This window comes from Mesoplodon mirus, assembly GCF_964341445.2.
Source record: "Mesoplodon mirus genome assembly, chromosome: 15".
Classification (NCBI taxonomy): Eukaryota; Metazoa; Chordata; class Mammalia; order Artiodactyla; family Ziphiidae; genus Mesoplodon; species Mesoplodon mirus.
The window spans coordinates 83,487,787-83,772,488 of record NC_138991.1 but is presented as its reverse complement, the minus strand read 5'-3'; the positions used below and the strand labels follow the sequence as shown (position 1 = coordinate 83,772,488).

Here is a 284,702-nt window from a genome sequence, read left to right as displayed (position 1 = left end):
TTGAACTTGAAAACGTGATGCTAAGTGAAAGAAGCCAGACTCAAAAGGACACACACGTGGTGTGATTCCATTTCTGTGAAATACGTGCAATAACAAATCCATGGAGACAGCAAGGAGGTGAATGATTTCCAGGGGCTGGGAGGGCAAGGGGTGTGGGGGAGGGGGGAGGACGGGATTTGGGGGCAGTGAGTGCTTCATGTGTGGGGTTTCAGTTTGGGGTGATGAAAAAGTTCTGAAACTTGATAGCGGTGATGGTTTCGCAACACTGTGAATTACTTGATGCCACTGAAGTGTACACTTTAAAATGATTCAAATGAGAGATTTTATGTTGTGTGCATTTTGCTGCACACACAAAAAGTTAAACCTGGAGTTACCATATGACTCAGCAATTCCACTCTCCAGTGTAGAGCCCAGAGAATTGAAAACATGTGTCCACACAAAAAGCTGTCCATGAATGTTCATAACAGCATGATTCCTAACAGCCTTAAGGTGGAAACAATCCAAATAACCATCACATGAGGAATGGATGTTTGGGTTTCCTAGGGTTGCTGAAACAAATTACAGCAAACCAAGTGACTTCAAACAATAGAAACATACTGTCTCACAGATCTGGAGGCCAGAAGTCTGAAATCAAGGTTTCGGCAGGGCTGAAACCTGTAGGGGAATCCTTCCCTGCCTCTTCCAGCTTCTGGTTTTGCTGGCAATCCTTGGCATTTCTGGGCTTGTAGCTGCATCACTCCAATCTCTGCTCTGTTGTCACATGGCCACCTTCTCTCTATGTATCTTGTAAGGACATTGGTCATCGCTGATTAAGGGCTCACTCAGGATGACCTTCTTTTAACTAATTCCTCTGTAACAGCTCTATTTCCAAAAAAGGTCACATTCTGAGGAACTAGGGGTTAGGGTTTCATTTGTGTTTCTTGTGTTTTGGTTTTTTTTTGCGGTAGGCGGGCCTCTCACTGTCGTGGCCTCTCCCGTTGCAGAGCACAGGCTCCGGACACGCAGGCTCAGCGGCCATGGCTCACGGGCCCAGCCGCTGTGCGGCATGTAGGATCTTCCTGGACCGGGGCACGAACCTGTGTCCCCTGCATTAGCAGGCGGACTCTCAACCACTGCGCCACCAGGGAAGCCCTTATTTGTTTTTTTGGAGGACACAATTCAACTCCTAACCATGGACAAATGAAATGTGGTGTATCTACACAATGAGGTATGATCCAGCCATGGGAGGGAATGCAATACTGCCACGTGCTACACCGTGGGTAAAACCTGAAGGCATGATGCCAAGTGGGAGAAGCTGGACTCAAAAGGTCATGTAGAGTACGACTCCATTTATATGAAATGAAATACCCAGAACAGGCACATCCATAGACACAGAAAGCAGCTTATAGAGCCTGTGGGGGGGGACAGGATGCAGAGTGACTACTAATGGGTCTGGAGTTTATTCTAAGGGTGATGAAAATGTTCTAGAACTAAACAGAGGCATCAGTTGCACGACTCTGCAAATATACTGAAAACTACCCAATTGTACACTTTAAAAGGGTGGATTTATGGTATGTCAATTACATCTCAATAGAAAAAAAAATTATCCCATTAAGAGGGCGAAAAAAAAAACAAGCTCCAAAGTGGGAGAAAATATTTGCAAACCATTTATTTACCAACCGACTTGTATTTAGAATCTATTTAAAAGAAAACAAAAGAACTCTCAGAAGTCAATAGTAAAAAAACAACCTAATTAGAAAACGGGCGAAAGACATGAAGAGATATTTCACTGAAAAGTATATACAGATGGCAGGTGAACCCATGAAAAGACTTCAGCATTGTCAGCCACAGGAGAAATGCAAATGAAAAGCCCAGTGGGGTGTGACTACATCCAGACGGCTAAAATAAAAAATGGGGACAGCGCCCAAACCTGGCAAGGATGTGGAGAAACTGGATTGTACGTGGTTGCTGGTGGGAAAGTAAAATGGTACAGCCCCTCTGGAAAATTGTTTGACAGTTTTTTGTTTTGGTTTGGTTTTTTGGCTGCGCTGAGCAGCTTGCAGGATCTTGGTTTCCTGACCAAGGATTGAATCCGGACCCACGGCCATGAAAGCGCTGAGTCCTGACCACTGGTCCGCCAGGGAACTCCCTGTTTGACACTTTCTTACAAGACTAAATACGCACTTTTCATACAACCCAGAAATTACACTTTGGGGCATTTACGCAGAAATGAAAACTATGCCACACAAAAACTTTTGTTCAGAGCAATTTTATTTGTCGGGCCCCAAAACTGGAAAGAACCTAATTGCCTTTAAGGAAACTGTTACATCCACACCAGGGATACTACTTAGCAATCAAAAGGAACAAACTGTCGATACACATAAGAACTTTTATGCATCTCAAGGGGATTATGTTGGGGGGAAGGGAGGAGTGAGTCCCAAAAGGTTACATATTATATGATATTCCATTTATGTAACATTCTTCAGAAGGCAGAATTATAGTGATGGAGACAGATTAGTGGTTTCTAGGGGTTAGGCACGGGGGTGATTGGATAGGAGGCTATAACAGAGCAGCACAAGGGAGACTTTTTTTTTAATTTTATTGAAGTGTAGTTGATTTACAATGTTGTGTTAATTTCTGCTGTACAGCAAAGTGATTCTGTTTTATACATATATATGTATATATATATACTTTTTCATATTCTTTTCCATTGTGGTTTATCACAGGATATCAAATATCGTTCCCTGTGCTATACAGTAGGGCCTTGTTGTTTATCCATCCTGTATATAAGAGTTTGCACCTGCTGACCCCAAACTCCCAATCCTTCCCATGAGGGGGATCTTTGCGGTGGTGATCAGTTTTGTATCTTTTTTTTTTTTTTTTTTTTTTGCGGTACGCAGGCCTCTCACTGCTGTGGCCTCTCCCGTTGCGGAGCACAGGCTCCGGACACGCAGGCTCAGCGGCCATGGCCCACGGGCCCAGCCGCTCCACGGCATGTGGGATCTTCCCGGACCAGGGCACGAACCCATGTTCCCTGCATCGGCAGGCGGACTCTCAACCACTGCGCCATCAGGGAAGCCCCAGTTTTGTATCTTGATTGTGGTGGTCGTTACGCAGATCTACACATGCGGTAAAAATTACATAAAACTACACACACACACACACACACACACACACACACACGTAACTGGTGAAATCTGAATAAGCTCTGGTACAAATGTCAATTTCTGGTTATGACGTTGTATTATAATTATGCAGGAGGTTACCATTGGGGGAAACTGGAGGTAGGGAACAAGTGACCTCTGCATATTTTTTGAAACTTCTTGTGAATCTAGAACAATGTAAAAATAAAAAGCATTTTTAAAATAGCTGAAGAGCCGGTACTGCCTAGACACTAACCAGTCTGAAGAGAGCCCAGGCACAGCCAGTGTGGTCGCCCCCTACTGGCGCATATAGGCCTCTCACAGACCCCAGGATGAAACCAAATGGAGGTGTCGTGGAAGGCTGCATCCCAGGAGGGGATGCACTGAAAAGATTTGGTGCCTTTAAAGATGGGAATGAGGGAAGAAAAGGGACACACTTCCTTGGTGTAAGGCCACTAAATGGCAGAGAAAGAAGAAGAAGAAGGACTCATCTCTCCCCTTGTCCTGCCACCTTCTCCAAGGCAGTAAACGAGCTCCAACAAACCTGGCTACATGGAAAGAATAGTTCAGAGAGTTTGTTTATAACAAAGTTTGTTTATAACAAAGTTTATAACAGTGGAAAACTGGCAACAACCTACGTGCTCATCAATAGGGGACTGATTAAGTAAATGACGATGTATCAGTGCAGTGGCCAGTGGGAAGTCCTTTAAAATTGTCGTTTCCCAGCTAAATCCAAAACTTAGCCAGAGGAGAGGGGGCTCACTGGGAGGGGTCTGGGCCTCCCATTCCAACATGGATCAGAGCAGCTCCATTTTATCTATTTTGTGAACTGAGCATCCCTTTAAGATTTTATTTTTTTTTAAAGCTAGAAAACCGCTAGTTAGTAGAATACTTATTAATATGAATCTATTATTCATGATATTTATCTCTGAATAGTGGGATTATAGGTGATTTTGATCTTCCTTTTTTTTTTAACCTGTATTTTCCTTTTATCCCACAATAAATCTGAAAGCATTGTTTCTATAAGAAGAAAAATATAGTGTGAGCCTTCTTTGGTTGAAAACCATGGAAAGTAACTCAAACTAATCTAGGCAAAAAGAAGGAAGAATATTGGAGGCTGAGACAAAGCGCAAGACCTGCCCACCCAACGTCCATCGTCTAGCTCTTCCTTCCTAGCAGAAGCCTGGTTTTCAGGCCAGGAATGTGTCCAGCTAAATTGCACTTCTCAGTTTCTCTTAAAACTAGGGATTGTCATGTTATGGCAAATAAGATATAAATGGAAATCACTGGGTTGGAATGCTGGGAAAGCTTTTTTTAAGTGGTTGGCCATGCTGGCAAAGTCCTTTTGACCCTCCTCCCTTCCTTGTTTCTCCTGTATGGAATATCATTGTGATGGCTGGTGCCACAGCAGCAGTTCTGACCATATGAGACCTTGAGGATGGAAGCCACATGCTGAGGATGGTTAGAGCAGAGAGGAAGAGTCTGGAACATTGGTGACTCTGTGGAGCTACAGACCAGACCTGGGCTGTCTACCTCTGACATTTAAGCCACTCTTTTTCTGCTGCCTGCAAACTCATCCCTAACCAATCCAGGGCTCACAGGAGCAGTAGGAATCTGGAGAACCAGGCCTCGAAATGAGCAAGAACCAAGGCAGCTCAAGAGTTAAAAAGCAAGAACCATATCTGCAAAGTTATGGATGACCTTATCACCATCACATGATGATTCTCCTTCTCAACGGAGCAGCTGGCTTAGTAAACAGTCATTGGTATGTGAAAACAAACCACACCCTTTCCTGGAAGCTAAGCTATAGGTTGGGATGAGGAGAGAGAACATACCAGTCTATAAATTAGCCTTCTAAAAGGTCCCTCTTTGGAGATTTTGCTTGCCTACTGTTATATTTCCAGAGAGAAACTTACCCTCTCAGTGTCTCAAATAAAACAAGTGTTATGAATAGATGTGCCCACATTTCTCCACTGTGAATGATTTCTCCACTGTGCTGAACTGTAAACTGTAGCCAGTGGCTGGCGCCCACACCTCCACCAGGTAAGCCTTGCCAGCTCAGAGGTCCAGGATGTTTAGACAAGTGATGAAGCCTGTCTCTGGCAGAATTGGAAGTACTATGGGGTATATCCGAATGTGGCTTAACGTAGTGTTTGACAGGGAATGGGTGGATGGCAAAGCCCTCTGGAGTCCTGGAATTTCCATTTTGTAATTAGCAAAAAAATCAGAGTGTGACCTAACGCACAAGGGGTGGGGCCCTAACCCTAAGACAGAAGGTCCCACAAGGAGAGCTGGGGAGGATGGACAAGAACTTCACTCACTTTTATCCTCTTCATTCTTTTGCCCCAGATTCAGTTTCCAGAGGAAGAAGCGTCTAGTTGGGTCTAGTGTGGGTCACAGACTCCCTCTTGGGGGAGGGCAGACTCCTATTTATAAACTCCACCCTGCCTCCACTGAACTGTATCCAATGGGAAAGGGATTGACAATTCCTCAGGGGAGATCAGAGAAAATGGATACCTGGGAAATAGATATATTTATAAATTTTTAAATATGCAAATTTTAAATTAAACTTTTAAAAAAGAAAAATTAATTTAAAATTTACAGAGTTCAAGTTTTCATGCCCAGATGAATCTCGAAATCAACCTGAACACCGCTGTGGTTCTCTCAGGTCACACAAAGATAAATGAAGTGGTCCCCGGCATCAATGAGTCCCTCATCTAGAGGGGGAGCAAGATATACATGGGATAAACCATAAGATGATTTCTAAGACCTATTAAAGGTACCCGACCAGAGCACCGTGGGAGAACAGAGAAAGGGGGTTGTTACTTTTGACCCTCCAGATCAGAGGAGGCTTCCTGGAGGAGGTGACATTTGAGTAGAAGATGAGACTGAAGATAGAGATTTGTACCAAAGGATGTGGAGCTTTGAATGTCATGCTGAAGTTTTCTTTGGAAAATGGAGTGTCACTGAAGGCTTTTGAGCAGAGAGATAATATGGTCTTATCTCAGCAGCTGTGTAGAGATTAGATTGCCCTGGTGGGAAAGGTTAAAAGTTAGGAGACCCGTAGGAATATTGTTGCAGTCATTCAGATGAGCAATGATAAGGGACTGCTTTGGAGACCAGGGAAACCAGGGTAACAACGCAAAACCACATTGCAGGGAGCTAGACTGGACAAGTCTCGATGAATAATTGGATGTTGGAGGTCAAAAGGAAAATAATTCGAGATTTCTGTCTTGGGTGATCTGGTGAATGGTGATGCTGTCCACCAATCTAGGGAACTCAGGAGCAGTGTGAGTGGGGAAGGTGATGAGGTTGATTGGGGTCAGGTAGGGCTTGAGATGTTTGAGAGACATCCTGATGGAAATATTCTACCGGCAGTTGGAAATCTCAGTCAAAAACTCAGGAAGCAAATGTTGGCAGTCATTACCTCTGAGCATTGAACTGTGGATGATTTTTGTTTGGTTATTTTTAGGATCCTTAGCGGGCATGTGTTTCTTGTCTAGTTACAAAAGAGAATATGCTGGGGTTTGTTTGGTTGTGTGTATGTGTGTGTATATATATATATATATATATATATATATATATATATATATATATAAATATTTTTTTTTTTTTTTTTTTTTTTTTTTTTTTAAGAATAGCAACAGCAGGAGACAGGTTGGGATGGACGGAACTCGGGAACGAGATTGCAGAATCGGAGCTTGTTCAGTTCAGCACAGACGACACCGTGACTGAGCACGTCTCTTTGCCAGGCTCTGGGGGCGCTGCAGCAAACAGGACAGTGACCAAGACAGATGTAGTCCCCAGCCTCAGAGAGCCCCGAGGGCTGGGGAGGTGCCAGGAGAGGAGAAATGAACAGACAGCTGTCCCACTTTGCCAAAAAGCCAGGAAGGGTAGATTCTAGAAGCTGCACAGCTGGACGGCTGGCTGGGCACAAATTCCACACTCTTGTAGGCTCTGGGAGAAGAAGGCACAGATAAATGGTCCTTAGGAGACTGCTTGGATCCACAGAGACTGTTCATACCAGAGGAAACTCGTTCCCCTGCCTTATTCCCTTATCTTTAGGATAAGACTAAAGAGACTGCATGTCTGGGTTTCGGCCAGACATTTGCCAGAGGTCCTCCTGATGCCCCTCTGGGCGGGTTAGACAATTATGGGCCAAGGGTAGTTGAGTGAGACTGATTCAGAAGATGCTGAAGGACTGGATGCAAAGTTTTGATGAATGGGTTGACATCAAGCCAGAGAAAAGTCTTGAGATCTCATGGGTCTCCTCTTGCCTCTGTCCTGTTTATCATTAAAAAAAAAAAAAAGGACTTCCCTGGTGGTGCAGTGGTTAAGAATCCACCTGCCAATGCAGGGGACACGGGTTTGATCCCTGATCCAGGAAGATCCCACATGCCGCGGAGCAACTAAGCCCGTGCGCCACAACTACTGAGCCTGCGCTCTGGAGCCCGCGTGCCACAACTACTGAGCCCACGTGCTGCAACTACTGAAGCCCTCGCACCTAGAGCCTGTGCTCCGCAACAAGAGAAGCCACCGCAATGAGATATTGGCTCAGGATAAAGAAGAACTTAAGCAATCAAACGTCTCTGAAAAAAGAACTGGGTGGCCCTTTGTGGTGGGGAATCCCATCACCAGGTATGTTTGAGCAGCCCCTGCATGACCACCTCCATGAACAGAAACACAAGAGTTCAGTCCTGGATGAAAGGGTACAACAACAGCCTCTACAATCCCTTCACATCTGCAAGTGCCCTTTGGACGTATCCATCTAGAAGCCCGCCATCTTGGCAAACTCAACATGTCTACAATTGAGCAGTTTGGCTGTATGGGAGGAATGGGGTCCCTGCAGCCAGTCGTACCTGGGTTCCCATCTGTATCTACACCTGTGCAGGCGTGTGCACTTGGGACAAGGCCCTCCACCCCTCCCTCCAGGGTCAGGCTCACAGCCCCCCTTAGTCCTCTTGTCTGTACTGTGTTCCCACCCTGCCCCCCGCCCCTCTAGACCACTCCATTCTCCCTCAGCCCCTCCTTCCCTCTGAACTCCCAAAGCGGCCATTTTGTAAACTGTTCTTGTTCTTTTCCTTGGTAGTTTCCAATCTTTGCAATAAAATCAGTGGCTCTTTGCAGATAAGAGCCCAGCTAGCACTTCTCGGGATGACCCGGAGCCACATCTCGCACAAGATACAGCACATGCTGATTGCTTTGAGGTCAGGGATTGCCCTGGAGTTTGGGGCCATCCCTATGGAAGAGCTTATGGCACTTTCCGAGTGACACAGTGACCCATAAACTCCAGCTTCGTGTGGCCAAGACCAGTTGTCACCGGGGAGAAGGGGAAACTAAGGAAATCTGTCGTTCGTGCAGACACACAGAGCCACGCTTTATGTTTTACAGTCACTGCGCTTGCTTCCTGCCCACCCCACTCCGCAGAGCTGGCTGCTTGTTTATCCCTTAGATCTCTCCTCCCAGACAAGGTCAAAGCCCCTTCTTCTATCCATTCTGAGCACCGGGCAGCTCTCCTCGGTAGCACTTGTTCATAGTTTTCATGCATTTGGGTGACGCTTCATCACCGACTGTTTTCTTTGCCCTCGATCTGTGTCCCCAGCACTTAGCGGGCTGCCCGTCACACAGTAATCAATCAATAAATGCTGGTTGAGTAATTGAATGAACCCTCTCCGGTTCCAGCCAATGAACGTGAACCTCCCACCAGTGTCTGTCCAAGTCGTCCTGTTAGAGAATCGCACAGGGAGGGGTGCTGGGGTGACTCACACCCCCATTTATCTGGGAAGCCAGAGGTCAGGGGAGGACCTCCTGGAAGAGCCCCGGCGAGTCCTGGCAGTTACAGCTGGACCCATTGGCAAGAAGTCAGGGAGGAGCTGCTGCAGTTTTTCTCAGCTCCGTCCTGTTCAATTCCCATCCTGCAGTGCCATCTCCAGGGCACCAGGGCGCTCCGAGATGATCAAGGGTGCAGCCAACTTGGCTGGAACCGCAAAATCACCCTCATAATCAGAGTTTTTGATCCGAGAAAGGTCAAAGCACTCGAGAAGCATTTGCTCATCGTTGCTGTGCAGTGGTGACACCCACTGCCTGCCTCCTACTCCACAAGCTGGGGAGACCACAGCGCCAGACCAGTGCTGATCCCAGGGTGACACGCCTGGCAAGCACCCGGAATCGTGTAAAATGCAGATTCCATGGCAGTGGCCTGGGGTGGGGCCTGAGAGTCTGCATTCGTAGCAAATGCCAGATGCTGGTGCTGCTGGTCTGACGCAGCAGTCCATCCGCTATATTCAAATTGTGGTCCAAGGGCCAGAAGCCTCGGCAGCAGCATTCCTGGAAGGGTTTTGCTATTCATGGTGCTGTCCTCATTTGGGCAGCGTCAGCATCACCTGGGAGCTTGTTAAGAATAGAGTCTCAGGCTCCACTTCCAACTTTCTGGATCACAACCTGCATTTGAACCAGATCTGTAGATGATTCATAGACATGGTAAAGTCTGAGATGCTCTGCTCAAGAACCATGGTCCTTGAGCTCAGGTGCGCATTGAAACCACCCGGGAAGCTTAAAAAAAAAAAAAAATTGCTGATGTGGGAATCCCTACAGACCCCAATTTAATCTGTACTGGCTGCAACCTGCATATCAGGGATTTAAAAAAATTCCCCAGGTGATTCTAATAGAAAAGTTCAAGCACTTTGCTTTCTATTAGAATGCTTTATCAATATTTTATTAAGTTTTGCTAATGTTTTTCTTAATATCTATTGGAGATTTTTTTCTCCAGGGAAGATATACAAATAGCCAACAAGCACAGGAAAAGATGCTCAACATTACTAATCAGTAGGGAAACGCAGGAGAAAACCACAGTGAGATGCCACTTCCCACCTACCAGGATGCATCTCATTGTAACAGAGGAAAATAACAGGTGCCAGTGAGGATGGGCAGAAATTGGGACCCTCGCACATTGCCGATGGGATGTAGAATGGTGTAATGCTGTAAGACAGTCTGACAGTTCCTCCAAAAGTTAAAATGGAGCTACCGTATGACCCAGCAATTCCACTCCTAGGAATACACTCCAAAGAATTGAAAACGGGAATTCAGATATGTGTTCCTGCGTGTTCATTGCAGCATTATTGACAGTAGCCAAAAAATAGACACAACCCAAGTGCCCACCAATAGATGAATGGATAAACAACATGTGGTCTATCCACAAAATGGAATATTATTCGCCCATAAAAAGGGATGGAGTAGTGATGCGTGCTACACCATGGATGAACCTTGGAAACATCATAAGCTAAATGAGAGGCTAGACAGGAGAGAACAATAGTGTATGATCCCTTTACATGAAATATCTGGAACAGGCAGATTCATGGTGGCAGACATGTGTTCTTCAGGCTCTTCAAGAAGCCATGAGTTTCTGGACTCGCACCTGGGCTTTCTTGGATGTTCTTTTGGACTATTGTGAAGTGGTCAGAGTCCTACTTGATCAGCTAAAACACCTCAATTTTGTCAAGAAAATTCCTTGTGTCTTCCGGTTTTTAAAGGGAGAAAAATCAATCATAAAGATTTTGCATATTTCTTCATTTATTCCTGAGTATTTTCATTTTAGCTTCTACTGTAAAAGGGATCTTCTGTTTTATAAGGAGGTATTATTTGTGTATAGAGCTTCTATCGATTTTTTTTTATGCTGTGTACCCACCCTTCTTATGGTAGTTTTCCAACTGTCTTGGGTTTCTAGGTAGAGCTCACATCATGTACAAAAAATATTAGGTGAGTTCTATGTGTGGTGAGGGACCAGGCTTCAGTCTTCTTCCCAATGTGTTTTGTAAAATAAATGACGTCTACAGAATCCACTCCTGGATGTCATTAAAAGGTCAAATTGCTAAAGAAGTTTCTAAATGCTTATTTCCGATTTCTGTACTTTTTTGTCAGAGACCAGTAAACATTGGACAGACCAGGAGTGGTCCTCAGACTTCATTTGGAGGATCATTGCTTTAGACATTGTCTCCAACGTTATTAAATGTTCGAATTCCAAATCTATACCCTACAATGTGTTCCCACATGTTCAGCAACTGAACTCGGTTTATTACTACAAGATCATACTACTTATGCAAAGTTACCTTGTACTCTGTGTGTGTGTGTGTGTGTGTGTGTGTGTAATGGACTTTTTCTGTCGAAAAGCAGAAAAAAGGGATACCAGTCCAGGGATAGATATATACCTTGATACTGAAGGAGTTCATAGATTTTCTCCAAATTTGGGGGAGTGAGGCAGAGGAAACTGAGCCAAAAACTAAGGTTTAAAAATTACACTTTGGTGGGTAGGGAAAGCTAAGGTTTTAAAAATAGATGCTTCAGTGAAGCTGTCTCCTGTTAACTGTGGACTCGTGTCCCAAGTGGCATTAATGGCCTCACGGCTCCTGCACCAGCAGAATTGTCTCCAAGTCTGGGATCCTGTAATTACATGTTGGCCCCCGCATGTCTTACAAGCTCTTTGTGGTACACTCAGAGGAGTGGTGTCTGGGACCCTGCCAGTTGCTCCAGACTGCTGGCAGGGGGACAAGTCACATGAGGTAGGGAGACCGAGAATTTTTCCTGTGGGATCCTTGGGACCATGGGCCCGGCCGGGCCTCCCCATCCTGCTGGCCGGTGATGAAACTTGTCTGCGGGGCACATGGCATCTTAGTTCCCCAACCAGGGATCGAACCCTCACCCTCTGCAGTGGAAGCGCGAGTCTTAACCACTGGACCACCGGGGAAGTCCCCAGACACACATATTTTAATAAAGACCCCTCACAGCCATCCCCGTTGGACCCCACAGTTGACTAAAGCCCCCCACTTACTGCCTCTTTAACCCGTGACAAGTTTGGGAGAGGGGGAGAGGGCTGTCGTCAGTGGAAAAACGATCCAGTCCGCAGCTCCAATCCTGGTTCTCCCTTCCAGAGCCTTTATTTCCTATTCTATAAAATGGGCCTAAGGGTTGCCGGGAGGACCACGTGGATGTCTATATGGCTGTCTCAGGCGGCAGTTAGGAAGGCCGGGTGAGCCAGCCCTGCGTTAAACCCATAGGCTCCTTGCGGGGGCTTCGGTGATGCTTCTTGCAGGCTAAGCCCTGGCTGGAGGCTGCAAACGCAGCGGTGAGAGACACACGAGGCTCCCGGGAGCGGGCGAGACAGACAATGAACCCATAACCCGAGTGATAAGGGCTGTGAAGGCACTAAATCAGGGTCATGAACCAGAGGGCCTCGCACTACTTGAACTGGGCAGTGTTCCAAAGGCCTCTCTGAGGAGACGTGTGAGCCAAAAGCGGTCGTGAGACTCTGATCCTGAAGCCTCCCTTCCCTTCCCTGTGGCTGGAGCCCAGGAGGGTCGGAAAGATGTGGGAGGCGCCTGGCTCACTCAGCCCAGCCCTGCTCTGCCTGGTAACCCTGGGCAAGTCACTTTGCCTGGAAGCATCATTTTCTCCACCTGTACAAAGAGCTAAGATAACCTGTGCAGTGATTTTAAAACCTGGCTCCAAAAATCTTTGACACTCCTCTCGCTGAGAGGTGGGGTCTCTGTCCCCTCTGCTTTTTTTTTCCCTATCTCCACCAACATTAGGTGAGCTATTCTTGAAGCAATACTAAAGTAACACTAAATTAGTTATAGTCTAAAAGAGGAAATACATAATGCTAGATTGGGTACAGCTGTGTTTAACTATTTTTGAGGACGATCAGTCCATACGTTTCCCAGAGGGTGCTTATGGACTGGTTTGAGAATCTAGGAATCTAGGGTAGAAATGCATTCATGTCATCTTTTCTTTTTCCCCCTCTCCTTGAATCTGTGCAGGTTTCTGATTGCTCCGACCAACCAAGTATGACAAAAATGAGACTACGTGACTTTCAAGGATAAGTCTTAAAAGGTGGTGTCCTTTCCACCTGGTTCCCCTGGGAACCTTGCTTTGCAAGAAAAGAGCACTTCATCTCAGATCACCACGTGGAGGAAGCCACAGACGGGCAGCCCCATCTGAGCTCCCAGCTGACGGCCAGTGTCGCCTGCCAACCCGGACATCCAGCCCCGTCCAGCCTTCAGCTGCCCACAGCCCCACCACTGTCTCATGGTCACCGCATAGACGACCCCCCCACAAGCGAGAACTGCCTGGCTGAGCCATCAAATCGTGAGTCAAATAAGTTGGTTGTTTTACACTACAAGTTTGAGGGTAATTTGTTCCATGGTTTTACTAATGGGAGCACCTGTCTCTCTGCCCTCACTTCTTAAACCTCTCCCTTGCTCAGGGCTCCTACCACCTGCCCTTTTTTCAGTTCCTAAAACACACTGAAATGGTTCTGGCCTCAGGGTTTTTTCCACTAGCTTCCTCTCCCTCCCTGGAAATTCCCCTCCCTCCCCGCATCTTCCATGGCCGCCTCCTTGTCTTGTAAGGTCTCAGTTCAAACAGTCAGCCCTCAGAGAGCCCCTCAGGACCACCTGATCTAGATTAGATCTCCGATCCCCAGCTGCTATCACATCGCCAGGGGGTTCTTAAGCACTTAACCAACCATCTGATGTTTTTCTGTTTGTGTTTATTGACTGTGCCCTCTGCCAGATACAAAGTCTGTGAGAGGAAAGCCCTTCCCTGCTGTGATCACCTGTGTGTCCCCTGCTCCATGTATAAAGCCTAGCACAAGGTAAGCATGGATACATGTTGATTAAACGAATGAATATACAAAGAAGGACACAGACATAAAAAGATGCGAGGGACAAACATTTCTGTCAGAGAACCTCAAGAAGTGAGGAGGGTGGTGTGTACCAGGTAAGAAAAGCACCAGGTTGAGGCTAGAGGGGTTCAAAATGACACAGGCAGGGTGAGAGAGGTCCAGGTCTTTTAAAACGTGGGAAGGATATTTTCAGGCACAACGTGAACTGATGGGGGGGCGGGGCTTAAAATACACGTAACATGCAATTTACTGCCTTAACCAGTTCGAAGTGTAGATTCAGGGGCACTAAGTACATTCACATTGTTGTACAACCATCACCAGTGTCCCTCTCCAGAACTTTTTCATCCTCCCAAACTGAGACTCTGTCCCTATCAAAACGCCCCTGTCCCCTCCCCAGCCCCTGGCTACTTGTCAATCTGCCTATTTCAGAGATGTCTGTAAGTGGGATCATACAGCACGTGTCACTCTGTGTCTGGAGTATTCTTCCAGATCCACCCATGTTACACAGCACATGTCATACTGTGATTAAAGTAGGCATAACACACATTTTACTCCGTTGCTTTTTAAGGCTGAATAGTATTCCACTGCGGGTAGGTACCACATTTTGTTCACCCACTCGTCAACGCGGGTGGACGGAAATGTTTAAGGCTCGCTTCAGGGCCAGGCGACACTGCCCCGAGGGGTCAACACGGGCCAAGGACACAGCCAGGGAAGGTCAGTATTTCACTTGCGCGACCACCCATCTGTGCCCCGCCGTTCAGGCGAGGACCCGGCTCAGAGCAGGCTGACGGCCTGCCCAGGTCACACAGCCAGGAAGGGTGAGGAAGGACCGGGCAGGGCCGGGGGCAGGGCTGCAGCCGCCGCATCCAGCTCTTCCCGGCCGCCGCCAGCCCCTTTCCGGCAGCGCGACCCCGCCCGGCGCGGCGGCCCGCCCCGCCCGCCAGTGCGCAAGAGCAGGAGGAACCGGCCGGCGCCCCGCAGGACGCATGCGCAGAAGGCGCACGGCACGGAAAGCTCCGCTCCCCCGGGCGTGAATCCGCGATCCGGGGTTTTGGCCCCGCCGGGAGTTCTGTTTATAAACACACCGCGCGGCCACCGGCAAGGGGGTGACCCTAACGGTAGTGGCGTTAGAGGTCAGAGGTCAAGGGGGGCGCCGGCGGGGAGACCCATCCCTTCGCCTTTGCGGGCTGCTGGCTGCGCGGCGTGGCCGGTCCGGCGACCCTACTGAGGTCCGGGGCTGCAGGGGGCGCCACGTGGTGTGCACGTGGTCCGGTCCCGGCGCGGCGGCCTCCCCTCCCCCATGGCGCTGGCGGCCCCAGCGCCCCCTAGCGGCGGCCAGGTGCTGTGCGCTGCACGTCGCGCCTGCGCACAACGCGTCACGACGCGCCTTCCGGTCTACGCAGGAGCCGGGCGTAGGTCCGTTGCGTCCTCGTGATGTCTGCGGGTCCGCGGCGCCCCGGTCCCCAAGGGGGCGGGGCGGGGCGAGCCGCCGGGGGCGCACGTGCGGGGCTGGCGGAGGTTTGAGACCGTGCCCCGCGCAAGTGGGGCCTGCGGCCGGACGTGCACGGCGGCCGGGCTGTGGTGCGCGTTGGGGGCATCCGCGCGGACCGGAGGGGCTGCAGGCTGGCTGCCCCTCCCCAGCCTGAGTTTAAGTTCCCGGAGGGCCGACACCGTTGGTTTCCTGTCGGCGCGCTGTAAAATGCTCAGTAAAATCCATGAACGGAGGGTGAATTAATTATTAGGATATTTAGGAAGTGTTTTAGGTCTTTTACTTTATCACCTATTCTATAGGTTTTATTTATGGGATTCTATGTGAGAGACACTGTTGGGCCCATAGTAAGCGAGCAGTCTGTGGTAGTTACTGTTACGGCTGTTGCCTTTTTTTTTTTTTTTTTTTTGTCCTTTGACTTTATTCCGTTAAGTATAAAAAGATTTGAGCAGGGCCTTTTAGAGATTGAAAAGCAAAGAAACTTTCCCCCTTTTTTTCTGCCGTTTTATCTTAAAGGCTCACTTGCATTGCTCAGTTGCATTGCCACTGCTGGTTGCTCTGTAAAATTAGTGTTTCTCAGAAGTTTACCCACTTCCGTATTTTTAAAATACCTAGTATGTACCAGATGTTGCCACAGGTCCTAAGGAAGATGGGCCACACCTAGGTAAGAGGAAACCTAAAAGTGGTTAAATTATAAAGGAAATCAGGAAGTATCTCGCCCAAAGTTCAGGCTGATGGTACATGTTTAACAGCTGGCAGGGGGAGGAGTGCATCTGTAGACACATTTATTATAAATTTTAACTAGTATAAAGCGCGTACAGTACACAGCCTACCAAAAATGGTAAAACATACAGTACTCTTTCTTGTAAATTCCCTGGAGCCAATTGATTCTCAGATGTTGCTATTGCTTATTTTTGCTGAACTCTTGTATCCATGGCCAACCTATGGTTAAAATTCAAGCATAATCTATCAAATTGAGTTGTCTCCCAACGCACTGTTTTTCCAATAAATTTATTGTTATTAAGTGTAATATGTGATATGAACTTTGGTTGATTTAATCACATCAATGAGTAAGACAGAAATGAACCAAAAAGATATAGATCTTTATTCATCAGTGATGCGAGCAACTTCTTTGCTGTATTGGATCATTTTCCAGTACTGGATGAATGTTTTGTGCCAGTCATAATATAATGGCTAAAAACTGGACACAATTTTAAGTTTAGCTGCACTGTTAATTTTCTCCATTACTAGACTAGGGGTTGGGAAGTGTTTTCTACAAAGGGCCAGATACATATTTGCCGGACACCAGTGGTCTCTGGCACATGTTCTTTGTTTTATTTTTTACGAACCTTTAAAAAATGTAAAAGCCATTCTTAGCTTGAGCAAGGGCCTCGTTTGGCCTTCAAGCTCTGAATTGTAGCATTTCCAGAGTTCCACAGTGTAACTATTTCTCTAATGGCCAACTTGGGAGTATCTGAACCAACATGAGAAATACCTTGAATGCAGAGTTAGGGAAAGTATTTCCACCATGCAGGGACAAGAGATGTAAGTAACCTCAGAAGCACGGGTTTTAGTAAAGTAATCATGAAATGATGAATTTTGAGAGCTTGTTTTTGATAGAATTGATTTCACTCTAAGTTTATATAATTCAATTTTTTATAACATCTGTGTTTAACAGCTAGCTCATGGAATTCCTGAATATTTAACAGTCAGCTCTAACTGGCTCTTAACTCCACACTGGTCTTACCTCTAAGTGGACCTGGGGGTGGGTAAGCCAGGCTTCTGGGAGGGTAGGTGATGTTCTGTTTCTCGGTTAAACTTAGACACACGGGAAGGTGAAACACCCCTGCCCCCCCCCAATGAGTCAATGCCCTGTATCATCACCTCCCCATGAGTGTAGGTGGGGCCTGCAGTGTGCTTCTAACCAGTAGAATTTGGTGAAAGGGCTGTGATGTCATCCCTTCCCTTTGGGTTGCATCGTATGTAAAGAGAGTTGGATGTCACGCCCATCACTCCCAGGACCCCAATGACCCCATGACAACTGGAGACAGACTCTCTCGCTGGCCCCTCAGGAGCAAACAGCCATGTTGTGAACGGCCCCAGAGAGGGACGCTTGGCAGGGGACCATGGAGCTTCTGGGACCTGAGGGCAGCCAGCAGCCCAGAAGAAGCTGGGCCAGCACCTCAGTCGTGGCCACGTGGGACCCTGAGCAGAGGACCAGCTGAGCCGTATACCGGGACTCCTACCCCACAGACACCGAGCTTGGAAACGTGTGTCCGTTTCAGCGGCTAAACTTGTGGTCCTTTGTTTTGCAGCACTGCACGTATGCGTCTTTTTTGTATGTGAGCTACATTTCTCAATTTGTAAAGGTTGGGGAGGAAATGTAAGTACAATAAAAATAGCAGGAAATAACTGCACCAGAATGTTCTCGGGTAGTCTGACTCTGAGGAAAGTTGGCAGTGGGTTTTAGTGGGTTTGTTTGCCCCTGTGATCTCACTGTCCTGACTCTGTGGCCTGTCTACACTGCAAAGTGGGTATGAGGTTGAGAGCTGGATTCCAGTGCCTGAGTTTTTACCTCCTGCCTACCTGTGTCCACGAGCCTCTGTTTCCTCACCTTTAAATTGGAGATGACAGGGGTCCCTGCCTTGTGGGACAGCATCAGGGTGCGGTGAGATGGCCCCTTTCAGTGGACCACATCGTTAAGTGGCCAGCATTCCTGTAGCCCTCACCCATTACAGAGCCATCAAGGGGCAAGAGGTGCTGACCCCAGCTCTGGGGTGGGTCCGGGTGAGTCTACACCACACAGGGTGACCCGCCAGCAAATGATTCTGAGTCACTGTCTGCCATTCCCTGAGCCATTCAGGAAAGATCAGGCGTCCAATTGAAACAGGCATCTGGTAGGAGTTTCCAGAGAAGGGTTCCCATCTTCTACAAGGCAGCCGTGAGAAGAAATGGCCTTTCCCTTCCAGGGGCGATGACAGAGGACGAGCCGTGCGCAGCCTGGGACGCTGCAACCATTGGGCTTCTGGCGTCATCATCAACCGAGGAAGCTGGAGCCCTGGATCAAGCCACACCGAAATTCCATCTGCACCCAGATCCCAGGTATGTGACTGACACGCTTCGGCATTGTTTAGGCCATTCTGAGTTGGGTTTTCTGGTGCCTGATTGGTCGAACCTGCATCCTGATTCGTTCGCCATGTAAAGCCATTAACCAGGTCCGTACACGGGGATGGGGACGAGGGACAGTGGCCATTGGATACTGTGTCTGCAGCTCCGCCTACACATGGGCGGGCGTGGCACAGGGGTGGCATGTTTTCAGGGCTGAAGCCCTTTGTGGCATGGACATGCCGCCTGCAGCTGCTCCCCAGGTGTTCCATCACTTCATGCTCAGAACGGCCTTGGGGGGAGGCAGGTACTGTTATCACCTTATCTTGGTTCAGGTGGCTATAATAAATGCCACAGATGGGACGGCTTAGACAACAGACACTTATTTTCTCACAATTCTGGAGGCTGCAAGTTTGAGATCAATATTGGTTTCCTCCGAGGTCTGTCTCCTTGGCTGGGGGACGGCCGTCTTCTCCCTGTGTCTCTACATGGTCGTCCCTCTGTGCGTGTCTGTGTCCTGACCTCCTCTTCTTATAAGAGCACCAGTCCCATGGGATTAGGGTCCACGTTGTGCCCTCAGTTTGCCTTACCTCTGTAAAGCCAGTCTGCAGATAATAAGGTCACGCTCTGAGGCACTGGGGCTCAGGCCATCAACATATGGATTTGGAGGAAATGCAGTTCAGCCACAACAAACCCCCACTTTACAGCTGAGGATGCTGAAATAGAGGCCATGCCTCTTGCACGCGGCCACATGACTTATAAGGAGCAGGGCCAGGGCTCACACCCAGGTAGCCTTACTCCCTGCTGTGGACTGAATGTTTATCCACCCCCCCACCATTCATTTGTTGAAACACTAATCCCCAGTGTGATGGGGCCTTTGGGAGGTAACCAGGTCATGAGGGTGGAGTCCTCGTGGATGGGGTTGGTGCCCTTATAAGAAAAGACACAAGGGGCTTCCCTGGCGGCGCAGTGGTTGAGAGTCCACCTGCCGATGCAGGGGACACGGGTTCGTGCCCCAATCCGGGAAGATCCCACATGCCGCGGAGCGGCTGGGCCCATGAGCCATGGCCGCTGAGCCTGCATGTCCGGAGCCTGTGCTCCGCAACGGGAGAGGCCACAACAGTGAGAGACCCGCGTACCGCAAAAAAAAAAAAAAAAAAAAGACACAAGAGCGATTTTTCTCATTCCCCCCCCTCAACGTGAGGACACCGAGAGAAGGCAGGCTTCACCAGACACCTGATCAGCTGACACCTTGGTCTTGAGCTTCCCAGCCTCCAAACTGTCAGAAATAAATGTCTGTTGTTTAAGCCACCCAGTCCGTGGTGTCTTTGTTACAGCAGCCAAGCTGACTAAGACACTCCCAGCATCAACCATGCTCTATCTCCTCTGAAAACATGCCGTGAAATACTTCCATGCTACAGGGAGGTCGCCGTCAGCTGTGTCATCGTTTCCCCTCTGCGTTGCGCCTGCGAACGTGGTCAGGGCCGGACTCAGTCTCCACAGACGCTGCCAGGCGCCTGGCTTGAGTTTGCAAGGATGCTCCCATCCTAACAAGGGCCTGGCAGTTGTCAAATGAATGAAGCAAAGGGGCCTGGGGCCTGAGGAAGGGAAACCTCCACAGGAGAACCTTCTAATCCCCTTGCTCCACCGCGAGGATAAATGCAGCCCCAGGAAGCATCCAGCCACGTGCCCCGGGCAGGGACAATGGTTTCCAGGCCTGGGCAGGCCAGGCTGCTTTCCTTTCTGTTTAACCCGCCTCCTCACTCCCCGCCCTGTGCCTGGTCACCTTCCGCTTGCGTCCCAAGCCTGCCTTGCTTTTGTGTGGTCACAGGAGCCCCGTTCAGCCTGCCCACAGCTTAGCCGAGCTGGGCCCAGTGCCGCCTCCCTGTCCCCAGGCCTGGAGGCCAGACCGCCATGCCGCCTCCACTGAGGAGCCCTCCTTGCACCCTGCCCCCGGGAATCGGCTTGTCCGTCTCCAGCCCTGCCTCCTGTCTGCTGGATTTCACAAGAGAAACCCCGTCTCCAGGCCCCAGCGGGCCCTAGCACTTGGCGAGGCCCAGCCACCGCCCCCTGGGCCCACCCGAAGCGCAAGGCCGCACCCCTGGGCTGCCGCAGCCCAGCGAACAAAGGCCCCGAGGCCCTGGAGCTCTAGCCGTGGCCTCTCAAAACCCCGAGCTGGTTCCCTCTTAATCAGTCCCTTTGGTGCCTCCGAGGCCAAAAAAGGAGTTGAACAAAACCTTTTTCTAAGCAGGAGGAGCTTTGTAGAGAGAGAGAGAGAGCTGAGCAGAGAGAGTCCCCAGCGCCTCTCACCAGTGTAACACTAACAAGACGCCTGCTGGGGCCTCCCGGACCCACACACACACGAACAGGAGCTGCCTGGGGAGGGGTCTGGACCTCAGCCGGTTGCACCTGTGCCCCCAAAAGGCTGTTTAGGGATGGCCAGCGAGGGGTATCACCTGCACGCAGCCCCTGCCTTGTTTTATTTTAGAAACCAACAAGACCCAATTAAATGGTATTTCTTAAAAGTAGACACATACTAGGAGGATGGCAGAGATGAAACAAGATCCCATCTGCTTTCTTTCTCTGACGTAACCTTGAACCTCAACCCCTTTGTCTATTTTTTTCCCGTGTTGTTGTCCTGCCTTAACCAATAACTGATACTGCATTATTCGTTCATGTATAAATAGGAAGTTTGGCTTCTCTTTTTTTTTATTTTTTTTGCGGTACGCGGGCCTCTCCCTGTTGTGGCCTCTCCCGTTGCGGAGCACAGGCTCCGGACGCGCAGGCCCAGCGGCCATGGCTCACGGGCCCAGCCGCTCCGCGGCATGTGGGATCTTCCCGGACCGGGGCACGAGCCCGCATCCCCTGCATCGGCAGGCGGACTCTCAACCACTGTGCCACCAGGGAAGCCCTGGCTTCTCTTTTTAAACAGAAGGCCCAGGCCAGAACACCAGGCAGTCATTTCCCCAGCAAGCCCTCATCCCCCCAGGGACCAGGGGGCATGTTATCTCTGGTCCTGTGTCTGTGTCTGAATTGTCCTGTTACAGAGAGAAATCACCTTTTTATCCAGGTGCTGGGCCCCTATCAGGCAGCAGGGGCAACAGTCCTAGACGTTTATGCCTCTGAGTGCAGGCAAGTTCTCTTCGTTAAAATTCAATTTGAAGGAAAAAAAGGAAAGAAAAAAAGGTGGCTCACAGAGCATCGGCATGTCATCCATTTAGATTTGAGGGCAGAAGTCCATCCAAAAGCAGCGCAGAGCATGAGCTTGGGAAATCAGATGAATAAAGAGACCGCAGTTTATTGAAAAAGCATCATCCTTGGCCTCTCAAGGCAGGGGTGCGATTCACGGTGCAGATTTTGGCTTGCCCGGGATACGGCTTCCCTATGCATGCCAGTCTCACCTTGAACACGACCTTGGGCTCTGAGCACAGAAGCCTCCCACTAGCCATTTTCGTCCAGTCCTGAGCCCTTGCTGAGTTCTGGGTTCCGTGGAGCGGGTATTATTTTCCTGTTTTACAGGTGAGAACACCAGGGCTCCCAGGGGACAAGCAGCTGCCCTGGTCTAGTCATGAGAACAGGCCACTTAGCGTAAACCTAGGATTTAAACCCAGGTCTGTCTTGCTCCAGAGGCCGTCCGTGCTCCTTCCCCTGAACTCGGCCTCTTGAATAATTTATGAGAACACACTTTGGGGCGGGGGGAGGCTGCTTCTCACGTGATGCGGCCCAGGAGACCAGGGCAGCACAGTCTCACAGGACACCACCAATGCACCGCCCCAACCCGAGAGGGTTGGCAGTGCTCTTCTCAGAAAGAAAAACCTGAGAGGCAGATTCTGCGACTTGATTTGCGATCGGTGACGCCTGCTCATTCCTCAGAGGTTAACGGAGTTAAATGACTGGAGTGTGGATGGTCTTGCCTGGCACGCACTGTAATCACATAGCGGGGGAAATTGCTAGCATGGCAGTTAAAAAGTACTTCTGGAGCTTCGCTATTGTGAGGGTTTGTTTCTTTTTAATTAAATAAAATGACCCTCTAACAGGAGAGATGATTATAATAATAGCTCTACAGAGCTTCCGAAGGAGCCATCACACCAGTGAAGGTAGGAAATTTAAGGTACAGCTGAAGGCCCACTCACTGTGGTTCCAGGAAGTGCTGAGGCCCTTGATGGCTGACCTTAAAAAAAAAAAAATGCCACTAATAATTGGAAAGTTTTGTGTACTGGCTTTATGGTTTGCAGCACAAAGCAATGCATGGGATGCCACCAAAAAATTCAGAGACCTCCCTCCCACCCCATCCCCAGCACAGGTTTTTATTTTTCCCAAACTGGAGATTAGCAAGATGCCACACCTTTGACCTAACGGCAGAACTCAGCACAGGAGAACAGTGAGGAAGGGCTGGCGCTTAGGTTCTCAATTCACCTCCTTTCCCCTGTGCGGACCTTCCAAAGCACCAATTTATAGTGTTTTGCTAAGAGTAATTGATCAATGCCTGTGCTATGCAGTTACTTAACATGATGTCCACTAGGGATTTTTAATAACATGGGGAAACACTGTATAAAGTGAAGTGGAAAAAGCAAGATAGGAAGCTGAGCATGTGTGTGTTCTGAAGAAAATGCACCCAACTCTTAAAAGCCGTCAGTGGTGAAGTCATGCCTGTGATTAGTTTCTTTCTGATACATATTTTCCTAATTTTCTGCAGCGACCGTGTGTTGCATCGTGGCATGTAGTTTTTCTCAATGAAATTTAACAGAGACTGGGAAAACTTTCTCCTATTCTTTTTCTCCCATATGCTACCTTTTTCTGGTGATTGAGTTGACCGGTCCATTTACGTTCCTTTTATTTAATTCTTGCTATGGCTGCTTGTTGCTTGGTAACAATCATTGTTACTGATTGCCTTTTCCTCATTGGTACTCTGTAGTGGCGCTGAATTGCAGAGCAAATCGGTGTGAAATGATTTCAAACCAGGGCAATAAACGAAACGATCTGACCTCAATTATCCCACTTTCCACCATAGGAGACGTGGGTACTGCTACCAACTTCCCCAAACATTACCTTTAATAAATGTACTAGAAAGAATAACGCCTTAGGGCTTCCCTGGTGGCACAGTGGTTGAGAGTCCGCCTGCTGATGCAGGGGACATGGGTTCGTGCCCCAGTCTGGGAAGATCCCACATGCCACGAAGTGGCTGGGCCTTTGAGCCACAGCTGCTGAGCCTGAGCGTCCGGAGCCTGTGCTCTGCAACGGGAGAGGCCACAACAGTGAGAGGCCCGCGTACCGCAAAAAAAAAAAAAAAAAAAGAATAACGCCTTAAACATCCGTGCTTCCTAGCTTTCTCCTGCCATGCCCAGCCGTGAAAACCTCCTCTACCTGGCCCTGAGACACTGCTGGTCTCTGGGACCCTGTTCTCTCTCCGGTTGCAGCAAATGCGTTGTAGTTACCAACCTAGCAGCCTCCTCCCCACCCTTCTGTTTTTCCTGCCACGAGAACCCAGATTCTTGTCCTGTACCATCTTTCCATCGGCTTCAGGAGAGCTGGGGCCCAGCTCCTAAGAGAAACCCATGATCAGGCTAAGAAAAGCATGATGGTCACAAACCCCTTGCCTGGAAGTGGTTTAAACACAGGCACGTGGTGTCTTTTCGGCGAATGAGACGTGAGGGGAAGTGGGCTGGGGCAGGGAGGTCCTGAGAGAAGTGTTTGTTCCTAGAAAAGAGATGCACGAAGCAGAGACGGTCTCCAGATCCTGGGCTGGGAGGATGAGGGGCCTCAGGCGCCTGCAGCCACCTCAGAATCACAAGAGTCAGTCCATCAAGGACGAAGGAGCCAAGTGCTGGCCAGAAGCTGAGTCCTTCCTGGCGTCCCTGAGTCCCTGAGTCAGTCACCCTAGGGCCGCCCTTCCTCCTGAGTTCTCGTCTGTGAGGTCATAAACCTGCTCCGTGCTGGAGCCACGTCAAGCTGGGCTTTCTGTTATTTGCAGTCAAAGCCTCCCATGTGAGCCAGTGCCAATGCTAAAGGTTTGCATGACGGGGATCACCTGGCCTCCCCCTTCGTGGGGTAACCCATGCATTGTGGACCATCCCCAGCACTCACGGTCTAACCTGGGATCCTGGGATAATTATCACGAGTGTCCTGGTTCACTCTCCAGAGCGTCCCAGTTTCAGATGATCAGTTATACAGTTGTTGTTATGAGTTGTGTCCCTGAAAAATTCACCTGTTGAAACCCTACAGCTAGTAACTCGAAATGGGACCTTCTTTGGAAATAGGGTGGTCGCAGATGTAATTAGTTAAAATGAAACTGTATCGGAGTAGGGTGGGCCTCAAATCCAATATGATTGGTGTCCTTATATAAAGGGGAAGATGGAGACAGACAGGCACACAGGAGGATGCCCTGGGAAGATGAGAGTTAGGCTGCCACAAGCCAAGGAACTGCCAGCAGGTGGGAGAGAGGCCGGGACAGACCCTTCCCTACAGCCTGCAGAGGAAGCGCAACCCTGCCGACACCTTGATCTCAGACCTCTGGCCTCCTGAACTGTGCAGTAATATATTTCTGTGGTTTAAGTTGCTCCGTTTGTGGTGCTTTATTACGGCAGCCTCAGCAAACTCACACAGACATCCTACTGCAGGTATGTCTGAGGAGGAAGGGATCCCTTCTGGCCACAGAAGATCAGCGGTGTCGGCCTTGCAGAGGCATTGGAGGAAGGGTAGGGTGTCAACAGGCAGGGATGCTGTGTGGGGAGAGGGCATGAAACACCCACGGAAACATGTGAGCCCAAAGCAAAATTACAGACAACGCTGTTAACCTCATCTGGCCGTAATGATATCGGCGCAAAGGAACAACTCAACTCGAGGGCATCAAGCTCCTCTGAGAGGATGGATACTTCTGTGGAGACTGGCAGCAGAGGAGGTGACAGGGTATCCTGTACAGCGCGGTATCCATTCAAGTACGCGCAGATACACCCGTGAAACAACAGAGCACGCAGACACAGATCCACGTGCATAAACACTTAATTGATGACCGAAGTGGTACTGCAGAGGCGTAGTTTTCAATCAATGGTGCTAAGAAAATTAGGTATTCACACAGAAAAAAAGAATGAAATGGAACCCCTACCTCACGTCGTATGCAAAAATCAATTGGAGATGGATTCAGGAATTAAATGTGGGGCTTCCCTGGTGACACAGTGGTTAAGAATCCGCCTGCCAATGCAGGGGACACGGGTTCGAGCCCTGGTCTGGGAAGACCCCACATGCCGCGGAGAAACTAAGCCCGTGCACCACAACTACTAAGCCCGCGTGCCACAACTACTGAAGCCCGTGCGCCTAGAGCCTGTGCTCTGCAACAAGAGAAGCCACTGCAGTGAGAAGCCTGTGCACCGCAACAAAGAGTAGCCCCTACTCACCGCAACCAGAGAAAAGCCTGTGCGCAGCAAGGAAGACCCAACGCAGCCAAAAATAAATAAAAATTAAAAAAAAATACTTTATATAAAAAAAATTAAATGTGAAAGGCAAAGCTACAAAGTTTTAAAAAGACATTAAACGAGACCATCTTCAGGATTTGGGGGTAGGGAATGATTTCTTAAGTCATTAAAAGCATTCATCATAAAAATAGTGATAGTTAAAATCAAGAAGTTGTTCATCAAAGAATGGCAACAAAGAGAAAACTGAGGTGAGAAGGCCAGTCTCAGAGCGGTAGAAGATACCTGCAACAAATATAACCAAGAAAAACCAGTTCTTCAAATATGTAAAGAACTTCAAACTGATAAGGAAAAATAGACAACCCAATAGGAAAAAATGGGCACTTCACAAAATGGGCCATCCAAAGGGCCAAGAAACTTTTGAGAAAGGTGTTCATTCACCCTCACTGGAAGTTATCCACGTGCCTGTTAAAACTGTGAGAGATCTCTTTACCTTCCAGACTGGCAAAATCCAGCCAAGTGGTCACAAAGACAGACAGCCATGGGGACTCTAAGACAGCACAGGTGGGAGCGTAGATTGATACAGTGACTTTGGAAAACAGTTTGACATTGTCTAGAAAAATATCCGATGACTCACAGATCTACTTCTGGATGTGTAACCTAGGAAAGTGGTTCTCGAACGTTAGCCGGCATCACAATCCCCCAGAGGGCTTCTGGGCCCCATTCCCAGAATGAGTCAGTAGGTGTGGGGTAGGACTCCAGAATCTGCATCCCTAACAAGTTCCCTCCCAGGTGACGCTGATGCAGCTGACCTGGGGGCCACACTTTGAGAACCACCTGGAGAAACGTGTGCTCATGGGCTTCAGGAAACACATACAGGAACTGTCCTCAGAGTCGTAGCTAAAAATGTCCATCGACAGTTGAATGAATAAAGTGCAGCACGTTCGTGCAATGGAATCCGGTAAAGCATTGGAGATGAATGAACTACCCCCACCTGCAAAATACGGGTGCATCTCCAATTCAACTGTAAAAAGCTAGACAGGATAGATCATAGGCAGTTTGATTCCAATCATTAAGTGTTTAAAAACAGGAAAATCAAGCCACGTCATTCAGGGTTGCATGGGTATGTGATAAAACTCTAAGGAAAAGCAAGAAAACAACGTAAAGGTTGGTGCCATGGTTTCCTCCTGGGGGGAAGGGAAGGTGATGTGACCAGGGAAGGTGTGCCAGTTATTAAGTTACGGCCTCTCAGCCCCAAACCCATTGTCCTAGCCTGGGGCTCTGTGGAGTTGCGGCTGAGACCTGCACACCATGCTTCTGTTCAGCCAGCCGGCTCCCTGGCAGGATCTGCCAATAGGTGGCGCTAGACCAAGCCTGCAAGGCAGGGAAGAGGAAGCAAAGAAGGGCTCCTCCGCGTTAGGTCTGCACCAGCTCCTTTACTCCCATAGACTCTGTTCTAGCAGAGCCTCTCTACTGCTGCATCGTCAGTTCCGTTGGGTAGCAGCAGCTCCTTGTCTGCTGCTTTTCGAACGCCTATGGAAACGACAGTACAGCCAGCCCCCCCTCAGGAACCGGAGTTTCAGCTCCTCTGACTTCCTGCATTTCCATAATCCCAAGCCCTTCACGTCGTGCCCCCATCACCACCACCAAATTATCCACCTCATTTAGTCCCGACCTCCAAGAGACAGAGTTCTCTTTGTACCCTTTCCGTTAACCTTGTTAACAGCTTTGGACCTAGTTAACGGTTCTTCCTGTCAAGCTCTTGCTGCTAACATAGCTTGCTGGCTCTTGTCTTCATGTCTGCCGATTCATCGTCACCTCTAGGATGGAGTCCACACCCCGTGCATCAAGAGGGGACGGGCAGACAGGAGCCGGCACGTGCCACCTGCATCTCGCCTTTCACAGAGCCTTCAACTAGGATAACCGGCCGTCCCAGTTTGTCCAGAGGTGAGGAGTCTCCCAGGATGCAGGGTTTTTCGTGGCTAAAATTCAGAAAGTATAGGCAATGAGTTGGTCGTCCTAAACCCTGTGACTTCATCAAATGCATTAACCCTAGTTATGTCTTATGGCCTCACTTGGCTTCAAGGAAGGATGAGAAATGTAGTTTTTTAACTGGACGCATTACCATCCTAGGAAAAATTAGGGAAAAGAGCAGAATGGCCACAGGGGAGGCTGCTGGTGGTTTTGCCCTTTTAACTCCAGGCTGTAACCACTAACTACCCGCGGGCATTGCCTGAGACACGGCTGTCATCAGGGTTGTGACGAGAAGCCGGGTCCTTTGATGGTGGTCTCCCTTGGGACATGCTGCCTGTTTTCCTCATTCAAACAGTGATTCCTCTCTGGCAGCCCGAAGGGGAGAATCATGCCCATCCTTCAGTGTTTCAGATCTTCAGGGGCTACTTAAATCCTATAGCCGATGGGCTGGGCAGTGACCCCTCCCACCACATGATACATGGCAGTTTTACATAAGTTCTGTTTTCCTTTCTGTGTTTACAGTCCAATAAGGCTCTATACGAGTGGGAATCGGGGTTTTCAGTTCTTACTTTTGAGAGGGGTTCAGGAATCTTGGGTCCTGTATTTCTTTTCTTTTCTTTTTTAAATCTTATATTTATTTGGCACTTTTCTCAAACGGTAATTATTATTGTATCCTAGGTTTATTCTAAATATCCTTCGGTACCTGCATTTACTACTCTTGGCTTGGTAGGAAAACACTTGCTAGGGAGAATTTCAAAGCCGGTAAGTCAGTATGCTGGCTCACTTGAATCTCAACAGCTTGCTGCCTGTTCTTTATGGCAACAAAAAACATAAAAAGAGGGAGGCATCATCACGTCCTGAAGTTTTAATCTTTCGATTAACTTAAACTTCGTAAGACTCTCTTAGCCAACTGGTTCTTTCCCTTGAAGCGTGGGTAGATTAAACTGCATATGGACGAGATGATGCTTAGGTATCCGCAAGGTCCACCCGAAACAGGAGGCTGCGTCTCTTCTGCTTTCCCTCACCCTGGCACCATGTGTGTTTAGTACAACTGCTCTTCTTACACACGGCCAGAGCAGGGCTGAAAGCTAGGGCTTCTTGAATTCCCTTTCCTTCTCTTGGATACAGGTTTCCCCATAGATGTGGGAAGCTACATTTGCTTTTTCCTTTTCTCCGACTTCAAAACTAGGAGTGTATATACCTAGAGCAGAATGAGAAACGAGCATTTCCTACTTACGGCGCATAAGTCACCGAAGCCCAATTTCGTTTTCTCTCACTGTCTTTATTTCATCCTCTTCCCTGTTCGCAGCTCTGAAGATTTCCAGTTCAACTCCCACCCCTGGGCCTATTTGTTTCAACTTCCGTTTTGTTTTGTTTTGTTTTTTAAGATTTTTTTGATGTGGACCACTTTTTAAAGTCTTTATTGAATTTGTTACAATATTGCTTCTGTCTTATGTTTTGGTTTTTGGCTGCGAGGCATGTGGGATCTTAGCTCCCCGACCAGGGATTGAACCTGCACCCCCTGCGTTGGAAGGCAAAGTCTTTTTTTTTTTTTTTTTTTTTAATTTTATTTATTTATTTATTTTTGACTGCGTTGGGTCTTCGTTGCAGCGTGCGGGCTTCTCATAGCGGTGGCTTCTCTTGTTGTGGAGCACGGGCTCTAGGCGCGCGGGCTTCAGTAGTTGTGTCACGTGAGCTCAGTAGTTGTGGCGTACGGGCTTAGTTGCTCCGTGGCATGTGGGATCTTCCCGGACCAGGGCTCGAACCCATATCTCCTGCATTGGCAGGCGGATTCTTAACCACTGCGCCACCCAGGAAGTCCTGGAAGGCGAAGTCTTAACCACTGGACCACCAGGGAAGACCCTCAACTTCAGTTTTGATTATAAGTTTAGGTTGAACCATGGGAAAGGAATACCAATGGACCGCGTTTGCCCAGTTCTGAGTGGCAATTGCATCTGGGTCGTCCTGACACTCAGTAACACGGCCCTCCTGTGGTCTGGAGGTTCGTGCGAAGAGGGGAAACTGAGACCTGTGGAGACTAAGTGCCTTGCCCAGGGCCCTGCACTTACTAAGTGTTGGAGCTGCATTTGGACCCTAAGGGGCTCTGACTCCAGGGCCTGTCCATGCACCCAACACACCCGCATGCCATCAGCTCCATTAACCTGAGGACACAGGCATATTATCATCTGCATGGGTTACAGAGCATTTTGTAGAAAGTACAAAGGGAAAGCTTTTTGCTTAAGTATTTTAGTAACTTTCCCTCCAATTAATTGTTTCCATCCCTTTGCAAAGAGCAGGGAGTACCAAGAGCTGGAGGCGGCTTTAGCATCAGGTGGCCTGAGAGCTAAGCCTCAGTTCAGCCAGTCACACCAGCAACGTGCCCTCAGGCAAGTCATTTCCCTTCTCTAGATCTTAGTTTCACTTTTCGGTCCTGTTGGAATGGAGCTGCTAATAACGCCTTTCACAGGGTTGCTTGGAGAATTAAATAATATACCCAAGACGCCCAGCACAGTGCCTGGCACACAGTATGTGCTCAATAAATGTCAACTAAAGTAAATTGTGACCCAGAAGGGAGAGCTGGGGGTCTGGTAGAGGAAGATCTGCTGGGACGAGCCTGGTTAATATTTCCCTAGCAGCTTCTGTGAGCTTAGATGAGACTCAAGTCTGCGTGGCCATCTTCTTGGCTGTAAAACCAGGACAGCAGTCTCTAATCCCCTCATGAGGGTGGGAAAGACCCTGAGAACCCTGGGCTGCAGGCCCACCTCTGCAAGCCGAGGACACCTCACCAGTCCTATTGGAACCTCAGCCTCCAGGCTGTAAAATGGAACTGGTGACACCTCCCTCTGTGTTGGCCTCTGCAAGCAAATCAGATTTTTTAAAAAAAACAACAGCAACTTTGAAAATGATAAGACATGAAGACAGGCTCCTCAAAATGTCTGCGGCGGGGTGTTTCCTGATATATAAATTTGTATTTTTGTCCTCTCTGTGTTTATTTTTGAAAGTAGCCGGGTTTTGTGTCCTCTTGTTTTAGGTGAGCTTGGGTTGCAGAAGTGAAGCCTAAGTTTTCAATGAGGGATTATACTAGGGCCTCCGAGGAGGGAGAAGGCGAGAGAAAAGTTCCCAGGAGCCGTGGCTCCCAGCTCCTCCCAGAGGAGGGGTCACAAAGCAAGATCAAGGAAGGTGCCAGATTTCGGGGTGCTGTGAGCCACGGGGACCCAAGCCCTGCTCTCTTGGAGAGCCCCAAGAAGGGAACAGGGCCGCACATGGGAAGGTTGGACCCCACAAACAAGGCCTCCAACCTTGCCAAAAATTGCTGTGTCTGACTTTGGCCACAAAGCTGCGGGGTCCTTGACCGCATTGGTCTTGGTCAAAGGACGTATCAGCAAAGCCCAGTGTGGGCTAAAGGCCTGAGCCCTCCTGCAGGACATCTAGGCCTCTGCACACCTCCGGGTTAGAGGGAGGATGCCAGCAAGAGAGAAACTGAATTTTGCACCACGTCTGCACTCAAAGAATTATTTTTAAATTTTGTAGAAACACAGGGACACCTCCTACATCCCATAGAATGGCTGTACGTTCATAGTCATGCATCCATTCAAACAACGGTTTGAGCACGAACTCTGTTATGGGTGATAGGAAGCCACAGCAAACAAAAGATGGTCCCCGCCCTCCTGGGGCTTGGATTCGAATTCATTCTCTCACGTCTTACATTTATAAATTGCTACAAAAATATAAGATATTGAAATTAGTTAGCTCCTGCCGAGAAGGCCGGACTTGGAATAAACAGTGAGGCTTCAAGTAAGCCAGGAACTCCATGTTCAAGTTTCTTGGGGTGAAAAGTCGCTCTTGTCCAGTGCCTTTCGTCACCGTGGAGACCTCCAAGGTGTGATGTGGGCAGTGAGAAAGGAGGGAGAGAAAAGTGCTGAGGTGGACCATGGACCCTGATGTACAGCTGACACTTAGAAGAAAAACAGGATGCAAAGGACGTGAGTTTATCTAAGCCAGGTTTGCAACAAGCAAGGTCAGGGCCAAACATCTCCTTTACTGGGGAGGTCTCTTCTTGGGCCTCCGAGATAAGCTGGCCAAATGTGGCCTCGGGGGGAGAGGCAGGTCCACCGCATGGGAAGCTGGCCGAGGAAGTCACCCTCCTCAGGAAGGTGCCACTTACTCATCTGCTGGTCACTGTCCCCCTACATCTCAGATAGTTGCCTGTTTGTCACTTGAGGGTAAGAGAATGGGCACAGAGGATGGTGCTTATGATCTGCATTTAAAGGCTGCTTATGAACTTATTTACAAAACAGAAACAGACTCACAGACATAGAAAACAAACATATGGTTATCAAAGGGGAAAGCGGGGTGGGGGAGAATAAATTAGGAGCTCGGGATTAGCAGGTACGCATTACTGTATATAAAATAGATAAACAACATAGGACCTACTTTAGCGCACAGGGAACTATATTCAATATCTTGTAATAACCTATAATGGAAAAGAATCAAAAAGAATTGAATCATTATGCGGTACACCTGAAACTAACACAATATTGTAAATCAACTATACGTGAATTAAAAAAAAAAAAGGATGAATTGACAGCGGGTTTTTTGTTTGTTTTCGTTTTGTTTGTGTATTTTTGTGTTTTGTGGGGAGGTTTGGTACAGACCTGAAAGGGCAGCTAATATAGTAGGTACTTTGTTGGGAATTATCTCTATGTTATAACAATGTTTCTTTCTCTTCCCAGCAACACAGCACTGGGGCTTGGATGGTGAACACTCACATGAGGACCTGAATTATGTGGTTAAAAGTTGCCTTTGTTTTTTTTTTTTTTTTTTTTTTTTGCGGTACGTGGGCCTCTCACTGTTGTGGCCTCTCCTGCTGCGGAGCACAGGCTGCGGATGCGCAGGCTCAGTGGCCATGGCTCACGGGCCCAGCCACTCCGCGGCATTTGGGATCTTCCCGGACCGGGGCACGAACCCGTGTCCCCTGCGTCGGCAGGCAGACTCTCAACCACTGCGCCACCAGGGAAGTCCAAAAGTTGCCCTTTTTGACCTGGGGTTGGGAGTCTGACTTGTTATGTTACCTCATCAGATCCCAAAGGAGCCTACTGGCTTTTTTTTTCTTTAATCATTGACATCCCCTGACAAAGAACATTGTCGTACACTGGCTGGGTCACCAGTCAGGGCGCTGCCCCACGAATTCCTACCACGTCCCTAATAACGAAGAGGGAATGATGGTGGAAATTTCTCTTTGGTCTCTGGCAGGAAAAAGCCGGCTTCCTCAGAGCAATCAGTTTGTTTTTATCTTATGGACAGTGACTCTTGTAACCAAACCTCTTTCCTTCTTTGGGCTGTTAGGAAGCTCAGAATTAAAACCGGGATTTATCTCTACCAACTCTCTTAGACTTTAAGGTTTGCACTTTGTGTACTGACTGTACGTGCGGCTTAATCTTGTTTTTGTTTGTTGGTTTGTTTTGGCTCAGATGAACTTAGACTCCATGAGATGCAATCAGCAAAAGTGGGAAACAGACTCTGGGAAACTTTAATGAACAAGTGACCCCGTTTTTAAAAATAAATCGAAAGGGGGAGAAAAGGAGGTGGAGGGAAAACATGGACTAAAAGAGATGAAGAGACTCCTCACTCGTTTTGGGAACATAAAATTCTGCAGTCACTTGGGAAAACGGTCTGGTAATTTCTTTAAAAGTTAAGTATACATTCGGCGTGTAACCCAGCAATTCCACCCCTGTAAATCTACTGGAGAGAAATGAAAACACATGTCAACAAGCAGTGCATAAAAGTTTATAGCAGAAGTTTTACTAAAACCCAAACTGGAAACAACACATGTGTCTCTCAACTTGTGGACGGATCTCTTTTTTTAAACGGTGGTATATTCATACAGTAAAGCACTGCCAGCAATAACAGGGATGAACCCCAAAACCTTGCGCTTTGTGAAAGAAGCCAGACACAGAAGACCACATAGCGTGTGATTCTGTGCATGGGAAATCGGTAGAAAAGGAAAAACCAGAGAGAAAAAAGCATATCCATGTTTGCCTGAGGCTGAAGGTCAGAGTGAGGATTGACTGCAAATGGGCCTGAGGGAACTTCTGAAACTGGATTGGGGTGATGATTGAACAACTGTACAGTTCTCCAAAAATTTGTCAAACTGTACGTTACAGCGCGTGAATTTTGTGATATGTAAATTATACCTCAATTGAGGTAAATTATCCGTCAATAAGGTTATTAAAAGATGAAAATCTAAACACTGGCCAAAAATTGTATACTATTAAGGCAGCATTGCGATTCTTTAATGGATTGTAATATTGTGGTGATTTTTTTAAAAACCAACTCTTATCTTTTAGGGATACACACTGAATTATAGGAAATGATATAATGCCTGAGATTGGCTTCAAACGAATACGAGAGGATTTGGGCGGCTTATAGATGAAACAAGGCTGTGTATACGGATCCCTGCTGGAGCTGGGTTTTGGGTACATGGGGGTTTGTTGTATTATTCTGTCTTCTTTTGTCTATGTGTTCAACGTTCCCACAATTAAAAGTTTTAAAAGATGAGCTTAAGGGTCTTTGAAAAAATGCTGAATTGGCTGAGTTCTTGGCGGGTCCCTGACGGAATCCAGTTGGAATGAGGAGGTGGACATCTATTGTTTGCCTTCTCCGCGTCCCCGCCCCTTCTGCTAACAGTAACCAGACTGCTTCGTGGACGGGCCAGCCCCACAGCGTGGGCTGCATGACGCCTTCCAGGGCCGGCCCTGCCTGGTGCCTGCCCTCCTTTGGCCCAGGCCTGGGCACAGAACCTCCCTAAACCCGTCAGCTGCTTTCTCCTGGGAATTCCAATCTCCTACGGAATGATGCAAGAAAGGGGAAAGCTTGTAGCTGGTTAATCCCAGCACGGGCATCCTGGGAGACCAGCCTTGGGGTTTTTTCAGCTAAATCCCCAGGGCTGCTCTGACTCCAGCCCTTTCTGAAAGCTGGATCTCGGCTTTCTCCAGTTCTGTGATCAACCTAGCATCATGCCAACACATTCCCTTTTTGTTGAAGTTGGCCAGAGTTGGTTTCCGTGGCAGAAAACCGAAGCACCCAGCGGCGGAGACAGCAAAGCTCACCAAGTGGTCGATGTGCTTTTAAATCTCTCCACCTCCCTCAGCTGATCCAGCCACAAACACAGACCCTTTGGACATTAAAACTCCCACAGAGTGCTCTGATAACCAAAAAGGAAGGAATACACATGATACAAAGACACCAGATTGATAGGATCAGCCCGAGCTCTGCTAAAACACAAATTCAGAGCACCATCATAATTGAGACAGAAACATCTATTGGGACAAAAAAGTTACATTGGTCTATAACAGTCCCGTCTGATAGAAGTATAATACGAGCCACAAATGTGAGGCACAGAGGTAATTTTTTATTTTCTAGTAACTGCTTTAAAATGGTAAAAAGAAACAGGTGAAATTAATCTGGGTAGTATATTTTATTTAACCCAATATCAAAAAATTATCGTTTCAAACTATAATATATAAAATACTATTAATAACCTTTTGCCTTTTTTTTTTTAACTAGGTCTTTGAAATCGGTGTTTAGTGTGTTTTACATGGACAGCACATCTCACTTTGGCTGAGTCGCATTTCCAGTGCTCAAGAGCTATAAATTATAAAGGGGCTATAAATTATCCCTCTGGGGTTTCTGCATGTGTTCTGGATCATGAAGCCTTAGAAGGACCATCATTTCTGCCCAGCTGCATCCTCAGGATTGTAGCAAAGGCTCCCGCTGAGGGCACAACCCCAGTGGCTCATCAGTCAGGGGCTGGTTTTGTCTGCAGTGGGGACCCTCCACTGGGATGACACCACTGACTGGGCACTCGGAGGACCTGACTTCAGGCCGCTGATTTAAAAATCTGGCGTGACCTGTTCACCCGGTACAAAGGTGATTTATGCAGCCCATTGGATGTCTCTCCAGAAGAGCGGGCCCCTGAGCGCTCAGAGAATTGAGCCTGTTTGTGGTGGAAATAGCAGCACAAAAACCTTCGCGGAGAAGCAGAAACAGAGCTGCTGAATTACTGCTTGGAATGACCTCTGTTTCCATTCCTGCACGCACGGAGCTTACATTGGTCCATAACACACCACTCCCAGCCACGCAAGAAAAAAGCTAAATGAGCTGAAGAATCAAAACTCGTCTTAGATCTGCCAGAGCAGTGAGGTCACAGGGCAAACCGCCGCCCTAGGTTGTTGGGACAGACGGATGAATGCAGAGTCACGATGCACGAAGCCGGAGAACAGGAAATGGTTGGGGGGGACCCAGGACTGGGTGGACAGATCACACACTCCTGGGAGCCCATCCTGGGGTCCCTGACACTGACATGAGTTTTACCACCCGAAGCCCTGCCAGGTTTTCACAGTAAAGATTAGGAAAAAAAAAATTCCCTTGAGCTTCCTTCCATCAGGGGAGGAAAACAGGCATCATGCGTTCTTTCTATTCTCTGTAAGGCTTGCCTGGCTGAGCAGCTTCTGGGGGCTTCTGCGGAGCTGGCCCTCGGGCTAAGGGTCTTGCTTTCCTTATTTCCAAGTCTATTTCTACAGAACACTCTGCATTTGTTGAGGTCACAGGAGTGACTCAGTGTCCCCCAACAGCCCTAAGCCCATTTCACAGCAGAGGAAACTGAGGCCCAGTGGCCAAGTAACTTGTTCGAGGGCACAGAGCTGGTTAACAGTGGGGCTGGCGCCCCTCCCCCAGCACCTTCGTCCTGCTTTGTCTTGACGTGGCGAAGCCTCCAGGCTCAGGCGAACGTCTGGAAGCCGCAGCCCTGCCAGCGTCTCACAAGAGACCCCGAGCCAGGACCACCCCACTGGGTCACCCCCAAATTCCTGACGCACAGGCACTGTGAGATGGTACACGTTGATTGGTTTCAGCTGCTACATTTTGGAACCGTTTGCTGTTACACAGCCATGGATGAGTAACACACAGAACATCTTTTTTTTTCCTGAGCGCCAACACCCGAGTGTTCTCTCAAGAGTAGTTTTCACCCCGGCTTTGTTTGAACAAGTTTCCTGTGGTGTCGAAGTCAGACATGTCTTTTCCTGAATTAGCGTTTAAGAAATATGATCGGTTCTAGATGACAGGGTGGCCCGGGGAGGCTGTAAAAGAAAAACAAGCCAACCTGTTCCAAGTGAGCTGAGGACACAGGGGCCCTCTCTCTCAGGTTTGGGGGGCCTCAAATGGGTGAGGAAGTTTCTTGGAGGATTATCTGTCTGTCTCTATCTTCTGTAGTGATACAAAAATGCGGTCCTTCTTGGTAGTGGTCAGAGGCCCATCACTGTGTGATGTAACGCCCCAGGGACTCAGTGAGCAGACAGGAAGCAGCACTGGGGGATGCAGGGAGGATCTGAGAGGATATAGAAGCAGCAGGAAGTGACATCCAGCAGACAGGAAGAGGAAGGGGACGCTGAAAACACAGAGAATGGTCTGGGCTCATCAGTCATTTGCCAGATGCACGTCGAGCTTCAGGCCCTCGAAGCTGTGAGTGTGGACCCGCCGCTTTCAGATTCTGAGGCTTCTCAGCCCATCTGCCCACCTTCAGACCCAGCCAGGACTAGGTGGAGGGGTTTCCACCGGGCCCCTGTCTTGTGATGGGGAACAGCAGGCCAAGCGAGGACCCCTTCGGCTCAAGGCAGGAGGGTAACCCCATCGGCGCTTTTTGCAGAGGTCTTGTACGGCTCTGCCCGGAGCACGTTGGTGTGATTCCCTGACTTTGGAGGATGAAGGGAGGAGAGGGCAGAGGCAGCCCAGCCACCCCCCACCCCCAGAGCAGCACGGTCCAGAACTTTCTGCAGTTACGGGAACTTTCTTCATCTGCACTGTTCAGTACAGCAGCCATTAGCCACGTGGGCCTCCAGATCCAGCTCTTGAAATGTGGCTCGTGCCACGTCACAAAGAAGGGTTTCATTTTATTTCATTTTCATTGGAGTATAAGTGTAGATGGCCAGATGTGACTAGCGGCTTCTGAATTGGACGCCATGGCCCTCAATCCTTGTTTTGGGTCTATAATCACAAACTCTCTAGAGATGTGTGTGTGTGTGTGTGTATATATATATATATATATATATATATGTATATATATATATAAATTTTAAATTAAATGTACATAGAGTAAAAAGTACATGGAGTAAAATTCACTTTTTTTGTGTACAGTTCTGCTACTTCTGACAAATACATGGAGTCATATAATCACCACCACGATCATCACCTCGCACCCAGGATTCCCACGTGTCATTTTGTACTTGGCCTCTCCCCAGATCTCCAGCCTCTGGAATCACTCATCTGCTTCTGTCTCTATAGTTTTGCTTTTTCCAGTTCTACAAATGAAAGCGTGCAGGATGCACTTGGGGTCCTCTGTGTTGTTCTCTGTATGCGTCCTTTGCTCCTTTTTAGTGCTGCGTGATGTTCCATCGTACGGTTGTGCCTAAGTGTGTTTTCCACTCCCCAAGTGAGGTGCATTTGGATTGTTGGGTTGTCGAGTTTGGGGTCTTTAGGGAAAAAAGCCACTACAGATAATCATGTACAACTTTTTGTGTCCACACAAGTTTTCATTTCACTTGGATAAATAGCTAGTGATGGGATTTCAGGTCTTTCGGTAAGGTAGTTGAACTGTATAAGAAACTGCCAAACTTTTCCAAAGCGGCAGCACCGTCTTGAATTCTGCGAGCCACGCGGGAGAACTCCAGACCTTCTCATCAGTTTTAACAGAAATCCCAGCGTGGTTTTATCCTACTTCCTAACAATGAATGATGTTGAGCATCTTTTCCTGGGCTTGTTTTTCACGCCTGTATCTTTAGTGAAGGAGCTGTTCATGTGTTGTTTTTTTTTTAAAAGGTTTTAATTATCTTTTTTTTTTTTTTTTTTTGGCTGTGTTGGGTCTTTGTTGCTGCACATGGGCTTTCTCTAGTTGCGGCGAGTGGGGACTACTCTTCGTTGCGGTGTGCGGCTTCTCACTGCGGCTGCTTCTCTTGCTGCGGAGCACGGGCTCTAGGCGCGCGGGCTTCAGTAGTTGTGGCTCGCGGGCTCTAGAGCACAGGCTCAGTTGTTGTGGCACACGGGCTTAGTTGCTCCATGGCATGTGGGATCTTCCTGGACCAGGGCTCGAACCCGTGTCCCCTGCATTGGCAGGCGGATTCCTAACCACTGCGCCACCAAGGAAGTCCCATGTGTGTTTGTTTTTAATGGATTGTTTCTCCAGATATTTCGTGGCCTCTCTTTAACGTGGCCTTCATCGTCACTCCCCAATACGGTGTGTTTTTCTTGTAAATGGTTTAGTGTCTTGTAGTTAATTCTGTTCCTTTTTGTTCCTGCAGCCAGCTCCAGAGGTTTCCATCAGGGTAAGAGCCTGGGTGTCGTGGGCTCTCAGCAATTGACTGGGTTCTCCCTCGCAAATTTTTTATTTTTCCTTTTTTGAGCGAATGCATCATGAAGCAGCTTTAGCAGGCCCTCTAGACCCGGAGAGAGTATGAGAAGAATTCACTTTCTCCGATTCTGGTTCTATAATGGCTTTTTATTGCCCCTTTTCTGGCCCTCTCTGTTGAAGCTGTCAGTGTATCGAAGGCTTGCTGTTTAAGAGGAAAGGAATTGCAAGGTTCAGTGGGCGTCTAGGATTGCAGGGTCATCGTGAGTCAGCCCTGGGAGCTCCTGCCATTGTCACGTACAGGTTCTTGCTGGTCAGGAAAAGAACTGTCCAGGTCTGTCAGTCTGCGAAGAAGTCTTCACATTTAATATCGTCAAGCCTGAGGGCTGTGGAAGCACATATATCCCTCTTGTTCTCAAACAGACCTGTCATTAACAAGAGAGAAGTCACCCCAGATGAGCCAGAGGAAAGAACTTTGGAGGTTTTATGTAAATCTCTCTCTTTAAAGAAAAAATTGTGGTAAAAGACACGTAACACAAAATTTACGATCTTAACTATTTTAAGTGTACAGTTCGGTAGCGTCAAGTATATTCACATGGTTGTGCAGCCATCATCATCGTCATCTCCAGAACTTTCTCATCTTGCAAAACGGAAGCTCTGTCCCCATTAAACACTCACTCCCCATTCATTCCCTGTCCCTCTGGGAAATAACCACCCTACTACTTTTTGTCTCTATGAACTTGACTCCCCTAGGGACCCCACATAAGCGGAATCATACAGGATCTCTCTTTTCATGACCAGTTGATTTCACTTAGCCCCATGTCTCCAGGGTTCAGACACGTTGTAGCAGGTGTCAGAATTTCCTTTGTTTTTAAGGCTGAATAATGTCCCATTGGACATGTCGCTGGACCCTTGGCTTGTTTCCATCTTTTGGATATTGTGAATAACACTGCTATGAACGTGAGTGTACAAATGTCCTTTCAAGACCCTGCTTTTGGAACTTCTCTGGAGGCGCAGTGGTTAGGAATCCGCCTGCCAGTGCGGGGGACACGGGTTCAAGCCCTGGTCTGGGAAGATCCCACATACCGCAGAGCAACTAAGCCCATGCACCACAACTACTGAGCCTGCACTCTAGAGCCCGCGAGCCACAACTACTGAGCCCGCGTGCTGCAACTACTGAAGCTCGCACGCCTAGAGCCCGTGCTCCACAACAAGAGAAGCCACCGCAATGAGAAGCCCATGCATGGAAACAAAGAGTAGCCCCCACTCGCTGCAACTAGAGAAAGCCCGCGTGCAGCAATGAAAACCCAACACAGCCAAAAATAAACAAATTTATTTAAACACAAATAAAGACCCTGCTTTCAATTCTCGTGGGTATAGACCAAAAAGTGGAATCGCTGAATCAGATGATCGTATGTTTTCCACCAAACTGCTTTCTAGAGGGGCTGCAGCGTTCTCCATTCCCGCCAGCAATGTGTCTGTAAACGTCTTTGAGATAAATATTGCTTGACTCCCTCAACTTCTCCCCATCTCCCCAATTCAGCCCCTGGACTGGTCTGCGAGTTTCCTAGCTGGCCTCCTATGGTCACGCAGACCCCTTTCGGATTCAGGCTCAGCCCGACAGCCAGTGATCCTAAATCCAATATGTGGGTCTGCATGTTGCCCTTCTGCTTACAGCCCCTCAGTGGTTCCCATTGCTTTGGGGATCAGACCCAAATTACATGACTGATGTTGTTCAGCTGACGTGGTCACTCTCTTTTCCACCTGTCAATCCTGGGAGGGCACCATGCTCCGTTCCTTAGCACGCGCTGTTCCTTGGCTGGAATGCCGTCCCCGGACTCCAACCCCCTCTCCTAATCATCGCTGGACTTCAGTTCAAGTGTCACTCCTTAGGGAAGAGATCCCTGACCCCGTTTTTGTCTTCCTCCACCTTCAAGTAGGTTCTCCCGTTACAGCTTCTTGTAAACATGTCTTACTTGCCCCCCAAGCACTAATTCTGTTTGTACCTATGTATTCAATCATGTGACAGATGGGCTAATATCTGTTGCAGCCCCAGGCTGGACAGTGGGTACGCAGACAAGCTTCCCACCCTAGGGGGGCCACACTCCCTGCACGTGTCACTGGGCAACAGTGCCTCACAGGACTTGAGACAGCTGTAATTTTGTATGTATTTATTAGAACGTTACTTGATTCCTGTCCACATCTCCCAGTACACCGTAAGCTCTACTAGGGAGGGTCTGTTTTCTCCCACTCGATAATTATTAAATGATGGCAGTGTGCAGACGTTGCCACCTTTTTGTAGGGGGCCCTGGCTGAATTAGGAATGCCTGAAGCACTGCGGGATCTGAAGGATGCCTAAGGTGGCCAATTCCGCGTTTTCACAGAAGACCCCTCTGCAGGCGTCTGCCTTACCCCACGAGACTGTAAGAGGTGTAAAGGGCCGGCGGCGACTGCACCGGGCCCTAGTATGGGTCCCAGGATACTTGTCTAGATACTTGTTGAGTGAATGTATGACTCCAGAAAGGAACACAGGGCATCAGGGATCGCAAGCATCTTTAGACAAACTTCAGTTACAGCTCGAAACCCCTTAAATCTGGTGATTAAGTATCGCACTTTAGGGTTGGCGGATGGAGCCACTAGGGCCCCGGAGACTGCTGACGTCAGTTTCCCTTCTCCAGTGAGTGACCCAGGATCAAAACTTTCCAGGGAGACTTTTTCGGGGGTTCCCCGCCCCAGTCCCGGCACGGAGGAAGGGACAACCCACAGCCGGGGGCGGTGGGCGAGGCGCTACCCGGGGGCCGGCGAGGCGGGCCGGGCGCGGACACCGTCCCCACCCCGCCCCGCGCGCCCCCGCGAGCCCCGGCGGGCGGGGGCGCGCGGCCCGCAGGCTCCGCTCCGCCGCGATCCGGACCGGGATCCCGCGCCCGCCGCGCCCCGCGGAGCCCCGCCCCCTGCGCCGTGCCGCCGCCGGAGGCCGCTTGGAGCTGTGCGAACATGGCCGAAGTCGGCGAGGACAGCGGGGCCCGCGCCCTGCTGGCGTTGCGCTCGGCACCCTGCAGCCCCGTGCTGTGCGCCGCCGCCGCCGCCGCCTTCCCCGCCGCCGCCGCCCCCGCGCCCGGGCCCGCCGCGCCGTCGCCGCCGCCGCCCGCCCAGCCCCCGCCCCCGCCGCCGCCGCCGCCGGGCTCGATTGCCGGGGGCGCGGGGGGCGCGGGGGGCGCGGCGGGCGCGGCGGGCGAGGCCCTGGTGGCCGCGGCGGCCGCCTCGGTGCGCCGGAGCCCCGGGCCCGCACTGGCGCGCCTGGAGGGCCGCGAGTTCGAGTTTCTCATGCGGCAGCCCAGCGTCACCATCGGCCGCAACTCGTCGCAGGGCTCGGTGGACCTGAGTATGGGCCTGTCCAGCTTCATCTCGCGGCGCCACCTGCAGCTCAGCTTCCAGGAGCCGCACTTCTACCTGCGCTGCCTCGGCAAGAACGGCGTCTTCGTGGACGGGGCCTTCCAGCGTCGCGGCGCGCCCGCCCTGCAGTTGCCCAAACAGTGAGTGCCGCGGCCCCCGCCTGGCCCGGGCCCCGGGTCACCCCCGCCCCCGCCCCGACCGCCGCCGGGCCTGGGCCCGAGATCAACCCGACCCCCGGGGACGGCCCCGGGAGCCCCGAGGACCGGGCCCCGAGGGTCTCCCTTGCCCCTCCCCCCACCTGGGCTTAGGGTCGCCCCCATCCCCGCCCGGCCTGGTTACGGAGTCGCCTCCTGACCCCTGCTCGCCTTGGGCCGGGAGCCACCCCGACCCCCGCCCGGCCTGGGCCCCAAGGGTCGCCCTTGCCCCTCCCTGCAGCAGGGCTTGGGGTGGCCCCCATCCCCGACGGACCTGGACATGGGTCACTCCTGCCCCCTGCCCCCGCCCGGCCTGGGCCCCGAGGGTCGCCGTTGCCCCTCCCCGAGCTGGACACCAGGGTCGCTCTCCCCCCGCCACCCTGTTGGGACCCGGGTCGCCGCCAAACGCACTCCCGAGGAGAAGGGTTGGCGTCAGGCGGTGTCGCTCCGGGAGGTGCGGGGTCCCCGGGGGCAGCGCCAGTGCCCCCGGAAGGCCCGAGCCCCCGGCCATAGGGGCCAGCTGTGAACTTGGGCCGGGAGGGGACGGCCGGAGAGTGGGCTGGGGTCGGGACAGGAAGTGCCCTCCCCTCCCTGGACTTGAGGACGCAGGTCAGGGGTCGCCAGCGCTGGGGGCGTTCACCGCACAGTTGGGGTTCCTGGGCAGGAGGGGAAGAGGCCGGGCGGGGAGGCAGGGCAAGGAGAGGGGGGACCCGGCGCACTTGGGGACAGGCCGCGGATGCCCCACGGTGCTTTAGCAACATCCTCGTGTTCCCGGGCTCTTCCGGTTCCCGGGGCAGCTGCTCTGCCCCAGGAGATCTTGCTTTCCGGAGATCTTTTGATCAGGAGAAAGCCTGTTTGGTTACTCATGCGGTCCTTAAGCTCTTTCTTTTTCTGTGTAGTAGTTGCTTCTGACTCCTCGGCAGTGTTTATATTTCTCTAGCGTGCTTGTGTTCCAGAGTTGTCTCTGACTAATTACTCTCGCTTTTATAAGCACCCTGGGTCCAGGGAGTGTTTGCCGGGGTGATTGCCTGTTTCTGTAACCATCTCCCCTTTCGAGGGTATTGGCACGTTTGGTTGTACGTATTGTACTGAATACTTTTCAACATCAACGATGACTCACTGGTGCTCGGGGCGTGAGGGGGGGGGCGTATACAGACTTTGTTTTCCTAACGTGAAAGGTGTGTATGTGTTTCTGTAAAATCAGGACTTGGTGAATGACAGAGTTGTTTTATCCCATGGTTGCTGTTACTCTGTTCTGCCTTTTCTGTGACCTACACACTCTCTCCATTTCTGGGCCCTTAAATGCATTCTGGGGCCAGTCCCTCACGGTGAGAAAGTGACAGGTAAACAGCGCCTTCCCCTCCCTGCCCGGTGGTTCTTAGAGGCCCGTTCTGCTCAGGCCTCTTTTTATAATTCAGGTTCTGTAAGGGCGTCCATCCAGCAACCTTGTTTTCAGAGTTCCCTGCCTAGCTGTTGAGTGGGTGCAGCCCCGAAGAGGCCCCAGCTTACCGAGTCTCGAATGCACTAGTCTTTTCTCTAACTCAAGGGTAGGACATTACAGCTGGAGGAGTCCTCAGATCACGTGCGAGTACCGAGTCCGTTGTTTATGAAACGTGGTTGGTGTTCATGCTGCCTTCCTAGCCCGTGTAGCCAGCAGCCCAGATGTCCCCTGCCCTCTGGCTGGGGCTTTGCCCACGGTGCGCGTCTGGCTGGGTTCAAGTTCAGCGGTGCTCTGAGCAACAGCCGCGCAGGTGGTGATGGAGAATTTACAGGAACAGGAGAAACATGCTGGCGGAGAAACACCACGTGGATGTCCATGTCTGCCCTCCCAGCAGAGGGCAGTTTGCTTCTGAAACCGTCAAAGCCCGTGGACAAACATGTTAGCAGTCTGAGCGGTTTTACGTTCTTTTTGAGAAAACTTAACCTGTAGGTGGTAGCATCTGTAGGACAGGCTGTTGGAAGCTGCTTTTTTAATTAGCTCAGGGTGCTTTGGACCACCACGTGGAGAGTAATCAAGAAATGCTAATGAATTCAGAGGAAGGAAGTTGGACGTGTACGTCCTTGTCACCTCGAAATGGGAAATTCAGTGCTGACTTTCAAAGAACGGCAGCAGTTATTGTCTGTTTCCTCTCAGGCGTTGGTGCACGGTTTTGCCATGAGTGTTCGAAGCTGTGAATTTCTCCACCATAAATTCAGAGTTCTTATCCGTGTTGGGATTCTGTTGTCTGCATTTTGTGGCTACAGCTGCCTGAGACTTGGAGCTCGTCCTTGTGTGTGGCGTTTCACCCTTTCCTGCCCTGTGAGGCCGCATTCCCCCTCCAGCGCCCCCAGGGCATGGCTCCCGGGGCCGCCCCTCCCTTTCCAGCCCCCACTCAGGGAAGCATGAGGTGGAGAGGAGCCCCGGAGTCCACCCATACTTGTGACTACAAGTAAGTTTTTCCAAAACTAAAATGAAATAATTTTGAAACTACTGGTAGGGAAAAAATTCCGCGTGACACAACTTAGAGCTGACCTTGATCCATGACTGTGGGTGCGTGCAGAGGGAGGTGCAGGGGGTCCTGGTGTAGCCCCTCCTGTGCGATTCTCCGGCCCTCGTTCCCCGGAGCTGGGCTGGGCACTTTTTATCTTTAAGTGGAGACACAGCACAGGAGCTGGCTGGCAGTAGGTGCGCACAGAGGAGTTAACGTTTGTTCAATGAAAAATCCGTGAGTGAATATGCAGCCTCCCCGGAGGAGAAGCAGTGTCACCAACTTAGTGGGTTTCTGAGGTGGGCGGTCACCAGGCCTTCCTGGGTCTGTGGGTGGACATGGTGCGTGTGTGTGACCGTAGGTCTGGATACCAGCAGATTTGGAATTTGAATTAGATGTAATCTGTGAACTACAGGAAAAAGGCCCATGCACAGCCTCGTACTTGCTCTTCCTTTCTTTCTTCCAACCTTCTTTCCTGATACTGTTATAAAATAATCATGGACTATATGAATAATTACAGTAAAAACTAGACTTCTGTTTGTGGTGGTTTCTGTGAGTGGTAAGATGTATGGGATTCTTTTCTTCTTTTTACTTTTCTTTGTGTCCCAACTTTTCTGGGATGAGCATGGCTCTTGTTTTTCTTTTCAACACTTCTTATTACAGTAAGTTTCAAGCATAAAAACAGAGGAGTGAGTTCCACGTGCCATCACCCAGCCTCTACAGCTATCATGTTGTGGCCAAGCTTGTTTCATCTTTGTTCCCCCCGCCCGACCCCCAGGTATTTGGAAGAAAAATCACAAATGTCCTATCACTCCATCTGTAAATATTTCAGTAAAAGGTAAAGATTCCTTTTTTAAAACCTAACCACAATGTCCTTATCACACCTAGAAAATTGATAACAATTTCTTACTATCATCAAACTTCCAATGAGTGTGGATTTCCCTTACCATCTCATGAATTTTTTTTTCTTTTCTTGCAGTGTGTTTGTTTAATCAGGAGCCAAATCAGGTCCAGACACTATGATTGGTTGGCGTATCTCTTACATCTCTCTCAATCTAGAGGCTTCATCTCACTCTTTTTTTTTTTTTCCTTTTCTCAATGAAGACACAGGGTCATTTGTCCTGTACGCTTTCCCACGGTCTCGTTGTACAGATTGGATTCCCGGGGTGTCCATGTACTGCGTCCTCTCCCCTGTCGTTCCTGTAAATTGGTGGTCGGACGTGGAGATTTGATCAGACGCGGGTTCGATGTGTTTTGCTGGAACTGCCGCATAGGCAGTGGTGCGTCGGTCTGTCAGGAAGCAGGCCCGTCTGTTTGTCCCTGTGGCAGCTTTTGATGGGCACTGCCTACGTCCGTAAATCTGTTATCACCTGCACTCTTGTCACTCATTTTGGCTGCCAGCACGTGGACCTCAGCATGCTGACGCATTCTGCCCTCTGAAAGGCATGTTTTGAACGGCAGGTGTTGCGGATCACGGCCTCCGCACGCGCACTGTGATAAAAAGTAATTAACAGTAACCACCAAGGCATTTTACTACATAAATAGTTGTTTAGGCCCCATGAAAACATACAGGACATAGTTTCTCATTGCTGTTCCAACTGGTCACGTGAAGAATATCGAATTTGTTACTAACCATCTTACAGTAGTTCTCAGGTTGAGATTATATTGAAATTAACTGGAAAATGCCCCAGACTTAGTGAAGACAGCAGGTGTCTGCCGAATGCCTCAGGGCCCAGCGTCCCAGAAACAGCAGCCGTGTTCCTTTACTCCCCCACCCTCCTCACTGTGCCTCCCCAGTCTGCTGGGAGCTACGGGGTCCTTCCGTGACCCGATGCCTTCTTCCTGGGTGGTTGGTTCAGGAGTGGATCTGTGTGCTGGGCTGGGGGTGCACATGGGGCAAGAGAGGGCATCACATCAGTCTGTTGCCAGTGGCTGAAGATGTGGGGACTGAGATTGCACCAGCTGTGTTTCCACGTGGAGAGGAGAGCGGTGATCAGGGGGCAGTGACACGTGTGGGCCTGCTCGGAGCTGGGGGGGCCCCGGAGCCAGCCGGTCATGCAGGCCTGACCCGGCAGGACCTGCGGGAGGGTGGCCCGGGGACTGGCGAGGAAGAGATTCAGCTGAGAGATCTGATGGAAGAACGTTCTGATCTGGTGACGGGGTAGAAGAGACGGTTTGCGTCTGGAAGCCGGAGGGATGATAACCACGCAGAATGAAGCTAGGGGGGTCAGGGGAGCGGGGAACGTGCCGTGACGGGAACGGAGCTTTAGACTTCGGCTGCATCTGGATGGTGTGGTCAGAATACGAAATGTGGCATTTTCTCTCAATAAAAGCTGTCTTCTGCTTTTCTTGCTAGTTGGCGGTTATTGTGTGTCACGTGTATTTGTTCAAAGTTAGACTGTGTCTTGTTAAAGACTTTCTTTTTCTTTTTTTTTTTTTTCCCCCTCCCACCCTCCCTATCCCACCCCTCCAGGCGGTCACAAAGTACCGAGCTGATCTCCCTGTGCTATGCGGCTGCTTCCCACTAGCTATCTACCTTACGTTTGGTAGTGTATATATGTCCATGCCTCTCTCTCACTTCGTCACAGCTTACCCTTCCCCCTCCCCATATCCTCAAGTCCATTCTCTAGTAGGTCTGTGTCTTTATTCCTGTCTTACCCCTAGGTTCTTCATGACATTTTTTTCCTGAAATTCCATATATATGTGTTAGCATACGGTATTTGTCTTTCTCTTTCTGACTTACTTCACTCTGTATGACAGACTCTAGGTCTATCCACCTCATTACAAATAGCTCAATTTCGTTTCTTTTTACGGCTGAGTCATATTCCATTGTATATATGTGCCACGTCTTCTTTATCCATTCATCTGTTGATGGACACTTAGGTTGTTTCCATCTCCGGGCTATTGTAAATAGGGCTGCAATGAACATTTTGGTACATGACTCTTTTTGAATTATGGTTTTCTCAGGGTATATGCCCAGTAGTGGGTTTGCTGGGTCATATGATAGTTCTATTTGTAGTTTTTTAAGGAACCTTCATACTGTCCTCCATAGTGGCTGTATCAATTCACATTCCCACCAACAGTGCAAGAGTGTTCCCTTTTTTCCACACCCTCTCCAGCATTTATTGTTTCTAGATTTTTTGATGATGGCCATTCTGACCGGTGTGAGATGATAACTCATTGTAGTTTTGATTTGCAATTCTCTAATGATTAATGATGTTGAGCATTGTTTCACGTGTCTGTTGACAATCTGTATATCTTCTTTGGAGAAATGTCTATTTAGGTCTTCTGCCCATTTTAGGATCGGGTTGTTTGTTTTTTTGTTATTGAGCTGCATGAGCTGCTTGTAAATTTTGGAGATTAATCCTTTGTCAGTTGCTTCATTTGCAAATATTTTCTCCCATTCTGAGGGTTGTCTTTTTGTCTTGTTTATGGTTTCCTTTGCTGTGCAAAAGCTTTGAAGTTTCATTAGGTCCCATGGGTTTATTTTTGTCTTTATTTCCATTTCTCTAGGAGGTGGGTCAGAAAGGATCTTGCTGTGATTTATGTCATAGAGTGTTCTGCCTATGTTTTCCTCTAAGAGTTTGATAGTGTCTGGCCTTACATTTAGGTCTTTAGTCCATTTTGAGCTTATTTTTGTGTATAGTGTTAGGGAATGATCTAATCTCATACTTTTACATGTCCCTGTCCAGTTTTCCCAGCACCACTTATTGAAGAGGCTGTCCTTTCTCCACTGTACATTCCTGCCTCCTTTATCAAAGATAAGGTGACCATATGTGCGTGGGTTTATCTCTGGGCTTTCTATCCTGTTCCATTGATCTATCTTTCTGTTTTTGTGCCAGTACCATATTGTCTTGATTACTGTAGCTTTGTAGTGTAATCTGAAGTCAAGGAGCCTGATTCCTCCAGCTCCATTTTTCGTTCTCAAGATTGCTTTGGCTATTTGGGGTCTTTTGTGTTTCCATACAAATTGTGAAATTTTTTGTTCTAGTTCTGTGAAAAATGCCAGTGGTAGTTTGATAGGGATTGCATTGAATCTGTAGATTGCTTTGGGTAGTAGAGTCATTTTCACAGTATTGATTCTTCCAATCCAAGAACATGGTACATCTCTCCATCTATTTGTATCATCTTTAATTTCTTTCATCAGTGTCTTATAATTTTCTGCATACAGGTCTTTTGTCTCCTTAGGTAGGTTTATTCCTAGATATTTTATTCTTTTTGTTGCAATGGTAAATGGGAGTGTTTTCTTGATTTCACTTTCAGATTTTTCATCATTAGTATATAGGAATGCCAGAGATTTCTGTGCATTAATTTTGTATCCTGCAACTTGACCAAATTCATTGATTAACTCTAGTAGTTTTCTGGTAGCATCTTTAGGATTCTCTATGTATAGTATCATGTCATCTGCAAACAGTGACAGCTTTACTTCTTCTTTTCTGATTTGGATTCCTTTTATTTCCTTTTCTTCTCTGATGGCTGTGGCTAAAACTTCCAAAACTATGTTGAATAATAGTGGTGAGAGTGGGCAGCCTTGTCTTGTTCCTGATCTTAGTGGAAATGGTTTCAGTTTTTCACCATTGAGGACAGTGTTGGCTGTGGGTTTGTCATATATGGCCTTTATTATGTTGAGGAAATTCCCTCTATGCCTACTTTCTGCAGGGTTTTTATCATAAATGGGTGTTGAATTTTGTCGAAAGCTTTCTCTGCATCTATTGAGATGATCATATGGTTTTTCTCCTTCAATTTGTTAATATGGTGTATCACATTGATTGATTTGCATATATTGAAGAATCCTTGCATTCCTGGAATAAACCCCACTTGATCATTGTGTATGATCCTTTCAATGTGCTGTTGGATTCTGTTTGCTGGTATTTTGTTGAGGATTTTTGCATCTATGTTCATCAGTGATATTGGCCTGTACTTTTCTTTCTTTTGACATCCTTGTCTGGTTTTGGTATCAAGGTGATGGTGGCCTCGTAGAATGAGTTTGGGAGTGTTCCTCCCTCTGCTATATTTTGGAAGAGTTTGAAAAGGACAGGTTTTAGCTCTTCTCTAAATGTTTGATAGAATGCGCCTGTGAAGCCATCTGGTCCTGGGCTTTTGTTTGTTAGAAGATTTTTTATCACAGTTTCAATTTCAGTGCTTGTGATTGGTCTGTTCATATTTTCTGTTTCTTCCTGGTTCTGTCTCAGAATGTTGTGCATTTCTAAGAATTTGTCCATTTCTTCCAGGTTGTCCATTTTATTGGCATAGAGTTGCTTGCAGTAATCTCTCAGGATCCTTTGTATTTCTGCAGTGTCAGTTGTTACTTCTCCTTTTTCATTTCTAATTCTATTGAGTCTTCTCCCTTTTTTTCTTGATGAGTCTGGCTAATGGTTTATCAATTTTGTTTATCTTGTCAAAGAACCAGCTTTTAGTTTTATTGATCTTTGCTATCGTTTCCCTCATTTGTTTTTCATTTATTTCTGATCTGATCTTTATGATTTCTTTGCTTCTGCTAACTTTGGGGGCTTTTCGTTCTTCTTTCTCTAATTGCTTTAGGTGCAAGTTTAGGTTGTTTATTCGAGATGTTTCCTGTTTCTTAAGGTGGGATTGTATTGCTGTAAACTTCCCTGTTAGAACTGCTTTTGCTGCGTCCCATAGGTTTTGGGTCGTCGTGTCTCCATTGTCATTTGTTTCTAGGTATTCTTTTATTTCCTCTTTGATTTCTTCAGTGATCACTTCGTTATTAAGTAGTGTATTGTTTAGCCTCCATGTGTTTGTATTTTTTACAGATCTTTTCCTGTAATTGATATCTAGTCTCATAACATTGTGGTCAGAAAAGATACTTGATACTATTTCAATTTTCTTAAATTTACCAAGGCTTGATTTGTGACCCAAGATATGAGCTATCCTGGAGAATATTCCATGAGCACTTGAGAAAAATGTGTGTTCTGTTGTTTTTGGATGGAATGTCCTATAAATATCAATTAAGTCCTTTCTTTAAAAAGGTTTATATTTCACCAAGGAAGACATACAGATGGCCAGGAGGCGCATGACAAGGTGCTCAACATCACTAATTTTTAGAGAAATGCAAGTCAAAACTACAGTGAGGTATGTCACCTCACGATGGTCAGAATGGTCATTATCAAAAAATCTACAAACAATAAATGTTGGAAAGGGTGTGGTGAAAAGGGAACCCTCCTGCACTGCTGGTGAGAATGTCAATTGATAAAACCACTATGGAGAACGGTATGGAGGTTCCTTAAAAAACTAAAAATAGAGCTACCATAGGACCAGCAATCCCACTACTGGGCATATACCCTGAGAAAACCATAATTCAGAAAGAGTCATGTACCACAATGTTCACTGCAGCTCTATTAACAATAGCCAGGACATGGAAGCAACTTAAGTGTCCATCGACAGATGAATGGATAAAGAAGATGTGGCACATACATACAATGTAATATTACTCAGCCGTAAAAAGGAATGAAATTGAGTTATTTGTAGTGAGCTGGATGGACCTAGAATCTGTCATACACAGAGAAGTAAGTCAGAAAGAGAAAAACAAATACTGTATGCTAACACATATATACGGAATCTAAAAAAAAAAAATGGTACTGATGAACCTAGTTGCAGGGCAGGAATAAAGAGGTCGATATAGAGAACAGACTTGAGGACACGGGGTGGGAGGGTGAAACTGGGGCGAAGTGAGAGTAGCATCGACATATAGACACTACTGAACGTAAAACAGTTGGCTGGTGGGAAGCAGCCGCACAGCACAGGGAGATCAGCTCGGTGCTTTGTGACCACCTAGAGGGGTGGGATAGGGAGGGCGGGAGGGAGGCTCGAGAGGGAGGGGATCTGGGGACATATGTATGCATATGGCTGATTCGCTTTGCTGCACAACAGAAACTAACACAGTATTGTGAAGCGATTATACTCCAGTAAAGGTCTATTAAAAAATAAAAAAGAATTTTTTTAATTAAAAAAATGTTTATAGGAGTGTAGCGAATTGGGAACTAGTACATTGAATCTATGTTCTAGTATTGAGTTCACACTGAGTTTTTGGGCTTATCACCCATATAAGAAAGTTTCTATAGTCTTTAAAAAATCAGTCTGTGAGAAGGATGGTATTTATCGTGTAGTATGTGTTGAGTTTATACTAAACTTATTAAAGCCTTTGTCACTGATGAAGGAATGGAATTGGTAGGTGCTAAAAGGGTATTGAGTAGAGTTTTAATGGTGTTCATAGTGCTTTGGAAAAAGACACAGCTATGTTTAAAATTATGTGCATTTTGTCTGGAGATACAGTAATTTACTATTTGCTGTTTTTGCATCTTGTGAATATCAGGAGATAAACTTGCTAAATTAATGACAACTCGAATTACAGTGATGCCTCATTTCCATAATTACCGAACATTTAAAGGATTTCATATTAAAATGAGAGGATTTTATAAATTGCTTTTACTTTGATTTCCTGGAAAATAGGCCCTTGCATTGTGACTTGTTAGGAGATTTTGTAGTTAATTTTCATTGCTGCTATCGCTTTTCACGAGTTTCTAGTTTTCTGGTAAGATGTTGCCAGTTGATCTAAAAAGAAAGAAAAATGTAATCTGCCTGTGTGCACATGTTCATGACCGTGTAAAGGGAGGCCAGGTAGGCATGCTGGGTGTTGTCCAGGGCTCTGCAGAGCGGCTGCGCAGTAGGCGTCCTGGCTGGTTTGGTGGTGACAGGCTGTGGCTGCACCCCTGAGGTGGCCATCACAGGCTTTCTTTCCCTGGGTGCGATGGGGGTGAGCCAGTGTGGGGCTTGACTCCCTTAGACCTGACGGTTCCAGCGCTAAATCCTGAGCTGCTTGCAAATATGCGGCTTCTCTCTCCTAAGAACGATTTTCAGTCTGGATATTTTGTCCATGACTTGGTTAAGAAGGAACTTTTGCCCTTAGTCATCCGTGACGTGTTTAACCATTTGTTTCCCCTGATGTGTGTGTGTAGAGCTGAGCTCTGACCACCCTGCTGCCCACGACCCCTTAGCAGAGGTCCCAGCGTTTCTGCAGGCCTTCCCTTCACCTGCCACCTGCGTTTCAAGGTACGTGGCTGCCTTTGGGCAGAGGTGCCTCTGGGCATCCCGTACCTCTGTTTAGTCCATCAACTCTCAGGGTTTGGGGCCCACACACATTACTGGGGACCCCAGAGAGCTTTTGTTTATGTGGGATTTGTCTGTTACACTTACCGTGTTCAAAATTAGAACTGAGAAATTAAAATCTATATACTTATTAATCTATTCAAAAATAGCAATAATAAGCCTATTTCAAAAATAAGTTTTTATGAAAAAATAGCTCAGTCTATTTTGTATTTCCAACAAAAGAAGTTAGGATAGGGGTATTCATTTTTTGGTACGTCTTTCATATCTGCCTTGATAGAAGACAGCTGAATTTTATAGCTGCCTCTGCTTTTAGTCTGTTGTGATAACATTGTTTCAGTTAAGTATATGAAGAAAATCCAGCCTTACAGAAATATGTAGCTGGGAAAGGGAGGAGTGTTGTAGTAGCCTTTCAGGAAATTGTGGATGTTCTTTGATGCCTCTACAGAACTGGACAGTAGTTTCTTAAACGTTAATTGCAGGATGGAATCTGAAACCTCATCAGTGGAGTTTTGGTGAAACTCCGTGAAATCCGTTGCTTTCTCGTGCATTTTGAATAAATCTTTTACGCATGTGTGAATTTGTAACCTCTTGCATTGGTCATTGAGAAAAATACTGATTGAATTATGTAGATCTAATGTCCATATATCTTACTATACAAATGTTTTATCTTCGATTGGTAGTTAAATTGATCCCCTTGAACCCAACAACTCATTTTTTTTTTTTTTTGTGGTACGCGGGCCTCTCCCGTTGCGGAGCACAGGCTCTGGACGCGCAGGCTCAGCGGCCATGGCTCACGGGCCCAGCCACTCCGCTGCATGTGGGATCTTCCCGGACCAGGGCACGAACCTGTGTCCCCTGCATCGGCAGGCGGACTCCCAACCACTGCACCACCAGGGAAGCCCTCTTTTTTTTTTTTTAATGTATTTATTTGTTTATTTTTGGCTGTGTTGGGTCTTCGTTGCTGCGTGCAGGCTTTCTCTAGTTGTGGCAAGCGGGGGCTACTCTTTGTTGTGGTGTGTGGGCTTCTCATTGCAGTGGCTTCTCTTGTTGCGGAGTACGGGCTCTAGAGCGCAGGCTCAGTAGTTGTGACACCGGGCTTAGCTGCTCTACGGCATGTGGGATCTTTGAACCTGTGTCCCCTGCACTGGCAGGCGGATTCTTAATACCACTGCGCCACCAGGGAAGTCCCACAACTCATGTTTTTGAAAATAGCAATCTATGAAAGGATCAGGCTTTTTGATGTAATTTGCTTTTTAAATTTGCTTTAGAAGTTGAGTGACAGCACATTTTGTAGAAAGAAGTCATAATTTTGTCATTGGCCTTTATTAGCATCTGGTGGCATAATTTGGCTTAAATTTAGTGTTTTTTGTATGTACAATCAGTTCTTGATTATTTCAGGTGGAACTATCCAGCTTGTCAGTTATTTCTGTTATTTTCCCACAACTAAGTAGGGTGCTCTGGGGTTCCTGGATGACACCCCTGCTTTTTCCCTTCAGCCGTGGGTGTGGACCCACCAGGAAACAACAGAGTGAAGCGGGTGGACATGGAGTGACTCAGCCCTCAAGGGATGTCAGTGACAAAACGGGCTTTTATGGACATTATTCCTTTTTGGGGGTTTTTCGTGTGACCTTTCTGAGCACAGTTGTGAAAAACTGGGCCCCTTTTTGATATACATAAACCTCATTCTACTCCTTCCCAATCTGGTCTTTTTCACTCTCTTCCTTCCTCCCAGTAAGTCAGTATCACACATAGGATAAAACCCATTTTTCGTCTATGGTGATAAAGCTTTGCCTTTTGTGACTTGCATCATGAAAACCAACGGGACTTGCTGGGGTTTTTTTTGTTTTTTTGTTTTTTTGCGATATGCGGGCCTCTCACCGCTGCGGCCTCTCCCGCCGCGGAGCACAGGCTCCAGACGCTCAGGCCCAGCGGCCACGGCCCACAGGCCCAGCTGTTCCGCAGCACGCGGGATCCTCCCGGACCGGGGCACGAACCGCGCCCCCCGCATCGGCAGGCGGACCCCCAACCACTGCGCCACCAGGGAAGCCCGAAACTTGCTGTTTTCCAGGTGGACGGCTGTAACATCAAACGTGCTGGGAGGCCTCCCTTGCCGCCCCCCACCTGCATTGTTCTGTTTCACAGGTTGTGTTTGGTTGGGGAGCAGCATATAGGATTCAAAAAGTGATTGCATATCTTTCAGTTGGGATTTTGTGCCAGTCGTCGTGTAAGGTGGGTGGTGCTGACCTGATGGGGCGGGTGTACCTTTGCTGGGGAACCCGCAGCGCTGGGTTTCGGGGTGAGCTGCAGGGAGACCAGCCTCGGGAGCCAGGCATGAGTCACCGCAGACAAACGCACGTTCCCGGGGCCAGGCTGTTGTCTGCAGAAAGCCTGCCCAGAAATCCTCCCTCTCGAGTATGGTTTGGATACAGTTTACTAAGGAAATTAAGGAGCCTCCTATGTGTTACCAGGAAGTCTTGGCTGGAACTTTCCTCAGTGAAAAATAATTTGTAAATTTAGTAACTTTTTGGAGCTGATTTTGAAAGGATGTTAGAATGAAACCCGATGATACTGATGACAAAGCAGATGACAGAGCAGACAGGCTGGAGCCGTCGGGGCGACATGCAAAGGAAGATCGCACAGCAGAAGTTCGAGCTCTCCTCCACCTCCACCCGTGGGGATGTAGATATCTGGTCTGCTTGGCAGTTACGTCCCCGACGCAGGGAACAGTGACTCATCACAGCCGGAGGAAAGCACCTTCCCTTCAGGGTGCCCAGCTCTTTGATTGATTCCGTGTTGACCAGGAGCGCTGGCTGCCCTGTTAGCTCCTGGCCTGCAGCATGACTCGACTGATTGTTCAACTTTCTCAGCAATTCTGTTTTTCTCTGGCGTTGCGGCGTGAGCAGATTTTCCAGGCCTGCCCACCCTTGGTGGGCCGGGCAGGGATCTCCTGGAGTCTGGAACGGCCTGCAATGATAGAAGCGGCCAGCAGGGCAGCCCGGGTCCTGCGTGGCTGTTGACACTTGAAATGTGGCGAATGTGACCAAAGAACTGAATTCTAATTTTTTTTTTTCTTTTTTTGGCTGCATCGCACAGCCTATGGGGTCTTAGTTCCCCGACCAGGGATCAAACCTGTGCCCCCTATAGTGGAAGCGCCGAGTCTTGACCACTGGACCACCTGGGAAGTCCCTGAATTTTAATTTGTGTTTCGTTTTTCAGTTAATTTAAGTTAAACTGAGCGCATGTGCTGCGGCCCCCGGGTGTTCTTGGGGACATGGGAGGCCCGTGGGTGCCCAGGCCCAGGGGTGTGGCTGATGCCTCAGGTTACCCGCTCGCCTCCGAGGCACGAGTCTTGCTTTCTGCCGTGTGCTTCGACGGGCAGGGATGGGAAGGCCTGGTCCAGGCCACGGGGTCAGGCTGTGTGCGGGCAGGCGGCCCCGGAGGTCCCCCCTTCCCCGCCTGCACCCAGGCCGTGGGGTCAGGCTGTGTGCGGGGCGGGCGGCCCCGGAGGGCCCCCCTTCCCCGTCTGCACCCAGGCCGTGGGGTCAGGCTGTGTGCGGGGCGGGCGGCCCCGGAGGGCCCCCCTTCCCCGCCTGCACCCAGGCCGGAGGGACGGGCTCTGTTCTTCCCTTCGTTGCCCTTGTTCCTGACACCAGAGGAAGAAAGTGAGGGTCTGAGACACGACCCCTGTGAATGGCAGGTAAAGATGGAGACAGGTTTGCAGCTTTGAGGGAAATTTAAAAAACCCTCTCCCTGGCCCTTCATAGCCCTGGGTTTACGGTCCGTGTTGGTTACGGATGGATCCCCTGCGAGTCCAACTCCTCAACGCTAGTGTTTACGTTTCTGTCCTTGCAGACTTTTAATTCCTTCACAGGTGGACGTGTGCCTGTCGCGTGTCCGCACGGGCGCCTGCTCGGACTGGATGGTGCTGCTCCGTGTGCCCGCGCGGGGCCCGCGCGTCGAGCCCTCGGGGCTTCCCGGGGTCAGCCGCCGTACAGTGAGAGCGCTGGTCCGCGTCTGTCCCGCTCGGGGAGCTGGAGGTTCCGTGAGGGTGGCGCTGCGTCCCCAGGGCCAGCACACGCCTGGCCCTTGGGAGACGCTAAACGTCGGCTGAGCGTTTACCCACGTACCTGACCTTGTGTGGCCTGCAGGCGGCTAGAAGGGTCCATTCTAACAGCTTGCTTATGGAAAGTCCAAAATAGGGGTTTCTGATCAGTGGTGGCGATGCCGGGCGCCAGGCCGGCACTGTCCAGCGTCATGTCCCCTCGTCCTCACCCCCTGGTCAGCTCAGCCTCTGGCAGCAGTGGTGTCTACACCAGGCCTGCCGGGAGGTCGTGTGGGGGCGTGTGATGGGCTTGGGCCGCCCGGAGGAGACTGGAGCCGCTCCGTTGTAGGCAAACCCCCCCCAGGCTCCTGTTGGTCAAGTCTTCTCGGTGCACGGCCACACCCACTCGTTGACTGGCTACCACACGGCACAAAAGCCTAAGACAGCGTGCTGCTCACAGTACACGGCCACCAGCGTCACAGCCGGCACCTTTGTGTGCCTGGTTCCCTTTACACAGAGCCCCCATGTTTCTTGTTACGCTGAATCCTGGGCATTTTATGTATTTCTTTAGGGGATGGTTAATATGATGGGATCTTTCTTCCCTCGTTATTTTCTAAAGGGTCAGTGCTCACAGGTAGGAGAGAGGGGCCTCTTTTGCCTTTGTACTACAGTATGTATTTCCTCAGAACAAGGATGCTTCCATAACCACAGTCCTGGCAGTGAGTTCAGGAAACGCCACAGTAACTGTGAGGATTTATCACATCCTCAGCCCAGATGCCACTTCTGCCAGTTGTCTGGCGGCCTCCTTCGTGGTTTCCCGCGCCGTCCAGGCCGGGTCCGGGCTGGAGGCTGCGCTCAGGTGCCCATCTCCTCAGCCCTGCTCGTGTCCACAGGGGTTATTTTATCGGATGTCTTTCAGTTTAGGTTTGTCTAATTTGACAACATCCTGATCAGGTTCTGGTGAAGCATCTTTGGCTGAAGTACTAGGAAGGGGCTGTGTGTCCTTTGGGGGAGTGTCACCCAGGCACATGGGGCCTTATCGACGGGGTCATGGGGTCACTTGGTTTAGGTGTTGTCAGGCTCCTCCACCAAACAGTTAACTGTTTTTCTCCTTGTAATTAATAAGTAATTTTTGTGGTACTGGAATAAAATGTTAATTTCGTATCCAGGCACATTTACCATTTCTAGTAACAGTTTTTAAATTCACTTTTCAGATGTGTTTTCTAGGTCATAATCTTCATCTGCACATAATGATTATTTTGTCTCTTTCTTCCACTATTTCATATCTCGTTCACTTTTGTTGTCTTGTTCAGTTGGCTATAGCCTCCAAGTGTTGCTAAATAAATACCATGATGATGGGCTCCTTTCTCATTTCTAGCCTGACAAGGAGAGCTTACAAGCTGGTTCAGAGCAAATGGAGCTTTGCTGCCGAGATCCACTTTCTTCTTTTCCCCAGATTTCATTAGGTGTTTTTTTTGAAATATAGTTGATTTACAATGTTCTGTTAGTTTCAGGTGTACAGCAAAGTGATTCAGCTTTATGTGTATATACATATATATACACGCACACATACGTACATACATATACACACACGTGTGTATATATATATATATATATATATATATATATATATATATTCTTGTTTAGATTCTTTCCCATTATAGGTTATTACAAGATACTAAATGCAGTTCCCTGTGCTGTACAATAGGACCTTGAAGTTCGCTTTCTCAAGGCAGCCTTCCCGACGCTTCTCTTAGTGAGGTCCCACGGGCAGCGCCGCCCAGCGCCCCAGGGTAGCACCGTCTCGTTGTTACTGAAGGGTTTGTAGTTAATGATCATCTGGCACAGTCTGAGCGTCAGGGGAGCAGGACTGCGTTTCTGGTTCGTTACTGTAAACCCAGTACCTACCAGTGTGTTTGCCACATAGTTGGCAGTTCATAAATTCTTGGCAAAATTAATAAACAAACAGTAGAGATCTGAATGCAAAACTAAGCCGGCCAAAGAAAGTGGCTGAAGCTTACATAGTAGCTTAGCTTTTAAAAGACCTTCCAGCTGGGTGCCCTTGAACAGGTGACCTAACTCAAGCTCCCGTTTCGTCATCTGTAAGATGGGCACGCTACCCACTTCCTGGGTCCTGAGAACTGGGAGCAGCGTGTTCACAGTCCTAGCCGCAGTGCCTGGCGCCAGATACACCCGGCGCAAGCCCCCATCGTTGTCATCGTCACTGCTGTCACTGTGACCAAGTAGGAGAGGGACTGTGTGTGCTTGGTGAGGCGTCTGGCGTCAGCAGTGAGATCTGGCTTGTTGCTGGGGAAGCCATTGCCGTGCCTCAGGCTGGTCGTGCTGGGGCGGACCGGCCCTGTGCTCTCCCACCAAGGCGCCGGTCGCCAGTGGGGCTCTGTAGAGGGCGGCCTTCGCGCATGGGCTGTGGGTCGGGCTCGGTTCCACCAGGATGTCTCCCGGCTGCTAAGGTTGTATGATCAGAGTGAATTAGGCGGGTGTGTATTCTTGTGTGTCTCTGAGCTGCTCGTCCGGAGGATGGGATCTCAGAGCACAGGGGATTTTACCTTGAATCGGCTTGAGTAGCCTCTGCAGGGTGCGGGGACTGGCTTACACTCGGGCAGGACACCGAGAGGCAAGCAGGGCCGGGGCCTTGATCTCAAGCCAGCCTCGGATTCGCTGTTCGTCACCGCGGTGTTTTGTCCCCCACCAGCTGGGATGCAGGGCACCTGGCAAAGGAAAAGCTGGGACTTGGAGATGGATGCCCAGAACCGGTGAAACACCTCATACGTACTGCAAGGCATTTACAAAATACAGAGAAGTGTAGAGGATACTGGAACGTGTCCTCGTTCACGTCCTGTCGTATTTTTTTAAATAAGGAAAACGACACGTTGCAGTTGACGGGGGGTCCTCTGAGTTCCCGAGACCCGTGGGAGTTTGATTCTCGGCCTCTCTCGTGCCTTCCACACCCAGAGACGTCTGCAAGTGATGCTCTTAGTTGTGTGTGGGGGGGATTTACACACGTTGTACCATACAGTCCACTTCGTTACAACGTGTGTGCTTTCCACGGCTCCAGAAAGACTGCTTCCTGGGTGAGACTGTCAGACACATAACTGTCTGTGTCTTCGCAGCCCCACCGTCTGACCACAGCCCTTCCCGGCCCTGTGGCCTCCTTCCCGGCATTCCTTCCCCTGTTCTCGTCGCTCTAGCCGCTCAGCCCCCATGTGCCTGCGCACTCCCGGGCCTCAGACAGAGCGTCCCTGCCCACCCTTTGACCCGTTGGCTCCGGCTCCTGTCCCATCCCGGGGGCCCCGGGCTCACCCGCAGCCGCCTCCCCTGAGCTCCTGGCCGGATCTGGGGGCCCCTGGGCGTCTCCGTGCTGGACCTGGACGGAACCCCTGCCCACACCCCAGCGGCCTTTAGGTTCCTGAGGTCTCTGGTTTCCTTTCCTCGGGAGCGCTCCTGTGTGCAAGGCACTGCGGGGATGGGTGTGCAGGGCGAGCAGGACACGCTGCCTCCCCGCTCCCGGGAAGCAGGAGGGAGACACTGTGGCCACGGAGAGCGAGTGACAGTGAGACTTCGGGGGATGCGGGCGCAGTGAGGAAGGAAGGTCCTGCAGGGGACGGGGGAGACGGTGGGTGGCAGGCCTTCCTGGGAAGCGACGTCTTAACTGAGGTCTGAGTTACGAGCTGGTGATGGGAAGAGCCGGGGCAGAGGCTCGGGGGCCGGGGTGGGGGGTGCTGTGATGGGGAAGCCAGGGATGGAGCGGACAGCCTCGGGGTCCCCCTGCAGGTTCAGAGGAGAGACGTGATGTGGGCACCGCCGCGGCCACCCAGTGGGACGGACCGTGGGGGCCACGCTCTGGCACGGGGACCAGGGTGCTGGCTGCGGCCGTGGCAAAGGCTCATAACCCTGAAGGCCATTCGGGACATGGCCCGCGGGCTGAGTGACGGGCTGCCTCTGAGGGTGGGGGAGGGTGGGGGAGGATGGCCCCCGGAGCCCCCAGGGGCAGCCGGCGGCCTCCAGCTCAGGTCCTCAGCCTACACAGGTTCGTCCCGCGTCGCCTGACCTTGTCGTGGGGTGGCAAGGAAGTGTACACACAATGTACGGAGCCCAGGAGACGGGTGGATTTTATTCACCTGAGCGTCAGTGCCAGAACATTGTTAGGAAGGGTGGTTTTATTCTGTGTGACAAATCTAAAAGCACCAGTAATAAACCACATGATGTAGGGAAGCCCCGGCCCGGGGACTGGCGCTCCGTGACCTTCAGAGTGGCACCTGCTCTGCGGGAAGTCCCTCCAGGACTCTGGGCGTGTGTCCAGCTCATCTTTCGCGATGCAGCGCCTGGAGAATAGTCCATGAAAACGAGGGAAACTACCTGACGCGTGATTCCACTTGCAGAAGGAAGTTTGTGAGAGCCACGTAAGATTAAGGTTACGGAGGCTGAAGACCCTGCTAGTCGCGGATACAGAAAGCCAGACATCGTAGAGAAATTGTGTGCGTTTTTTGTTTGTTTTGAGAGTAGCTGTCTGAATATTTGGAAAATCGGCTACTACTCACTTAATAAAATAACCTGGGAAGGAAGTACTCAGACAGTGGACGGTGCGGCTTCAGATCCTGCCCTTGGAGCCTTTTCGACGGCAGCAGTGCTGAAAGCATCTCGCTCACAGGATTACGAGTAATCGTTCTCCCTGTTTCTGAGCCCGCGGGCTGAGATCCAGCCCACCGTGGGCTCGTCCAGATGTCACCAAAAAGGCTGGGGCAGTGGCTGGAACCTTTGGTCGTCCCTCAGTCCGGGTTCTAGGTGCCCTTCCTTCTACGTGCCAGGCTGAGGTGCATTGCTCCCGGGCCGCTCGTGGGAGGCGCGCGTGTGCACCGTGGCCCAGCAGCGGCCCCGGCAGCACGGGGGGCCCCGTCCCCCTCTGGCCAGCTCCTCGCCGACTCCCCAGCCCCACGGAGACCTGGGCTCTGCCCATCGTTTCCGAGTGAAACCCGGAGGATTTGTCTCTAGCTGCCGAGCGCCTTCTGTGTGCCGGGGTCTGTCCTCAGCCCCGGTCACCATCTACGAGGGACGGGCACAGGGCTGGCCGCGTCCACCCGCAGGGGCACTTCTTCCCGGGCCCCGAGATGGCGTCTCTCTCCAGCCCGCTGTCGCACTGGGTCCCAGGAGCCCCTGGCCTGGTGCGGCGTCCTGGGGTGGGCGGGAAGGGCCGTGAGGATGGACTGTGAGACAGAACAGCTTCTCCTTCCTGTTTTTTTGTTTGTTTTTTGTTTTGCAGTACTCGGGCCTCTCACTGTTGTGGCCTCTCCCGTTGCGGAGCACAGGCTCCGGATGCGCAGGCTCAGCGGCCATGGCTCACGGGCCCAGCCACTCTGCGGCACGTGGGATCTTCCCGGACTGGGGCACAAACCCGCGTCCCCTGCATCGGCAGGCGGACTCAACCGCTGTGCCACCAGGGAAGGCCCTCCCTCCTGTTTTATATGTTGTGCTAACTTGTAAGACTTTCTCTGATGTCATTTTGATCTGTGAGCTTGTATCCGTGGGGCGCATTTAATTTTTGTAAAGCAGATTGTTTTTGTTTTGTTTCTTAAATGCCCGTGAGATTTGCAGTGGCATCAAATTGACCATCTTCACCATTTCTAAGTGTAAGTTCAGGGGCATCCAGTGCATTCACATTGTCGTGCAGCCATCACCACCGTCCATCTGCAGAGTTTCTCATCTCCCCAAGCTGCCGCTCGGTCTCCTCTGACCACCCGCACCCCAGCCCGCTCCCACAGCCCCTGGCACCCGCCCTCTGCGGGCCCGACCCCTCTCGCGTCCCTGTGCGCCCTTTGCTTTCACGCTGCTGTCGGTCCGGGCGGATACAGCCATTTAACTTAAGCGTTTCTCACACACCCATCCCTGCTCAGTGGCCCCAGCACCCCGTGCCTTCCCTGCCATGCCCTGCCTGGAGCGCGTCCACCTTCTTCCGTGGGGTCACCCAGTGTCACTGCCTCGGGGCCGGGTTGGCGCACTCACTGTCTGCACTCCTTGTTTCCCTAGGTGTTCCTGTGGTTTATAATTGTTTATTTCCCATATGATGTATTTGTGTGTCCTCCCCTCCCCACTTCCTGCCCCATTAATCTAGAAGGCCCTGAGGGTGAGGCTGTGTGTGGAAGTGTTTCTGCTGCGGTTCCTAAGGGTTTGTCTGGGCCTTTTCCCTGCTGAACATGTGGCCGCCCCGGAAGTACCCTGCCCTCCCCCCCACCCCCGTCGGCGCCCCCGTCCCCGCCCCGCCCCGTCCCGGGCTGGCGTCTCCCATGCTCTCAGCTCCTGCATCGCTCACTGTTTATCATCTGCGAGTATGGGACCCCGATGAGACGTTCAGCCCGTATTTGGGGATAATTAATTCTTCAAGTTTCTTCTGATACACCTCTAGCCTGTAAGGGATTGAACCATAATCCTGACATTTGGGGAGTTGATGCCTGTGGTCGTATTTACCTTTCCTGAGCAGTTCTACCAGTTTCTTTATTTAACTCCTGTGGTCTTCATCTTTTCAGACTTCACCTTTTATACTTTTCAGAATTGTAATTTCAATTTGTTCACTGTCATTTAAGCAGCCAAGGAAGTTTGACGTGTCTTTAACATGATAACTAAAGAAAGGGGGGGAGGGGTAAAGATTTTAAAGTCAGTCACTTTTTAAAGGAGCAGCGAGGGTCTCTTTGGAGAACTCTTCTGTCCACAATGACTTTTCTCCAGAGGATTCCGTATTAGTGACGTGGTAGTTAACAGAAAGTTAAAAGTCTTGAGTTCTCAAGCTTTTTGGAGAGCTTACTTTATCAGCCTGCATTCTCTAATTTTCTTAAAAGTCAAAATTGTTCGGTGTTATTTCTTTCCGGAGGATCCAGTCTTTAAAAGAAATCAAAAAAAAAGAAGAAAAGTGCACTTTAGCTTTGATGTTACATATCTATGCAACCTTTATTTTTTCAAACTTTTTGGTGTCACAGACACGCTTACAAAAAATTTGGAAAATACAGAAATGTGGGAAGGAGAAAAGCCGTGTACACCTGCTCTTCACGGAGGTGACCGCTATGGCATTCAGCATGTTTTCCTCATGCCTGTTTCCTTTTAAAAAACCGGAGCAGGCACTTTGCTGAAAACTGCATATTTGCAATCACTGCTGCTGGGGGATCGAAATTCAATTAGCCAGGGGCCTTAAAGCACCTTTTTTATGTTAATGTCTGTGTGGCTGAGTAGGTTAGGATCCTGGACCGCCCTGAGTTGGGAGCCCCAGCAGGGTCTCGAATGCAGACGGGCGGTGTGGCCCGGCTGGCAGAGGCCACTGGACACTGACAGCTGTGGCCAGGCCGAGTCAGGGCAGGACCTGGCTTCTGTGCTTCCCTCCCCACCCAGCTCCATCATCGTGGGCCCCAATTTCAACCAACTGGATCAGATAATGCTCATGGTAACCAAAACCAATATGTGATTTCTAATTTTTTCTGGATTGTCTTCAGCGTGGAGAAATGTGGAAGATAAAAGATGCATCTTGTTAGGGACCTATCACGGGGTGGCGTGTTTGGAAGCGTGAGGGATTATTTCCTTTGCTGTAAGTGCCCTTGAGTCCTGTTCGACCCCGAGGTCAGGCCTGGGTACCACACACCATACATCCTCTCCTTCCATATGTGGCTCCCTCACGAGGGGCCCACAGAGACGTCCCACTGTTCTGAACACTTTTTGCAGGGTCTACAAAGAATTTTATTGAAACTGAACAAGTAACACAAGAGCTTGTTACTTATCTGGTTTATACCTTAACTGAACTCCATTGCATTTTCTTTGTAAAAATGAAAATTAAAACCTAAGGGTTTCCTGCCTTCGTCCCTGTGGAGAAGAGATGCTGCCTTGGTCCCCGCGCAGATCCCAGGGCGGTGATACTGGGCGGAGCGTCAGCCTCCAGCCTCGGGGAGAGAAGACTGTGTGCCTGGTTCTCCATCCAGTGCCCTGGCCCTGTGGAGGCGGGTGCTGCTCAGACACTAAGCGCCACTGGAGATCCAGGCCGGGGCTGGCTGTGTCGCGAGGGTGGGTGTGTACCCCTGAAAAGCGTCTGGCTCAGTTTTGATTTCAGAGAAAACCATTCTGACGAATAGGCCATCAGGGATAAATTGGTGGGTTTGAGGGTGCAGTTTACATAACAATTAAACCAGTTTGGTTTATCCCCACGCTGCTGAAACCAGGCTTCTCCCTGCACAGTTATTCAGTGTTATTAATCTGTTTTATGACCCATTTTCCCCAAATGGATCGTTTCTTCTCCACGGTGCTCAAATACGTGCAGAGTTGTGGGGATCTGCCGTAGCGAGCCAGTGGTTTTAAGAGCCCCCATGGAGGGCTGGCTGTTTGCTGGGGGGGGGGGTCCCTCCGCCTCCCCCGTCTTCTGCTCCACGCGTGTGGAAGCATGTTGTCCATCAGCACCGTTTCCAGGTCTCCTGCCAATTCTGAGCTGAGTGGAGGGAGAGCCGGGCCCCACTGCTTGGACGGATGCTGGGGATTAGCTGGGGGATGTGGCGGCCTTTTCTCCCGGCCCCCCGGGATGTGAGGAATGTGCTCTGGGGAGGGCCTGAGTCCTGAGCCAGATACAGGCCTTTTCACATTCGGCCTGTGCTGATAGCTGCTCGCTGGGCTTTGTTGTGTGCTTTCTCCAGGGCAAACCCGGGGGTCTCTAAACAAGCCCCACTGCTTCGTAAACGCAGCTGGTTACGAAACCTGGGCTCGCTTCCTGACTCTCGGATCCAGCTTCTGTTGTATCAGTGGCTTGCGGTCAGTCGGAGAGGGTCGCAGACAAACACCACTCCCTTGGGAAAGGTTGAAGGGGTTAAAGACTAACTTGACCTTAAATGATGGAAAGTAATTTTCTTGGTTTGGTGTGGAACACCCTGTGACACAACGAGAACCGAGGTAATGAAAGTATAGCAAATTGGTGTAATAAAAACACGGACGTTTGCTCCAAGTGGTGTACACTTCAACTTGCATGCGATCTGGGAAGGAATTTTCTCCCGGATATTTGGTGAAGCCCTGGCTGCTGGGGGTGGCCCCCGGCCCCTGGGTTCCCCGCTCTTGGGGAGTTTGGGGCGGGGGTGAGGGTGGCAGTGAAGCGCTGCTCCTGGCTGGTGACATGTGGACTCCGGGTGAGGGCTGGGTGTCACCTGGAGCCTCGTCTGCGCTGTCGGGCCCCCGTGCAGCCCCCGGCCAGCCGCCCTCCACCTCCGCCCCGCAGGGGGTTGCTGGCTCAGGGGGCCCTTTGTCGGGCCCGTCGTCCTCTTTATTCTCTTGCGCAGCATCCACCGCCTTGCTGCTGTGTCACGGGCCTCCTCGCCCAGGTCGCAGGCCCCATCTCCTCGGAGAGTCCATCACTTTCATTCTTGGGGCCCGTGCGGGGTCAACACTTGTTTGTCAACAAGCGCTCGGTACCTGCGTTGGTGAGTGAAAGGCTGAGCGGACGCCCGGTGGACCAGACGGCCCTGCCCGGGCCTGGGGACCCGGCCACCGGGCAGGCCCCACCCGCGTCCTCCCCACCTGGAACACTTCTTGCTTTTGTGACAGCACGTGTGGCCTGCGAGGCAAGACAGGGCAAAGTCTCAGAATTGAACTCTGGTTAATTTTGCCACCATAGAGTTCAAGTTGCCCGTTAGGCCGTTGGCCCAAGTGCTTGAGCAGTGAGATTCCTCAGTACGATGACAGCCCCTTGCCCGTGGGTGGGGACAGGGGACAGCAGGGGCGAGGGCCAGTGCTCCGGTCAGTGCTGCTCTGAAGCCCAGTGGCAGCACGGAAATGGCTTTTTAAAATAAATTTCGTGGTGGTAGGTTGATTCAGCAGGCGTTTTTTATGGTTTTATTGTCAACTTTGTTTCACAAAATCCAGTTTCTTTGCTTCATCCTCTGAGGAGTTAGGAGGTCAGAGCTTGCACAGGAGCTGCCCTTTGCCCTCTGGATGACTTGGTGACTTTGGAGGAGTGACCTGTACGTCTTAGCCATGGTATCCTGTCTGCAGAGCAGTGCAGATGCCGGCTTCCCTCTGAGATCACGGCCGCCTCAGTGAAGGTTCTGTTTAAAGGAAGTTTCCTTCCAGGACCCACACGTTGGATTCAGGGATAGCGCATCCATCCGGGTTTTAATCAGCATTTGGATTGGGGGCGGAGTGCTGGGAATCTGTGTCGACGACCGTCTGATGCTTGTAATGAAAAAACATCGCCGTGGCCCTCGTTTCTGGCACCGCAGGCTGTCTGGTCCTGGCCATGGAGGGGGGCAGCACGCGGGGGCCAGGCTGGCTGCCCGGCGGCGAGAGGGGCCTGATCTGTCTGCGCGGCCGAGGCTGCTTTTAATAGAAACTGAACTCAGAGCCTCTTCTCTCCCCCACGTGGAGTTACACGTCTCAAGTTTCTCCGCCTTCATTGGTTGTCTTCCATCTGTCATTGTAGTTACTTATTGCTGTCCCGTTCTCACTTCTCCCGTTCTGTGTCGTTCCTCCTTGGAGGTGTGTGTGTGTGTGTGCATCAGTGGATGTGTGTTGTTCCTCCTTGGAGGTGGGTATGTGTGTGTGTGCATCAGTGGATGTGACCGATGGGCGCTGGTTGGCCACCGCCCTTGCCCTTGGGGTGTATGGAGAGCAGGTCGTGATTCCTGGACCTCAGGGAGTTTCAGAGCTCAGAAGGGCCCTGGAGAACACAGAGCAGAGGCACCAAGACCCTGACCCATGAGTCGGTTACAGGTGGCAAAGCTGGGACTGGACCCCGCATCTCCTGACCCTTAGTCACCATTGCTTTTTCTACTAAAACAGCTTGTTTCTTTGGGATGTTATGCCTAAGACAGTTTAATCTAGTTCAGTGTAGGAATCACTGTGCTGGCATTTGTCCTGCAGGTGCCACCAGAAACACGAGGGCAGTGAGTAAAGCAGAGGTGAAGGCTGCTTGTGGTCTGTATCGTGAGGTATCAGTCAGGGAGGCGAGGGTGTCGTAACAAATGTACCAGCGGCTCAAACACAGAGGAGGTAAGTCGCCAGCCCCTTCCAGGTGGTACAGGGAGGAGAGCGCCTTCCCAGGGGGCCGGCACAGGAGCGGGCACACTGCCTTCCTCGAGCCTTGGCCCAGAGATGGTTTGTATCCTCTGCTGACATTTTCTTGGTGAGAACGCGTGTCAGGGATGCACAGAACCACACGGGGTGCTGAGAACTGTTTAGCTCTGTGCCCTGAGCAGCTAGCGGTCACTGTGGCGTGAGAGAGTGCTGTGGATGTTGCAGGGGCGGGGCCTTGAGTAAAGCAGCATGGGGTGCCCCCCGTGGACCTCAGACAGCTTGGCATGTGGGAGGGTGGAAACGTATGCTCAATCCCAAGGCCGGTGGGGGACCCTTGGAGGTTTCATAGTAAGCAAGCGATGCGACTAGCCCGTGTTTCAGGAACCCAAGTCAGCACCAGCCTGCAGATAGGAGTGCAGTGAGGTGGGCACTTTGTGAGGAAAGACCTAAACACCAAACCCGTAGGAGAGCCGTGAGGGCGACGGTCACTGCGTGTATTTCCTGGCCCTTGGCTCGAGCCCTGTGCGCGTCACACGTGCTGTCTCACGGTTATCGCCGTGGCCCCACGAGGTCGGTGTGGTGTGTGTTCCCACGCTTGACGGAGGAGGGGCCTGGTTTAGAGAGAGGAAGGACCTTCCCGAGGCCACACAGCTCTGGATCACCAGGAAGCAAACCTTCAGGTGTGCAGATGAGGAGTGCTGTGGCCCCAGGGAACAGGGGCCGGGGGGCATCAGGGCTCAGGGCTGGAGACTCGAGCTGGGCCTTAATGAGCTGATTTTGGTTAAGGTGGACTCAGGGTGTGTGTGCGTGGGGCAGGGACCCAGGTGACAGGGAATCAAGATGTGCTTTTGGAGGGAGGTCAAGGTGGGTGGGACTAGAGCCGGAGGGCTGGTGCACAGAGGCGGGACAGTGGCAGTGGGGGGGGGGCTCTGGATTTCTTTCCCAGCGAGGCCGAAGCCAGGCACGTGGTTCTTAGATATTTGAGGTGGATTGTTTGTGCTTATTTGTTACTCGCCCTCATGCGTGAGACAGGCCAGGAGAGTGGGGACGAGGTCCGAGCCGGCGTTTGGCGTCTCGTGTGTGGTCCTGTGGGCTGCGGTGCCCACTCGGGTCACTCCAGCATTTGATGCCTGCTCATAAGTGTGGTTACTTTATTTATTTGTTTATTTATTTATTTTTGGCTGCGTTGGGTCTTTGTCGCTGCACGTGGGCTTTCTCTAGTTGCGGCGAGCGGGCTTCTCATTGCAGTGGCTTCTCTTGTTGCGGAGCACGGGCTCTAGGTGCGCACAGGCTTCAGTAGTTGTGGCACGTGGGCTCAGTAGTTGTGGCGCACGGGCTTAGCTGCTCCGCGGCACGTGGGATCTTCCCGGATCAGGGATCAAACCCGTGTCCCCTGCGTTGGCAGGCGGATTCTTAACCACTGCGCCACCAGGGAAGTCCCAGGTGCGGTTACTTTAGACAGAAACGTGCAGGGTGCTGTGAGTTGTGGCTGCTTTGTGTGTAGTTTTGAGCGCGCTGGTTTTGAATAATACAGACTGAGGACTGCGCCGCCCTCTGGAGGGTGGGGCTGGTCTTCGCTAGGGCTTCCCAGCACCACTCACCCTGTGTGTACAGAGCAGCATCGCCCACGGCAGACGGGACAAGTCAAGGTCAGTCTGGTCATTTACCATCGAGGGATAAGCATTTCTAAGACACAGTGAAACCCATTTGTTCTGCCTTTCATACGTCCTTGGGAAAGAATACTGGTAGTTGACAATCAGACTACCACTGTGTGAATTCTGGATTTATTCTTGTAATCTTGAAACTGGTCCTGTCTGCACTGGATTTACATGTGCCAGCTCCCTGGCTTCTCATTTACAGCTGGGGTTTTCTGTCCTCTGACCTTGTAACCTGCTCCTCTCCTGGAGGGGGACAGATACTTAGTTCTGTTCATGCTTCTGAGTGCGTTCGAATCCATTTATGATTAAACACTGTTCAAACATTCAGGGTGAGATTTATTGACTCAGAGTAGGGCTGATGAGGATGGGGGGCGGGGGGTGTGCATCATTTCTCTCTTTTATTTTCAGTTGACAAGAGATGGCATTTATTTTTAAATTGTGCTCATAGCTCTGTGACTTCTGCAGAACTACAAACAAGATTTCATTTTAAAATTATGGTAAAAAAAACAGACAATGGTCAGTATTCTGAGGGGCAGGCCAACTCCCTGGCCCCCTTTGGCTGATAAACTTCACATCCAGATTCATAATCCGATGCCCAGGTAATTTATCCAAGTAAATTTGTGACTTAAAACAAAAATTTGGGGGGCTTCCCTGGTGGTGCAGTGGTTAAGAATCTACCTGCCAATGCAGGGGACATGGATTCGATCCCTGGTCCGGGAAGATCCCACATGCTGTGGAGCAACTAAGCCCATGAGCCAGAACTACTGAGCCAGCTCTCTAGAGCCTGAGAGCCACAACTACTGAGCCTGCGCTCTAGAGCCCGTGAGCCACAGCTACTGAAGCCCACGCGCCTAGAGCCCATGCTCCGCAGCAAGAGAAGCCACCGCAATGAGAAGCATGTGCACCGCAACGAAGAGTAGCCCCCGCTCGCCGCAACTAGAGGAAGCCCGCGTGCAGCAACGAAGACCCAACGCAGCCAAAAATAAATTTAAAAAAAAAAGCTTATTAAAAAATTCTTTTCCTACCCAATTAATTTGATAGTTGCTTACATTTTTAAATAGTCAACAGAGAAAGTTCATAACTGTTCATAACCTTTAACTGTGTAAACTTTAAATAGTGGGAAATGTTTTATATAATTAGTTCAGCATGGTTGAGTGAGGGGCCTTGAGCTGGCCCGGGGTCGGGGCTCCCGGAAAAGCCGAGGCGGGAGAAGAATCAGGAGACGCGAAGCCCACGCAGCTGCTCATCCTAGGAAAGCCCTCGAGAGGTCGACTTCCTAAACAGAAGGGTGCTGGGAGCCCTGTCCTCTGATGTCTCAAGCGTCTCCGAGAGGATGTTTTTGAGTGACTCCTGGACCTCATCACAGGGACGGGACGGGGTGCGGGGAGGTGGGGAGTCGTCTCTGCAGATTCATGGTATCCTCTACCCTCTTGCTCTTCTCACGTTCTGTTCTAATAAAAGTCGGGGTGCTGTTTGTTTTGTCTCGTCTCTAAGGCACATCTTAAGTTCTGATGTAAGTACTTTTTGAGGAGGTGATTCACGGCCGCAGCTCAGAGCTGCAGTTGTGCGGTCAGCGGGCTTCCTCATCTTCTCACCGCAGCCTCCGTCCCCCAGACCCGCCCAGGTGTCTCACCCGGGAGGGGCTCCGTTTCCCCGGAGACAGCCGTGGGGAGCGTGTGTTCTCACCTGCCCTGCGGGAAGTGTGTGTGCCGCGGGGGCGCGCGCGGAAGTGCCCGGGGAAGCATAGGCGGAAGTGCAGCTGGAAGCGGGCGCACGCGGAAGCAGAACGCAGTCAGAAGCGCGGCTCGCAGCGATAATCAGGCTTCCCCCGGGCAGGGAGGGGAGCTTCTCTGGTCAGCTGAGTCTCCTGGCGGAAAACCCTCGGAGGGAGCTTAGCTGGGATTGTGCTGTATGTCTGGGTGTTTCATCTCAAGGAGGGGTCACGACTGACAGCTTCCGTCTGCTGGCAAAGTGTGTCTCAGGGCGAAGCCATTAGTGTCAGGCCCACGTGTGCCACGGGCCCGGCTCCAGGGACGTCTGTGTGCCCTGCCGGCCCCGCTCTGCCTGAGCACTGGCCGGGACGCGGGCCTCCTCCGGCCGGGGGCACAGGCTACGAAGCCTGACCTATGAGAAGCCGTCTGTTTATCAGCTTTTGACTTGAGCAGAGCCCAGTTCAGAATGAATGAACAGGATGATGTGAAGTACTCTGGTTTGTGAAACAGGAAGCTGCCAGTTCTTTGTTTCTCGCTGTAACTGACCAATGGGATCCAGGTCTTGCCAAGTGGCTGAGCAGGGCATGTTATCAAGTTGGGAGCCTGGGGCGGCTCACAGATTCCACCAGCAAGAGCGCCCACATCCACAGCCAGTTCCTTGAAGACGAGAAATGTAGGGAAAACAAGATGAGCGAAAGCAGTGCCCCCAGCGGCTGGTCCAGGGTGGGACTGCCAGACTTCAGCCTAGACCCCACCGTCTGGAAGCTGTAATTAAAGGGCCAGAAATGAGGGCCGCAGGATAGCGTGTCTCTGCAGAGCTCCTGGGCCGCCGTGGTCCGTGTGCTAGCAGGCTTCCCACATCCCAGTGGGCTGGGCAGCACTGGGCATGTGCTCGGTCAGAACGCACAGCCCAGTCTGTCCAGTTCCCGGGGGGAGGGAGAGGAAGGGAGCCCGCCGCGTCCTCGGACGGGGCGTTCCAAGGGCCGACCGGCTGGACCCACAGGCTCCCATCAGGCATGTGTGCGCCTTCCGCAGCCCGTGAGCGGGAGCGTGGGCATCTCCATCTCAGGTTCGCCGCTGGCTGAGAAAGGTGAGGAGGAAGGACACCTACGGGGTTTAATTTTATGTATCATTTGAAGCTGATTGCTTGACTTTTCTTTTTTTTAAGTAAAAGTTAAAGCCCATAATTGGTTTACGTCTGATTTTCTTAGTGAAGCCCCTCTACAGCCAGAGGGGAGGTTTGCAGCGCATGGGACCCGCGTGCTGTGACCAGGCACCCTGGCCCAGAGGCGAGGCCCTGTGCCCACCCCTGACCCCTGCTGCCAGCTGGGCCTGGGCGGCCCCTTCCTGTCTCCTGGAATGCAGTTCCTCATCTATAAAAGCAAGTGCTTGAGCCACATGGCTAAGTACTGTTGATTCTAAAACGTGATTATGCCAATGCATTTGTAGTTACGGGATGTTAGTCCACGTTCCCTTGTAGAATAATTAAAATTCCTACAGGATATGAAGAACGCAGCCCTTGAGTTGATAATGTGCTTTGTTCATTAGGTGTGTCAGGTGTTGTTTTGTTTTGTTCTGTCGCAAACGCAGTGGATTATTAAGCATCTTTACGTTCACCTTCTCTTCACGGGTGTCTGCAGACACTGTTTTATGTGAGTGAACCAGCTGTAAGGTTTTTTATTCCTTCTACATGATGACTCCGTTTTGACATAAAGGGGAGCGAATGCCCTCCGCACGTGTTACAGTCCAGGGTGGAGTGTGGGTTGCTGCCCGTGGTTACGTGGCTTTCCACAGTGGGCTCCAGCTCCACAGGTGCACTTGTTACTTGGATAGGTTCACAGGAAGTTCTAAGCACGTTCCGAGAGGTCCCCTGTATTCCTCACCCGCTTCCCCCTACTGCTTACAGCTTACGTGGCTGTAGGACAGTATCAAAGCCAGCAAGCTGACGTTGGTACAAGGTGTGTGTCGTTCTTTGTCATGTTCCCGCACATGTAGGTCTGTGTGATCACCGCCTCCCCCGAGACACATGGCTCTCACCCCACCACCCAGTTCTCCCTTGCACTCGTCACACCTAACCGCCCCCCGCCCCGAAACCCCTGGCAGCCACGAATCTGTTCTCTGTCGCTGTGACTTTGTCATTTTGAGATGTGACATAAATGGGAGTTTGGCTCGTCCAGGCTCGGCATCATGCCTTCCATCCAGGCTGTGTAGGGCAGTAGTTTGTTCCTTTTTATTGCTGAGTCATCAGCATCGCACCCCGTGGGGTTCCACCTGTGTTTCCTGAGGGACACAGTGGCTGATCCCAGTGTTTGGCTCCTACAGATAAAGCTGCTTTGAACAGTCACGGGCAGGTTTAGAGTAGACGTAATCTTCCTTTCTCTGGGAGAAATGCCCAGGAGTGCAGTTGATCAGCTGCATCATCAGGGTATGTTTAGCTTAAGAAGCTGCTAACCCATCTCCCACAGGGGCTGTGCCGTTTTCCGTTCCCAGCACCAGGGCAGGGGAGACTCGGCTTCTCAGCCTCCTCGCCGGCATCTGGTGGTGTGGCTGCTTTCTATTTTATTTATTTATTTTTTTAAGACTTTTTTTTTTTTTTGCTGCGGTACGCAGGCCTCTCACTGCTGTGGCCTCTCCCGTTGCGGAGCACAGGCTCCGGATGCACAGGCTCAGCAGCCATGGCTCACGGGCCCAGCCACTCCGTGGCATGTGGGATCTTCCCGGACCGGGGCATGAACCTGTGTCCCCTGCATCGGCAGGCGGACTCCCAACCACTGCGCCACCAGGGAAGCCCCTGCTTTCTATTTTAGCTCCTCTTCTAGGTGCGTCGCCATCACTTTGCACTTCCAGTTGGCTGGCGGTGCTGCACGCCTATCCGTGTGCTTATTTGCCATCTGGGCGTCCTCTGCAGTGAAGTGTCCCTTCGTACCTTTTGTCCACTTTCTAACTGAATTGTTTGTTTTTTACTGTTGGGTTTTGAGAGTTCCTTACACATTCTGGATGGTCCTTTGTGCGATGTGTGGTTTGACATTCCTTCTCCCAGCCAGAAGCTTGTCATCATCCTCTGATGGGCTCTTTGTACAGCAAGAGTTTTTACTGTTGACAAAGTCCAGTTTGATTTTTTTTTCTTCTTTTTTTATAGATCATGCTTTTGGTGTCGTGCCTTCATCAAGCCCTAGGTGCCTTTTTTTAAAATTTTTGAATTGTTTTCCTCCCATAGACAATATATCATTTCTCTCTGGCTGCCTTTAAGACATTTTCTTTGTCTTCAATTTTCAAAAGGTTGGTGTGGATTTCTTTGAGTTTATCCTGTTTGGGGTTCAGTCATCGTCATGAATCCGTAAGTTTACTTTATTGCCAAATTTGGGGAATTTTCAGCTATTTTTTTTTTTACCCCACCCAGTTTCTGTTCTCCTTCTGGGACTTGGATAACATGAAGGTTAGACCTTTTGTTGTAGTCCCAGGACCTGAGACTCCAGTCATTTATTTCAGTCTCTTTTCTCTTTGTGTTTTGGGTTGGGTAATTTTTATTGTTGTAGCTTTGAGTTCACTGATTACTTTCTCTGTTCTTTTCCTTCTGTTTCAGCCTAGTCACTGACTATTTGTTTCAGTTATTATATATTTTTTTAGTTCTAAAATTCCCTTTGGTTCTTCCTTATATCTGTTCTTTACTGAGATTTTCTATTTCTTATAATTGCTCATTGGAGTTTTTATAATGGCTGCTCTAAAGTCCTGGAAAGATAATTCTGACACCGGTGTCATCCTGTGTTGGTGTCTGTTGACGCCTTTTCTCATTTTGTTTGAGATTTTCCTCATAATTGAAATCTGCACATCTGGGGTATAATCTTTGAAGACTTTGGATCTTATTTAAATCCAGTATTTTATTAGCACTCCTCTGACATGGCTCTGGGAGAGGGGGGGACACCCCCTGCTCTTTCCACGTGGCTACCACTGATGCTGAGGGCGGCGCAGGTGCACCCGTGCTGCTCGCTCTCTGCACTGGCCTGTGTGTCCCCGAGTCCTCAGTGGGAATGACGTGTCTCCTAACCCCTCCGTGGGCACAGCCTGTGTCCCCTGTCCTTGGTGTGGATGGCATGTGTTCTCTGGTCCTCAGTGGGGGTGGTGTGAGCCCCCTGTCCTGGGTGGGGACATACTGTGTCCCCACCCAGGATGGGGAGGATGTGTGTCCCTGCCCTCCAGGGGGGATGGTGCGAATGGCAGGGGCCGGTCTCCATCGTGGGTCGGTGGCTGAGCCAGGCCTCGCCAATCGCCAGCCTCACTCGCCGTGGTGCCATCTCATCCTGCCACCCATTTCAGTGCCCTTCCTCCCGGCCAACAGGATTAGACAAACCTACAGTAAACGGTTATAAGCTGTGTGCCCTGTCTTCCCATTCAGGTAGGTCTTTTTTTGTCCTTATTGAGTTTTATAGTTTTTCTCCATAAAGGTGTTGCATATCTGAGGCTTCCGTTTTATTCTGTTGTCATCACTGTTGCTTTCAGAGTTTTCCACTTAATTAACAGCTTCCTGCCGTGAAACTCCGGGTACTGTTATTGCAGCCTTGAAGTAGGTCTCTGTCGAAATCTAGCTCTGCTTCATTATGAAGCTGCCCCAGAGTAACACGGGGTCCTCGGCTCTTTGGAGGCCTTGCATTGTGGGTGCTGTTGAAGTGGATGGAAAATCCCACCAGAATTTCCCTGGAGGCCCTTGCGGCTTCATGGCCTCTGAGGAGGGTGTAACCCCCTCCAGCCTCCTTGGTGAGACGGTGGCTGGGAAGATCCCACATGCTGCGGAGCAGCTGAGCCCGCGCGCCACAACTACTGAGCCTCCGAGCCACAACTACTGAAGCCCACACACCTAGAGCCCGTGCTCCACAACAAGAGAAGCCACCACAATGAGAAGCCCGTGCACCGCAACAAAGAGCAGCCCCCGCTCACCACAGCTAGAGGAAGCCTGCGCGCAGCAACGAAGACCCAACGCAGCCATAAATCAATAAATAAGTCACATAAAGAATTTTCTTAAACTTTGAGAGTGAGATTAATGCCAGCCCCTGACCTGCGAGTCTCCACAGCGGGCGGCTCAGAGGCAGTTTTCCTGTCTCTCCGTCTTGCCTCTCCTGGCATATGACAGCCAGCAGGAGGCCTGGGCCCTGTCCCGGGAGGGAGCTGCCTGAGCGCCCCGAGGGAGGACGGAGGCGACCTCTCTGAGCGAGGCCGCTAGTGCCAGGAGGCCTGGTGAGGAGGCACGGGAGGGAGCAGGGTGGCATCGGAGAGGCTGGCGGGGCCCGAAGTCTGCCTTGTTTCCCAAGAACTGTGGGCGGTTCCTGAGCTGAGCAAGGACCCGGTTTGTTGTGGGGTTTCGCCCAGTCTGTCCTGCTGGCCTGGTGGCGGGAGGGGTGGGAAGCGGCAGAAAGCCCTTGGGGCTGACCTGTCACCCGGGAGCAGAGTCCCCGGGGTGCAGGAGGTGACGTCAGAACTTGCATTTGGTTATTCTTAATCTTCTCCGCTTAAAGTGTGTGTGTCATGTGGCATCAAGTGTATGTTGGCAGACGGCATCATGAACGTAGTTCATAAAGAAGTAAGCAAGTGTGCGTAATCAGGTGGTGATGCCAGGACATTGTCCTGAGGGGCGATGCGGGTGGAAAAGCTTAGTGATGAGAAGTCCTGACCCACAGGTGGGCTCACGTGCTCCAGGCCAGCATCTGATGAATGTATGGGTTTTTGCATGGAATTTAATATTATTTTAATTTTTAATTGTAAAAAAGCCTCTGAATATTTAAATCTTGCCTGAGTTGGCCCTTAGAAAAAAGAAAAATACTTGCTTCCCACCAGTAGACTACCACAGAGTCCTTGCAGGATGACTCTCCTCCTTGGCTGGTGCATCCACGGCAAACCTAGAATCAGGTCTCTGTGTTGCGTGGTCTGTTTCTTCTTCCTTTGAACAGTGACCCACGTTCAACGTCATGAAAGTAATTGACTTTTAAAGGTGTGAGTGGGCTTCCCTGGTGGCGCAGTGGTTGAGAGTCCGCCTGCCGATGCAGGGGTTACGGGTTCGTGCCCCGGTCCGGGAAGATCCCACATGCCGCGGAGCGGCTGGGCCCGTGAGCCATGGCCGCTGAGCCTGCGCGTCCGGAGCCTGTGCTCTGCAACGGGAGAGGCCACAACGGTGAGAGGCCCGCGTACCGAAAAAAAAAAAAGGTGTGAGTACCGCAGCTCACCTTGGACTTTGCAGAAGAGATGGATTGGATGCTCCCCTAGATTTCCGTTGAAGGAGCACAGGAAAACTGGGGAACAACTGAAAAATAAGGAGGATGATGAGAGCTGTCCGTTCAGTTTTCATTTCAGAATTAGACTTCTTAAACAGCAACGCAGCCCTTTCTCCTGCGGGAGCTGGGACCTGCGCAGACCCTTCCCAGGGGAACTGAGCTTAGCTGTGAGTGGCGTGGCTGCCCTGCCGCCTGCGCCCCGGTCCTGGCTGACAGGGACCTCGTGGGAGAGGTGACCTGGGTTAGGCCCTGGGCCTGGGGCTTGGTCGTGTCGGGGGTGTGTGTGTCCGAGTGAACATTTGATTTCGCCTCCATTGCTGCCCGAAGACAAACCCCACGAGGTGGGGCTGCGGTCTGGGTCCTCTCTCCTTCCCAATGTCCCTGCTGCAGGGACTGTCCAAGGTGTGTGGTTCTAGAAACCCTCGGAAGCTGTGCCCGGGTTCTCGCTGTAGCCTCTGACGTTTGTTGGCAGTACTTCCTTAGTGAAGGGAGTGCTCTGTGAGTAGGTTTTCCCAGAAATCTTAGCCAGAGGACGTCTGGAGCCCCCAGTGGTGACCGTGCTGAGAGCAGGGCCACGGTGCTGGCCGTGGGCAGATTCAGTGTCGTGTGGGCAGCTGACGGCCTGGGGTTCGCTCATTACAGCACAGGAGGTTTTCAGGGGCCTCCCTCAAAGACCTGATTTACAAGGAAATTATGGAAACTTGCCTGGCAAACTTCGCTCACCAGCCTTCCCCTGTCGGCCCCGTGATCGGCTCCCCTGTGAAGCCTGGGTTCCTTTGGGTGTGGGAGCTGCCCTGGGGGAACACCCCCCACTCCCCGGCAGGGAGGCCCTTGGACCCCCGCCCTGTTCTCCCCTTGCTGGGGCCCATTGGGGAGGACGGGGGGAGCTGTGTGTTGACATCAGCAGGGCTGCCCTGGGAACGAGGGCGAGGGCGGTGCACTTCCATCCCACTCGGCCTCGGCAGGCGGCAAGGTTTTCTCCACCTCTGTCGACTGTGATACCTCCCTGGGCGCTTCGACAGCTTTCACGGTTTCAGTTCTTAAGGGAAATGGGCTGGACGCCTCGTGCGGTGCTTGGGGGTGGGGGGCAGGGGAGCCGCCCGCCCTCCCCAGCCTCTGTGCAGGGCCGCTCCGTCCGGTTTCCGAGGGTGCCTGTCGGATTTCCCAAATTCGGAATGGGAGCCGAGCCGGGCCGGAAGCAGTCACACGCGGCTCCTGTCGTGTTCCGACAAATGGAACTTTTTTCTCTTCTTTTTCCTTAACAGCAAAGGCTGTTTGCTCTCTTTGGAGGTGGAGCCGAGGTCTGTGTTTGGGGTCCCCTCTCGAGTTTTGCTGTATCTCCGAGGCTGGTATCAAAAGGAAGGTCTTGGTTTGGGTGGTAATGCCTGGGTAGGAGGCTCGTGGGTTTGCCTGGAACGGTCCACTCGGGAAGGACGTGCTGCCTCCCGACCCTCATGGTGGGCCGTGGCAGTGGTGGCGACCACACCTTTCTGGCAGCGCCTCCTGGGCTCTGCCTTCAGCTTCTGAAGCGCTTCCTTGGCCAAGTTTAACAGAATTGAACTTGGGCCTTGCCAGGACCCAGAAAACCAACGTGCAGAGCAGATTTCTGCTGTCTTCTTGTTGCTCCCCACCCCCACCCCCCAGTGCAGCAGCCGCCCTGTCCTGGGGGCTTTTCTTTCTGCCCCTCAAGTTTATAGGTGCTGTGATAGTACAGAGCCCTTACCGGAATGTCCTTAAAGTACACGGATTTAAATATATCTCAAGTGTCCAGAGAGACGGAACATTCCGGCTAGTCGATACACTTAACCCGCTCAGTGCATGGTTTCCTGGCACATGTAATAAATAATAGCCAGTGCTACTTTTTAATTAGTATTATCATTACATCGGGTTGTATTATGTTACAGTATTGAATTTCACGTGGATTAAGGTTTAGGCAGTAGACTCTCAGTTTTGCAGATCGGGTAACTGGAAGTGTTAACGTCCCAGCGGCTCACAGCCCCTGACCGGTCTCAGGTTCCTAGTGTCACATGCGCATCCTCACCCAGGAGGGGGCGGCCCCTGACCTGAGGAAGCACGGTACTGCTGCTCTCTGGGTGGAATTTTTACGTGTAAACGTGGTTATTACTTATTTCGTGCTACTCCTTGTTGCATCACACCTGGCTCTTTCCTGGGTCTTCGTGTTCGTGCTGAGACACCCTGTCCTCGGGAGGGAGAAGCTATGCGTAATGCGGAGATAACCTTGGCATCTGACTTCAGATCAGGTTAGTGTCCGAATGGGCCAGTGTTGATCACTGCACAGACCACTGTAGTACCCACCCCCCCACATCCATCTTCCGTGGCACTTGACCTGGTGGCCGGCTGGGCTCTGCACGTGGAGTGTCTGCAGCCCGCAGGCGGTGGTCGGGCTGCCAGCAGACGCTCCCATTTTCACACGAGTCTCTCTCCGTAAAAACTGTGGACGTGGATTTGAGCGGTGAAATCAGTGGCCCCTGCCCTCCATGTGAGATAAAGGGATGCCAGCTGTCCTCTGATTCTCTGGCTGAGTGATTCTGCTAAACACAGAGAAGGCATGTTGTCAATGTCCTTGCAAGGTTAACCCAGGGTCAGAAAAGTGATCGTTTCCCTGTGGTCTGGCCGCTGGGTTTCAGCCGACACCCTCCGGGGTGCCTCACCCATGTGGAAGGAGTCGCTCTCCTGCCTCACACCCGCCTTTACCTCCCGATAGACTAAGTTACACGGAGACAGGGAGCGTGGTGAGCTCCTGGCCGTGTGCACCAGCATGTGTGTGCGCAGCGCGGAGGGGACAGGCAGCAGCAGACGTGACACTTCCCTCTGGGAGCCCGTGGTCTGGGAAGCCCGGCGGGGATAAGCAGGGGCCCTTGAGGCGGGCTCCGTACAGGGGGTGGCCTTTGGGGACAGAATCTTGAAGAATGTGAGTCTGCTGGTACGAGGCCAGGCCCTGTGCTTGGTGGCAGCCCGTCGCCCGCGAGCTCTGCTGTCGCCGTGTCCATCCCAGCGGTGGTGCTGTGTCTGAAGCTCCATCCCTGGAGAGCCCGGCCTTGTGGTCCACACTTGAGCCACCCAGTGCAGGATGTGCCTCTGCAGTGCCCGTTCAGTTGGCAGTGAACCTTAGGAAGCCAGAACGTTTGAAGTGGAATTCTGATCTTTTAGTTCCTCCATTCACCCAACTGGATAACCTTTGGTGTTTTTCAGGCAAATCTGGAAGGTATTTGCTTTGTCAGATATATTGGACTTTCTGCTTCATTTGATCTTCCAAACTGTAAAGCTTGGGAGCTCGACTTACACAGTCATTTTTTGTTTGCTTGTCTTAAACCTGATGCTTCCCCACTGAGGGATAAGAGTGTCCCTGGGCAGATGGTTTGGGTTCCCCCCCAGGGCGCCTGACCCTGTGCGGCTCTGCTGGGACCCTCTGTGTCTGAGGTCCAGGCTGTGGGTGGCCTTGGTTCGAGGAGGAGGGACGAGGGCCTCTCAGTACACCAGCACTCGTCAGTTTTTTTGGAGTAGGATGACTTGAGGCTTTGCTGTTGTGTCTGGGACTCTGCGGAGCTGCTGCCTGGTCAGCACCGTCATCGCCCCGCCCTCCCGGGGCCTGGGCTCTTCGCTTCATTCCCTCTTCCTGGCTGGAGCTTGTGTTTGGATCACGTGCTCACCCCTCGCCGGTCTGCACAGCTTCCCAGCACAGCAGTGAACTGTGGCCTCTGCAGCCTCCAGCCTCCTCTGCTCGGTTCTGTTTTTGGGTTTTGTTTTTTAAAGATGTTCTAGCAAAATGTATTACGTTTTTAATAGAAATAGATATTTTAGGTTAAAAACACTTAAGATGATCAGAATCCTTTGATTTGGGGACTGTATATGTAAAAGGTTTTTCAAAACCATTTTCTGAACTGTCTTACTGTTCTTTGGAGTTCTTACAAAACTCAGAGCCTCTGGTGTGCCAGTTGCAGACCTTCTGTAAATGAGGGTTGCTTGTTGTCTGGGGCCCGCCCGGAAAAGCCGCCTGCTGGCCTAGAACACGGCGGCGGGGGAGGGCGGGGCCACTGGCTGTCAGCTGGCCCCCAAGCCTGACCATTTTTCCACTACTAGGTTGTGGTTATTTTCAAAATTTGAACATACTGGTCATCAAATGTGTAACAGCTTTTTCCCCTTATTCTTGAGTCTTTCACTTCTTAAAGGACACGGTTACAACATTTAAAAAACATTTTGAAAGACTCGAGGTCTTTCAAATACCACTCCTACCCTGGGGATGTTTGCAAGAATGACCGAAGCCAGTGTCATCGGCTGCTTGCTGTGCCCGCCTCGCCTGCCCCAGGGCTCCTGCTGCACCAGGCCTGCCTGTCTGTCTCTGGTTTACCAGGGAGGGGCCTTAGATTCAGCCACTCGCCCCAGGTCCCCCACAGCGTCCCAGCCGCCCATTCTCAAACCAGATCTGTCTGATTTCAAATCCCAGGCCTTTAGCCACAGTGCTGGACCGTTTAGTCTCTGCTGTTTTCACTTGTCATTGTGTCATCAGCATTTTTAATGTTCCTCCATGGGCCCATTTTAGTGAGTGCCTATTACCTGCTAGGTACTGTGTGAGCTTCTAACTACTTTGCTTATTTCATTTGATACTCACACGAGACCCCTACACAGTACACACCATAAATACCCCAGTTTTCCTGATGAGGAGAACAGATCAGATGCATTAAGAGATTTGCCCAGAGACAAACAGTCCTGGAAGGCGTCCTTTCAAATGGCTGCATGATACTCCTCCATGAATGTGCACTGTGGTTCATTCAGCTGTTCCTCATAGGGAGCTCTTTAGCTGTTTAGAATTAGAACAGAGGTTTGGTTTTTGTAACGAAGGTCCGGATAGCAAGGGAGGTGGATTTCTTTTGCGTATAACAGTCCTGATGTAATCTGATACGGCAGCTCCAGGCTCTTCTGTTCCGTTGCTCTGTTACCCAGTGTCCGTTTTATGGCCCAGCGTGGCTGCTCCAGCTCCTGCCATTGCACCCACATCCTGGCCATAGGAAGGGAAGAAGTGAAGAAGACACTGTCTTCCTCTTAAGGGCACGAACCATCGCATCCCGCTAACCAGCACAGTCTCATGGTTGCACAAGAGGTAGAGAGGCGTTGTCCGTAGTCGGGCGGCCGTGCGTCCAGCTGAAACGAGTTCAGTGTCGAAGCAGAAGAGGGTACACGTCGAGGGGACTAGGCATCGCTATCATAGTCTGCCCTTTCGGCCCCCCATGTGTTTGTGACCCTTATTCTGACATAAAAACCACTCATCCCCATTGTCAAGGGAGGCGGCCCAAGTCCCACCTGGTGACCGCATCGCGGAGGTCCAGGGTCTCTGTTACCTGTGCGCCCCCGCATTGGGGTGCCCCGAGTGGTGGATCTGTGAAGCGCTGTGCTGAGGGGAAGCAGAGGAAGGCGGTCCCAGCTCCCGTCTGGGAAAGGGAGGAGCGGGACGCACACTCACTGGTCACAGCCACTCTGCTCTCAAAGGCACTCCCCAAAGGGGCAGGTTCCGGGGGGCCTGCCCGGCTGCCCCCATGTCTGCACGTGGAGGGTTCTGTGTCCGCCGGCCTCCTCCTCCGAGGTGCTCCAGAGACGACACTGCTGTGCTTCCTGGCGGCGCCCCGGGCCGGGCAGGTGCGGGAGGGACGGTCGCGCCTCCTCGCAGGCCAGATTGGGGCTGCTCCGAGCACGTTGTCTCTGTCACATCCGCAGGTCAGATGCACAGCAAGGGTCTCTGGGGGCGGGTTTCCCTCTTGAAAACCCTGCTCTGGTCTTTGCTGCCGTTGGGCTGGGGCCTCTCTACCTGTCTCACCCGAGTCGTGGCTCCTTTGAGGCCACTGAGGCTGCACGCTCGGTGGCACCGTTTCCTGCCCCGGCCGCTGGTCCCTGTGGTCCCCCTGGTCCACCTGCCGCTTGTGGCATCCTGGGCACACAGGCTCCGCTCTCCGGTATCTCGGGGGACCGCTGGACCCGGCACGGGGAAGGTGACCAGAGTTCTAGCTTGCAGCACTTGCATCCTTGCCCTCTGACGAGCCTGCACCCTGTACTTCAAACTGTGTGACCGCCTGGCGACTCCTGGCCAGCGGCAGTTCTGTGCCGGCCACGAAGCAGGGTCCCGGGCCGCCCTCCCCGTCGCTGCCTGAGGAGGGGCGTCCTCTGCAGAGTGACTCTCCCTCCTGGACTGAGCCTCCAAAGTTTTCTTGTATTTTCTTCGTCTTTTCCGGGAGGTGTTTTCAAGCCTGTCACCCAGCCTTCCTTATGAAGTTTTCTTTTGTGTCACATTTACTTGTCCAGGGTCCTTGTGTTTCCCTAGAGGTGCCTCTTGGGGCTGCAGCCTGTGGGTGGCCAAGGTGGAGCCCCCCTCCCATCCCGGGGACACAGGTGGTCCGTGTCCTCTCCGTGAGGACTGAATGACGACAGGGAAATTATGTTTCTTTTCTGACAACTTCCTGTTGGTGAGGCCGGTGGGGGGCTTCCTCCCTAAGGATGAGATGGGAGTGAAGGTGGGTGACAGCCCGAGGCCCTGAGGCTCATTAGTGGCCGAGCGGGGCCAGACCAGCCTTCATGAAGGGATCTCTGACCTGACACTGAACAGGGCAGCTTCACAGGGAACCGAGGCCATACCAGTTTGGCCCAACTTCCAGGAGCCCAGGCTTCTGGACACTCCCAGACTAGAGCGGGCCCGGGCGTAGGAGCTTCAGGGCAAGAGCGTTTTAAAAAACAGTGATTCCACTGCAGTGAGAAGCCCGCACGCCGCAACAAAGACCCAGCGCAGCCAAAAATAAATAAATTTATATGAAAAAGTAAAAACAGCTCGATTGGGTGCTGCTCATACACTGCACGAAGAACCCACTTGGATCGTCCAGGCCAGTGGTTTTCAGGAGACCCTGGCAATTGTGCAGCTGCCGCCACAGCCGATGGCTGGGCGTTTGCGTCGCCTCTGAAGGAAGGAAGCCCCGCGCCCGTCTGCAGGACCCCCACCCCACCCCCACCCCCGCCGGGCAGCCACCAGACTACTGTCTGTCGCCTCTGCAAAGCAGGGCGAGAATTCTGTGCAGAACTCGGGTGCTTGCACGGAGCCTCCCTTGGGCTGGTGGGCGGTGGTTTCCAGCGCGCATCCCCACCTTCATAGGAACCCCGACGCACAGGCAGAGTGCGCTTGGGTCCAGCCTGAACGTGGAGCACCTTCAGGAGAGGAGCTCTAATTGCAGGACGCGCTCACGAAAGCTCCAGCCAGGGCCCTAAACCAGAACGAAAATGTTCCAGGGAGAGAAGTGACAGTTGGCAAACTCGGTGGGCACCCTGGGGAGACATCTGTTTAAAATTAAGCAGCTTCCTGGTATTTCCTCCTCCTCCTCCTGGGTAGGAGATCAGCTGCCTCAGGATAATCTTTGGAAGAGTGAGTCAGGAGATGCTTTTGAAATAGCTGTTGCAGTAACTAATGTGAACATGTTTGTGGTTAAACCTTGGTTGGAAAATCACCGTTCCAGTAGGAAGCTGTCCTGCTGCTGTCCTTTATAGACGGCAGTAGATTTTGCCACTGATGACATGCCCAAATCCCTGACCTGTAAAACGCTGTGCTTTGTTGCACTGAAACCCCAGTCTGTGTGCATGTACGGTCTGTCTAGCATCTTGGATTTGAACTGGAAAGCGTCTTGGAGGTGATCTCTCCTGCTCAGAGCATCCAGGGCTGCAGAGGGGTTACAGCAGGTGGTCCCACAGCAGAAGTCAGGCTGGGAAGCAGAGGGAAGGGGGCCTGACGATGCTCTCCGGCATATGCCTCCTCAGCCCAGGGCCAGGCAGGCACTGATCCCCGCCCAGAGCTCTTCTCTCCAGATCTCGTGCCTTTTCTCATCTTCACCCTAAACCCCATTTTCTAAGATTCCCCTGTCTTGTGACCTCTGTCCGAGGCCAGAAGCCACAACCTCTTTCTAGTTGGTATTGACAGTTGTAGTTGTAACATGATCTCGAGGTTGTAGTCTGATCTCACGTTAACACAGGGACTTGCACTACGCAGGAAGTCAGAACTCCACGCGCCTCTGGCAGAGAGTAACACGTAGCTTGCTTTGTTAATTTGCAGCAGTTGAAGGAAGAGACAAATGGTAAAGGGACGTGTAGAAATGCTTTTTTAGCTGTTTGTCAGCATTACTGCCTTCCTTCCTAGCACTGGTGGAACAGGTGTTCATGTGTGTGTGCGTGCGTGCGTGCGTGTATGTGCACAGACACCCCTGCTGTTCATCCAGTCCCGTCCTTCACAGGTGGAGCTCACCTCAGCCCCGCTCTGTTCACCTGTGTGGAGCCCTCAGCCAGTTCCCAGGCGCGGGGACACCGGGCCCATCTCAGACTTGGTGGGGATGCATGTTGACTCTGACTTACAAAAGCTGACCAGCCTCTGGGTCTGGAGAGACCCTCGGCCTCAGAAAGCATCTTAGGCAAATGTGTGATGTCACTTTCTAGCCAAAATACTGACGGAGGAAATTTCCATTGGGTGGTGGGGAAACTAAAGGAAGTGGAAAGGACAGCAAACGTTTCTTTTTTTTTTTTTTTTTTTTGTTGCGGTACGCGGGCCTCTCACTGCTGTGGCCTCTCCCGTTGCGGAGCACAGGCTCTGGACGCGCAGGCTCAGCGGCCATAGCTCACAGGCCCAGCCGCTCCGCGGCATGTGGGATCTTCCCGGACCGGGGCACGAACCCGTGTCCCCTACATCGGCAGGCGGACTCTCAACCACTGCACCACCAGGGAAGCCCAGCAAACGTTTCTTTAACTGGCTTACGAAGGAGATGGCAGGCGATTTTTAGATAGCCTGGGGCGGCCCTATAAGCAGAACCATAGGGATGATGTCACCATTCCAGACCTCCCCATCCTCATCCCTGACATTTTGGTGTTTAGGCTGAATTTCCGAGAATCAAAACAGCATCAAACAGGAAAACAGCTTCTGTTGGAACAGTATCAAGATCCCTTTGTTCTGCTTTTAGATTTGTAAATACAGACCTGGTAGCCGTGGGTCCCAGTGTCTTGGTGCTTCACTGCCTGCTGCAGGGCTCTGCCTGGACAGCCACATGCAGCCGCTCTCTGCTTGGTGTCTCTGGAAGAATCTATACTGGCCAGTGAGGCCAGCTGGAGTTCCTGATTTTCTCTGTGAGATGCAGGCAGGGGCTCTCAGAGTAGACGCTTGTACTGCTGAGTCATTTCCTGAGAGGTGGGTCTCCCCGGCGGAAGGCTCTCGAGCACCCCCGTTGGATGCTGGGGTGCCAGGTCACCACCTGCCTTGTCCCAGAGCCTGTTCTTCAGTCTTGTTTCTTCAAAGTTGTTTTACCAAGAGAAAAGGGAATTGGACTGAAGCAGTGCTTGCCGTGTGGCTGGGAGGTGGCAGGGAGTTGGCTACTTAGGCAGTGAAGTGAATTGAATTGAATTGACTGGACCAAATATCAGGGACTTTTCGGTGTGCACCCTGTGTCTGCTAACCACAGTTAGCAACTTGTGGATAACTGGTCAGTTTAGACATTAGAAGGTGTGCTTGACAAGCAGTGCCCCGCTTTACAGGTCAGAGTTTGTGGGAGGGAGATGAGCCCTGGGTTCCTGTGCGCACACAGGGAGGGACTGGGGTCTGCAGTGGCCTGGGGCGGGCGGTCCCCTGTCAGTAGAGGAGACGAGGCTCGGGGCTCGTGAGGCCAGAACGGACGGTGATGGCAGCCGGTTCCTTCGGGTTCCAGGTGCTTCCTCCGAGACCCCCGCCGGCGCCTCTGCAGGTGGCGCTGCCGCTTTTCCCAGGCGGCGTTCGCTTTCCACCTTCTGGGTGACGGGCACCTGTCGTTAAAAAGCTGCCCTGGAGGTGACCGTGGCGTTTCGGTTTCCCAAGGAGCATTCTCTGCGAGGTGCTGGATCCACGTGGCGAGCGTGGCGGACAGGAAGCTGGCTGGCCATCTGGAGCCCGTGTGGGAGGGGACACCAGGGGGCTTGTCCGGGCTGGAGGTATTGCTGTCGCACGCGTGGTGGGGGGAGCCCGGTGCCCTCGCCGGCCTGTCCCGAGGGGAGTGGAGGTGGCGTGGTTTGGGTGCAGTTTTGGGCACGTGTGTGCGCGCGGCGTGGTCGGAGAACGCACCGGCTGGTGACGGCGGACGGCGTAGACGCGCCGGGACACCTCTCCCCCGCTGGACCTAACGTCCCACTCCCCTCCCGCTGCAGGTGCACCTTCCGCTTCCCCAGCACGGCCATAAAGATCCAGTTCACGTCGCTGTACCATCAGGAGGAGGCCCCGGCGTCCCCCCTCCGGCCGCTCTACCCGCAGATCTCCCCGCTGAAGATCCACATCCCGGAGCCGGACCTCCGGAGCCTGGTCAGCCCCGTCCCCTCCCCGACTGGCACCATCAGGTGAGTGGCCTGGCCCCCTCACGCGGCTGCCTCTGCAGAAGCCAGGGCCCTGTGCTTTAGAACGCGGCCGAGAAAGAGGAAAGTGATATGGGTGGTCTGTGTTTCATACAATATCAAGTATGTTTCTGGAAAATTGCCCATGGATGGAAAATTTGAAACTATTTTAAGTGCATCAAGGGACCTGAGGACTTAAACTCTCTGGAGAATTCTTTTATAAAGTGAAGAATCACTACTTAATTAGTCACTTTTCCAGTTTGAAGTTTTATATACTAGGGTCTTTTAAAACAAGCTTAGGTATCAGTCTTAAAAGACAGTGAAACTATTTAAAAGGAATATTTGTATACCAGGATTTGGTGGACTAGGTTTTTCTACACTTTATTTGTAGAAATCCTTTGCAAAGTTTTAGAAATTAATCTGGATTTTGAAGAAAGGGAAGTCCTCGAACTTTCTCATGCTTGGCGTGTTATACAGAGAGGGTCCCTGGGGGCAGGTCTGAGGGTGAAGTGTGTAGCCAGAGACTGGGGAGGGGACAGGTGAGCTGTCCCCTCTGAGGGGCACAAGTACTTCTGCGACCACAGGGGTCCTGTGCCTTCTTCCCCTTTGGTCATAAACCACGTTGAAAGACCTGGACTTGAGGATCAAGACTGAATAAACTTTACATAGTTTACCGCTTCATTACGGACATTGGAAGCACAGCTGGCCTTCTCCTTACTGGCGTGTGCGGCCCTGGCGATGCCACGGGCACCAGTGCATTTGCTGCGGGTGCCTCGGTTCCTGCCACGCGCTGCGCTTGCCACCGCGGACTGGGCACCGTCGAACGTCAGCCCGTGGAAGAGGCAGAGGGTGTCTTGGTGTCGCCACGAAGCCCGTTTCGGCCTCGCACGCCCCCTGAGATGGTCCCGGGGCCCCGGGGTGCCTCTGGGAACCACACTCCGAGAAGCACTTCCCAGCAGAGCTCGAGCTTTGCGTCCCTGGGTCTTACCAGGTCTCTCCTCTGGCTGACCAGCCAGGCTCGTGGTCCCCGGTTTTGCACCTTTAAGGGTTACACTTAGAAGCACAGATGGGTTAATCATGGCATCACCATTGGTTTCACTTTTGCCTTTTGTTTTCCTACCATGATGTGTGGAGTCATTTGCATTGAGTTGCTTGGAGTCCGTTTCCTCCCCGAGCCAGTGAGCGGGCGGGCGCGTTTCTCTTACGGAGAGAAAGTTCAGGGACAGCTTTGAAATGTCACAGACCTGAATTCTGGTTCTGGCCGCATCTCCAGTTGGTGGGAGAACCGGGGGCGGGTCCCTGCAGCCTCCTCGGGCTTCGTTTTCTCCCTCAGTGAATCCCTCCAGCATCGCAGACGTCTGGGACGCCAAGGATGAGCAGTGAGTGACGGAGAGCCGCTGTACGCCAGGCCCTGTGCTCAGCCGCTGGACGTGTGTTATTTTATTTAGTCCTTAGGGATTTACGAGATAAATTTTTTCCTTTAGTTCTTTTCAGGTTTCCAGCGATAGCTCTGTTCTCAAACCCGAAATTTAGCACGTCATCTCACTGTTCTTTCAGACATCTACCTTGAAAATAATCTAAAACATGAGGGCTCCGCTGGAGTTAACGATGAAGCTGTGCTATGAAAATGCTCTTCCACTTACTTACATGTGTATAATTTATGCATAGATAAAAAATTTTGTGTAGTAAAATGAAGCAGCCACTTTGGAATACAGTCTGGCAGGTCCTCAAAACGTTAAAGGGTTACCTTAACTGCCAGCAGCTCCCTGGGTCGTGAGGTCTCCGTGGAAACTCATCCACAGGGGTTCATGGCAGTGTTATTCATAGCAGCCCCCAAAGTGGAAACAGCTCACGTGTCCATCAGCTGCTGAGTGGAGAGAAAATGTGTTACAGCCACAGGGTGGAGGGTTATTCCAGCATAAAAAGGAATGCAGTGCTGACACCTGGTACAACATGGATGACCCTTGAAAACATGATGCAAAGTGAAAGCAGCCAGTCCCTAGAGACCACACATTGTGTGATTCTGTTGATATGAAATGTCCAGAATAGGCAGATACTTAGAGAAAGAAAATAAGCTGCCAGGGGCTGGGGGTTCAAGGGAGTGGGCTGTGCACTGTTGTGGAGTTTCTTTCTGGGGTGACGACATGACAGTATTGTGGAATGAGGTGATGGTCACACAACTCTGGATGCACCAAAAACCACTGAATTGTACACTCGAAACGGGTGAATTGTGTAGTGTGTGAATTGTAGCTCAATGAAGCTGATAGAAAAGCTTGTATGCACTGACACCTTTATCCAGTAGCACCTCAGAGCGGCTGCAGGAGCAGCGGCCAAGTGTGTTTTACGTGCCTTAGGGAGCCAGACAGGCGTGTGGGCCTCCGGGTGGGCCTCGGAGCCCTGACACGCCTGGTGAAACCCGAGCCCGCGGTCAGCCTTAGACTGGCCTGGGGCTGCTAATCATCAGTTCATAATCCAGCCACATCGACGCTTTTTTTTTTTTGGCGACGCTTTTTAAGAAAGAAAAATGTCTTGGTTTGTACCTGGAGGTCTTCATAAAATAGATATAATTCCCAGTAACATTTTGAGTAAAAACAGTGGCCGGCAGGCTGAGCTAGTGCAGCAGGTCCGCGTGCTGCGGCCGCCTGTGTGTTAGGGGGCGCCGGCGGTTCTCAAGGGGCGCAGATGGTGTCCCTGCGCAGTTCTGGGGAGTCGCGGCCATGTGACTGTGGAGACCCCGGGCCCGAGTGGGGTTGGGGCGCTGGGCCGCCCGGGGCACTCGCCTCTGGTCTTCATCCGGTAGAACAGCTTTGCGGGGAAAGTAGGAACTTTGAGACTGGCTCTTTCACTCTTGAGCCTTTAAGTGTCACAGAAAAGGATTTCTGTTTACATCCGTTTATCTTGGCGCCGCGGAATCCGATCGCCCGCTGGAAACCTCAGAGGCCCTTGAGGTTTCGCTGCCCAGATCCTTTTCCTGCGCGCCCGGCGCAGGCGCGAGGCCGGCGTGTTTACAAACAGCTGCCTCCCCCCACCCCGCCCGGGCACCCTCCCTGCGCCCGTCGCCCATAGCAGATCCCCGGGGAAGCGGGCGGGCTGGGAGACCCCGGCCGGCAGCGGCCCGCGCCCCGGTCCCCGTCCGGGTACTCGTCCCTACGCCCTACGCCCGCCCCTCCCCCTGCTCCTCCCCCCCTTCCCTCCCTTCCCCTCCCCGTGGCCCCCTCCGCAATCCCCGCCCCGCCCCGCCCCGCCGCGGTCCCCATTTGGAGCGTCTGAGCCCGCTGCCAGGTTGGCCCGCTCGCCCGGCGGCTCAGCTGCAGAGGCTCGCAGGCCTCGGCCCGGGACGGCCTCCTCCGGCTCTGGGCCCGTCCTCTTGAGGTGTGGGGAGCGGCCCCACCTGTAGGAGCGGCCCTGCCCCGCCCTGCTGACCCGCCCCCTCCCTCCTTCCCTAGGGGGCCGGGCGGGGGCGGGGGCGGGTTCTGCGGGGTTTTTTCCCTGCACTGAAGTCCTCCACCCAGAAAATGAATGAACTCTCTTGTTAAGAAAAATGCTGAAATTCAACCAGAGAAAGGGAGCAGCACAGAAGGAGAGCAGCTAATTTATACTAAGTTTTTAGAAGCTATTTCTTGAGTAAGGCGTTTCTTAATTTTGGTAATATAGAGGTGAAAACCAAAAGTAATTTGTTTTGTGGAATTTGGCCAAGGTTAGCGGAACCCTGTAGGAAATAAAAATTAAGCAACCAACCGCAGAACCTAAACCACTTTCAACCATGACCTTGCAGCCCAGTCCTGCTTCACTGCTGCGCGAGATTCGGTCCTAACTCACTTTGCAGTGTTAAGTGTCTTGAGTTGGGAGGTTGTCGAGTTGTGACTGTTGGAAGGTCTTTGTGTTTCTGGCAAACTTTGGATCCTTCCTTGAGAGTGATTTATTCTGTTGAGAAGTTTCCAGCTGCAGCGTTTCCTCAATTCCCCCGAGTGACCCAGAGAGGAAGGTGCCTGCACAGTGGGGAGCCCTGCCTGGCTGGTCTGGGAGACCCGCCCTCAGTGGGTCCCGCACCCGTATCTGCACCTGTGGCCCTCGCACCCCCCAGCCCCACTCACACCCACCTGGTCCCTTTCCCCATCTGAAAACTTGGGAGAAATAAAAATTGGTTCATCTACACAGAAAGGTGCGGCCCTCCTTGTCCTTTATAGTTTTCCTTCTGCCTACAGCCGTGCCCGGGTGTTTTTTGGCTTTAAATTGTTGAGAGGAGGTTGACTGGGCTTGCGCTTTAGTCTCGTGTCCATTGGGGCAGCTGTTTCCCTGCTCTCGGGCACATCTTCGGGGCATGGGTGCCATGTAGTGTGTTCTTGGGTGTGCCTTCTGGGCGAGGCCCGGTCTGGTGCCCTTCCTTTCCAGATTGCGGCTCTGGGTTTCTGGAAGCAGGCAGAGCCTGGAGGAGGACCTGAGGGAGGCATGGGCCCCCCGCCCGGATCTGCCCTCTGCTCGGAGATGCACCTGGTACTTCTGGGCTCAGGCCTGTTCGCTTATTGTTCTCACTGGGACAAGGTGTGTTTCATAAATGAGTTAACCTTTTAAAATAGTGTCCCAGTACCATTGTGAAGCAATTATACTCCAATTATAGTTGTAAAAAAAAGGGGGGGGAGGGAACGTTCTGGAAAGCAAGGCCAATTTCACTAAAAGTAAAGAGTCTTGGAGTTGAAATATCCAAATACAAATATTGGCCATGTTGGATATGAGTGAAAAAAAAAGCAATAGGGGTACAGAGAGAAGTATGTTGAATGTCTGCTATCTAATCAGCACTCTGTCAGGCAGTGCATACTAATCTCTTATTCAGTCCTCAAATAAAGTATTATTTCCAATGTACAAATAAATAAGTAAGTAAATAAATAAATAAATAAATAAATAAAATAAAATAAAATAAAATAAAATAAAATAGTGTCCCAGGATTTCACAGCACTGAGTGTCTCTTAGCGAGCACAGGTGTTCTTAAGAGACTGGCCTCTCTTTCCCTTTATTTTCCCCCGGATTACAGAAATATTACAATATATGTGCACTCTACAAAATTGAAATGTTTCAGAAAATAAAAATCGTGCAGTGACATTCTTGGAGAGAAGTCCATGTTTGCAGGTGCATCTTCTCTGAACATGCCGGAGAGCTTGTCTGACGGGTGTCAGTACTTGTGACCCCTCCCCAGAAAGGTCCCTTGGAGCTCAGAATGTCCTGCAGCTTGTTTTTTCTCCTGTCCCTCTGTGTCTCGGGCTCCTTTCTGTGTCACTGCATCACTCGTGGCTGCACAGTGTACTGTTTGACGTGTTCTGTATTTGGTTGACCAGTGCCCCACCGAGGGCCAGGCAGCTGTTTCCAGTTTCTTAGTTTCCTGGGTCTGAAATCACCTCTCTGAAGTGTCTAAACGGTCCGTGCTGAGGCCATGGAACCCTCAGGTTTGATTATTTTGGTTAAAATACACTTGTTAGGGTCGTGAGCCACAAGATTTTAAGAACAGTGATAAAAATAGAGCTGTGGGCTTCCCTGGTGGCGCAGTGGTTGAGAGTCCGCCTGCCGATGCAGCGGACATGGGTTCGTGCCCCGGTCCGTGAGGATCCCACGTGCCGCGGAGCGGCTGGGCCCGTGAGCCATGGCCGCTGAGCCTGCATGTCCGGAGCCTGTGCTCCACGGCAGGAGAGGCCACAACAGTGAGAGGCCCGCAGACCACAAAAAAAAAAAAAAAAAAAAAATAGAGCTGTCTCTGACATACACGCTGGACCTGTGCGGTGGGCTGGGAGCTCAGTACATCCGTTCACCTCCACGGTGGTCCTGTGTGGTATTGCCGTGTGGTGTCACAGCCTTGCCAGCCCCACTTTGCAGATGGGAGACTGAGGTTCTTCTCCAGCAGAGCGGGTAGAACGGCTGGGCTGCGTGTTCAGCAGGTGCCCACAGGGAGAGAGGTGGTACTGATTTCATTTGTGTTTTTTAAAGGTTTATTCATATCAAAGTAATATGTGCATGTGATCTCAGAAAGCAGAAGATTCTGCAGGGCTGGTGATGACAAGACAGCCCCTGGCCACGCCCAGCCTGTCCTCACGCCCCTCGGCACCTACTCACCTTCTGGTGTCTCAGTTTCAGATCATCATACACTGACTTCCTGTGGGACAAAGGACTTGGCTTTTCCTCCCACCCCATCAGCCCAACGAGATCACATCAGAAGTGTCGGTTAATGGCCTCAGTGCGGCTGTGTGACGGTCACACTGCTCAGCCTCTCCCCGGCCTGTGCTCCCGGGAGTTACAGCGGCCCCTTCTCTGTTTGGTTTGATCTCCTGGTACCTGGGACGACTGGCACACCCTTCACATTTACATCATCACCTGGAACCCAGGCCTGGCCCCGAGGTGCAGGGGGCGCCTCTGACCCTGGGATCATCTTCCACCCCATCCTGGGCATCCCCTCTCTCCCAGCTCCCCGGTCTTCCCTTTCCTGATCTTCTCCTTCCTTTTACTGGACAACATCTTCTAGTCCTGGGGAAGGGGACAGGAGAGGTAAGTTTTTTTATAAAAACTTCCATACCTGAAGATCGTCATTATTCTCCATTCACACTAGATAGATGTTTATCCTGGGTAGAGAGTTCTAGGTTGGAAACGTTTTTGCTCAGAACTGATGTCGCTTTCTAGCTTCGAGTGTGTCTGTTAAGAAGTCTGATGCTCCTGTGATCCTGGCCCTTTTGTACACGGTGTGTCCCCCTGGGGGCGGGCGGGGGGGCTTGGGTCTCCGGCATCCGCAGCACCGGCCCCGTCTCAGCGGGGTGCCTAGGAGGGGGCTGGACATTTAATGGGACCCTTTGGATCTGAAGACTCACTTCCTACCTTTCTAGGAAGTTATCTTCTCACTTCTGTGACGTTCTCTCCCCCTGCGTCCTCGTCTTCTTTTCCCACCTTGTTGTTCCTCTGTCCGTCCCTTTCTCTTTTCTGCTTTCTGCTTTTCTCAAGTTTCTCCTTCCACCCTTTATTGAACTTTTATTTCTCCTCTTTTTAAAAACTGTAAGCATTTCCTTGTTCTCCAGATGTCCTCTTAATTGTGTCCTGCTGTTGTGAATACAGCCTCTTCACCTCTTTGGGGCTGTGATCCTGCTGCTTTGTTTTGCCTTCCCCCCAGCAACCCCCCTCCCCGCCGTCTGGCGTCCTCCGAGAGCCCCTCCTCTGTGTGTTTCCCGTGTCCTGTCTGGCCCAGCTGCCCTCCATCCAGGCAAACGAGGCACAGGGCCAGGGTGGAGGGGCCACGCTGCCCCCACGCCTGGGCAGCCCACGTTCCCACCTCCGTTTCAGATCCATTTCCACTTCCTTGTTTTTTTTTTAATTATAATTTTTTTCTGTTGAAAAACCCTTCTACAACTTGGAATCGATTTGAGGCAAATTGTGCCATAAGCAGATTTTCTTTAAGTGGCTGAAGCGCTTTATAAACAAGTAACAATGAAAGAAAATGTTTCTGGTGCGGGACCAGCAGGACTTCCTTCCCAGGAGGCTGGCTCGGGAGGGGCAGGACCCAGAGCCTCCCACCTGCGCGCTTTGCTGAGGCCCAGGCGGAACCGGACCGCCAGGCGTCTGAGCGGCACGGCAAGGGCCACGCCGTGGGCACGGCAGGAGCCCGGACGAGGCTCAGCATGTCTCTGGGGACAGTGGCCTCTGGTCAGATGTGCTGTTCTCAGCTCAGGCTCTCACCCTCGCAGTGGGCCTGGGCGCTCTATCTCCGTCAGGCTGCTGTGAATACAGGGTGCAGTGTGGTTCCAGGTATGTCTTGGGCGGTCACAGGAGTCATGTTCTGGGCCTGGACTGTCCCAGGGCCCGGCACGTTTGTCCTGGTGAGACGCTGGCAGGACGGGCCAGCCACGAGCCATGTCCACTCCTGACCCGAGGCCCTTCTTGCCTGGACGGAAATGTGACTTAGGAGTTGTTTTTCCGTAAAAGGGGGGTTGGGGGGGGTCAGTGACTGATGTCCTAAAGTGCGTCTTCCACGTCGTTACCACTTTCAACCTCAAGGTGGGAAGAATGGTGTTTATCACGTGACGTCGGGTAGTTCCAGGCTGCTTGGCTTCTGCTGCTTTACCCCGTCCGCAGATCAGACATCCCCACCCCGGACACTTGGGGGGCCCCTGAAGCGGGCGGCTCTTTGCTGAAGCCTGGCGTCCCAGGGGGCCCGGCATTTCCACTCCCCCACCCCTCTAGAGATAACGTGTGTGTTTATACTGTAGGAATCTTTCCTATTTTGCTGATTGTCAGGGACTTTGCAGAGGACTAGGAAACTCCCTCGGGGGACACTCAGTGTTTTGGTCGGTTTCCCCAGGGTGGAACACGCCCCCCAGACGCCCAGACACCCCCCCACACACCCACCCACGAGGCCCGCCTTTGACTCGCGTGTTCTCAGCCCAGAGATGTCCTGCTCACCTCCTTCCACCTCTGCTCCTTCCCTCCGGACGTGTGACGCCAGGGTGGCTGGGTACCAGGCACAGCCCTCTGGGCGGAGGCCAGCCTGCAGTGACGGCTGAATGGGGTTTATTGAGGTCTGTGCGGCGGTGTGCGCGAACGCACGTTCTCCAGGCCGGGCCTGCTGGGCCCTCTGGGCATCGGCGGTGCCCTGTCCCCGCGGACGCTTCCCCAGGAAGGGTTTGTCAGCACAAGCCTGCGCGCGTCGTGGAAAGTGGCGTGGCGGCTGCCCGGCCTCTCCTCCCGTTTGCGAGCCCGCTGTTCATTATTTCCACTAGAAATCATTCTGTGGAGAATGACAGACTTTTCTCTGGGTTTTGCTTTTTGAGAGTTAGATATAAATTTTCTATGATCTTTTACAAAATATGGACTTGGGACAGGCCATGGATCCCCAGTGCCCAAGCCCAGAAGTCGCTGTCTGTTGTCTGCACTGGTCAGGGTGCCCCATGGGTCACACAGGTCAGATGTCAGCGAGGTTTTCCCAGATAAGCCCTGCACTGTCTGTTTCCACCAACCTGGACATTTCCTGATCTGTCCTGAGGCCGGTGTGTTTCCGGGGGACGGTTCTCGCCCCCTGTGGTCAGAGCATGGGCCAGGCGTGGTGTTTCGGTTCACTTGTGTGCAAGTCCAGAAGGGGCGCTGAACATGTCTGGGACTGGGGCTGGCGCACCGGCGCTTCTGAGCTGGCACGTCCTGCAGCACCACGTCGTTGGAGGAAGCAGGGCAGAGAGTCTTCAGGGACCCCCTCCCCCCAGCCCCCATCAGCGTTGCACCTTCATTGAACCACTGTGTGCCATGGCATTTGGTTCCCGGGTGGGTGCATTTGGAAGACCTGACGCTGAGTGTGTGAGCATGTTACTAGTAAGACGCTTTCTCTCCCCTCCTACCTTACTTTATAAGCTGGGGTTTTGTGTGTTGCATTCAAAATGAAATTCAGAAAGAGCTGCTTTTATTACTGCATCCTACCTTACGGTCGTTGGTTACAATTTCTATACTCACAGGACTTACTGTCTCCATGTTTGGGGAATCTAGAGGAGAGGACAACAAGAATTAAAAAAAAAAAAAAAAAAAGGGCTTCCCTGGTGGCGCAGTGGTTGAGAGTCCGCCTGCCGATGCAGGGGACACGGGTTCGTGCCCCGGTCCGGGAAGATCCCACATGCCACGGAGCGGGTGGGCCCGTGAGCCATGGCCGCTGAGCCTGCGCGTCCGGAGCCTGTGCTCCGCAATGGGAGAGGCCACAGCAGTGAGAGGCCCGCGTACCACAAAAAAAAAAAAAAAAAAAAAGATTCCTTAAAATTTCTACATAGATTGCAGCAGATTCCTGACGAAAAAGGGGTGATTACCGACTGTAGTGGAATTCACCATTCATATCAACTGCTAGGTTTTTCCCAGTCACAGTGTTTTATTTTTTCGTTCTTCCCTTCCCGTGTTTAGTAACTATCTCCCGAGCCCCTCCTTCAAAGCCACAGGCGGCTCCCCCTTCTGAGGAGCTGGGCAGGGAAGCCAAGTGAGGGCAGCCCAGCCGGAGAGGAGGCTCTGCGTTTGTGTCCAGGACAGTGGCACGAAGAGCTTTCACATGAGCTTGACTTGTGGGGATTCGGGGGCCGTCTTGTCATTTGGACGATGGCGGGAGTGCCTGGGCGCGTTGGGAGCGTGGAGGGCACCTTCCGGGGGCGCTGGTAGGTGTGGGCAGAGCAGAAGGAGGCGGGCGATGCTGGGCTCTCGGTCAGCTCTCAGCAGGGACACTTTTTACCTGGGTTTGGGTCCCACTTTCAGAGCTTGTGTTGTTTTTTCTCTGAATACTTGTAACTTACAAAATCAAAATTTCGACATGGCTTGAAGACCGCAGTCCCCCTTGTTAGCAGCAGGAACTGGGCCACGCCTGTGGCTGGCGGGCCCCGCTGTACCAGCTGCAGGGCAGCGGGGACAGACAGCAGACAGGTCGGGCCGTGCGGGCTGAGACCCAGAGTGGAAGCCCCGATGTTTCCCGCCCACGGATTGGCTTGCAGCTTCCGACCGTGAGGGTGGGCGCCGCGGGCCTGGGAACCGGTCGGGGAGGCGGGCACTGTGCTTCCCCGCTTCCTGACCTCTCCTTGGGCGCCATCGTGTGGCCACCACCCGCCCAAGTCCCCTGGCCGCCCTCGGTGCGGTGTCAGGACAGTGGGAATGGGGCAGTGACATGAGCTCCGGCCGCCCGCGCCGTCCGGGGGTCCGGGCATCCTGTAGCACCGGGCCCACCTCCTCAGCTCAGGGTCAGAACTCAGGACGTGTCCTTTCTCTCCGCAGTGTCCCCAACTCCTGCCCGGCCAGCCCCCGAGGGGCCGGGTCCTCCAGCTACCGCTTCGTCCAGAACGTGACCTCGGACCTGCAGCTGGCGGCGGAGTTCGCCGCGAAGGCCGCCTCGGAGCAGCAAGCCGACGCGTCTGGAGGGGACAGCCCCAAGGTCTCAGCCCTCGGCGCGTTGGCCGGTGACCGGGCGTGGGGTGCTGGCGTCCCTGCCCCTCCCTCCCTCGTCCTCCCCTCGTCCCGCCCACGGGGACGGGATGGCTCCGAGCGTAATTACAGTCTCTGAGAAGAATGTCAGGCTCTCGCCTTACAGCCTTGTCTTAGTTCGTTCCCATCTGACAACTGTTTTTAAATCAGTTTGCAGAGGAGGTGAGAAATTTCAGAATTAAACTATGAATAAACCTAATTTTTACCCCCATGGGGGAGACACAGCTCTTCCTAGCTTAAACCACATGGATTAAACAAGAGGAGGTCGTGGGGATTGGTTTTAGCGGATACCCTGCAAATCTGCGCGCTCATTGGAGGGTTTTCTCCGTGAGCAGGTGGCCTGTGGCGGGGCGGGGGGGGTCGGACCGGAAACGTCTTTCCAGGCTCACCCCACGCTGGCTGTGTCCTCAGGACGAGTCGAAGCCGCCGTACTCCTACGCACAGCTGATCGTGCAGGCCATCTCCTCGGCGCAGGACCGGCAGCTGACGCTGAGCGGCATCTATGCACACATCACCAAGCATTACCCGTACTACCGGACAGCCGACAAGGGCTGGCAGGTGCGGTGCGCCCGGGCCCCGACTCTACAACCCCCGGGGGCTGGGGGCTCGTTCCCCGGCCGGCCGCGCCGTGTCCAGAGTGAGCGCCCCCTTGGGTCCGGAAACGTTCCCGCACTTGGTGCTCCGGCTCCTCCTGCGCTAACTTGGAAACACGCTGTCCCCGCTCTTTCCAGACGGTTTCTTGTGTGAGTTCACCAGACCGTCGCCGGCCTTGTCCACAGCCAGCACGTCACAGCCGCTCAGGTCTCCTCCGGGGCCACTCTGTCCCGTTGGCTAGTTGGTTCAGTACAAGCTCTGAGCTGGGCGTCTCCCAGGCCAGGGCTTGTCCTTCTGTTTTGCTTCCTGTATAAGGGGTGGTCGTGAGCCTGTGCTGAATTTTCACAAGAACAACCACTGTGAAACCCCTGTCCTTCCCCAGTGAGCCGCCCCCTGCCCCCGAGGAGGCCTCTCCGGCCCGGACCCGGGGCCGTGCTGTCCTGGCTGCTGTGCTCAGGTCTGACTCGCCGTGACCAGTGACTCCCTCTGCTTTGCCCACAGAATTCCATCCGCCACAACCTCTCTCTGAACCGCTACTTCATTAAGGTCCCTCGCTCCCAGGAGGAGCCCGGGAAGGGGTCCTTTTGGCGGATAGACCCCGCCTCCGAGGCCAAGCTCGTGGAGCAGGCGTTCCGGAAGCGGAGGCAGCGGGGTGTCTCCTGCTTCCGCACCCCCTTCGGGCCGCTGTCGTCCAGGTAAGTCCCTGCCCCACCGCCCCCGGGGGCCGTGGCCACTCAAACCTCTTCGCTGGTTTTTGGAGAGACCGGCTCAGGTCCAGCCAACCCTGTGATAGGGAGCGAGCAGACACGGCAGCTGGTCCTCCACGTCGGTTCTCAGACGCTGGGATGATGCGCGTTGGGAATGGGGGGAAACGGAGGCGGACGAGGCCCCTCCCGCTCACCGGACTCGACCACCTCTCACAGGCCCTGTCTCCAGGGAAGGCCCCCTTCTGAGGCCCTGGAGGGTGGCACCCCAGTATGTCTTTGGGGGACATAGTTCAACCCTGTGACCAACACCGCTTGTCACGTGTAGACAAGCCCGCCGGCCAGCTGGGGATAGTGACGGGGCCTGCGCTGTGTGTCCAGCGCTGCCCAAGGAACCCCGCGTAAAGAGTGTCTGTAAGGGGGCCCGTCCTCAAGGTCACACTGGTAGTTGGGAACCTGTTCTTGTGCTGGTAGAACTTGCACTGGGGCGGGTGGGGCTCGGGGAAGGAGCCCCTAGGCCAGGAGGAGAGCTCAGCCAGAGCTTGGCATGCGCCACGTCTCAGGGAGAGAAGGCAGGGGTGCCTCTGCTGCGGGTGGAGCAAAGCCGGATTAGCAAGGCCCTGATGGGCGCTCGGAGCCTCATGGTGAGAGGGCCGTCACAGACACGAGGGCTGGAGAGTGACCCAGTGGCCACCAGTTTGAGCGTCAGACAGGTCAGATGAGGCCGCTAGGCCTGGGTCGGGGAGAGTCTACTGTCCAGCCCATCCCGGCAGTGCTCTGGGCAGGAGCTGGGCGAGATGCTCGATTTTAGACCCAGGCGAAGTGTTCTGTGGATTATTAACCTGTGCGAGACAAAACGGCTGGGCTCCCAGCATGTGCTTTACTCTCCGGGTGTCGATTTGTCCAGGGGGAGGTTGGTGCCCATCCCAGCAAAGCTGCTGTTTTTCACCCAGAAGCCCGAGCCGCTTTCCTGGGAGGCTGGCCCGGGCCTTCAGGAGGTAAACACTTTGGATCGTGGCCTTCACTGGGCCTTTAAACGCTGGGTGATGTTACGTGTACCGGGCGGAGTGCCAGGGTCGGAAGTCCCTCGCGAGGACAGAGAAGCATCGGGAAAAGTTGGGCAAAGGCAGCATGTAGGGCACGGGTGTTGAGATGTCTCCCGTTTTGATAAGTGGCGTCTTCGTTTCTTGTCGTATGTACTCACTGCTGTGGTCCTGTCTCCCCCCTCCTAGGAGCGCCCCAGCTTCACCCACCCACCCCGGGCTCATGTCCCCGCGTTCCAGTGGCCTGCAGACTCCAGAGTGCCTATCCCGGGAGGGCTCACCCATTCCGCACGACCCTGACTTTGGGGCAAAGTTAGCTTCTGTTCCCGAGTATCGGTATTCCCAAAGCGCACCCGGTAAGAAGGGTCTTGTCCTCTGGTCTGATGTGGCGGAACTCGGAGCCACGCCCCACCCAGGAAGGGGGCACGCGGGGGTCTCCGCTGACCCGCATCCTCCTCCGCAGGCTCTCCCGTCAGCGCCCAGCCGGTGATCATGGCCGTGCCGCCCCGACCGCCCAATCTGGTGGCCAAGCCCGTCGCCTACATGCCGGCTTCCCTAGTGACGGCCCAGCAGCCCTCGGGCCACGCCATCCACGTGGTGCAGCAGGCGCCCCCTGTCACCATGCTCAGGGTGGTCACCAGCTCCGCCAGCTCCGCCAACGGATACATCCTCGCCAGCCAGGCCTCGGCGGGGGCTGCCCACGAAGCGGCGGGCACGGCCGTGCTGGACCTGGGCAGTGAGGCGAGAGGTAACATCGCCACGCAGTCCCTTGGTGGGGACGTGGGTCTCCAGAAGGTGGAGCTGTCAGCTTGGGCCAGGGGGGCTGCAGAGCCCAGGCGTGGGGCCCAGGCTGTCTCTGGGGGACAGTGGCTCCCGGGCTGTGGCCTTTCCTCCCCACTCCTGTTTCTCGGGAAGCGCGTCCTATGAAGCAGCACTGATCGTCCTCTGAAACGCTGCTCCCTCCCTGTGCGCAGCACCTCGGATGCCCAGCGCCCCCAGGTGCCCCTGAACTAGGTACGGGGCCTCAGCTTGGAGTCGAAGGAAGAGTCCTGTAGAACCCCCAGCAGGGGTCCTTAGGAGGCGTTCAAAGTACAACACAAAGTCCTGAGTTAGAACTCTGGACCCCAGGGAATTAATGAGGTCAATGTTGAACCTGTAACCAGTGCTGTCAGAGACCCTCGAGAGGACACTTTTGAGTGAAGCAGCATCCTCCTGACCACCGATGGCTGATCTCAGCGGCTACATCTTCTCTAATACCATCCTAACGACACATGCGTTTTGGGGAAAGAAAACTTAGTTACGGCTCCAAGTGCAAATCCTTTCATTCCAAACAATACGCTTTTTTTCTTAGATTAAACTTGCTTTGGTTAAAGTGCAAGGTATTTACATTTTTTCCTAAAGCCCTACTACTTGTTTTTATCTTGTCAAAACATTCCATCACTGGAAGTTTTGGAATGGAAGTTGAGAACCAGGGTCTTTTCCCAGTGTCCCTGCTTCAGGGCCCCCTTCCCCACATGGACAGGCTTAGGCTGGGACGCCTGTGAGTGCCACCACGGGTGCCATGAGTGTGGCTCTGACGCACGCTGTCCCCGCAGGCTTGGAAGAGAAGCCCACCATCGCGTTTGCCACCATCCCTGCCGCCAGCCGAGTGATCCAGACGGTGGCCAGCCAGATGGCCCCAGGGGTCCCCGGACACACGGTCACCATCCTGCAGCCGGCCACACCAGTGACCATCGGGCAGCACCACCTTCCGGTCCGGGCCGTCACTCAGAACGGCAAGCACACCGTTCCCACGAGTAGCCTAGCCGGAAGCGCTTACGGTGAGGCCCTGCCCGGCGTCCACTTCCTGGCCTTAAGCTCTGTGGTTTGACCAGGGTCAGTGCAGCAAGAACATTTTCCCAGTTCGTGCAGTCGTCCATTCAGTTTATCGGGCACCTGCTATGTGCCGGGCACTGGGATACGATGCCAGGGCAGCCCCGAGGGAACAGGCAAAATCCCCAGGTCACGGGGCTCATGCCCTGCTGGGGATAGAGGTCAGAGAGGGAAGTGAAACGCCACTGGCACCCTGAGCGCCACGCAGGAGAGCTCATGGTGCCGGCAGGCCCTGCCCGGGGGGAGGCGGGAGCCAGCGGGGTGTCTAGAGGGATCCACACACACAGGCGGCAGCGCGAGGAGGAGACAGGGATGGAGCCCCCGGGGCGGGGAGTGGGCCGGGGTCCGGGAGGGGCTGGCGGCCAAGCGCTGCCGCTGGCTTTGCCCAGAGGCGCCCGGCGTGCCTCGGCCCTCGTGTGGCCGTGTGGCCGCGCTGGCCTGTGTTCAGGACAGACGGGCGCCGCTCCCAGCCGGCCTCCCAACGTGACTCTTTCTCCTCCGCCCTAGCCCTCGCCAGCCCCCTGCAGCTCCTCGCGGCTCAGGCTAGTTCGTCCACCCCGGTGGTGGTCACGCGTGTGCGCGAGGTGGGGCCTGAGGAGCCGGCAGCAGCGGCAGCAGCGGCGGCCACCAGCACCGCCGCCACCGGCCCCTCCGCTTCTCCCCCCGGGGAACCCGAGCTCAAGAGGTCCCGAGTGGAGGAGCCCGTGGGGACTGTGACCACTCAGGCCGGGGCGATTGCGGCTGCCGGCCCACAGGGCCCCGGGACCGGGGAGTGACATCGCCCGCGTGGAGGTGGAGTGGGACACACGCCAAAAGGAGTTCCGGAGCTGGGCCGAGGCGGCCGACACCACCGCCGCTCGGGACCGAAATGAGAGGGCGCCACGCGGACTGAGCTCAGTGCCAAACGGGCAGGACGGCTCCGTCCACGTGCACCCGGACACACTCATCCTCCCGGCGTCTTATCTCCTGCCCCCTCTCTGGTTTAAAACAAAAACCCATAAACACGTTCAGACAGCTGATTGTACGGTTCTGGGAATTCTTTGTTTTCGTTTCCTTCTCCCCGAGCAGCACCTTTTCTCCCCATGCCTTTCGTCAAGGGCGTGGGGAGAAGGTGGTAGCTCAGCGTCTCCGGGACCACGTCCAGGCGGCCCCGACCCCGCACAGGAGCCAGGCTCCCAGAGCAGCCTTCGCCCCGAGGACGGGACAGAGATGCAGCTTGGTGCATACGGGCCTCCAAAGGAGAGCACAGGCCTGGGGATCCAGCCCTGTTTGTAAGAGATTGGAAAGAGGTGAGAGAAAGGCAGCACCGCCAGATTCCAGACTGTCCTATGGTTTCTTCTCCTAAAAGTGACATAGAAAGTATTGGCATTAATGGGACGGAGTGGAGGGGCCTGGTTTGGCTTTGGGCCCCAAGTGTTTCTGGTTTTGTTGAAACACGGAATTCAGGCTTCATCGTCAACCTGAGACAGACACAGAAGGGATCATCAGTTTCTGCGGTTTTCGTCTGTAGACAGTTTAGCGGCCGTAGGTCTGGGCTTCTTACTGGCATTAATCCCACGGAGATAAACCTGCCGCTCTGTCTGTTAACTTCAAGAAAGACTGACGGCCTCCCGGACTGGTGTTCAAGGCAGAAAGCCGTTCACACGAAAGATCCACCTGAGCCAGTGGCTGCAGCGTCTGGCCTGCGTCCCAGCCACACGGGGGACACGCGGCCACTGGTCCTCGGGGGAAGGAGGTGGCTGTTCGACAGGAGGACTGTCACGTCGAGTGGCCCCCGTTTCCCGGTGGCTCTGATGGCTGGCTGCCACGTGGCCGCTCACCAGGCTTTATCACCAGGTTCCGGTGTCTTCACCGCCCGACAGCCTGCCTGGCGTTTCCCATCGGAACCGTGTCTGCCGCCCGCGGCGCCGGAGGCCCTGGGCTCGGCCCGCAGCTCCCGCCGCCTCGGTGGGACCCCCCTGTGCCCCCCGGAGACGTGAGCAGAGCAGGGGGAGCCCGCAGTCCTTCGGCTTCGCTGGGAGAACGTTCTCAGGAAATGTTACGCACGTCTCTGTGAAAAGTGGCTTTCAGCTTGGCCTGGCGCCCCGCGTCAGCCCTTCCACACGAGCTCCGGCGGCCCCGGCGGAAACGGTTCCTCCCTCACAGAGACCCGTCCACATCAGGGCCCCCGACAGCAGCGCCACCGCAGGGCCAGGCGTGGCCAGGTGCTCTAGCTGTCGCGGTTGTCCCTGCACGCCTGGCCCGGGAAACGCCTGGTCCGGCGTCCGCGGCACTGAACCCACGTGGGAAGGAGCTCTCCTGTGACGCGGCCAAGACGGGGAGGGGTGGCGCCTCGGCCCTGTTCCCGCCCCAGGGTGAGAGGCGCTCACGCCCCGCTGACGTTGTGCGTTGCGTCGCGTGGACTGTGTCTTTGGCTGCGCCTGGTGTGTGTGGGCGAGTGTGAGAGCGAGTGAGGCCGAGGCGGGCGTCCCGACGCCGGTGGCCTGGCCCCCGTGGGTCCTCGGCCAGGCTCCGGGGCGGCCATCGCTTCCTTACCCTTCGTTGCTGCTCGGTCCCGGGGCCGCGCAGGCCTCCCGCACGGGCTTTTTGCTCGCGGGCTGCCCTCCTAGGGAGAGCTGGCGCCCCCCACGGAGGACAGATGCCCGGGACAGCTGAGGCCACAGGACGCCCTCAGCTCCGGGCCTCGCTGCCTGGTCTGGTCAGTCTGGCCCTGACCCTGTGCTTTCCTGACTTCTGAGGTTCTTTAGTTTCTGTCTGTCATCAGCGGCGATCCCACTGTTTATTCTGGCCGTGGTTCAGGGAGAAGGGAGCGGAGGGGGGGGGGGTGACCGGAACCGGAAGGGAGACAGGGGAGCGGAGGGGGGGGTGACCGGAACCGGAAGGGAGACAGGACAGGGTATCCTTCGGTGACATTCTGCCACGTGGAGAGCTTGTGCCTTTTTCGCTCCTCCTGGGAAGGAGAAGAAGGGACCCTGTGGAGCCCGGCCTCGGGGGACCTACCACTCCAGGTTCACGGTATGCTTCCGGATGGGCCTTTGGTCACCTGACCAGATGGCATGCGTGGCTCCCGCCAGCACTTGTCCTGGGACTGGTAGCCACGGGGCCCAGGAGTGGCCAGCTCCCCAGGGAAGATGCACGTCGTGGCCGGAATGGTCGCCGATGTCCTCAGATGGTTCCACACCCCCTCCCCCCGCCAGACCCGTCCACGGGAGCAAGGGCGGCAGGCCAGAGCGACGGGAGCCGCCGCCCTCAGGGCCCGGCGCCTTGGCCCGCCACAAGCATGCACTGCGGCGCGTGCGCTGAGCCAGCTGAGACTGGGACAGGAAGCGCAAGCAAGTTGACCTGGCCTGATGGTCCTGTCACTGCAGCCTCAGGGCACCCAGGGGCTGGGATCTGCGCAGAGGATCAGCCAGGCGGGTGCGGCTCGGGGCAGGGCACTTGGGCCCCTGTTGTCACAGCGGCTCCCTCTCTATCCGGGTACCTGGGTCCACCTGTCTGGCTGTGCTTGACGAGTCATCACCTTTACCAGTGCCAGATACAGGAAAACATGCTCTTTGCACAGGAAGGAAGTCACGAAAATCACTGCTCTTAAACAGTTAAGTGTCTCCTTCAAGACAGTTGGGTCCAGCGTCGGCAGTGGGAAGGGCTGCACCTAGGAGCTCATCAGCTGCCCCGGAGTGGACACCGAGTGTCCCTCGTCCGCCATCTGCAGCTTTCTCCCCATGCGAAGCTCCCAGTCACACAGCGCCGTCGAGGGCAGAACCTGTGATCAGTGCTCAGACAGTCTATCCAGCTTCACTTCTTCTTAGGTCCGTAAAGCGTACACAGCCTGCATTCCCCATGAGATCAGAGTCGTGCTTGGGGGGGGGGGTCCCTAGGCCGGACGCCGTCGTCTCTGACTTCGCTCGCTGCAGGGGGGCCCTCGGTCTCCCTCCCGGGGCCTGGTTGGTTCATGTTTGGGGCTTGCTGTTTGTGGGAGTTTGGTGAAAGTGGATTTCTGAGTTGCTAAACGTGCATCGGTGATTCTCAGGCTGGAAGGGAATGGGTTTGTGGGGGACCCCCCGGCTGCCTGGTCCCTTCTCTGGACCTCACTGGTCCTGGCGAAAGACTAGTTCAAGGTCGCAGACATCGTTCAGCTAATGCTCTTACTTCCTCTAAAGGTAGCTCTGCGGGGACCATTCAGAGGGAGCTGTGCATCTCCCGGGGCGTGTTGTGAGACCTCTGTGGACAGAAACCCCTTTCTTGGCCGCTTGGAGTTCAGAAGGAGGAGAAAGACTTTTTTCTTAATTTTTTTTGGCTTTTTACTTTGGTCAGTTTCTTCCTTTATGCAGACAAAGAACAGACCAAATGTGAGAGCGTGTTAGAGAAGAGAGGTTTGTTTGCGGGGCTTTTAGGGTTTAGACTTACGTACAGTTGATGCAGGGGAATGAGCTGTTTTTCTCCAAAAGCCTCAAGTTCTGCTCTGCCCTGGGATGGCTTCATCTGGGATGAGGGACTGTCGTGCCCCCGGGAACGGGCTTCGGGCGCCACGGACCATGGCGGCCGCCCCTTGCTTCAGTGCTGGGTAAACAGTGTGCTGCTTGTTCTAGAATAAGTTACCCAAAATGATCATGAGGCTCTGCAAGTAGAGACGGCCAGAGTTGCTAAACCGAGGCCCCGTCCCCGCATGGCTGACAGTGAAAGTGGCTTCTCCACGGCTGCTCGAAGCCGCCCTCATGATACCTCTGCCGAGAGAGACGATGGTGTTTAATAAAAGCACCATTTAAACCATTCACACGTGCTGCTGTAAAGGTGGGAGGGCCCGAGAGGGAGGGAGGGAGGGAGGGAGGCCCGGGGCTGGGGTGCGGTGGGCACAGCAGTGGTTTCTGTCCGTGGTCCTCAGGTTGCTTCCCCATGTTCTAGAAATTACTCTCATCTCACAGGTTCCTTTCTCGAGGCCTTGCTTCCCGCGTTAGGGTTCAAAATGCTCAGGACGCAGCTCTCGCCATTGCGTGTGTGCCCGCCCTTCCTGTCGGGGCCCCGCTTCTCGCGTTTTCTTTTACCACCAGAAGCTGCTCCCTCTGGGTCCAAGGGCGGCGGGTCTGGGCCCGACGCTTGCAGGTGTCCTCGGCCATCGGTAACCGCGCGGCCCCTCGGGTGACCTTGGCCGACTGTGAGGGTCTCTGCAGAGAGCGGCCACCCGCTCTGTCCAGCCCCGGAGTCTCAGCCGCTCTGCAGCGCAGGGTGTGTGACACACCACCAGCATTTCCTCCGAACGGAAATAGAAAACGGGCCGTCTGCCGAGTGTGTTTAGGGAAAGTAGTTTTGCTCTTACGCTGCAAAGAAAGGACGGTCACTTGCCGAGTTGTCGTGCCCCCAGCACCGCCGGGCTGTCGGGGGCGTCTCTGCGGAAGGCCTCCCAGCCGGGCTCGGGCCGCAGTTCAGCCCTGCCTCCGCAGGGACGGTCCCCTCCTGCCATCAGACCGTGTCCTGCTGCGCCACCACCGCCCCCCCCCCCGCCCCCCGTGCCTGCTCCGGGGGCACAGGGCGACTCAGCAGAAGAGAGAGGTTGGAAGGATTCGTGCCTCTAGGTGTGACGAGACCCCCGTGTCCCCATCACATCCGAGTGGATGTCTGAGCAGCTGCTGTGGGAGGTCTGATCTGTCGGGAAAACTGTCCCTGTTCCCGCCCCGAGCAGCACGGTGACCCTGCGGCCTGCTGATGGGAGGCCTCCTGCAGACTGGCCCCTGGCCAGGAGCAGGGCGCTGCTGCTGTGTTCTCACGCGGGGCTGGAATGAAGAACTCTTCGAGTGAGCGAGCCTCAGGACCCTCAGTGTCTTTTCTTCTCCCGCACGGTTTTCGCTGCTCAGTGTTTTAGAAGAGAGTGAAGGCAGCAGTCACTTTGTTTCTAGGCTTCTCTCTTTCTCTCCAGGGAGGAGCCCCACTCAGAGGGTTTCATTCATTCCTTGTACCTGCTTACCATGCTGGTAGCGATTGGGAAGAGGTCGAGAGAAGATGAAGCAGACACGCTTCTCTACTTGAGCTGACGTGCCAAAAGCTGGCTGCACGGGGCCCGCACCCGCGGCCGGATGAGCCAGGGTGTCTTCAGTTTATGCCTCCGGGTTTTAGTCTCCCTTTCGCGTCCAAGGGAGACGTGAGAGGTCTCCAAACTACTCTCGCCTTTTTGCCCCAACCCAGTTATTTTAAGAGTCAAGGTAGAATTGGAAGAATTCTAATTCATTATTCTTTATTTGAGAATCTTCTCCGGAATCGTTGGCTCACTTGATTCGTCCAAATATTTATTGGTGGTTTACTGTGTGTCAGAAACAGTAAAAAGTGCAGGGGAGGCCAGACCTGAGAGGGACATGGCCATTTAGACCTGCGACCCCCCCCACCCCGGGGTTAACGTTCCAGTGGTCTGACACTTTAAAAAGATTCTGTGCTTCCTATGTAAAGGTTTTCTTACCTGCAGTAATAGGACTTGCTCCTCTGAGCTGTTGCCCAGAGCCACGAGGAGTGCTGTGACCTGTCCCCAAATTCTGAACATATTGGCTGAGCTGGAATGAGGCCTGTGACTCTGAAATGGATTTTTTGTGCTTGAAGTTAATTGGCCTAAAGGGGATCGAACTACACCTGTGGCCTCTTATGATCTTGGCCTTTAAATTTCTGGGTTAACTGGTCCAAAAAAATTTTTTTAATAAGTTAAAATAGGATTTAAAACTCCCAACACTTTAAGTTTGGCCCTGACCTCCTCCCCTCCCAGCTTCCTTCCAGAAGGGCTTTCTGAGTACCTGGTAGCCCAGAACTGACCTGGCTCGATTTCTAGCTCAGGACGGGGATCCGGGAGGAAAGAAGAAAGTGTGTCCCTGCTCGTGGCTTACACTCAGGCCCTGACCTTGGGCAGCTTGGCGCACGTGGGGGAGGGTTACACCCAGCACGGATCGTTCCTTCTTATCTGACTGAGAATTCTCCTGTAAAGATCATTTGGGGGGGCGGGTGTTGTTAGGGGCGTGTCTGTGTGTGAGTGGTTTTTTTTTTTTTTTTTTTATGGTGGCTGTCTAGAGTATTTTTCACAACATGTTTAATCATCAGTGCTTTAAAAAGTGGTGGTATCCTGTACAGTGAATTAGGTCCCAGAGCGTTGGATGGGAAGCTGCACCACCTGTGAGTGTGATCGGGCCTGTGGGACACCCAGGAGGGTCGGCTCGAACCCCGGCCCGGGAACGAGAGGATGGGGCGGGGCCCACCGCAGCTGGGCCGGCCTGCGTTTTCATTTCAAATGGGATACAGTATTTTTTTAATAAGGAGCCATACTTTTTTTTTTTTTAAGTTTGAGATCTGAATGTGATTTCTAATTGTACCAGACGTTAATGTTTTAAAGCTATAACAAAGTTTAAAATTTCTACTTTTTGTTTCTCATTCATTTTAACTGTTCTTTTATCTATTAAATTGTTGTATGTGGATGGGGAAGTTTTGTTTCTCCTCTTAGCATTTGTTTCTATAACCAGAAATAAAATTATATATTAAAGAAACGACACGGGGCTCTGTGTGGTCTTGGGAGCGGCAGCTCCGCCCCCTCAGCTGCGGGGAAACCGCCGCCTGCTCTTTTCGGGGTGCTGCTGGATCGACAGTCACCGGAAGGGGGCGCTTGGGCGTTGGTGCCGCAGACTGGCTCTTGACTTGGGGTTTGTCACAAATCCATGATCTTCAAGTTTCCCTCATGTTTGTGCGTGGGACTCATCCCCTCGTTCAGCTGATAACGTGCCTTTCTCAGATTTCACAGTGGTCAACGGTGCTGACTAAGGTTTGAGGACTTCTCTTCCTCCCTCTGGTGCTCCATCACCGCTCCAGCTGAAGCCTTCATACAACAGTGACAGATTAATCACAGGTTAGGATTTTAGCTAGAGGGCAAGCAAGAGTGAGAATAATGAGTTTTAGGAGTTATATTGGCTAATTCCCATCTTTTTTTTAACAATTTCCTCTTTTATTTATTTATTTATTTTTGGCTGCGTTGGGTCTTCATTGCTGCGCGCGGGCTTTCTCTAGTTGCGGTGAGTGGGGCTACTCTTCATTGCGGTGCACGGGCTTCTCACTGCGGTGGCTTCTCTTGTGGAGCACGGGCTCTAGGCGCCTGGGCTTCAGTAGTTGTGGCTCATGGGCTCAGTAGTTGTGGCGCACGGGCTTAGTTGCTCCATGGCACGTGGGATCTTCCCGGACCAGGGCTCGAACCCGTGTCCCCTGCATTGGCAGGCGGATTCTTAACCACTCCGCCACCAGGGAAGTCCCTCATTAGCATTTTTAACTGTTTAAGTTTTTTAAGTTTTGTTTTTGATTAAGACAATCATTTCTCACTAGTAAGACCTTAAAATAGCATTTTACGCAAATGTACATTTTGTAAGAAATAGTCAAATATTACCCGTGGTAATATCACTTGGGGTGTGTGTGTGAGTGTGTGGGAGCACATACTTCTCAATAAAAGTTAAGCTACCCTATGAACCTGGGTGAGTTCCAAAGGCAAGGGAGTGCGTATCCCCACCAGAAGCCAGGCTGTGCATCGCAGCTGTAATCACTATTGCCGAACTTTGGAAACAAACCAAATATTCATCACGAGTAGAATGGAGAAGTTGCAGTAAACTCGTACCGTCACACACTGGTGAGTACACGGCGGTAAGAGCCGCTGTCATCCCACAACACAGGTGAGCCTCGCGGCATCACCGCGAGGGCAAAAGGCAGTACTGTGGGCTCCGTTTGTATGAAGTGTAAGAAGAGGCAAACCTGATCTCTGGTGATGAGAGCGAGGCTAGCAGCTGCCTCGGGGGAGGGGAGCCAGCGGGGAGGGGGAGGCGTCCTGTATCCTGAGTCCTGGCCGTGGCCGCTCAGGTTTACAGCAGCGTGTGCTGGCGCCAGCTTGCGAGAGCCGCGTGTTCAGTTTTCAGGAATTCTGAGAGCTAACTGTTCACCAAAGCCACTATTAAAATTGTACTTACATAAACTTAATAATGTAAAAAATTACGTTAAGACCCAAGGTAATAAATACTCAATTCACAGCACACTATTATTTTACTATTACCGCTGCTCTCGAGGTTGTTCGTGTGGATTGGGCCTGTATGGTGAACAGACTGTCCAGTGGGATGCTTCTTACTGTGTATCTGCTCCCAACTGTCCAGTGACAGCACGTTGGCAGCTTGAAATCCGCCACTGTGGGAGTGTTCACACCACGGAAATTATCAAACACTACAAATCAGCCTCCCCACACCCACAGCGGAGCCAGTTAAAGGTTTACCAGCATACCACTGAGTTATGGAAGTGTGAGACATCACTGAGGTCATTTAAGATTTGTGTGCTTTATATATGTTTTACTTTAATAAACTTTGTGTGTGTGGCTGTGAAACTGGTATTTGAACTTTCCAAGTCTCACATTTTGTAGGTCCAAAAGCAGTTACGTTTGGATTTGATTTGTAGGCCACGGCTCAAGTAAACCAGCAAATTCCCACCAAAACCACGTGTCGTTATTAAGCGATTGTCTGGTAGCCTCAGACCCAACTTTCTGTGCTGTTCCATGCTTCCAGGGCTGGGCCTCTCCAAGCCCGTCTCTGCTGTGCCGGCTCCTCCCTGGCCGGCGGCCTGACGCGGGGCGTTGGCGGGGCCTGGAAGGCCGGGCCTGGAAGGCCGAAGGCTGCTTCCTGTTCTCCGCGGCTTTCTTCAGCTCCAGGAAACGTCCTGACCACAGCAGCTGACAGCAGTGGGTTGTCCCAGCCCGTGGAGGCCTCCTCCCAGGTCAGTTTCAGCTCTGCGGGACCCCTCGGCCCAGCCGAGGCTTTCACCGTTCCACCCTCTTCCCCTTGTTCCCCCAGCATTAGGAGCAGCTGCTGCTCCCTGTGCCCCTTCTGTTCTTCCATACCTGGTTGCAATTCTTTTTTTTTTTTTTTCCGGTTCGCGGGCCTCTCACTGTTGTGGCCTCTCCCGTTGTGGAGCACAGGCTCCGGACGCGCAGGCTCAGGGGCCATGAATCATGGGCCCAGCCGCTCCGTGGCATGTGGGATCCTCCCGGACCGGGGCACGGACCCGTGTCCCCTGCATCGGCAGGCGGACTCTCAACCACTGCGCCACCAGGGAAGCCCATGCAATTCTTAATATTGAATCTTCTAATGAAATACCTGCTTTGCATCTCCAGACGGGCCTCTGACGGACGCCAGGTGCGCGGAGTCCGTGCTGACCTCGCTCAGGCCTCCCTGCAGCACCTGGGACTCCCGGTTCGCTGGCCACTGCTCAGCAGGCAGCGGGCAGAGCGGCTACAGGCGTTGACCTGGAGTCCAGGTGCTGGTGCCGATCCCTCCTCCGCCTACACGTATGAGGGCCCTTAGCCAGTCTTTTAGCTTCAGCCAGCTCATCCTTCAAATGATAACAGTAACGCTCTCCTCAGGGTGAGAAGGCCATATTAGGTGAGACGGCCGAGGTGCGGTGCTCAGCAGGCTTCCCAGAAAGACGGCCTGTAACCAGGCTTCCTTTGCCAGTTTCCTTCCTCTTCACCCTGAGGCTCTTCGGGGCTCTCGGGGGGTGCCCGCCTCGCCCCATGCGTTCTCGGGGCAGATGCGTTCTCACCGCCTCACCCGCCGCCACTGGCTCCCGGCTCTTCAGCCTCAGCACCAGTCACCCGCAACATCTCCACTTGGGCGCTGTAAGAGCATCTCACCACCCCGCCCCCGCCCCCGCCCCGAGGCCGGAACGCTTGCAGAGGCGTGCTGAGCCCGCCCCCTCCCCTCCATTCTGGGTCTTCCCCGCTGCTCATCCCTACGAGGCCTCCCTGACCCTCCCTATCCAAAGAACATTCAACTTTCCCTCAACCCTCTTCTCTTACTCGGCTTTATGACCCCTTCAGAGCATTTCACTACTAGGCTTATGTGTGTGATTGTATATTTGATAATGGTCGTTTTTGTTGGCTGTAAATTCCATGAGGGCAGGGACTTGGCCTCTCGCAGTCCCCATTCCCCAGAACCTAAAACACTACGAGCACAGCACAGGGACTCAGTCATTGCTTGTTCCTTGAAAGAATGACTCCACAAACCTCCTCATCCTCTCCTGCCCCGAGGTCGAGTGAATGGCACCACCCAATAAGCAGAAACCTGCTGTTGCCCTTGGTTTTTCCCTCTTCTTCCTCTCACCCAAATCCATGTTACCAGGTGCTACAAATTCCCCCTGAATGGTTACTGAATCAGCCTACGTCTCCATTCACGTGGCCCTTACCTAGCTCAGGGAACCTCCCTCCCTCTCCTGGACCAGCCCCTTCTCTCCACCCACCCACCCCACGGCCCCCCAGTCCATTCTCTACTCTGCTGCCCAACAGCAGGTTTCCCCTGAGGTGCATGTAAGCTACAGGAAGCAGGCCTTCGTGCTGCCTTCAGGACCTTCGCCTAGGCCATCCCCTCCCACCCCTTGGTCTGACACCCTCTGGGCTCATCTTAGGCACCGTCCCTCCCGAAGTATTCCTCCTGTTTTAGGCTGTAACAGCATTTATCACGCTGGATTGTCACTGCCCAGAGGACCGCCCTGTGTCCCCGCGCACTCTGCAGGGTGGAAATACTGTGGCCAACACACCTCTCAGAATTACTAGAAATTGACCTTCCCTCTCTGAGCATGTTGCCTTATCTGTAAAACGAGATACCGATAGTATCTGTGATATGGTGGGGACTGAATAAGATTTTTTAAAGCAGCAGGTACAGCCTACGCTGGGTGCAAAATGGAATGGGAGCTTTAAAAAAGAACTTCTGAGAGCTGCAGCTGTTCCTTGCAAACTGCAGGACACGGACCCAGCCCACGACCGCAGTCTGTGTAGTATATTCAGGTCGCACTGAACACGGGACCTGCAAGCGGCGGAGCGGACTGTGTTCATGGAACAGAACCTAGAACTGGGGAGATGGACTGAGGCCCAGCGGTGACAGGCCGCTCCTAACGGCTCCCGGGCGCCCAGCGCCGGAGCTGCACCGGGGTGCCGGGTGCCATGGTTCCGGGGTGCGGACGTTCCGGGGTCTCGAGGTCCCGGAATCCCGCGGTCCAAAGTGCCGGAACGCTACCCACACCCAGCCCTGACCGTCGGCCCTCGCGCTGACGGCCCCGCCCCCGGCTGAGACGCTCCGTCAAAGCCCATTGGTCGACGGCCTGTGCGCCCCGCTCACGTGATGCGCCACGGGACGCTGCACGGGACGCGACCGGGAAGCCGGCGTTGCTGCGGGCTTTTCTCCCGGAGTCGCTAGCGTGCGGAGTGCGAGGACTGCTCTCCGGGAGGCGGCGGCGGCGGAGGAGGAGGAGGCGGCGGAGGCGGCGGAGGCAGCGGCGGGATGTTCACGACGGGGGCGGAGAGTCTGCTCCGCCAGGCCAGGTGCGTCCAAGCTTTTCCCTTCGGGCACTTGGTGGTGGGTCTCAGAGCCGGGCCTGCGCGCGGCGACTCGAAAGAGCCCCCTTTGAACCCACTTTAGAGACTCTGAGGTCGGGGAGGCCGCGCGGGCCAGGCACGGGCTGAGGAGGTCCGGGCAGGGTCGAGCTGGTCCCCGGAGGAGGTGGCTCCTGAGAGCGCTCTGAAGGATGAGTGGAAATGAAGTGGGGTGGGACCCCGCTGATGGTTTGGCCAAAGGCTTGGCGGCTGCGGACCCCACGTCTGGCAGGAAGTGGGGTCCAGAGCTGTCAGTTGCTTCAGGGTCAAGAAAGCTAGAAAGACGCTGGAGAGCCTGCTGGATTGAGCCATGGCGAGCCCTGTGCAAAGCCCATGAGTTCGATACCTTGCGAGGGCTTTGGGGAGCCATGGAGGATTTTGTTATATAGAAAGATCCCCTCTCTTGTGGATGCATTGGATGTATTGAGAAATTACCCAGCGTCTTAGGACTCTGAGCTGGCTCTGAACTCTCACTAAGTCGGTAGCCCCTTCCTCACCAACTAGCCACTCATGGGAGAAAGCAGATGTAAGATCGGACTAAAACCCCATAATCCATCAGACAGTGTAAGACTTGATGCTACTTTAAGAGAAGAAAATGCGGCCAGAACCATGGTTTAAAAAAAAAAAACTGGATTCGGAGCTGGACCAGTTGGTGGGAAAGATTAGGCTGGTTGAGGCTCCTCTGATCTTAGGGAAGCAAGATCTTGAATGCATGTTAGTTTCAAAAGGCTGTAAACAGGGTAAACGTTTGATAAGGTCAGAATAACCCCTGAAAGTCTGTTAAGCAAGTGTTTTGAAGATTTGTAGCACCGTCTCCCCACCGAGTCCAAAAAAATCTGTATTTCTTTCAATCTTGGATGGATATTCCAATATTCAAGTTCCAGTATTCCAATTCAAGTTCACTTGAATTTAGGAGAGCTGTATTAAAGAAAAATAGATATCTTTTTTCAAAAATTGAAGTATAGTTGATTGACAACATTAGTTTCAGCTGTACAACATAGTGATTCAATATTTTTATAGATACTCTATTTAAAATTATTCTAAAATATTAGCTATATTCCCTGTGCTATACAATATATCTATAGCTTGTTTAATACATAGTTTGTACCTTTTAACCCCCTACACCTATCTTGCCCCTCCCCAATTCCCACTCTCCACTGATAACCACCAGTATGTGCTCTATATCTATAAGTCTGTTTCTGTTTTGTTGTATTCATTAGTTCCATTTTTTAGATTCTGCATTATAAATGATAACATACAGTATTTGTCTTTCTCTCTGATTCATTTCACTATGCATAATATCATCCAGGTTCATCCATGCTGTTGCAAATGGCAGAATTTCACTTTTTTATGGCTGAGTAATATTTCATTGTGTGTGTATATCTATATATAATCACATCTTCTTTATCCATTCATCTGTTGATGGACACTTAGGTTGCTTCCATATCTTGGCTGTTGTAAATAATGCTATGAACATTGGGGTGTGTGTACCTTTTCAAATTAGTGTTTTTGTTTTCTTAGGATATATACCCGGTAATGGAGTTGCTGGGTGGTATGGTAGTTCAATTTTTAGTTTTTTGAGGAACTTGCACAGTTTTCCGTAGTGACGGCGCCAATTTACATTCCCACCAACAGTGAACTAGGGTTGTCTTTTCTCCACATTCTCACCAACATTTGTTATTGTGGTCTTTTTGATGAGGGCCATTCTGACAGGTGTGAGGTGTTATCTCATTGTGGTTTTGATTTGTATTTCTCTGACGGTTAGCCGTGTTGAGCATCTCTTAATGTGCCTATTGGCCATCTGTATGTCTTCTCTGGAAAAATGTCTATTCAGGTGTTATGCCCTTTTTTTTTTTTTTTTTTTTTTTTGCGGTACGCCGGCCTCTCACTGCCGCGGCCTCTCCCGCTGCGGAGCACAGGCTCCGGACGCGCAGGCTCAGCGGCCATGGCTCACGGGCCCAGCCGCTCTGCGGCATGTGGGATCCTCCCGGACTGGGGCACGAACCTGCGTCCCCTGCATCGGCAGGCGGACTCTCAACCACTGCGCCACCAGGGAAGCCCTATGCCCATTTTTTAATTGAGTTTTTTTCTATATTGAGTTGCATGAGCTGTTTATATATTTTGGATATTAATCCCTTATCAGTCATATCACTTGAAAAAATTTTCTCCCATTCGGTAGGGTTCCTTTGCTGTGCAAAAGCTTTTAAGTTTAATTAGGTCCTATTTGTTTATATTTGCTTTTGCTTCCTTTGCCTTAGGAGATCCAAAAAAAATATTGCCATGATTTATGTCAAAGAGTGTTCTGCCTGTGTTTTTTTCTAGGAGTTTTATGGTTTCCAATCTTACATCTAGGTCTTTAATCCGTTTTGACTTTACTTTTGTATATGATGTTAGAGAATGTTCCAATTTCTTTCTTTTACATATAGCTGTCCAGTTTTACCAGCACCACTCATTGAAGAGACTGTCTTTTCCTCGTGTGTGTGTGTGTGTGTGTGTGTGTGTGTGTGTGTGCGTGCGTGCGTATTCTTGCCTCCTTTGTCGTGGATTAATTGACTGTAAGTATGTGGGTTTATTTCTGGGCCCTCTTTTCTCTTTTCTGTACCATTGATCTATGTGTGTGTTTTTGTGCCAGTACCATACTGTTTTGATTGCTGTAGTTTTGTAGTAGAGTATAGTCTGAAATCAGGGAGCATGATACCTCTCTCCAGCTTTGTCCCTTTTTCTCAAGATTGCTTTGGCTATGCATGGTCTTTTGTAGTTCCATATAAACTTTAGGATTATTTGTTCTAGTTCTGTGAAAAATGTCGTGGGTATTTTGATAGGGATTGCATTACATCTGTAGATTGCTTTGGGTAGTATGGAGATTTTAACAATATTAATTCTTCCAATTCATGGACATAGGATATCTTTCCATTTCTTTGTATCATTCATCTTCAGTTTCCTCTATCAGTGTTTTATAGCTTTCAGAGTATAGGTCTTTCACCTCTTTCGTTAAGTTTATTCCTAGGTATTTTATTCTTTTTGACATGATTTTAACAGGATTATTTTCTTGCTTTCTCTTTCTAATAGTTCTTTACTTACGTATAGAAAAGCAACAGGTTTCTGAATATTAATCTTGTATCGTGCAACTTTACTGAATTTATTCTAATAGTTTTCTGGTGGAAAATTTAGGCTTTTCTGTATATGGTATTATGTCATCTGCAAATAGGGACAATTTTACCTCCCTTCCAAGTTTTATGCCTTTTATTTATTTTTCGAGTCTGATTGCTGTGGCTAGGACTTCCAATAGTGTGTTAAATAGACGTGGTGAGAGTGGGCATCCTTGTCTTGTTCCTGATATTAGAGGAAAAGCTTTTAGCTTTTCACTGTTGAGTATGATGTTAGCTGTGGGTTTGTAATAAATTGCCTTTATTATGTTGAGAGATGGTCCCTCTGAGAGATGGTCCCTCTGAGAGATGTTTGATGAGAGTTTTTATCATGAATGGATGTTGAACTTTGTCAAATGCTTTTTCTGCATATATTGAGATGATCATGTGAATTTTATCCTTTCTTTTGTTAATGTGGTGTATTATACTGATTGATTTGCAGATATTGAACCATCCTTGTGACCCTGGAATAAATCCCACTTGATCATGGTGTATGATTTTTTTTTTTTGGCTGTGCTGAATGGCTTGCAGGATCTTAGTTCCCTGACCAGGGATTGAGCCCTCGCCCTCAGCAGTGAAAGTGCAGAGTCCTAACCACTGGACCTCCAGGGAATTCCCTATGATCTTTTTTTATTGTTGAATTTGGTTTGCTAATGTTCTGTTGAGGATTTTTGTGTCTATATTCATCAAATATATTGGCCTGTAATTTTCTTTTTTTGTAGTGTCTTTGTCTTGTTTTGGTATCAAGGTAATTGTGGCCTCATAGAATGAATTTGGGAGTGTTCCATCCTCTTCAGTTATTTGGAATAGTTTGAGAAGGGTGGGTATTATCTCTTCTTTATATGTCTGGCAGAATTCCCTCATGAAGCTGTCCGGTCCTGGACTTTCGTTCACTGGTAGTTTTGTTTTTTAGTTTTTTAAATAAATTTATTCTATTTATTTGTGGCTGAGTTGCGTCTTCATTACTGTGTGCAGGCTCTTTCTAGTTGCGGCGAGCGGGGGCTACTGTTCGTTGTGGTGCGCAGGCTTCTCATTGTGGTGGCTTCTCTTGCTGCAGAGCACAGGCTCTAGGCGCGCGGGCTTCAGTAGTTGTGGCTCTCAGGCTCTAGAGTGCAGGCTCAGCAGTTGTGGCACACAGGCTTAGTTGCTCCACGGCATGTGGTATCTTCCCAGACCAGGGCTTGAACCCATGTCCCCTGCATTGGCAGGCTGATTCTTAACCACTGCACCACCAGGGAAGCCCAGGGAGTTTTTTAAATTACTAATTCAATTTCACTACTAGTGATAGGTCTGTTCAGATTGTCTATTTCTTCTTGATTCAGTCTTGGACTTGTATGTTTCTAGAAATGTAGCAGTTTCTTCTGGATTGTCAAATTCGTTGGCATATAACTGTTGGTAGTATTTTCTTATCGTTTTTTGTATCTCTGCGATATCAGTTTTCATTTCTCCTCTTTCTTATTTTATTTGGATCCTCTCTCTCTTTTTTTTTAAATTGATCAGCCTGACTAAAGGCTTACCAATTTTATATTTTTAAAAAACAGCTCTTAGGGCTTCCCTGGTGGCGCAGTGGTTGAGAGTCCGCCTGCCGATGCAGGGGACACAGGTTCGTGCCCTCGTCCGGAAAGATCCCACATGCCACGGAGCAGCTGGGCCCGTGAGCCATGGCCGCTGAGCCTGCGCGTCCGGAGCCTGTGCTCCACAACGGGAGAGGCCACAACAGTGAGAAGCCCGCATACCGGGAAAAAAAAAAAAAAAAAAAAAAAAAACAGCTCTTGGTTTCATTGGTCTTTATTTTTTATTTATTTATTTATTTTGGTCTCTATTTTGTTTCTTCTCTGATCTGTATTATTTCCTTCCTTCTGCTGACTTCGGGCTTTGTTTCTTCTTCTTTTTCTAATTCCTTTAGAAGGTAGGTAGTTGGGATGTTTGAGATTTTTCTTGTTTCTTGAGGTACGCCTGTATTGCTATAAACTTCCCTCTTAGAATTTCTTTTGCTGCATCCCATAGATTTGGGAATGTGTTTTTATTTTCATTTGTCTTGAGGTACTTTTATTTCCTTTTTGATTTCTTTTAGGGCCCATTGGTTTTTTAGTACCATGTTGTTGAGTGTCTACATGTTTGTGTTTACCCCATTTTTCTTCCTGTAATTGACTTCTAGTTTTGTACGGTTGTGGTCAGAAAAAATTCTGGATATAATTTCTATCCTCTTAAATTTGTTGAGACTTGTTTTGTGGTCTAGCATGTGATCTATCCTGGAGAACATTCCATGTGCACTTAAAAAGAATCTGTATTCTGCTGTTTTGGGATGAAATGTCCTGTAGATATTGATGCCCAGTTTAATGAAGTCCAACTGGTCTAATGTGTCATTTAAGACTACTGTTTCCTTACTGACTTTATGTCCGGGTGATCTGTCCATTGATGTAAGTGGGGTGTTAAAGTCCCCTACTATCTTTATCATTACATAATGCCCTTCTTTGGCTTTTGTTACAGACTTTGTTTTAAAGTCTACTTTGTCTAATATGAGTATTGCTGCCCCAGCTTTCTTGTTTCTATTTACATGAAATATCTTTTTCCATCCCCTTGCTTTCAGTCTGTGTGTCTTTAGTTCTGAAGTGAGTCTCTTTCAAGCAGCATATAGATAGGTCTTGTTTTATTATCCAGTCAGTCATCTTATGTCTTTTGATTGGAGTGTTAGTCCATTGATATTTAAGGTAACTATAGATGGGTATGTACTTATTGCCATGTTGTTGCTTGTTTTCTCGTCGTTTTTTATAGTTCTTCTCCATTCTTCTTTTTCTTTCTTACCTTGATGGGGTTTTTTTTTTTGGTTTTGTTTTTTTCACACGTTTATTGGAGTATAATTGCTTCACAGTGTTGTGTCTGTGTACAAAAAAGTGAATCAGCCATATGTATACATATGTCCCCATATCCCTTCTCTCTTGAGCCTCCCTCCCACCTTCCCTATCCCACCCCTCTAGGTCGTCACAAAGCATCAAGTTGATCTCCCTGTTCTATTCAGCAGCTTTCCACTAGCCATTCATTTTACATTTGGTCGTGTATATATGTCAGTGTTACTCTCTCACTTCATTCCCAGTTTCCCCTTCCTCACCATGTGCTCAAGTCCGTTCCCTACGTCTGTTTTTATTCCTGCCCTGCCACTAGGTTCATCGGTACTGCTTTTTTAGTTTCCATATGTATGCGTTAGCATACGGTATTTGTTTATCTCTTTCTGACTTACTTCACTCTGTATGACAGACTCTAGGTCCATCCACCTCATTACAAATAACTCAATTTCATTTCTTTTCATGGCTGAGTAATAGTCCATTGTATAAATGTGCCACATCTTCTTTATCCATTGATCTGTCGATGGACACCTAGGTTGCTTCCATGTCCTGACTGTTGTAAATAGAGCTGCAATGAACATTGTGGTACATGACTCTTTTTGAATTATGGTTTTCTCAGGGCATATGCCCAGTAGTGGGATTGCTGGGTCATATGGTAGCTCTAATTTAGTTTTTGTTTTTGCGGTACGTGGGCCGCTCACTGTTGTGGCCTCTCCTGTTGCGGAGCACAGGCTCCGGACGTGCAGGCTCAGCAGCCATGGCTCACGGGCCCGGCCGCTCCGCAGCATGTGGAATCTCCCCAGACCAGGTCACGAACCGTGTCCCCTGCATCAGCAGGCAGACTCTCAACCACTGTGCCACCAGGGAAGCCCTGGCCTAAGTATCTTTAAGGGTTGGGTCAGGTGAGGTGCACAAAGGTGTCCAGGGATGTCCTTTGCAAGTATTTTAATTATTCTCCCCCTCCCGCCCCATCCCCCATCCCAGTTTCCCAGGCCTCATGTATCTACCAGGAACTCTTCTTTAAGAACGGGTTCCTGCCCCACTGGACACAGTTTACTAGGAATCTTAAACCTGGGCCAGGCCAGGAACCCATTCATCTCCCATGGGTTTCGTCTCTCCATGGACCCACCTGAGACCCTGATGGCCCCTAGGGATGCCCAAAATTGCAGTGATACCAGCCTAGGACCTTCTGCTCTGCTTATAACACAGAGATGTAGGAGAGTCACCACAAAGTCACAGAGTGTGTGTGTTTATGGCCATTATAATCCCATTTAAATTACATTCTATCTCCAAATATTTGGGTCTTCACTCTCAGCCCTGAATGGCTGAGAAAATGCCCAGTTACCCTCATGCCGTCAGGCGCCATCCCCAACACAGCCCACGTCTACTGGGGAGACAATGTAGACCAGCAAACGTATAGCCAAAATATTATGTGAAAGGACAGCTACAGGAATACAGACACGACAAAGAGGAGGCCCAGAAAGAGACCAGTAACCCTTGGAACAGGCTGTGGGTGGTCGGATGGGGAAAGCCTTCAGGAGGCTGACATTTGAGGTGGAGTCGGTCAAACAACAGGATAAAAGCAGGAAAGAGAATTCCAGGGAGAGGAAACAGAATTGGCAAACCTACCCAGGTGTAGACCAGCAGAGGATCGCCAGCGGGTTAGGAATTAGGGTCAAACTGTGAAGCCTAACATGGGAGCAGAGGGAAGCGGAGGCCAGAGGGATCGCATTAGTTCTGTGACTTTGCCCCACTTAAAAGTTTACAATTGTGGTAAAATACACATACATCTTGACCATTTTTAAGAGTAAGGGTCAGCCGTGTTACGTACATTCACATTATCGTGCAACCATCACCACCATTCTCTAGAAGATTCTGCTCTATCACAGAATCACACAGCACTTGTCTTCTCATGACTGACAGCTCACTTAGCAGAGCCGCCCTCAGGTTCATCCATGTCGTAGCAGGTGTTACTGAACCAGCTTTGTTCTGCCCGCTTGCAGCAGGTCAAACCGCCAGACACCGAGGTTTGCAGCATCGAGAAGGGTTATTCGCGAGGCAGCCAATCGAAGAGACGGAACACAAATCTCAAACCCGCCTCTCCCAGGGCAAGGGCTGGGGTGTGTATGGGATATACTGACGGAGTAGAATACAGAGGCAGGGCGGTCGGGGGCGGGGGGAGAGGTGATGGGGAGAAGTGTGGGTCTGCGCAGGCGGAGCTGATTCCCGGGCCTCAGCACCATCCGAGGGTGGAGTTTTCAGCCCTCCGATGTTACAAGGTCACCCTGTGACACTCGCGCATGCCCAGTTGGAGGGTCGGTGGTCTTATCCAGTCACGACCAGCTCAGCTCAAACTAGACACAGCTGACTCCAAGTTCCTGGAAAATAACTCGGGCAAACACTGTACGGTTTAGGCTCCGTGATGCCTGGAGGATGTGCAAGTCTTAAACCGACCTTGATTAGTGGACGCGGGTGAAATGGATCTAACCCACGGCTTCATCAGAATTTCCTTCCCTTTCAAGGCTATTATTTTATCGTATGTATATGCTATATTTTCGTATCTATGCATCTGTCAGTGAACACTGAATTTCTTCCTTTTACCTTTTGGCTACTGGGAATAATGCTGTTATGAACATGGGTGTACAAACATCCCTTTGAGACCCTGATTTCAATTTTTGGGGGGTGTAGACCCAGAAATGGAATGGCCAGATCCTGTGGTAATTTTATTTTTAATATTTTGAGGAACCACCATACTGTTTTCCATAGCAGCTACACCATTTAATTTTATTTTTTTAATAAACTTATTTCGTTTTGGCTGCATTGGGTCTTCATTGCTGTGTGTGGGCTTCCTCTAGTTGCAGTGAGCGGGGGCTACTCTGTTGCAGTGCGCGGGCTTCTCATTGCGGTGGCTTCTCTTGTACAACACAGGTTCTAGGCACGCGGGCTTCAGTAGTTGTGACACATGCGCTCAGTAGTTGTGGCTCGTGGGCTCTTGAGCGCAGGCTCAGTAGTTGTGGCTCACGGGCTTAGTTGCTCGGCAGCATGTGGGATCTTCCCGGACCAGGGCTTGAATCCGTGTCCCCTCCATTGGCAGGCGGATTGTTAACCACTGCACCCCCAGGAAAGCCCAGCTGCACCATTTACACCCTGATCCACAGTACACAAGGTTTCCAATTTCCCCCCATCCTAGCCAACACTTATGCTATTTTCTGCTTTTGGGGGGACAGTCGCCATCCTAATGGGTAGATTCACCCCACTTTTTTAGGAAACTCATTTATCTCTGAGCCACGAGAGTATAAACATTGGTTCCAGGTAATGATTTTTTTTTTTTTTTTTTTTTTGTGGTACACGGGCCTCTTACTGTTGTGGCCTCTCCTGTTGCGGGGCACAGGCTCCGGATGCACAGGTTCAGCAGCCATGGCTCACGGGCCTAGCCCCTCCGCAGCATGTGGGATCTTCCCAGACCGGGGCATGAACCCATGTCCCCTGCATCGGCAGGCGGACTTTCAACCACTGTGCTCCAGGGAAGCCCTGATTTAGTTTTTTTAAGGAATCTTCATACTGTTCTCCATAGTGGCTGTATCAATTTACATTCCCACCAACAATGCAGGAGGGTTCCCTTTTCTCCACACCCTCTCCAGCATTTATTTTTTCTAGATTTTTGATCATGGCCATTCTGAGCAGTGTGAGATGATACCTCATTGTGGTTTTGATTTGCATTTCTCTAATGATTAGTGATGTTGAGCATCCTTTTCTGTATTTGTTGGCCATCTGTATGTCTTCTTTGGAAAAATGTCTATTTAGGTCTTCTGCCCATTTTTTGATTGGGTTGTTTTTTTTTTATATTGAGCTGATAAGCTGCTTGTAAATTTTGGAGATTAATCCTTTGTCAGTTTCTTCATTTGCAAATATTTTCTCCCATTCTGAGGGTTGTCTTTTTGTCTTGTTTATGGTTTCCTTTGCTGTGCAAAAGCTTTTAAGTTTCATTAGGTCCCATTTGTTTATTTTCCTTTTTTTTTTTTTTTTTTTTTTTTTTTTTTTTTTGCGGTATGCGGGCCTCTCACTGTTGTGGCCTCTCCCGTTGCGGAGCACAGGCTCCGGATGCGCAGGCCCAGCGGCCATGGCTCACGGGCCCAGCCGCTCCGCGGCATATGGGATCCTCCCAGACCGGGGCACGAACCCGTATCCCCTGCATCGGCAGGCGGACTCTCAACCACTGCGCCACCAGGGAGGCCCTATTTTCGTTTTTATTTCTAGTACTGTAGGAGGTGGGTGAGAAAGGATATTGCTGTGATTTATGTCATTAGGGTGTTCTGCCTATGTTTTCCTCTGAGAGTTTTATAGTGTCTGGCCTTACATTTAGGTCTTTAATCCATTTTGAGTTTATTTTTGTGTATGGTATTAGGGAGTGTTCAAATTTCATTCTTTTACATGTAGCTGTCCAGTTTTCCCAGCACCACTTATTGAAGAGACTGTCTTTTCTCCATTGTATATTCTTGCCTCCCTTGTCAAAGATAAGGTGACCATATGTGTGTGGGTTTATCTCTGGGCTTTCTATCCTGTTCCACTGATCTGTATTTCTGTTTTTGTGCCAGTACCATACTGTCTTGATTACTGTAGCTTTGTAGTATAGTCTGAAGTCAGCGAGTCTGATTCCTCCAGCTCCGTTTTTCTTTCTCAAGATTGCTTTGGCTATTTTGGGTCTTTTGTGTTTCTATTCAAATTGTAAAATTTCTTGTTCTAGTTCTATGAAAAGTCCCATTGGTGATTTGATAGGGATTGCGTTGAACCTGTAGATTGCTTTGGGTAGTATAGTCATTTTCATGATATCGATTTTTATTTGTGGTTACCATGGGGTCCATATATGGTGACCTTTGTACTAGCTTATTTAATTAGTTGACCCACAGCCTTTACTATATATTTGCTTTTACTGGTGGGACTTTTTCCTTTTCTGTAAATTCTTGTTCTAGCCTTTCCCACATAGAGGAGATCCTTTAACTCTTAGGGTCAGTGTAGTATTGATGAATTCTTTTAGTTTTTGCTTGTCTGAGAAGTTCTTTATCTTTCCTTTAATTCTGAATGATAACATTGGCTGGGTAGAGTATCCTAGATTGTAGGTTTTTCCTTTCAGCACTTTAAATATATCTCATGACACTCCCTTCTTGTCTGAAAAGTTTCTGCAGAAAAATCCACTGATAGCCTTATGGGGGTTCCCTTGTATGTGATTGTTTTTCTCTTGCTGCCTTTAGAATTCTCTTTTTAACTTTTGCTGTTTTTTAATTATGGTATGTCTTGGCGTGGGTCTCTTTGGGTTCATCTTGTTTGGGGCTCTCTTTGCTTCCTGTACCTGGATATCTGTTTCCTTCTTTAGGCACAGGAAGTTTTCAGTCATAATTTCATCACGTACATTTTTGACTCTCTTCTCCTGCTGGGACCCTTATATGTGAATGTCAGTACACTTAACAATGTCCCAGAGATGTCTTAAACTGTCCTCATTTTTTTAATGTGTTTTTCTTTTTTTTTAAATTAATTTATTTTTTTTAATTTATTTTTGGCTGTGTTGGGTCTTTGTTGCTGCATGCGGGCTTTCTCTAGTTGTGGCAAGCGGGGTCTACGTTGCAGTGCGTGGGCTTCTCACTGCGGTGGCTTCTCTTGTTGTGGAGCACCGGCTCTAGGCACATGGGCTTCAGTGGTTGTGGCACACGGGCTCAGTAGTTGTGGCTCGCGGGCTCTAGAGCGCAGGCTCAGTAGTTGTGGTGCATGGGCTTAGTTGCTCCGCGGCATGTGGGATCTTCCCGGACCTGGGCTCGAACCCGTGTCCCCTGCATTGGCAGGTGGATCCTTTTATTTATTTATTTATTTTTGCCTGCATTGGGTCTTCGTTGCCGTGCGCAGGCTTTCTGGTTGCAGCGAGGGGAGCTACTCTTCGTCGTGGTGCACAGGCTTCTCTTTGCGGCGGCTTCTCTTGTGCAGCACGGGCTCCAGGTGCGCGGGCTTCAGTAGTTGTGGCACGCGGGCTCTAGAGTGCAGGCTCAGTAGTTGTGGCGCACGGGCTTAGTTGCTCTGTTCCAGACCAGGGCTCGAACCCGTGTCCCCTGCACTGGCAGGCAGATTCTTAACCACTGCGCCACCAGGAAAGTCCCATGTTTATCTGTTCTTTTTCCTAGTTCAAGTAGCATTCTTATTACTAATGCTTTCAACTCTTTATCTGGTAAATTATTTACCTCTGTTCCATTGGTTGTTTTTTTTCAGTTCTTTTTTTCTTGTTCTTCCATTTGAAACAAATTCCTCTGTCTTCTCATTTTGCTTGGCTTTTTCTGTCTCTGTGAAATTAGGTAAAACAGTTAAGTTACCTGTCGTGGTCTTGAAGAGGTGTCCCCATGTGGGAGCGTTCCTGTACGGTCTGCATGTGCCCATTGGCTTTGCTGGGAGAGCTGGAGCTGAAGTGAACAAGAGTCATGTCTTCCCCCAGGCTGTGCTGGCAGCTGTCGCCTTGGTAGGGGGTGTGGCTGGAGATGTAAAGGGGCTGGAGCCAGAGCCAGGTGTGAGCTGGAGCTTCTTGTCTGTTCAGTGGCCATCACTGCCCTGTCAGGGCGGGTCCCAGTTTGCTGGAGCAGCTGTCCTAAGGGTCGGGTCCAAGCTGGTTCTGTTCCAAGTGTGCGCTCTCCCCGCTCCCAGCAGCGGCATCTTTGCCCCCAAAGAGGAAGCAGTGCTGGAGCAAGAGGGGCTGGAGCAGGTGCTCAGCTTGGGCGGGGGCTGGGGCGGGTGCTGGGGCGATCACGGGCAAGCAGCCAGAGCCCCGGGCAGTTTCAGTCTGCTTCCTCTGCCTTATTTCAGGAGTAAGCAAGCAGGCGCCCACGCTTCACGAGTGGAGTCTAGGTTTCTTACAGCCCTGCTGTTCGTCCCACTGGTTTTCAAACCAGCCAAGGGAACTCATCTTCCTGGTGTCGGACCCCGAGGCTGGGACACCCAATATGTGGTTTGAGCCCCTTACCTCCCCTCCTCTTCTGTGTCCCCTCCTAGGGGCAGAAGTCCCAACCGATCGCTCCTCCTCCCCAAGTCCGCAGGCATCTTTCTCACAGCCTTGGTTGCACAGGAGTGTTTCTGCCAGTCTCGTTTGCTTTCAGTGTGGATGTATTTTTTGTGTGTTCGTGGTGGGTGGTAAGCTCTGTGTCCTACTCTGCCATCTTGATCTCCTCTCCCTGAAAACAGATTATCTTTAAATGCTGTAGCATCTCACTCAGCATGCAGCACGCGTAGCCTAGAGGTCTTGCCAGGGGACATGTAAGAACTGAGGCCCACTCAGAACACCCAGCTCATCTTCTATTCAAGGTCATACATGTGTAGGCTGAAAGGCAGAAGGAATAGCCCTCACTATTTAATTCCTATTTCTCTGTCTTTCTGTCTCGGGTGGGTGGGAATTCCTCTCTGCTGGGATTTGAGGAATGTTAATAACTATCAGTTGAGTCTTACTAGTTTTCACTGTTTTTCTTTAATTAAGCCGGTGATTTTTGGTGGCACTTTAAAACAGATTACTAAAGTTTGGGAGTTAGGATTCGGAGTAAATTTTAGTTTCTCTCTGTATTTTTCAGAGATGGAGAGCAAGGCTGGGGAAAGTTATCAGAAGCATGACTTGTGAACTGCAGAACAAGTGAAGCGGGTGGGACTTGGTGGGGGGGAGCAGCAAGGCCAGGGAAACCCCGGGACGCACGGCAGCTTCTCCCTCGGCCGTCGCCCCGGCGAGCAGCTGACCTGCACCCGGCCTCTCAACTCAGCCTCCTCCCTCCTCGTCCCACACGCGCCTTTGCTTGTGTTTGTAGGCGGCTGGATCCCACTCTGGCTGGATTAGATGAAAAAATGGAAACGGGGGTGGGAGGCGAGGCGTGGTGGGAAAGCCACTGGGATTTGTCTGCCAGCCTTCAGGTGAGAACGGGAAACCCAAGCCGCCACCCGGCACCCCCAGCCCACGTGGTTCTCGGACCTCCTTCTCAGCCCCACAGCCTGGGGATGTGCCGTCTCTCTCAGGTCATAATTGCAGACCCCGAGCTCGAGCAGAGTGGACTTGGTGGTCTTCAGCCACGGCTTTTGGGGGCGGGGACACGCGGCGGGGGCCCAGCTGTATAAGGGCCCTGCCAGGAGCCCCCCAGAAGCTCCCAGCGCAGTGACTTGTGGCCCACGTTGCTTTTTCTTGCCTTTTGGGCTGGAGTAAGCCTAGAACCAGGCTTCCGTTTTGAGACTTGGTTCAGCATCTTACCTGTTATAAATGTTTAATAGATAAATTTTTAAATTAAGTATTAGAGTAATGTGTCATAACATTTTCATTGTTAATTCTTGTTCACAGAAGTTAAAGGCTCACTGAAGGAATCTTTAGAAAAGCAACTGGCTTCAGGCTAAATCCCTCTTACTTTTGACTCGTAAACCAATCGGTTTGTGCTTCTGGTCGTGGAATAACAATCCGAATGCGTGGAGGTGGAGGTTTGCTGTACTAACTGCTGGAGTGAGGGTCCCCCGCCTGGCGGGGGTGGGGGGCAAGGACCCAGGTCGGGTACCCAGTCAGCGGGTTCGTCACAAGAGGCCTGGTGGTGCTGGAACCACCTTCCTCCACGACACCTGGGGTGTTCTCTGCTCAGCAGGGATGGTCCCCAGCCCGAGAGCCGTCCTGTCACAGCTCAGGGCGACGTTTCCGGGTCCCCCGTCGCCGGGTTGCCGACACTGTCATCTCTGTTTAGGGAGATCCGGGACGAGGAGCTGGGCAAGTTCTGTGCCCGGGTCTGTGCGCTACTGCGGAAGGAGGACTGGGGTGCCGACGCCCTGGACGCCCTGCGGAGGCTCTTCCTCATCGTCTCGGCCACGAAATACAACAGGAGGTGAGCGCACTCGTCCCTGGGGCATCGCGGGGCAGGGGGGCGCTGCCTGCCCGGCCCCGGAGGGGTGACACGCCCCCTCCCCCCAGGCTGGAGGAGCCTTGTGTGGCACTGCTGCAGACCGCCCTCTGCTCGCCCACCTGCCCCGAGCAGCTCCAGCTCCTCTGTGCCGCTGTCCTGAGAGAGATGTCGCCCTCGGACAGCCTGAGCCTCTCCTGCGACCACATCCAGAACACGCGGCAGCTGGGCCTTGTGGCCTCTGTGCTCTTGGCCCAGGTGATGTGACTGCCGCCGCCCTGCCCTTGGTGGCCCTGGGGCCTCGGTGAACCAGCAGGCCGCGTGCTCCCCGTGGGGCGGGCAGGCTCGGCTGGGCCCGTCACCCAGCAGCCCTACCCCCTCCGCCCCCATTCCGGGTTGGGGAATGAGCCGGGGCTGTGAGGCTGATTCAGGCCGCAGGGCTGGGGATGCCCTCGTGACGTTCCGGACGCCCGAACCGGGTGGCGTTCGTGACGCGCAGGAACACGTTCCACTGTGGGGTTCGCAGGGTGACCGACAGCAGGTCAGGAGCTTGGGCCAGCGCGTCCTCGGGGTCCTGGAGAGCCGGCAGCCCGAGGGGCCCAGCCCGAGGCACGTCCTCCCCGTCGTGTCCAAGGTCACCAGCCTGGCCCCGGACGCCCTCCGTGAAGGTCTGCACACACCCTGCCACCGGGGCCGAGGGGCCACTAGGGCTGCTGCAGGTTCCTAGGAAGACCTGCGGCAGCCCAGGCAGCCCAAGCCTGCGGGACTTAACTCGGTTCCTACGGTGTCACCCCCGCCCCGCACAGAGCAGACCAGGGCACTCAGCAAGCGGCTGGGGGACTGGCTCCGCTACGCCAGCGTCCAGCAGGCGGTCGCCCACTCCTCCGGGGGCTTCTTCTCCACGCCCAGAGCCCGGCAGGTGAGGCTGGGGGACTCGGAGCTCCGTGTGCCCGGGCCGCCTCAGCCGGCCTGGCCTGTGGGCTGCCGCCCACTCCTCCCTGGTTCCAGAACGAGCGCTCTCTCCTCACTCCACTCGGGCATGTGGGGGCGCTTTGGGCCACAGCCCCCGAGCCTGTGACGCGCTCTGTGGGTTGAGGCCCGGAACAGGCGGGCAGGGATCATACTTGACCGAGGGCTGTGTTTTCAGCTCAAGTGCCTGCACTCACGCACCCTGGGGGGGGGGGCGGGGTGCCTGTGGTCCCGGAGGAGCATGGACAGCCAGGGCGGTGGCTCGCGCCCCGTGCTGCCTGTCTTCGTCCCTTCCCGGGCCCTGCAGCACCGGCTGACCTTCCTTGCCTCCTGCAGCTGGGCCCTGTCACCGAGGTGGACGGGGCAGTGGCCACGGACTTCTTCACGGTGCTGTCCACGGGCCAGCGCTTCACGGAGGACCAGTGGCTGAACGTGCAGGCCTTCTCCATGCTGCGGGCCTGGCTGCTGGACAGCGGCCCTGAGGGCTCCAGTGCCGCGGATGCAGGTAGGATGCAGGCAGGACGTGGTGGGCCCCTGGGTGACATAGGCTGAGCCTTGTGGTCTCCAGAAGGCCTTTCCCAGACGTGCTGAGAAGCCAGATGTCGACAGGACTGTTCAGACAGCTTCTCCAAACTCTTCCTCCCCTGCAAGCCCACTAGCAGTTAGACAGTCTGGGCTCATCTCCACCACCGTGTCCAGTTGGGGTGGCAGCACGGGGGACAGGGTGCAGGCCTTGGCGGTCGGCGACGGCAGCCCTCCTCGCGCCCCGCGGGGGTCCTTCCCTGTCCTGCTGAGCCCTCGTCCTCTCTTCCAGACGACAAGTCGGAGCTGGAAGGCTCCACCCTGTCCGTGCTCTCGGCCACCTCCACTGCCAGCCACCTGCTGCCGCCCCAGGAATGGCTGCGGGAGAAGGCCTTCGAGTACTGCCAGCGCCTGCTCGAGCAGAGTAACCGGCGTGAGTCCTGGGGCCATCCTTCCTGTCCGCGGCCTGTGGCGCTCGATCCCCACCTCACGTCTGCATTGGGGTCGCTCCCAGCTGTGGGCTCCCCGGCCTCTCCTCCAGCTTCCAGAACACGGGGCACCTTCTTGTTCGGCTGTTCTGATGGGGACGCAGAGACCAGGTGGCTTTCTTCCCTCCCCCAGGAGCCCTGAGGAAGGCAGACTCAGACCTGCAGAAAGCAGTGAGTGCCAGGCGGGTGGGGCCTGCAGAAAGCAGTGAGTGCCAGGCGGGTGGGGCCTGCAGAAAGCAGTGAGTGCCAGGCGGGTGGGGCCTGCAGAAAGCAGTGAGCGCCCGGTGGGCGGGAGGGCGGGCGGGCGCTCACAGCTCCGTCTGAGCGGCCGCCTCGGGTCCCCGCAGTGTCTGGTGGAGGCCGTGCTGGTGCTGGACGTGCTCTGCCGGCAGGACCCCTCCTTCCTGTACCGCACCCTCTCCTGCCTGAAGCCCCTGCACACACGCCTGCGTGGGGACCCAGCCTGGGTGCGGGCGCTGCTGCCCGTCGCCCAGTTCTTCCTGCACCATGGTGAGCCTCCGCCCTCCCGTGGGAGCAGGCCCGCCCGCGGGGAGGGCGCTCTCCCCTGCACGCTGTAGAGCAGCGCCGCTCTGATGAGCGGTTAGCAGTTCGAGGGTGGGAACTTTTAAATGGATTTAAGTAGCAAATTAAAACGTTACCAAGTCTGTGTTGATCTTGAACTCTCTTAGACATGAGAGTTTCCTGGAAGGAGCCATGAAACCAGCCCCTTCCAAGGAACGATCCCCGTCAGCGTAACCAGAGGGTGGGTCTGTGGCCAGAGACACCTGGGAAGAGCCGGATCCGGCTCAGCTGGCTCTTCCCGTGCTTGCAAAGGGTGGACACGTCTGCCTTTGGTGTCCCGCAGACACGTGTGGCCCTGGAGGCTTGGCCCGAGGCTCGGGGGGCCCCCGGCAGCACCTGAGGCCTTCTGCCCTGACAGAGCCCGCTGCCTTCCAGGGGAGGCCGCCGCAGTGGACGCGGAAGCCGTCTACCAGCACCTCTTCACCAGGATCCCCGCTGACCATTTCCACAGCCCAATGCTGGCCTTCGAGTTCGTCCAGTTCTGCAGGGACAGCCTGCCTCTGTTCGGCAGGAACCTCGGCGTTCTCAGGACAAGTTTCCCGAACCTCTTCAAGGCGCGCTCGGTCATCCATGAGCAGAGCAGGGGGGTGGGGGGCGCCCGTGCCTGTGCCCTCGGGAAGGAGAGGTCAGGCCTGGCTTGGTGTCTGGGCTTGCAGAATTGGTTCAGGTTAGCATCTCTTCACTGGGGAGCGTTGCCGGGTGTGTTCAGCCATTTGGCACCTTTGTCTTTGATGGGGTTTTTTTTGTTTTGTTTTTATATTTGGCTGCGTTGGGTCTTTGTTGCTGCGTGCAGGCTCTCTAGTTGCGGCAAGCGGGGGCTACTCTTTGTTGCGGTGCACGGGCTTCTCGTTGCAGAGCACAGCTCTAGGCATGCGGGCTCAGTAGTTGTGGCTCACGGGCTGTAAGTGCAGGCTCAGTAGTTGTGGCGCACGGGCTTAGCTGCTCCGCGGCATGTGGGATCTTCCCGGATCAGGGCTAGAACCTGTGTCCCCCTGCACTGGCAGGCGGATTCTCAACCACTGTGCCACCAGGGAAGCCCTGATGTGTTTTTTGTGATTGGTGTGTCGCTGCGTGGCCTTTCCAAAAATCAGAGACTGAGTTCTTTAATCAGGAAAATAAACGATGATAAAAGGAAAGTGCTTTGATGGTTGGTACAGAAGTGAGCGCAGAAGCCAGAAGAACAGGGGATAAGAAGGTTGAAGGGCCTATTTCCCAACGCCTGGGTCACAGTGACACAGGAGGACGTGGCAGGGCTGGTGCCGTGCCCTCCGGGCTCCCGCTGGAGCTGCCCTGCTTGTCCCCGCAGTTCCTGGCCTGGAACAGCCCGCCCCTCACCTCCGACTTCGTGGCGCTCCTCCCATCGCTGGTCGACGCGGGGACGGCCGTGGAGATGCTCCACCTGCTGCTGGACCTGCCCTGTCTCACCGCAGCCTTGGACCTGCAGCTCAGGTGAGCCCCTGCCCGGCCCCGCTGCTCACTGTTCTGACCGTGTCTGCCCTGTCCCTGCCCCTCCTTGCCCCCGGCCGCTCCTGCTGTCTCCCAGGCACAGTGTCTCTGCACCTCTTCGCCGCCCCGACAGCAGCCCTGGAGCCCAGCCTGTCTTTCACTCAGCCGCGCAGCCTCCCAGGGGCCCAGCCCCCAGGCCCTTTTGGGTCATCCTGCAGCTCCTGGCTGGGCCAGGGCACAGTGATGTTACGGTGACGTCTGCTCTAGTCTCTCCCTGGGCAGTGGGTACTGCGAGGGCAGGGGCCGAGTCCAGCTTCTTCTGGCCTGGGCCAGAGCCCACGTCCGAGCCCGGCCTCAGGATTCTCTCTGCTCGCAGGTCGCTGCAGGCCTCATCTGAGAGGCCGCCCTGGGACGTCTCCATCAGGGCCCCCGGCTGCCTGGAGGCCTTCCGGGACTCGCAGGTCCAGGGTCTCTTCCAGCACCTGCTGCGTGCCCAGGCCAGCGGGACCACGGAGAGGTAGGGCTCGCTGCCGGGCGTCGCAGGCCCCACGTGGGACATGAGAGCTCCCTGACTGAGGCCTTGAGGCTGGGCCCTGGCATCCGCCCCGGGCCTGGTGCCTTCTGACCTGGAGAGATAGCTCTGGTGACCCCCACCCAACAGGCGCTGGCCACGTTGCCAAGCGCTTCCTGGGCACCTGGCTTGCGGTCTGCTTGTTCAGTTTCCCGATGCCGTCCTTGTCGCCCTGTGGGGTAGGCGCTGTGCTGACTCCTTGCTACAGGTGGGGAAAGGGAGGCTTAGCACATCCTAGGGGTGGGAGGGCCAGGACTGGACCACGGCCTCCTGCCCCCAGCCGCACTCCAGCCCTCCCGTGTGCCACGGGAGCAGGGCTGGCCGAGGAGGGAGCAGGCTGTGGATTAGATGTGCAGGGTGGCCTCTGATGAGGGCAGAGCAGGCGCTCCCAGAGCCGGGTCCCCGGGCGGACGGGGAACAGGCATGTGTTCAGGGCCGGGCCGTGTGTCCCCAGGTTGACGCCACTCTACCGGCTGCTGCAGCCCCTGGCCGGCTGTGCCCGGGTTGTCCAGTGCGCCGAGGCCGTGCCCACCCTGCTCCGGGCGTTCTTCTCGGCAGTGACGCAGGTGAGCCCACTTCCTGCGGCCTCTGTCCCTGCAGCAGCGGCCCGGCTGGAGCCAGGACCTACAGGGCCCCAGCTTCCTCGGTGGCCAAGGGGCCAGTCCGTCACAGCAGACAGGGCTGCTCACACCAGCCCCGGCCCGGCTCCTGTCCCTCCCAGAACTGGGGCCGAGAGAAGCCCCCAGGGCAGCAGACAGCCAGGTCTGGAGGTGTTCCCTGGGGGTGGGATGCAGTCTCTCTCTCTCTCCCCACAGTTTGCTGACGGGGCCCTGGCCAGCCAGCTGGCACTGCTGCTCCTGGAGCGAAGCAACTCACTTTACCAGGTCCCGGGGTATGAAGTCAGTGTGCACAGGTGGGTCCCTCCTGGCGGGCTTGGCCCCTCCTGTGGCTCCATGGCCCAGTCCTGGACGGGTTCACTGACCCTGTGCTCTCCGTCCCTCACGGCTATGGTTCCCCAGCTGCCACCAACCCCACCCCAGCCTCGGCACTTACTCGGCCACTGCACGGACCCCTCCCTGCCCACCCAAGCCCCTCTTCCACGGAGCCTTCCAGAGCATCTGTCCCCCTTGCTGAAGGCCCAGTTCACGCGGGCTCAGCCCAGCTCCAGCCCAGCCTCGCCGGTGGGACAAGAGGTTCCTGGCGGGGCCGGGACTACCTTTACTTCCACCTGGTGCTCGGGGGCTTCCCACCACCGCCCAGCTCTTCTCGGGACGGGCCGTGGGGCTGGGGTCTGTGCGGGGCGAGCACAGCCCATGTGTCCTCTCTGGCAGGGTGCTGAGCTCCCAGTTCCCGGCCTTGTGCAAGCTGCATCCCCCACTGGTGGTCGAGCAGGCGAAGGAGCTGCTGGAGTTTGTGGGAGACCCCCGCGGCGGCGGGCACATGCTCACATCCGTGGTAAGGCAGCCGCTGCCCTGCCCGGCCCACGCCTGACGTGCGGGCCTGTCACAGGGCTGAAGCGCTGTCCCCCACCCAGGTGTGGGCCATCGGCGAGTACCTGTCGGTGTCCTGGGACCGGCGGTGCACCGTGGAGCAGATCAACAACTTTTTCGAAGCCCTGGAGGCCTTGCTCTTCGAGGTCACCCGGTCGCGGCCCTCCACCGCCCTTCCCCAGTGTCCTCCACAGGTCATCACCGTGCTCATGACCACACTGACCAAGCTGGCCTCTCGGAGCCAAGACCTGATTCCCAGGTACCAGTTCCCGGTGGGTAGAGGGAAAGCTTCAGGCTGCCCGTTGGGAAAGGGAATGGCTTTGGAGGTTGTTGCGTCCCCCAAGGCCGCACAGGCCTTCCGGTTGGATGCAGGTGGCGTGGGCTGTGTCAGCACTGCCGTCTCACCACTCAGCTAAGACCACGCTAGCTGGGTGCTCCTGGCAGCTGGTCCCTCCACGACGCCCCTGCCCACGTGAGGGGTGCGCCTGCAGCTGACGGGCTGGGACTCCTTCGTCCCCAGGGTCTCCTTGCTCCTGTCAAAGATGAGGAACCTGGCCCAGAGCCCAGCCACGGGCTCCATGCCCAGTGAGGAGGACATGGGAGCCGTCCGCACGCGGGCCACCGAGCTGCTGAACCTGCTGAAGATGCCCAGCGTGGCCCAGTTCGTGTTCACACCCAGCGTGGAGGTGTCCGAGCCCCGCTATCACCGTGACACCAACACGGCCCTGCCCCTGGTCCTGCGCACGGTCAGCCGGCTGGTGTAGAGAGAGGCGGGCCTTCTGCCAGGGTGAAGGGACCAGGTAGACGCCGGGCAGGGCTGCAGGTTGAGAGCCTGGTATTACCAGCCACGGCTTCAGTGGTCACGGAGGCTGTCACAGTCTCAGCCTTTGGCCTCTGTGTGTCTCTTAGCCCCTTTTTCTCGTGACCACACTGAGCTATGCAGTGACACAGCACTGATTCTCGGCTTTAGCCCCTCTTGGGACTGGGTGGGAAGCTGCTTGGTTTGTGTCTTGCCGGTCCTTGTTTGTTTGGGGGCAAGAAGAGATACGGCGAAAATAAATCTCCTTTACAAAAGAGCTGCGTGAACAAGGTGGAGTCTGTTCTTCTTCCCTCCACCCAGGAACCAGGGAGCCCCACAGGCAGCCCCGTAGCTGCTGCGGAGTCCAGGGGACGCAGTGCTGCTGGGCTGGGAGGGCCGGCCCTGGGGCTGGGAGGGGCCTTCACCTGGTGCCCTGCCTTCTCACCTAAGCCCCGTGTGTCAGGGCCGAGCCCCGTTCAGCCCACGTCCCAGATGGTACAGAAACCACAGATCACGAACAAACGCGTGCGGTCAGTCAGAAAGGAAGCAGTGGTAGCTGCCACTGGGGAAATGGGTTTGCTCAGTGACAGTTTTTACACCGTCTCCCGCTCCTGAGTAAGTCGAAGGCGATAAGGCTGGGGCTCTGGGGCCCTGCTGGGCGGCGGGAGGTGCCGTCGCCTTTGCAGACCTGCAGCCTCCTACGGGCAGGAGGAAGGGCAGGGCACCCAGCAGAGTGCGCCCAGGGACCACGCCACCTGCCGCCAGAAGCCTTACTGGGAGCAAGTCCGGGTGCGCTTTGCTCTTACACCAGGTGGGGGGAGGAGACACGCTGGGTGTGGTGGGGCAAGACACATACTCCCTCCTGTCAAGCGCTTTCTACCACCGTTCCGTTCAAGTCAGTCCCCGCCCCACTTGTAAACCAACCCCCAAGGCTGTGCCCCAGCTCCCGGGACGCCTGGCGGGGCTCGGCCACCAGGTGGTGCTGCTGCTCCGAAAGTCCCAGCCCGCCGCGCCCCACATCCAGGCCTGCTCCTAGCCACGCCCCCAGGCTCCGGCCCCGCCCCTCGCGGGCGCCGCCGCGCCCCAACTCCGGCCACACTCCTAGCCACGCCCCCAGGCTCCGGCCCCACTCCTGCGGTCCGGTGCCTCCGCCCCCGGCCGGTCTTGACCCCCAGACGCCCTAAGAAACGCCCGCCGCCGAGGAGGCTGATGGGGGCCGGGCGGGCGGGCGCCGCAGGGGCGGACGCCTCTGGCTGGCGTCCCGGCCCCAGGATGCTTTCCGAGAAGCGACAGGTGGTGCTCGGAGCAGCGCCGTGGGGCACCGGTGCGGGGCGTGCCAAAGGACACCTGACCCTCCCAGGATGGGACCAACCCAGCCCTGCGAGGCCCGGCCCGGCCCACCCGGCCCTGCCTGGCCCTCCGGACTTGGGTCCGGGGATGCCAGGGTTGAGGATGTGACACCTAGAGAAAATGCCTTTTTTCAATTTGCCAAGATGCCAATTAATGCTCAGCTTTCTGTTTTTTCACGTCGTTCGTTCAGATATTGCAAGTTTGGGTCTCAAACGTGCCTACGAACCAGTTTGAGAATACGGATTTGGGGGGGACTTTTTTCCCGGCTTCACACGGAGCCAAGGCCGCTCTAGAAACGTTCCCTTACCATGGTCTCTGCAGGGTAGACTTCTGTGGTGGCTGAGAGTCCAGTCCAACGACGCGAGTTCAAATCCGGTGGGGCCGGGCTGTCCCAGGCGTGTCAGCCTAAGCGGCAGAGCCGCCGGGGCCTCGGAGGCCGTGAGGACACAGGCTGGGCTGCGGCCCGGAGGATGGCGCGCGAGCAGGGCGCACTCACCTGGGCCCGGCGCCCACTGCAGCCGCGCCGAGGGCGGACGAGGGTGGCTGCTTCCAGAGGTTGGGTTCTGTCGGGTTGTCCTCACAGCATTTACAGCGCTGGCCGACTGATGTAGAAAATGACAGTCCCATTGTGCTCCACTTTCCTCGTCTGCAAAATGGGGACAATCACAGTGCTGACCTCAAAGAACATCCCGGGAACGAAGCGTGTCCTTCCCTGCAGAGGGCTCGGAGGGCTCTCAGCACCCGCTCCCTGCCAGAGAGAAGCGGAGCTCGGAGGTCTTCCCCCTTCCCCGGGGTCCCAGCCCTTCCCTGCGGGAACTCTGCGGTACACGGGGTCCCCCCGACTCCTTGCAGCTCCGCGGGGGGCGGGGGTGGGGTGGTGCTCGGCAGGCCTCGGGTCAGCCGCCAGCCTCCCTTAACTTGTGACCTTCAGTTTAGGGCTTTCAGAATTTTGGGGGGTTCAATTGCACATTTTAACTGACTTTTTAAAGTACATTTCATCCAGCGTTTTGGGAACTGCTTCAGGACAGGTGGAATCCGGACACCTGGTACTGAGCGCCCGCAGGGCCGGGCCCCCACCTGCACTCTCTTCTGCGCCCACAGCTGCCCGAGGCCCAGTGCCTGGGACACACCTTCCGGCCACTGGTCCCTCCACGAGACCCCTTTCCACGTAAGGGGTGTGTCTGCAGCTGCCTGGCCGGGACCCTCTCGTCCCCAGAGTCTCTGTTCCTGTCAAAGAGGAGGACCCCAGCCCAGGGAGGCAGACACTGCGGAACCCGCCGAGGACACCCAGCCGGGAGGTGCCCGCGCCCGCTGCCACCGTGACACCAACACGGCCCTGCGCACGGTCAGCGGCTGGTGCAGGAGGCGGGCCCCCCACCAGGGTGAAGCGACGGCCACCAGGTGGACACCAGCCGGGCCGCAGACTGAGAGCCTGGGACCGGCCAGCCTGGTATTAGGGCCCAGCCGTGGCTTTAGCGACCAGAGAGGACATGGGGGGGTTGAGTCCGGGGGAGGAAGCCTGGATACCCACAGTGGGTCAAGACTCACTTTATAACCTTCTGCGGGGTTCCAGACCCTTTCTTTGGGACCGTGCTGAGTGCGGCATCACTGAGGGCACAGCCCCCTGATGGGGGGGTGGCTCTGGCCCTTTCCCTCGGCGGCCAGGGGCTGTCTGCGTCTCCCCCACTGCTCCTTGTTTGCAGGCAGGGTGGAGGGCAGGTGAGGAGCGAGTTAGAGCCACCCCGGCACCCCAGCGAGCCCCGTGTCCCCCCGGGGTCTCTCCGGGAGGGAGCAGTTCCTCTGAGGGCACCGCCCCACCTCCAGCAGCCCTTCTAGGGGGCCAGCACGGTGCCCACCCAGACTCCACGCCCCACCACCCTCTACAATACGATAGTTTATTGAATCTATACTTTAACACTCAAATCTTCAAACATAAAGGCTCTGTGACAAGCATCACAACTTAGTGTTATCTGTCGTATCAATAAAATAAAATGTACACTAGGGACTGCGGCTAGTGTCCTGTGGGTGACACAGCCACACCGAACAGCCTGGCAGAAGGGGCTGTAACCTGGGAGCCGCAGGTGTAGGTGCTCGGGCCGTCCCTGCACAGCGCCTAGGGAGGGGGCGTGCGGAAGCGGATCTTCTTGGCCGTTTCCACGTCTGACTTGGCAACCAGAAACCGCACCTTCTTTCCTCCGTGTCGGATCAGATCCACGGCTCTGAAAGCAGAGAAGGGACGGGGACGGTGTAGAAGAGGCCTCCGGGTGAGGACTCACTGCCGGTCCAGCGGGCGGAGCCTCCTGGAGGTGCCGGGGGGCGACCCAACCCCCCACCCACCAGCTGTCACCCAAGTGGACAGTTACAGTCAGCAACCCTGAGCCCCCCGTGCTGTGACAGAGCTTCGGGACCACGGAGCCTGTGCTCTCGCGGCCTGGTCCAGAGCCCGCCCCACCCCAAGGTGCCTGAGCCCCTGCGGGGACTGGTGTGTCATCGGAGGACCAATGTGGGGGAAGGAAGGGTGGGAGGTGGCCATGGGGAGCCAGGCCAGACGGCTGTGCCTCCATTTACTCAGCTCCAACGTCGCAAGGGTGGACGTGGCCTCCCACAGGCTGAGGGGTGGGGGAGGGCGCAGAGGCGGCCGCGGGGGGCAGGGCGCGGGGGGCAGGGTGCGGGGGGCAGGGCGCGGTACCTCAGGTAGCTGACGCCCACCAGGCTGCTGCCGTTCACCTCCAGGATGCGGTCTCCCAGCGACAGCCGCCCGTCGGACGCTGCGGGGCTCCCTGGGAGCAGGGTCTGGATGTAGAGCCCTGGGGCGCCCAGGGGCGTGTGCTAGGGGAGAAGCGGAAGCCTCAGGGCTCCGTGGGCCCCTCACACACAGGGGTCTCCAGGCAGGGACACCTCCGCCCCTCCCCCGGCCTGGCCCGGTGGGGCTCACTGTATGGTCATCAGTGTGTCTTCAAGGACAGCGCTGGACGCCATCAGAGTCCCTGCAGGCCCAGGACAGACGCCCCGAGGTCTGAGGGTGCAGGCGGTGGAAGCAGCTGCTGCTCAGGCCCTTTCCCTTCCCACAAATCCCAGGAGACGCCCCCACCAGCCCCTGGTCCCCACGGCCGTGGGCCTCCGCCCGCCGCCTGCCTGTGACCACCCCAGCTGTGGGCCCGTCTCTGGGAAAGAGGAGGAGCCTGGGGGCCTGCAGGAAGTGGCGGGGCGGATCACTCACCATCCCGTCGATCAGGCCCATGCCCAGCCCAGAGGGGCCTCGTTCTAGCTCCACCACGAACATGTAGCAGAAGTCGTCCGTGCTGGAGCTGTGGCTGGAGGGGGCCGGAGGGGGCTCAGCCGCTGGAGCCGCACAGTCTCCTGGGCGGGAGAGAAGAGTGCAGCGGGGTGAGGTCAGGGGCTGGCAGCTCAGTCCTCTGTCCAGACTCTGCCCTGGGGCCCTGCGCCTGCCCAGGAGTCCGGACCCAGGGACATCCTGGCTTGGCTGCTCCAAAGGGACACGTGCTCACAGAGGTCCAGCAAGATGCCCGTCAGGGCAGAAGGGGAACAGCCAGAACCGGACCACCATCAGGGTGATGGGGGTCAGGCCACCCTGTGCTGCCCCGGGACACCAGCCCCTCTCAGAGGCCGGTTGCTTCCAGAAGGTTGAGAAGGGGGCTCTGCTTTCCCTCCCCCTGCCCTCTCCCAGCACACTTCTCAGTGATGCCCCCACACCTGTCGTGTCGGCTCCTGCTCCCAGGGCCCCCTCCGGAGCTGGGGCTCTTTTCAGCTGGGCCCTGCTGCTCCCCACCCTGAGGGTCCTGCGCCCTCTCCCTCCCCACGAGGTCAGTCGTGGCGCCCTGCCGGGGCGCCACCCAGGTCGCTGAGAGGTGTCCTGCCTCAGGCCCAGCTCAGGCCCAGCTCAGTCCCAGTGACCCCTGCCCTCAGGGCACCCTCTAAGCTTGGCAAGATCACTGAGGACTCGCCGGGGGCCGGGCGGGGCTGGGGGATGCTTGCCCTTTGTTGCCCGCCAGCCCAGTGCCCACACGCCCAGGGCTCCGGCTCCCTCGCCCCCCATCCCCCGATCCCGCTGGCCTCACATCGGCTCTTGGGCTCAACACACGTCATGGGGCCATCCTTCCTCTCCCCCGGGCGGAGTGACTCTCCGAGTCCCCAGCTGCCCGGGCCTGAGCCATGCGGTGCCCTCCCCAGCTGCCCCAGGAGCCTGTCCTGTGTCCAGGGCAACAGGCATTCGTGGGCAATTCTGACAGCCCGGGCCAGACGTGACACCAGGGCCCCGCAGGGGAAGGACCCCGAGGCAGCTGCCCAGGCGCCAGCAGGGCCAGGACTGGGGTGCGGGTGCGGGCCTGGCTCGGGGCTCACCTTCCGGGGCTGCACACCTCGGGCCGCTCGGCCCGTTCCTCCTCCCTTCCAGAAGCACTTCCCCGCAGGCACTGCTGGCTTCTGGCCAGTCGGGGACAGCAGGCTCCAGGTTGAGCGGGGTGCCAGGGGGCGTGAGCAGGCATGAGGGGTCCCCATGTGGGTCCCCGGCCTGGGGCCCCCTGCGGCTCACGCGGCCTGGCGGCCTTCCCAGAGGGCCCTGTGCCTGGGGGTCCCCCGCGGAAGGAGGAGGGTGCTCCGGGCCGGCCTCACGGGCTCCCCTACCGGGGTCCCTGGAAGCCAGGGGGCGGCTCTGGTCCTCAGGGTGGCCCTCGGGGCTGGTGTGGTGCGGGCCCTGGGGGAGGGGGGACAGAACTCAGCACCGAGCAGCCCGACGTGCTGGGAGGACAGAGGGGCCCCCCAAGCCTCCGTGGCCTCAGGAGCCCCTGCTCCCGCGTCCACCCCAGTACCTGGAGACACTCTGGCTGCGCGGGCCTGCTGCTGGGGCTGGGCTTGCTCCGCAGGCTCCACAGGAAGTGGCGGATGTAGAGGAGGTGCTGGTGGAGGCTGTCGTCCAGGCAGTCGGCCTCCAGATCCACCTGGAAGCCCTCACTCGGCAAAACGATGGGTGGGGGGTTTTCATAGGACTCCAGGACCTCCTCTGCGGGGGGGGAGGGCGGCGTGACCCCCAGCCAGGAGGCAGCTGCCCGGCCACCCCCGCCTGACGCCGTGGGACCCCGGGGACACAGGAGGGACCGCACAAGCCCGTACGGCGCTCTCACGCCTCCTGAGTCCCAGCGAGCACCCAGGATGAAGCCCCGGCGCCACCATTCGGCACTTGGGCCCCACGCCCCCCGCTCCCGCCTGCGGGCAAAGGGGAGCCTCCGCCCTGGGCCGTCTTCCTCCTCGGGTGTCCTGCCCTGTCCCCCACCTGGGGACCCAGGGACCTGGGGGTCAAGGAGCCCCCGGGCCACGCCCGAGTTCCGAGCTCCACCCAGAGGAGAGGCCTCCTCACCTGACTTGAAGGCTGCGGGGCTGTCCTGGGCACCCGGCTCCCAGGCGCTCATGGGGCCCATGGCCGAGGCTAGCTGGTACTGGGTCAGCAGGCGGTGCAGCTGCGCGGGGCTCAGGGCAGGGAACGCGGCCCGCAGGTTCGCCCAGCTCATCTGCTGATGAGAAGGAGCTCCTGGTCAAAGGCCGGGGGCCCAGCCCGCCCCCCAGGGAGGGCCTGCCTCCTGGGAGCTCTGGCGGCAGGGGCCCAGGGCTCCCCGCGCCAGCACACGCTCCGCCCTGGGGTGTCCGTGCGGGACAGCGAGGTCAGCGAGGCCAAGGTCAAGGCCGGTGCAGAGGGCAGCTCACCCCATGCCTGTGGGCGTCCAGGGTGAGAGCCGGGGCAGGGGGCAGGGGGACATTCCCAGGAGAGGCCAGCAGGCACCGCGCCAAGTACCCTGCCCACCGAACAAGCCCTGTCACACCACCTCGAGGGGCTGAGAAATGGGGCAAGGCTACTGCGGGGTGAGGGGGCCGTGAGACAGGACCCCTGCCTCGTGCCGTGTGAAAGGAATCAAGCAGGTCAAAGACCTGCACGAAGGCACAACTGTAGCATTAGGTGCCACACGAGACTGGCCTGGGAGCCGGGGGCAGGGCAGGCGCACTGGAGGAAGACAAGTAGCAGCCGCAGGAGAAGGTGCACTCAGGTCACCGAGTCACGGTCTCCCTCTGTCTTGCTTCCTGGAACCCCTTCCTTCTGCTCTCGAGGAGCTTCCCAGGGAGGCCTGTGCTAGGGGGGCGCCGGGGGCCTGGCACGGGAGAGCGTCCTCAGGCCACTGTCCCCGCCATCAGGCATCAGGACTCCAGGCTGGAGTCGGCCTCGTAGGGAATTGGGGAGGCAGCGCCTGCGTTCGCTCCTGAGAAGTCGGAAACCATCCTGACCGCCGACCTCCAGGACCCGAGCTGCCCTCCTTCTCTGGAAGCTCAGCAGCGTCTCTGCGATCCTGCGAGCGGGTCTTGTCGCAGGTCTGTTTCAGCCACTGTGCTTTTCACCCACCGGCTGCACCTGCAGTCTGGACACTCGGGTCGAGCGGGCCGGGGAACTGTCTTGGTTTGCCTTCACTCCCTGTTTGCCCTGCCCTCTCTGGCCTCATGCTGCTTGGATGCGGGGCCTCACTTGACTGGTCCCTTAATTTCCTTCTTTCTTCCTTCCTTCCTGTTTCTCCCACGTTTGATTTGACTGCCCACATCAAGAGGCCTGGGCGGTGGTTGTCGAGGGTCTACACTGCAGGGACAGACAACATCCTAAGCTACGTGGGGAAGAGGGTGCGGAGCGGCCTCTTCCTGACACCTGCACCCAAACACACGCCAGCGCAGGACAGCCTCGTCTGCCCGGAGGTGGTTTTGACTTTCGTCCTAGAAGCCACGCTTCGCCACGCCTGTGCTTTCTCCGAGGCTGGTGTCAGCGGGCGCCCCGACGGCGCGGAGCCGTCACCCAGCAGAAGCAAACACCTCTTCCATCTTGCTGGCTCTGCTTTCTGGGTGATTTCCCCGACTTTATCTTCCAACCCTGCTACTGAACTTTTCATCTCTGCTGTCATAGTTTTAACTTCCAAGAATTCTTTTTGTTCTCTTATTTATAGTATCCTGTTATTATGTTATGGATACTGTATCTTCCCTTATCTTTATGAGGATACAAGTGGTTTTTTAAGTAAGTTTCTTCTCCCTGAATAGTCCGTTTTGAGGGTGGCAAACTGCGGCCTGAGGCCTCTTTGCCTCACTCCCTGCCTCTCTCTCCCTCTTCTGGCTGGTTGGCTGTGGAGGCCTAGTGTCAGCATCCTCCGTCCTGCTGGGCTGTCGCTGACCGCCAGCCCTGCCAAGTTGGCCGCCCCCTGCTTGGAGGGCGCAGGCCCGGGCCCAGTGGGCGAGAGCGCGGGGCTCCAGCACGCGATGGGAGCTCTGCCGCCGGGATGCTCCCTCCTTCAGGATGAGATCCCGTGTCCCAGCCTGGAGACCTCAGTCTTAAATGCTCTAGAAATAGACCCCAGTCTTCTGCCACAGTAAGATGCGGGCAGCTCCCAGCCGAGGAGTCAGTGCACTGCTGCTCCTTCCTTGCTGTGCATTTTGTACTGAAGTACAGACACCACGGAAAACCACAGAAAACCATGCAAACTTGAACCACCCAGCTTGGTAACTCAGCGGTCCCCAACATTTCTGGCACCAGGGACCGGTTTCGTGGAAGACAATTTTTCCACGGACTGGGCGCCGGGGGGGATGGTTTTGGGATGATTCAAGCGCACTACATTTATTGTGCACTTTATTTCCATTATTATTACACTGTCACGTGTAATGAAATAATTATACGACTCACCCTAATGCAGAAACGGTGGGAGCCCTGAGCTAACTGTCACTTGCCACTCACTGACAGGGTTTTGATATGAGTCTGCAAGCAACTGATTTATTACGGTCTCTGGTCAGTCAAACCTCTCTGCTGATGACGATCTGCATTTGCAGCCCCTCCCCAGCCCCAGCATCACCACCTCAGCTCATCAGGCATTAGATTCTCGTAAGGAGCGCGCCACCTGGATCCCCCGCACGCGCGGTTCACAGTAGGGTTCGCGCTCCTTTGAGAATCGGATGCCGCCGCCGGTCCGACAGGAGGCGGAGCTCAGGCGGTACCGCGGGCGACGGGGAGCGGCTGTGAACACAGCTGGAGCTTCACTTGCCCACCCACCGCTCAACTCCTGCTGTGCGGCCCGGTTCCTATCAGGCCACGGACCGGTACTGGTCCGTGGCCTGGGGGTTGGGGACCCCTGTGGTAACTGTTCGCCAGGGCACACGCCTGTGCGCCAGGCCCAGGGCAAGAGCAGTGTCCACAGCAGCGCCCGAGGGGGGACCCCATCTCATCTTCCCCTCCGTAGGCGGATGCTCTACCCAAGTCTGAGCGCCACGCAGTGGCTCGCGGCTGCCCGTGGTGGCTGTGGCTGCGGACGCTGTCACTGCCGTGTGGGGCTTCCTGGCTGCGCTCACGTCGGCTGGGACCTCACCTGGAGGCAGACAGGGCAGCCGTTCCCCTACGTGGTTCAAACACGGAGCAGCTCCCCAGGGCGTGGGAAGCAGAGTCCATGGGGCCACCCTGCAAACACGCTGGCCATCACCTGGGCGGCTTCCGTGTCACTGCCCGGCAGCAAAGGGCCTGGGTAGCTTGGTCTCGCTGATTACCTGTGACAACCATGTCGCACAGCAGGTGAGGGAGGAAGGTGAGCTGGTGTCTGTTTCCTGCTGCTGTTCTAACAAATGACCACGAAGGTAGCAGTGAGATCAACACAAGCGCAATCTTACAGTTCTGGGGGCTGGACGTCCAGCACAGGTCGTACGGGCTAGAATCAAGAGTTGCAGGGCTGTGTTCCTTCTGGCAGCTCCAGGGCAGGATCCGTTTCCCTGTGGTTGTAGGACTGAGGTCCCGTTCCTGTGCTGGCCTCCAGCCGAGGGCCATTCCCAACTCCTGGAGGCCGCCGTGCCCCGTGGCCCCGTCCTCCACCTCAGAGCCAGCCCTCTGCTTCGTTGTTTCCTGTCTCTCTGACCCACTCTTCTGCGTCCCTCTTTTTTCTTTTATTGAAGTACAGTTGATTTACAATGTTCTGTTAGTTACTGGTCTACAGTAAAGTCATTATATATATATATGATCCTGCTTCAGATTCTTTTCCAGTATGGTTGATCATGGGATATTGAATATAGTTCCCTGTGCTGTAGAGGAGGACCTTGTTGTTTACCTGTTTTATGTGTAGTAGTTTGTATCTGTTAATCCCAGATTCCTAATTTATCTCTCCCCACCTTTCCCCTCCGGTAACCCTAAGTTTGTTTTCTGTGCCTGTGAGTCTGTTTCTGTTTTGTAAATAAATTCATTTGTATCATATTTTTAGATTTCACACAGAAGTCACATCATATGGTATTTGTCTTTCTCCTCTTTCTGACTTACTTCACTTAGTGTGACAATCTCTAGGTCCATCCATATTGCTGCAAATGGCATTATTTCATTCTTTTTTATGGCTGAGTAATATTCCATTGTATATATGTACCACATCTCCTTAAGCCAGTCGTCTGTTGATGGGCATTTAGGTTGCCTCCGTGTCTTGGCTATTGTGAATAGTGCTGCTATGAACATTGGGGTGCATATGTCTTTTCAAATTAGAGTTTTCTCTGGATATGTGCCCAGGAGTGGGATTGCTGGGTCGTATGGTAGCTCTATCTGTAGTTTTCTGAGGAGCCTCCATGCTGCTCTCCGTAGTGGCTGCACAGTTTACCTTCCCACCAACAGTGCAGGAGGGGTCCCTTCTGCCCACGCCGTCTCCAGCATTTGTTGTTTGTAGGCTTTTTAACGACGGCCATTCCAACCGGTGTGAGGTGATACCTCATTGTAGTTTCACTTTGCATTTCTCTGATAATCAGCAGTGCTGAGCATCTTTTCATGTGCCTTTTGGCCATCTGTACGTCTTCTTTGGAGAAATGTCTGTTTAGGTCTTTGGGCCATTTTTTTTATTGTGTTGTTTGTTTTTTGATATCGAGCCGTATGAGTTTTTTGTAGATTTTGGAAATAAAGCCCTTGTGGGTCTCATCGTTTGCAAATATTTTCCCAGTTTTAAGGACCCGTGTGCTTAGACGGGGCCACCAGGTGCCCCGGGGTGACCTCCCCACATCAGCAGGGCCCCCTGTGGCCACAGCTGCAGGTCAGAGACTAGACACAGACATCCCGGGGCCATTATCCTGCCTGCAGGTGGGAACAGCTGTGGACTAAGCCACTGCAAGCCCACTGAGCCCCTCCTGGTCTGCAAGCTGCTGACCCCAGGGCGACCATGCAGGGCGCCGCCCCATCCCCCCTGCGCCCGCTGCCCCCCGCCCTCTGCACCCCTCCCACCTGGACGAGCTGGGCACTGGGCGTGGCCAGCAGGTTGAGCGTGCAGGAAAGCTTCCGGAAGAAGCGCTCTCCAGCCTCGCCAAAGCCGGCGCTCCTTGTCCACTCCAGGAGCTGCTGCAGGCGGGCACAGGCCTGGACGCCTCTGGGCCAGTGGAAGCAACTCAGAGAGGGCCCTGGGAATGGAGGGAGGGAAAGAGGGTGATGTCGGGCAGCCCTCGCAGGGCAGGTATGCTGCCCGCCCGCCCCCAAGGGAGCCAGGCCCACTGGGCCCTAGCCCTGTCCTCCTCCCGCCCCCCCACCCTGCCCCGGCAGGCCTCTGGACAGACAGGAGACCTTACGTCACTTTCTAAGACAACTACCTGCTTCCAGACCCCTCTCTGGGCATGGGTGGGTGGGTATGGAGGTGGGAGGTGAAGGTGGCAGGGCACGGAGGGGCAGTGACAGCCACTCGACCCCAAGCGCAGAGGGCCGTGGTCCAGGCTCCGCTCTCCCGGCCCCGCGCCTCAGCACTGCCTCGGCCCTGAGCGCTGGGCAGGGCGATGGAGGAGAGCTGGGTGGCAGTGAGGCGGGGTCAAAGGCCACGTCACTTCCCCGAGCCTGGTGCCTCCTCGCTCACGGGGGCCCCAGGCCTCGTGGGGATAAAATGAACCAGGAAAGGCCGGAGGGGTGGCTCCCGCTCCCACGGGGACAGGCTCTGCAGCACGTCCTCCCCCCGCGGCACCCGCCCAGACCTCACGGAGCAGGACGGCTCAGCCCGCCGGCCTCCGGGAGGACACGCTCAGCGGCCCTGCGGGCTGCCCGGCCCTGACCCTCACCCTTGTCCAGGAGCTGGTTGAAGAGCAGCGTGCCGGAGAAGAAAAAGAGGTAGGCCAGCACCTGGGCGGCGATCTCGGGGTGCACCTGCAGCGGCCGCAGGAGGTCCAGGGTGGCCTGGTAGATGGACACGACGCGGTGCAGCTCCTCGGGCAGCCGAGGGGCCGAGCTCCAGCTCTCACGGCACTCCAGCTGGAAGGGGGGGCATTCCAGCAGGGCCGGGAGGCACACATACAGGGACTGGGGGCGAGAGGAGAACACCGGCTGCTGTGGGCAGGGGCCCCGGGCCTGACCCATCCCGATGCTCCTGCCTCGGCCGGACCACGTGTGTCAGCGACCCACGTGTGAGCGCCGGGCGCCCCAGCAGGAGCCGCGGCGGGGACGGGGGGTCAGTAAAGCTCCCAGCGAAGGCGCGGATGACACGGGCTGCAGGGGCCCCAGCACAGGGGCCGCACGGCACCCAGAGGGCCCTGGGGGCAGGGGCTTCGCCCTCTTATTGTATCAGAAGGGATTTACTGGACGGAGGGGGGCAAGGGAGCCCCGCTGACCCAAGGACACGGCAGAGCCCCGGAGTCCCCCGCTCGGCTCTGAGTCCCGAGACGTGGCCACACGGCTGCCCCCACCAGCGTGCGGGACGGTGCGGGCAGGGGAGCTGGGGCCACAGCAGCCGGAACCGCCGCACGGCTGTCCCGCCGTCCGAGCCGCCTCCCCAGAGCAGCCGGCCCCGTCTCTCTCGCTCGCTGGCCCCGCGCCGGGGCAGAGGACTTGCTCGACGAGAGCGACGGCGGGTGAGGGGGGCCCGAGGCCGGGGTCTGGGCGGGCAGAGGTGGCCGGGCCGGCACCCAGGTCCCCCAGGAAAGCGCGCACGCAGAGGCCGTACCTTGGAGACGTAGTACACGCACTGCTGGAAGGCGTACAGGACGACCTCCTCCAGCACTGCCATGGCCTCCTCACTGGCCGTGAGGGTGCAGGAGAACAGGGACTCCTTCGAGCCTGCGGGGGGACGTGGCGCCGTCACTGCAGGGCCGGGGGAGGGGGGACTTGGGCAGAAACTTTCTGGAACCGCCGCGACGTCAAACCCCCACCTGATGCCTCCTGAGGGCTCCGCCCCGCACCCTCCTATTAGGTTTGGAAAACGTGACAAAGCAAAGCCATGGGGCCCCCAGGCCCAGGGGTCCTGGGGTGCTGGCTGAGGTGGCCAGGACCCCAGGCGCCGAGCTTCCAAGCCCATGGACACCGACTCGATACCAAGCACAGCAGACACTCGCGCGCTAGTAGCTTCCGGATACGGGTCAGGACCAAGTGCCCAGCGATGGCACATCCTGGCCCGCAAGTCACTTCTCACTCGGGACACAGGTCAAAGGACACCTGGCCACAGGTCCTCAGGAGACCATCACGACACTTTCCCGAGAAGCCCAGATGGCCCTCGTGCCCCGTTACCCCCGACTAGCGCCCCCCAGGGGAGATGCTGCTGTGTCTCAGGCACAGAGCGGAGACCCTGGGCACTCAGCACCTCGGGGGACAGGCACTTGGGACAACGGGCCGGGGGATGGGCCTACGAGGCTGGGCAGCGGCCAGGGGGCTGCGGCTGTGGCTGGGACTGGGGGGTGTGAGCGACGCCAGGTGACTACTCCCTCCCCCTGGGTGGGGCTCCTGTACGGCCAAGAGGCCAGGCTGGCCACGGGGTCCCCAAGACCAGGGGCCCAACAGGGAGGGGCCATCCCGAGGGGCCTTCCCGAACTCGGGAGGCATGAGGTGCCTGGTGCCGGCGGCCCCCGTGGCACTTGGGGGGGGACCGACGGGATGCCCACCTGCACCCTTCGCTGGCTCAGCCCCTCGCTTCTCCTGACGAGGACGGAGGCCGGCAGCAGGGCTCCCCTGCACTGCCCGGCCTGTGCGGCCTTCTGCTTAATGCACAGAGTGGGCCCCACGTCTGGGAACCTCCTTTCAGGGAGGGAGGGAGGCCAGGAATCGCCCTGAGCGCTAAGCTGGGCCTCCCAGGAGCACAGGGACAGGGCTGCCCGGCTACTGGGCCAACGGAAACGGCATGCGCGTCCATCAGAGACCCACCCTGCAGACGCCAGCATGCGCCATCAAGGGTTCAGGGCTCCCTGACCCCCCAGGGCTCACACCCCAGAACCCTCCCGGCCAGGAAGCCGGAGGCCTGCGGGGCCTGGCCTGCAGGGTCTCATTTGGGAGCCCGGCAGGGTCTGGCTGCTCCCTGCGGCCTCCCTGGGCTTTGGGGGAGAAGCCAGTCAGGTGACTGCAGGGGCCGCAGGCTCTGACGGCGCCAGCTTGTCTGAGAAGGAGACCGACACCCCTCATGTGGGCCCGGTAGCTCTGGAGAGAGGGAGGAGGCTGGGGACCCACAGAGCAAAACCACGGGCGGCTCCCAGCAGACGCCGCAGAAATCCCCTGAAACCCTCCTAGCCGTGGCGCAGGCTCTGCTGGGGTTTCCGACTCAGCTGACGCCCGCACGCGCCTGTCAGAGGACCCAGGCCTGTCCCCGCTCCCTCCCGTCCCCGCTCCCTCCCGAGGCCCCAGGACTCAGGACCGCCCCCTGGCCTTTCAGGAGAATTTTAAATGAATAAATAAACATCCCCCCTGATGGGCTAATCTTTTATCTTCCCATGTGAATGGGCTTCCTGGATAAGAGCCTCAGACAGAAAAGGTTGTTTGGGGAAGAAAAAGCTTTTTCCAGTTTTCAGGACATGACATCTCTGTTTTTAGAATTCTTCCCACAGATATTTCCTGCTGAAGGTCAGGAGGCCAAACACGCCAACTCTGACCTTTCCTTCGCCCCCTGGCTAATGGTTTTTTCCTCTGAGCTCTCCAGAACCTGCACCGCCTGACACTGTTTCCGGGATGCTCAGGCCCTGCTGTGGCTTCCCCAGCCCTTGCGGTCCCCGGGGCGGGCAGAGGTGGAACCCCAGCCGTCCACATGCTCACTCTTCCAACGTCAACTGGGCTACACGGACATCTGGGCCTTGGACCAAGAATATCTTCCTAAGAGCAGAGCCCCCCAGCAGCTTTATTCATGAAAATCAGCCTGACTCCGGGTCCCTGTGAAGGACACGCTAACCCCAGGCCTGCAGCCCCTCAACAGTGTCTGAAATACGTCCAGACAAGGGGGGGCAACGGCAGGACTCGCCTGTGAGCTCTGTGCCCGAAGTCGGGGTGACGGGGTGCCGTCTCCCGACCTGTGCCGGCCTCCTGGCTTCCGCACGGAAGGACCAGCCAGAGGCCAGGTGCTCACCGGCCGACACCGCGTGCACAAGAGTCCCCTCCACTCAGGGCCCGTTGAGCGCTGCGGTCTCGTCCTGGGCGGCTGGAGGCACCCCCCCTGCCCCCCGAAAGGAGCCCAGCAGGGTCTGGGGAGAGAGGTGACAGGAAGCCTCGGGAGGTGTGGTCCTCGCGTCACGCTCGGGGGAAAGGTGGGTGACAGTCTGCCTCCAGCCCAGGCCCGGTGGACAGACAGCAGCTGCCCCATCCTGGGGGCCTACTGGACGGTGTTCACATTGTCTGCCCAAGGGGACAAGGGAGGGAGCAACAGGCCAGCGGGCCTGCAACGAATGACCCCTGGGGCACGGGGGAGACACTGCTTCTGCCACGTATCCACGGAGGCCCTGGGAGCCCAAGACAGTCCCCACCGCCCCTTCCCTGGGAAGTCGTGGGGAGAAAAGACTCAGAAACCACAACTGACTAGAGGAAGGTAGGCGGACCCCGTCTCCCCAGGCCTGGCCAGGACGCCCCAGGGCCTCGGCCCCGCCACCCCGTCTCCGCAGCCGGCTCCCCGGGCAGACCAGACCGCGCGCCGGCAGCCACCACGGGCCCCTCCCCTAGGAACCTAGCCGGTCAGCATCAGGAGGACCAGCAGGGCCCAGGGCCTCAGGCCGACTGTGAGCCCCTGTCCCGGGAGACACAGCCGTGCCCATCCTGCCACGCAGCCTCCCCGCGGCTCCCCGAGGCAGCCAGGCCCCCGGGGCGGGGCCGCACACCCGCTCGGATGGGAGGAGCGGAGCGGGCGGCTCTGTCCTCCCAGAGCAGAGCGAGGCCGCACGGGGTGAAACCAGGCCCTGGTCCACGGCCGCCACACCCGGTCCCACTGCACGCAGCCCCGCTGCTCCGTCCCGGCTCCGTGCCAGGACCCACCACGGCCCCATCAGACACACGCCAGCTGACATCTCACACCCCCTCAGGGCCTGGCCGAACGCCACCTTCTCCGTGAAGCCCTCCTAGATCGCCCCAGTCAGAGTCACTCTCTCACTGAGCGTTTTCAGTGCTTTATGCTGCGTTGCATCAGCTCTACGAGGAACGTTTTCCTACGTTTTACTCTCTGAAGTCAACACGCGTCGCACAGTCTCGTAACTCTCACGAGCAACGCACCTCCTTTCTGAGATTGTGGTGCGTTCTGGAGGGGCTGGCGGCCAAGGGCTGAGAGAATGCAGTGAGTAACCTGTGTCTCCCGGGCCCCCACCAGGCGGAACACAGTGGGGCTGCATGAAATGACGGGGACAGAGAGCGCCGACGCGTCACAGATGAGAGGCACCGGGTTAGCCCGACCAGCAGGTCACCTCCCTCTTGGGGGACGCCCCCGACACACACCCATCTCTGCTCTGGGGGCCACCTCTCCCCTGAGCCGGCCCGGGGACGCTCACCACCTGGGAGCAGCAGCACGGCTGTACCTGTGACGTCCAGGTCCTCCTCCAGGCTCTGCATGTACAGTGGGCACTTCTGCTGGATAAAGTACAGAAGCTCAACCGAGTTGGACATCCAGAAGAGGATGTGCTGCAGGTCCGGAACCAGGCCCGCCATGGTGAAGCTGGCCGTGGAGAGGGGCTCCTGGCTGCCAAGACAGAGACCAGGAGTCACGCTGAACCTGCCGCTGTGCGTGAGAACCGCGGGCGCTCAAAAAACCCACCACGATTTGTCAGCCTGCCAGCGTCAGGCTGGGAACTGGATTCAGATCCATAACCTGTTAGAGGCACATCGCCTACAAACCCTCACAGGAAGGACCGCCCGAGGCCACGCTGGAAGAAGACTCTGGTAAATGGCTTCTTTTCACATCTTCTCTTTGAGAATCAGAGAACAGAGCGGCTGTGACCGTTCGGACAAGCAACGGGAATCACCCCTCGAACTCAAGAGCAGGAGAGACGAGGGCGGGCGTCTTAAGTTAGGAACGTAACTACCAGAGGAAACAAGCAGAGGCGCAGCTGCTTGGGGTGGTGATCGGACAAGGGCAGCTAAGTGCTACCTCATCATAGCAGGAGGCGGAAGACGGGGGCTAAGGCAGCGTCAGGAGGCAGGGATCGCGGGCATTGCTGGAAGACTCAGAGATACCGTTAGAAAACCCACAAACGACCCCACTCACGGAGGCTGCCTGGCCGTGTCTGGGGCCGGGCGGTGGGCAGGGGAGCTCGTGTCCCCTGCAGAGCGAGGCAGGAGGGGGTCCCAGGCGGCGGCACGGAGCTAGGCCCTTCCCGGCCCTCCAATCCCATCCCACCCTGGGGGACGGCCACCTGGGGTAGAGGGCCCGTGGCACTCCCTTTCCAGGGGACACTGGGCACGTGGGGGCTGCCTGCCTCCCTCGATGGCAGCCTGCGAGGTCAGCTCCGCCCATCTCAAGCCCTTCCTCCCGCGTCTCCCGGGCCCCAGCCGCCAGCATCCAGGACCTGGTGTCCGAGTCACCTGCAATGTGACAGAAGCCACCGCGCCATCCTCACCAGCCTCCTGGGGAGGCCGAGGGGCGGGTGCGGTGAGCAGAGCTCCGGGCGATTCCTCCATCTAAATGCCAGTCCGTGTCTCTCTGGCACGGTTCCTCATCCCGGCAGCAAGCCCGTCTGTGGGCAGTGCATTCTGAGAGCATCCTCACACCGGAGGGTCCCTGACCACACCTGCCAGGTGCTCTGACAGGTGAGCAGAGATCCACTGACAAGCAAATCAAACCACTCAGAGGTAACTCGGTCTGTCTGGGGGTGACGCTGGGCTGTGCCTCTTACTGGCGGATTCCGGGGAGCAAGGCAGGCATCTGTGGGCATCCTGCGAGGACGGCGCTGTCCCCAGGCTCTTCATCCTGCCTGGAGGGCTTGCCGGCACCCGGAGCAGCTCAGGGACTCCGGCTGTTGCAGTGACCGTCGTGCCGGGGGTCTTGGCGATCAGGCCCACGGGAAAAGCCGAGGGGCCGTATCAGTGGCAGGGCTGGTGAGGAAGTGTTGGGAGGGCTGCGGCCTCAGCCTCGTCCGTGCCCCACGGGCCTCGGGCTCCCTTCCCCACGTTCTCCGTGCGCCCGCAGTTTGTTGTCTCTCTGACGTAACTTCACTTTTGTCCACAGACAACATGACCTCCCTCTGTCCTGCTCCTGGGGAGGGACGGGCTTCAGACGCATCTCCTTGTTTTCACTGCTTATCTTGTTCCTCTCATCCGTTCTCCTCGCTGGTTGAATTACACACACACATGCACGCACCAAGAGCTTTATGTCGTCAAAAAAGGTTGAATCTGCTCGTCAGAGCCTAGCTCCATCTTGTTTTCAACACTTATTGCCCTTCTCGATTCCACCCAGAACTCAACGGGACAGACAGGCCTCCACGGAAAAACAATCCACCAGCTCCTGCCAAGTGGAGCTCTGGTGTTGGGTCCCAGTGAGGTCAGCGCTGAGGACGTGCCACCGGCCAGCCCTGCCGTACCGTGGGGCACAAACAAGGCGCGGTGGCCTGGCCCACCCATCCAGGCAAGCACCGAGTAGGGACGACGATTTCAGGGACATGACACCAAAGGCACAGGCAATAAAAACACAAGTAGACAAGTGGGGTTCCATCGAACGGACAGGCCTCTGTGCAGCAAAGGAAACCACTAACGGAATAAAAAGGCAACCCACGGAATGGGAGAAAACATTTGCAAACCACATATCAGATAAGGGGTGAACTTCCCAATACACATAAGGAACTCCTACAACTCAAAAGCAAAACACAAAAAACACAGAAAACAAACCACTAATAACCCTATTAAAAATGTGCTGAAGACTTGAATAGATATGTCTCCAAAGTGGACGGCCAGCCAGAGGAGCATGAAAAGGTTCTCAACATACCTAATCATCAGGGAAATGCAAGTCAAAATCACAAGGAGCTACCACCCCACACCTGTCAGAATGGCTTCATTAAAAAGACCAGAGTCAACAAGCACTGGTGAGGATGTGGAAAAATCAGAGCCCTTAGGCGCTGCCGGTAGGAATGCAAACTGGTGCAGCCACTGTGTAAAACAGTACGGAGGTTCCTCAAAAAACTAAAACTAGAACTACCTTATGATCCAGCAATTCCACTTCTTGGTGTTTATGCAAAAGAACTGACATCAGGATCTCCAAGAAACATTAGCACCCCAGTGTTCACGGCAGCACTAGTCATAATATCCAAGATGTGGAATCAGACTGAAGGTCTCTTGACGGATGAATGAATGAATAAAGTCTGGTTTATAACACAATGGAACATCATCCAGCATTAAATCAAGAAGGAAATCCTGCAACATGCAACAACACGGGTGACCCCTGAAGACATGATGTGCAGTGAAATAAGCCAATCACAGAAGGACACGTACTGTGTGACTCCACTTACATGAGAGACCCCAAAACAGTCAAACTCACAGAATCAGCGAGTAGAGTGCTGGTTACCAGGGGGTGGGGGCAGGAGGGCAGACAAGAGGAACTGCTCATCAATGAGCACAAAGTCTCAATTATGCAGGATGAGCAAGTTCTAGAGACCTGCTGTACGACAGTGTACCTACGGTTAACGACACTATACTGCACACTTAAAAGTTTAAGAGCAGGGCTTCCCTGGTGGCGCAGTGGTTGAGAATCTGTCTGCTAATGCAGGGGACGCGGGTTCGAGCCCTGGTCCAGGAGGATCCCACATGCCGCAGAGCAACTGGGCCCATGAGCCACAACTGCTGAGCCTGCGCGTCTGGAGCCTGTGCTCCGCAACAAGAGAGGCCGCGATAGTGAGAGGCCCGCGCACCATGATGAAGAGTAGCCCCCGCTTGCCACAACTGGAGAAAGCCCTCACACAGAAGAAGACCCAACACAGCAAAAATTAATTAATTAATTAATAAAGTCCTACCCACATCTTCTTAAAAAAAAAAAAAAAGAAATCTGTCATTCTAGCTCTTTAAAAAAAAAAAAGCTTAAGAACATAGCTTTCATGTTAAGTATTCTCACCACAGTAAAATAAATAAAAATAAACCAAATCAAATCAATGACGTTCTGATATAAATTTTTAAAAAAATCATCTGGGGGACTTCCCTGGTGGTCCAGCAGTTAAGACTCTGCGCTTCCACGGCAGGGGGCGCGGATTCGATCCCTGGTTGGGGAACTGATCCCTCATGATGCGTGGTGCGGCCAAAAAATTTTTTAAAATAAAAATCATCTGGGACACCTGTACAAGAGAAAGTATTGCTCTTCTATATTAATTATTATTAATAATATATTATTATGATTACTGAAAATAAAATTTAAAACATTTTTGTTGGTAAATATAAACATGAAAAAATTTCAAAAAACTTTCTAAACAATTCATGAGTCAAAGAAGAAATTAAAACAAATTATGCAAGGATAAGGAAATAATAAAGAGGTAAATGGAATAGAAATCAAAGAAAAAGTAAACAAACAACAAAATTGGTTCTTTTAAACAGATGATAACAGACAAATGCCTGGGAAGATAAATCAAAGGGGGTGGGGAGAGAAAAAAATAGGAACACAACAGGAATTAAATAAGGCGATATCACTATAAATATATTAGAGATGAAAGAAGTCCTATGAGAATATAACAAACAATTTTATTCCAATAACTTTGAAAACACAGGCAATAGATAATTTCCTAGGAAGCAAAACTTACCAAAATCAACACAAGAAGAAACAGAAAACTAAATAAACCATAAACTTTAAAAGAAATGGAATCAGCAAACACAGGCACTGCCCAGATGCTTTTCTGGGCTGCTTCCAGGAAACCTCCGCGGCCCACAGTCCTCACCCTCAGACAAGTCGACTCAGAGAACTGAAAGCAGAGAAGGCCGCCCAATTCATTTCTGAGAACCTTGCCATTAAAATCAGACAAGGACGATACAAAACAATAAATGAATTCACAGGCCAATTTTACTTATGAATTCAGATGGGAAAATCCTAAAGTATCAACAAACCGCATCTCACCTTGCTAATAACAAAATCAATAGTTATGAGAGGTTCGATCCCAGGAATCCAATCACGGTTCAGAAAACCTCCTGCTGTAGGACCCACACTCACAGATTCAAGGGGAAAATGTGTGACGATCACAGACGCGGAAAAAGCGTTCAGGAAAAGTTAACGGCCACTTACAATTTTAAAAGAAGCACGCAAGACAGACGAAGCAAATGGGGCAAAATGTGAAGCATATTCAATTCAGGTGTGGGTTCAGGGGTAACAGATACACTCTGTACTCTTCTGTATTTTGAAAGTGATTCATAATTAAAAAAAAAAAAAAGCATTCGCTGGGATGGAGCCAGGGCTGTTTTTAGGCCCTAATGACACAAGGAGCTGCTGAAGGAGGGGCTGCTTCCGCCTGTCTAAGGGCCAAGGCCCCAGCAGACAGGCGCAGGGCGAGAGCCGGGTGCTCCTCCCTCCAGGCCCGCCTCACCCTGGGGACAGGGCTGTCCCATCTGGGAGCAAAGCCGGGGGTGAGGCCGCCACAGCTGTCATGGGGTGAGGCCAGCTCCCTCACGTGGACTTCCCCTCCCATGTGGAACCTGAAGGATGCAGGGCTCCTCCGAGCCGCCTAGGCCTCAGCTGGTCCCTCCAGCTGTAGGTTGTCTTCCGTGGGCACCCCCCCAGGGCCTGGCCTGTAACAGCACCCCGCTACCCACTACCCTCGAGCAGGGCGGCAGCCAACAGAGCACATCCATGAGCGACGGGGATTCCGCTCAACTCAGCCCGGCGGGAGCTTCGCTGCTCAGACCCCGGCTTCCCGTCTCTGAGCCTCTAGTTCCCGACTTTGGAAGGAGGGGATAATGGTGCTTCCTCCCGACTCCCTTACAGCAGGGGTCCCCGGTCCCCCCCGCAGCCCCCGGGCCGCACAGCAGGAGGTGAGCGGCGGGCGAGTGAGCGAAGCTTCACCTGCCGCTCCCCGTCGCTCTCATCACCACCTGGACCATCTCCCACTCTCCGCCCCGTCTGCGGAGAAACCGTCTGCCATGAAACCAGTCCCTGGTGCCAAAATGGTTGGGGACCGCTGGCTTACAGGACCACGGGCGGACGATACCCCACAAGCACGGACAGCAACCACGTGCTTTATAAACGGAGTATCTTCTTCACGTGTCATCCTCACATAAACAGAAATGAGGCAAACCCCGTGGACCGCGGCATGACTTAAGGCCCCGCGAGCCCTTCGTCCACGACGGGCCGTGACCACAGGCAACGTCTGCTCGGGCTGTCGCCACGTGTGCAGGTTCCTTCAAGGGGACGGACAGCTGCGGCCTCCACGCCTTCACCGTGGCTAGGGGTCTGCAGCACACACACAGGTGCCGCCGCCACCTTCTGCGAAGGCGGCTCTCGGTGGTGTCCGCTCAAGGGCGGGCGGGGGGTGTCCCAGGATACGCACATCTTTACTGTTAATGCCAAATGGTTTCCTCAAGTCCCCCCAGCGGCGCGTAAGAGTAGAAGCCGTACTTTCTATGAAAACCGACGTTGGACAGCGGAGACCCGCTGCCCCACCTCTACGCCGGGAGGCGTCCGTTCCCCCAAAGCAGCAGGTTCGCATTAACACAGCAATTACGGGAGGGCAAGGAGAAGGCTTCCCGGAGGGTCGAGCCCACTCGTCTCACAGATGCTCTGGAGAGACCTCCCCGACACAGAGCTGCCCGGGGTGGTGACTACAGACATGGAAAGAGCCACCCTGAGACAGAAAGACACAGAGCTGACCCCAGAGGTTGCAGGGTGAGGGGGGCTGGGTCTTAGCTCCTGGGGAACCAGTGGCCTGCTGGGCAGGTACGAAGACGGGGCCGTACTTACAGGTGCGCCTGCTTCTCGGCGAGTTCTTTGGTTTTCTCCTACAATTATAAAGGGGAAAAAAGCAAAGATGAGACAAGCAGGACAGCACGGGCAACGTGCAGTGAGGACACCACTGACACAGGCTCTCGTCCACACGAGACGTGGCATCACTGCTCCGGGCGGCCCGTACTGGGCGATTCGCTCCAAGCTACACTGGGGAGACTGCTTTCTTTCCATTTGATCTGACCTCCTGGCATTCCGTCACCGCGTACGAACCACGCGTTTCCTACCAGAGCACTATTTCACAGCCATCTCTCCTACGTAACAGCCGGCCACTTAGGGGACGGTAAAGATGGGTCAAACATCTGACAAATGTCAGAATGAACGTTCTAGCAACACTCTTACGGTTAAGCTTCATAGATGCACTTTTAAAAGTCGGCCCGAGTAACGCGGAGCAACGCACGTGGGCCTGAGTACACACAAGTATGTTTAAACGTCCCCTCAGGGACTCAGGTCTAGCCAACATTTTCTGTCCCTTTTAATCAAGAACTCATTCTTGCTTTAGTGACGTTATCCGGCTAAGCGTGGTCCTACCTGAGACTCCCTCACGGGTTCTCTTAGAGGCTCACGTCGGCCTGAGTTGACGAGACACGTGAGCACAGGGGGATGCAGAGGAGGCTGCTGATGCCCCGAGAAACAGACAGACAAATGAACCTCAAGGCTCTAGACAGACTTCTCACACCCCAGAGGGGAAGCCGTATGGGGGACACCCGGGCCCAGGACCTGGGGTGAGGGGGTCCCACCTCCACGAGCCTGTTTCCAAGCCTGCACAGGGGCAGGGGAGGGGGATCACAGGGTTGATCCCATGTGCACGGCGGGGGAGCCAGGGACGACACTCGGGCTCGGGGGGATCCGGTTCTCTGCCCGGAGTCACCAGCACCCTCCTTGCCCCGGTGTGCTCAGCTGTGACGTGGGACACCGCACCTACACCGTCAGGGTGGTTGTGGGAATTAAGTCCAACAGCATCTGATTACTAGTAAGTGTCTGGCACAGAGCAGACTCGGAAAAGGACGGTGATTCATGTGAAATTCAGAGCTTCTAAGCGTCAGGCCACTCGGTCCACACTGCACGGACTTCAGCTGCACAGAGGGGAAGCGACCACACACACCAAATGCCACTCGGGACGCTGGGGGACGTGGCTCAGATACGCACGGTGCACACAGATCGCTTGCACAAACCTTTGGATGTGGCAGGCCAGGATAGCTTTTGCTTTTAAAAAGTTTCAAACGTTTTAACTGCGGATTTTAATCTGAGGAATCTATCCAGCATCTACACGGCCAACTGGTTTCCTTTTCCCACGTCTGCCTCAGGGTGAGCACGGCCGAGACTAAGGGGGTCTCTCTGAAGGACTGCGTGTAACTACCAGCCATTCTTTGGGTCCCCAGGGAGTCCAGCCCCTGGAGGGGCAGGAGAGGATGGGGGGGCTGCCCGCCGTGTGCTCTGGCCCCAGGGGACGTCTGGCAGTGCCTGAAGCCGCTTCCCTGAGGGGTGAGGGGAGGGGTGCTGCCAGCCGTGGGGGAGAGGGGGGAGGCCAGGGATGCTGCCCAACATCCTGCGGTGCAGGGGTCAGCCTCCCAGCAAGGAATTCTGCCTGGACGTGTGTGGTGCCGCGGTCCAGAGACCGTCCTGGGCGAAGTTTCAGTGTACAGCATTGACCGGTCCTGTGCCCCGCCCCTCCCCACCACCCGACAAGGGCTCTGCAGTGGGGTGTCGGCAGGGGCTCGACCTGCTCCGGGCAGAAAGCGCAGGGCTCCCAGGCCGCCTGGGCACCGGCAGGGCCGGGCCGTGGGGAGGGACACAGGACTGAAGCTCACGAAGCCGAACCCTCAGCGGACACCCCAGCTCCCTCGGTGGCCCTGCCTATCCTGCTCGCCCGACAGCGACGAGGGCTGGTCTCGGTCAAGGGGGAGCTCGCGCCCTCCACCCAGGGGGCCGCAGCTCCCACCAGCTCCTCTCCCGGCCGAGGCCACCGGCAGCAAACCGCCCCCCCGGCCCCCTGCCCACCACTGACCCAGACCGTCTCTCGGATCATCTTGGCCATCTTGAGCAGGAGCTGCCCGAAGGAGCCCGGCTCGAGGCGGGTGGCCGAGTGCTGAATGCAGAGGCAGAGGAGGAAGGCGGGGGTCAGCTTGTGGTCGTCGCCGCCCGGCTCGACCAGCGTCACGATCCGCTGCAGCAGCGCATCCTCCACATCGGGCTCAAACTCCAGGTGCAGCGGCCGCGGCCGGGGGGCGGCGGGCCTCGCGGAGACTGAGGCGCCCCGGGCCCGGAGCGGGGCGCCGCACATCCTACAGCTCTCCGGCACGGCCCGGAGGCGGGCCAGGGCCTGGGCGGGCAGGGGCTGGGCCTGCGCTGGGTCCTTCAGCAGCAGCAGGTAGTACAGGCCCAGGGAGAGCAGGTCCCCGTGGCGCAGCACCACGGCGCGGCCCCCCACCTCCGAGAAGTTGACCGAAACGGGCGCCCCGGGGATGGGCTCCAGGACCAGCTGTGCCCCCGCCTGCGCTCGGCCCGACGGCTGGCGCCTGAGGATGGTGCAGTGCAGGGGCAGGATGTCGGGGGCCGAGAGGCTGATGCTGGGCTTGCTGGAGGGGGTCCTCTGGCCCACTGTGTGCCGCTCCCGGTTGAGCACGTAGACCAGGCTGTCCTGAAACGCAGACACCAGACCTCAGGGGCAGGACGCCACTCGGGCAGTTCCATCCCTGGTACCTAAGCCGCCCTGGGCAGCACACCCCCCCGCCCCCCCGGAGCCCTTCCTGTCCCGCTGCCTGCCCACACTGGGCGCCCACCCCATCTCCCAGAGCAGCCTCGGTGGCACACCAGACGCCCGGGGGGGCGGAGGGGGGCTCCAGCTTCGAGACGTGAGAGGCCAGACAAGGGCAGACCTGGACGTGGACACTAGTCTACAGACACGCCAGGCCCGCCCGCTCCACCAGCTGACAGTGACAAGCTGGGGAAGTGCCCCTCCTTTGCTGCGCCGGCTCTGGGAGGGAAGATACCTCCCAGGACCTGAGCTGCAGAGCCCTGATGAGGTCACACAGTGTGCGGGGAAGGTGGAGCAGGAAAGGGAGCGGGGACACGCGGGTGAGCGAGAGGCCGGGAGGAACAGCAGACTTCCCCGGGGCGGCAGCACGGGCAGGGTCGGCGGGCTTGCCAAGGGCGAGACCCTTCAGGCCAAGAGGCCTCCGACAAACGTGGTATAAAATGCGGGCGTGGGGCGGGGGCCTGGGGGACTCCTCAGAGAAAGCCGCCCCGCACACGCTTGAGGCCGCGGGAGGCCTGCGCCCCAGCCCACGGGGGCCATTCCCCAGGGGCCCGCCAGGCTGGGCAGGAAGGGGACCCAGCACCAGGTAAGACCCAGGCTGGGATCGGTGAGTGAGGAGCTGGGGCACCCCCTCCCAAGGCCCTGCTGCCGCCCACTGCAGCCTGGACGAAAGAATGTTCTGGAAGCAGAGGACGGGGAAGCCGCCACCCTCCTCCAGCGTCTAGGGCGGGCCCAATGGGGTGCTCCCCCCCAAGCCCCCCGCTGACGTGGTCGGTAAGGACCAGAGGGGCAGGGGCGTCCAGCTGAGAGCCTCCCGCGTGCCCTGCAAGCCGCCGCCCCACCCACCGCCTCGGGCCCAGCAGAGGGGCGCTCACGTGCTGCTGGCTGTAGCCCTGCAGGAGCAGCAGGTGAGGAGACTCGTAGAGGGAGCAGCGCATGGCGTCCTGGCCAGGCTCCTCGGGGCCCCAGGCGGCGGACGGCGGGGCGATGGCCGCGCCCAGACTGGTCTCGCTGACCGTGCGGCGCAGCCGGGGTGGAGGGGGGCTCCAAGCTCCCCCCGCAGCCGGGGCTGGGGTTCCCTTGGCGCGGCTCCGCTGCAGTCTCCGGGCTTGGGCGTTTATCCCTGCGGCAGAAGCAGCACAGAGTGAACAGATGGCTCAAGGCCGCTCCTAACACGGGTCACGGCTCCGACAAGCAGGCCTGCAGGCAGCCGCGGGACTCTGCCCGCAGACCGCATCCTCGGAAGGCCGTGGCTCCTCCGGGGCTTGCCCCGAGAGCCAGGCAGCCCGGCCGTCCGAGGCCCCAGACGCCCCATAGGAACCCGTGGCACATCCCAGCCCCGAGACCAGCCAGCACCATGGCCTCCCCGTGGGATGCCAAGCCCACCGCAGCCTCAACCCCCGCAGAGTCGGCATGCTGGGGGCTTCGTGGGTACCACGCTGACCCCAAAACCTGCCCATCCCCTGTCCCGTCCTGGCAGCCCGCGTGTGCATGCGTGTGCGGATTAGATGACAACCGTTCATCATTGCCCCTCATTTTACAAGGAGGAAGCAGTCGACTCACCGCGTCACTCCAGCCCACGGGGCCGCTGGTCTCTATCCAGAACACGGCTGCTCCTTCCCGGGGCACCTCCAACACGGCCAGGCACATGCATGCACACAAGCACACATGCACACACGCACACCCGTGCACACCCCACGAAAGCCTTACCCTTCTACACGTAGGAAGCACTCTTTTAAACTAATGCCGCGTGAAAGCTGAGAAGCCACGTGGAACTCAAGAGGGCCAGCCTCCTGTCACCATCGCCGTTCCCCGGCCGACCCAGGCCTTCCCCTCTGAGCCCCCTGCCCAGGGCCCCCCACACAGCCTCTGTCTGCAGCATCCCTTCCTATAACCCTTCCAAACAAAACCAGACAAAGCCAGGGGAAGTGAGGTGGGCAAGCAGGGGCCGAGGGCGCCCGGGAAGACCGACCTGCCTTCCAGAAGGAGAAGGAAGCCCAGTCCCCAGCAGCCCACAGGGAGCCGGGGCTGCAGGAGGGAGGCCGCTCAGCCGCAAAGCGAGCTGTGTGCCGGGCGCCCGCTGCTCGCCGCCTGCTGCAGAGCTGGGCCAGCGACGGTCAGGCAGGGCAGCGGGGCGGGGGGAAGGGGTGGGGGGAAGAGGGGCGGGTCAGGGGAAGGAGGAGGGCGAGGGCAGGAGGCAGGGATGGAGGAACAGAGGTGGGGGCAGGCGGGGAGGCAGCCCCCAGCCTCACCAGCCCCACACCCCGCTCTCATGGCTGGGGCATCACGGCACAAGCAGGGGCCCTGCCTGGAAGAAGACGTTTAAAAACCAGTCCAAAACGACGCTCTAGCCCAGGCTTTTTCTCCCCCTAGGACGGGGCTGCAGGAGAGGACGCACCTCAGAACCACCTTGCACAAGTGCTGGGCTCCCAGGCAGCAGCAGAGCCCAGAAGGTCACCCTTTCCTCTTCGATTCCCGGGGGCCCCCAGAGGCCCTGGACGAGGCCCGAGCGACCAGGGCCAGCGTCCCTGGGACTGCAGCAGACTGGCATAGGCGCGCGCTCTCGGCCGGCTGGACACCACTTCTCCAGCTGGGGTCCCGCATCCCCTGGCAGATGACCCCTCCCGGGCTAAAGCAGGGGCTCTCACCCCGCCCTCGTTCGGGGCCGCCTGGGGAGTTTGGAACAGCGCCCAGGGCTCATCCACGGGCCCTCAGGGTTGAAGGGCCAGGGCTGTCGGGAGGGACGTGGCGGCAGCTCAAAGCCGGGGCCGCTGGGCCGCCAAGGCCAGCACGGCCAGCGTGCAGAGCATCCCACAAGGTCCAGCCAACAGACCCGTGCACACCCTGAGGGCAGCGCAGCCACGAGGACCCGCACACGGGTGGACGCCTGAGCAAGGAAGGCCCCTGAACCCCACGTAACCCTCCACCGGGACTATCCTTGCACAGGGCAGAGATGCTGCAGGGAAAGCTGGGCCCAGCCTGTACCCAGTGGCGGGTGGAAAGGCACATGGGGAACAGTGGGTAGGGTGTGGGACCTCTGTTTACATGCTGAAAAGAGCACATGAAACCCCACTGCATACTGGTCACGGTGTGCATATATGTGCACGTAAAGCTGTTTTTAAAAACGGATAGAAAAGGCACACAGTAAATTCAAGAAATGGCCGCTGTCAGGTGGGGGTCTGAGCCCGGGGAGGAACATTACGTAACGTCTTGGAGCTACTGGAACCTGTGTGACATCACGTACTGCACGTGATAGGACATGCTTTACGGATAACTCTGTGATGTTTTACTCGGGTTATTTTTTAAAACTCTAAATAAATGTGATTAAAAATGTTTATGTCCACTCTGGAAGGCAAGTCCTCAGGTGTGAAGTAAAAATCATAAACACTCTGAGGTCCTCGCACGTGTGCAGGACTCTGCGGCTGCCCCGAGGTGGGCTGGGGGCCTGGGGCGGGCGCCTGATGAGGCCGCTGGAGACCGTTCGGCCCGTCGTCCTGAGGAGGGTTGTGGCTTCGGGTGCCGCCCCGCATCTGACCCCACTTCAGCTTCGCCACCACCATCCACGCATCCCAACGCCACGCAAACCCCGGGCGCGTCTGCCCGGCTCTGAGCAGAACCTCCTCCCTAAGCCTGGGATGGAGGCTGGGCGGCAACGGGAGGGACGTGTGGGCAGCGTCCCCCACAAGCCAGCGGCCTGCGGGGCGCAGCCGGGGGTTCTCAGCCTGGTCCAGGCAGAGCCGCAGCCTCGTGGTCCAGGCTCTGCGCACTGGATCTGGGGCGTCACGGTGGAGCCCGCGTCCAGAGCAAGGCCGTCCCCACGGCCCCTCCACCGCCACCATGATGGGGATTCGGCGACACACCACGGAGAAGCCCTGGCCCACAGGGAAGTGGCGCTGACGGAATAACGTGACGGGAGTGGCCAGGCCTTGTAGGGCGGTGATTTCACACGCCAAGTTACTCATCTTAGAGGAAAACGCCCGGCCCTGCCACTGGGTGAAGGAGACGCGCTCCGTTTCTGGGTCACGCCTCCCCGTGAGCTGGGCCAGACGGCCCAGCCCTGGACATTTCCCGCTACACTAGGGGTGACCGAGTTAGCGAGGTCAGAGGTTTATCTGGTCCTGCAGGTCTGAGGGACACCCGGAATCTGCATTTTTGTAACAGCTCCCAAGAAGGTTCTGGAACTCAGCTAGGATAGGAACCGCTGCCAGGGCACTCCTCTCCCCCAGTGCCCTGTCTACAGAAAACCTACAAGGGGAGAAAGGGAAACCCACGGAACGCTCGGAAAACATACTCGAGCACCTACCATTTTTATTTGCGTTTTGGATTTCTAATTCTTTTCTCTAGGTTAAAACGTTTGTCAGTTCCCAGGAAGGTGGCAGATACAAGGCTCCCCCCTTCCCTCTTGTATAAGGCACACCTCGTCTTACTGCGCTTCACGGATACGGCGTGCTACAAACTGAGGGTCTGCAGCAACCCTGGCTGAGCAAAGTCTATTGGCACATTTCTTCCAACAGCATTTGCTCACTTTGTGTCTCTGTGTCACACTGTGGTAATTCTCGCAACATTTCAAACTTTGTCGTTATTATTATATTTGTTACAGTGATCTGTGATCAGTGATCTTTGATGTTACTCTTGTAATTGTTTTGACATTTTTTTAATAATAAAGTATTTTATTTTATTTTATTTTTAAACATCTTTATTGGAAAAATATGGAACGCTTCACGAATTTGCGTGTCATCCTTGCGTAAGGGCCATGCTAATCTTCTCTGTATCATTCCAATTTTAGTATATGTGCTACCGAAGCGAGCACAGTAATAAAGTATTTTAAAATTAAGGTATGTACGTTGTTTTTCTAGACGTAATGCTATCGCACCCTTAACAGACCTCAGTAGAGCGTAAACATCACTTTTCTAGGCACTGGGAAACCAAAAAGTTCCTGTGACTCTCTTTACCAACGTGCCGGCTTCACTGCAGTGGTCTGGGCCCGAACCCATCACGTCTCAGAGCTGGGCCTGTATCTGTTCCCTGGTGAAAAGGCAGAAACACACCCAGTAGAGGAATAAAAGGAGGGGTCTGGGGCTTCCCTGGGGGCGCAGTGGTTGAGAGTCTGCCTGCCGATGCAGGGGACACAGGTTCGTGCTCCGGTCCGGGAAGATCCCACATGCCACGGAGCGGCTGGGCCCGTGAGCCACGGCCGCTGAGCCTGCACGTCCGGAGCCTGTGCTCCGCAACGGGAGAGGCCACAACAGTGAGAGGCCTGTGTACCACAAAAAAAAAAAAAAAAGGAGGGGTCTGGGTAACCAGAACCTGGAGAGGTCCTGTCCCACCCAGGACAAACATGGGACCACCTTACCGCCCAACACTGGGCCCCAGACCCAGAAGCACAATGACCACTTTCCCACGTCTCAGGAGGATAACACAACCAGGAGAGATTCTGAAACAACCCTTGCTGCCCCTGAACAGGCTCACAGTTAAGCCACAGGCCCTGACTTGGATGCTCAGGGCCGCTCCTGCCCGCTCCTGGACTGTGTCTCTGACACGGGAACTGGGGAAGGGGCCCTAACCTGCAGGAGGTGGAACCGTGACACAGGCGACGGTGGCGGCCTGCACAACGGACGCGGTTAAAGAAAGGGGCTCGGAGCTTCCCTCTCCCGGCAGCTGCTCCAGCTCCCGCCACCGGAATCAAGCCTGCAAGCAGCTGACGCTGCAGGGCAGAGATCTGTGGTCCCCCAGCCCCTCCATCAGACGCTCCTTGGGCCAGGCAGCCGTCGGGCAGGCGGGAAGAGGTGGAGGGAGGACACCCCAGGCCACACGGTGTTTTCCGTGTTGGTGCAGGCAACCCCTCTGCGGGGAGAGAGGAAAGGACCCTGGATACCGGGGGGCGGGGGTGGGGGGGTGGACACTAATTCTGAAAGCAGCTGGCAGTCGTCCTCAGAGCTCCCGTCGTGGGCTCCAGAACAGCACTGGAAAGAGCAGCACAGCTCTTTGCCTGAACGTCAGTAAGTTCAGGACAATAAATTCAAGCTGCAGGTTTTACCTCCGGGCCCCGTGTGCTCTTCTCTCCCAGGATCAGAGGGTTTGAAACAGCGTCTACAACTCGGAGAAGTCCCTGTTGCTCACACCCGCTACCAGGGCTGCAGGAGGACCCAGAGATGTGGTTTTCATCGGGGACGGATGAGGCAAATGTTCCTGCATTAGGGAATTTTGCTAAAATTGGGGGAATTGAGACTATTTTAGTGATCCCTGATAACAGCTGGAGAGGCGCTGCTAACATAAACTCTGCAGTAGCCACTGCAAAACTTGGGAGGTCAGACCTGCCTTAAACAAGTCCTTGTAAACTAGAATGCCCTTTTCTGGGTTAGCAAAAGATGTAGAACGAAGAAGCCCTAAGTTAATCAAGCAATCCTTGCCGTTAATTTGAAGTTTTTTGTATTTGAAATGTACAACGACGACGACAAACCACCTAAGGACCATTTGGGGATGCAGCATCTATCTGCTACATGGCCGGCTTTATTGAGTATTTTGCATTCAATTCCATTTCATTCTCACAATAAACCCTTCAAAGGGACTGCAGTGACATGGGACTATGTTACCTAGCTTTTTAGGATCGATCCTACCATTGGCAAATAAAATTCTAAAAAATAATGTATATTGTACCCCCCTCCCCAGTTAGGGACACGACACGGAGGCCTGCCGACCACTTCTGTCCTGGAGGTCCCAGACAGTACAATAAGGTAAGAAAAACAAATGAAAGGTAGGATTGAAAAGAAAGAAAGAAATTTGTGACAATTTTCAAGACAATGTGATTGTGTATACAGAAAATGCAAAAGAATCTATGGACAAATTATTAGAATTAACAAATGAGTTTAGCAAGGGGACTAGATATGGTGAGTATGCAAATTCAATACTATTTTAAAATACTAGAAACAAAGAGAAAAGGGTATGTTTTAAAAATAAGATACCATTTATAATAATGTCAAGAAACATGAAACTAAGGAATAAATCTTCCAAAAAATGTGCAAGGCTATGTCACTGAAAACTACAAAGCACCACTGACAGAAATCAAGGAAGCTTAACTGAAAAAGACAGACAGGCCAAGTGTGAGAGAGGAAGTGGGACAGTTAGAGCCCTTGCACACTGCCGGGGGAGGGGGGTGTCAACTGGCCCGAGCGGCCTGGAAAGCACCGTGTGCTGCTTTCTCCTACCATCGAACCATCAAGTCCACTCCGCAGTGTACACACGATAGGAACACACGAGGGACCACGGGACGTGCACAGGAACACGTCCACGGTAGCATCACTCCTAAGGGGCCCAAACTGGAAACACCAAGTGTCTACCAACAACAGGACGACCAAATCAACTGTGGTCCATTCACATAACGGAATCCTGCACAGCAACAGTAATGAATGGACTCTTCTCAAAGCAAGAATAAGCCAAAAACAAAGGTACAAATAATATGATTCCATTTATAGGAAATTTACTTAGAGCCAAAACTGAACTATGGTTTTAGAAGTCAGAGAGGTTGGCTCAATAACCAAGGACCAGGAGGGGGTGTGAGGGAGGCTGCAGGTGTTCTGATAATGTTCTAGTTCTTGCCACACAGGTGCACTCATCTTCTGAAAACTCGTTGAGCTGCACCCTCACAACGTGGGCACGCTTCTGTCTGCACGCTATTTTTCAATGAAAATTTTCCTTTTAAAGAAGAGGACATCAGATGTTAAGATTACCATACACAAATTATAAGATTATGCTTACACTGTTTAAAGAGATAAAACATGCCTTGAAATATAGGTAGAGAACAGGAAATTATAAACAATAACATCAGCTTTGAAAAATAACCAATCAGAACTAGAAATGAAACAACACAGTAACGGAAACTATGCAGCATATCAGACACAACGGAAAAGAGAATCCATGGACTAAAAGACAAGTCTAAAATGTCTAGGATGTGGTACAAAGTGACCAAAAAAGGAAGAAAAAAGAAGACATTAGGAGACAGGGAAGAGAGAGTGAGAGGCCTCACACACGTTGAAAGACAGCTCTGGGGGAATTCCCTGGCAATCCAGTTGTTAGGACTCAGTGCTTTTACTGCTGAAGGCCCGGGTTCAATCCCTGGTTGGGGACCTAAGATCCCACAAGCCATGCTGCGCGGCCAGGGAAAAAAAAAAGATGGCTCTGGGAGGAGAGCAGTAAGAAGAGGGCAAAGGCAATATCTGAAAAGAAAATAAGTGAGCATTTTTCAGAACTGATTGAAGAAACCAATTTGCAGTTTCATGAAGTCCAATAAAAGAAAGAAGAGAGACATCACAAGAAAACCACTGACCAATATCCCTTATGTACAGAGATGTAAAAGTCTCCAAGACAGTAGCAAACCACGTTCAAGTGGGATTTATCCCAGGAATGCAAGAGTGATCTAACACACAATAGTGAATCACTGTAATATAGCGTATTGATACAATAAGAGACCAAGATGACATGGCCAGGTACTAAATGCTACTGGATTACACACTTTAAAATTGTTAATTTTATGTTATGTGAATTTTATTTCCATTTTAAAAGTCAGGCTTTAAAGACCCTAATGTGAAAGGCAAAACTATAAAGCTTTCATAAGAGAATGCAGGGACTATCTCTACAAGCTCAGAGGCAGGGACAGATCTCTTATACGAGACAAAACCAAATCAGAATCAAAAGCATTAACCATAAAGAAGAGAATCGACAAAGTCAACTATATTAACAATTTTATTCATCAAAAGACACGATAAGTAGAGTTTAGAAAATCAACTCACAGACTGGGAGGAAATCATTATCATTATAACACGTATCACTGATAAAAGACTAGAATCTAGGGACTTCCCTGGTGGTCCAGTGGGTAAGACTCCACACTCCCAATGCAAGGGGCCCAGGTTCAATCCCTGGTAGGGGAACAAGATCCCGCATGCGTGCCACAACTAAGAGTTTGCATGCTGCAACTAAGAAGTCTGAATGCTGCAACCAAGACCAGCACAGCCTAAATAAATAAATAAATAAATATTTTAAAAAATATATTTAAAAAAAAAGACTAGAATCCCACAAATCAATAAGAAAAAGACCAAACAATAGAAAATGCAAAAGAGCAGACCAGGCACTTGATGTTTCCAGTGAAATGGTAAACTAGGAAACTGATTGACCCCATCAGGTAAAGTAGAAATATGCACACTCAGTGTCCAGCAATATCCCTACCAGGTGTGCACCCCTGAGGGACTTGTACACTTAGGGACCAGGATGCTCTGAGCTGCATGATTCCCAGACCCATTTGCAGAGTTGCTCAGCATCCCTGCACCCACATGGCGGGACACGGCTCCAAGCAGCGCGGGCGTGAGCCCCACAAGCACGACACGAAGGAGACGTCAATCCACCCGCGTAACTCAAAACAGGCAAAGTGAAACTCTCGTAGGCAAAAATGCACAGGTGATAAGGCTAAAAGGAAACTGAGAAAACAGTCATTACAAAGTCAGGATGGTGGTTCCTTCCGAGGGGGAGGGAGAGGGTGGAGCTCAGGGTGACCCCAGGGGGACAGCGCACTGGAGGGCGTGTGCCCGCAGTGAGGCTCCGGTCGGCGGCTTGCTTGGTAACGACCTACCGACCCAAGCAGGCGGGTCTTCTGCCCTTTCCTGCACACGGTCTCTTCTGCAGTTACATACCCGTCCACAGCCTCACAACCTGCCACCATACCTGTCCAGGTGGAGGGCACCCTGAGGACACGCCGGGTGGCCTCCGGAGCCCCCTGCCCATCCCGCCGAGGGCTCTGCCGCCTGGAAGTGACCACAGGCTGGTGTGGCCCGAGTTCCCACCAGCAATAAGGACACTGCCCACACCAGCCACTCCGAAAGTTGGATGCTGCCGGGAGGAGGCGCCCCAAGTGGCCACTGCCCGCTGCCAGCTCTGCAGCTCCATTTCCACCCGGCCCTGTCCCCCCAGCACAAATCCTTGTCCACCACCCACGGAGCTGCCCGACGTCCGCCTTCCCACCACTGGCCCAGGGGTTCAAGTCCCGGGCAAAATGCAGATATCCTAAGCTTCCCAAGCCTCCTCTCCACGGGCCTGGAGGAGAGCCACGAACACCTCCAAGGGGACTGCGTCCCCTCCACAACCTCTGTATTCCACCCGTGACATCTTATTTCTTAAGCTGGGTCACGGGGGCACAAACAGTTCATTACACTACGCTGTATCTATTTCTTGTGTGCCTGAAGTATTTCAAAATAAAGATTAGGAAAGCAGTGAGAAGCAGGTACAGATGACAAACAGATGCTCGTGAACATTCCAAGATCTGCGCCGCCTCACAAATACTAAAGGAGACGCGAGCTAAATGATGAGGTACGCGCTCCCTTCAAATCAGCAAAGATTCTTTAATGATGGAATCACAGCGAGGATAAGGAGAGACGGACACACTCAGAAACTGCCCATGGGAATGGTCCCATGGGCACTGGTCCACCCCAAATTTAAAAATAGCCAGCGGGACAGTGCCAACTACATCATCTTAGACCTGGACACATCTATACTGAAAAAGTCGCCATCTCTCCGCAAATGAATTCCACTTTTAAGTTGCCATCCTACAGAAATAATCAGAAAGGAATCAAACACTTCTGTACAAAGATGTTTATATAAGCATTACTCATAAATAGAAAAAAAAAGGGAAATATTCTAAAATTCCAATAAAGACGTCGTGAGGCACACCACCCATTCACTGGCATTAAATTTGATGTTTGCAATATGAGTAAATAAGTATATTAAGTTTATAAAAGAATATATAACTACATACATAGGTTGATTTAAATTATGTAAGAAAAGTAACACAACAGTAAGAAAAGAATGAAAGGCACCAAAATGTTAAAAGCAATTCTCTCTAGGCGGTGACTTTACAGGTGATCTTTACTCTCTACCTAATACTTTCCCTTATTTTCCAAATTTTCAATAATGAATATGTCTTATTTTCTTAAGTGGGGGGAAGTCACGTTTTCAAGTACCAAGGAGCATTATTTCCGTGGTAAAACTTGGACCTTCTCCTGCCGATTAGGGCCTTAATCAGGGAAGAGCAGCCTTCTCTAGAAGGAACTAATAACCTAATTAAGGTGATGGGTAACTGAGGAGATAAAATGCTTAGGCCATTTGTTAGCCAGTCACAGGTGGAAATAGAGCCTTCCAGAACCATGCCAACGAGAGAGCAGCGTGGCAGAAGCAGGAATTTTCTTTAGCTGAAACCAAAGGCCCCGTGTGACTCCCCAGAGATGCCTCGAGCCCTCCCTTGGAGGGGATCCTGGTGAACCGAGCAACACCAGCCCACCGGGCGCCCCTGCTCACAAGCCTCAAGGACCCACATGGGAGGGGCCGCCGACGCCCCTTCCCGGGTCCACAAGCTGGAGAACCAGCTTTATCGTGAAGGTCAGCACCTCCTGTCTCTCGCCCAGAGTGAGGAGCCTCCCTGCCCCGGAGGCTGCATCCTGAGAATGCCTGACGCCCGCACGGCTGCCTGGCGCCCCACCGCCCTGCAGCGAACTCCCTACGCTCGTGCAGGCTGGAAGAGACAGCCACGGAAACCGCTTTGAAAATTAGGCAAGAAGACAAGAGAAACTAGGAGAGAAAAGATCCGGAAAACACGTCGGTCCAGGAGACGCAGAACCTGGATAACAGACGAACCAGAAGGAGTGATCCAAGGAGGGATGTGATTTTTCAGAACTGAAGAACATGCGTTTTTAGCTTAAAAGTCTGACACACAGTAGAGGTTAAAAACGCATAAGGGGGGACAGGGGGGACTTCCCTGGTGGCACAGTGGTTAAGAATCCGCCTGCCAGTGCAGGAGACACGGGTTCGAGCCCTGCTCCGGGAAGATCCCACATGCCGCGGAGCAACTAAGCCCGTGCGCCACAACTACTGAGCCTGCGTGCCACAACTACTAAGCCCGCATGCCACAACTACTGAAGCCTGCGTGCCTAGAGCCCACGCTCCGCAACGAGAAGCCAAACCGCAATGAGAAGCCCCACACACTGCAACAAAGACCCAACATGGCCAAAAATTAAAAAATACGTAAGGGGTCAAAATATACAAACAGCAAATTTTAATAACCTTAATACGATAAGAGAATATGGGCTTTATAAACAAATACGATAACAGATACGACCATCACTTTTTACATAAAAAAACAAAAGTCTAGCAGAAAGGGTGCAAACACAGCCCAACCAGGACACGCACTGTGAGTCTGAAGAATGAGGCAGCGTGAAGAAATTACCTGCGTCTCCAGAGGGAGGAGAGAGAGATTAAGTCCAAAGGAGTGAGAGTCCCAACACGCCCCAGCCTCTCCTGGAGGCACTGGGAGCTGAAAGGAATGGACTGAGGCCTCCAAAATCCTAGGAGAGAAAAGTATTTCCATCTAAAGCTCTACGCCCAGCTAAGCTATTAATCGAGCATTAAGGTGGAGCAAAGGTCTTTCAAGCAACTTCACATCTCGTGGACACTTTCCCAGAAGGCCACGGGAGGAGCTGGTCCACCTAAACCAGGTGTAAAGCAAGAACCAGGGCAAAGGGAGCAGAGACAGGGGTCTCCTCTGCAGAGACACCAGGGCGAGGACGGCTGAGAGGGGGCTCGAGAGCAACCAGCCCAACCTGAGCAGGCGGAAGGCGCCCAAGCTGGATAAAACCAGCCACACACCTGAGCATCTTGAGAAGAGATACTGGCAGAGGGTGGAGGAATGCTGAATTCGTGAAAAGTACCAAGAAAAAGGACAAACAAATAATACCAATAATTAATTCCAGAGAAACTGGAAGCTGGACTAGAAGGAAAGGTAATCTTTGTGTACACCAGGCCTCAGCTGTAAAAAGCTGTCTCTGGTCCTAAAAATGTAAACACTGATTACTAATCTAAACAAATTTACAGCTGTCCTGAGAGGACAGGGCGAGGGAAGCTGATGTTTTAAAAGAGGGGTGGTGGGGGCTTCCCTGGTGGCGCAGTGGTTGGGAGTCTGCCTGCTAATGCAGGGGACACGGGTTCAAGCCCTGGTCTGGGAGTATCCCACATGCCGCGGAGCGACTAGGCCCGTGAGCCACAACTGCCGAGCCTGCGTGTCCGGAGCCTGTGCTCTGCAAAAAGAGAGGCCGCGATAGTGAGAGGCCCGCGCACCGGGATGAAAACATCTTCTTAAAAAAAAAAAAAAGAAGAGGGGTGGTGAACAGAGCTGAATTCTCATCTTCATGGAAGACGTCACTAGATCACACTCAAAATGTAAAAACCAAGCAGTAGTGGGATAAATGTATTACTTTAAGTTGTGGAATTAAATGCCAAATAAGGAACAGTTCACAACTGAAACTGGTTCCCTCTGGGCAAGGCAAACTGGGAAGAGGGAAGGCTAGTGCAGGGCCCTGCTGCTTCCGCTTTTTTGCTTTGTTCTGTTATTTCTTTTTTTTTTTTTTTTTTTTTTTTTTGCAGTACGCGGGCCTCTCACTGTTGTGGCCTCTCCCGTTGCGGAGCACAGGCTCTGGACGCGCAGGCTCAGCGACCATGGCTCACGGGCCCAGCCGCTCCGCGGCATGTGGGATCTTCCCGGACCGGGGCACGAACCCGTAACCCCTGCATCGGCAGGCGGACTCTCAACCACTGCGCCACCAGGGAAGCCCTGTTTTGTTATTTCTAATCAGCAATGAGAAAGTATCGCTTTAACTGTGCATGTATATATAACTGGTGAAAGTAAGTTTTTAAACGTACATACTTTTCAACCTCCTAAACAAATGAATGGATGAATGCACGCGCTTATGGTATGTATTTCATCAATTCCTAGACACACTTTTTTGCACATTTTAACATCTTTGAACGCATCCTGCGTTCTCGTGGAGTGTCCCAGGCAGCAGCTGTCATGTGAGAACTTGGCTATTGTTCCTGGGGGAGCGAGATTCTTCAATATTTCAGTCATTTAAGGGCCATTTGAAGAATGAATGAGCTCTGGTTGTCATGTGCAAACTTGCAGAATTTGGGGCCAACAGCTTGAGAGAAAATCCCAGGGATAACAGTGGAGCATTTTCAAGAAATGTGGCATCAGCAATATTCTTGAGGGCACAAAAAAGGGCACTGGGTGGAAATGTGCACAGCGACAACTCGAGTCGAAAAGACGACTTGGAATTTATTTCGCTCCCATTTATCTTTCTGTGTGTGCCTGTGCACAGAACCAATACAGATTAAAGTCCGTGTTTAAATAAATCTTCAGGTTTATCAGAGCTCTTCAGGTAAGTACAGAACTAAGAATCCCAGGTAATAATAGTAAGGCATTGTGCCCTCGTTTAACTTGTACTATTTTTTTTTTTTTTTTTTTTTTTTTGCGGTACGCGGGCCTCTCACTGTTGTGGTCTCTCCCGTTGCGGAGCACAGGCTCCGGACGCGCAGGCTCAGCGGCCATGGCTCACGGGCCCAGCCGCTCCACGGCATGTGGGATCTTCCCAGACCGGGGCACAAACCCGTGTCCCCTGCATCGGCAGGTGGACTCTCAACCACTGCGCCACCAGGGAGGCCCAACTTGTACTATTTTTTACGTCAGTGGTAAGTAGGTATGGTGATCTTACTAATCAATAACATCTTTTATGTGGTGAAATACGGTATATACAGGAATATGTATTGCAAAATTTTTCTTAATGACCCCCAAATATACATAGTGCTCTGACCACACCATGGAATATTCCATAAGCCCTAGAATGAATGAATTAGAATAATAACAGATGATGTGGGGAGATTTTCAAAAGGAGTTTGTTAAGAAAAGATACAGAAAACTAAGTATGTGATCCCATTTTAAAACAATAATAACTGGGACTTCCCTGGTGGCGCTGTGGTTAAGAATCCGCCTGCCAATGCAGGGGATGTGGGTTCGATCCCTGGTCCAGGAAGATCCCACATGTCACAGGGCAACTAAGCCCGTGGGCCACAACTACTGAGCCTGCGCTCTAGAGCCTCCCCACTGCAACTATTGAGCCCATACACCACAACTACTGAAGCCCCCGCGCCTAGAGCCCGTGCTCCGCAAGAGAAGCCACCGCAATGAGAAGCATGTGCACCGCAATGAAGAGTAGCCCCCGCTCAACGCAACTAGAGAAAGCCTTCGCGCAAGCAATGAAGACCCAACACAGCCAAAGATAAAATTAAATTTAAAAAAAATTTTTTTTAAACTGACTAAAAGTCTGCATGTGTACATGTTTACACAGATCTGTACAGGAGCATCTGAGCACAGAAAAACTATGGAAGGTCATGGTGGGAGAATTCTAAGGTGACCCCATGATCTCTGCCCCTACGGTTACTCCCGTGATTAAGTACATGGGCAAGAGAGATTCTGCCGGTATAATTAAGGTAACTGAGCAGTTGATCTTAAGATACAGAGATTATCCAGTGGGCCCAACCTAATCATGTCAGTGACTTCAAAGCAGAGAGTGTTCTCCAGCTGGTCACAGAAGAAAAGGGTCTGAACAAGGGGTTCCCCCCTGCTCAGATGGGAGGGGCTACAGGAAAAGGAGCTGAGAGTGGGCTCTGGTCCACAGCTAGCAAGAAAAAGACAGGAAACAAAACATGGAGATTTCAGTCCTACAACCCCAAAGAACTGAATTCTGCCTTGTCGGCCAAACTTTGTGGGAAAGTTGTCTACACACAGGTTTCCTCTCTTTTCTCCTATTCACCCTTCTGTATAAGTAGGAAACATTTCAGGCATCCAAAAGGGTATGAAGAACAAAATAATGCACCCACTGCAGCCTGAAGAAATAAAGCACATTCTAGATATGGCTGAGCTTTCTCTCTCCTATCCAGAAATAACAGCTATGCTGATTTGGGGTCATAACTCCCATGTGTATATTTATATTTTTTTCCATGTATTAAGTATAGCCAAGATATTATATACATACATAGTAAATATCTCTGAAAAGTATATTTAATTTGCAATTTTTAAAAAAACTGATGAAATGGTATCATACGATATGAACACACCCACTTGCTATGTGTATCTCCAGCTCATTCGTTTTCAGTGCTGTATGGTATTCCATTGTAATATATTTAAATGGACCCATTTTTCCTGTTGATCAATGAGGAAGTCAGTCTCCAAGATGGCCCCTAGTGACCTCCTGCTTTTCGAGCCCTTTTGTAGTCTCCTGCCACCGTGAATAGAGCCCGTTTAATCACAAAGACATGGCGGAAGTGGCGGTATGACTTCCATGGTCAGGTCATGAAACACACTGTGACTTGTGCCTGGCTCTCTCAGATCATGTGCTGGGGTTAAGTCAGCCGCTATGCTGTGAGGACGCTCGGTTAGCCCTATGGAGAGCTGAGGCCTCCTGCCAACAGCCAGCATCAACATGCCAGCCAACATCTCACATGTTAAATCATCTCACATGTTAAATCATCTCGAATTCCAGAGATTCATCAAACTTGGTGCTTTTTATATACATTTCTGGTTTGGTTTTAGTTTTCATAATCAACATTCATAAGTGAATTTTGCTCATAACTTTTATCATGTTCCCTTTCTCTGGTTGTGATATGAAGGTGAGATTTGTTGTAAAAAATGTTTCTTCTTTTTCCATTTTCTGGAATAGTCTGATGTAAAATATTGGAATAATCTTGTCACTGAATATCAGTAAGAATTGGCCTGTACAACCTTCTAGGTCTTATGTTTTTGTGATTTTACTTTGGTTTTGGTGGGGACATTTTCAAACTACTCATGCCGTTTCTTTTCAAGGTTATAAGTCCATTCAGGTTTTCTATCCTTCAATGAGTCTGGGTAGGTTATCTTTTTCTACGAGATTGTCCATTTTGTCTAAGTTTTCAAATTTACTGCCATAAAGCTATCTATAAGATCCTTTAAATGAAAATTAAAAAAAAAAACTACTGTATTTGTAGCTATATCCCCTTTTAAATTCCTAAGATTGCTTGGGTACCATCCTTAGCTTTCCTCGACAACCTTCCTGGTTTTGACATTTTATTAGTCTTTTCAAAGAACCTACTCTTCACTTTGTTGATCCTCTGCACTGCATGTTTATTTTGTCTTTATTTTCTGCTCTGTATTATTTCCGTTCTTCTCTCACTGAATTTATATCCTTTTTAACCTAGTTCTGTAGGCACACAGCTCATCAGCTGCCAGCCTTTACTCTTTTCTAGGGTGAACATTTAAAGTCATAACCCTCCTCTTCTAAATACCACATTGGCTGCATCCCACAAGTTGCATTTTCATTACTGTTCAGTTCCAATTCACATTAAAGTGTCTTTTTTGATTCTGACTTATTTGGGAGCATTTGAATGTGTAAACGTATGAGCTCTGTGTAATTCGCTCTACCATCACCTTCCAACACCCATCCTCTCCTTCTCCCATCACATAATGGTGGGGAATGGTGGTCGTGTAACCAGCTGATACAAACTACAACTTCCAGTCTCCCTCACAGGTAGGCAGGGCCTTGTGACTAAGTTCCAGTCAGTGAAAGACGAGGGAATGTCATCTTCTAGGGACTTCCAGGAAAGCTCCATAGGAGGAGGACACAGTCTGCAGGGACACCTTCGGCCTCCCCCCACTTCCTTCTTTCTTCCTGCCTTAAATGAAGATATGATGGCTGTGACGGCAGCGGTCCCGCCATCATCCTGCACCTTGAGGTGACCTTGAGGATGGAAGGCGTGGACTACAATGGTGGGGCTGAAAGTGCAGAAGCCTGGGTCCCTGGGGACCAGGAAAGCTCCCGCATCAGCCCTGAACTTACTCCCTCTGTAATGTGAAAGAAAATCACCCTGTATCGGGTTCAGTAATTGTTATCTGGCCAAATGCAATTCCTAACCGATAAAGAGGTCTTTAAGATATCACTTTGACGGGGCTTCCCTGGTGGCGCAGTGGTTGAGAGTCCGCCTGCCGATGCAGGGGACACGGGTTCGTGCCCCGGTCCGGGAAGATCCCACATGCCACGGAGCGGCTGGGCCCATGAGCCACGGCCGCTGAGCCTGTGTGTCCGGAGCCTGTGCTCCGCAAAGGGAGAGGCCACAGCAGTGAGAGGCCCGCGTACCGCAAAAAAACAAAGATATCAGTTTGATGTTGGTTTCTTAATTACAAAATACTTCACACACAGACACACACACACACACGAAAGCATTTACAACTGAAACTAATAATAAAATGAACACCATTTCCTCCGCCACCCAACCTGCGAAAAGGAGAACATTTCCAGTCTGCATTCTTGCAGCCGCACCTCCCCTGCTTCTCCCCACCTCTCGCCCTTGCTATTCTGAAATTTATTTCACATTCCCTTGTTTTTCCTTTATAGTTATACCTCACATTTTTGTCACCCTAAATTATACTGCCCTATTTTGTTTTTAAAACCTTATGTAGATTGTGCCACACTGTGTATTTTTCTGTGATTGTCTCTTTCCCCTCAACATTATGAGACACACCTACCTTGATGCATGAAGCTTTGGTCCATTTAATCTCACAGCTTTACGTTGTTTGCTCTCTCTCCACTTCCCGTTTAGGGGTATGTGGGTCATTTCGAGCTTCAGGCTATTACAAAATGCTGCTGCAAACACTCCCCTACTCGTCTCCTGGTGACCCGTGGGACGGTCTTTCTAGGAGAGTGCTTCCTGACTTTTCTGATACCATGGCATATGCGGGAAACGATGACATCCCCATGGCACACTAGAGGTAAACTAGAGGGTGTGTAGGGTTCTGGACACGGCCACAGCGGTGACCCACAAACGCTGGCCACCTCAAGGGGTAAAGAGACTGGTAAGGTTAAACCCACCAGTGCCCTACAGTGCGGGGGTGGAGCCCCCGGAACAGAAGGAATGGAGCACAGGGTGCTGACACGTCGGCCACACTAGACAACACCCACCTTCCCCCCGAAGGGACCAGACAGCGCGTACTCCCCCTCCTCCTCGCCAAACCTGAATATCGTTAGGCTTCGTTTTTGTAAAAGAAAAATAGCTCTGTGGTCTTCAATCCTCTTTTCCTAACAAGATTGAGCACCTTTCCATGTTTATTGTCCATTCTTAGTTCCTCTTCTGTGAAATACCTACGCATCTCTTTTGCCAGTTTATTGGGTTGTTTCATCTTTTCAAATAGACTTTTTTCTTCATCCTTAATATAGCCTGGATAGTAATCATTTGTTTTATGTATTATGAAACCTCCCTGCTTACAGCCTGTTTTTCAATTTTCACTGTTCATTACTCAATACAATTAAGAGATTCTGTTCATCAGTCTCTTCACGGTGTGAGCTTTTCTGTGTCTTCTTTAGGAAATCCTTCTCTGTGCTGTTTGTCATTGTTCCTAACTTACTGTTCTGCAGTCAGAGAACATGTTCTATGAATCAGATAACTTGAACTAGGTTGAGTCTTACTTTCTGGATCTAGCATGAGGTTATTTATTTTTTTTTTTTTACACGTCCAAGTGCTTGAGAATAACATGCATTTTCTAATTGTTGAGTGGAAGTTTCTATAACAAATGCCGGCTGGGGGGAATGGGTGACAAATCCAGCCCTGGCCATCTGTTTACATATTGTCCAGGGCTGCTTTCAGTCTACAAAGGCACAGTTTGTATAGCCTCACAAAGCTGAAAATATTTCCTATCCGGCCCTTTACAGGAAAAGTCTGCCAAGCCCTGTTGTTGTGTTCAAAACTGTTTCCCTTCTACTTTTTGTCTGCTTAGTATCAATTAATGAAAAGAGTCGTTTAAAAATCTTCTGTGACAATGACACCTTTGGCAATTTCTGTTAATCTTTGCTTTATGTTGAGGCTATTTTACTAGGTGCAAAAGGAATTAAATCGGTCCCTTTTCCTGCTGCACTATTTCTTCTCTCATTAATGCAGTGGTCCCTTTTGTCCCTGGTAATTATTTTTGCTTTGAAATGTTTGGATAACATTGTTACTGTAACAGCTTTTCATTGGCCTTTTCTCCATTCTTTATGTCTTACGTTTTTAGGTGTGTCTCTCGTAAATAAAATAGCGTACAGCTGGACTTAGTTTTTCCATGGACTCTTGACAATCTCCACATTTTACTCAGGAAGTTTAGTCCATTTATTATGTATATAGTGACAGATACATTTCGTTTCATTTCCACCACCTTAGACTGTATTTTCTTTCTACACCATTTTCTCTATGCTTCCCAGCCCCCCACACACACCTCTTTCCTGCCTTCTTTTGGATTAAGATTTTTTAACCCCATTTTTTTGTACCACTATTGATATGAAGTTTTAACCTTTTCATGTTTTTTCCCTATTATAACATGAATTCTAGACTTCAGGTAAGTCGTAATGTTCATCGGTGACTTTACCCACCAGAACAACAGTAAGAACATCTGAACTGTTATCATCAGATTTAAACCCCTCTGCTTGCTTCTTTCTTATTTTTATTGTGTTTTTTAATGGAGAAATACATCATCTGTTTTCAAAATAGTGCTTGAAAAATACAAGGAGTACAGATACTATAAAACAAAGCAAACTCCAGTCATGAGATACTATGCACACCATATGAAAAAAATAGTCTGATATTCAGGTAACGAAAACTAGAATTAAAAAGCTCCAACTTTCCAGCTTGGTAAAACAAGTAGAGTTACACGAAACACTTAATAAACTAATTTTTCCCCAATGTGTGAACAAAATGACAAGACTAAATTTGTGCGTGGCAATTTCAATGACACAATAGCTATTCAAAATACACAGGTACCGTACACACTTCACCTGATTTTATTGTGGTGGAAGGGGACTGCACAGGTAGTGGGAACACTGTATTAGGCGTCAGAAGGTCATGGTGAACAGAAAGTCTCAATTACTGCACAGCCCACGATGGAAATGACTATATTCCAGCTTTGGGGGAAATTATTTAAAAGGATAGGGAAAGGGTTTAAGAAGCTGCAGTTTAACATGAAAAACGCACATGTGGTAGAAAGGAACACTGTTGGGGGATAGGAAGAATCAGCATCAGGCTATTTGGAAAACCTGTTAGGTTTGCTGCGTCCAGATTGAGAAAGACTAAGTTTTCATTCACCTACAACTGTTGAGAAACATGAATGTTCTGCTGCTTAATTATGAGCTGTCTTTTTTTTTTTAAAGAAAGGTTATTATTCCGAATCTTTTGCAGGATAAAACAAAGAGTAGAAAGCTGACTAGATGTCAAGTGCTTGCTAGAAATTTCTAATGTTTCTACATGTCAATTTTACTGATGAATTTTAGGAAGTCATTTACAAATAAAAATTGGTTTAAAATTCTGGAGAAAATGCTTTTTTGCTTACACGTTTAAATAAGAAATTAACTTTACTATAAGCAGGTATTCTGTGGAGTATACAAATCTTCTCTTATGTGGAGACCAAATGGCCATCCAAGATGGATAACATGCTTCACAGGAATTACTTTCAGTAAAGCTTTACTAAAATATTAGCCATGTGGCCACAGGACTGTTGGTTTCACATCATGGTTAAGAAAATACTAGCATACTGAGTTTTCTGTGAAACGATATACAAGCATACCTTGTGCATACAAGCAAAGAGAAGGCGGCGGGGGCAGGGGACACAAAAAGCTTTTTTTCTTTTAGGGCAAATGATTAAGGACAAGAGAATATGGAGCTTTGTTAGCTCAAGACAGTATCTGCTGTTTGATGGCTGATTGTATGCACTCTGAAACAGTTCTTCACATAAAACCAATCATTTCTTGATCCTGTCCCATCAAAACCAAACACTTACTAATTACTGTTTCAATGCCAAATATATACCCTAAGAGTTGACATTTCATTTTAAAGGGTTACAGCTATCTCACAGGGACTGAGCTAGATGTACTTTATGCTTTTTCTGAAGTACAGTACACCACTGCACAATGATAACCAATCTGAAGATTAATAATGAAGAACACCCTTCAGGAAAAAACTGAAATTCATCAAGCTGAAAAATCTAAAATTTGTTCTACTGTCTAATAAAAATATAAAGTGCATCATCAGCATAAGGAATTCTGATACCAGTTTGTACTGCAAACTTTCCCCAACAATGCATCAAACATCAATCCAGTCCCAATGTCAGTCATGGGTACAAACATAGCTGGAGGGTTTTTTTCTCTCTTTTTCCTCTTTAAGGGCAGGAGTCCTTTGAAATAGTTAGCGTTTAACTGTGGCTGACAAATAATCTGACACATTAATTAACAGTACTTCTGGCTTTAAATACTAACCTGGACTTCTGATCAAGATAAGCCCAATAAAGGAAGTCATCAAATAAGCCTAACAAAGCTATTCTGAACCATATCTAGTTTGGTACCCTTCATTCTTCTCCTTCAGCATTTGAAGGCAGCAGGCTGAGTTGGCAGATACTGTTTACAGACCCTTGAGGTTGTTTTTCTCAGTTCAGTCTGTTTTACTGAATTCTTGATAATAGGAATAAGATTTGCAGGGATACTGGGAAGGTCTGCACTGGATGTTCCCCATGAGGCCAACAGAGAAGCTGCTGTCTGAATAGTTTCCAATTGAGTCGCACCTGTCTGTTTATGAGAGTGTTCCTTTTCCGTTTTGGTTTCCTTGGTCCTTTCTTCTTTGTGAAGTGACAATGTCCTCTAGACTCCTATGATAGGATTAGCTATGTTTGCTGCTGCGCTCCCTGAAGGCCTGGGTGGATGGTTGACCAGACGTGTTGAGGAAACAACTCTGGTGACCATGGGCTTCGGTGGTGGAGAAATAGTTGGTTGTGGGGCAGTCTGAGGGATGCTTTCGCTGGACGTGCCCCCTGGGCTGTCACTGGGATTTGCTTGTTGCAAGGAAACCTCAGGAACCTGTACGCTGGTCACAGATGCTGCCATCATAGCCGGGGCAGAAATGCTTCTGCCCTGAGCGCTGCCAGTCACTGGGCCAGTCTTCATAGAGCCAGGAAGTGAAGACACAGACGTGCTGTCTTCACTGTCTACAGACAAGTCAAGGCTGCCGTCATCCAAAGCTGTCAACCTGACACCTTCCATCGAGTGTGTTTTCTTTTTCTGAAGCACGTGATTAGGTAGTAGTTGATGAAGTTCCTTTTTTCTCAAATGCATTGCAGCAAGTTTCATATCCATCTCAAACATCTTACTATTTATCGCTTGCCTATAAACTGTATCTGTGAAAGACTGGATATCATAGGTGAGATCAATACTGAGAATGTCAGAGTTTTCTGGCTTTTTTAACACTAACCCAATCACCCACATTGTACGAAATTCTTCCCTGTCAGGATTTTCCTTGGGTGCTGGAAACGACTGAGGATTCACATGTGCCAGTGTAATAAATTCATTCTTCTCCAAGCTTCCAACCAGGATTCGGATTTTTGATTCCACCAAGCCCACCCATTCTAGATGTTGTTTTTCTGTTGGCGCGCTTGCTAGAAGTACAATATAATGCTTGTACTTTTGAAAGAAGCTGGGAGCTTCAAAAAGTTTGGACCACTCTGCCTTACTCAGCAAAATCTCATGTGTAATAGCAAGCCCTTGCTTAAACTCCTCAATCATCACCATCCTTGTTGAAACAGACACGTTGTACGTGGAGTTCTGCTGTGGATAGGCTGGTGTAATTATAGGCATGAGATGGTACCTATCGCTGGGATTTACTCTTGGGTCCCAGACAGGCAAATTAAGATTCCGTTCTTCAGGCTCTTTCAGTAGCACTGGATTTGGCCATTCCCATTCAGAAAACACCAAGAAAAATTTACGTACAAGAGTTGATGCTATCGCATTTGGATAAAGCTGGCAAGTTCTTGCTACTAGCATCGCCCAGGAAACACCTCCTAGGAAACCTAATATATTGGAATAGATATTGTGGCATTTGGCCCACAACTTGATGGCTCTCAGAGTTAATCTGAAGTTGTCAATGTTTGGTACTAGATGTAAAATCTCATCGGTTACCCGGCAACCATTAAGACTTCTTATGCATCTAATATCTAAATTTTTAAGCAGACTGTCATCTCTTAGGTCCAAATCTTCCGGAATAGTCTGCAGTGCTAACCTTGCAAACAAAATATCAATCTCTATCCCATCAAAACACAGTTTGATAACTGGTACAAATGCCTCTTCAACAGCCCTTAAATCCTTTACTTCTTCATGTAGTTTCAATTTACCATAGAAGGAGGTGAAAAAATCGCTTCGATCAACATGTCTTGGTGCCACGCACAACGCGTCAATATCTGCACCTTTCGTATGCACCCCTAATCTATAAGAACCGAATGTAAAGATTTTCCCTCCAACGTTTTCTATTACAGCTTGTGGAAGACTCTTGCTTTCACTGATTTCTCGTATCCATTCCTTTACCAGGTTATTTAATTTCTCCAAAATTAAAATCCTGCGCTGTAGTTCCTCTTCCTCTTCAAAAACCCCAAAGGGCTTCAGGGTTTCAATTAATTTCTGGGTAAGTATGCAGTCAGTCTCCCTGGGGGGTGCTAAACTGATGGGGGAGGAGATGCCATAGTGCTTGGGCGGCGGAGGGGTCTGTTGTGATCCCGGGGTGGTCACCGGAAACGGCATCATCTCTAGCGCTGGCCCCGCCACGCCGCGTCCCCCGCCACCGCGACCTCCGCGGCCGCCCGGGTCATGATCCGCTGAGGCGGGAGGGGCGGGGCTCCTACCAGCCCAGGTCCGACCCGCTCCCGCTCCGCTCCCGCCGCTTCAACCGCCTCTCCGCCGTCCCCTCGGCCCCAACATGGCGCCGGGGCCCTAGTTGCTGCGTTCTAGAACGCCCACGCACGCCACGCCGCGCGCCACGCACGCCACGCACCTCGCGTGCCACGTATGCCACGGCGCATGCGCGCGTGCAGGGCCTCATGGGGGTTGTAGTTTCCATGTCTCCGCCGCGGCTTCTGCCGGTGGGGGCCGGCACGGCTGCGCCCCGGGGTTCGGCCCTGTTATAACTGTTTTAGACGTTTGCCCAGACCTACCGTCCAACTCCTTGCTCGCCATTCTCTACACCTCGGGTCTCCTCCCTCTCCAGTGGCATCTTCAGGTGGCCTTTGCCCTCTGGCCCATCCTTTAGAATCCCTCTATGGCAGGGTCCATTGGTGGGAAGCAGCTCCGTGGCATCCTCCGTGGCCCGGCGCCTGGGTGGTGGGGCAGCCAGGACCACAACTCTGGGTTCTCGGTCCTGTTCTCTCCAGCTTTGAAGGTCCCATCGGCTGACCTCTGGTTTCTGCGGTTCTGGGTGGGGAGCCTGCTGCTCGCCTGTCTTTTCTTCTCGGCGACTGTAAAAATCTCTGAAGTGTCCTGCAGCATCACCACTAGGCAGCAAGGGGTAAACTTTTCGCTTATCTTACAGAGGAAGCACTGTGATTCCTGAATCAAAAGACTGGTGCTTTTCATCCCATGCTCCCGGATGACTCTCAGGCATGTCCGTGGAGTATGTCCTCACCCCATTCTCCTGATCCTCTTCACGTGGACATGTGACAGACCTTCTCATCCTGTTCCCCGTGTCTCTCAACCCATGTTTCTGTCTGCGTGATGCCAGGTCTACCTCGTTCTCTAATTCTCTTCAGTTATATTTAGTCTGCTGTTTAAGCCATCGTTGAAGTAACCATTTACAAACTTGCATTTTTATTACTAAGAGCATTATCTTGTTCTTTTCCAAACCCTCCTTGCCTTTTGGGATAACATTCTGTTCTTTCCTCTTTTCTTTCTACCTTTTGTTTCATTAAACATTTAAAAAATATTTTATATCTAATGGTTCCAATTCCTAAGTTCTTGAGAATCTGATTCTACAGTTTGTTTTCTACTGACTCATTTCAAGAAGCATCACTTCAAGTGTCTTGTAATTTTGGATTGTTAGCTCGTCTCTGGCTAGGCTTGGGATGCCTGTGTAGATGTCCTTCCAAAGGGAATTTACTTTGTTTCTATCTGATGTCCTTGTACACTATCAAATTATGTACACAGTAATTTAATTTCTTATCCAGTGATTATCCAGATCACTTAAGTAGTGCAATTTTGAACCCCAAACACCCGAGAGGAAAGGTGATTTTCAATTCTAGGAAAGAGTAGTTTTTCCCACCCAGAGCCCAAGTCAAGAGAGATAATAACTCTTTGTCATCTCCTTTTACCAGGTAGCAGATTCTTCCTATTCCGTCTTTTCATTCAATGTGTCACCCTTTACAGTTTCCCAGTATATGTGAGGGTCTCAGTCCCAACTTTCTACTTCCTAAGGTCCCAAGGCTCTGTGTCTCTTTCTTGGACAGCTATTAAACTTAAATTTCTTGGTTATAAAGACTGGCAAGAGCCTGTGGGGCAATTGTAGCTTCATAATCAGCTAAGATTCTAACGTTTCAAGGTCCTCATGTTGTTTTGTTCTGTTTTTTCACCCTTAGGGATTACTTTACTTTGGGGGGATATTCAGCTGTGCATCTAAAAGGAGAATTGTTATAGTTCAGCCAGCACTTCCAGGTACTTTATATAGAAAGATCTTCGAGGATAATTAATCCCACATATTGCCAGTACCAATTTCTCAGCCTATTTCAACATGGTTTGCATGCTTAACATTCCAGCAGCACAGCCATCAGTAAGGTATTTGGTGACCTCCATGTTGCTCAATCCAATGATCTGCACCTTTTTTGACCTACAGTAGCCTCACACTGGCCTCCATGGCACCACACTCTTTTGTTGTCTTGTACATCTCTGGCTTCCCCTTGGTCTCATTTGCTCCTCCATTACTTGGCCTCTACAGTTGGAGTTCTTCCAGTTTCCATATTAAGCCCTCAACTCTTCTCGTTGTATATATATTTACTACCGGGTCATCTATCAATTTTCACAGCTTAAATATCACCTATTAACAGCTTAATATAAGTTTACTCTTCTGAGCTCCAGATCCACATCATCTGACATCCCATCTGCCACCTCCGTTTGGATGTCTCAAACTTAACAGTCTAAAGAGAACTCTTACTCTTCCCTCCATAACATGTTTCTCTCTTGGTGGTCACCACTTTGGTAAATGGCATCTCCATCTACCCAACTGCTCATATCAGAAACCTGGGAGTCATTCTTGACACACACACCCCCTCTTTCTCATCTTCAACATCTAGTTCATTTACAAATATGGATGATTCTACCTCCAGAATACATTTGGGATTCATCAACTTCTCTCTACCTGCTTCCTCATAACTCTAGTCCAAGCTACCATCAATTTTCACCTAGACTCCTACAATAAATTAATCTATTACTGACTTTTCAAAGTATTTTTTACCCAATAGCCACAGTGGTCTTTTAACCCCTTCAGTGGCCTCTCATTAGTCTAAAGCACAAAATACCTAACAAGCCCTGACCATGTCTCCAGCTTCACCTCCCACAATTTCCCCCACCCTCCAGCCACATCGCCTTTCGGTGCCTTGCATTTATTTCATTCTCTCTCATCTCTGGGTCTTTGCACAATGCTGTTCCCTCTGCCCAGAAAGCTCTTCCTGCCCCACTTACTGTCTGCTACTCTTCACCTGCTTAGTTTTGTCAACTTTGAGATTGGCTTAAATTTCATCTCCTCACAGAGAATTTCCCCAACCTCCCTCCTAAATTAGCACCTGTACTTTTCTTTCATAGAACATATAACAATTTGTAAGTCTCCATTTTTCGAGTGATTGTTTCTTTGTCTTTATTTGCCACTGTAGACCCTTAGCGCCATGAGAACAAGATCTATTTGTTTTGTCAACTGCTATAAACTTGACCAGTACCTGATCAAGTACCTACCGTAGTAGCATTCAACAAATATTTGCTGACAAATAAATAAATGAATAAGCACAACAAAGAAAATTCTTTCACCTTCAAATCACTGGCTAATCAATATCCAAAAGACCCATCTCTTGAGTTTTAGTTTAGGTAGAGGGACAGTTTCAAAGCCACACACTGTGACTCTGGGGAAATCATTTCATGACTCGGTTCATGCTGCTCGCGTCAGTCAGCTGCAGGGAGTTTCTCTGGCTGCGTGACTCCAGCACCTCACTATCCTGCAGCTCCTTTTGATTTTAACATATTCCCAGGGGAGATTTTCGAGGGTCGGGGGCTCATACCCAATGCTTAAGGATGTGGAAGGGCCACACAAGAAAGCACGCCAGCGTCGTGGCAGCCTTTCTGGAGAAGCTGCTGTCCCGCAGTGCTTACTAAGAAACAGACATATCTATAATCCAGAAACTCCATTCCCTGGAGATGACCCCCAGAGAACTCTGCACAGGCCCTCGAGAGGGTCATCATGCCATTGTCTGTAGTACGAAGGAGCTGGATGCAACCTGAGAGCCCATGATTAGGAGAATGGATAAAGGGGTACATGCAAGTGATGGGAAACTATGTCTCAAGAGAAAGCAAGGAGCTGGATTTACATGCAGCACCATGGGTAGAGCTAAATCTTGGCTATAGAATGTTCTTAGTTAAAAACAAAGCTTAAACTTTGATACAGTCGAATTCATCTATCTTTCCCCCTACGGTTTGCATCTTTGAAGGCTTATTTATGAAATCTTTCTTTTGGCTGTATAACTTTACATCTGACTTGTAGGTTTTCAATGCAATTGGAGTAAGGATCCAACTTGACTTTTCCTTCCCTGCAATGTCCACCCTGGCCATACTTTGGCCAATTCCTATTATGTTTTGTGTCTTTCAAACATTTTACGCCAGTTCTGATCTCCCCGTGTTTAGCACTGAGCCTCCAGAGGTTCCTTGGCCAGAAGCCTCCCGAGGGAGGACGGGGTGCTGCCAGCCAGGCCCCAGGTGGGCAATACCAGGCTCAGGAGAACAGAGCTGCTAGGCCTCCTTCCGATACCGTGCTTCTACGTGAAACTGAAAACTATGAATTTTTTTTTTAATGAAACTGGCTATTAGCAGCTAACCATTCAACTTTATGTTCTCTTTGAATTGAAAGTCCTCAAAAATGTGTTTTAAGTTCAAATAGTTTTCTAGTTTTAGACTGATGAAAAAAGTTGGGCATTGTTTTGTTTCCCCCAAACTACATAAAATAAACATTTCCCTCAATGACTGTTATCACTGAGAATATGCTCAGAGGAAGTCTCACTCAACAGGCAGCTACTCTTCAATAAAAGGAGAAAGGAATCCAGATCGCCTCATTCATCCTGAGATAAGTGTTATAAAAAATCAGATTTGTGGCTTCCCTGGTGGCGCAGTGGTTGAGAGTCCGCCTGCCAATGCAGGAGACACGGGTTCGTGCCCCGGTCCGGGAGGATCCCACATGCCGCGGAGCGGCTGGGCCCGTGAGCCATGGCTGCTGAGCCTGCGCGTCCAGAGCCTGTGCTCCGCAACGGGAGAGGCCACAACAGGGAGAGGCCCGCGTACCGCAAAAAAAAAAAAAAAAAAAAAAAATCAGATTCGTGGCGGGAGGAGAAAAACCTCCAAAGAAAACAGTACAGAGAGGTTGGGGGACTCAAGGGGACAGAATTCACGGTGCACAACCAGCGGATGGAAACAGCAGAGGCTTCGCAAGGTGCCTGAACATCCCTGTTTAGTCGGGGCTCAGGCCCATCTGCCCGTCTGTGGATGACGGCAAACACACCCAAAGTCAGGCACTCAGACGACACACCTGCCACCACTGCAGCCGGCCTTGGAAGAGAAGGGAGGCTGGCTGGTCACACTGTCGGCGCCAGAGCAGCGCACTCCTCACTCAAGCCCCCACCTGCACTAGTGGGCAGCCATGCCGTCTGCACACCACTCCCACCTGCCCAGCCCTGCAAAGAAAACCAATTCCAACCCTGGAGCCCTGGATGCACCCGGAAGCCGAGACTCACAGAGGAGCTTGCTCTTCTAATTTGCACCCACCCTTAAACAGGCATTTAACGAGCACCTACTGTATGCCAGACCACACAGACATTGAAGGGCAATTTGTGACAAGCCCAGTGCTGATGCAGAGATGTCCCTGCAGAGAGAACCTCAAGCCTCGGTGGCTTTTAGAAACCCTCTAACCTTGTCTCCTCAGAAGAGGGCACCCAGAGCCACGGAGGCCCTGCCTTCCAGCATCGGAAAAAGGCCGGCCTCTGAGGGCCGGGGTAGGCCACCCAGGAAGGCATCCACTGGCACAGAAAGAAGCTCGCACTTCCCCTCCTCAAGGACCCAAGTCCCTCAGACGGCGCCCCCATGACAGCCAGCCTGGGCTGACTGTCCGGGTCCCGGGGCACAAGGCCACCGGCCCCTGTGGGAGGCGCAGGGCGTGGCCAACAGACTGAGTTCCTCCAAAGGGTCCAGGCCACCGGGTCCAAATCGGTGGTTCCCACCCGAGGGCGAGCATGCCCCCAGGACACTCAGCAAGGCCCAGAGGCGGCTGTGGTTGTCACGACTGGTAGGGGTGCCGCATGCATCTAGCGGGCCGGGCCTGGGAGGCAGCTAAACGTCCTACAAGGCACAGGGCGGTCCCCTACAGCGAGGAACTGCTGGCCCAAAGTGTCCACGGGGCTGAGGCTGAGAATCCAGTTTACAAGCTCTATTCCATCCTGGGAACACAAATAAACCCTGCCCTCCCGCCCTTCCCCAGCCGCTGACAAAAACCACATGGCCGGCCCTCCCTCCCCAGAGGGAGCAGAAGTGATTACTGTCTTTATCTCGGGCACCGGGCCCCACACGCCACCCCTCTGGGAACGAGGCGAGCCTCGGCAGCCCCGCCCACGCCCGGGAGTGGCTCTGCAGCCCCGCCCGCGCCCCCACCGGCTCCCGGGGCTCACTCGCCATATTCCGATCCTCTGGAGATCACTGAGACGCTGGCAGCTGGGAGAGGCAATATTTACAGAAAACAAACGCCAAAAGTGCCTGAGCGCATCACCACGGGCGCAAAACCATGGTCCAAACGGTTCAGGGGAACCGGGTGGATTCTTCCTTCAGTGCCCTCGGGAAGTGCCTGGTACAGCCGCTTCTGCCACCTGCCCTGCTGGGGCCTATCCCAGTTCACCCGAGGGGGGCTGCGGTGGGCTCCCAGCCCCAAGAACCTAGAGGACGGACGCTCGCGGTGGGCTTTTAACGTGAAATCAGCGAGCCCCAGCTCACTGACCCGGGGTGGGTCTTCTGCCGTGGGGACGATCTGGGAACGATGAAGATCACTGTGACTGTTCAGTAACCTGAAGCCTGGGGGGGGCTGGCATTCGTTCACGTGTGCACGCGTGCCCGCACACACACGGGTGCCCGCACACACACACGTGCCCGCACAGGCGGTCCCTTCCTTTTGCACACTTTGCCAGGGGAACAGGGACAACATCACCTGTTCTCGGGGAAAGAAGGGAATCAGGGTGCCTGGAGCCTGCTCCGCGCTGGGTCGCCATCCTCCTCAACAGTAAACCCCCCACCCCGGGGACACCGAGCTCACCGCAGCCGATGCCACCTCACAGCGACACTCAGGCTGCTCGGGGCGCCAGCAGCATTTGGGGCTCATCGCAGACAGGCCGCCCAGGAGGTGGGGAGCCCCCCTTCCCTGGAGACAAGACCACAGGTGTCAGGAACGTGGGCGGGAGCCGCCGGGGGGGGGGAAAAGCGGCCAGAGGGGCTGGAGATTCCTTCTCATTATCAACCTAAGGCACCCGACAACAACACCCTTCACTCCTCCTTCAAGTCTCTCTGTGGTTCCCACCGGCGTGAGGAGGCAGGGGGTCTGGGACCTTGGGGGTGCGCTAGGGGGTGAGGGGGCATCTGCAGATCGGGAGGGGCCGCATCGGATTCTTTACACAGGGGAACAATGCAGAGTGTGAGTATGTGTTCACATGCGTGAGTGGGACAGCATGTGTGTGCATCCTTGTATCATCAGGATCCTCAGACAGACCCTAATGCAAAGGTCCCGGGCTCTGGTGAAGCTCCGCCCACACCCTGTGGAGCAGGGCTGGACGGGGCCAGCTGGACGGGGCAGGCCCGACCGCAGGGTCCTCAGTGCCGGGCTCTGCGCCTCGGTAGCTGGCAAAGGGGACAGCACGGCCAGGAGGCACAGAGTGAGCACCCAGGCCACACCCAAGTCAGAGGCCGGCCTGGAAGGCCGACTCCCTGGGGCCCGGGAAGCCTGCTCCAGGCAGGTAACACAACCCACTTCCAGCCCAGAGAAGTGTGTCAGTGAGACCTGTCCAGTTCAATAGACTGTCTCTTTGAAAGGTTTTGCAAAGCCACCACCAAGTTGAATACGCTGTGGGCCTTCTCCTGCCTGGACGAACGTAAGAAGAACAGGTCTAAAAGGGGTCTGTGAACAGGAGAACAAAGCCCTGCTCCCCGCAGATGGCGTCCAGCCTCGTGGTCACCCTGCTCCCCTCCACCCCCCGGCCAGAGCGATCCCCCACGTGACACAGAGCAGGCCTTTCCAGGGCCCACCCGGGACCCGGGGCACAGCGACCCGCAGGACGGGCAGGGCTGGCCCAGCCCACGTGCTCTTTGCTCTCCATTCAGCAGAGAAAACACTGGGCAGGACAGTGACCGTGAGCTGAACACCCGCCCTCTCCACCCACGTGACGCAGCCCCTTACAGGCCTCCGAGAGTGAGGAGGGGAAGGGACCAGGCCTCCGGAGGGCGGCAAGGCACGGTCAGGAGGAAATCCAAACCCCTGCAGCCGGGCCTGTGGGCGGGGTGTTCAGGCACTTGTCCAAGGAGAGTTAAAAACAATAATACAACATTGTAAATCAACTATCTTCAATAAGATTAATTTTTTTCAAATAGTTTAAAAAAAAACCCAAACAAAAAACAACCCAGTAATATCAGCGACTCATTGGTCAGTTTTTCCTTATCCCCCATGCCTGCAACTCTGCACAACGTCGGTGATAAAACACTCCACCCCCCATCAGAGGGACCCCAACCCCATCCTTGGTCCACCCCTGCCTGTGAGCGCACAGGAAAACCACGTGCAGGAGGCGGTCAGGACGCACGGCCGAGCAGAGAGCTCTGCACACACCACTGCACCGGCCCTGGGATCACTGGATCCTCCAGATCACGAGACAGGCCAGAAGGGCCGCCGAGAGCCCACCGCCAACCGCGGTGGCCCCGTCAGGCCCCAGCCTGCCACACCCTCGTCTTCACACCCTAAAGGCACAAGGTGGGTTTCGCACCAGAGGAGAACCGGAGAACGTGAGCATTCGCGACACCTGGGGACACACACAAAACGTCAGCAAGGGCTCAAGCCCCTTGACCCCGCAGCACCACGAAACCGAGTGACAAGTCTCCTGAGGCCACTGAACGCCCTCTGCTCTGAGCCACACGTAAGACCAGTGCACTTGCTCATGCAAAGCCACCAAAGTCAAACATGACCTGAGCCACGCTTAAGAGTCTGTGGGCATTTGGAAAAAACCCATTCTTTACGGCACTTCCCTATTAAGACAATGAGCTTCTCTCCACCAAGTGAATAAAAGCCAGATGCAGAGCAGCGTCCTGCAGGGCCTGGAGCGCCCCGGCCCAGGGCAGGGACTCAGCGCTGCTCCCGGCACGACCTCCACTGCCCTGGCGCGCCCCCCAACGCACCGCACCTCCGGAGACCCGCTTCCTCCACCGCCTTCGCACCCGCTTGCCCCTGAGATTGCCCCGGCGGCGCCTCGGGCACTGAGGGGCTTTCTGTACCGCATGTGCCGCCTGCACGGGACAAGGTCCTCTCTGCGGCCAATGACACGCTTGCCAAACCCCTGGACGGTCATCTTCAACCGAAAGGAGAAATCGCCCCACGGCACTGCAAGACGCCACAAGGAGCGCGGAATGAGCACCAGCAGGCGCCCTGCGGTGCAAACAAACCGCAGCGCCAAGACAGCCCCGCAGAGCGGGGAGCACAAGAGTCGGTCCTCAAACGCCGCCGCGGCAGAGGCCCGCTGTCCTCCCCCAACACGCCTTCCCGGTGCGGCGCCCGCCCCGCGCCTTCTCGGCGCCCCTCCTCACCTGCCGTCACGGTGTCCACGTCCCTGGCTGCCAGCTCCTCCACCTCCGACCTCTTTCTCAGCTCAAACCTCCGGGACAAGCCTTCTCGGGGTTTCCATAACTCCTGGATCAGGAGGGGCTTCTCGTTGTCGCCGAACACCCGGAAGCCCTCAGCCTGCCACTGGCGCCCAGAGTCGCCGGCCTGGCCCACCACGTCGCACAGCACGTACTGGCCAGCGCGCTCGGGGCTCAGGGCGTAGCGCTCCAGGGCCTCCTTCACCAGCTCCCGGGCGCTGGACGTGCCGGTGGCCAGGACGCTCTTGTAGTGGGTGCCCGTGCACACGCTGTCCCCAAACACCTTCAGGACCCCAGGGGCCGAGAGCTGGGTGGAGAGCTCAGCTGGGTCGTCGCTGGTGCCCAGGCTGGAGCAGGTGGCATCCAGGTCACGGTACTTGTAGCTTAGTGTCCGGGACAGCACGCTGGACAGCAGCTGGCCCTGCCGCTTCAGCTTGCTCTTGGCGGGTGGGGACATGATGAAGTGGGTCCCATAGAACATGGTGGGCCCGTCTTCACGGACGAGCACCAAGGGCTCTGGCCAACGGCAGGGAAAAGGCCGCGTCCTGGGAGAAAACGAAAGGCGGGTTACCATCGACCAGCAGAGCAACGGGAGCCCACGAGGCTCAGGGGAACATCAACAGACTGGGCCGGCCGCCTAGGGCCCGGCGCCCCAGCAGAAGCCGCGGACACAGCACCTCGGCCGGGTCCGACAGTGAGGATACAGCCGAAGCCGGCAGGACCCCAGGGGACAAAGCAGGTTTGAAGGGGCTGAAACGCCCTTCAAGGAAAGCCATTACTAGGAAGCACGGTGAGGTCACCCAAAGGCAAGACACGAGAAGCCTGGGCACCACGCACTCCGCGCAGCAAGCTGCCAAGAAACAAGGCCGGCCAGGGTGGGGCTGGGTGGTGTTCGCAGGGCAGAGTCCCGGCGGGGTTGCCCGGCCTCATCTGAGTCAGCCCCCATCTATCCCATCGCACCCAGAGAAAAGTTATAAAGAACTCAGAGCACACAAAGCCGTGTCTTCCTGAACTCCACCTCCCCCGCACCACAGCCTATGCTACAGAAAATTCATCACAAACAGCAATGGAACTAGGCAATCAGGCCAAGTCGCAGCCACAGGAGCAGGGCAGTAAGTGACCGGGCATTCAAAACACAAACCCCCCAGGACGCTGCTCCCGGATGACTGGTCCTGGCTTGGAGGAGCCACTTGCCTGGGAGGGCAGCACTAGAATGGACACATGACCACAATGCACACAAAAGGGCCCTTCCAGAAGCAGTGGAGGCATGGCTGGAATGCATGTGTCCACCCACGGCGTCCAGCCTGGCTTTCGGGCACTGGCCAGGCCGAAGAGGCAGTCTTGCCGGGTAAATTAGGAAACAGCTCTGGGACAACAAGGTGTGTCATAACGTCATGACTCTTCTGCGCTTAATGCCTCAAAGGCGTAGGGTTCCAGAGAGATAGTTCATCAGACCCCCTCCCCCACCCAAAGCTCTGGGGGAGCAGGCGGGCAGAGTAAAAGAAAGATGTCCTGCTGTACAACGAGTTGGTGCAGGCTGAACACCGCCCATCTCCTGACTCTGTGCCCCACTTCCAGGCAGACAGACCAAAGAAGAAAGGGCCATTTTCTAGAAGGCTCTGGAAACAGTGGCCCAGGACCTGGTGAGAGCAGCTCTGGGCACCTACCATGGGTGAATGTCAGCACTGAACTCCGCTATGGTCCTCTCTTCAGCTCTGACTCACTCATGGTCACAGGCACTTGGAGAGGCTTTCAGGAAGGGGAGGGGACTGCCCAGGGCGGGAAAAACGTCTAGGGAGCCTCCCAAAGAAAAGGATCGACCCGACCCCGAGGGACCCAGCAGGGCAAGCGGCCCAGCCTCGACACTGACACTGAACTGGGTTCTTCCCGGCTGGCCCCTGGGCCTCGGTCACATCTGCGACGTCATCACTCCCATCAGGGCTGACGTGAACGAAGGCTGAGCAGCAGACCCGCCCTTCAGTTCCCCTAGAACCAGCCACCTGACATCCTCGGCGATCCCTGCACTCTTCAAGATGCTCTGACGACTTCACGCGCCAAAGACTGGGTTCCGAACACTAAGGTCTGCCCCATGGGGTAGGGGGGGCGGCACTCCTCCTGTGCCTACAACGTGCTTCTCACCATTTACCACGCAGAGACTTTTACTGTGGACCAGCCTTCCGAAGCCTGAGCCTGCTGACAGCAGCCAAGTGTCCTAAGCAGAGGCGCATACGAGGGCCTCCGGGCTCAGGGAGTCAAGCTACAAAGCAGTATCTAGCCGGAGGCTGCTTCCCCTCCCCCGAGGAAAGTGCACACGCCTCCCTGTCAGACCCTGCGGAGCCCGGAGCAGGTTGTGGCTCCCCCCCTTGGCCCCATCCAAGGCCCCGGCCAAACTTACAACGAAAGCGTTTCCAGTAGCCCTCACGTGACAAGCACACAGCTTTGGTTCGCACACCACAGCAGCAGCTTCAAACCACGGCGCCTTCTGACAGTCACACAACCTGCCTCAGAAATTTCCAGCACGTGCCTCTGGCCACCACACATTCTCGGCGGACCTGACCCCTCCACAGACACCTGGCTCACGTCAGGCACAGCCCCGGCGGTCCCGACCCAAACCCACAGGGGTCCCCAGGGCAGCCCCTGCCACCAGGCAGCGTCTGGCTGGGAAACCTCTGCCTTTGGAGATAATGCCGAGGGTAAATTTACATACAACGTGGAAAACGGCAGAAACAGTAGAAAACCAGGTCTCAGCAGAAGCCCAACTCCCAGAAAAGTCACGAAGTAAACACGGGGATTTAAAAGGCCTTCGGATACAACGGAGAAATAAAATGCTATTTTGCACCCAGGGGTGAACCTTACAGGTTCTGTAAGGTCTGAAGCTTATACAATTCTGCTTTAATTAAAAAAGAAATAGAAAATTACAAATACGCAGCTGCTAGGTCCCCTCCCAGGGCCTTGGAAGAGAGCCCACTCCCTCCTTTTCTAGGGCAAAGTTAGCAGCATCACGAAAAGGGGGTAGAAAATGTAGGACAGACGGTGACTCATTCCCTTCCAGTAACTGCTTCATAAGCCCAAAGAAGCCCCAGTAAACACAGACCCTCATCTACTTGATCCGTTTTATCAGGAGGGTCTCTTCTCCTCACGGTCACTCCCTCTGTGGCCATCTTCAGAGAGTAACCACAGAGCGTGGCCACTTGCTCACGTGTGCCCTTCCTCCACAATCACAAAATGCAGAGCACGGCCTCTCCGTCAAAATGGGCCAGATGCGTTTGTGCAAAGGGCAAGAGGAGTGCAGGAGTTTCCTACAGAGCGGAGCACACCCGGGGTCACCAGATCTGTTTTTTCGGAAGCATGACCTGCCTTTTCCTTTTCTGCTCAGTTCTCTCCTCCCTCACACAAATACTCGGAGAAACAGGGGCCCAAAGCTGTAGGTCGCTTGCTGTTGCTTCTCCTGGAGAATGTTTTTCTCTTGTTCTCAAGGAAGAGTCCGATTTCTGAAGAAAACAAGCCCAAGTCACAGAAGCGAGTGAGGTCAGCGTGGAGCTGACCAAATGGGTGGAGGGACACGGCCATTCCAACACTGCAATGTGGGATCCATTAGAATTTCCACCAGGGCAGGAAGGGAAGAGGGTAAATTCACAGGCTCTGCTGTATCCCCACCGGCCATAAATCGTATCTTGACAACTCCAGTCAGAGCAACGCTTTTAAATACAAAAATAAGTTAATCAGATTTAAATCTGACATGCTAGCCTCTTGAGAGGGGACGGACGTTTGCTGCCAGCGGGATTAAGGGCTGGCTCCTCTCTGGAATGAAGGAGAGGTGGCCCGTGCTAACGGGAGACACCTGTAACTAACCAGAGACACCTGTAATCACTGGTGGGCGGGGACTCGGAAAATTCTTTTCAGCAATTCAGATTAATCAAACACTTGACCAGGTGCTGGGAGCCCGAGTGTCTGGGTCTGCAGCCCCTCCCAAGCCCCAGCGACTGGCTCCCTAATGGGAAAGGATCCAGTTTCTTCTGCAGGGGTCCCCGGGAGCCCCAGCTCTGCATGTTTCCTTAGATGCACTACTTGTCGAGCGGCTGGAAGTGGTACAGAAATAGCTGGGAGACAATGCTTTCAGCTGGCACACGAGTGGGGAACGCGCTGCTGTGTGAACAGGAAAACCGGGACAGGCTGTGGGCCAGGGGATGTCCCCCCAACCCTGGAGGGAAGGTACGGACTCCGGCGCCTTGTGCCCACCTGCAGACCTCTCTCCAAGGGGGCCAGAGAGACTGAGGCCCGGGGGACCCCGCCGTTGAGGTGCCAGGCTCCAGGGGTTGCATGGGGGGGTGGCCGCAGCTGACCCCCTGGAACCCGCAGTCTGGGCCGCCCTCGCCCATATAGCCAGCCTGTGGGACCCGCCCCCCGAGTCCGCGCCCGGGTCCCCCCACCACGAGAGCCGCCTGTTTCCATGGCAACCGGACAAGCGGAGCCTGGGTGGCCGGAGAAATGCCCCGTGCGGGCCCAGCTGCCCCAGCGCGCGCCCGCGGCCTCCCCGCCCGGCCAGCCTCTGCGTCCCGGAGCCCCGTACGCCACGGAGCGACCCCCGCCTCCGCCGCCGCTCCTCTCGCACCCCGCACTCACCTCCAACACAGCCCGCCGCCGCCGCCGCGTTCCCGCGCGGCTCCCACACCCGCCGTGAGCCGGAGCCCGTGCTCCTGACCCGCGCATGTCGCGGCGCCTCCTGCCGGCAGCCCAACGGACCAGGCGTGCCCTCGGGGGGACGGGGCCTATGTGGGCGGTGCCTCGTGCTGGGCGGAGCCGGCGGCTGGAAGAGGAGCGCGCGGGCTCCTCCTGCGGCCACCCAATAGATGGAGCGGGGCCTTGGGGAGGGGCGGGGCCTCCGAGGGACGAGCTACAGGCCCAATGGACATGGATGAGACCTCGAGGGGGCGGAGCCTCTGGGGATGGGCGGGGCGATAAGAAAAGGGCTGGGCCCTGGCTCCTCGTGCGGCCACCCAACGGACGTACACAAGGCCTGGGAGGGGCGGGGCCTAGAGGGGGCGGAGCTGATGAGGGGTAGGGCTGAGCGCCTGCACCACCGGCAGACCAATTAATGGGTGTGAGCGTGGCCTTGAAGGCAGGGAAGGGCGGGGTTGGCTGCGGAGAGGCGGGGCTCTGCGGCGCACCGCTAAGCTTCAGCTCAAGGGGCGGGGCCTGTGCTAACCTCCGGGGCCACGTGCCAGCCTCAGGCTGGGGGCGGGGACTGGCAAATCGTTTTGTCCCCACCTTCTAGTCCCTAGGCGGACGAGGCCAAGGAAAAGAGGAAGCAGGGTAAGGCAATCGCTGATGAGAAGGGGGCGGTACAGAGCTGTGACATACATGAACATCCAAAACACAGAAAGAGGACAAGGGTGGCAGGTTCCATCTCCCTTACAGTCTGTCCCCCACCCAGCAGCCAGAGTCTTAAATGACAAATCAGATCATGGCACTCTTCTGCTTAAAACGATGCAAAACGGGGCCAGGTAAGCTCCGGGGCTCTGGCCCAATGGCCCTCCTCGGGTAACTTGTTTTAAAAGAAGTTCGTGTCCTTAGAGCTCACTTTGGCACCAGTCGTCGGGCTGGGGTTTCGCCTTGGAGAAAGGCTTCTCACAGACAGCTCCCTTTGTCTGCTCATGGTCTAGACCTGGGGGATTCACGTGGCCTCGGATAAAAAGATGAGTTCTTGAATTCTGACCCTGAGAGTGAATCTTTTTGTTGACAGCGATTGGGGTATAAAGTTATATGGTAATGAGCCCAAACTTGCGAAGGGGAAAGTGGGTAGAAGGGAACAGACATTTATTGACCACCTACTGTATGCCAGACTCTATGCCAGGGGCTTTACGTTGGTCATCTCATCTAAAGCTCCCATCAACTCTTGTGAGGCAGATGTTGTTACACCCAGAGAGGTCAAACAGCTACAGGTAGAGCCAAGAATTGAGCCGTGGACTATGTGATTAAAGACAATCCTTTCAAAAAAAAATCCTTCCAGGGCTTCCCTGGTGGCGCAGTGGTTGAGAGTCCGCCTGCCGATGCAGGGGACACGGGTTCGTGCCCCGGTCCGGGAAGATCCCACGTGCCACAGAGTGGCTGGGCCCGTGAGCCATGGCCGCTGAGCCTGCGCGTCCGGAGCCTGTGCTCCGCAACGGGAGAGGCCACAACAGTGATAGGCCCACGTACGGAAAAAAAAAAAAAAATCCTTTCAGGACTCCCCATAAACATGTACAACCTACCCCACTCTGACCCCAAAGAGGCAAATATCAGAGCTGGAAGGAGAGCCTGGGTTTAAACCTGTGTTTTCCTCCTAAGGCATTCCTCACCATGATCCTGTCCCAAAGCCCACCCCTCCCAGCAAGCCTCTTCAGCAGGGGTTGGCAAACTCCCACCTGTGGGCCAAATCTGAGCTGCTGTTTCTGTAAATAAAGTTTTATTGGAACACAGCTACACCCCTTTGTTTGCGTATTGTCTAAAACTGCTTTCATGCAACAGAGGCTTTACAGCCCCAAAAGCCTAAAATATTTACTATCTGGCCCTTTACAGAAAAATTCACAGGCCCCCGCTCTTCAGGATCTAATGATGCCAACTATTTGCTATTACTACGCTGTTTCACACATCTCTATCTTTGCTCAGGCCACCCCCTCTGCCTTTTCCAAGGCTGCCATAACAAAATAGCACAGACTGGGGGCTTAAACGGTGGAAATTTATTTTCTCACGGTTCTGGAGGCTAGAAGTCCGAGATCAAGATGCCGGCAGGGCTGATTTCTTCTGAGGCCTCTCTCCTTGGCTTGTAGACGGTCAGCTTCTCCCTGCGTCCTCACACAGCCTTTCCTATGTGTGTGTCTGTGTCCTAATCTCCTCTTATAAGGACACCAGTCAGACTGGATTAGGGCCCACCCTGATGACCTCATTTTAACTTAATCACTTCTTTAAAGGCCCCATCTCCAAATACAGTCACATTTGGAGGTACTGCGGGTTAGAGCTTCAACATACGGATTTTAAGGAAACACAATTCAGCCCCTAACACCAATCTTCATCACCTGGCTAATTTCTACTCATCCTTTAAGACTCAGATTAGGTGTTACTTATGTAGTTGCTCCCCTCCAAAGTGGCCCACAGTGATTCACAGCTTCTAGTTTTCACACCCAGGTGTAGTCCCCTCCCAGGTTGAACAGGGCTAACCTGTGTAAACAGTAAGACGTTGCCAAAATGACAGTGTCATAAATTATAAAAGACTTGGCTGGGCTTCCCTGGTGGCGCAATGGTTAAGAATCCGCCTGCCAAGGCAGGGGACACGGGTTTGAGCCCTGGTCCGGGAAGATCCCACATGCCGTGGAGTCACTAAGCCCGTGCACCACAACTACTGAGCCTGTACTCTAGAGCCTGCGAGCCACAACTACTGAGCCCACGTGCCAGAACTACTGAAGCCCGTGCACCTAGAGCCCATGCTCCGCTACAAGAGAAGCCACCGCAATGAGAAGCCCATGCAGCGCAACAAAGAGTAGCCCCCCGCTCGCTGTGACTAGAGGAAGCCCGCGTGCAGCAACGAAGACCCAACGCAGCCAAAAATAAAAATTAATTAATTAATTAATTTTTTAAAAAAGACTTGGCTTCTGCCCTTGCTCTCTCTTGGACCATTCCCTCTGGAGGGAGCCAGCTGCCACGTTGGGAGGACACTCAAGCAGCCCTAGAGAAGTCCACGTGGTGAGAAAACCAATGCCTCCCGCAAACAGACATCACCAACTTGCCATCGGCGTGAGCCATCCTGGATGTAGGTCCCCCAGCCCCAGCAAAACCTTCAGAGGGCTGCAACCCTGACCAACACCCTGACTGCATCTAATGAGGGACCCTCAGCCAGGACCACCCAGCAAAGCTGCTTCCACATTCCCAACCCTCAGAAACTATGTGAGATGATGTTTATTACTGATTTGCACCACTAAGTTTTGGGGCAATTTGTTATGCAGCAATAGATAAACAAACACCCCTTATCCAGAAAGGCCTCCCTGACCCCCAGACTTGGCTACATGCCCCTCCTCTGTGCTCCCACAGACTTTTATTTTTTACCTTTTTATTAACCAAGTCCACACTATATCAAACCATGTCCCTTAAATGCAAATCAGATGTTGCTCCTTCTCAGCCTGGAGTCCTCTAATCGCTACCCTTACACCAGCTGGCCCTGCGGACCACTCCACCTGCTCTCTCCATCCACCACGGAGCCCCAGCATGACAGACTTGTTTTCGAACACACTAAGCTCGTTCCCTCCTCTGAAACCTTTGCCCTTGCTGTGTCCTCTTCCCCAAATGCTTGTCCCGTTGTGTTGGCATGGTGCCGTTTTCCTCTCATTAAAACCCATCTCCGCTATCATCTCCTGACCATTCTCATGGTGGTCACCCCTGTGGTCATTCTCTGTCTCATAACCTGTCTCGTTTAATTCACAGGCCTTTATCACTATTTGTCTGTGTATTTCACACGCACTAGGATTTGAGTTCTGTAAAGGCAGGTGCCTCATCTGTCTACTGCTACACTTGGCACCAAACAGGGGCTCCATAAATATTTGTTATAAGAATAAACAAAGGAATGAATAGATTTCCACCCATCTCAACCTCTCACCCCCTCCCTCAACTGGAAGCTTCTCAAGGGCAAGTACTGAATTTTATTCATCTTTGTATTCCTGCACCTGCCCCACTGGCAGGTGAGCAAAACAAGTTTTTGAACTGTGAGGTTAAATACCTTTGGAAATCCATGGGACAAAAATGGAGTGTTGAGCTGCCCTCTGTGGCCACCAGAGGGCGGCAGAGTCCCGGGACTCAATCTAGGAAAAAACCAAATGAGCCCAAAGGAAAAGCATCTGGTTAAGGTCAAAGGGCAGGCTCCCACGGGATGGCCGGTCCAGGGGCAGAGAGACTGGGCTCTCGGAGGCCAGGAGAGAGGAAGGGAAGGAGGCAGCAGGCACAGGGAGGGCGTTAGATCCCAGCCTTTCTTTCAGAGACTGTTACACCCCCATCCCCAGAAGGGGCTGGAAACCAGTGGTTTAACGCTCAGGTTTCATTCTCAGTGATGTCGGCACCACTACCCAGAACAGCAGTGCTTCGGGCCTCGTCATTCCCCGTAGGCTCATCAGCCAAAAGCTCTGCAGGCGTTATTTTTTGTCCCACATCCTCTGCTGAACAACTTCCAGGTGACAGTGAGTACCTCCCGGCACTGGTAACGTATGGGATGCCTGGACTTCAGAGTTGTATCGTTACTGACCCGGGTCCTTGGGCTCTTTAATCAACAGAAATTGATTAAGAGGCCAGACGCGGAGGTCAGGCCGGGCTGCAGCAGAAGGGAGTGAAAGCAAGTAACGGTGGGGGGAGGGGCAGAGGGGCGGCCGAAGGGGCGGCTTAGGGGGTCTGCCCACCCCCTTGGTGGTGCCGTGTGCAGGGACCATGCACAGGACCCTGCTTTTGCTCCAGGCACCTCAGAAGTGGCAGTTGGTTTGTGGCCTTTTTGTATCTCATTGTTCCTAATTTGCCCCGTTTGCGCATGCCTGCAGTTATTTTTAGTCCCTTTTAGTTTCTTTGTATTCTGTTGCTTGAGGAGACCTTTGTCCAGGTGCCAGCCCTGCAGCAGAGGGTCCCAGCCTAGCTCAGTACGGGGTGCCAGAGCTACAGAGTAATGTATAGGGTGCCAGGACCACACCATTAAAACAGATCACGTCAAGTTACTTTACCTTTTTTTTTTTTTTTGCAATACGCGGGCCCCTCACTGTTGCGGCCTCTTCCGTTGCGGAGCACAGGCTCCGGACGCGCAGGCTCAGCGGCCATGGCTCACGGGCCCAGCCGCTCCACGGCATGTGGGATCTTCCCGGACCGGGGCACGAACCCGTGTCCCCTGCATCGGCAGGCGGACTCTCAACCACTGCGCCGCCAGGGAAGCCCAAGTTACTTTATCTTTTAATGCCAGGTCTGTTGTAAAGAAACTTGAATCACATTTAATTAACTGTTAAAAATTTTAGGCTGGGTGGGATTTAAGAAACCATCTACCCCAGTGATTATGGAACTATTCACTTCTACTTTCTAGTGCTCTTGGGACTGGGAGTATGTTGAAAAGTTATATTTCAAGCCATGTAGGAATCAGGATTAATTTCATTAGCCAAAAACATGACCATGTGATAAACACAAAATCACAAATATGAGCAAATATGGCCTCAAGAAAACATACTGTTGAAGAACCAAATGTCAAGACCCTTGGTTGGGTCTGACATTTCCATGAAAATTAATTTTTTTATTGTTTACTTGATTTGTTACCTGGAAGCATTTTTTAGAAGGCACCATTTGGCTTATGATGTATGTTTGCAAAAAATAATTAAGATGGAGAAAATACTACATATTAACTTCTATTTTTAACTGAGAATTGAGAACAAGCGGCCATTTTTCAAATTGGGGGTGAAAGCACTGGGTCCAGCTGGACATATTTTTCTAGTACCCAAGGAAAGAAATGAGTGAGAGCCCCTACTTTAATCCACCGTCTGCACTGATGTGGAACAGAAGCCAAGAGAGGCTAAGGGACTTGTCCAAGATCACAAAATGTCATTAACAACAGATTATTCCTCCCTGTAATATCACATTCAAAAACGTGGGCAAGCAGGCTAGTAGGGAATATTCACAGTGATTATTTCTGGGCGGTGGAGCTTGTGGCAGATTGCAATTTTCAAAGATTGCCACGTCAACACACCCACAGCAGTACATACCCCATCCCACACCGTCTTCTTACCCAGGACCCTCCTGAACCAGGTGGTGGGCAGGTCTGCCTTCCCTCCCCTCGGTCTTGGCAGGATCTTTTTGGCTGTGTCCAACAACAAAGCATGGCAGCATGGACGATGCAAACTTCCAAAGCTCGGTCATAAAAGACATTGTCTCCTGCCTGCCTCGTTCTTGGGACCCAGCCACAATGTTGTAAGGAAGCCCAGGCCACGTGAGGAAGACGCTTGTGGGTGTGTATTAAGTATGTCTTTTCTTCCGATGTTTTGACATATGGGGCCTTTTGGACCATGGGGAGACTGCCCCTTGCAGAGTGGAGATAGTAAACCATCCCTAGAGCTAGTAAACAATTCACCTGTGAGCACACCTTTCCTATGCAAATCAACCCACCTGGAGACCACACCTCCCCACCTTCTCTATTGGACTTTTATACTCTAGGCTAGTATTTCCCGTCCTCATCACCTCAGTAAACGTACCACACGACTAGGGACAGCCCCTACACCCCAGAGCCCACTGAAATGATTCAAACTAGCCAGTACCAAGACTGCTTATACTGCCTCTCCCACTCCTTCCCAGGAAAACCACAATAAAGGCTCTGGCCCACATTTTCCCCCCTCCCTCTGCCTCCTGACCCACCCTGGTGCTTCCCTGTGTAGCCCTGCCTGGTATCACAGGCCCCCTTCTCTTGGGAATCTGTGAGTAACAAACTGTCTTTTCAGTGGCAGTCATCTCCTGATCTTTTGGCCTCACCATACCTGAATAATAATAAAAATCTACATTTTAAAGCAGGGTGTTTGGCCAACCTCCCCAGTGAGGGCTATAGTTGGCTCTCGGCATCAACCACCATGTGAGCGGATACACCTTCAGATGACTCTCCTCTCCAGCTGGAGCCCAGATTCTGAATTCCTGACTGACAGAAGCCATGAGAGACATGGATGATTATTTGTTGTTTTAAGACTGTATTTTAGGATAATTTGTTATATAGCAATAGACAGCTAATACAGGGTTTTTACTTTATACTTTTCTAAATATTCCAAGTTTTCTACAATGCACAGTGGCTGCTTTTATAAAAAGATTCGACCAACGTTATTTTTAAGAAGACAACTGGGCAAGCGTGAGGCATCTTGAATTTTTATTTATTTAAGTTCTTTCTACTCCACTGGAGACAATCACATTCACCAGCAGAATGATTCTTCTTAATACAAATGTTTATCAAATATCTTGTTAATACAAAAATGGCAAATCTCACAACCATAGAAAGGGTCCAATACCAGCAGGACAGTTTTTAAAAGTCATGCCACAAATGCCAATCTCAACGCCGCAGACACGATAGGTATATAAAAGTCAGTAGGAAAGACAATCAGAGCTCCCGTTTCCCCCTCAAGAAAGGCCTGAACAAGCAGCAGGATCTACACCTGCATAGAAGTAGGCAGATTCCTCTTGAAACCTGGTGACAACGAGGCCCCAAAAGGACATTAAGAAGATGCCTTCACCTGCCCCCCCAGAGCTCAGCCCTCAGGAGCAAGATAGCCCAGCACCATGGGAGGAGGAGGATGCAACACCCAAGGACCACGACCTGGATCCCATGACCTGGTGCCCCGCTGGACCACCATGGGCAAATCACTTAGCCTCTCTGAGCAGTCTCAGTCTCCCCGTGTAATATGCAAACAGTAATTTCATCTTGCCAGGTTTTGCAGGGAGAAATATATGAGAACATGGATGAAAATGAGCACATGTTTCTAATTGTGTGTATCTGACCTGTTCATTATGAAGAGGGATGGAACACAGAAAAGCATATATGGGTTGAAGGCTGCAGCCCGCTGGTAAACCAGCTTCCGAAAACGTTAAGCTCCAGTGCTTTGTGACTACCTAGAGGGGTGGGATAGGGAGGGTGGGAGGGAGGGAGACGCAAGAGGGAAGAGATATGGGAACATATGTATATGTATAACTGATTCACTTTGTTATAAAGCAGAAACTAACACACCATTGCAAAGCAATTATACTCCAATAAAGATGTTAAAAAAAAAAAAGTTAAGTTCTGGCGTGCAGCCTTTGCCAATTTCCACGGTGTAAATATTCCCACCCTGACCAGTCTCACGCTAGCCATGGTTTAAGGACCTTCCAAGTTCCTGAATACCTAACATTTGGTCTCCAGGGCACCGCACGCATGTAAAGCACACCGGTGCCCTCCGTGGCTTCTCACCTCCCACCAGCGGCTGACAGTGTCAAACAGGGTGGCGTCTGCATCCCTGCAGCATCCCCTCCACAACCCGCACGCACCTCTCTCTTGTGCCACCAACCAGACCACCTGTAGGACAGACACACGCCCCCTCCCTCCTCCACAGCTCACACCTCATGCCAGGGTTGACTTTTCCTAACCTCCCAGATAATCCAGCTCTCTGGCAGCACCCAGGCAGGAGGTTCCTGGATGCCCAGACTCCCTCAGGGACAGGGACAGTGGCCAATTGTAGGAAATCATCAGCCCAATGACAGCAGGAAGGTGGCAGCCAGGACTGGGCGGCCTGAGAGCAGGAAGCAAATTTCACCTATCATCTTCGTGTGGCCTAAAGAAAACACGTTCGATATGAGGGAAAACTTTATGTCAAAAGATCCTCATCACAGAGCTATGTTTATCACCTGAATTAAAAGCATGATTCAAGAAATTGTGGTACACCCGCTCAACGTAGACTTTTAAAATAATGTTTATAAAGGGCTTGAAATAATAAGAAAAAATACTCAGAAAGTTAAAAAAAAAAGGTAGGGTGTAAAGGTGTCTATAGCAAGAGAAGAAAACACCAAAGTTTAAAAGTATACATTGAGTGGAGAGAACAGAAAGAAAAAGGTGAGCAGTGGTCGGTTACCTGAGGCAGACACTGCCAAGTATTTTCTACCTGCCCAGCATTTTCTGAAATTTTTATAGTAAGCATATATTTTTTCCAAAGCTTTTATTGTTACTTTATTTTAAATGTATATATTTATTTTTGGCTGCGTTGGGTCTTTGTTGCTGCACGCGGGCTTTCTCTAGTTGTGGCGAGCAGGGGCTACTCTTCGTCGCAGTGTGCAGGCTTCTCATTTCAGTGGCTTCTCTTTGTTGCGGAGCACGGGCTCTAGGTGCGTGGGCTTCAGTAGTTGTGGCGCGTGGGCTCAGCAGTTGTGGTTCACGGGCTCTAGAGCGCAGGCTCAGTAGTTGTGGCGCACAGGCTTAGCTGCTCCGCAGCATGTGGGATCTTCCTGGACCAGGGATTAAACCCGTGTCCCCTGCATTGGCAGGAGGATTCTTAACCACAGCACCACCAGGGAAGTCCAGTAAGCACATATTTTTATAATGAAAACATCTTTAAGGAAACAACCCCCTTCCAAGTCACTTGGATACGCACTCCCGCAAATGAGTCTCAGGGTCCGTCCTCAAGGCCACCCTGACATGTGAAGACCTTGTCTGTTTCACTGGGGTCCTGTCTCCTTCACCCTTGGGGCTGCAGACCCACTCAGGGCAGAGGCAAAGCTCGCTACAAACTTGAGTTGGAAAAACTAGCCCGAGAGCCTCCCGGGAGCGCTCTGAGGTATTTCTGATGTGCAGAGACACCAAGGGTAAAGGCCAGGGCGGTCAGTGTCCCCGCAGACCCTGGCAGTGAACTTGCCTCTTCCGGCCCCAGATGTAAAGGGACCGAGACTACAGAAGGCTTCCTCGCCAAGCCTTCCCAGCCTCAGAGAGGAGGAGGAGGAGGGCACCAAGCCAGACCAAGCTCAAAGGCACCCGTTCCTTCCAAGCACATGTCTGAGCACCTACGAAGCACTGGGCGCTCTGCTGGGCACTGGGCATTGCCAACAGTCGACGGCCACGGGGCCTGCCCTCAACATCGAGAGGGTACCCCAGACCACTGCTCACACCCCTCTTGCCTCTCTGTCCTGCCCATGTCTCCAGGTTCAGCTAAAATGGGCTAAAATTAGATAGCATTGGTCTATGATAACTACTGCTGACAGAGCGTCTCCAGATGTAAAACAAAGGGGACAACTCTGGATCCAGCCCTGGTTCTTAACGTTTTGTCTGGGCCCACGGCCCCCCAAGACCCTTCCAGGGGGTTCCCAAAGTCAACCTGTTTTCATCATGATCCTACGGCATTATTTGCCTCTTTCCCGCTCACGCTTTCATGCAAAGCTCTCCAGAGGCTACAGGACAGGTGATGTCAGAAGCCAAATGCAAAAGCAGATGGGAGACTCCCGTGCCCTCCGTTAAGCCAGACATTCAAGAGATTTGCAAAAACATAAATGATGCCACTCTTCCCCCTAACTCTTCTTGTGTTTGGAAACAATACCGTTATCTTTAATAGAAAAATGTTACTTATGTTAACGTGTAATGAGTTTATGAATTAACAGGCATTTTAGAATACTGTCAGGTTTAATTTCTCATCCTGTATGATGAATGTTCATAGATAGAGCCCACACACAAAAGTTCTTTGGTGTCCTCAGTGGTTTTTAAGAGTTCAAAGGGGTTCCAAGACCAAACAGCTTGAGAACCACTCATCTACCAGCATCATGCAATAGGACTTGGATCATGATGGAAAGATCTATGGCCAGGCTGTCCAAACAGGTAGCCACTGGCCCCGTGGGGCTATTGAGTACTTATGATGCGGGTAGTGTGACTGAGGCACTGAATTCTTTGTTTCATCTTAATTGACTTAAAGAACCGCCTGCATTTAACAGCTACCATACTGGACAGCGTTGCCGTTGACGATGTCTCATATTTCTCTGTCCATTCGGGATTCTTTATTTTTACTTTCCCTTCACAAGTTACTTAACCTCTCTGAGCCACAGTCTCCAAATCAGGAAAATGGGCTCATACCTACCTCTCAGAGTGACGGTAAAGACCACGGAAATCACACAGGACTTGGGACTGAGCTTAGGAAAAATCAGTGACAGGGCCCAATTTAAGGAATGGCCTTGTGTATAAACGCAGGCTGCTGGGTGGGGTTAATGTGAAACCACATGAAAAAGAGACAGCAAAAAGCAAAAGCAGTGGTTAGGTTCCCAGCCCCTGGACATGAGTTCTGTCCCCTGGAGAACCTCACCACTAACAAGCAGGGCCTGGCCTCAGAGAAGATGAGCTCCAGAGCAGGGATTCTGGAACCAGTGTCCAAACCACCCGGGAGTTTGCTGGAAGTTCAGACTCCAGAGTTCCAACTACCCTTCCACCATAACCCGCTGGCTCAGCATTCCGGGGAGGGGGTGGGGATCTGGGATCTGCAGTTTAGCATCGCCCTGGGTGGTTTTCTGGCCAAACCCTAGGGCTGAGAACAGCTGCTCTGACTTCTTCCAGCAAAGACGTGGCCTTGGCCCTGCAGTTAACAGGACAGAGGGGTTCCGTACACCAATCACAAGCTCCATTTTACAGATGAGGAAACTGAGGCACAGAGAGAATGAGGACTGGCCGGGGGGCTTGCACGCAGGCCAGTGTAGGGCTGGACTGGCTCCAGATTCCTGAGACAAAATTTCTGTGTGTCTCGGTGACAGGCCTGACCCCAGGATCCTTCAGAGCTGCATTCCTGGCCAGCCTCCAAGAGGAGCACCATTGGGAAGCAGGGGGCAGTGGTGTGCTGGGCCTGGCTCGTACGCATTTCTTCCCGATGCATCTTCAGGAACGTCACTCTGGTAGGGTGAAACTGGCCATTGGCGGGGAAGGGGGGTTGGTATTTACACCATGGAAATTGGCTGCAGGCCAGGGTGTGGGGTTTTTTGTTTGTTTTTAATTAGTGTTAAAAATTTTGAGTGTGGCTTTTCTCCCTGGAGGAAAGACTTGGGGGTAGTGGGTTTCCTTGGAAGCAGGAGATCTGGTCAAGGGACATGATGGCTGGGGGTTAGAGAGTCGTGGCTTCAAAGCTTCGCTCTGCCGGTTCGAAGCTGGGTGCCCTTGGGAGAGTCGCCAAGCCTCCCTGTGCTTTGGTTTCCTGCTTTGTAAGACCAGCCAGTAATCCTCGCCTCACGGAGTGGGAGTGAGGGTGCATGTCCTTCAGTGGAGAGGGCATTTCTAAAGCCACTGGCACAGAGACCGGTCCCCGGGAGGAGTGCCCTGCAGGTAAGCCCCCGCCTCCCTCAGCTTCCGGCCCCTCCCCTGTGAGTACACCTGAGCAGGTGTGCACATGTGGAAGTGGCTGCTGGGGTTTCCACGGGCACCTTCCGGACCCCACAGACCCCGCGATGCTATTCCCAGAGCCTACATCTCAGCATCTGGTTACACAGTACGTGGCGGCAAATTTGACAGGTGCCTTTCTGACCAGGTCACTAGACCCACCTCCCAGCCTCTGAGCTCCACCTGCCCCTCTGAGCACCCGTGGTGCCTGAAGCCAGTGTGGGTCTGTGGGCTGCCTGAGCAGCCCCTCCCCGTGTTCCCCATGGAGGCCTGGGCCCCAATGCCGGGGCTCAGGAAGAGCTGCAGGAGAACATTCAGAGCACTTCAGCTTTGGCAGACAGGTATGGAAGAGCTGGGTGAGCTGAAGCCCAGGACTGCCACCTTCTAAGTCACCCCACTGTGCGGGGTACCGCAGAGCTTCAGATCCAGGCCCACCTGCAAGTCCCATTTCTGTCCCCCTCCCTGCCAGAGCTTTCCTAGGATTCTTCCCCAGCCTGAGCCCGAGGCTGATGGAAAGAGAATGCTCAGCCCTGTTCCCACCATACGTTCAATTTCCAATCAAGACAGAAAGGCAGCTCTGGTCTATGATATTGATTTAAATCCCTCCCTGGCCTGAGGGGCTGGTGGCCCTAGGGACAGCCCTGAGCAAGTTCTGCTCTGGGCCTTTCAGGGAAACCCTGCCAGCTGGAGACCAGGCCTCCACCAGCAAGCGTGCCTGCTCTGGGTTGTCCCGACGATGGCCAGCAGACTAACTAAGCAGGTGGTCAACTGCAGGCCTGTCCGCCAGCACGGGGTGCCATGCGAGGTGTGCTGATGAAATGTGAGCCCCTGCCCCACACGCTTCACCTCCAGCCTCCGCATCAGCTCCCACCCCTCATCGCGCCCCGGCAGTGCCCAGATCAGGAGCACTTGCTAAAGTGCCCGGAATGTCAAACAGGCCTGTCTGCTGCCAACTGCTCCCCTGGCTCCTTGGGGCAAAACAGCCGCCATGCTGGGTCATCCTGGCACCTGACAGCTTCAAGGAAGAGGGAGCTGGCGGGCACCTGAATTTCCAGTGTCGTGCCCTCTCCACTCCACATGCCCAGGGCACAGCCTAGAATGCTCCTGGGACAGGCCCTTACCTAAGAAGAGACTGGCCTAAGGAACATCTTTTCCTTTCCTGCAATGTTCGTGATATATCTGGAGGAAGTCCAGGGTCTAGGCTTGGATTAAATAGAATCCTGGGAAATTCACTTTCAGAATGATGCTGGGGAAGAGAGACAGTTCATGGGAAGCAGGTCCTGAATTGGAATGGGGGTGGGGGAGTGTGGTCAAGGCTGCATAGAATACCCAGAATACCCTCCAGTGTCCTCACCAGCCTGTCCACAGTCAGATATTCCACCATTAGTGATTTATTCCTTTGGGCAGCACAGGTTCTGTCCCCTCATTATCATTATCAGGGGTTGCTTTCCAACCAGGGAGCTAATTAGGATACCAGGCCTGATGTTTTACAGTCATTATCTTGATGAATCTTCAAGCAACCCTGCAAGGTGTAGCCTTATCACACCCATCTTACAGCAGAGGACACTGAGGCCCAGAGAGGTTAAGGAATTGGCCCAAGCCCTCAGCAAGGGGGGGATGCCGCAATTGGTCCCAAGTCTAGCAAGACGCAGTCCCTCCCTCCAGGAGCTCCTGGGTTGGGTGGCAGGTGCAAGTACCAGGGTGACAAAGGACAGGGCTCCGAGTGTGGGCAGGTGAGCCCAGGGGGTTTTGGGAAGCAGAGGGGGGAGCCCCTAAGTCAGAGGAACGTTGGAAGCTCTTCAGTGCTGATGCCCAATAGGGCTTTGAAGGATGTGTAGGAGTGAGTTGGGTGAATGACGGGTGAACAGAGTCCCCATCAGAGGAACCAGCACCCCAAAAGGTGTGGGAGATAACAGGGCAGGCTGTCTAGGGGAAAATGTAAGACACAACACACAGGAGGAGGGGCACAAGGAAACGCAGGTATCAGAGGAGTTCAGCAGGGGGTGGGGGGCCAGTAAAGAGAGCCCAGGTCAGTGTCCCAAGCACCCAGCATGGGCCCTGTCACAGGGCTTTGTCCCCATCAACCCCTTGATGACGGGACTGTCATCTCGGCCTGCCATGGTGCCATACTTTGGGAGCTTTCCTAAACAGCATCCCAGAACCCACGTGACCCCTCCCCACCTCAGGCTCAGGCAGAGGTCAGGTCACAGTGTCCCTGCCCCCAACCAGGGGCAAGCCTTGCCCTCCTTCCCCCGCAAAGCTTCCCCTTCCCACCAACTCCAACCCTGACCCCAACTGATGGGAAATACTTGGTGGGCTCCACAGGGCAGGTGTGCATAACAGAGGCAGCTGCCAGGGTCTGGAGTGTCAGCGTAGACACACACACACACACACACACACACACACACACACGCACACACGCACGCACGCAAGAGGACAAAACATTCCCAAGGCATCTCCCAGCTCAGAACCTGCCTGCCTGAGGAATGTGTCAGATGATTTAATACCGGCTTGGATATGGGATTCCAGAGGCCGGAGTCCTGAAATACCCTGGAATGTACGAGAACTAAGCATAAGGCATCTTGTCTTTGCCCACTTGACTCTGGCTGGGAGTCGTAGAATGAACCCTGTGGAATGAGCCAGACCTTGACCCAGAGAGTCGGAGATTCCAGGTCAGACCCTGGATATAGGCCTGGACCCCTCCCAGTAAATGTCCCTGTGCCGGGTACAGATCGCGGGCCCAGCCCTGGGAGGGGGCCGAGGACAGGCCCCTGGAAGCCTTTTCTTTGGGGGATTCAGAGGTTGGGGTATCCCAGTCACTCTGCCCAGATTCCCATCAAATTAGCCGAGGCCTTCTCTCTAGGGCTCATCGGAGGAGCCTCCAAGGGCTGCTGACTGGCACCCAGTAAGAATCTGAACCACAAACCCTAAACCGGGAGCAAGCAGACAAGTTCCTGGGATCTGCGTGCCCCTCCCCATTCCCACCCCACCCCCAATGAATGGCTCTCATAATTTCTCTGGATTTTTTGGCATGAGAAGAAATGACCAAGTGACAGCTTTCCCATCCCCAGCCTCTCATTCCTCTGCACTGAGAACCAGCTACGGTGCAAGTAGAACCACAGAGGCTGCTCTGGGTACACTCGGTTTCCCCCCCACGGCCCCAAACCGCCCCCTCTAGGGGATAAGCCTGCTCCCTGACATGGAAACACTGAACTGGTCTGGGCATGACCCCAGTGCAGAGCACACGGGGCAAGCAAGGCAAAGAGGTGCCATCCTGAGTGCCAAGTCGATTGGTAGTGGCTGCCCAGAGCAGTCTTGGGAAGGATCCTGATACCACGCCACGCTGCAGTTGATTGGTGATGTCTGCCACGGTCGTGGATATTCACCATCCCTGATCTACAAGCTGGGTGACTTTCCCTGAGCAGGGGACAATTCGCCAGCCAGGACTTTGGCAGCAGAGAAGGAGGCCCTGGCCACCCAGGTGTAACTAACCCACTAGACTCCCTGATAGATTTCTCAGGACCTTAGGAAGCTCATATTGGCCCATCATTCCTCAACTGGCCAGGACCACGTCTGCCCCCTTTTCTGACGATGTTGTATTAGGAAACATTTGTCTAGAATAGAAACACATTACAGGGTTAATTTCTCCTCTGTAAAAATGACTAAATGCTTTCTTTCTCACCTAGGACCGAAGGGGTGGTCTGGCTGTCACCAGAAGTAACCTTGGACCCATCCAAAAGCTCTACCCCTAGGAGGGAAGGCGGGGGGCCTGGGCGCTGGGCTCTGGGCTCAAGTTCGCAGAAACACTCCCTGTGATGTTCTGCTCCAAAAGCCTACATATCCTGTGCAGGCTGAGCCACCTCATTTGGACACCTTGGCCTGCAGGGTGCTGGGCAGATACAGGTACCTCCAGATGGCATAGTAGTGGGTACCAGCACCAAATGCCACAAAGAGATGCCAGATGGCGTGGGCAAAGGGGATCCTCCCGTCACTCTTGAAGAACACCATGCCCAAGCAGTAGAAGACCCCTCCGGTCACCAGCTCCCAGATGCCCTCGGTGTTGGGCTGTCGGCAAGGACAAGGGTGAGCACAGGTCAGATGAGCAGCCAGCAAGACCAGAATCACCCAGCCGTTCCCCCACCACCCAAGGCGAGAAGACATGTGGATGGTGAGGCAGCCCAGAGCGCCAGGTGGGGCATCTCAACACAGTGATGTCATCAATTCTCCCCAAATTCATTCTCCAGTGTAACACATCTCTATCAGAATCTCAAAGAATGTTTTATAGCTTTGTTATCTTTTCTAAAAAGCGATATAGCTGGGTGGATCCCCAAAGAAGTGAAAGCAGAGACTCAAACAGGTACTTGTACATCCAAGTTCACAACAGCATTATTCACAGTAGCCAAAAGGTGGAAGTAACCCAAGTGTCCATCAAGAGAAGAATGGATAAACAAAGTGTTATTCATGTTACTTTATACAATGGAATATTATTCAGCCTTAAAAAGGAAGGAAACTCTGACACACGATACAACATGGATGGACCTCAAGGATGTTATGCAAAGTGCAATCAGCCAGCCACAAAACGACAGGTACTGTAGGATTCCATTTATGTGAGGTCCCTGGAGGAGTCAAAAAGTACAAGGGTGGCTCCTGGGGGCTGAGGGTGGGGGAGGGGAGTTAGTGTGTAACGGGGACAGCGTTTCAGTTTGGGAAGATGAGGAAGTTCTGTGGACGGATGGTGGTGATGGATGCACAGCAAGGTGAAGGTACTTCATGCCCCTGAACTGTACACTTAAAAATGGTTAAAATCATAAATTCTATGCATATTTGATCACAATTTTTTAAAGTAATACATACTCACGGCGAAAAATTTTAGAGAAAAATGAAGAGCGACAAGAAAAAAGCAGCAGTCCCAGCCCTCCGAGGTGAGCACTATTAACACCTGGGTCTTTGCTGGTTACGGGGCTCAAAGAACAGGAGGGACAGAGGGAACAGGGAGTAAGAAGGACCCGCTGCCCCCCTCCCTGAGCCCACTTCCCGCAGGTATCACCGCTTCCCACCAATAACGGTGTCTGACGGTATCCTTCCAGAATTGTCTAGACACACACGATATACGTACGGTCTGCACTTCATATACATGTACGTGTGCAGAGGAACTAATCACTTTAGAAAAGGGGGCTCACACCATCCCTGCCGTCCTGAGACATCAGTTAAATGACATAGTCTTGTGGAGATGAGACTACATCCCCACGTGGAGATCCATGCCAGTCTTTGGAACAGCTGGGTAGTATTTCATTGAACATAGGTATAGTCACACACCCAGTTCTCAAAAGGTGATACCTGAGTATTAAGGACATATTACAGTAATGCTTCCCAGCGCTTACTATGTGCCAGGCCTTGTACACAGCACAAGGGGCCTTATGTGAGGTATCTAATGCCATCTTCACAGCAATCCCACGAGGCAGGGTGACTATGTGACAGGCATGGACACACGCCCATGACAACATGCCAAGTGAGAAAAGCATGTTGTAGAGCAGTGTGATTCCATTTTTGTAAAAGAAGAACAAACAAGTCAATATGTTCGCATATCCACATAGACTTGCCTATAAATAAAAAATGGAGGGAATTCTCTGACGGTCCAGTGGTTAGGACTCGGCACTTTCACTGCCAGGGTTCAGTCTCTGGTCAGGGAACTAACATCCTGCAAGCCAAGTGGTGCAGCCAAAAAAAAAAAAAAATGTAGAAGATACACAACGAACCATTAATGGTGGTTGCAGCTGGGGCATCACGCTGGGGAGGGGGTGAGAGGGGGATTTCAGCTCTTTTATACATTTTCAGACAGGACTTATTTTTTGCAGTGAGTATGTATTTAAATATACACTTACAATATATGTATATATGTATTTAAATTATGTAATACATAATTTGATGGATATTATATAATTAATAGATATAACTTAAACATACATATTTAAACAAGTAAACTTGGCAGGGGGAAGGTAATCTGTAAAAATAAATACAAATCACAGGGAAAATGTTGAGTAGGAAAACTAATGGGGAGAGATCTCACTGCCAAGTATTAAGATACAACAAAAGCTAAAATATGTAACATGGTTTGGTACTAGTATAAGAATAGGCCAACTTGTGAAACAGACCCACATATACGTACATGAACCTAACATATGATAAAAGGAACATTTTTAAATGGTAGATAAATAACTGCCTAATCATTTGGGGAGGAATCACCATATACATAAGAAACGGCGGTGGGAATACAGAGTTTAAAATTAAAAGTTAAACCGTAAAGGAAACAGGAGAAAATATAGGTAAATACTTATATAAACCTGGGAAAGGGAAGACCTTCCTAACCATAACACTTAAGGTAAAGACATAAAATTAAAAAAAAAAAAAACCTGCTAGATTTGACTACATAAATTTTCTTTAAGAGCTAGGTATGGATACTAACACGCTCAGAAATTTTTCACTTCAAAATATTTTCAACTTTAAAATAAACCGCTACTCATAGATAAGAGATTAATTTAGACAAAGATCAATGCCTCAAATATATATAATGTAATGTCACTTAAATTTATAGGATAAGTTATTTATTGGTCATTTCAAACAGATGACAGTCAATTTTAATTGGGGGGAAAAAAAAGAAGTATCTATTTAAACACAAATTCCTCCAGCAAGATCTATAGGACATACGTCCTTTCTTCTTTTGAAATAATTTTGTTAGCTATAATTGACACACCATAAAATTCACCCTTTGAAAGTTCACAATCTAGTGCCTTCTCGACTACATACATTTTTTTTTTTTTTTCTTTTTGCGGTATGCGGGCCTCTCACTGTTGTGGCCTCTCCCGTTGCGGAGCACAGGCTCCGGATGCGCAGGCCCAGCGGCCGTGGCTCACGGGCCCAGCCGCTCTGCGGCATATGGGATCCTCCCAGACCGGGGCACGAACTCGTGTCCCCTGCATCGGCAGGCGGACTCTCAACCACTGCGCCACGAGGGAGGCCCTCGACTACATACATTTTTAACATCTGCCAACAATAATCATTTAAAAGTAAGAAACTGTTACCTGGCCTAGGGAGGTACCAGCAGGCTGAGTTGACCATGCCCATTTGACAGAAGGGACAACTGAGGCTCAGAGAAGAAAGGGGATCCACCCACGGCCACACAAGCTGCTGCTCTTCCATGGCTGGGACCCTGAGGCCTCTCCCTGCAAGGCTCTCCCGCTCACAGCCCAAAGATCCCGATACTCGGGGTTGGAGGTTACGGGGCCACATCCCAGCTCAGCCCCTCGAGGGCTGCATGTCCTTGGGCCAGTCACCTTCTCTCTCAGAACCTGAGCATCCTTGTTCATACAACGGAGGTGGTCACATCCATCTCCAAGGATGCCTGGGGCGGGGAAGTAAGGTCCTGTGAGTAAGCTTCCTGCACGTCACAAGGGCTCAGGACGCCCAGTAAAGTCAACCTTCACGTCCCAAGAAGCGGGTTAGGGTGTGGCAGCATTAGAGGGGGTGTCAGGAGTCTGAGACGCGGCTCTGCCTCCAGGGCCACCGATGTTATTATTACAGATTTAACTTAGCCACCGGGTACTTACTCTGTGCCAGGCACCATTCTAATCACTGTCCATGGGTTTTTCTTACTTGATCCCTAAATAGGCAGGAACTGGAGCCCCGAGGGACTAACGAACTCATTGGAAGTGAAGCAGAGAGAGGAGGTGCCGTAGAACCGGGGAGCCGAGCCCTGGGGTGACCTGCACGTTCTCCTGCCTCAGCCCGCAAGTCACGCTGACCCCAGGCCTCAGTTCCCTCGTCTCCCAGAGGAGAAGGTTCAACCTGACAATGTCCAGAGTCACTGTGGGTCCCCTCCAGCCAGACGGGAGGCCCCACGCCGGGTGGGGGCAACTTACCATGGAAAGGATGACCAGGGCGGGGAAGAAGCCCATGACGACGTAGCAGAGCAGCTCCACGAGCTTGTACCTGCCAGGAGGACAAGCCGTCTTGGCCTCAGGACAGCCTCCCCACGAGGGATAGCTCCCCGCTCGGGTTAGGAGGGGACACCCTGGCCGGAAGCGTGAGAGAAAGGGACTCCGCCCTCTGCCCAGCACTCCTGGGCCCAGATTTCATCCAGCTACACCCAGCAAGGTGCTGGCAGAGTTGGGTGGCCATGGGAGGGTCTCTTTCCCTCTCTGAGACTTGGTTTCCACATCCATGAAATGACATTTGAGGATTGCAAACGCTGGGTGTAGCATGCCTATGGGTGCTTCCCATGCTCAACCCAGGGCAGACATTACCAGCACCTTTCTGCACAAGGCCCAAGCAGCCACTCTCCATCCGAGTGGCTGCACCAACTGACACCTGTTTGCTGTCCCTGGAGATTCCAGGAGTCTGTTATTCCCTTTGGCTTCTCTAGCTCTGTTTCTTTCCCACACTTAATCATTCGCAGCCTGTCACTCAGCAGGATGGAAGGGAGGGGGCAGCCCTGAGAGCCTCTCCCCCTTATCCGCTAACACAGCTTCAGGAAGGCAGGTAATACCTGACATCAGTCAGTGGGTCTAGGAACCTACAATGCCCTTTTTTTTTTCTTTTTTTTTTTTAGCTCTTCACATTGACTCTATGGGCTGTGGACCTGGTGGCCATCAATGGACCTGAACACAGGGATGCCAGGCACAGCTGTGCCCTCATGCTTCTGGGGTTATCCTGGGGTCTCGTCTCACTGGGGGCAGGGAGGAGGCCCTGATGGAGGCACCCCCCCCACCGCAAGCTAAGGCCGCTCCCCCAAGCCCTGGCTTACCGCTCATGGAAGAAGAAGACATAGATGGTGCCGACAGAGGCCATGATCCAGACCAGCCATCGCATGTGGGAGGCCCAGGGGCCCAGCTCGCGAAGGTTCAGCCTGGGAGGGAGAGCCAAGGGCACAGCCTGAGGCGGGCACTGGGATCGAGCCCTCCACAGCCAGCCCGTCACAGGAACACCGACCCCAGAGAACCCCTGTCCCCGTGGCTCCATGTGTGGGATGTGGCCTCTCACGGGAGGACACGTGGAGAGACAGAAAGAGAAAATGAAACAATAGGCAATTATTAGAGCAAAATTAGCACAACTGATCATGTCCAAGCATTGAAAGAAAAGGGCATCTCAAGCCAGTGGGCATATAAACAAGTAAAGCCTGTTTGGAGAATGTATCAGGCTCTGAAGGGCACGTATCCCGTGGCCCAGGCACTCCAAGTTCAGGGGCTGGCCAGAGGAACGCTGTTTTGCGAGCACACAGAGGCACAGAAAAGGACATTCATCCCAGCATCAGTCCCTGTAGGAAACGCCTGAAAACCACTCAAACTGGCCACCAAAAGGGGACAGGAATATAAGGTGAGTATCCCTCCAGGCTGGTTACTAATGTATTGACTCTCAGCTCTACATTCACCCTTTTTGCTGGCTGGGTTTTTAACTGAGCTGGGCCTCGTGAATTTCTTCCTTTGCAGCTGGCACAGCATCAAGTCTATCAGTAGAGGGTGATGGAGAGACTTTGCAGAAGGAATTCCTTCCTTCCTTCCGGATTCCCGTGACACTCTCCCCAGGCTCCCGGAAAGTGGGCTTTTCTCTCCACTGCTTGGCACAGGTGGTGTCTCCAGGGCCAGGCGTCTGCGGGTCCCAGCCTTCTCCAGCCTTTGGCCTCTGTGTGTTTACTCCAGCTGTTGGCTTAGGCACCCAGCCGGGGGCCCCGGACAGTGCAGGCCTGTGCCCCAGGCCAGGGAGCTGCTCCTGCACCCACACACATGCGTTCCTGTCCAGCACGCGGACTGTCTTCAGCCTGGGCAGCCGTCTGCACAACTAAACTGCACGGAAACGCTCCAGATTCCTGCAGAGAGGGACTCTGGTTCCAGAAGATGGTGATTTTTCTTTTGCCCACCTCAATATTTATAACTCTATCGTGTTTGTTTTCTGAAGCACTGGGGAAGGAAGATTCTGTGTCACACTTGACCCTGCCAGTTTTTTCCAACCTTCGTGACATGGTCCTGCCAGCCTCGTGAATCACATGAATGACGTCTGTGTCCTCTGATTCTCTCTCTCTCAACCCCACATCCAAGCAACCGCCAAGTTCTGCTGACTCTTCCTCCTACAAAGCCCGCAAGCCAGGGCACATCTCCCCACCTTGGCACCTGTACCCCTCCTTCACGGCATAGTTGTGGTTCATTCTTTGTGTCAGTATCCTTGGGACAGTCAATGTCTGCATCCTCCGTGAGACTGTAAGTCCCATAAGGAGAGAGAGTCTGTGTCTTTGCTCACAGCTGCATCCTCAGACACCAGCATGGGATGGGCACAGAGCCGGTGCCCAAGTGGTCACAGCCAGGGATAAAGAATAGAAATCCAGGCACTGAATCAGCCAAGTGGGGGACAGTCAGAGGGCTATTCTAGAAATCTACATCAGGGATAGTTATGGCAGCTGAGCACAAAACCCAGCTTTACTCTAATTGGCAACATCCACAAAGAAACCTGAGATCACCTGGCTCCCAACAACTACAGGTGGTGCCTGGGGGTGACATGGGGCCATCAGGAGGCGGCCTTGTGGACTGAGTGCCCAGCCACGGCTTCTGGCTTCTCCCCACTGCTCTCAGCTTCTCCCGTGGCTCCCACCTACCCACTCCAGCAGCAGCCCCTCACCCAGGACCAACACTTCTTCTCGGAGCCTCCATATGCCTGCCCACCTGGCATCCGACAACCAGAAGCATCCTGGTTGGCAGGACAGAAGCACGTCCCCTCCTCCCGCAAAGCCCAGCTGGGCATGGGGCTGCCTCTGACGATGTCTCCAGGCTGACGGCAGCAGGGCTGATTTCCTAACACTCCCGAGAGTCGCTGATTTCCTGGGGAAAGCTGATGCCGGAAACCCTGGCATCCCCCGCTCTACATCCCCTCTCCCCCACCTTCAGTCACTCAGTCCACTCAGTTGCCTGTAAATATCTTTTCCATCCATCCATCCATCCATCCACCCATCCATCTATCCGTCCTCTCGACTCCAAGGCCACTACCAGGGCTCCAGCCATCACAATCTCTCTCCCAGGTCCTTGCACCAGCCTCCTCACACCTCCCTGCTCCCAAGGCATCACCTTTCAGTCCAAAAAATAAAACTACATCAATATCCTGTTTCAAACCCCCAACCACTTCTCAGTGTAGACCAGCAGCCCCCGTCTGTACGCTGTTCACCACCACACCCGCACTACAATGACCAGAGGACTGTGGAGCAATAATCACCCTCAAACGCTGGTCACAGGAGGTGTAGACCTGTGGTTTATTCGCCCAGAACACTGTCCAGCAAGCAGACTGGACGGTGACTCCTGCAATCAAAACTCCACGACTGTCACCACATAATGTTGCCCAGAAGAAGCAAGATCCGAAGGAACGATGATCCCATTAACGTGAAGTAAGAAATCAGGCAAAACTACCCTATGATGGCAGATGTAAGGACTGTGATTACCCCTGGGGGGCAGCGGACTGGGGAGGGGCCGGAGATGTTTTGTTTCTCCACCTGGGTGCTGGCTGCAGTGTGTGGGAACTCACTGTGCATATCCCCTGGGCACGTCTCAATAAAATGTGTTTCAAAAGCAGTCGTCTTTGTGCGCACCGACAAAACCTGTTGATTAGTTGAGATGATGAAAAAGCACGCTCCATTTACGACAGCCAAAAATGGGAATTCCCCAGGCAAAAATGGAATAAACCTCTGTGGCTCCCACTCCTCAGAGGCCAACGTGCAGATTCTCAGAGAGGAACACCTCCTCCAGGAAGCCCTCCTGAGGCTGCCTCTGCAGGGTGGTGCCTCCTCTGAGCTCCATGGCTGCATGCGCACAGGCCCGTGTCACCGTGTTGTCACTGTCCTGTTACAGAGCCCCTCTGCCAGCCAGAACCTTAGCGTCCTGACCCCCAGCACCGCCCAGCCACCCAGACACATTCAACAGGTGTGACTGGAACGGCCCTTCTCCCCTCACAGGGGCGCTGCAGGCTTCCCGGCTTTTCACATGTGACCTGAGTGTTTCTTAATTCCAGAACTTTCGAAAACCCTGAGGCACTTGCTGGGGGAGTTTATTTTTTTGTTTTTGTTTGTTTGTTTGTTTATGGTTGCATTGGGTCTTCATTGCTGCGTGCAGGCTTTCTCTAGTTGCAGCAAGCGGGGGCTACTCCTCGTTGCAGTGCATGGGCTTCTCATTGCGGTGGCTTCTCTTGTTGCGGAGCACGGGCTCTAGGTGAGGAGGCTTCAGTAGTTGTGGCACGTGGGCTCAGTAGTTGTGGCTCACAGGCTCTAGAGCACAGGCTCAGTAGTTGTGGCTCACGGGCTTAGTGGCTCCGCGGCATGTGGGATCTTCCCAGACCAGGGCTGGAACCTGTGTCCCCTGCATTGGCAGGCAGATTCTTAACCACTGCGCCACCAGGGAAGTCCCTTGCTGGGGGAGTTTAAACTGGTGCAATCTGTGGAGGATGACTTGGCAACAGTTAGCCAAATGAGTAAGGCCCACTCCTGCCCCCCAGCCGTCCAAGGCTCAAATTTACCCCACAAAGATCAGGCTTGGCCACATGAACCTGCTGTTTCTGTAGATCAGAAAAGGTTGCCTCAACAATTTCACCTGATTCGAGCCAACAGAACCAAGCACCTATGCTGAGTGGTGCAACAGCAAGGACTTCCACTGCAGCCCTGTTTGTTATAGCAAAGGAAGGGGGAGTGCCTACGTCATAAATATTCATAAATAGGGGTGGACAGGGAACATTATACTGCTGTAAAAAAAAAAAGAAAGAAAGAAAGAAAGAAAAAGGAATGGGGAAATCTTCAAGGTACTAATATGGAAAGATGTCCCCAAGCCCACGACTAAGAGAATGAAAGCAAACTGCAGAGTTTGTACAGTATTTTTCCTTTTGTATTAAAGTAGGAAAGTATAAATACAAACATATAAAATATAGGTATGTGTGTGCATGTATTTGCATATATACATATGCATATACGCAAATGTGTGTCTGTACATATACTCATACATACACGTTTGCTCTTTCCTACACAAAAGCACTCTGGAAGGATACACAGGAAACTGGTACTAAGTAGTTGCTTCTAGGAAGGAGAATGGGTGGTGGGCGTCTTTTTACCTACACGCTTTTGTGCCAACATATCACCCAGCCAAACACAAAGAAATTCAAACAAAGGAAAGAGAGGACGCCAGCCCTCCCAGGGACCCGCAGAGACACTCACCAGGGCGCGTAGGAGGCCGCAATGAAGAAATAGATGACCATGCGGTCGGACATGTGCAGACAATGCTCCACCGTCCTGTGGCAGAGAAGGCGGGTTACGGGCCCTGCCCTGGACCAATGGGCTTTGGGGGAGCCTGGGCTCGGGGCTGATGCACCTCCATCCACCATGACCCCTCGGGCCTTGGTGTCCCCATCTGTGAGTGACCAGAGCAGTGGTTTTCCAACCAGGCTCCCTGTCACCCTAGGAGTTGAATGGAGACAACTTGGGGGTACCACCGAGGACCCTCCTCCCCCTGGCAGCCTCCTCCCATACTCTAATCAGAGAAAGTCTGCATTCTGTTTTATATACTGGGCTTTTTGAAAGATTTCAAATGATAAAGAATTCAGTAGCTTAAAAAAAAAGTGTGAGACACAGACTCACAGATACAGAGGACAAACTAGTGGTTACTAGTGGGGAGAGGGAAAGGGGGAGGGGCAACATGGGGGAGGGGATGAAGAGGCACAAACCATTACGTATAAAATAGGCTACAAGGGGGGTTCCCTGGCGGTCCAGTGGTTAGGACTCGGCACTTTCATTGCAGTGGCCTGGGTTCGATCCCTGGTCGGGGAACTAAGATTCCACAAGCCGTGCAGCACGGCCAAAAAAATAATGAATAAATAATAAAATAAAATAAGCTATAAGGATGTATTGTACAATCCAGGGAATATGGCCAGTATTTTGTAGTAACTATAAATGGAATATAACCTTTAAAAAAATTGTGAATCACCACGTTGTATACCTGTAACTTATATAATACTGTACATCAACTATACTTCAATTAAACAATGAAAGAAATTCAAGGACCTACTGTATAGCACAGGGAACTATACTCAATATTTTGTAATAACCTATATTGGAAAAGAATCTGAAAAAGAATATATACATATACAAACACACATACATATACACATATATGTATGTATGTATAACTGAATCACTTTGCTGTGTACCCGTTAACTAACACAACATTGTAAATCAACTATACTTCAATTAAAAAAATAAAATAAAAATGGAAAAAATGAACTTAAAAATGCATACTCAATAGAATTCTAGCAAGCAGAAGAAAATACGGAAAATTAAATGTTTATTAATTCTATTCTATTCTCCTTTCATTAAAAAAAAATAAGTGAAAAACCAACAAACCTAGGTGCTCCCTGAAGACCCTCTGGGTTCTGGCATTCTGGTTCAGGTCCAGGCTCTGAAGCCATAAGACCTGGGTTCGAATCCCAACCCTACCACAGAGGGACTAGGACCTTGAGCAAGTTACTTACCCTCCCTGGTCTCAGCTCCCTCAGCTGTAAAACAGGGAGGATACTGGCCACCTATCGGGGTCGCTGTGAGGACTAAGAGGGTCAGGACTCAGCACAGCGCATAACAGGAAGTGCTCATAAACGTTACTGTTTCCGTTATGACCTCCCCTTGAAGAGCAAATTACAGTCATCAATACATCTGACCAGCATGGTAGCCAGCCTCCAAAATGGTACCCAAGGAGCCCCACTTTCTGGTCCTCACACCTGTGTGCGGCCGCTCCCACAACAAATATGGCAAACATATGGAACCAATAGGAGTTTGCAGAAATGACAGTGTGTGGTTTCTAAGGCTAGATCATAAAAGATATCACAGCCTCTGCCTTGTTCTCTTGAATCACTAACTTAGGCGGTGGGGGGACGAGCCATGTGGCCAAGGGAAGGTCCACATGGGAAGGACTGAGCACCCCCAAGCATCCAGCACCGACATGCCAGGCCTGGGAGGGAGACACCTTGGAAGTGGCTTCTCCAGCCCAGGTCCAGCCTTCAGGTGACGGCAGCCCCGGGCAGCATCGCGACTACATCAGCAACCTTGAACCAGAAACACACATCTAAGCTCCCAAATTCCTGCCTCTCTGAAGCTTTGAGAAAGAATCAGGGTTTACTGTTATCTGAAGCCTCTATGAGTCAGGGTAATTTGTTACGCAGCAGTGGATAACTAGTACAAACTGTGATTCTGTCTAGCGACTGCAGCCTTCATTAAATTTGGCCGTGTTTCTATCTGATGCTGGGCTAACTGCAATAGAAATAAAAGGAATAACAACAGCTGATACAGACAGAGCACGTTCTATAATCAGAGCACCGTTCTAAGCTCTTTACGAGCATTAACTCTCCAATCCCACCTAGGAGGTACGGACTGTACTTTCCATCCACCACGTCACAGATGAGGACGCTAAAGGGCAGCACCGTCACACCACTGTAAGTGGGCCCCAAACCCAACGACTGCTGTCCTTACAAGACAAAGGAGAGGGAGATGTGGACACAGAGACACACGGGGAGGAAGGCCTGTGAAGACAGAGGCAGAGGCTGGAGTGACGCTGCCACAAGCCAAGGGACCGTGGGAACCACCAGAAGCTGGAAGAGGCAGGGAAGGGTCCTCTCGCAGAGACATGGCCCTCCTGATACCCTGATCTCGGGCTTCTGGCCTCCTAAACTATGAGAGGCTAAGTTCCTGTTGTTTCAAGCCCCCAGTGTGTTGTAATTCATTACAGCAACCAGGAGCCACAGAGAGGAAAGAATGGGGACAGGAGGGGGTGGGATACAGCAGAGTCACAGGGCTTCTGGGGGCAAGAGGGGCACTGGACATGGGGCCCAGTGGTCACTGCAGCTGCTACAGTGGACCAGAGCATCCCCTCACTTTATGGGGGCCCTGGAAACCTAGAATCAACACTGGCTTGGACACAACTATGTGACCTTGAGCAAGTCACGTTCCAGATTCAGTGTCATCCTCCACAGAACAGGGATTCTACAAGCTGCAACGTGGACGAGCCCCAGGACATCACGGTCAGTGAAAGAAGCCAGTCACAAAAGGCAGAAGCGTCTCAAGGGTCCATCAACAGATGAAGCGATAAACCATGTGTGGTCCATCCATACCGTGGAATATGATTCAGCCTTGAAAAGGAAGGCGATTCTGACGCCTGCTACAACATGGGTGAAACCTGAGGACACTGTGCTCATGAAAGGATAAATATTATACGATTCCACTTACATGGGGTACACAGAGCAGCCAAATTCATAGAGACAGAAAGTAGAAGGGTGGGTGCCAGGGGCTGGGGAAGGGGGACGGGGAGTTAGTGTTTAATGGGGACAGAGTTTCAATTTTCGAAGATGGAAAAGTTCTGGAGATGATGCTGGTGACGGCTGCACAGCAGTGTGAATGTAGCTAACACTACTGAACTGTACACTTAAAACGGCTAAGATGGTAAACTTTATGTCATGTGCATTTATCACAATTTTTTTTTTTTTTTCCAGTACGCGGGCCTCTCACTGTTGTGGCCTCTCCCGTTGCGGAGCACAGGCTCCGGACGCACAGGCTCAGCGGCCATGGCTCACGGGCCCAGCCGCTCCGCGGCATGTGGGATCTTCCCGGACCGGGGCACGAACCCGTGTCCCCTGCATCGGCAGGCGGACTCCCAACCACTGCGCCACCAGGGAAGCCCTATCACAATTTAAAAAAAATTAAAACCAAAACAAATCAAAATTAAAATCCAGGATTCTAATGCCTACATTGCAGAATTACTGGAAAGATGCAGAGGGACATCTGCAGAATGCCTGGAACCTAGGGGGTGCCCAGAAGGGGGAGATTATTATGACGATTATGAGGGTCCCTCACAATGACCCTGGGAGCGAGGGGCTTGTTCTTCCGGACTCGCAGAAGTGAGCAAATGAGGCAAATGAGGGTGAGGTGGTCCACCCACGTGGGACTCAACCCCGCTGGCCCAAGGCAAAGACAGCACAAGGCATTCCATCCAGGGCCCCTCCTGGCTCAGCCAAGCATGGCCCGAGGCATCCTGCCTCACCCCTCAGCCCACCGTGGGCCCCAGCCCTGGTCACCCCTGCAGGAACTTGTCCCCTTCCCATGAGCTAGGCAGCAGGCACCTGAGGTGGCTCTTCTTCCAGGAGATCGTGTGGAACACGGTGGACACCACGAAGAGCCCACAGAGGCCGAGGCCGTAGATCCAGGCAGAGATGGTCTCCCAGTCATCGTCCGACAGGAAGTAGAGGTTGGAGCTGCCGAGGATGCTGGGAATGATCCAGAGCTGGAAGCAGGGTGGGGAGAGGTGCTGCAGGGCCAGCCTTTGGAGTGGGGTCCAGGCAAATACAGAGCCCCTGAGCAACCCGAGCCTTTTCTCCAGACCTGCACTGTCCAACAGAACTTCCCATGATGGAGGGAAGGTTCTAGACCTGCACCATCCAGGAGAACTTCCTGTGATGGTGGGAAGGTTCTAGGCCTGCACTGTCCAACAGAAATTCTATGATGGAGGGAAGCCTCTAGACTCTGGACTGCCCAACAGAACTTCCTACAATGGTGGAAACATTCTAGATTTGCACTGTCCAGTATGGGAGCCACTAGGCACATGCAGCTACTGAGCATTTGAATTGTGACTTGTACCACTGAGGACTTGAAGTTTTCATTTTAATTGGTTTCAATTTCAATTCCAACAGCTACACGAGGCCAGAGGCTACCATATTGGACAGCATAACTCTAGAGAATATCGTGGTAAAACAGGAAGCCAAGATCTCCTGTCTTCAAGAAGCATCTCTGGCCACTGCCCCCCACCCCCTGGGTCCACTGATACCCCAGCCTCCCGGTCAGGGCACACCGCTTCATGCCTCTGTGCTGTTGCACCTGTGGTTTTCTCTGAAGAAGGCATCCCTCCCTACCATGTCCACCTGGAAAACTCCTCGCTCTTCGAATCCTGGTTTATCCATCGTTCCCTCTCAGAACTCTCCAAAGCACTGGGGGTACAGGATCCCTGCAAGGGTTTGCCCAATTTCGTGTCTTAGAAGCACTTTTTCTGGAGAGAGATTCTACAGCAGCCCCGGCCAACAGAACTATAACGTGGGTGGCGCAGGTAATTTTAGATTTTGTAGTCACCACATTTTGAAAAGGAAATTATTTATAGGTGAAATTAATTTTAATATTTTGCTTAGTCCCATATATCCAAAATATCATTTCAATGTGTAATTAATATGAAAAGCATTAAGAAGATACCTTACATTCTTTTCTTTCCATGCTAAGTCTTTAAAAGCTGGTGTGTATTTTATACTCACAGCACATGTCAATTCAGACAAGCTGCATTTCAGTTGTATGAGGCCAGTGGCTACCAAGCTGGACAGCGTAGGTTTAGAGCTTCATTAAATCCTCAAAGGGGCCCATGTGCCAAAGGGTTAAGGACCACTGCCCAGAGAAGCATTTCTTACACAAGGCTGGGGTGGGGGGAGACGGCAAGTATTCCAGGCAGAGGGAACAGCATGTGCAAAGGCACGGGGTCATGCCTTCTATTTCGGAAACAGCAGGTGGCTCAGGGCGCTGGAGCCTGGGGGCAAGATCATGGCAGTGCAAGGTGGGCCAACATAACACAAAGGCTAAGACCTATCTGGGAGCTTGCTACCGAGTCTGGATGCTGTACAAGGTACAAGGGAGCCACTGAAGGTTCTTAAAGTAAAAGAGAGGCACGCTCGGCGCCTCCGAGTTCCCCAAATGACCTTCCCTCGAGATCCCACACGCTCTTCCAAGGGCCATGGAAGACTTGAGAACAGGCCACTCGGGACATTGCTACGGAACGGAAACACAATCTCTCCAAGGGCAAAGAGGCTGCGTCCCCAGCCCCCCTCTTTAGCTCTCAGCCCCCCAAGACTCACAGCATGGGTGGCGCAGTTGGCAGCATGCTCATACTCCGTGGGCTGGTACCTCCTGTGGGCAGGGACTCGGTGGTTCATGAACCTGGAGGGAGACACACAATTCCCGGAAGCTTGGCTGGGAAGCCGGGAGCGGCCGGGGGGTCACAGAATTCCCAGGAGGCCTGAGGACCTCAGCCCCTGCTGGTGGGAAGAGGGTCCTCCTCTCCTCCCCTCCCCTCCCATGCCCTTTCCCTCCTCCCCTCCCCTCCCCCTCATCCTTCCCTCCCTCCCTCCCTCTCTCTTCCTATTACACTTTTTTTGGGACTATCCAACATTTTGTGCTTTAATCCCCAAAGTGGTGTTTGCTAAATATCGGGTTGCAGGGAATTCCCTGGCGGCCCAACGGTTAAGACTCTGTGCTTTCACTGCTGTGGTCTGGGTTCGATCCCTGGTCGGGGAACTAAGATCCCGCAAGCTGTGCGGCACAGCCGAAATAAATAAATAAATATTGGGTTGCAGCATCCTCTTCATTTCTTACTTTTAATTTTCTTTAAGCATAACATACAGTATAGCTCCCCAAGGTACAGCTGGATGGATTTCGACGTAGACACACGCCCACGTGACCACCACCAGAAGAGCCAGAGCCTCTTTTGCACACCCTAGAAAGCACCTTTGTTACTGAACCCAGGTCCGGCTGCTCGCCGCTCGAAAGCCAGTTCTCGAGAGACAAATGTTGGTAGGAAAGGAAAGGTTGCTTTATTTTGGAGACTGGCACTCAGCGGGAAGGGTGGACGTCTGTCCAAAGGCCGACTCCACCCCGCCCCCGACAATCAGGGGGCAAGAGCTTTTACAGACAGAGGGAGGGGGCTACATGGAGGAACAGCACAGTGAGCTCTGACAATCGTCTTGAAATTGGTCATCAGTGGTCTGACCAGCGTCATCTCGATTATTTTAGGTACAGTTCATCTTCAGTTCCAGGGTCGGTTTGTTTCCATTTCTTTGGGCCAATTCTTGGAATTGTGGCAGCTTATGTCATGGCTACAGCCTGGTCATCATGTAGTTAACTTCTTCCACCTGGTGGGGTTTCAGTATCTATAAGACAGCTCCGAATATTACCTATAGCCCTTGAGAAGAAACTAAAGGTCCTTGACTTTGCTTAAGGACTGAACTATTATTATTTGGTCTCCTTTGACTGTGTTCCTCTATTACTGCATTTTCTCACTTCTCTGATTAAACTTATTATTTGGCTAAATTTTTTCCACAGACAAAAGGCAGGCGGAGGACATGGGGTAGGGGGGCAAGGCCCATAGCGTCCTGCTCCATTTCACCTTTATACCCCTTCCCAGGGGCACTGCCCCCCAAGGACACCCCCCTCTGACACTGTCACCGTGGACTAGTTTTGCCTATTCTTGAACTCCCCGTCAGCGGGATCACACAGCACACACCCCCTGGGTCTGGCTCCTCGGGCTCAGCATGACTTCAGTCGGCCTCAGCAATTGGCCGTTTTCATTGCAGTAGAATATTCCACCCGGTGAGTGAACCACAAGTCATTTATCCCATGTACCAGAGGCGGACGTTCCAGCTTGGAGCTGTTATGGTAACTCTGCTATGAGCATGCATTATAGTGAACATATGTATTCATTTCCGCTGGGCGTAGATCCACACGTGGAATGGCCAGGTGACTCTATCTTGACAATGAACATTCTTTTTCTTAACTTTTTTTTTTTCTTTCTTGGCTGCACCGTGCAGCCTGAGGGATCTTTGTTCCCGGACCAGGGATCGAACCCATGCCCCTTGCAGTGGAAGCATGGAGTCCTAACCACTGGACCACCAGGGAAGTCCCAACAATAAGCATTCCTGATGCTCTGGTGTCTTGGAATCTTCCAAGCCCCATCCACTGCCTCCACCCTGTTCTCTCACCTGATCCTCACGGGAGCTCCTGGTACCTGCAGGCTACCATGGAGCCACAGAGCCACCACCATGCCGGGTTTACGGAGGGGAAGTTCCAGTGCAGAGTTAGGAAGTGACATCACCCAGGTGGGATGGGACATGGCCACACCTGGCTGACTGAACTCTCTGCAGGGGTCTTCAGGTCAGGCTGGCGGTGGGGGAGATGAGATCTGCAAACACCTGGCTCTCGGGTGGCAGGCAGGACCACGCTGGCTCAGAGTCAGGTAAGTGGACAGTTTACCTCAGACTTTGCCAAGAATCATCCACCAGGTGGGGTTAAACTCCACTAAAACACCAAAAACCTTCCCCCACACCCCAGGAACCCGATTATTACTATAAAGACCCACACAAATGAAAAATGGGTGTATGGTCCAGAACAAAGGGCACAATGCAGTGCAGTGCACAAAGCATTTATTAAGTGCCTACTGTATGCTGTGTCCGTGCTAGGGGCCGTCCACTTAGCATTTCTTGAGTACCTTCTGTATGCTGGATCTATGCCAACAAAGCAAATACAGTAACGACAAAAATAGGGTTATGGGTTGAATTGTGTCCTCCCAAAATTCCTATGCTGAAGTCCTCACCCCGAGGACCTGAGAACGTGGGGCTTATTTGAAAAGAGTCGTTGCAGGTGTAATTAGTTAAGATGAGGTCATACTGGGGGGGGGTGAGCCCCTAATCCAATATGACAGGTGTCCTTATAAGAAGAGGAGAGACACAGAATGAAGACAAAGGCAGAGACTGGAGTGATGCAGCTTCATGCCAAGGATGCTGGCAGCCACCAGAAGCGGGGAGGGAGGCCTGGAGCAGACTCTCCCTCAAGCCTCCAGAAGGAACCAACCCTGCAGACATCTTGACTTTGGACTTGCGGCCTCCAGAATGGAGAGAGACCAGATTTCCATTATTTTAAGCCGCTAAGTGTGTGTTCGTTTGTTACCACAACCCCGGAGACACTAACACGGGTACACACAGTGTTAGCTTTGATAGATTCTGCCCCAAAGCCCCCCAAAGAGGCGGTGCTAATTTACACTCCCTCTACTAGGGCTGGGGGGCGGGGGTCTGAGGTCAACCGTGAAGGGGGTGCAATGGATGCCTTTCTCCCCAGCGGGAAACCAAGTCTCCTCCACCTGTTACTGGGCTGCCCTCTCCCCTGCTCCTTTAACAAACACCAACAAGCCACCCGTGGTGCCAGCCCCTCGGATCTGAGAGTGATGTCATGGTTGCCGTGGCGACCTGGATGGGCAGTTATTTATTTATTTCTGGGTTCCACAAAACTTTCCTTGTCTCTCACCCAGCACTGCCGCTATTGAATGAGAGAGAGAGAGAGAGAGACAGGGGTCGGGGGCCAGGGCCCCAGGGCCAGGGGCAAACGCCCAAGAAATAGAGTTCCCACAGCCCTCAAGAACGGAGAACTTTTTCTTTAACTCCTTGTAGCCGAATTTCTTTCTTCATAAACCTCTAGGCAGGCGTTTGAAGAGGACAATGAATTCACTGTTTATGTTTTTAATTTTCCTTTTAATTTATATTCAGTAAAATTTCCCTTTTTGCTACACATTTTTATGAGTTTTGACAAATGGAGAGAGTTGTATAATTGCCACCATAATCAAGATAAATAAAAGGTCCATCACCCCCCAAGTTGCCCTCCTGCCCCCTGGTACCCTAACCCTCCAGCAGCCCAGTAACCATTGCTCTGTTCTCTGTCCCCATAGCTTTGCCTTTTCCAGAACATCATATAAACGGGATCATATAGAAGCTCCACAGACCTTTTTTTTAATGCCTAAAGAGAACTGATTGCATAAAATCAAGTGTATTCTTAGGTGAAAAGAAACTGTGCTTTGAATGCCAAACAGGGACTTAGTTATTAGCTCTTGTTTTCTATGAGAAGAAAATGATGAACCCTCCTAACATTAGTATTCTTGGCTGTCATCTCAACCCTTCCAGGCTTCCCCCACCCCGCCCCGGCACAGGCTTTTGAGTTTGGCTTTTTTCGCTCAGCTTAATGCAGGTGAGATTCATCCATGCTGTTGCCTGGGTCAATGGTTCCTTCCTTTTTATCGTTGAGAACTATTCCATCATAAGGATGTGTAATGACTTGTTTATCCATTCCCCAGCAGAGGGACAAGGGAGTCATTCTGAACAGCTGAAATTCAGAGATAAAGTTTAGACTGGCTGTCAGCTAGGCAGCCTTCAAGATTGTGGGAAATTTCATAGAGTCGACATTTCTAGCAAGCTGCCACTGCTTCAACTAAAAGAGGGAAATGGGCCTTTGGCCTGCTTTCTGGAGAACAGAATCCCCATTCTGTGGCCAACCCTTGCCACTCAGATAACCATGTGGCCACTGCATTTGATGGGGGTGGGGAGGGCAACTCCACGTGGAGGGCTCCCAAACTGAGCTGGCAGGGAGACAAGGACAGAGGTTGCCTTCCACCCTGAACTGGAGGGGGCAGGGCTTTGGAGCCAGGCACAGCTGGGTGGAAAGTCCCTGTATGATCACTTAGCTGCTGTGTGACATAGGGGAAATGTCTTAACGTCTCTGGGCTGCAACTTCCTTGTGTGTTAAAGGAGATAATATTACCTAGCCTGCAGGTACCATGAAATGATATGGTTCAAGAGCCCATACGGGGATGTCTGACACACAGCGGTGCTCAGAGAATAAATGTTCTTTTCCCCTCTCCTTGGGGAGCTCCCCTAAGGAGCCCAGGCACCGGTTTCTTACTGGACCCATCCTGGTACTTCACAAAGAGCGCCCCATTAAAGCCCACAACATCCTTGCAAAGTAGTTACTATTATTCCAATCTGAAGAGAAGAGGTCAGACCAGCGTTTCTCAATCTTGGTCACACATTAAGAATCATCCGGGAAATGGATGGGTGGATAAACAAAACGCAGTCCAGCCATACAATAGAATATTATTCAGCCATCATACCTGCTACAACGAGGGTAAACCTCAAACACATGATGCTAAGTGGAAGAAGCCAGACACAGAAGGTTCCACATTGCATGGCCCCATTTATATGAAATATCCAGTCAGGCAAATCCATAGAGACAGACAGCAGATCAGTGGTTACCAAGGGCTGGGGGCAGGGGGAGAAACTGTTTAATGGGTACGGGGGTTCCTTTTGGGGTGATGGAGATGTTGGTTGTACAGCACTGTGAATGTACTACATGCCACTGAATTGTTCACTTTTAAAAGGTTCATTTTATGTCGTGTCGATTTTACCTCGATTTTTTAAAAGCTAAGAAAACGAATCACCTGGGAAGCTTTTAAATATGCAAATGCCCAGGCTACACCCCACACCAAAGAGACTGCAATCTCTGGGGCTGGAACCCAGGCATGGATATTTCTAAAGTTCCCAGGGTGGGACTTCCCTGGTGGTCCAGTGGCTAAGGCTCCGAGCTCCCAATGCAGGGGGCCCAGGTTCCATCCCTGGTCAGGGAATTAGATCCTGCATGCGGCAGCTGAGCGTCCGCACATGCTGCAACTAAAGGTCCCGTGTGCCAAAACTAAGGCCCGGAACAGCCAAATAAAGAAATAAGTATTTAAAAATAAATAAAATTCCCAGGCTGAGAAGCATTGAGGTAGGTTCATTAAAAACCCAAGATGGGGCTTCCCTGGTGGCGCAGTGGTTGAGAGTCCGCCTGCTGATGCAGGGGACACGGGTTCGTGCCCCAGTCTGGGAAGATCCCACGTGCCGCGGAGCGGCTGGGCCAGTGAGCCATAGCCGCTGAGCCTGCGTGTCCGGAGCCTGTGCTCCGCAACAGGAGAGGCCACAACAGTGAGAGGCCCGCGTACTGCAAAAAAAAAAAAAAAAAAAAAAAAAAAAAAGTTTAAAAACCCAAGATGCTAAACTGGCCTGTGACTAAAAGTTACACAGACCTGGACAAAAACTAGTAACAGGAATTAACCCGAATGTTTAACAGGTGAGAGGTAAATGCAGAAAAAGAGGCCTGAAAAATAAAGGAGAGATGGGTGGATTTGGGGGTGCTGGGCACAGAGGACTTCCCTCATATTTTAATTTTCAGGATGAGGTAGAAGATAATTTGACCTGCATTGTTTGACTTTTTATGAGATTATATTCAAATTTTCCTTGCATGACTGAAAATGTCTTTAAACCTGTATAATGAAGAAAAAATGGGAAAAAAGAAAACGGAAAGAAAAAAGAAAAAAAACTGTATAATGACATGGGAAATGTTTGCCATACAATACGAAGTGCGAAAGAGAGAAATCTGTAATTCATTATGATTATCATAAGGTCAAACTATGTTGTGGATGGAAGAAAACACCCATAAATGAAATACAGATTTGTGGTGAGGCAGGAGGATTCTTTTTTTTTTTTTAGTAGAATTCATTTTTGATGACATACTTCTTAAAAATTCTTTTAAGGGAGTTGACGGGAGATAAAGGTGGACTGCCTATCAGATCACAGTACCGTATCAAGGGCTGAATTTCTGGGAGAAGGAAGCATACTGCGGTTACATGGGAGAACGTCTTTGCTTTAGGAAATACATGCTGCCGTGTTTAAGGATGAAGTGTCCAGATGTCTGCAACTTATCCTCAAAAGGTTCAAAAAGAAGAGAAAGCAGCAAAGCCAACGTTGCAAAATGTTAACATCTGGCGACGAAGTGAATGACCGGCACCTAGGTGTTCACGGAACTTTTCTCGCAACCTTTCTATGCTAGTTTGAAATTTTTCAAAATAAAATGTTGGGGGTGGAATTCTTTTCCTGTCATTATGCTAATGCTTTTACAATATACAGACTTAATCGCACATGCCTGTTGCCAGAAAAGGCAAGAAGGAAGGGGTGGGGGGCGCCCCAGAGACTTGATGGTCAGAGGCACTGAAGACCGGAGAGGAAGCTTCTGGAAGCCAGAAGGGCATCAGGAAAAGCTTGGTGGCCGGAAGGAGGAGGCATGTTTCGAGGCTGGGAGGGAACCCACGAGGCTGGAGTGGGAGCTGGGGAAGGGGCACGGGGTCACAAAGCAACACCAGTTCCTATATCCCAAGGTTCCAGCTTTCCAGAAGGGGCAGGGGACAGTCATCTCCCAGCACCCATCCTCCCCTCCTTCCCTGGGAACGCTGACCTTTAACTTGGCACACGGATGCCCAGAATAAAGGAAGTCGCCGGAGGAAAACATCTGGAGGTAGGCTGTCTTCCTACCATCACCCAAGTACAGTAGGACTGTCGAGCTTCCTGGCAGCAGGGGAACTTCAAGCTTAGGCCCATAACTCCCTGAAGACATCACTGATGTACCTTGGTTTTACAGATCCCACAATTTGAAATTTCTTAACTGATCATGAAAAGCAGAAAATAATATGACTTTATTTTCTACTTTTCATGATCAATTAAGCTTTTTCATCGACTCTCCCATTGCCCACAGGACAACAGCCATACTTTCCAATATGCTTCCAATTTATTGATGGTGCCACTAGATGTAGATGGATGGGTAGGTGGGGTAGGTAAGTAGAGAGAAGGCAGGCAAATAGCTTTCTAGACAAATAAGTGGATAGTTGGATAGATGTCTGGATGGATGGATGGATGGATGGAAGGAAGGAAGCAAGGAAGGATGGATGGATGGATGGATCAGGGGTGGGGGATGTTGGGATGGATGGAAGGATGGGTGGAGGATGGAAGACTGGCGAGATGAGTGGAGGTGTCAGTCATTTGGGGTGCTATAACAAGATACCATAGATTGGGTGGCTTAAATAAGATACATTTATTTCTAAGAGTTCTGGAGGCTCAGAAGTCCAAGATCAAGGTGCCAGCGGATTCAGTGTCTGGTGCAGACGGCCATCTTGTTGCTATGTCCTCACAAAGTGGAAAGATAGCTCTGGTGTCTCTTCCTCTTCCTGTAAGGGCACTAATCCCATCATGAGGGTCCCACCCTCATGACCTGATCTAACCCTAATTACTTCCCAAAGGCCCCACTTCCAAATACCACCACATTGGGGGTTGGGACTTCAACATACGGGTTTTAGGGAAACACAAACATTCTGTCCATAGCATGCCACCACTGGTCCCTCAAATTTAGGTACTTCTTGAATGTAAAATGCATTCATTCCATCCCAACAAGCCCAAAAGTCTCAACTCAATCCAGCATTACCTCTAAAGTCCAAAATTCAAAGTCTCATCTAAACATCATCTAAATCAGACAGGGGTGAGACTCAAGGTACAATTTATTCTGAGGCAAAATGCCTCTCCAGCTGTGAGCCTGGGAAACCAAATAAATTATGTGCTTCCAAAATACAATGGTGGGAGAGGCACAGGACAGATATACAGACACTCCCATTCTAAAAAAAAAGAAAATATACCAAAAAGAAGGAAGGGGTGCTGGGTCCCAATGAAGTCCAAAACGTAGCAAGGTAAGTTCCTTGAGATCTTAAGCCTCAAGAATCGTCCTCTTTGATCGATGCCCTGCCCTCAAGGCCCCCTGGGGTGACAGCATAAGCTCCACAGCTCAGCAGGTCACCCCACCTCTGAGACACTGGGCAGGGCCCCCCCCTTTGAAACAGGAGCAGCCAGCCCCGCCCTGAGATCTAGAAACTGCCTTCATCATCATCCTTCCCTTTTCCAGGGAAACAGCACATGTGTGCAGCCCTCCTCCATTCCTTTGGTCCCGGCTGGGATGATCCCATTTCTGCTCCTGGCTTCAGAGGGAGGCTGATTTGGCCCACGGTCCGCATCAGCACTAATCTCCTTATGAACGGTTTGTGGGCCACACCCGTGATGTTCCCTTCTGAACACGTGCTCGTTTTTACACTGCAGATAGGCTGAGAATTCTCCAAATCTTTACATTCCGGTTCCTTTTTGCTTAACAATTCCTTCTTCGATTCATTTCTCTCCTCCCGCATCTCACTATAAGCAGCTGGGAGGACCAAGCCGCTCCATCAACACCGGGAAGCTTCTCAACGCATCATCCAATCCCACCACGTGCAAGTCTTACCTTCCCCATAACGTGAACACAACTCGGGCAAGTTCTCAGCTGCTCTATACCGAGAATATTCTCTCCATTGTCCAATAACATGCTCCTCATTTCCACCTGAGATCACACCACACTGGCCTTTACGGTCCATATTTCTGCCAACATTCTGTTACCGATTGTTACGAATTCTCCAAGAAGATGAAAGCTTTCTCTACCACTCTCCTCTTTTGCTGAGTCCACACCAGCATCACCTTTAAAAGTCCCTTCTCGGCTTTTTCTGGCACGAACTTCAAGACCCTCCCAGTCTACATTCCTTCAATCCCAGTTCCACTCCTTACCAGCCGTGTGTCCAGGGACAAGTTACTCAAGCTTTTTGGGCCTCAGTTTTCTTATCTGAGCAATGGGGATGTTATCAGCTTCCACCCAGGGGGATTCTAAAAGGATGAAATGGGTTAATCTGTGCACAGCACTCAGCACATGTTGATGCATGACCGAAATTGATGATTCTGTTACTATAAATCCTCCGTCCTATTACTGAACCCATTTTACAGCTGAAAAAACTGAGGTCCTGAAAAATCAAATCACCTGCCTAACACATGACAGCTAGGAAAGGATGGAGCCAGGATTTCAGCCCGGGATTGTCCAAGCTTGAGACCTGGGCTCCAGGGAGGTCATAACACCTGCCTCACAAAGAAGACATGATGTGCGAAGTGCCCCCCACACAGTAGGCACTTGTACATGTTGATCCCTCTCTGCCTCCTCCATCACCTCTGGAAGAGATGCTATGACATGTCTAAGTAAGGAAAGAAGAAGCTTTGCTTTAAAAATCAGGCCTCATCACTTCACACCCATTAGGGTGGCTATTATTTAAAAAGAAACAAACAGAAAACACATGTTGGTGAGGATGTGGAGAAGTGGGAACCCCTGTGCACTGCTGACAGGAATGTACAATGGTGCAGCGGCTGTGGAAAACAGTATGGAGGTTCCTCAAAAAACTGAACGTAGAATGACCAGCAATTCCACTCCTGGTTCTACACCCAAAAAAGAACTGAAAGCAGAGATTTGAAGAGATGCGTGCACACCCATTCTCAGAGCAGCATTGCTCACAGCAGCCAAAAGGTGGGAGTCACCCAAGTGTCCGCTGCCAGCTGAGCAGATAAACAGAATGTGGTTCATCCACACAGTGGAATATGACTCAGCCTTAAAAAGAAATGCAATTCTGACACATACTATGACATGGATGAACCTTGAGGACATGATGCGGAGTGAAATAAGCCAGTCACAAAAAGACAAACACTGTAGGATTCCACGTGTACGAGGTCCTTGGAGGAGTTAGATTCATAGAGACAGGAAGTAGCGTGGCAGCTGCCAGGGGCTGGGGGAGGGGGAGGAGGTGTTCGTGTTTAATGGGGACAGAGCTTTAGTTTGGGAAAAAGAAAAAGTTCTGGAGATGATGGTGGTGATGGCTGCACAGCAGTGTGAATGCGCTTAATCCCACTGATTTGTACACTTAAAAATGGTTAAAAGAGTAAGTTTTATGTTATGTATAGTTTACAAAAAAAAAAAAGAAAAATTCAGGCCACAGGCAAAGCTATGTGCATACGAAGACCCTCTGTTAACACACCAGCAAAAAAGTGACACGAGCTGAGTCTCAGGTTGTGCCATCGTTACCCTCTCCCCAGAATCCTGCGCTGCCCAGGACAACAGCAACATCAGCACCTAGCAGGTTGGAGAAAGGGGCCAGAGCAAACGTTTCTGCACATAATCACCGGGGAGGGACTGCCCTGGTGGCGCAGTGGTTAACAATCCACCTGCCAATGCAGGGGACACGGGTTCGAGCCCTGGTCGGGGAAGATCTCACATGCCATGGAGCAACTAAGCCCGTGCGCCACAGCTATGGAGCCTGCACTCTAGAGCCCACGAGCCACAACTACTGAAGCCCGTGTACCTAGAGCCCGTGCTCTGCAACAAGAGAAGCCACCACAATGAGAAGCCCACACACCACAACGAAGAGTAGCCCCCGCTCACTGCAACTAGAGAAAACCCGCACGCAGCAACGAAGACCCAACGCAGCCAAAAATGAATAAATAAATAAATTAAAAAAAAAAAAAAGAATCACCGGGGAGATCTGAAAAATCCCAATGCCCAGGCCACATCCCTGACAATTAAAACAGAATCACGGTGTGGGGAGTGGTGTCCAGGAATTGGTATTTTTAAAACTTCCCACGTGATTCCAGTGCACAGGCAAGCCTGAGAAGCAGTGGGCTGGGGGGAAGAGCCCAGCAGGGAGGGGATGACGGGCCCCCCAGATGGTGCCAGGTGGTACACAACGGGAATGTCCTTGGACCCCAGGACCACAAAATGAACACCGGGATCAGCAGGGGCAGCAAACGGGCTTCAACTCACACGGCAATTCTGGCCCACTGATAAGAGGCTGCCTGGAGTGCTGTGCTAAAAGGATTCTGCGAACGAATCTAGGTGATGAATTAGCGATGTCTGCCACGGGCACCAGGCGGACGAGAGGCAGCCATCCCTGGTGTGAGAACTGCCCAAATGCTTTCACTCCCTCCTCCTCCCGGAGCCTCACAAGGACGCTGTAAACTGAGCAGAGCCAAGATGCTGCCTGTCATTTTATACAGGGATTCAGAGAAGTGAAGCCACAAGTTAAAAGTGGTGCAGCTAAGATGGCAACCCAGACCTTGTGACTCCTTGTTGAGACCGTCCACTCACTTCCCCTTTCAGCCCTGTCCATGGTTCTGGTAGGAGAGGTTCTACCATCAGCCTTTCACATTATAGTGTAAAGTATCTGATCATCCTCTCCAGGATGGAGGACTGGCTGTGGGGCTGGAGGCGAAGGAAGAGGAGGGACAGAGCCCTTTCCCAGCTCCTGAAACCCACACCTCATTGGCCAGTGGTCAGAGCAGCCCTGGCCACAAGTTATCCGTGACCCCCGGTCCCCCTGAACGCTGGCTTTGTCAATTGCTCCCATGCTGGACAGTCCACACCAAGACTCCCAGATCCCAATGACCAAGGCAAAGCCCTGGCGGACTCAGGGCATAAACGCCTGCGCCAAGGCCAAGAACAGAAATGCCAGGCAGCTTCTGCATGGGCTAAAAGACCCTGTGTTCCAGGGGGATCTGCTTCCTTTGTTTCCTATCCCTGACTCACTCCCTTCAGTTTCTCCTCACCCCAGGAAAGCTCTCCCTGTGGCCCACGGTCATCACGCCTCTGGGCCTTCCACACATTGTTCCTTCTGCTTAAAAGCCCCTTTCCCTCTTCTCCAGGTGGTAAACTCCTATTCAGCCCTCAGAGTCCCGGTCAAAAGGCCCTTCCCCTGAAAATTCTTCCTTGATCCCTACCTTCACACCCCATCCAGACTGGGTTGTAAACTGCCTTCTCTCACCTCAACGCCACTGCTTAAGTTGCCTGTTTGGAATCTCCTTCCCTCTTTTCTCTTCCTGGAGCATTCCTAGGCAGAGAGAGTGGCTCTCCCCTTTGGACTCCCACAGCTGCCTGTGTGACTCCTACTGTAGCACAATTATACATATTCGGGTGCTCTGGGTCTGCCTCGGCCCCGAGACCGCAAACCAGGGGACTGGCCCTGATTCCGCTTCATCTTCCTGGACCCAATGCAGAGCCTGCACACAACAGGTGATGCTCGGCACACAACAGGTGATGCTCGGCAAACAACCTTATAATCAATCATCTCCGAGCACTTACTAAGTTGTTTAGACTCGAGGTAACAAGTTGGGAACAGTTCCAGTCTTTTAAAACCTTCAGAATTTGTGGAATAGACAGACTCCAGAGACATGGGTTAATCCACCCAGGACCTTGGCCACTCAAGGTCACACAATTCCAGGGGCAGGGCCAGTTTGCTGCTTTAGAAAAGCAGGAGGTATGAATGGAAACCCCACTGGGGAGCCTGGGGAGAAGGGGGGAAATATTATTTCTTTTCTTTCTATTTCTGTGCTGCTTGACTGGCTACAATGTTCATTTACTACTTCAATAATTTTGTTAAAATCTAATAAAAACAAAATGTTTTAAATATGCAGGTCTATGTCTGAAATCAATATTCGAGACCAGACGTTCTCCAACCTACAGCATTCGAGTTGCGAGAGGGGAGAGGCTGGTCCCAAAGAGAGTTCTGTAACCACCCAACTGCCCGTCCGGGGCAGGATGGACATAGTGCGGAGGGTCCCACACAGAACCAGACTGCAGAGGGAAGCAGCGAACGCCCTGTACTCAGAGACAAGGGGGCATCGCAGTCATGGCGCCAAACAGGACAGGCTCTCTGATTCCATTTATATAAACTTCAAGAACCAGCAACAGGAGTCTTAGAGGACAAAAGCCAGGACAGTGGCTACGCTTGGAAGAGGGGAGGCAGTGACCAGGGGGCGTGATGGGGCTCCTGGCAACTTGCGACACCGAGTGATTTGCTGGGGGTGCTGGTGCCAGGGGTGTGTTGTTCAGTTTTCCAGCCCTAATGGAAGGGCGCACACTTTCCTGTAGTTACACTTCGATAAAAGGTTAAAAGATGGAGTAGCCCCAGGCCCCTACCAGCCAGGTCTGGGAGGGGTCTGTAAAAAGGTGTGTTTCCTACACCACCCCCTGGGGCCTCTATGGGCGGCCCCGGGCAGGGCCTAAGCTTGCTGACCACCTGCCCTGCCCCCACCACCTGGGCCTCCCTCCAAGCCGAGCGCGCCCCAGATGATCCTCTGCCGTCCTGCTCCCCGGCTTGCGGTCTAGAGCAGCCAGGCCCAGGCTCAGAGCTTCTGCAATTTCTCCCTCCCCTTCTGGCCTGGGCCAGGCTGGGGTGCACAGCCTCCAGAGAGAAGCAGGCCTGCTCTCCCAAATGAGCCCAGGCTCAGGAAAACTGCTGCGGCCACCCCTTCCGGGCTGGGCCAGTGCCTGGCAGTGGCAGCCCTGAATCCCCAGGACAGAGGACTGAAGAGATTTGTCCAGGAGACAAAGGCGGGGTCTGTCTGTCCCACAGAAGCAAGGGCAGCCCAGGGCAGAGCTGGCCCCGGGCCCTCTGAGCCTCTCCCTTTCTCCAGCGTGGTCCCGGGCTACTTCTTTGTGTGCGTTCATGAATTCACAGCTCCTCCTGGACGGCAGAGAGCGTCTTTGGCTCCGTCTTTGGGAAACAGAGTCGGGGAGAAACAGTCCATGGGCTGGGGCCAGCTCAGAATTGTTGTGAGATCAAAATTCCAGTGGGGAGACAGGAGGGGAACAGGAGGGGAAGCCGAGGAAGGAGGGGAAAGGGCCAGGGTCTCTGGCAGGTCGGGAGCACAGAGAACACGCGGCATTCCACGTGAACGGCGCCCCCTGGAGGTGCGTGCCTGGTGGTACTGACCCAACACAGCTGGGGCCAGACACCCCTGGCCCTGCACCCTCCCCAGGGCTCCCTGGGGAATCTCTTCCCCTCTGGTACAATGAGGGTCCACCCCATCCTCCCTGCCTCACCGGAAGCTCCCAGAAGATAACAGGATGAGGAGATGCCATGGGAACCCAGACCTTCTGAACCAGAAGCCCGGGGTGGGCCTCCATCTCCACAGTCTTTGTAACCAGCGGCTGATGCAAGCCTGGTGGTCAACCCACTGCCTCAGTGCTGTGAATGCCCATCCCCCTCCCCAGTGTGCAGACCCCAAGCCCGAGAGCTCTGACCTGGGGGATCTGTGCTGCCGCTGCAGCAGCCTGGGAGCTAGTGCTCCGAGTAATCAGCCTCCGCCAGTGACTCAGGGGGGAGCTGACGGATGCCCCCGCTCCTCTGCCCTCAGCGGAGATGACTCCAAGCCGCGTCCCCCACCGTCTCCCAAGCAGAATTAATTAAGCTCCGAGCGCCTACAGTGCACCCCGCTTCTTACAAACCCTTTAGCGGCTGCGTGCCCTTCCCTGTTCTCACTTCCGCACTCTCCTATTGCTGTATCTTGGGGTCAGCTCCCAGACACACCCCTCATCCTTGCATCCTTGTCCCCAGCTCTGATTCTGGGGAAACCCACACGAAGGCAGATTCTCGGCAGCTAAGAGTAAAACCCCGAAGACACCAGCCACAAGTGCTCTGGGCAAGAAACAATATTGCTTCTGAATGATCCCAGGAGGCGTATCTGCACAGCATTTCACAGTTTGCAAGGCTCACTCACACCCGCTGGCTTCCACCTCCTCTGAAAGGGACAGGCCACTGCCCCGTCCACCCCCGATCCCCTAAACCAGGGGTGCCGTGGCCTCCCGGCCACATCTCATGTCTGCAGCTTTCCCCTCCCTTATGCCAGGATGGGGTTACAACCACCTTCCTCATCCTGCAGGGGCCACACCCAGAACACGCCTTCTAGGAGACACGCCCCGAACCTGAATCCACCAGGAGGAACTTTAAGAAGCTCAGCAAATACCTCCCCTACCCACCCCCACCACTCCCAAGGGACCCTCAGCCTTTGGCTCGCTGTATGGAGCCCAAAGCAGCTCTAACTCCAGAGACGAGGGGGACCACCTGCCAACAGATGAGCCGTTCCATCCGCCCGCCGGCACGACAGGGCACACTGGGATGGCGGATCCTCTCACAGGAAATCATTTTCTCCATGCTAGTACTATTCCCCGTGAAAGGAGGGGCCGCTCGAGGGCTCGTGGAACGTGCACGAGGCCTGAGAATGTCCCATCCCCGCCGACACAGGGCCACACACAGCCTGGCATAGCCCAGCCCTGCCCATGGCCAAGCATCCAGGGTGCCATCACAGGGCAGGTTTGAGCCCAATTCAAAAGCAGAGGGCCCTGGGATCCCCCAAAGCTGGTTCCCAGCCCAACTCCATCTCCCGTGACCAGGATTCAGGGACCAACTCCTGAGCAAGGCAGCTGCCTTCAGGGAGAAACAGATTCCCCCAGAGACCTACACCTTTCTGGAGCAAAATGCACACATGTGCACGCACACGCACCCACACGCACATACATTGTGCACACAACCCTGAAATACCATCCACACATCCCAAGAATATCTCCACTACGAACAGGGACTGATCCATTCCTTCCCCCAAGGCCTTTCTTTGTAAGACATGAACCCCTTGGTTTTGTCTTAGATAATAATGAAGACCGCACCACTTTGGTACACCAAGCGCAGAGGTGCTTGGTATGAGGATCTTTTTCCTTACGAGCGGCTCCTGAAAATCACAAAACTGTAACCACTAATGAAATCACTGATTCAGACAAGGGTAACCAACAGATGCGGAGAAGGCTGGTGAGAGGCTGCTGAGCAACAAGGTGGTCAAACCCGGGGAACCCAGCATCGCTTTCTTGGCCCCAAGATCAACCTCAGCATCGCCAGAAATGGGACAGTCAGATGTCTCCTGCCTCCTGGGGAGATGCGGTGCGAAGTTTCTTGCCTCTCTTGCCAAGATCATCAACCTGAGTGTGATAAGTCTCTGCAGGTGTGCAGGGTACTCTGGCAGTCACTGGCCATGTGTGGCTAAGTCAATGGAAACTCACTAAAACTAAAGAATATGTACAGTTCAGTTCCTCAGCCACGCTAGCCACATATCAAGTGCTCGACAGCGCTAGGAAGTTTTGCCCATGTCGTCAGGTGTGATGGGCTCTGGTGGCTATGGAAGAATTAATCCTCACCAGTTAGAGACGTGGACTGACACATCATCTGGGATTTGTCTTCAACTATCGGCAGAGAAAAAGCAAAGAGATGAAGCAAGTGTGGCAAAATGGTCATAACCGTTAATTAGAAATTGTTAGTCATTGTTAGGCTATGGGGTTATTACATTATACTAGTCTCTCTACTTTTTGAATGGAAGTTTTCATAACAGGAGGAATGCAATGTTTGCATGATCTCAAAACACTCCCCTCCCCGCAATGCTCTCCATCACCAAAAGAAATGGTAACTTTACAGAGAGCAACATGGTGGATGCCAACTGAACCAAGGGTCAAGGTTAAAACACCACAATGACAGGACAGTCATCCTGCTGCCGGCAAGCAGCCATTGAAACAGTGATATGGCAATTGGTAAAGTCTGCAGGACACTTACTAAATAAGACTGCATCAATGCTAATGTTCCTTTATATTTTTGTTTCCTCTTACACTTAATAAATGACCTCCTTATGTCACCATTTTCTTTTTTTAAAATTAATTAATTAATTTATTTCTGGCTGTGTTGGATCTTTGTTGCTGTGCGTGGGCTTTCTCTAGTTGCAGCGAGCAGGGGCTACTCTTCATTGTGGTGCGCAGGCTTCTCATTGCTGTGGCTTCTCTTGTGGAGCACGGGCTCTAGGCACGCGGGCTTCAGTAGTTGTGGCACGTGGGCTCAGTAGTTGTGGCGCACGGGCTTAGTGGCTCCGCGGCACGTGGGATCTTCCCAGACCAGGGCTCTAACCCGTGTCTCCTGCATTGGCAGGTGGATTCTTAACCACTGCACCACCAGGGAAGTCCCAAGCCCACCATTTTCAACTAGCTTTTATTTTTCATAAATTTTCTAATTGTGGTAAAATACTCATAACATAAAATTTACCATTTTAACCATTTTTAAGGGTGTCTTTTTGTGGCATTAAGCACATTCACACTGCTGTGCAAACATCACCACATTCCATCTCCAGAACCTTTCCATCTTCCCCAACTGAGGCTCTGTCCCCATTAAACTCTGACTCCCCAGCCCCCTCCCCCAGCCCCTGACACCCAGCCTTCTACTTTCCGTCTCCATGAAATTGACTCCAGGGACCGCATGTAAATGGAATCACAAAAGATTTGTCCTTTTGTTTGTTAGCTTATTAGCAGAAGGCAGTAATAGCATTTTGTTTATTATGCTCACTAGCATAATGTCCTCAAGGTCCATTCATGTTACAGCCTGTATCAGAATGCCCTTCCTGGGACCTCCCTGGTGGCACAGTGGTTAAGAATCCGCCTGCCCATGCAGGGGACACAGGTTCCAGCCCTGGTCCGGGAAGATCCCACATGCCGCGAAGCAACTAAGCCCGTGTGCCACAGTTACTGAGTTGGCGTGCCACAACTACTGAGCCCATGTGCCACAACTACTGAAGCCCGTGCACCTAGAGCCTGTGCTCCGCAACAAGAGAAGCCACCACAGTGAGAAGCCCACGCACCGCAACAAAGAGTAGCCCCCCTGGGCTTCCCTGGTGGCGCAGCGGTTGAGAGTCCGCCTGCCGATGCAGGGGACATGGGTTCGTCCCCCGGTCCGGGAAGATCCCACATGCCGTGGAGCGGCTGGGCCCGTGAGCCATGGCCGCTGAGCCTGCGCGTCCAGAGCCTGTGCTCCGCAACGGGAGAGGCCACAACAGTGAGAGGTCCGCGTACTGCAAAAAAAAGAGTAGCCCCTGCTCACCATTACAGAAAGCCCATGCGCAGCAACAAATACCCAATGCAGCCAAGAATAAAATAAATAAATAAATTTTAAAAGGAAAGAATGCCCTTCCTTTTTAAGGTTAGATTTCATTTTTTAACCTCATTCCATAAGAGAGTACCCTGGGACTGAGGAAATACGCACTCAAGGCTTTGGGGTAAAGGGGCATATGGGCGAGTAACCCGCCTGTAGCCAGGAAATGAGATGAGCAGCCCTCCCCAGTCAGCGCTGGCAGCCCAGCCCCTTGGGGATCCCAGGAAGCTCCCCACTTTTATCGCCACAGCAGTCTCTGAAGTAGCCTCCCTCCCTCGAGTTCTTCCCCTTCTGGTACCCAAGTCATGACACTCTCAGCATAAATCAGCCTCAACGGTACCACGGAGCCCACTGGAGAAAGGCCAGCTGCTGCGCGCAGCCAGGGGCCCTTGGGGACCAGAGCTGGCATCCTCCCCTCCACATGGCCTGAGGGCCAGCCTCACCAACTCTTCCCTGGTGTCCCTGAACCTGCCCCTCCCTGCTCTTCCCTCTTCCAGGAATGGCCTCCCCCTCCATCGCCTCCTCTGCCTCCCTGGAGAACTCCTATTCATTCTGAAGGGTCCACCCAAACGCCCCAACCTCTCTGCAGCCTCTCCTGTCCTACAGTGGGTACGGGTGGCTTCTGCCTGTCTAGCATCCATCCCTCACGCAGTCAATGGCCCCACTTTCTTTCGGGGCCATCCCTTCCCTGCTCTTACTCCATCAGGCTCAGGCTCAGGTGGAGCTGCACCCCACCTCGACCCCAAGTCATGCCTGACTCCTCATCTCCAAGCTCCAAAAGAGGGGTTGTGACCTAGATCTGGCATAGTCTCTCCCCTGACCTCAGCAACATGTCCGAGAATGGGCATGAAATCCAAGCCAGGACAAGGAGACTCAATTCCAGGGCTATGGTGATCCCGAAGGATTCCACAGGAAACTCTCCGTTTGTCAGCACTGTGGGTAGTCCAGAGACCGAAGCCACCAGAGGAAACAGAGCCCAGAGATGGAGAGAGGCAGCCTGGTCGTCTTTGAGACCCTGGATCCAGCTGCACCTGAACCCACATGCTTTTCACTTCTGAGTACCGACCTTTTTCCCTTCTTTTCACTCCCCCACCGCCCCTTCCTCCTCTTTCTCCTTCTCTCACTCTTTGCTTTAAGCCAGTTCAAACTGAGGCTTCGTTACTTATTACTGAAAGTCCCAAAGTCACCCTCAAACCCTTTCTTACCCAGGCTTTCAAGCAGAAACCATACCTACATTTCCAGCATATTTATCAATATCTCAATTATGCACTTGTTCACATATTATTAGCAGACCGAGTCCTCCCCTAAACGATGAGCTTCTGGAGGGGAGGGGGCAAGCTTTGCACAGGACTCATTTGGTGCCCCAGCCCTGGCTCTCAACAAGGTTGTAGTTGTTGTTTTAATTGATTAATTAATTAATTTATTTATTCATGTTTGGCTACATTGGGTCTTCGTTGCTGCACGCAGGCTTTCTCTAGTTGCAGCGAGCGGGGGCTACTCTTCGTTGCAGTGTGCAGCCTTCTCGTTGCGGTGGCTTCTCTTGTTGCAGAGCACGGGCTCTAGGCACGTGGGCTTCAGTAGTTGTGGCACGCGGGCTCAGTAGTTGTGGCTCGCGGGCTCTAGAGCACAGGCTCAGTAGTTGTGTCACACGGGCTTAGTTGCTCCACAGCAAGTGGGATATTCCCGGACCAGGGTTCGAACCCCTTTCCCCTGCATTTGCAGGTGGATTCTTAACCACTGCACCACCAGGGAAGTCCCTCAACAAGGTTTCTGAATGAATCAGTGAACCACCTAACCAAGTGTGGGTGCCCAACCAGTGGACAAGTCAGGCATGCCCACCACATGCCAGACCATGCTGGCCCCTCAGGGGACACAGGGTGTCTGAACAGCCCCCAGCCCACGCCTGCTCCAAGCAGCTTGCAGTCTGGCTGGGGAAGGGCGATCAACGACAACGGGTCCTGCCAGACTCTCCCCTGCTTGAGACGGGGACTTAGGACAAACCTGGAGGGGTGGGCTGTGTCTGGATGAATCTGAAGGTGCGTGTCTGCACTGCTGCTGGGGTGGGGTTTCTGGACGATTGTCACTTCCTAAGTGTCCCTGCACATCTGTCAGCTTAGGTTTGCAGTCCAGGCATAGGGCAATAAATGGAGATCTGCTGGTGCTGAAAGGACAGCTCCCCTGGGAGCCCAGCGCAGCTGCTAGCACCCCAATCCCGCTGTACCAACCTGTCCCTTAATCGGCACCCACTGTGTGCCGGTTTACATGCATTTCCTCCAAACGATCCTATGAGAGAAGCATCATTATCCCCGTGTCACCCGACCCTGCCCCTCACACCCTCTCCTGGCCACGTCACCACCTGAAATTCTATCATACAGTTATCTGTCTGTTGTCTGTTTCTCACACCAGAATGTGAGCCCAACGAGGACAGGGTCAGCCCTGTATACCCAGCACCCAGGACAGCGCCCAGCACACCACAGCACGCAGCAATTATTGCTTAATCAACGAACAAATGAAACAGATTTCTATGTGGTACAGCCAGGTGTCCACGGCAAGGGCGGAGAACGTGTTCCCAGCTGTCCTCACTGTGGCCCAACACCACACTACAGACCCAACCTCCCTCCCCTCCCTCTCCTGCCCACCTCCAACTACAGACTTCCACCCAAGCGGTAATTATTAAAATCAGAGCCACACAACCCCCAGGGCTCCTGATCCCTTCAAGCCCCCTCTTGGCCTCCAGTGCTCCCGCCTTCTGGTTGGTGAGATCCGCCCACATGGCAGGGTCACGGCGACTTCCAGACAACCCCAGCCCAGATGCCCTTGTGCCCTTGGTGACTCCTTCAGCTGGACATTTGGGGAGGAGGGGGAACTGCATCATCGGGTGGAAGATGGGAGCTCAAGGGCAGACCACACCCCGCAGGTCTGACCTTCACCATCTTGCAGCTCCTGCTTCCCAGAAAAGCAGGACTGAAGGTGCAGGGACCTGGTCCCAAGACGAGTCATTCTCTTAGTGTAACCCTAACGACTCTGCTTCATTCAGAGTTATGCACTGTCCATTCTGAGGCCAGAGGGACACACCCCACACCCTGATACGTGTATGCACCTGGGCCACCCCTCCTGCAGCGATGGAGGACCTGAGTCCCAGGGAAGCTACATGACCAGCCCAAGGGTGCCCGGTGGGTGAGCGATGGGACCAAGACCGTCAGATACACCGTCAGAACACTCAGTCCACGCTGGGCCCTGGGCCAAGCACTTGCCATGCTCGGCATTTAGTTCTCCAACAACTCTCTGATGAGGGCCAATTATTTTGTCCATTTTACAGATGAGGAAACGGAAGCCGAGACTCAATCAACCCTGTGAGATGAGTACTACTATTCTTTCCCATCTTTCAGAAGAGGAAGCCAAGGCACAGAGAGGCCATGTAACATGCCCGAGGTCACATAGCCGTTAAGGGGAGGGGCCCCGAGGGAGGCCCAGGGGGTCCGACAACAGAAGTCACCCGCAGTGAAATTCTACTTCCCAGTTCTCAAGTACATAAGTACCCTACATACGAACCTTCAAGTTGCGAACTTCCAAAGATGCGAATGTGCTACTACCCAGACATCACTGGATCGTTTTTTCAAGGGGGTAGATAGAATTGAATCCAGCCAGGAACCAGAACCTGTGCCATCAAGGGCAGGCGTGAGTGACGTTGCAGCTGGCCCTCCGCCTCCCGTTGCTGACGCCCCTTCCGCTCTACCATCTCCCACCTCCTCTCCCCGCTCCGGTCAGTAACCCTTCTCTCCTGTTGCCTCGATGCCAGCCCCTGGATGCCAGCTGTTGTGCTGCACTGCTGTACTTGACTGTAAGATTTAAAATGTTCTCTTGGGACTTTCCTGGTGGTGCAGTGGATAAGACTCCGCGCTCCCAATGCAGGGGGCCTGGGTTCGATCCCTGCTCAGGAAACTAGATCCCGCATGCATGCCGCAACTAAGAGTCTCCATGCCACAACTAAGGAGCCCGCCTGCTGCAACTAAGACCCAGCACAACCAAATAAATATTTTTAAAAGTTTTCTTTATTTTTTGTGTTTTTTATGTACTATTTGTGTGAAAAGTATTATAAACGTATTACAGTATGGTACTATGTAGCCGATTGTTAGTTGGGTACCTAGGCTAACTTTGTTGGACTTATGAACAAATTGGACTTACAAACACACTCTCGGAACGGGACTCATTCTTCTGTAGGGGACTTACTGTATTTACAATGTGCCATCCACTCCCAGGTAACGTGGAGAGGACACACCTGCTCTCTCCACTGCCCCAGGTTCGTGGGGAGACAGCCAAGGGAGCAATTCAAATGTGGGGCAGGGCTTCCCTGGTGGCACAGTAGTTGAGCGTCCGCCTGCCAATGCAGGGGACACGGGTTCGTGCCCTGGTCCGGGAGGATCCCACATGCCGCGGAGCGGCTGGGCCTGTGAGCCATGGCTGCTGAGCCTGCGTGTCCGGAGCCTGTGCTCCGCAACAGGAGAGGCCACGGCAGTGAGAGGCCCGTGTACCGCAAAAAAAAAAAAAGTGGGGCAGGATGGAGACAGCAAGCAACAGTGGTGAAGGAACTGAGGTTATGAGAAGCAGAAACTGTGAGGCAAAGAAAACCAACAGAGACAAGGGTGAGGAAGGGAGATGGTGAACGCGGAGAATGGGGTAAACACCCAGAGAGTCACTGAGGCATCTATGGGGGCACCTGGCCTCCGGCTCCGGCTCCCTTGGAGCCCTAAACGCACTAAGCTCTGTAACAAGCCCAGGTGCCCTGCTGTTTAAGAAACGACTTCACTTAGTCACGGTGAGCATTGTCCACACTCACACCTTCTGTGAGCTAAGCCAGCACTCTGTGGTCAACTCCAGTGGCCCTTCCACTCATCTGGCTACGGATCCGCGGGGCTGCCAGGGAGGGGTCTGAAGAGGTCTGGACCTCAGCCTGGAAGCTCTGACAGCACGGGGATCCTTGCAGGGAGGGCTGGGGTCTTTGCAGGGAGGAATCGGCAAAAGCTCAGACCGGAGGTCAGACAGATCTGAGTTTAGAGCAGGCTGTCCCTCTCACCTGCCATCAGACCAGCCTCCCTGTCAGCCTCATCTGTAACATGGGGCCAATAACACTTATCTGGCAGGGTACAGAATGGATTAGAATCAATGCACACGGCATCTAGAGCAAACCCTGGAACATACAAAATGCTCAGGAAATGGTGGATGTCATTACTGTGGTGGCAATTAACAAGAAAAAATTAGTGGCAGAGAAGCAGTCTGGGACACTGGGAATTAGTCCACCCAAATCTCGATCCACACTTCTTATTGCATCTACCTGGCCGTGTTCTTGATTTGCTCCTCTGTTGGCCAGGAGTCCCGGGTTGAGGCATCAGAGGCTCCCTCTGCTCAATGGGAAGAATGATTTTGAATCCCATTATCGATTAGTGATGTCTGCCCTGGGCACAAGGGAAGGATGACAGTAGGTGTGCTATGTATCCTACCCTAATAATCCTATTAGAGTAATGTTCAGGCAGTACTACCCTTAAACAAGAGGGACTCTGTCCCTAAGCCTGTCCCTTTAGATCCATTACTTCTCCAACTTTCATGCACACATGAATCACTGAAGGATCTTATGAAAATAAAGATTCTGATTCCATAGGTCTGGGGTGGAGCCCAAGATTCTGCTTCTAACAAGCACTAGTTGATGCCAATGCTATGGATCTGTGGAGTATGTGTGGATCAGGGTTTAGAGGTCCTGCTCTCACAAACACAGACTAATTTGTTAAGGAGACTTTGAGCACCTTGGTCACGGGGGATCCAGCACTCATCGCTGGCAGTGTGAGCTGTCACCCTGGACGTTCACTTTGTGAATAACACGGGCAGGACCAGGCAAGTACTGCTTCACATCTCCTGTCCTGTGTCCTTGGAACAAAAGGTGGGTGCAAATCCATACAATGGAACATCATTCAGCCTTAAAAAGGAAGGTACTACAATGAGGTATCACCTCACACCGTCAGAATGGCCACCATTAAAAAGTCTACAAATAAGAAACGCTGGAGAGGACACGGAAAAAAGAGAACCCTCCTGCACTGTGGGTGGGAATTTAAGTTGGTGCAGCCACCATGGAAAACAATATGGAGGTTCCTCAAAAAAGTAAAAGCACAGTTACCATATGATCCAGCATTCCCACTCCTTGGCATATCTGGACAAAACTATAATTCAAGGAGATACACGCACCCCTATGTTCACAGCAGCACTACTTACAATAGTCAAGACATGGAAACAACCTAAATGTCCATCGACAGATGAATGGATAAAGATATGGCACATATATACAATGGAATATTACTCAGCCATTAAAAAGAATGAAATAACGCCATTTGCAGCAACATGGATGGACCTATAGATTATCATACTAAGTGAAGTAAGAGAAAAGAAAGACCCTATCATTTACCATATGATATCACTCATATGTGGAATCTAAAATATGACACAAGTGAACGTATCTACAAAACAGAAACAGACTCACAGACATAGAGAACAGACTTGTGGTTGCCAAGGGGGAGAGTGGGTGGGGGAGGGATGGATTGGGAGTTTGAGATTAGCAGATGCAAACTATTATATATAGAATGGATAAACAACAAGGTCCTACTGTATAGCACATGGAACTATATTCAATGTCCTGTGATAAGCTATAACGGAAAAGAATATGAAAAAGAACGTATATATATATATATGTATAACTGAATCACTGTGCTGTACAGCAGAAATTAACACAACATTGTAAATCAACAATACTTCAATAAAATTAATTTTTTTAAAAGAAGAAGAAAATTCTGACACTTGCTCCAACATGGATGAACCTTGAAGACATTATGCTGAGTGAAAGGAGCCAGACATAAAAAGGACAAGTATTGTAGGATTCCACTCATACAAGGTCCCTAGAGTAATCATATCCATAGGGACAGAAAGCAGAAGGGTGTGTGTCAAGGGCTGGAGGAGGGGGACGGGGGAGTTAGTGTTTAACGGGGACAGAGTCTCGGTTTGTGAAGATGAAAAACTCCTGGAGATGATGGTGGTGACGGCTGCACAACAAGGTGAATGTGCTTAATGCCACCGAAGTGTACACTGAAAAATGGTCCAAACAGTAAATTTTACATTAGGCATATTTTACCATAATTTTTAAAAAACCGACTGCATCCAAATGCTGTGAAGGTTTGTGGGTGATGCCACGGCTGGCACTGGCAACCAGAAAGATGTGAGCAGCAGGCAGGCTTGGGTAAGAGAAAAGACAAACTACAGTCACCCTCCCCATCCGTGGGTTACACATCCCAGGGATTCAACCAACCTGGGATGGAAACTACTACGTGATCCGCTGCTGACTGAATCCGAGGATGGTTGAATCCACGGATGCAGAACCCGCGAATACGGAGTAAAACCTGCAAGAGATCTGAGCACCCGCGGACATCCCAGCATTCGTGGGAGTCCTGGAACTAAATCGGCTCCCTGATCCCCGCTCCCCGCCCCCGCGGGTACAGAGGGACGACTGTCATTCATCCGCGAAAGCCTTGCTCTGAAGACAGCATGAACGCCATAGGCTGATGCCCAAGAAGAGTCACAGTCCAGTAACCTCAAGCATCAATTTGTTTCTCTTCCTGTTTCATTTCCAGGTTTCAAAGACACTCATGAATTGCCTTGGAATTCCCAGTATGTGCACATGGTAGCTGAGAAACATGTGAAATATTAATGAATTCATATCACTCCTGAACTTGTATATGTGCAGGACTAGAGGTAATTTGCATAAGACATAATTCCTATTCTTTTCTTTTTAATTGAAGTACAGTATAGTTGACTTACAATGTGTGCCAGTCTCTGCTGCACAGCAAAGTGACTCCGTTTTACACAATATAGACATTCTTTTTTTAATATCCTTTTCCATTATGGTTTAGCCCAGGACACTGGATACAGCTCCCTGTGCTATACAGTAGGACCTTGTTGTTCACCCATTCTAAATGTTGATAGTTTGCATCTACCAACCCCAAATTCTCAGTCCATCCCTCTCCCTCCCCTCAACCCCTTGGCAATCATAAGCCTGCTCTCTACTTATTCTTTTTTTTTTCCTACCTATTCTTTATGTTGGCAACGAGGTGGACATTGAACTCCAGGTGTGAGCAGTTTCATTTTCATATGATAGGATTCAATTACATTTTCAAAACAATCAGATAAAATATTTCAGCTTTACTTAAATACTGTTTGACTTTAAAATGTTATACTTATTCATCTTAATTTGCATTTTGCCTTTTCAATTTAATAGAAGTTTTTGAATATTTTAGAATTAAAAATCATTTAACTTTTTTCAGTTTCTGACATTTGCTTTAATTTACATTTGTGGGGTTTTTTAAATTACAGTTTTCATTTGAATCCTTTAGGCTAGTGCTCTTCCAGAGAAATTTCTGCAATGATGGAAATGTTAAATGTCTGTGTTGTCCCATACAGCAGCGCTGGCCACATGTAACTATAGAGAACTTGAAATGTGGCTGGTGCAACTGAGGAGCTAGCTTTTTAATTTTATTTTAATAAATTTAGATTTACCTTTTTCTTTTGGTTTTTTTTTTTTTTTTTTGGCCGCATGGCATATGGGTTCTTAGTTCCCCTTCCAGGGATCAAAGGCATGCCCCCTGCATTAGGAGCACAGAGTCTTAACCACTGGACCTCCAGGGAAGGTCTAAGATTTACTTTTAAAGAGCCACAGGTGGCAAGGGCTACAGCGCCAGACAGAACACCTTTAGATTATTACTGTTAACAGAACCCCAATATAAGTGAAAATCTTGACTATAAATAATGATTTTGCTGCAATGAAGTCAATCAAATAAATCATTTGACATACATAATAATTAATAAACTATGTATGTCTTTATTACTCATCCAAGCAAGGCTGCCCAGCAACGAATGCCAAAGACGCGTGTAAAAATTAACTACACTCAGCTGCCTTTCTATTTTTTTTTTTTTTTTGGCCTCGCCACTCGGCATGTGGGATCTTAGTTCCCCAACCAGGAATCGAACCCGTGCCCCCTGCAGCAGAAGCGTGGAGTCTTAACCACTGGACCGCCAGGGAAGCCCCCTCAGCTGTCTTTGATGCTAGCCAGTCTTCAATCAGATGACAGCCACCGTTTTACAGAGTGTTCAGTGTTGTCACCATAGAAGTATAGTTGCCGGAAGGAGGACAGAACCCATTTTGTTGAGAAGCTTGTTAGCTTGGTTTTTTGGTGGGATAGGGAGGGTGGGAGGGAGGGAGACGCAAGAGGGAGGGGATATGGGGATATATGTATATGTATAACTGATTCACTTTGCTATAAAGCAGAAACTAACACACCATTGTAAAGCAGTTATACTCCAATAAAGATGTAAAAAAAATACTTGAAATAACCAGACATACGGCAGGTGGGCTTCCGTGGGGACATTGCCCTGGCCCGACTGCGTTTGGGGCGGGGCCATCAGTGAATGAATAAAGGAGGCCGGCGCACAGACGGAGTGTTCTCAGAGCCCTTCCAGTCCCTGCAACGGTGCAGGCAGCAGGGAGGACTCGGAATTCTAATCCCCGCGTCCAGTGGGGAGTAGAGACTCGGCGTGTGAGACTCGTACCCTGCAGCTGCGGGTGATGACGATGATTATTCCCCAGGGTCGCATGGGGGAGGCAGACAAGCAGGGTCCAGACAAACCCAGGTGTGAATCCTACCAACTGCTCTTCGGCCTCGGGCAAACCAAACAGGACTAGAAACTGCAGCTACTCCCAGGACAGCCAAGGATCCGAGGAGACGATGGACAGGAAGTGTGGGTCATCTATCTCCCCCTCCTCCATGAAGCCCTGGGCCGGCCGTGTCCCAGGTAGCCCAGCAAGGCAGAAGCACCCATGAGCCCCATCTCCCCTCCCACCCCTTCTCCAGCCATGCAGACACCTGCTGATGTCAGAGAAAGCTCTGCCAAGATGGAAGCGTTTCTCCGACAGCCCTATGGATCTTGAGAAACTTGCTTGTTACAAACTGCCTCGAATCCTCTCTGGAAAGAGACAGACTGGATAACAGTAACTATGACATAAATAGCCACCGCTCTGGAGCACCAGCTGTAGACCAAGGACCTCGCCAGATGCTTCACATACCTTATCTTAATCACCTCAAGAACTACAAACGTTTACGAAACCGGTGACCTTCAGAATTTCAGAGTCCCGGCTGGAGCAGGACTGGTCCTAAGTGGCTGTGAAGGGACCTCAGATAGTAGGACGGGGACTAAACCTACAGAAGGCCTCCCAGGGCCACTGCCACCACCCCCACCTGTTAACCTCACTTACGAGGAGGAAAGCAAGGCTCAGGGAAAAAGTCCCCTGCACAAGAGAAGCCAACAAAGAGGAGGGCGGAATCACAGCACAGGCTCCTGGCTCCTTCTGTATTTCCCAAGGACCCCACCATGGAAGGAGTGGGACCCGAGCTTTGGCCTTAGAAGCAACTCCAAACTCCATGGCAGGAACTGTGCTGGGTGGGGGGCAGGTCCCCAACCAAGTCCTTATAGTCTGGGCCCTCGGTGAGCCTCACCTGGACCTGGTGACCCAGGGCCCCAGGCCAATACCCAGAACTGACAATGGATCAGGTATGTGCTGCAGAGATGCTCCTGCAGCGTTGTGCACAGAAGCGGAATCCAGAAAGCAACTTGATTGTCCAAAAGTGGGAAATAATAAAATAAAGCAGGGTATGATGACGAAATGGAATATTAAGCAAAAGCCCCCTTTAAGCTGAGGTTGCAAACAATTATGAAAGACAAAGGAGACGGGATTATGGCAGGTCAATTTTTAAAAATTAGAATACAACGCTAGCTATAGAGTATCTACAGAAAAAGACTGGAAGGGGGCTTCCCTGGTGGCACAGTGGTTGAGAATCTGCCTGCTAATGCAGGGGACACGGGTTCGAGCCCTGGTCTGGGAGGATCCCACATGCCGCGGAGCAACTGGGCCCATGGGCCACAACTACTGAACCTGCACGTCTGGAGCCTGTGCTCTGCAACGAGAGAGGCCGTGATGGTGAGAGGCCCGCGCACCGCGATGAAGAGTGGCCCCCACTTGCCGCAACGAGAGAAAGCCCTCGCACAGAAACGAAGACCTAACACAGCAGAAATAAATAAATAAATTACTAAACTCCTACCCGCAACATCTTCCTTAAAAAAAAAAAAAAAAAAAAAGACTGGAAGAAAAGTCACATTTAACAGTGATGATCTCCAGACCATAGGATTAAAGGTCTGCTGCTTTCATCTTTATATCTACTTCCCATAATTTAAAAACTTTTCTCCAAGGAGCATGTGTTACGTTTATAACCATAATGTTATTTTACAATGGCCCACGTTTAAGGTCACATTGCATTAAGCGAAAGAGGGCACCTATGTCTTCAGAGGTTAATTCGCTCATCCAAAGTCACACAGCCAGTATTATGCAACGGATTTTGATTGGTAACTGCTCAGGTGCCACGTGCTGTTCTGGACAAGGAAGCAGCAGCGGGCACAGACAGACAGGTGGACTACACTTCCCGGCTTCCTTGCAGTGAGGTGGCGCCATGTGGGGCTCACCCAGGAAATGTGAGACCCCGCTGCCTTCCAGGACACGTAGAACCCAGTTCATTTTTCTTCTCAAGTTAAGAATTACAAGGACCCACAAGCATCCTGTGTATCTTCCCCTCCCTCCCTTACAGGTAGCCACTAACCTGATTTTGGAATCATCGTTGTCTCACTTTTCACGTACTTTTCTCTGCATTCCTAAACAACACAGTTTACTGGGATTTGAGCGTTACATGATTGGAGTCATGCTTTCTTCTGTGTTTTGCTACTGTTCGACACGTCTGTGAGATTCATCCATACGTTGCCTGGGACTGGACTTGTTTTCCTTGCAGGATTACTACTCCACTGCATGGATACATACTGTTCCATCAACGTGGACCTCTGGGCTGACTCCAGGTCTTGCTTACCTTGAACAGTGCTGCTGAGAAGATTCTGGGCCATCTCCCCCGGCACACATGTGCAGAATTTCCTAGGGCAAACACCCAGAAGAGAGTGGCCGTGTCCAAGTTTACATGGTAATTTCTGTTTTCCAAAGTAGTTATAATAGTATTGTCAGACTTCTTATATATTGAATACAAGAATGGCGTCCCATGGACTCTTATGTTGCATTTCCTTGATCACCAACGCAAGTGAGCAGCTGTTCACGTGCTTATTGCTCATCTGTGTCCTCCCTTCCTGAAATGACTGTCTTTTTACATTTTCTATGGGGCTGTCTTTTCCTTATTGTGGTTCTTTATAGATTCTGGATATTATTATTTATTTAATTTTTTTTGGCCATGACGTGCAGCTTTTGGGATCTTAGTCCCCCGACTAGGGACTGAACCCGTGCCCCCTGCAGTGAAAGCACTGAGTCCTAACCACTGGACCTCCAGGGAGTTCCCAATTCTGGATATTAATTACTTGTTGGTTAAGTAGGTTGCAAATATGTCCTTCAAGTTCGTGGCTTGTCTTCTCTTGTCTTCCTGGCATTTTGGGGGAAATAAAAATTCATAATTTTTAATGTAGTTGAGGTTATCAATCTTTTATGGTTTGAACTTTTTGTGCCTTCAGAAATCTTTACCTAGCATGATATCCAAAAGATATTGTTTCAAATTTTCAAAAAGTTTTCAATTTTTAAAAAAAATTTCACTTGCAAATCTTTAATCCATCTAGAAATGCTTTTTCTGTATGGTGTGAGGTAGGACTCCAGTTTCGTTGTTTCCATCCGGATTATTGTCTCAGTACCATTTATTCAATAGACCATCCTTAACTGGTTTGATCAGCAAGGCCACCTCTGTCAAAAGTCAAATGCCTTTATATGCATGAATCTGTTTCTGGCCTCTCTGTCCTGTTCCATTGGTCAATTTGCCTAGCCCTGAACCAACACTACAGTCTTTAATTCCTATAGCTTGATGATAAGTATGTTTCTGGATGTAGATAAACCATTCAAGGACTCAAGGTTAGAACCTTAAAGATCAGTTGGTACAGCCACCCACTGAGAAACAGAGGCTCAGAGACGGAAAGCATCGTTTGCAACGTCACACAGCATTTAACCAGGAGCAGTGTTAAGAGCGGAATGTTTGTGACCCCCCTCCAAAAAAAATTCGTATGTTGAAATCTAACCCTCAGTGTGATGACATTTGGAGGTAGAACCCTTGGGACATAATTAGGTCATAAGGGTGAAGCCCTCATGAATGGAATTACTGCCCTTATACGAAGAAGCCAAAGAGCTAGCTCCGTCTCTTTCTGACCTATGAGGATACAAGAAGTCAGCAATCTGTAACCTGGAAGAGGGCCCTCACCAGAACCCGACCTTGCTGGCACCCTGATCTCAGACCTCCAGCCTCTAGAACTGTGAGAAATACTTTTCTGCTGTTTATAAGGCACCTAGTCTATGGTACTTTGTTATGGCAGCCTGAAAGGACTAAGACAAACACCCATCTCTCACCCTGGAGGACATTCCTGTCCTGTTCAATATGACAATCACTGTCCACATGTGTTTACTGAGCACTTGAAATATAGCTAGTTCAAACTGAGATGGGCTATAAGTATAAAACACACCAGACTTTGAAGACTTGTGGTTGAAAAAAACCTGTAAAATATCTATGAATAATTTGTTTATATTGATTACATACTGAATAACCTTTGGATATAAAGGGTTAACTAAAATATATTCTCATAATTAATTTCACCTGTTTCTTTTCACCTTCTTATGACAGTGAGATGGGAAATTAGCCACACATTAAACAGAATGGCTATGAGAAAATTTAAAACTACCTCTGTGGCTTGTATGCTATTTCTATTGGACAGATCTGGATCATACTATCAAATTCACTCAATCACAAAGCCTTGATTAAGGACCTACCTAATATGTGGACTGGACGGTAGTAAGGGCCGCACAAGGAGGAAGGGAACAGAAATAGTTCTAATCAATGCATTCCATCTCCTCACTGGACCCATCACCCGTAGAAGCGTCATCAGCCCAAGCATGAAAGAAAGGGTTCATGGTCCAGCCCTCAGCCCAGCTGGAGAGCCCTATTCCAGTTACAGCGGGAGCAGCACCGGTGTCAAAATCTACAGATCATTTAGACCAACCCTCCTGTCTAACGGATTAACCAGTAGAGGTCCAGAGAGGTTGAGACACCTGCCAAAGGTCACACAGCAGGTGTGGGACACAGCTCCTTCCCCGCATCTGAAGTCTCCAGCCCCGGGTTTCTCCCTTCCCTTCCAGTGACCACTCCACCAACTTACATCTCACACCAGCACACAGGACCCTCGAGAACAATCCTCTGAAAGTCCAAGTTCCCACACCAGACGAGACCTCGCAGATTTGTGCAGCCAGCCCCTCCCACCTTCCCGCCAAGAGAAATACCACAGGAATTCCTCCGGGCCTTCCCACCAGCAACCCCTTTCCAGCGGGACTCCCCAACTTCATGAAGGAGACACAACGCCCCCCCCCAGAGGAAACAGAGATGAGACTGAGAGGGAAAGGACCCAGTCCTGCCTCCCCACTTTCCCGCCCTGAAGCCGAGCTCAGCCCGGCCTCTGGGGTCAAGCTGTGCTCCATCTGACAGCAACTTGTGGAGACTTCATGGAACCAGGGACCCTCAACAATTGCCAGGAGACAATGAGCTGTGTAGGTGTGACAGCAAAAAGGATGCCAACCCAGCTCAACTCACCACCTGCCCACTCCACCCACGGAGGCAGGAGGCCTGGCGGGAGGGTAAGAGCAGGTGAAGGCAGGCTCCCCTGGGCAGGAGGCCGACGCCTAGGGCTGCACACCCAGAGCAGTGGGTCCTCCCCCAAGACTCCTGGGGGCGAAGGGGCAATCCTAGAAAAGGTTTTCATCCAGCTTTCAGGCAAGCCCACCCCGCCAAAATCTTAGAGGAACTTAATATTCCCTCCCCTCCCCTCAGCCCCTTAATTGGAAATCAAAGCGACAAGACCTTGGCTTCCACTCGGCAATCTGAAATCACCACTTTAGAAGAAGAAACTGAGGTTCAGGTGGGACCACAGACTTCCCACTATGAAAAGGCCAAGATGTATAGGTCCTGGTCCTGTGCCTCAGTTTCCTTACCCATTCCTCCTGCTTGCTATGAGGGAGGTCAGGGGTGGTGCGGGGGACAGGGGTGGTCGGGGGTTCGGTGGGGCGGTGCGGGCCAACGCCTTTTATCATTAACAAAAGCGCCGAATAGCGATTTGAACCCGTGCAAAGTGCTTTCAAGGGATCATCTCACTTAATCCTCGCGGGGACCCCAGGGGTGGGGACTCTCATTATCCCCGCCTTTGAGACCTGGAAATTGAGGTTCAGAGAGGTGAAGCGACTCGCCCCAGGGCACCACGCTACGTCGGAGGCGCGGGGAAGCGGGGAAGCCGCGCTCCTCCCGGGTCCAGGGCGCAGAGCTGCGCGCGGAGACTCACAAAGACCACGACGTCTCGTGTCCGGTTTCTTCCGGCCGGGGACAGGGTCCATTTATCACCGTGAATTCTCGGGGCGGAGGGGGGAGCGCGCTGGCGGCGCAGGAAGCCGGACCCGCCGCCCGCGCTTCCCACCCCCGCTCACCTCGCGTACTTCGTCTTCTGGAAATCCAGGAGCCGCGGAGCGAACATCGCGGCGGTTCCATCAGCCTCCAGCCCGGGGCTCCGACCGCGGCAACTTGAAGAGGCCGCGGCGCCGGAGCAGCAGGTCGGCGGCCGCGGGGCGGGGGCGGCCGGGGGCGCGCGGAGCCGAGCTGGAGCAGAGCCCGGAGCCGCCGATGCCAAATCCCGAGCAGCTGGTGGAGGGCGGGGCGGGGGGGCTCCGGGCCAATCGCCTGAGTCCCCGCAGCCCCGGCCCCCTCCCCGCGCGGCGCCGACCCCTCCCAGCCTCGCTGCGGGAACGGAACCCCGGGGGAGGGGTGGAGGCCTAGGAGGGGCTTCCGAAAGCAGCCCCTTCTTCCTTGCTCCCCGGGCCCCCTCCTCCCGTAGTTTTTCCTGCGAGAAGACTGCCTGTTAGACGGAGTCCCGCTGTCCCCCGCGGCGGGGGCTGGGACGCCACGGGGGGCGGACCCTGCCCGCGTGCCCGCCCTGCGGCCCCTCGCGTGGCCGGCCCCAGAGTGTACCTGTAGCTCACGCTCCCGCTCCCCCCCCCCCGCCTTGCGTCCCTGCGAGGTGCGACGGCCCCAAGAGGATGGCGCAGTCTCTGGGGAACCCCCTAATTCCCAGAGGCTGTGACTCTGGGGACCCTCACGACCCTGAGACAGGGGCACACGCATTTGGGCATTTGGTCGCCAGGTACCCAGGATGTGCCCACCACCACCCCAGCCCCCAAACCCTGCCCCGCATCTTTACAAAATTCAGCTTCCTCCTTTAGGGGACCTTGGCCTGGGTGATGGGCTATGCGAAACCACCTACTGGAAGAGGTGACACCCTGGGGGCTGCTGGAAGGCAGGACAGCCTTTGATGTGGAAAGACAGGTCCCCAAGTAGAAGGGCAGGTCCCTCCTTCCCACGCACACACCTCCCCCACTTCCCTCTCCTCCCTTCCCTTCCCAAGCCCCAGCTCCCTGCTACTTTTTATAACAAGCTTTATTTGAGATCCTACTACACAGTCAGAAAATAATCCCACCCACGTCCTCTGCCCCAAGGTAGCTAGAACAAGATGAAGGAGAAAGACAAAAGGACTCCATCAAATTCATTTCTGCACTCCAGATGCCGGGCACACGGTGGGCACACACACCTGGAATTGGTGAGGACCAGAAGGGTTGCAGGTAGATGCGTTCAGAGGCCACTGCAGGGCCGGTGGGTGGGATGGTCAAGAGAAGCGATCCAGGGATGCTTAGGAGGTAAAAATCCACCAGACCCTGTTGATGGAGGACTAGAAGTGGGGGGTGACCCCTGGGTTTCTGGCTGGCCCTGCTGAGTGGGTACTGGTGCCACCTAGGGAGGGAGGCGGTGACAGGAGTAGGGGAGATCATGAGTCGGGTTTTGGCCAGGTGAGCTTGAGGTCAAGGTTGGCATGAGTGGATAGGCCAAGGGATGGACATGTGGGCCAGAGGGTCTGGCAGGGTCCCAGCCCAGCCGGTGAGGAGGGGCTGGGAGGGTCAAGCTGGAAAGATCCCTTAGCACCGTGGGTTTCGAATTGCTCTCTGGACTTGCTAGGGCTGTGACTTCAATACAATAACCACCAGCCTCGTGCAACTACTTACGTCTACGTTGAGTTAATCGAAATAAAATTGAAAATTCAGTGCCCTGGTTACTAGCCGTATTTCAAGGGGCTACCTTATCGGACCATTGCCAACATCATGGAAAGTTCCATGGGACAGCACGACACCAGAAGATCGCGGAGTCAACCTAGGGGATGGTGAGCAGCATTTAAAAACAAAGTGAAGTAGAAAAGACACAGTGAGAACAAGTCACGTTCAAGAAACTTTTGTTTGTATACATCTGGGTCCTGGTCGGGATGGAAGAGCTATTTCTTACTGGGAGTCATGGTTAAGAAGCACGAGGAGGGCTTCCCCGGTGGTGCAGTGGTTGGGAGTCCGCCTGCCGATGCAGGGGACACGGGTTCGTGCCCCGGTCTGGGAAGATCCCACATGCCACGGAGCGGCTGGGCCCGTGAGCCATGGCCGTTGAGCCTGCGCGTCCGGAACCTGTGCTCCGCAACGGGAGAAGCCACGACAGTGAGAGGCCCGCGTACCGCAAAAAAAAAAAAAAAAAAGAAGGACGAGGGAAAAAAAAAAGAAGGGCGAGGCTCACAGCTGTGGTGGCTATAGCACCTCCTGTCCCCTCATACAGAGGGAAAGGGAGGCTGAGAGGGGCCAGGGCACCCTCCCAAGGTCGCACAGCCTGGGGAGCAGGACCTGCCCCAGAAGCCAGCTCTGCAGGCTCTGAGCTCACTGCCCGCCACAAAACCCCTGCTCTAATGAGTTCTTAGATCTCCAGGAGCCCAAAGTCAAACTGAGTCAGGTAAGGCCGAGCCCTGCATATCATGACTTCTTACCTGACCTTGACCTCCATCGCCATTGCTCTGACCCCCAGACTCTGCCCCCGGCCTGTCAGCCACACCAGGAAACACCTGTCCCCAGGCACAAGCCAGACCTCCTCCAAAGCCCTCAACCCCAACTTCCAGAAAAGGGCCCTGCTGGCTTTTCAAAGGTGAGAGCTCCCCACTTTCTGGGGTGGCCAGGCCAGGCTCAGGGGGTCCACCGGTAACCACAGCTCCCCAGAGGCCGAGCAGAGACACACAGAGAGGTGGCCTGGGCCTCCCCGGCTCCTGAGCCTCCCCGGCTCCTGGGCCTCCCCGGTTCCTGGACCTCCCCCAGCTCCTGGACCTCCCTGGTTCCTGGGCCTCTCCCGGCTCCTGGGCCTCCCCGATTCCTGGGCCTCCCCCGGCTCCTGGGCCTCCCTGATTCCTGGGCCTCTCCCGGCTCCTGGGCCTCCTTCGGCTCCTGGGCCTCCCCGGCTCCTGGGCCTCCCTGGGCTCCTGGGCCTTCCCTGGCTCCTGGTCTACTGGCCTCCTCCCGGCCCCCACCTGCGGTCGACCTTCAAGCAGGTGTTGGCTGTGGGCTCAGCAGGGCCCCGGAGGAGACCCCCGAAAGGAAACACAAGCCTAGAAATGGATTTTCTTTTCCTCCAAGAGCAATAGAAGTTGAATAAAAAATAAGTTACTATTTTTATGGCTGGGATCCAGTTGTTATAGCAACCAAGGGCCTGACTCCTGCACGGGAGTCAGGGTTGGACTGCGTGTGACAGAGAAGACAGGTGGGCTCCGGGGGCAGCAGGGGCTGGGGGACAAGCCTCAGGCCCCCGACCTTGGGGCCTGCCTGGGGTCCAGGTCTGCCCCACCCGACCCCCCGATCGGAAGTCGAGCCCTGCTCGCCGCTGACCCACCTCACCATGGCAGGTGGTTCTAACATCTTCTCCCTCTGGTGCAAGCCCACCTCCTACTAGCACTGTGGTCTCAGACTCGGCCCAGCCTTGTTCCCAGAGCCTGACTTCAGCAATCCTGGGACTGGGTGACATGCCTCATCTCCACCTGCGGCCCTGCCACAGTGACAACTCTCGGGCAAAGAAGATCAGATCCTCGACCTCACCTGGGCAAAACCCCACTTGCGATTCCCCCCTCCCTCTCTGCTGTTCCTCCTCTGGTCCCCTATCTCCCAGAGGTGGTACCAGCATCACCCCACTGGGCCAAGTTGGACAGGGGTTGGGGAGCTCTGAGGTGGCCCCCCTGAGACTCAAGGCGAGGTGGTAGCACCCAAGCCTCCGTCCCGCCACTGGTAAAGTCGGGTAACAGCGCCCACCTTGCAAGATCGCCGAGAAGCAAAGGTGACCTGGGCCTGACATGATTATGGAAAGTTTGCTTCCCCTTTAATCCTCTCTGTAACTCCACGTGGCAGGCATTGGCATTGCTAATATACAGGTGAGGAAACGGGCTCAGCCAGGTTAAGCCACGCAGCAAGCCACACGGCTAGATTGAAAATCAAACCCGGGTCTGTCTAAGCCTGAAGCCCCTGCACTATTGAACAGACGTTGATTATGCACTTACCGCATTCCTGGCTCTTCGGAGGTGCAGAGCAGGAGCAGGTGGGTGAGCTAAAGGCTGCCCAACCACCCATGCTTCTGTCCCCTTCCCTGGAGCCCTGACCGCATCACCAGGCTCTCCCTGCCCCACAGGGCCATCTCTCCCGGGACCCCACAGCAAGCCCTGACCTGATCCTCAACCTTCTCCCTCTTGCTGACCTTGATCTCCAACAGTAGGTGTGAAATGGGCACCTGCTATGCGCCTAGCAGGGTGTGGGAGCCAGAGGGAGCCACAGTCCTGGCCGCCTAGAGCTTGGGGTCTGGTGTGACAGAAGGGACGTGGGACAATTGCAAACCATCTGTTCATTCACTCAGTCGGTGAATTTGAGTAAATGGCACGTGCCTGATTCTTCACATACATCACCTCATGAATCCTTTCAACAGGCAGACAAGGATTCCCATTCAGCTGACCCACTAAGGCTTGAAGAGGTGGCTGGTGACAGGTAGGAAGGGTGAAGCCGGGTTTCAAACCCAGGCTGACCTCATAGCAAACCCCCTGCTTGTTTCCAGAATCTCTCTTTCAGTATCCCAGCCTCCCTGCTTGGGACACACAGGTGAATGGGGGGCAGGCCTGGTGAAAGCAACAACCCGGGGGCAGACAAAGTCTTGGAGGGTTGGGGACCAAGAAGGGGGAGCAACTTTGCCTGGGGGCTCAGGGCTAGGAGGAAGTTGGGGAAGCTTTCTCAGCTGAGGCTGCACAATGGCTGGAAGGTAGCCAGGAGGACCAGGGGCAGCCAGCGGAGGAAGTGTCTTCCAGGCAGAGGGAACAGCATCTGCAAAGGCTCAGTGGCATGGAGCAGCTTGAGTGTGGGGTCTGGACTCTACCCTCTAGACATTGGAGAAGCAAAGGGTTTTAAGCAAGGGGGTAGGCAAGCGGCAGTCTCCATGCTACAGAAGCTCTGATGCTCATGGAAGATGGGCTGCCATTTAGGGCAGGAGCAAAGACACCCAGCTGAGCTGAGGGAACAGAGACTAGAGATGCTGGGAGACAGAATCTACATGTCTTCAAGTGGAAATGGGGGGAAGGAAGGCATTGGAGTGGCCCCCCAATTCCCAGCTGAGGCCCAGCTTCTCAATGACAATACCACATTTCATCAAATCTAAGACACCATTCATGTAAGGTGCACTTTTGTGTACCACTCAGAAAGGTAAATCGCTGGCAATTAATTCTGCCAACATGGTATTGTGAACTTTTTCAAGCACACAGAGAAGTTCAGAGAATTGTACGGTGAACACGCATATAACACCACCCGGAATCTGCTGCTAACATTTGGTCCTATCACCCGGAATCTACTGCTAACATTTGGTCCTATCACGAATCTATGCCTTGATCCATCCATCATTCCACCTTCTTTTTTTTTGAGTGCATTTCAAAGTAGCTTGGAGACATCATAATAAACACTAGCATACATATCTATTACGGTCCTCTTTTTTTTAGGAGGAAATCTAGAAAGAGTGAAATACAAGTCTTGAGCAAATATTCACTGATATTTCACACTAAGTGAAGTAACTCAAAAGAGAAAGAAAAGTACCGTATGATATCACTTATATGTGGAATCTAAAATATGACACAAATGAACCTATCTACCAAACAGAAACAGACTCACAGACATAGAGAACGGATTTGTGGTTGCCAAGGGGGAGAGGGTTGGGAGAAGGATGGCGTGAGGGGCTGGGGTGAGCAGATGTGAGCTTTTATATACAGAATGGATAAACAACAAGGCCCTACTGTATAGCACAGGAAACTTATTCAATATCCTGGGATAAACCATAAGGGAAAAGAGTTCTTTTTTAACTTATTTTTGGCCATGCTACGCAGCATGCGGGATCTTAGTTCCCCAACCAGATATTAAACCCGTGCCCCATGCAGTGGAAGTGTGGAGTCTTAACCACATGACCAGCAGGGAAGTTCCCTGGAAAAGAATATTAAAAAGAATGTATATATGTGTATAATTGAGTCACTGCTGTACAGCAAAAATTAACACAACATTGTAAATCAACTATACTTCAAAAAAAAAAAACACACATTCACTGATATTTGACAAATGCATACACATATGTAAGCAAAATCCTATAAAGATATAAAACCCCACAAAGTTCCTTTATGCCCTGTGCCAGTCAACCCCCATCCCCACTCCCAGAGAATACCACTCCTCTGGTTAGTTTTGCCTGTTCTAGAACTTCCTATAAATGGAATCATACAGTCTGTATTCAGCATAATGCCTTTGATGTGTTTTGATATCCTTTGATCCTCAGCGTAATGCCTTTGAGATCCATCCAAGTTGTTTCGTGGATCAGTAATTCATTCCTTTTATCACTGAGTCATTCCCCAGCGTGTGGGCGTACCAGGGTTAGTGCAGCCATTCCACTGTTGATTGACGCCTGGGCTGTTTCCAGTGTTCCGCTGTTACTGCCACTGAGAGGTCATCAAATGTTAAGACGCATCCCGGTTTCAGGGCTAAGACAGGAACTACAGTTCGAGCCACTGTGAACTGAGCATTTATTACCTGCAAGGTGTGTGCTTTGCACATATTCGCTCATTTCATCCTTCCAGCATCCCTTGGTAGGTTTCACCCGTTTTACAAAGGGGGAAACTGAGGCAGAAAGAGGTTAAATCACATGCCTAAAGTCAAACAGCAGAGTTGGAGTCAGGAGTCAAATCTGGGGAGGATGGATCCAGGGCTTAACTTCTGTGCCAGCCGCCCTGGAGGTGAGAGTGGGGCTGCCTAGTGTGCCTGGGTCCTACCCCAAGAGGGCACCACTGCTGATCACTTGTTTCCTCAGGGCCCTGCAAAGATCCAGGCCGGTGAGGGCTGCTATAGACCCCCAGGTGGGCCAGGCGGGTCCTAGAGTGGAGGGAAGACTCGGAAGCCTCCTGAGGCAGAATTCACAGGCCCATCCCAGCGCCCCAGGAGCAGAGACGGGGTAAGAACAGGGGGCCCGGGACCTGTCCCTCCCCCACCAGGGCTTCAAGGGCCCAGCAAAGTCCCTGCCAGGTCACGACCCCTCCCTCCCATCCACCCACTCCGTACCAGAGCAGTCTCTCTAAAATGCAAACCTGATCAAGATACTCTCCCCATTGCCCTCAGGGTGGAATCAGGATAAAAGGGCCTCACCCATCATCACAATGGGTGATGACTCTAAACTCCCCCCAAACACTAGTGCTTTCTCCCACTCTGTGACTATGCAGATGCTGTTCCCCTGCCTGGAATGCCTTTCCACCTCAGCCTGCCCGGCAGGCCTCTATTTGCTTTTCCAGATTTAGACTGAGAGCAAAGGGCTCTGCCAGAGCTTTTGGGAAAATAGCTTCTTCTTCCTTTTGTGCCACCTTTGAGCCATGCATATCTTATCTATATATATGTGTGTGTGTGTATACATGTATGTGTGTGCATGTGTGTATACATGTGTATACACGTGTGTGTATGCATATATACATGTATGTGTATATATACGTGTGTATGTGTATACATGCATATGGTTCAAACTATGTAAAAATGGTTTACATATACATATATCTCTCAGATTTTATAATGTATTGCAGATTTTACCACATACATGTTCCAGATTTTATGTTATACGTGTGTATGTAACTACTGGAGTGTTAGTCTAACCAGGCTCCTCCGTCCTCTGTCATCGCCCACAGCTGGGACCCCGACCATTCATTCCTTGTTCAGGCTACCACGTGCCAGGGCCCCGAGCCTGATGGAACTGCTGGGCCAGGGAAGCCAGGGGCAGGGGGCGGGTGGGGGGCGGTGAGTCTTGCTCCTTTACACCCTTGACTCCCTTCCCCCACCAGCCAGCTTCAGATCTTCCCAGAAGGGAAAAGAGCAGCTCCCAGGAGCCAGCTCCGCCCTGGTTGGGTTCCCCGGAAGCAGGCTCTGAGATGAGATTAGCCTGAGGGGATTTATTAAGGGACTATTTTTGGGGTGGGCAGCGGGGGCGGGGGAAGAGGCAGGAAGGGGCGGAGTGAGCGGCTGGGCTGCAGGGCACTCTTTTCTTTTTTTTTTTTTTTTTGCGGTTCGCGGGCCTCTCCCATGGCGGAGCACAGGTTCCGGACGCGCAGGCTCAGCGGCCATGACTCACGGGCCCAGCCGCTCCGCGGCATGTGGGATCCTCCCGGACCGGGGCATGAACCCGCGTCCCCGGCATCAGCAGGCAGACTCTCAACCACTGCGCCACCAGGGAAGCCCCCCCTTTTTTTTTTTTGCATCTCAGTCTTTTTTTTTAACATCTTTATTGGAGTATAATTGGTTTACAGTGTTGTGTTAGTTTCTGCTGTATAACAAAGTGAATCAGCTGTATGTATACATATATCCCATATCCCCTCCCTCTTGCGTCTCCCTCCCACCCTCCGTATCCCACCCCTCTAGGTGGACAGAAAGCACGGAGCTGACCTCCCTGTGCTATGCGGCTGCTTCCCACCAGCTGTCTGTTTTACATTTGGTAGTGTATCTATGTCCATGCCACTCTCTCACTTTCTTGCAGGGCACTCTTGACAGTGGCTTCCGCAGACCTCAGGCGAGTTCTGGAGCTGGGGAGACCCTCCAGGAGTGAGGAAGTTGGGCCTTTACACCCTCTCCCTCAGTCATCGGTGCAGCTGCGGGAAGGGGCCGGGGTGGGCGAGGCAACCTCGGAGGGCCGACAGCCTGGAGGGTAACTCCCCTCGTTCCTGCCGAGAGCTTCCTCTGATTGGCAACCTTAGTGCTCCAAACTGTCCGGCTCTTGCTGAGCCCCCTTGACTCTCTTCCCAGCCTCCCACCTCCTCCAAACACATCTGCTCTACCCCTGACTTAGCTGGGAATCCAAACCCCAAACTTCCCAAGCAGCAGAGCCCAGGACAGGAGGAGGTGCGTGGGTCTGGATCCCATCATGGGTCTGGTCCTTGTCCTCCAGACACCTGTTGTCTCTGCACAGTGTACCTGTGCCTAGGAGTTACTGCCCAAATCCTGTAGGAGGAGAGACTCGGTAGTGTTACATCTCAGTTTGCAAAGTGCACAAGGGCACTAATTCAAGTGAAACCGGTCTCATTTTCAAAGAGGGCACTAGGGCTGGAGAGACCTCCTGAGAGGATGAAGCCCAATTCAAACCTATGTTCTCCAGTGACCTGGGGGCTTAGATGGAGGGGGAGGGCAAGGGAGAGGGGAAGGGGGAAGGTATTCCAGCTCTAAAACTGTAAAATTAAAATATAGCAACAGCAAAAGAAGAACAAAATTGGAGTAATCATACTATGTGATTTCCATTTACTGTAAAGCTACAGTAATCAAAACATTAAGAGGACTTCCCTGGTGGCGCAGTGCTTAAGAATCCACCTGCCAATGCAGGGGACACGGGTTCGAGCCCTGGTCCGGGAAGATCCCACATGCAGCGGGGCAACTAAGCCCATGCGCCACAACTACTGAGCCTGTGCTCTAGAGCCCGCGAGCCCAACTAGTGAAGCCCATGCGCCTAGAGCCCGTGCTCCGTGACAAGAGAAGCCACCGCAATGAGAAGCCCGCGCACACCACAACGAAGAGTAGCCCCCACTCGCCTCAACTAGAGAAAGCCCACACGCAGCAACGAAGACCCAACGCAGCCAAAAATAAATAAATAAATATTTTTAAAAAGACATTATGAATACGAGGAAAGAACAAACATACAGATCAATGGGATAAAACAGACCCTTCGATTTTTAACAAAGATGTCAAGGCAATTTAATGGATACACAGGATAGTCTCTTCAACAAATGGTGCTGGGGAAAATTGGACATCCATATGCAAAAAAAATTGTTGCTTCCATATCTCACATTGTATACAGAAATTAACTCATAGGCATCAGTGGTTTCCAGGGGCTGGGGGGCAAGGGTAGCCAAAGTTGATGACCAAGGGACACAAGGGAATTTTGGAGGGCGATGGAACTGTTCTATATCTCACTTGTGAGGGTGGTTACACAGCTGTATAAATCTGTCAAAACTCATAGAACTGAACACTTCATGCAAGTGAATTTTGCTGTATGTAAATTATACTGTAATTAGACTGAAAAGACTTAAAATACATATAATGGTACAGGGGGGAAAAAGCCACATCTTTGTACCTGTTGTGTGTGTGTGTGTGTGTGTAAGGTAGAGAGCAAATATGTGGTGCTCTTGCGCCCATTTGCTGCTGTAATAGATGGTTATCAACTTTAACTTACATGCGTTTTTAACCACGGAAATGTTCAGTGCTCAAATTCCCAGGAGCTGACCACTAGCCCTGACGGTCAGGTCAGCCCTTCTCTCATCCGGGCCTCTCTGACATGCTTAGCCCCTCATCCATACCTGCCCCATCCACCCCACTTACCCATCTCCTGGTTACTGGACACCCCTGATCCCAGGCCCCTCAAGAGGATCCAAAGCCCAGGATCTAGACTTGGAGGGTCCCTTGGGTCCAAAATCTGGGCCTTGCTGGCCTCTTGTGGCCAGTAGAATTATCACACGTTAAAAAGTATGACAGTCTGGGAGTTGACTCTGATTGGGGCTGGGGTAGAGAGTGGGCGTGAGGGGGGCGCGCGGGGAGTGTAAATTGAGAAAACCTTCTCAGCGGTACACCTCGAAATTTGAAATGCAAAGACTCTTCGACCCATTGACCCCAGCTCTGGGAATCACCGATGATATTTTCTTGCCGAAACATACTTCCTCTTGTTCTCAGTAAAAAGTTAAAAGGAACATTCTCAATGTTGAGGTCAAAGAACCACAGAACCCAGAACGTGCAGTGCCTGCAGGAAAAGTGATCCTGTCTCTTCAACAAATCCCTGGCATAAAAACGGGGAGGGGGAAGATTCTTTTGATTAAAATGAGACTTCCAGGCTCATCATGAATGTAATGCAGAGCCGTTGTTTGGATCCTGGTTCTAAGGAAACCACTGTAAAAAAGACTTTTGTGAGACAGTCAGGAGAGATGGAGCCCAGACAGCGTGCTTGATGATATTAAGGAGTAAGCGTTCATTTTGTGGGCTCCCCTGGTGGCGCAGTGGTTGAGAATCTGCCTGCCAATGCAGCGGACATGGGTTCGAGCCCTGGTCTGGGAAGATCCCACATGCCACGGAGCAACTGGGCCCGTGAGCCACAATGACTGAGCCTGCACGTCTGGAGCCTGTGCTTCGCAACAAGAGAGGCAGCGATAGTGAGAGGCCCACGCACCGCGATGAGGAGTGGCCCCCGCTTGCCACAACTAGAGAAAGTCCTCGCACAGAAACGAAGACCCAACACAGCCATAAATAAATAAATAAAATTAAAAAAAAAAAGGAATAAGCGTTCCTTTTGTGAGGTGAGACAATCGCTTTATGGCCATGTTAAAGAAAAACGGGGGTTTTCTGAGGTATGTACTGAGGCACCTATGGGTGAAATGAAATCAGGTCTGGGATTTACTTCTCAAGTATTTCTACCAGGTGTCAGGGAGTGTAGCTGAAACACAGGTGAAGTGTTGATCGTCGTCGAAGCTGGGTTATGGGTGTGTGGAAATGCATTGTGCTTTCCTTTCTGCTTTTGGTGTATGTGAAAATATCCATAATTTTTTAAAAAATTAAGCACTTAAAGGGGAACAGAGGAATTCCCTGGTGGTCCAGTGGTTAGGACTCCATGCTTTCACTGCCGAGGGCCCAGGTTCCATCCCTGGTCAGGGAACTAAGATCCTGTAAGCCACGTGGTGCAGCCAAAATAAATAAATAAATAAATAAAAGGGGAACAGAGAAGACAGCTGGACAGGGTCATGTTACGAAACCAAACTTGGGTCTGCTCGCCCACACACAGTAAAGCCAATCTATTGACACTCGGTCATGGTGAAGGAAAGTGCGGCACTCATTGCCGGTGCCAAGCAAGGAGTCCAGGCAGCTAAGTGCTCAAAGGCCTGAACTCCCCAGTGGCTTTCAGGGAAATGTTTTTGAAGACCAGCTGAGGGAGATGGGTTGTGGGGTGTGTGATCAGCTCGTGGACATTCTTCCGATTGGTTGGTGGGGAGGTAAGCTGATGTCAACATCATCAACCTTTTGGTTCCAGCTGGTCTAGGGTCTATGTGCTTGTGGGCAACATGCAGTTAACTTCTTCCACCTGCTGGGGGTTTCAGCCTCTGCAAAACAGCTCCAAGGACATGGCTCAGAATATTACCCAATAGCCCTTGAGGAGGAACTAAAGGTCCTTGACTTTGTTTAACGGCTACACTAACATGATTTTGTCTTATTTGACTGTTTTCTTTTCTTTCTGCATTTTCTCACGTCTCTGATTAGATTTACTCTTTGGAACTCAGGGAAGGCCTAAGAAGCTAAAGTTTTTCTACAGACAAGAGGCAGGCAGAGGAGGGGGTTGGGGGGATGGGGGGCCGGTCCTGTTCTGGAAGTCCTCATAGGGTTCTGCTCAGTTACAGTCAGAGAGGTTGGTTGGCCTTGGTCCCAAGGGGTCCCATTTAAGCCAAGCCTTGAAAGATGGGAGTTGAGGGTGGGGTGGATTCAAGGCAAAGGGAAAGTCTTCAAGGTGGGAAAGAGAGAAGAAAGGGTTTGGAAGAAGAATGATGGGGCTGGAGAGTGGTGGGAGAGGGCAAGTAGTCCGAGGCGAGATGGAAGAGGTAAGCAGAGACTGTCCAGAACAGGCCCTTGTAGACCATGGTGAGGAATTGAATTTTGTTGGGAGGTAGGGTGGGGAGAGTGTCTATGATCCCGTTGCCTTTTAGGATTCCTCTGAGTGATGCTCCCGATAGTTTGAAATGAGGTGAGGGTGGAAATGTGGAAACCAGACGGAAGCCTTTTCTCACCCCAACGTGAGAGATGATGGTACCCAGGACATTGATGGGGGTGGACAGGGAGAAGCGGTTAGTTTCTAACTGTACTTTGGAAGTAGAATCTGCCCTGTTTCCTGAGGGTGGGGCAGACTGGATACACAAACATACCATAGCCAGACCCGTAAGTCCAAGCCCCCAAACAACCACCCCTGCAGCCATCAGCCCCAAACACTGGGACTCGATCAATAACTGACAATTGCCCTTAGTTTTGTCCCCACTTCCAACTTAGGACCAACCAGGGAAAACCAAATACACTCCCCTAACCAGTGACAGGGGATGCCCCACTTCCCGTGAACCCGCCTCCAGCCTTGCCAGGTGATGGCCTCCAGGCAGGACCCACCTGAAACCTTCTCATTTTTCACCATGAAGCTTCCCTGCCTCTGCCTACCTTTGAGTCTCTGCCAAACCCAAGTGATGGTGGGCAACTCTCTTGCTATAGCAAGTGCGGAATAAATAGCCTCAGCTTGTTCTCATTTGGGTGGTTTTTGTTCACTCCCACAGGTGTGAGAGAGAGACAGGGGCCACTGACTGAGGTGGTGAAGACCTAGGGGAGGAACAGCTTCAGGGAAACCCAGAACGTGCTTTGAGTTTTTAAGTTGGAGATGTTCCATGCAGAGTCCCTGCCTGTCAAGGGAAGAGTTGGCTGCAGCATTTTAGAGCCCGGGGAAGAGGTCAGGGCAGAAGGAATAAATCTGGGAGTCAAAAATAGGATGGTACGAGAGAAGGGATGACATATCCTGAAATAGTGAAAAACTGGAAACGTCCTAGACACCCATCAACTCGGCATTGCTGTGTTAAACATGGTAGGACAGCCGTAGAGTGGAATCCGGAGCAATTTGTAGAAAAGAATGCCTTCAAACTGAAGTGGCCTGGAAATGTCCCCAGGGTACATGGTTAAGTGGAAAAGCAAGAGGTAGAGGTGGTACTTCCATAGTCATGGAGTAGGGAACTCAGCAGACCCCTTCTCCAGGAAAGCAACAATTTAACTGTGAAAATATTCCAGAACAATCATTCAACATCTCTGGGAATGGTCCTCAGGGCATGCATCAAATACAGCAACATTCTTTCAAGAAAATCTACGAAATCTATGGAAAAGCAGCAGCCTGTGGCTTTTGAGCCAGGAACCCCTATATCACCCACCCCCAGCGCCACGTTACAGAAGCTCTACCGAGGGCTGGTGGTGTCAAGAAAACCGGCTCTTACTCCTTCCAGCTCAGTCTAGGGCTATGGTTTCACCCTGGGAGGGGAGGACTGCCAGCGTTTCTCATCACCCCATGCTGCAGAAGCTCTGGTCCCGGCCGATGTGACCAGCCTAGAGGACTCCATCTCTCTTCTCCACCCAGTCCTCACCAGGTGGAAGCTGCGTGCATGGCATCACTGAGAACACTGAGGCACCCTTCGCCCCAACCCCAGTCCACTCTCCACCCCTAGAGGTGCATGTGGAGGAAACCAGGGGCTGCCACCGGCCCCCTCCTGTGCTCACTTGAAGAGCTTGGAGTGACATGCGTGTCACTCCAAGAAAGGCTGGTCCAGGGATCTGCGTGGAGGAGGAGGCAAGACTTGAGGATGAGGAGTTCGGCTGCTATGGCTGAGGGGACTGGCTCTACTGGGAACCCTGAGCTGAACATGCCCCACCTAAAGGGAGATCTTGCACATCTTGGTGGAGATGTGCAGAACATCTCGAAGTTTAAGAGAGAGAGCCAGAGGGAAAGACAACCAAGAAAAGCCCTCCTGGGATCATAGACAGCCCTGGGGGAGGGAAGACTGTACCCACTCAGGAGCATTCAGAGCAACAGGCGAGGTCAACTTGAAAGCATTCCCCACGCACATCCAGCCCCATCCAAACAGGTGGAAGCCTCCTTGGCCCAGGGGGCTCGCCAGAGCTCCTGACCTACAGCCACTGGACAGCAAGCTGCTCCCACTCAGTGGCTGCTCTTGGAAGCCAGGCTTTAAGATGACAGCCCGGGGCTTCCCTGGTGGTGCAGTGGTTGAGAGTCCACCTGCCAATTCAGGGGACACGGGTTCGTGCCCTGGTCCGGGAGGATCCCACATGCCGTGGAGCGGCTAGGCCTGTGAGCCATGGCCGCTGAGCCTGTGCGTCCGGAGCCTGTGCTCCGCAATGGGAGAGGCCACAGCAGTGAGAGGCCCGCGTACCACAAAAAAAAAAAAAAAAAGATGACAGCCCGGTCAGCCCTGGCCATCTGGAAGACAGATCCTGTGCCAGGGCCGCACCCTCCCAGGAGAGATCGTAGAGAGAACCCCAAGCTACTAGTGTCTGGCTGAACATAGGGCAGAAACAAGTAAACTCTCCAAACTGTGGTGGCAGTTTCCACACCACACACACAACAGTAAAGGGCAAGAATCTAACTGGCCAAGAGAGTTACACACAACCTTTGACCTGCAAGTGGCTTCTGCTGATCCAGGGGCGACCCTAGGTAGCCAGGTTAAAAGACAAAAATAAGAGGAAAAAATCTGAGCAGGAACATCAGAGGTTTCACACTGTGGGACTGGGGGATGGCGGGGTGGAAGTGACTTCTCAGACTTTCAGCCAAGTCACTGAACAAATAAGCAAACGACCAAACGAACAACAATGACAACGACCCAGTGGGTAGGGGTGGGGGTGTGGGGAGGATTAGTAGCCAAAATTGCTACGATATATTATGTAAAATGTCCAGTTTTCCAGAGAACTTATGAGACGTGCAAAGAAACAGGATAGCATAACCCACACACAGGCTTCACTGGAAAATTCTACCAAACATTTAAAGAAGAATTAACACCAATTCTTCTCAAACTCTTCCAAACAATAGAAAGGCAGGGAACATTTCTTTTTTTTTCTTTTTTTTTTTTTTTGCGGTACGCGGGCCTATCACTGTTGTGGCCTCTCCCGTTGCGGAGCACAGGCTCCGGATGCGCAGGCTCAGTGGCCATGGCTCACGGGCCCAGCCGCTCCGCGGCATGTGGGATCCTCCCGGACCGGGGCACGAACCCGTGTCCCCTGCATCGGCAGGCAGACTCTCAACCACTGCGCCACCAGGGAGGCCCCCTAAGGGAACATTTCTAATTCATTCTACGAGGCCAGCATTACCCTGATCCTAAAGCCAGAGAAAGACACCAAAAGGAAAATAAATAAACAAAACTACAGACCAATATTTCTTACCAATACAAAATCTTCAAACAAAACAAAACAAATACTTGCAAACTGAATCTGACAGCTTATTTAAAAAATTATATTCCATGACCAAATGGAATTTATCCCAGGAATGCAACATAAGAAAATCAATCAATGTAATACACTACATTAATAAAACAAAGAACAAAATACGTGATAGTCCAATAGATACAGAAAACACTTATAGCAAAATCCAACATCCTTTCATGATAAGACACTCAACAAACTAGGAATAGAAGGGAATTTCATCAACATGATAAAGGGCATCCACAATAAACCCACAACTAACCTCACACTTAACAGTGAGAAGCTTGATGCTTTCTTTCCCTCTAAGATAAGGAATAAGACAAAGATGTCTGCTTTTGCCACTTTTATTTAACATTGTACTGAAGTTCTATCTAGGGCAATTGATCAAGTAAAAAAAAAATAAAAGTCACCCAGATTAGAAAGGAAGAAGTAAAACTATCTTTATTTGCAGATAATGTGCTCTTGTATAAAGAAAATCATAAGGAATCTGTTAAAATAAAACTGTTGAAGTAATACACAAGTTTAGCAAGGTTGCACAATACATGATCAATATACAAAAATCAATTGTTTTTCTATGCACTAGCAATGAACAATTTGAAATGAAACTAAGAAAATTCCATTTACAGTAGCATCAAAAAGAATAAAATACTTAGTAATAAATTTAGCAAAACAACTGCAAGACTTGCATACTGAAAACTATAAAACACTGTCAAAAGAAGTTTAGGACCTGTGCACAATCATCGTCATACACATTACATCTTTTACATGATAAGCCTGTCTACACAGTTTTATAATTACTTTTTATGCAATTGTTTTCTAAATCAGATAGAAGAAAAGAGTTACCAAAAATACATTTATACTGTCCTTATATTTGCCTATGCAGTAGATTTTCTTGGGTTCTTTATTTCTTCATATGGATTCGAGTTACTGTATTCTGTCATTTCATTTTAGCCTGATGGCCTTTAGTATTTTTTGAACAGGTCTGCTAGTGACAGATTCTCTCAGTTTGTGTTTCTTTGTCAATTCTCAATTTCTCCTTTTTATTTTTTTAATATTTATTTAGGCTGTGCCGGGTCTTAGTTGCAGCACGTGGGCTTCTTAGTTGCAGCAAGCATGCAGGATCTAGTTCCCCGACCAGGGATCAAAACTGGGCCCCCTGCATTGGGACCATGGAGTCTTACCCACTGGACCACCAGG

The 284,702-nt window shown here is 52.5% G+C and overlaps 4 protein-coding genes across 5 annotated transcripts; 2 read left to right on the top strand and 2 right to left on the bottom strand.

Moving 5' to 3' along the window:
• The first annotated feature begins 42,131 nt into the window (after positions 1-42,131).
• Positions 42,132-111,377, top strand: FOXK1 (forkhead box K1). The gene is made up of 9 exons (XM_082644426.1): positions 42,132-42,702; positions 88,267-88,452; positions 99,199-99,355; positions 99,817-99,963; positions 100,501-100,694; positions 101,936-102,102; positions 102,210-102,494; positions 103,342-103,566; positions 104,126-111,377. The coding sequence occupies exons 1-9, from the start codon at positions 42,164-42,166 to the stop codon at positions 104,392-104,394; spliced, it is 2,169 nt and encodes a 722-aa protein (XP_082500552.1). The 5' UTR covers positions 42,132-42,163; the 3' UTR covers positions 104,395-111,377.
• Positions 111,378-115,885: 4,508 nt separating this feature from the next.
• On the top strand, positions 115,886-138,037 carry AP5Z1 (adaptor related protein complex 5 subunit zeta 1). Of its 2 annotated transcripts, XM_082644424.1 has the most exons (17): positions 115,886-115,973; positions 130,743-130,880; positions 130,967-131,153; positions 131,422-131,563; positions 131,702-131,814; positions 132,201-132,369; positions 132,679-132,819; positions 133,008-133,045; positions 133,222-133,384; positions 133,832-134,010; positions 134,763-134,905; positions 135,279-135,419; positions 135,928-136,039; positions 136,289-136,386; positions 136,805-136,928; positions 137,008-137,222; positions 137,484-138,037. In XM_082644424.1, exons 1-17 carry the CDS (start codon positions 115,933-115,935, stop codon positions 137,725-137,727), a joined length of 2,388 nt encoding a protein of 795 aa, XP_082500550.1. In that variant the 5' UTR covers positions 115,886-115,932; the 3' UTR covers positions 137,728-138,037. The 2 variants fall into 2 exon arrangements, with proteins under 2 accessions (XP_082500550.1, XP_082500549.1); XM_082644423.1 differs by having other exon boundaries at positions 133,740-134,010; positions 134,763-135,419.
• Positions 138,038-141,090: 3,053 nt separating this feature from the next.
• Positions 141,091-267,574, bottom strand: RADIL (Rap associating with DIL domain; the record flags this gene model as incomplete). Its single annotated transcript, XM_082644422.1, is given in 21 exon segments — positions 141,091-141,331; positions 141,802-141,941; positions 142,333-142,472; positions 143,475-143,826; positions 143,942-144,132; positions 144,487-144,637; positions 149,377-149,549; positions 150,192-150,429; positions 151,070-151,182; positions 154,875-155,035; positions 161,213-161,250; positions 163,263-163,895; positions 164,888-165,135; positions 197,801-198,389; positions 198,391-198,399; positions 222,653-222,722; positions 223,537-223,638; positions 227,965-228,039; positions 231,909-232,069; positions 233,676-233,757; positions 267,528-267,574. Coding segments are annotated over 21 exon segments (3,819 nt in total). The 3' UTR covers positions 141,091-141,225.
• PAPOLB (poly(A) polymerase beta) lies at positions 184,388-188,678 on the bottom strand. Its single transcript, XM_082645749.1, has one exon. The coding sequence runs from the start codon at positions 188,486-188,488 to the stop codon at positions 186,560-186,562; it is 1,929 nt and encodes a 642-aa protein (XP_082501875.1). The 5' UTR covers positions 188,489-188,678; the 3' UTR covers positions 184,388-186,559.
• Positions 267,575-284,702: the final 17,128 nt, after the last annotated feature.

Coding starts and splice junctions, on each gene's coding strand:
- PAPOLB (XM_082645749.1), bottom strand. CDS start 188,488: ATGATGCCGTTTCCGGTGACCACCCCGGGATCACAACAGACCCCTCCG.
- FOXK1 (XM_082644426.1), top strand. CDS start 42,164: ATGGCCGAAGTCGGCGAGGACAGCGGGGCCCGCGCCCTGCTGGCGTTG. Junction 102,103..102,209: donor GTATTCCCAAAGCGCACCCG/GTAAGAAGGGTC, acceptor CCTCCTCCGCAG/GCTCTCCCGTCAGCGCCCAG. Junction 102,495..103,341: donor CCTGGGCAGTGAGGCGAGAG/GTAACATCGCCA, acceptor CTGTCCCCGCAG/GCTTGGAAGAGAAGCCCACC.
- AP5Z1 (XM_082644423.1), top strand. CDS start 115,933: ATGTTCACGACGGGGGCGGAGAGTCTGCTCCGCCAGGCCAG. Junction 115,974..130,742: donor AGTCTGCTCCGCCAGGCCAG/GTGCGTCCAAGC, acceptor ATCTCTGTTTAG/GGAGATCCGGGACGAGGAGC. Junction 136,387..136,804: donor TATGAAGTCAGTGTGCACAG/GTGGGTCCCTCC, acceptor CCTCTCTGGCAG/GGTGCTGAGCTCCCAGTTCC.